Source organism: Martes martes, assembly GCF_963455335.1.
Source record: "Martes martes genome assembly, chromosome: 2".
Lineage (NCBI taxonomy): Eukaryota > Metazoa > Chordata > Mammalia > Carnivora > Mustelidae > Martes > Martes martes.
The window spans coordinates 86,661,873-86,950,230 of NC_137889.1; the positions used below are offsets into that span (position 1 = coordinate 86,661,873).

Here is a 288,358-nt window from a genome sequence, read left to right on the forward strand (position 1 = left end):
TATGTTTTCCACGGCTTATAAGGACGCATTTACTTTTGTGACTCTCCGATCTGGTCCCCTAGAGCTTTAAGCTATGTGGCCGCTGAACGGCAGCAGGTTTTTTTTGTTGTTGTTTTAAAGACTATTTGACAGAGACACAGTGAGAGAGGGAACACAGACAGGGGGAGTGGGAGAGGGAGAAGCAGACTTCTCACTGAGCAGGGAGCCAGACATGGGGCTCGATCCCAGGACCCTGGGATCATGACCTGAGCCGAAAGCAGACGCCTAATGACTGAGCCACCCAGGCACCCCTGTGGCAGTGGTTTTGATCAGCCCATTTGTCCCCAGTGTCTGGCTCCATGCCAGCACCCCTGAGGCCTTTGGGCTTCTGAATGGATGAACGGGTTTAGTCTTAAGACCCAACTGTGCACATGTCTACTTGTCTTCGTTGGACAGCCCTTCCCCACACATCCTGGTTTTCATTTGCATTACCCTAAAATGGATGTCATTATTCCTAGTTCTTAGGGCTAGGGATTAGGTAAAAAAAAGTTCATAGGAAAGTACCATGATTTGTGTCCTGCATAGAGGAACTGATCTGTAATCCTTAGTGTCCTCTCTTCGTCCTTTCTGCTCCTCCTCTTGTTCAGATCCGGTGCAAAGGGACAATCTGGTAGAATGGAACAAGGAGAAAACCACATTTGGCCACTTAACGATTAGGTGGGGTTAACATCAGGAGTTCCTTGATTAGTAGACAGCCCGTCTGCTGGCTTCAGCAAACCTGCGGCATTTCCCAGACATCCAGCGCAGGGCTTTGTCCCAGCCCCAAGAGTAAGAACTGTCGGTCTCCGCCTAGTCACAGAGACAGAGGTGAATGCCCTATGAGGTAGATGTCGATTGGGGCAATGACAAATGTATAAAGCGGAGGGGGAAATGGGAGACCACCATTCTAGCCTCCACGGAGGATCTGTCTGCCGTTCGGACAGTCTGCCGCCAGCTCTCTCCATCTGCTCTGGAAACTTTAAGAAGTGTAAAAGTCACTCCTTAAGGAGGGGCTGTATTTGGGAATCTGTATGTTGTGGCTGTAAATAAAAAGCAGGTCTAGACAAATGAACCCAAATCAGAAACCTGTCCTACCTCACTCAATCCCATTTGTCTTCCTTTTCCTGTGCAGAAGAGAACATTCTTGAATCATGAGATAACATCGAGAGTCACTTAGTAAGGGTTGATGAATGGAATGGTATTTGATAATGGCAGGTGAGTTTCTAAAAGGAGCTGAAAAAATGCAGCCTGCTTCTCTCATGTGTACAAGGGACATGGGTGGGTAGAGCAAAAGCCTTGTTGCCCAGATAGCGAAAATCACTGAGGGACGGTCCACCCAAATGACTGTGCACAAAGGTGCACAAAGGTGTCCTCTCAGTGAGAGACCTAGATCTCCAACTGCCATCAGACTTAGAGCACAACCTTACTGTTCAGGGCACGAGTTCTCAGCGCCCCCTTCCTGCTGTGCCCAGCTTGAGTTCACTGGATCCAGTGGTATTCTGTTCAATAATGTACGATGACAGACTTCAGACAGGACCTAAAAGAGTGAGAAGTTCGAGAACATTTTTGAGTAATCTAGTAAGCATAGTTTTGATCAGTTTTAATCTCAAAAACTTATGAGGAAAAGGAACCCAAAGGCTTTAGCTAGTATAGCTAAGACAGACACAAGTGAATCATCAGGAATTCTGTTTGGTTTTCAACAGCTTCATCAAGATCCAGTTTACACTCTATAACCCTGTGTAAGCATCACCACATCCAGGTTAACACTGTTTCCATCACCCCACTAAGTTCTCTGGTGCCCATTTGCACCTAAGCCCCCGCTCCAACCCCCAGGCTTCAGCAACCACTGCTCTGCTTTCTGTCTCTAGAAATTTGCTTTTTCTGGACGTCGCCTATAAAAGGAATCATACAATATGTAGCGTTTTGCATCTGGCATAATATTTTTTATGTATCAGTACTTCATTCCTTTTTATGAATACCATATGGTACTGACCTACTTACTGGTTGATTGGCATTTGGGTTATTTCCAATTTGGGGTTCTTAAGAAAAATGTTGCTATGAATATTTGCAGACATGTCTTTGTGTGGTTATATCTCCATTTCTCTCGGATTTCTAAAGGTGGAATTGTGGGGTCATATGATATTTATTTTTTAACTTTTAAAGAAATGGCCAACTGTCCAAAATGGCTGGGCAACCTTTCATCCTTGCTTGCAGTGTGCATGGGTCCCAGTTTCTCCGCGTCCTCACCAAAACCCAACATGTCCATTTTTTTTTTCTAAGATTTTATTTTATTTGACAGAGAGAGAGAGAGAGATCACAAGTAGGCAGAGAAGCAGGCAGAGAGAGAGGAGGAATCAGGCTCCCCGCTGAGCAGAGAGCCCGATGCGGGACTCGATCCCAGGACCCTGGGATCACGACCCGAGCCGAAGGCAGAGGCTTTAACCCACTGAGCCACCCAGGTGCCCCCCAACATGTCCATTTTGAGAGAGAGAGAATGCATATGTTAGGGAGAGGCACAGAGGGAGAGAGAGAATCTTAAACAGGCTCCACACCCCTTGCAGAGCCCAATGCGGGGCTCAGTGATATGGGGCCCCACACGAGTCTGCATCTCAGACCTGGAGATCATGACCTGAGCTAAAATCAAGATTGGACACTTAACCGACTGACCACCGAGGCACCCTGGCATGTCCATCTTTTTAATGATAGCCATTTTGGCTGGGATCTAGAGGGGAATCTAGAGAAATCTCCAAGTAGTTTTAGTGGCATTTCCATATGGCTGATGGTGCTAAGCATCTTTTCATGTGCTTATTTGGCATTTGTATATATACCTTAATGAAATGTCCATTCATATTTTTGCCCATTTTTACATGGAATAGTTTTTCTTTGTAGTGAGTTGTAAGAGATCGCTATATATCTTGGAGGCAAAACCCTTATCAGATACATGACTTGCAATTATTTTCTCCCAGGCTGTGGGTTTGTTTTTTTTTTTTTAATCTTTTTGGTTCTTTTCCTTTTTTCATTCTTAGACTTTTTTTAAAAAAAGCATTTTAAAGTTCACAGTAAAATTGAGGGGAAGGTAACCTCTGTGTTTAAGTCACGTATATTTCTTTTAAGTAATTAATCTCATCGTTTTGCAAATCCTGGCTTATTTGCCTATGAACCCAAATAAAATCATGAACTTGTCAAGTGGAAAAAAAAACAAAAAAAACTGAGGTAGGAAGGTACAGACATTTCCCATACTTTGCTCTGTACCCCCTCCTCCCACCAATCTGTCACGACATTCATAGCCTCCCTATTATTTACATCCCCAACCACAGTCATGGATGTGTTACAACTAATAAACGTGCACTGACCCATCATAATCACCCAAGTACATAGTTTACATTAGGGTTCATTTTTGGTGTTGTACATTCTTTGGATCTGCAAAAAAGAATGATGCTATGTACCGATCATTGTGGTATTATACAGATATTTTCACTGCCCTAAAAACTTTTGTGCTTCCCCTATTCATTCCTCCCCGTACCCCTAACCCCTGATCTTTTTGGGAATCATAGTTTTGCCTTTCCCACAAAGTCCCACAGCGGGAATACAGTTGGAATCATACCATATGTAGCTTTTTCAGATGGGCTTCTTTCACTTAAGTGATATGCATTTAAGCTCCCTCCATGGCTTTTCATGCCTTGACAGCTCATTTCCTCTTAGCACTGAATAATATTCCATTGTCTGGATGTACCATGGTTAATCCGTTCACCAACTGAAGGACATCTTGCTTGCTTTTGAGTTTTGGCAATTACGAAAAAGCTGCTGTAAACATACCTGTGCTATAAACATCAGGTTTTGGGGTGGACATTATTTTTCATCTCCCTTGGATAAATACCAAGAATTGTAGTTGCTGGATCATCTGGTAACACTATGTTCAGTTTTGTAAGAAATTGCTAGCCTTCTTGCAACATGACTATGCCATTTGCATTCCTAACCAGCAGTGAATGAGAAATTTCTATTGCTCCATATCCATGCCAGTATTTGGTTTTGTCCATGTACTGGAGTTTAGGCATTCTGGTAGGTAGGTGTGATGTTTTCATTACATTTCCCTAATGATGTGTGTTGTGGAGCACCTTTTCTTCTTCTTCTTTTTAAACAAGTTTATTTAAACAACAAGACACTTGAAGGGAAAATGATCTAGGAGTAATGTATTTTAGAGTAATTTATCCCTTTTTAAAGACAGATTGCCCTCCATGTAACTGCTACATAAAAAAGAAGTTATAACATTGTCCTTGGTTTTACAGTGATCAATGAAAAACATTAACATTCTCCAATCAAACAAGGTATGTAAGGATTTTTATGTTGCTCTTTTATCGTTGAAGAGTGAGAACAAAGTAACTTACTGGAATATAAAGATAAGAGCTGAATGAGCATGCCACTAACGGAGATGAGTATTTTCACAGAACCAGTATTTTCCCCATCTTGTCTCCGTTTGGTGTTGACCTAAACATACCACTAGCCATTTAGTTACAAAAATGTAATATGCTTGTGCACATGTGGCTACTTTATGATAAACGAATGGGGAAGGAAAAAATGATAGAATAGAGAAAACTCTACTATAGGGGCTAGGATGTGGTGGGACAAAACTGCAGTTTCCTAATTGAGAATGTCATCTCCTCTGGTGGAGCAGAGTTCTGCAGAAAGGTAGCAGGTTCCCTTCTCAGCGGACACCTCCCCTCTGCTGCTGGAACCACCAGCTGTATGTTCATCCTCCATCTCCGACTGTGTGGTGTGTCTGTTTCATTGATGGGCTCAGGGAATCAGAATCTGATCTGCCTCATTGACAAACCTTCTCAAAGGAGCAGCAGCCCAACTCGCTTCAGAAATCAACAGGTTTCTGATTCTGTACGAGAAATGAGCACACAGCTGTTTTCAGCCACAGAAAACATCCGAAAGATGAAAAATGCCTGGGCTTTTCATTGGCCATGGTGAGTGCTGGAGTCTCCTCAGCAGCCGCTTCCCAGAGAAGAACCAGGTCTGCACCCAGCAGGCACCTGAGCAGCACCAGAAACGGCAGGAGTCAGGAGCCAGAGCATCTTTTCATGTGCTTGTCATCTGTTCATCTTCCCTGCTGACACACCTGTGAAGGTTTTTGGCCCATTTTTTAATGGGTTGCTTGCTTTCTTCCTTTTTCTTTCTTTCTTTCTAACATTTTATTCATTTGAGAGAGAGAGAGAGAGAGAGAGAAGAGAACATGAGCAGAGGGGAGGAGTAGAGGGAGAGGGAGAAGCAGACTCTCTGATGGGCAGGGAGCCCGATGTGGGGTTTGATCCCAGGACCCCAAAATCATGACCTGAGCTGAAGGCAGACGCTTACCTGACTGAGCCACTCAGGTGCCCCAGTTGTTTGTTTGTTTTTTACTGAGTTCTTGTATATTTTGGATGACAGTTCTTTATCACCTGTCTTTTGCAAATATTTTCTTCCAGTCTGTGGCTTATCTTCTCATTCTCTTGACATTACCTTTTGCAGGGCAGGAATTTTATTATTTTTTTAAAAAATACTTCTTTCTTTATTTCACAGAGTGTATATGCAGGGGAGGGGAAGAGAGGAGGGGCAGAGAGAGAAACTTCAGTGGGCTCCGTGCTGAACCTGACTCTGGGCTTGATCTCACCATCCTGAGATCATGACCTGAGACCTGAGCTGAAACCAAGAGTCAGTTGCTCAAATGACTCTGCCACCAAGGTACCCCCAGAAATTTTAATTTTAGTTAAGTCCAGCTTATCAATTCATTCTTTCATGAATTGTGCCTTTTGATATTGTAACTACGATGTAATTACTACATAGTATGTAGCTATTACGTAGTTACTATGATGTAGGAACTCTGATACAACAACTTAGATGTTGTCATTGCCATACCCAAGGTTATTTAGGTTTTCTATGTTATATTCTAGTCTTATTGTTTTGCACATTACATTTAGGTTTATAAGCCATTTTGAGGTAAATTTTGTAAAAGTTGTAACATCTGTCTCCACATTTTTTGCATGTGAATGTCCACTTGTTCTACTGTCCTTTGTTATCTTTGCTCCATTGTACAGCCTTTGCTCCTTTGTCAAAATCAGTTGACTATATTTATGTGCTTCTGCTTCTGAGCTTTGTGTCCTGTTCCACTGACCTGTATGTTTTTTTGCCACTACCACACTGTCTTGATTATTATAAGTCTTACTTACAGCTTACTATATGTTAGCTTATGACTTATAACTTACTGCAAGTAAGGAAGTCTTCAAGTTGGGTAGTGTCAGTCTTCCAACTTTGTTCTCTTCTTATATTGTGCTAGCTATTCTGGGTCTTTTGCCTCTCTACATAAATTTAGAATCAGTTTATTGATATCCACAAAATAATTTTCTGGGATTTTTTCATATGGTAATTCCATTTTTAATTTTTTGAAGATCCTCTGTGCTATTTTATATGTATCTATAGTGACTGCACTTACTTACATTCCCACCCACAGTGCACACGGGTTCCCCTTCCTCCCCATCCACACCAGCATTTGTTAACCCTTTTTTAAAAAATTTTTTCCGTGTTCCAAGATTCATTGTTTATGCACCACACCCAGTGCTCCATGCAATACGTGCCCTCCACAATACCCACCACCAGGCTCATCCCATCTCTGATCCCCCTCCCCTCCAAAACCCTCAGTTTGTTCCTCAGAGTCCACAGTCTCTCATGGTTTGTCTCCCCCTCTGATTTCCTCCAACTCCATATTGTGCTCCATCTCCCAATGTCCTCCGTATTATTCCTTAGGCTCTACAAGTAAGTGAAACCATATGATAATTGACTCTCTCTGTTTGACTTATTTCACTCAGCATTTTCTGGGATTTTAACTGGGATTGCATTGAGTCTATAGATCAATTTGGGAAGAACTGATATTTTGACATTGTTGAGTCTTCCTATCCATGAACATGGAATATCTCTCCACTTATTTCTTTGATTTTGTTTAGAATTTTGTAGTTTTCCTCATACAGATCTTGTACATACTTTGTTAGATTTATACCTAAGTATTTCATTTTGGGGGATGCTCATGTAAATATAGCATTATGGGTTTAATTTCAAGTTCCTCTTGTTGACTGATGGTATATAGATGGTATATAGGAAATAGGTATATAGGTGGTATATAGATAGTACATAAGAAAATGATTGGCTTGTGTATATTATCCTTATATCCGACAACTTTTCTTTACTTGCTTATTAGTTTCAGGAGGTTTTTTTCTCAATTTCTTTGGACTTTCTACATACGATCATATCATCTGTCAACAAACACAGTTACATGCCTTTTCAGACTGTGTATTTCTTTTTCTTGTCTTATTGCATAAGGTGGAACTTCCAGTATGATTTGAAAAGGAGTGGTGAGTGGGGAAAACCTGGACTTGTAACTGATCTTAGTGATAAAGCTCTGAGTGAGTTTAACATCATTGGGTATGATGTTAATTGTAGGTTTTTTTTATAGATAGACTTTATCAACTTGAGGACTTTCCCCTCTATTCCTAGTTTATTTGGATGGGTGTTGGATTTTGTCAAGTTGTATTTTTGCATCTATTGATATTATATAAATTTTCATTTTTAGCCTATTGATGTGATGGCTTACATTAATTGATTTTCAGATGCTTATCCAGCCTCATGTTGCATAACTGGGAAAGTCCCACTTAGTTATAAATCTTTTTATATATTGTTGGATTTGATTTGCTTATATTTTTTTGAGAATTTTTACATCTAATATTCATGACAGATAATGGTCTTTAGTTTTCTTTTAATGTCTTTGCCTGGCTTGGGTATTAGGGTAATGCTGGCCTTATAGAATGAGTTAGAAAGTATCTGCATCTAATTTCCAAAAAAGACTGTAGAGAATGGATAGAATTTGTTTCTTAAATGTTTGGTAGAATACACCAATGAGCCCATGTAAACCTAGTGCTTTCTGCTTTGTAAGGATATTAATTATTAACTCAATTTCTTTAATAGATACAGGCCTATTCAGACAATTTGGCAATTTGCTTTGGCAAATTGTCCTTCATGGAATTGGTCCATTTCATCAAGATTATCAAATTTGTGGACATAGAGTTGTTCATAGTGTTACTTTATTATTCTTTTCATTTCCATAGGATTTGTAGTGATGTCTTCTCTTTCTTTTCCGACATTAGTAATCTGTATCCTTCCTCTGTCTTTCTCTCTTTTTGCAAATAGCCTGGTGGAGGTTTTTGTTGTTGTTGTTGTTGTTTAAGATTTTATTTTTTTATTTGACAGAGAGAGAGAGAGAGAGATTGAGAGAGGGAACACAAGCAGGGGGAGTGGGAGAGGGAGAAGCAGGCACCCCACAGAGCAGGGAGCCCAATGTGAGGCTAGATCCCAGGACCCAGAGATCATGACCTGAGTCAAAGGCAGACACTTAATGACTGAGCCACCAGGTGCCACAAAAGGCTTACTGATTTTATTGATTTTTCAGATCAATAAACAAACCAACTTTTGGTTTCACTGATTTTCTGTACTGATTTTGTTTTTCAATTACATGGACTTCTGCTCTAAATTTTATTATTTATTTTCTCCTTACACTTATATTGGATTGAATTTGCTCTTCTTTTTCTATTTTCCTAAGCTGGAAATTAGGTAATTGATCTTTGATATTTTTTCTAATATATGCATTCAATGGTATACATTTTCTTCTAAGAATTGCTTTCACTGCACCTCACAAATTTTGATTAAGTTGTGTTTTCATTTTCATTTAACTCAAAATATCTTTAAATTTTGCTTGAGATTTCTTCTTTGGCTACTGTGTTATTTAGAAGTGTGGTACTTGAGGGGCGCCTGGGTGGCTCAGTGGGTTAAGCCGCTGCCTTCGGCTCAGGTCATGATCTCAGGGTCCTGGGATCGAGTCCCATATCGGGCTCTCTGCTCAGCAGGAAGCCTGCTTCCCTCCCTCTCTCTCTTTGCCTGCCTCTCTGCTTACTTGTGATCTCTCTCTGTCAAATAAATAAAATAAATCTTTAAAAAAAAAAAAAAAAAAAGAAGTGTGGTACTTGATCTCCGTGTATTTTGGGATTTTCCAGCTAATGACTTCTAGTTTAATCCGTTAGTGGCCTGAGAGCAGAGATTGTATGACTTCTAGCTTTTTAAAATTATTAAGATGTACCTTATGACCCAAAGTTGGTCTGTCTTGGTGAATGTTCCATGTGAGCCTGAGAAGCATGTGTATTCTGCTGTTGTTGGGTGAAATAGTCTATAGATGTCAATTATATCCAGTTGATTGATGGGGTTGAGTTCAACTATAATCCTAGCTGATCTTCTGCTTGCTACATCTGTCCATTTCTGATAGTGTCATGTTGAAGTCTTCAACTATGATAGAATTTCAAGGAGAAAGAGATGAATGCACTACCAGTTTTTACCTCACATAGGCACTCAGTTGTTAGGTACATGGCTTGATTTTTATTTTTCTTAATGGTGTCTTTTGAAGTTTGGTGCCTTTAAATTTTGAAGCTATTCTATTGATCACTTTTGCCTGTTGAGGATACTGTGGGCAGTGTCAAGGTCAGCCAGGAGTATGTAGATGACTGAGACCTTCTGCAGGTCTCCACTATGCATGGGCATAACCTCATCCAAGAATATGCTTGGTTCAACCACACAATTCCAGGCTTATGGGGCCATTAGCTCACCCCACTCACTCTCTGCTGAGATTGCCATTTCCACTGACAACTTTACTGGGTTCAGGTTTCATCCACCATTTCAAATCTAGTGCGTCCTCTTGGAACGCACTAGTTCTTTCGTGCTTTGATCAAACCTCCATGTCAGCTAAGCTGGCAGGGAATGGGAGTAGCCTGGGGAAAGAACTGAAAAGACTCCCACTGTGCAGCAGTTGTTCAAGCATAAATGCCTCTCATATTCTTGTAGATATTTCTTTGATTTCCAGAGCAGTGAAATAATCAATTTTGTCCAGCTATAGATCCTTTCTGGGGAGAGGCTATGCCCATCTCTCCCTCAGCCATAGCTGGAAATGTCACACTGGCAATTCTATTTTAAAGCAAGAAGAGAAGAGATAGGTCTTGATTCAAATATGGTGCCTCAGCTGAGGAATAGAGACCAAGTGTACACACTGATATGAAAAAAACAAAAAACAAAAAACAAAAAACCAAAACCAGTGCCTAAAAAAGTTCTTATAAATTCTAAATGAAGAGACTTCAGATACATCCTCCTGCCCTCAGGAGAATTTCTAGGTTACTTGGGGAGACATTGTTGAAGGTGCTGTGATTGTGGTCTCTACAGGCAGGGCACCTCACCTGGCTGGATCTGGGGAGGGAATGCTAAGGAGAGGTGGCAGGAAAAACCCAGATAGGAACAGAGACTCTGGTGCATTCAGAGGCAGCCGGTGCAGGCTGTCACCTAATTCCTTACCAGAGACCTTCTTGAAGGTATGTTGGAAAGTGGCTAACCTCAGAAAGAGACATTCTAATGAGGGCCTGTACGTAACAAGCTGAGGGATTGCGGGTTGGTTGGGGCTGTACCCTGAGAGTAAAAACCGACCGGATACACTGCTGGAGGGAAGGTAAAAAGGAGCAATGGTTTTGGAAAAAGCCTGGCAGTTCATCAAAATGTGAAATAGAGAGTTATCATATGATCCAGCAATTCCACCCGAGAGAAGTCAAATGCCCATCCACACAAAAACCTGTGCATAAATGTCTACGGCAGTGTTATTCACAAAGAGTAAACAAGTGGAAGCAACATCAAGTGGTAAATGAGTAAAGTGTAATAAATCCATGCAGTGCACTAAAACCCAGCAATAAAAAAGAGCGAAGTTCTGATCCATGCCATGATGTGGATGAATCTCAAACACCCGTTTGAGTGAAATCAGACAGTCACTAAAGACCACATATTGCCTCCATTATACAAAATGTCAGAATAGCAAGTCTGTAGACAGGAAGTCATTTGTGGTTGCTAGGGGTTGGGGACAGGGAGGCTGGGAAGTGACTGCTCATGGTGTGAGGTTTCTTTTGAGGTGATATGCTCTAATATCACACTGGGGTGATAGTTGCACAATTCTGTAAACATACTAAAACCCATTGAGTCATACACTGTAAATTGATGAATTTTATAGTATGTTCATTATAGCTCAATAAAATGGTTTAAACATCTGATTCAGGAACCTGTAATGATGGGATCTGCAGGGGAGGCCATTCTGGGCCTTGGCAGGATCTGCCAGCTGGTTCCATAATGGGACCCTACAATGGGTCCTACTCTGAGTTGTCTGATGGCAGCACTGGGTGGGGGGGGGGGTGTGCTGGAATATTTAAACCTCCCCAGTTAGGTGGAAGGAGGTATTAGGAGAAGGAGGGCTGGCTTTCTTCTCTGATGTTGCTGCAAAGACCTTAAGGCTTCTACCCTGGGCTGGCAGGCAGCTGGTTCTTCCCCCAGGGATAGGGTGCCTTGCTCAAAGGTGCTCTCAGGAGCTAAGGAAGTTTGGGGCACCTGGGTGGCTCAGTGGGTTAAGCCTCTGCCTTCGGATCAGGTCATGATCTCAGGGTCCTGGGATCAAGCCCTGCATCAGGCTCTCTGCTCAGTGGGGAGTCTGCTTCCCCCGTTCTCTCTGCCTGCCTCTCTGCCTACTTGCGATCTCTCTCTGCCAAATAAATAAATAAAATCTTAAAAGAAAATAAGGGGGGTGGCTAAGGAAGTTTGCATGTTTAAGATCGAACCCCAGCCCCACTGAGAGTTTGAAACAAAAGTACTTGGGCACGTGGCCTATGAAACCTCAAATTCAACACACGAAAGAGGATTTAAGACTTCCCCCAAAGCAGATTACATTAGGGTTGAAGTTCCACAACATTGTGCTACGTGCAGGAAGCCAGTCACAGAACGGCAGAGACTGCAGGACAGAGACAGAGACCCTTTAACGTGAGGTATCCATAGAATTCAGATGCCCAGAAGTGGACAGTAGCCTGGTGCTTGCTGGGGATAGTGCGGGGGGCACAGAGAGCCGCTGTTCAACAGGCATGAAGCTTCAGTTATGCAGGATGGTCAAGTCCAGGGGTGTGCTGGGCCACACTGAGCTGAGGCTGACAAGATGGGATTGTACACATCAACATCCATCAAGAGGGGAGATCTCAGCTTAAAGAGTCTGCCTACAGTAATAACAAAAAAAGCTAAAAATTCAAGGTTGGTAAAGGGCGGTAGGCTGCCTCTAATTCCTTCACTTAAAAAATTCCCTGAGCACCCACTCTCCCTGCCAGCACCGGCTGTGGCCAGAACGGATGTCAATCTCTGCCTCCGTGTAGCTCACGCTTTCCCAGGGAGATGCTGCGAACACACGGAGTCGGGTAGGTCAGACAGTGGTAGATGCTACGAGAAAGAAGAAAGCAGAGAAGGGCAAGAATGGAAAAGTTAGGGGGTGGCCACCACAGATAGTGCAGGATGGTCAGAAAAGGCCTCCCTGGGAAGGTGACGCTTGAAGACTAGAAGCGGATGAGGGAGGAAGAGGGGCACAGCTGGGGTAGGGTCCTCACAGGCAGCAGCGGGGGTCTGGGCGGAGGCCCTGCCAGGGGTGGGCCCAGCACACAGGCTGGGCCCAGCAAGTGAGGGGGCTCCCGCCCGGATGCACGCAGGGAGGATGTGTGGGGCATCGAGCAGGCCTGCTGCTCCTCTTCAGCTGGGAATCAGAGGCAGGCAAAGGCAGAAGCAGACATCCTCAAACCGACTGTGGGAATGGTGTTAAGAATTCACTCACCCTGCATCTCAGCGAATTTCAGCCTGGTCGGGAGTGTCCGTATTGCAAAGGAGAAGGATGAAAATTAGTGGTGTAACGCCTCTGCAGAACAAAGGCAGGCAGGCAAGTGGCAGAGAAATATCTGCCAAAGACCAAAACCTGGCTGGAGGGAAAAAAGTCCCGGTAGAAGAGAATGTTCTAGGAAGGCTCTGTATTATATGTAACTTAGAAGAACATGAATTCAATTCATATCAAAGATGAGATGACAAAGTAACAGATTGATATGAAGACCGCAGAGCTAAGAAAACAAATGCGAAGAGAGTGTCATTCTACTGAATTAGAAACAGTGAGAAGGAGAATAGACTTGCTGAAAACTGAGTTACAGATCCCTATATGAAGGTAAGCATTTTGTTTATGGCTAGAAAGTTCTTGAAGAGAGTAGTCGTGTCATTGTTCTATCATCCTCAAGGCCCAGTGGCAGAGGTACCAGCAGGAACACAAAAACTATCTTTCTATTTTTGAAGAAGGCAAAATGCATCCACGGGGATGGACCCAAATTTGAGCCAGGCACATACTTGATAACAGTGCTTTGATAGATCCGCTTCTTCCTTGGGCAGAATCAGCCTGCAGAGCCTGACTTTACAAAAATTCCTTAGGTTGAACTTCATTCTAGGTTTTGTTTCTAATCAGGTTGCAAAAGAGTGGCTCCCTTTTGAGAACAGAAATAGCACTTACAGGGCGCCTGGGGGCTCAGTCAGTTAGGTGTCTGCCTTTGGCTCAGGTCATGATCCTGGGTTCCTGGGATCAATCCCCCATCAGGCTCCCTGCTCAGCAGGGCATCTGCTTCTCCCTCTCCCTCTGCCTGCTGTTCTCCCTGCTTGTGCTCTCTCTCTAATAAATAAATAAAATCTTAAAAAAAAAAAAAAGAAATCACACTTAGGGTATAGCTTTTGTTTGAAATTTGAAGTAGTACTTGAGGGCAAGTTAATAAGTAAGTTGTTTGTCTTTAAATAGCTGTCCCCTGCTCTGGAAGGCAGCCCGTACCTTTCCTTAGCAGAGCAGGAAGTGTGACAGCTGAAGGCCAAGGCTGAAGTTCCAGTGTTTTATTTTCTCAATAAAGTAAGGCATGATTATGCATGGATGATACTGAAAACAAACCCTAAGTACATTTTCACTGCGGTCACCAAAAACAAACAAAAACGGAAAATGCAATCTGGGAACTATTAGTAGAGAACATCGGCCTGGAAGTCAGAGCTGAGGGGTGGAGTGAGAAGGACGGACACTCAGCACCAGCACGGCTCTGGGACCAGCAGACCCCTCTCTGGATCCCTTTCCTTTTGCATGAAGTGAGGGTCTGGGCAGGGGATCTCTCAGGCCTCTGCCCACCCCTAACATGCTGGCTGCTGTGCATCTAACCGAAGATCAAACAACCTGCCAGTCAGTGGCTTTACTTTAGAACTGTTTTAGCGCATTCCTTTTCTGTTCCTGTTTCCACCCTGATACAGCCGTATTATTGAGAACACACATGTCTCAGGCACTACATGTCCCATAGCTATGTAATTAAATCTGATTTAATATTTGTAACAATTCTCTGGGGGAGGAATCATAATACAAAACTTACATGTGAGGAAACTCAAATGCAGAAGAGCCCAATTTCACAGTAAGTGGGAGAATGGGAACTGAACTCCTAGACTGACTCTCTGCCACCATGCTCCTCACCAGTGTATGGCACATGGTGGATCTACCCCTAGCATGAAAATACACTTTTTTTTTTTTTTTTTTTTTGACGGGGAGAGAGCAAGCGAGCGAGTGCACAAGCAGGGGGAGCAGCAGAGGGCCGGGGAGAAGCAGACTCCTTTCTCAGCAAGGAGCCTGACTCGGGGCTCAATCCCAGGACCCTGGGATCATGAACTGAGCTAAAGGCAGATGCTTAATTGATTGAGCCACCCAGCCATTCCTGAAAACAATACTTATTGTTTTACTTGATCAAAATTTGAAAGTCTTGACTAAAAGAACTGACTAAAAAAAAGGACATTAGAGGGGCGCGTGGGTGGCTCAGTTGTTAAGCATTTGCCTTCAGCTCAGGTCATGATCCCAGGGTCCTGGGATTGAGCCCTGTGTCAGGCTCCCTGCTCAGTGGGAAGCCTACTTGTCCCCCTCCCCCTCCCCCTGCTTGTGTTCCCTTTCACTAAGTCTGTCAAATAAATAAATAAAATCTTCAAAAAAAAAAAAAAAGACATTAGAAACTCTAATGCTTCAGAGATGCATGCTCGGTCTTTGTATTGCTTTAAGCCGAGTTGGTGGTATTCCAGTGGCTGGTGTGGCTGGCAACAGTAGGCCCTATGAGGCAGAGCCTGGCCTTGCACTTGGCAGGTTTCAGTGGGAACCCATTTGGAAGGCCCAGGCCTATGATGAGGAGCACTGTTCCTGAATGAGATTGCACACAACATGCTTCTGGACAGTTTGGGTTCCTTGAACCAAAGCTTCTCAAAGTCCGGTTCACAGAGCCCTGGGAGTTCTGAGCGCCTCTTGTGTGGTCTGCAAGATAAGACTGTTTTCATAGTAATACTGAAAACATTATTTTCACTGATATTTGTACTGAACTGGGGTCCAGAAGCAATGGTGGGTAAAACTGCTGGAATCTACACACAAATCAAGCCAGGAGCACCAAACTGCTGGTTAGGATCTTAACCAGGATTTTATCTTAAGCACTTGCTATTTAAAAAAAAAAAAAGTGCCATTTCACTTAAGAATGTCTTTAGAGAAGCAGTAAAAATTGCTGCTTTTATTAAATCTTGAAATTTAAGCTGTGTGTCACATCTGAGAAGTACCCATAAGGCAGCCCCATCCTGGAGTACGATGTTGGTCTTGAAGAAGAGCACTGTGGTCATTGAGTTGTGAGCTAAACAAGCTGTTTTTCCTCACCGCACACCATGTTTACTTAAAAGAACTGACAAATTGTGGTTCTTAGGCAGAGATGTTCTTGAAATCAACAAAGTGAGCCTGTTGCTTCAAAGGAAACAGCAAACTATTTATTTCCAATGATAAAATTTCCGGTTTTAAGCAACAATTCTCCTAGAAAATGCGTATCCATCACTGTTTGGCTTAGAACTCCTTGAGGCTGCTGGTAGTACTTCGATGTTATATCTAATTATTAAAATACCTATTTTATAGTGAAGTACTGTCAACATGTGGACAATCTCTACACACATTAGTTGGAGCAGTGATGTCGTTCACTACATCGGTGACCCAATATTGTTTAAATGACCAGTGAGTGCTATAAATTATGCACAGGTTAGTGATGGATTCACTGTGCAAGACAGACCAAAAGCTCACTGATGCAGTTCCAGACACCATACAGTAATCAAACTTTAAGCAACAAACTATTATCTTTAAAAAAACAATAATCTGGACAGGCTATTGCTATATTCCCCCCGCCTTTTCCAACCACATACCTGTGTGAGGCTGGATTTTCCTCTTATGCTTTGACCAAAATGAAGTATCCCCAGATGGAATGTAGAAGCAGATAGCAGAATCCACCTGTGTTCGATTAAGCCAGACATTAAAGAGATTTGCAAAATTGTAAAACAATTCCACTCTTCACTAATTTTTTTTTTTTGGCTTGCAAGATTTTCCCCCATAGAAATTTATAATTGGTGTTAATATAGAATGGTTTTATCATTGTTATTTTTAAATGAATTAACATGTTTTTAAAATCTGTGTTGATTTCTAATACAATGACTATCAATAGATGCAAACCACAGAAACGGAAGTGTAGGGGTCCGTGATAGTTTTTAAAGACCAAAATGTCCTAAAACCAAGAAGTCAAGGAAGTGCGATCTCAACCCCTCCCTGCTCCCGGGCAGCCTAAGACACAGGAAAACCTGATGGGCTGAGCTGCTGCAACAGGGGCTTCTCAAGTTCACAAGCAGGGAGCGGCTGCAGCCTCGGGCTCTCAATTCCTGTTTCAGGGCTCTCCAAAACACCACGCTGGCTCTCAGCGTGGGAGCTCGGCTTGTTGCCATTCCAGCAAAAGTCAAAAGGAACAGTAAATACAAAAGTTTTGCAACGTGTGGGGAAAATGAGAATAGTGGTAAGGAGACAAAGTCAATGCTAGACCAGTTCCCCCGGCCTGTCTCTTCTCTCATGCCCCAAAGGGGCTGAGACGGGTGCATGTGTCATTTTATCAGAGAGGAGAAGCAAATGGCAGAAAAGGGACTTTTCATTTGCATGTTTGTCCTTTAAATCCTGGAAGAATTTCAGCAATGTCCATCCTTGACTACAACGCTTCTTGAGGTCACTAGAACCACGGCTAGTACTGCACTAAAGAAATGAACAACCCTGTTTTCTCTCTATCGACTTCATTGTTGAAGACATGGCTGCTCCTTCTTGGAAGTTCTTTGCATTCCTCTATCTTTGCCTGTAAAGGGCTGCACTGAGGTGGGATTTGTAATAAGCACAACAACCTCTAATCTGGGACTCTGCCGTTCAAGCTTAAATGGAACAGGGAATTTATTAGTATCTTTAGAAAGAGGAAAATTAGAGTTGCTAAAGCAGCTTAAGTAATTTAAAAAGTGTTTTCTTACTTCGTTTTAAGACAAAGTAAGCTAGTAACAGTAAGAATGGGCTTGTGAGTTCTTAACTCTCAGCCTGAACACCGAAATAGAAAGACTAGCTTATGACAGTAGGTGTGGTGCTTCCAGAAAAAGGGCAGGATACCAAAATATTCCCGATGTGACTATGGCAGGGGTAGGGGATAGATGATTTACTGTTGCTTACTTTTTACAAGGTGATGGATAGAGAATGAGGCTCAGCAAGAAAGAGCCAAAACCACATGAAGCAGGCTTTGTCCATGGGTCCTTTGCATCTGCAGGCGTGTCTCCCGAAGTCAGCTGTCTCTCCCTGCAGCCGTCCACACACACACTCCTCAGCCCCAGGAAGCCTGCACAATTGGGAAGCTCAATGCAGGAAGCATCTACAGGTGGATCAAACTAGAGCTTGCACCAGACCCTACCAGCCACCATTTCTGTGAGCAGGAGCTTCTGAAAGAGATACTCACAACTCGCAAAGGACTACACAAAGGTTATGGAAATAGTTGCCTTCTGTTTTGTTTTTTTCTCCTTCCCTGAATAAACTAGCTTAAAAACAACTTTTTTTCTTTGGGTGGTAAATAATAGGTATTTATTGGAAATGGAAAAAAAAAAGTACCTGGACTATTGCATTTAATCATGTATTGTAATTGTGTTACTCTACCTTTTTGCATCAGAGACAGATATACAATGAACATTCAGTTATCACAGATTGCACACTAGATAGTAATTCTTCAGGCCTTTTACATAACCACCAAAGAACAGATATTGGATTCTGCAGTATAGTACAAACGTCCACAATCAATCCAGTCTTAGCCAGTTATCTTCAAATTTACTTCTGTTGCTATACAAATAATCGGCCGTTACTAGGGCTTACAAGTTAATAACAGGACAAAAAAATATACATTGCACTGACACAAAAAGTCAGCTGTGTTAATAGTCATGCAACAAGTAACCAAACTTGCTGAAATTAAAAATACTTTCTAAAAACAGTTTTAACGGCATAAATATTTTATACACAGTTCATTTACCGAAACAAAATGTATTTAAATGATACAAAGCAAAAAATAAGTTTCTACCAACTTTATACATAAGAAAGTGCAAAATAACTTATCTAGAGTGTTTTGCTATTATCCAGACGGATGGCTGCTATGGGCAGCTATCTTCCTCTTCCGAAGCAGGACGTTACGGTTGCACGCTACACGCATACGTTAGAATGGAGGGGGGGGGGTGGCGGACAAATGAACTACACAGATCAGGCAGGAGCCTTGTGAGGTACTCTCCGAGAAGGGACACGGACCACGCGAAGGTGGGTGTACGTGCTGAGAACAGGTGTTGGTAAACCAATGTACACGAAACACAGAAAGACATCAGGAGACACAATTAGTTTATGTACGTGAGTGTACTTGCATGTGTGAGTGATCTGTGATTTCTGCATCAGAAAGCAAAAAGAAAAGAAACCCCACTGAATGGAACAGTTGCCCACAGCACCAGCTGCCAGAGGAAATACTATCATGAGGGTTTTGGTTTCCACCTTCTAGATACGGAAGTTGTGTCGGAAAGTTTAAAAGTGTTCATCCCATAGAACTTCATATTACATAGAGGAATAACCTTTAAGTAACTACATTACACACATTCATATATTCAAGTCTTTAAAGAACACCTCTGCCATTGGGTTTGGGGGAAACATGGTTCATAGACACAAGGAGGACGCTTCTTTTAAAAAGTGTAGAATAACACTGCTACAACTCATCTATAGGGCCGGACAGGGGCAAAGCCCACGACTATGTGATAGCACAATTCCTGCCACTGTTGAACATCCAGCATTATTTATTAGAATTGAAGATGGTGGGTCGGGGGTGGGGGAGGATCATGGGGAAGAGTTAAGACACAGGAAGGAAAACAGAACACAACTTTTCTTCAAGTTAAAGTATTAATGCCAATAATCCTTTTATTAACAAGTGTATTTGAAGTTTTAGAAATGGAAGTGTATTAATCAATTTTGATATGTAATCATAAATAGACGGTAGGCTCAAACCTAGGTAAATAAAGGGTTAATTTTAGTAAGCATAAGGCACTAAAGCAGCCTTTATATTTTCTCTTGGAGACCTAGTTATCCGGAAGAACAAATTTGTTCTTAAGCTGGTTTCAGCCCATTAGGTACAAGATTACTATTGTACCAATGCCTATTTTTGAATGCATGTGCATATATGTGCATTTTAGTGCATAAGTGTGCCTGTCACCAGGGCCTAAAGATGGAAAGTTGGGAAAGCCGAAGCCACTGCCCCTTGTATGACACCTCCAGGAGGGTGTGAAGGCCTGTCCTTCCTTGCTTGGGCCATAAATAAGTCTACATTTTTTCAAATCACAGGGCTTTTAGAATTGTTCATAATATCACTAAATATCTGAAAATGTTAAAATCTAGATTAACTGTTTCATTTGCTTTTTATATATATGTGTATATATATATATATTTATATATATGTACATAACACACATTTTAAAAAATCCCACCACCAAAGCCTTTTTTTCTGTAAACTAAACTTCTCTCTTAAGCCCCAGCCAGCTTTAGTCTCCCTGGATTTGTGTGTTCTGTATCCAACTAGTAGAACAAATTAAATAACTAAATATTAAAATACTGTAATTATATTCATAGCAAAAACAAAAAAATAGACATTGATACAGTATAAATCTCACTGTTTTCAGGTAGATGGCATTAAATGGTAAAGATTAATTATAAGCAGTTCTGACATGATCCAGTTTTACAACAAGGTTTATATGTTAATTCTGTACACTTTTTTCATTTTTTACCCTTTTTTGAAAATAAGCTATAGTAGAACATTAGTGTCAACAAAGACACATCCTTATTATGTTCTATGCAAGAGAAGCTAATGTGGGTTACATGCAAATCTATCTCCATTAGTTGAGGTGGGGCGGTCTCCTGCATCACCGATCACCTGACCGCCACCGTGCAACGCTCAGAAGGGGACGCTATGGCCACATGGCAGTCCACAGAGGAGTTTACAGGGGGCCTTAGGACACTGGAACAACACTGAGGTGGTGAGAAGCCAGGAGCAAGATGCCCAGATATTTCCAGGGTATCTTACGGCAGGACTCTTAGTCTCCCACACAGTTTCCTAAAGAAGGTCCGCATCGTTTTGGTTACTAGCCTAGTTTAAGTGGAGATACTGTGGGCAACTTGAAAGAAAGGACATCGGGCACACAGGCTGGGCTGGAAAGCGGGGAGAAAAGACCACAGATAATGTCTTTGAGGATTTAAAAAACATATTTATAATTAATTTGTGAGAGATGTCAGACAAACCATAAGTAGCTCACTGAGTTAGTGGTTTAGTTTGAAGTCTCATGTTACAGACAGTTAAGTCCTTATTTAGAAAAAAAAAAAAAGGCCTTTATACCTATTTACAATATACACAGTTACTTGCAAAGAAGTCAGATTTACAACCATTTTCTAAAAGCCTTTTTTTGTTGGTGGTGGTTTTTCCAAATAAGGATGAGTAGATCTATAAAAATGAGACGCAAGAAAAGACAGTTAGTAAGTGAGGATTTTCTCTTGGAGACAGCTACTGGTAACAGGGAGAATCGGACACTGGGAAAGTCGCTCCTAGGAACCACCTCCTGTTGTTCTTGTGCTGTTCCCCCGAACAGTGTCCGCCCCGCTGCTGCACTCTACACCCGTTTATTCACTGATTCCTTTGAATTCGACACTTCAAACACGTGGTATGAAGAGAGGCGTAAACGGAGACTGCTTCGATGCCCTCCGAGCTGTGAGCCGTGACCGGGGAATCAGGAAGGGGGTCTACAGACCGTGATCAGCAACCAGCTTGTGGAATCTTCAACAATTCCGAGGCCCGTCCTCCGAACCCCTCTCATGCTGTAGGTTATAGTAACAGTTCTGACACACGCGCACCGGCGATGAGATTTTCAAGCGTTTGATCTCCGACTGAAACCGACTGCACCTAAAAGAAAAGCAACATCAAGTAGTTACAGGTCCTTGCCACACAAGTTTGGTCACTGGGCCGAGAAACACAAACTTAGAAGTTGAACAGAAAGCTGGCACCGTAATGCCCAAGACACAGAAGTATAATGCCAGAAGAATGCCGAAGACGTACAGGTTTGTGGCGTGTGGCTCACCCGGGACCAGAAAAAACACCATATTATTCGTTTCAGTGTATGAGGAATAGTAGTATTAAACCAAGGCAAGCTCTTTATGTGACTGAAGTGAATTTTTTTTTTAAAGGCAAGATTTCCCTACAGGATGAAGCCAAAAGATCTGAACAGCTGTGAGGCCATTCTTCCCATGAGGGACAGGCTCTCAGGCCCTGTAAACATGGGAGAAACGTCAACGTCTTTACTCAGAGCTTAACTTTTTTCTCTTGGCAGAAGATTTACTACTCGTTTTGAAAGACTCTTTGGTCACTATCAAGTTCCTCTGGGCTTTTAAACACTGTTTGATCTACCCCTTGGTGATTTCTTGAACAGTAGTTTGGCTTTTCTGTCTGGTCCAAATGTTCTCATTTTCTGTTTATCTTGATAGAATTCCTTGAAGTAGACCCTACTTAAGAGGTGTTCAAATTCTTTAAAAAATATTCCTCTTCCTGGAATAAAGCAGGGTGTGACCTTGGATGTGGCATTTAACCACTTTAAGCTTGCCTTTTCGTGAGACTGAAATAGAAAATTATTTTCCTCCAATGATCTACCAGTAAAGGTGTCCAGAGGAAAAACAAAGTGTCACCAGCTTAAGGGGTTTAAAGGGCTGTTCTTGGACCTGGGACTTTGACGACAGCCCCAGAAGTTCTGACAAACTCTCGGGAAACCTAGGTGGCTCAGTTGGTCAAATGTCCAACTCTTGATTTTGGCTCAGGTCACAAGACCAAGCCCCACATTGGGCTCTGTGCTGGGCATGGAGCCAGCTTAAGATTCTCTCTCTCCCCTTCTCCCTCCCCACTGCTCACACTCTCTCTCTCTCTCTCTCTCAAAAAAAAAAAAAAAAAAAAAAGTGCTGACAAACTCTCCCAACAACTGAGGGACACAAAGAACGTGGGCAGGGCTCTGCTCTGCCTTCTGTGTCTGCTCTATCAAAATCAATCACTGTGGGGTTCGTTTTTCAAATACAGTCTCCACCGGACATCTGATAGCAATGCGTAATTTAAAGAATTATCTACCTTTAAATAGTATTTGGAAAGTTGAAACATGACAAGGAATAATGTGTGCCAGTGTACATACGGGGGTGTTACTATCAAAAATTACTAGATTATTAGGTTTTGTAGAGTGGGCCTCTCAAAGCACAAAACCCTGAGACAGAATCCTCTGCCAACCTCATAAAAGTCCCATAAGGAATGGCTGACACCAACATTCTGTCTACCTCATCTTGAATCGGACTTCCCAGGAAAAAGATTTAAGACATTAACCTGGGGGGTAAAAAAAAGACACTACAATAACATCTTTTACTGAACACCTATATTGCCAGACTTTACACTTGGTGTTTTATAAAATTCACACACATGATTTCACTGTTCTCTCAGCACCTCTATGAGGAGAGGTATAATTATCCACATTTTATGGATAAAAAAACAGGCCTAGAGAGGGTTAGTAACGTGCCTGAGATGACACAATGGACAGGAACCCAGGGAGCATCTGGTCAGTATATACCAAGGACCACACCGTTTCCAATATGCTGGTGCGCACAAGACCTCAGTAACCGGCTCAGAAACAATCACACAGCTCATGATTCTGTTAAAGTATTTCTAGAGTTAAGCAGTGTCAGCATTAGAGAGTGCTGCCTGTGGGGTCCTTTCCGTGGTCTGCCACAGAACAAGAGGAATGTACACACACATGTGGGACCGCAGTTTGGAAAGACAGCATCCAGATTAACAGTGGGGGACAACAGACTCCCTACACAAGGGAATTAAAACAGATCCTCACTACAAACCATACCTCCAGATACACTCCAAGTGTATTTGGACCCAAAGACCTAAGTGTGAAAAACAAAACCCTGAACCTCATAAAAGAAAATAAACAAAGCTGTCTTTATGGTCACAGGGAATGATTTCTTAAGCCACAAAAAAGCAAAAATCACAAGAAGTAAGAGATGTGACTACATCAAAATTAAAGACCTATGTGCCAGAAAAAACATATATAAAGTGAAAACGCAAGCTACAGACCAGCAGAAGGTATCTGCAGGCTGTAGAAAAGACAAAGAATTAGAACCCAGAGTAAATAAAGAACTCCTCAAGTACAGAGGGGGAAAAAAGACAAGCAAACCTAAAAGGAAAACGGGCCATGTTACCCAAGAGCAAACTCAAACAGCCAACAAGCCAATGCTCAGCTGTTCCACATCAGCCGTACTGCGAGTTACAACAGCAAGTGACGCAGCTCCCAGCCCAGCCGGAGTGAGCGCCGGTGGCAGTCCCTGGCCCACAGAGATGGGAGAGCCTGCCCAGCCAGCCCGGGATGGTGACAAGCAGCACCTGTTCCCAAGACCCATCTGACAGCATCTATGGCAGCTCAGTTTGTGATCCGTCAGCTCTAGTTGGAGCTCCCTCCTCTCGGATGCTCCAGCTCACCTCTACGCTCCAGCTCACCTCTACAGCTCACCTCTCGGGAGGGCGTCTGTTAGGGTGTGTCCTGCAGCCCCGGTCAGAGCACTGGGAATGTGCACCAGTCCCCTAGGAGTCCACCAAAAGGGAAGTGGATGAATTCTGACACATTCACGCAAAAGACAGATGAAAACAGCTATGTGGAGTTTTACTCAACAGTGTTGAGTAAAAAAAAAAAAGGAAGTTACAGGAGGTACAGACAGCATGCTGTATTTGTGTAAAACGGAAACCCCACAGAACAATACTGTACTGTTGTTTATGGAGACAACACACACTTAGAGTAGAAGACTTGGAGGGGAGGGGCGAGGGGTGAGAACACACAACTACAATGTTTTATAAGCAAACACAGTGGTACAGCAGCACCTCCCCGTTCTGAGTCACGCAGGACCAGGTGTCTGGGTTGATTCTTTCCATATTTTTCAATAGGACAGAAGTAGTTCACAGTTGTGATAAAAGAACAAGGGGAAAGCAAAGGCTGGTTTAGAGCGTCGCGGCACTGTGTGCTGGGGACCCCGGAGCACAGGAGGAGCTCCGTGCAGGGGTGTAATCCACATCTCAGGGGGCGGGCCCATAGAAATTCAAAACACTGGCATCTCATCTTACTTCTGGCAAAAGAGCTGGCCGCAGTTCCTGCAATGGTGCCGTCTTTCTGTCAGAGAAAACCGCACAGAGCAGCCGGAACAGCTGTCTCCTCCTTCATCCTTCACCCAGTGGTCAGCAGCAGAGCGGCCGGGCTGGTCACTCACAGACCAGCTGAACACTCGGCCTCGACTGTCACCAACGAGGATCCTGCTGTGATCCCTGCAGGAGACACAACACAACCCACAGAGTCACCTTGGGGAAGGCCACCACACAGCCACACAGCTGAAGAGCGCCCCTGTCACTCTGGAGATTCTACAGGTTTCTGTGGATGTGTGTGCTGGGGTGGGGGGCTGTGTGTGTGAGGAGACGAAAATAGAACCGAGCCCGAATTTACACTCTTGTCTCAGCTCTCTGGATCAAATCTCGCTGTAACCTTGAAGAACAGAGATTTTAAACTCCATGCACTGTCTTCCGCTGACTGGCCTGTTCAAGCAACGCCTGATACCGCAAATGAAATGTTTCCCCAAAGACGGGTTTGGATGTGTGGATGGACCGGGGCTAAGCAAGTGACTCCTTGGGGCGGGGTGGGGCGGGGGAAGGGTACAGCTGGCAAAGTCGGGCACTTACTTGGAGACACCCAGGGCGGTGATCTCTGCGGGGTGCGCATTGTCCTTCCGATCAAAGGCCGTGTGCATAGTTAGCTTGCTCCTGAACACCAGCTGCCGTTCCCACCGGTACCCTGGAGAGCAAAAGGGCAAGACAGGACACCCTGAAGTGGGAGAAGCCAGCATTTGGTAGGCGTGCCCTCATACGGTGGCCTTGCAAGCTAGGGGGTTGCAATGTCCAGTTAGAGCAGCTCTCCCTGTCCCAGCAGCCACTGCCTTGATGCCAGGTAAAGCAGTCTAGCTTAACACCAGTCATGGGCCGGGTCAGAACACCCCGTTCAAAAAGACTGGGGAAATGTCCAACCCAAGAAGACAGAATCTTTCCCATTGAGAACCATGCCTCTAACTCTCTAATAGGCAAAGCTACCCATACAGACAGTTTTATTTACTTATCTGTAATTAGTAACTTGCCCATTTTCAAAAGCGTTCATGGTTTGTGAAGGAAGGAAGTTTTTGGTGGGAGGTGTTTTAGAAATGCCCAATGTACAGCAGACACCACTGTGGGGGTAAGAAACTGAAGAGGCCTTCTCTGTGGGTGGCTGACGTAGGTCACAGGGATGGCGTGCAGCGGGGATGGGGTGCTGGGAGAAGGAGAGCCCACTGCCTCACTCCACCAGCCCTCATGCCACCCATAAGGAGCAACAAAATGACTGGATTTCAAGTTACCGGGCTTTAGTCTGCTGTAATTCCGTACTTCCATGGGGTTGGGGTGAGGGTGGTTAAGGGGACCCTGCAGATGGGCTCTGGTCTGGCCCTCCGAATAGTTAACAAATATGAAGCCATCCTTCTCATCCAGGCTGAGCTGGTCGGACCAGCGCCTAGAGTCATCGGAGCCGCTGTCGGTGCACCAGACAGCCGCTGCTCGGCAGGAAGCCGCCCGGGGCCTGTGGCTGCTGCTGCTGGGCTGACTGGGCACGTCCTTGGGGTCCTGGCTGGTGCTCTGCTCATCTGCTTCCGAATCGCTGCTGTCCTCATCCTGGGCTTCCTGCCCTGGGTAATGCACAGGGAGAAAGAGGAAACACACACACACACATTATGGTTAGACCCAGCCTTGTCCTACTGCTGCTTTTCTTCTGTAAGTTAAGACACGATACACACAGCATTTTAAACTAAGCAGAACAAAATTTAAAAAAAAAAAAAAAAAAAACCCACCAGAATTTTCAGCTAGATTACATATAGCAAAAAGGAAAAACAAAACAAAACAACCCCCCCCCCACCCCAAAAAGGAATTTCTGAGTTTAAAGAATGCTTTGGCCAAAATTCTTAGGTTGACATTCCTGGTTTACCATCTGGCCCAAACCTGCCTTTGCAAACTTCTCAGCGCCTGCCGCATGCTCCCTACCACAGTTCAGCTGGCTGGCGCTGACTTTGTTCTCCACAGAGTCCTGCTCCCCCTCACGGTGAAGGCTGCCTGTGTGGCTGGCCCTACTAGACCCCTCTTCCCAATCTCGTGTTCCCATGTTACCTGTCTCTCAAGGCACAGCTCCAACACTGTATTCTCTAGAATCTTACCTGGTTCCTGCAGCTGAAAGGAGTTCCCACTCTTCTGGACTCCTTAAACAGCTGTACGCCCCTCGTGTCTGAGTTCTCACCCCCAGACTATTACTTTTGGACAATCTTTCTACAAGACAGTGGTCAGCTTGAGAGAAGGGGCCCCAAGCACAGTGTCTTTCATGTGGCAGTGAGTATAAATGACTGCCTATAGATGAATCAATTATTGATGAAAACTTTATAGTCTATTGATGTGGGGTTTTCCCTTCTTCCCATTGTTATTACGCATTTCCTCAACCCAACTCCCTACTCTCTTGCAATAGAGTCTGCTGGAGAGAAAATTTATAAGAAATAAATATATAGAATTAGAAAAAAAGAAAAGTAGGAACAAGTGTACAGGCACCAGCTCACTCTAAGTATTTTTTTAGCAAGAGAAATTACTTAGTTTGCCTTCCTTGTACTAACACTAGTAGTCTAGTTAGCTAATTTTTTTTTTCATCTCAGTGGCTTATGACCACGAAATTTAAGGTCTTCATTGATGAGCAGTCTTAGAAATGGCTTTCATTTCCGCTGAACCACTGGCTTGCCTTCCTTTTCACCCAGGTAACTGCCTTCGAGCCATGCCAGTCCTATGCCGTCCAAAGTCAACCCTTCTCTGTGGGCCGCTCTCCCCTCTGCCACTTCTATCAAACTCTGTCCATGATATGAATATATAAGAAGAAAAAAGACATACCAGTATCTCCTTCCTAAATGTGACCTCTCTACCTTATTCATCTCATCTTCTGCCGTTACTCACTTAAACCTTTGTTCAAGGAAAGGGCAGACTTCTCCTAGGACTGCTTAATCCACTGTCTGATACCCAACAGGTAACCCCCAAATACTAATGGAACTGAATTGGATTTTTATGTCCCCAAACACCCAGATGACCTTTTTAGTGGAGCTGCAACGGACTATGCAGAAACTTACGTGCACTAAGGTACTATAAGCATTAAAACGCCCTGCCCATTGGATCATTTCTGTTTTCTGGCAATGAAAGTAGAAACTATTTTTGGCTTACAAAGACAAGTGATTTATGCCTTCCTGATAATAAGTCCTTTCCCTCATATCATCAAACTCAAGTGGAATTCTCAGTGTACAAAAGTTAATCACACAGAAATAATCTGAAGGTCAATGTTAAAACCCTGTTCCTCTTGGTTTAGAACCAATCGTTCTAAATCAAAGGGGGTAACTTTCTGGAGATGAGCAACCCAGAGCAGATCTCAGCCTGGGTTAATGGCATGGCTTCTAGTCACTCTGTATAGCAATCATCCATCTCTGTATTCCTTTGGAAAATCTTTAAGGGTTGCATAAATAACAGGTAATAATAAGAGTACAGAGCACTAAGCTTCAGTCTGAATAAAAGCCCTTTTTCAAAGGCAGGACTAGGGTGGGGATTCTGGTCTGCCTCCGTGAATACCTTACAAACATGATGCCAGCCTGTCACAAAGACTGAACCCGAAGTGACGAGCACAACAGATGTGGGACTGGGGCCGTCCGACCTGTCCACCCCTGCGCCCTCCAGGTATGCTCTGTATTTTCTGAAGCGAAAGCCTGAGCCTCTGGTACCTGGGGAAGCCAGCGGCTGTATCAGCCCTACTAGGATGAGAAAGTCAAGCACCGATACTAGCACACCACGTACTGCCTGGTGAGCTGGCCAACTTGCGGGGTGGCCATCCCACGACCTCCCGTGCTGGGGGGCAGTCGTGCCTCTGACAGCCACACTTGACCTTAGGCCACGGTTTATGCTATTTGATGTGAGTTTATCCACAGTGACTTTAAACAAACAAACAAGAAATATGAAAACTATAGAATAATTAGAAAGTACCCAATACCTATTTGTGCTTCTGGACAGTCTTCCTGCATTTCTAGGACTTCAACAGGTTCAGGAGCTGGTGTCTCAGGAACTTGCAAAAATTCCATTCTCCAAAACTGAATTTAAGTAAGTATGAGAATAAAAAAGTTAAGCAGCTTAAAGAAACAATTTACATGTGACTGGATGAAGATGATCTCTTGGGGTTAAACAGGTTTCTCTTATGTCTATGTCTTATGTCTAATTAAATTTCCCTCTTGAAAACTGTGGGAGAGAACTATGCTCCCAAACTGGGCTCCCTGAGATGTTGATGGGTGTCTCGTGGTGGAGGGAAAAGGACTGTGGTCAAGTTAAGTTGGAACAACATGGTTCAACTTACTGGTTGAACACTTACTTCTGACAAAAACCCAAGAGCCTTGCACACATGAAGGCATACAGTAAGCAGGATCCCCAAACGCATCTGAGTGTAGAGCTTTCCCCTAAATGTCTCATGAATGGAGTTCTCTGAAACACGGCTCTGGAGATAGCAGATGTCGGGGTGTGCCTGTTGTCTGAGGTGCAGGGTGTGTGGGCTGGGGGCTGAGAGCCTCATCTTTGCTCAGCCAGTGTGACGACAGGGCACCAATCAGCTGCTCTCTGCTTTTACAAAGAGCACAGCTCAAGAAAACAGGCACAAAGGAAAATCTCCTGAGAGACCCAAGTATTTGAAGAGACTGTGAAGGTAAATAATCCGTGGGTTCTATTGCCTGCAGACGCCCAACACAAAGAAAACTACGAAGGGGATAAACTAGGATTCAGGTGAAGTCAGGGACAGGGACTGGACAACGTGGGTCCCTGGAAAGGATTTTCCAGCTGTGATTCTCTGTAGACAAGAGACACTCCCTGTTTTCCCCAAGAAGCCATTTCAGAGGCCGAAAAGCCAATACTTTTGCAATTTCCATTTTTAGCAATCTATGGTGTCATGGAAATCATGTTTAAGTGACCTTGGGTGAAGCTGTCCAGTGGTGAGTGGCACTAACAGATCGACTCAGCAGTAAGGAAAGGGGCCGAGTCACCGATGTTCCCCTTGTCTGAGAACACGGCGGCTGTGGCTCATTTGAATCTGAGCAAGAGTTTGCTCACTACCATCACCACCTGTTCAGGTATCTTTCACCGCAGACAGCTCCATGGGTCTCAGGTAATCAGGGCGGCGAGCGCCTAGCACATTTCATTATAGCAGACTTACCCGGACCACGCCGTCTGAGTGTCCCGTTACTATGACGTTCTGTGTGTCCCACTCGTTCATCTCGGACACGCAGCAGCAGACAATCTGCTGGCTCCTGCCTGTGAATGTGTTCACGCTCACAATCGGGTTCCCATTGATGCTCCACACGTGGATGTATGTGCCAGCGCAGGACACGATGTCCCCCTGAGAAGGTAAAACAGCCTCTTCACTCTCTTTGCTCCCTGTGTAGCACATTCTGGTTTCAGAAGCAAAGTCAACCTTTGGCTTAGCTCTCAAAAAAAACCTTTTAAGTTCTTCAACCAGTGGCTCGGAATTTCTGAGGTAGCCTGGAATTCAGTGCTTGCTGACCTAAAAACACACCCCGAACGAAGAGGCCTCTTAAAGAATTCATGGGGGAGTGGATGCTATGGCTGGGGTGGTCTCACACACAGACACGGGTAGGAACCTGTCCCCGCTCTCAGCATATGCCCTAGCACACTGCTGCATTGTGCTTTACTCCTGGGAAAGCTGCCTGTGACCTAAGGAGTGAGGCACTACTCTCATGCCTCGCTTTGTTTACAAAACCCATTTCTACCTTTCATTTAGAGCCAGGAATCCACCTCTGCTGAATTTTACAAAATGAGTCCAATCACCAACAGCATAAGGCAGAAGAGAAATCTCTCAGTCTAGATACAGTTGTATCTCCCTTTTCAATAAATAACGATGAAATGTTGGCAGCACTGTAGCATCTCTCTTTACAGTTTGTATTCATAATAAGGGGAGGAGATGAGGAAAAAAAGAAAATTAGAATATATGTCACTTCTTGGCCAACTGGATAAACCTGCAGACTCCCTAAGCTGTTACCTCAGGTTTTCGTAAGCTCCAAAGATAGAAAAGAACAAGCTCTTCCCTTAAACTCGACTAGGCAGGGCTCTACCCAACCTGGTGAGAATCCCGCCCACTCCTGCTAGAGGAATGAAGACACTTCCAGAGCATCTACTGTGTGTCAGTTCGAGTAGAGGACACTTCTGACATTCCATTTCATCATGTCAACACCTAGGAGGTTAGCTATTACTAGCCCTGCTTTGGGAGGGAGCAAAGTCAGGTGCATAGACTTCAAGTAATCTGCCTAACATCACAGGATAAAGATTTGAATCCAGCCCTTTCTGGCCCCAAAGCTTATGTACCACACCATGCTGCTTTTCTTATACCCAAGGCAGCCTGATGTCACTGATGCTAGGCACTGACTCCAGAAATGCCCTGGGGGATCTCAGTACAGCCCGCAGGCACATGGGGACCTACAGAAATAGGAAGACGGCCATCCAAAGCAGGGGGAAACTAGAAGCTGAATAGAAGCATCAACTCAAGGAAGAAGGGAAGAGGGAGCCAAGGACGGCAAGATAAGGAAGCCTTGGGCTTTCCCAAACCACCCTGTGCTGGTCTTGCTACTGTTCTCTTCTTCCCGCTGTCCTTCTACCACAATGGCAAGAAGCAAACCAAAACCCAGACAAAAGTGTTACTTAGCCAAGCACTGCTATGTCTACCTGGGATTCAGCCACTGAACCACCTTGGACAGTGAGTGTGAGCAGCTGTGCTGTAATTAATGGCCTCAGTCTCTGCGAGAGAGGAGAGGCCGCTGCTCCATTCTGCCCTGTGTGAGGCGCAGCGCTCCAGGGTGCCTCAATGAGAGCATTAGAGAAAATCCTGCGGCTACGGGCACCAAACACAGGAGGAGCTAAAGGGCAGCCACAAGGTCGCTGATGCCCCAAATGCTGACTGAAATAAGCACACTTGATACTGGCTGCAAAAATATGACAGAAATAGAAATCTTTTCATGCATTATTAAGAGATACAAAAGCACTGTAAAAGGGAAAAATCAAACACATCTGTGGTGTCTGCTGCAACCACTGCAATCCATTGCAGAATAACTTCATGAATAATGACCAACTATAAATGAAATTCTCAGCATTTAAGTGAAAAACGACTCTAAAACAAAGCGCTCAAAATTGTGCCATGAAGCATTTGATTCAGAGGAACCCGGCCAGGTTAGAGCTATTCTGCTGTAAAGCTCTTAGGGACATGTGTTTGTAGGACCAACCCAAGATGCTGTTGTAAAAGCATCTCAAACTTTTCAGATATACCAAAAAATGAATTTGATTTTTACCCCTGCATACTCCCCCTTCCTTGCCTGGTCTGACCGCTCTTACTATTATCAGATATTCTACGTGCCATTCACTACAACTAAATTTCTTTTTCCTTCTTCTTTGACTGACTACAAGGTATTGACTAAAAGCACACTACTTGGTATCTTCTGGCAGAAATTAATGATGTTACATTCCTCCAAAGGAAAGCTGTCTGTGTGGGTGATGATATGATGTGGCTACGTGGGGTGACACAAGAGGACCCCAGGACAGAGCTAAGGGTAAGGGAGGGAATGAGTATGCAGAGCGAAGAAGCAGTGAGGCTGGGGAGTTCCAGTCAATCTGCAAGACTGATTTGCATCGGTGGGCATTACCAACATATGAACTCGGTAAACTGTCCTGCAGACACAGGGACCTTAGTCTTTGTATAACCTGCCCCTAGCTTCTCCTGTTGCCCCACACAGCTCAGCAATGACTCTCCTCTCCTCACCCCACCTCAGGTGGGTCTGGTCTCCATGGGGGACTCCCAGGCCTGTGCATTTATTTTATGCTGACTCACTTATTTATATATAAAATATTTATTTTTGAGAAGAGATAATATTCTTCAGTAAGCTTGGGATTAACTTTGCAAAATAGTCCTATAACAATTCTGCTGTTTGGTTACCCAAATGTTACTCTTTTCACCTTACATAGTAAATAAAGAATCTGAATGTATTTCATAAAAATTTCAACATAATTTTAACATTCTTTTTTTTCCCCTAAGATTTTATTTATTTATTTATTTGACAGAGAGAGAGAGAGAGATCACAAGTAGGCAGAGAGGCAGGCAGAGAGAGAGGGGGAAGCAGGCTCCCTGCTGAGCAGAAAGCCTGATGCGGGGCTAGATCCCAGGACCCACAGATCATGACCTGAGCCGAAGGCAGAGGCTTAACCCACTGAGCCACCCAGGCGTCCCACAATTTTAATATTCTTAATAGACCCAACAAATTCCTTATTTTAAAAAAAAGCCTATTCCAGAATGTGGTTTTGAACCAAATCTTGCTCTTCAAGGTATGCAGCAATAAGTGTATTTTAAGGTATTCGAGTTACAAACTTTAATATCCATTTTCTTTTTGCATAAATCAAAAACATGTAGTAGCATTTATGAAATGAGTGTCTATCAACATAGAAAACACTCAGAGCCATTTTTTGTTTATATTAGCCAGAAATACTTGTCTTCCCAACCGTAAACCAAGTGGGCAATTGAATACTTACTGTTAACTCATTGATACAAAGAGCAGAAACTGGAGCTCGATGGCCTCGGAGCTGGGTTAGGAAGGATAGTTTGTTCAGATCCCAAATGATGCAGGTTCGGTCACGGGACCCGCTGACGATTATGTGATAGGCCAATGATGCTGTGGCACAGGTGACAGTGTCCGTGTGGCCAAGTAAGGCCTATGAAGGAGAACAGAAAAAGCCAGGGTGATCACCATGACTGTACTCCTTGAGGGGCTCCAGAAGGTCCTGGATGTACTAGGAGGGAGGGGAGCGTGTGCTGGCAGTAGCAGTATCTGCCACGTCGTCTTCCTTCTTTGCTGACTGTACATGCCTCAACCTGCCAGGGGAACAGAGAAGTCTGGGGGACTCTGGAGGCTCTGACCTCCCTTTTTACATCACTTCTTTCCCAGACCTGGATTAGAATCTTAGAAGGGAGAATGGCAGCTGCCACCCAGTTTGGGTTTCTTCCACTCGTTTCTACACGGAAATGCATTAGCTATGGCCCCCGCAAAGGACAGAATTTAAACTGGGCATTGATTCTTTTCTGCCACTGTCTCCTGTTCATCTAAGGAACTACAACTGGATGGATCTTTAAAAAAAATGCACACATGGTGAGGCCTGCATGGTGATTATACATGGTCCTAGCAAGATGAAGGGAAGTGTGCTGAGCTCCTGTTACTAACCTGGACACATCTGTGCCCAAGAGATCTTCTTCAGACTAGAACAGGAATTCTGTCTTTTGCTAGAACATGAAGAGAAACAGGACCCAGGGAAATGGCAATGTGGGAGAACAAGCATTTCAGAGAAGATTCAGATTACTGTTAAGAGCTCCTGAGTATTGGGGTACCCGGGTGGCTCAGTCGGTTAAGCATCTGCTCTCGGCTCAGGTCATGATCCCAGTGTCCGGGGATCGAGGCCTGCATGGGGCTCCTTGCTCAGTGGGGAGCCTGCTTCTTCCTCTCCCTCTGCTCCTCACCCTGCTTGTGTTCTCACTCTGTCTCTCTCTCAAATAAATGAATACAATCTTAAAAAAAAAAAAAGAGTTCTTGAGTATTTAACTACTTAAATAATGAGTTGGCTTACAATTTTTGGTCATACATAAATCCTTTCTGCATGCTTAGCAAACCCCAGAAGGCTGTTTTAAATAAGAAGTGACTTCTCCTGAGGGGTTACTGGCTGGCACACTAGCTTCAAAGTCTACTTTCTAAAAGGAAAATATTATGAGCCAGAGAGTTTGGATCAGCAAACTACAATGTGAACCCTGTATTTGCTTATATCAACACTATCTTTTTATGTGGCCCATTTTTAGACTCAGCAACCACTGACGTTTCTGGGTGATACACATGACCCGTGGTGTAAGTGCAAGGGGTTCCATCCCTTCCACAGACATTTAAGACACCACTGTCTACATTTGGCTTGAAATAGCCTTAGAGTCCCACAGAACTGAATTCACATCCTGGCTCTACACTAAATGTGACTGGGGCATGTGTCTGAATCTCTTCAAGCGGTGGTATTTTCAGGAATCAACAGGGTTTATCAACTACCCTGCAGAATCGTGAGGACTGGAGTTTTTCATTTTTAAACTCCCAGCATAGTGCTCTGAACATAGTAAGTGCTCAATAAATGACAGATATTGTTACACTACTTCTCAAATTTGTCTTATACACTTAGATGTATACTGCATCAAAAAAACTTTATGGCAAATTCACTCACAAATCAAATGTTAAAAAAAGGATGGCCTAATTATAAATGGTATCTTGCTTTAGGTAAAATTTTGTGAAAGTAGATAATAAGTAATCAAATGATAAATGAGGAAAGAGATAAAAAAGAATCAAAGATTTACTGGTTCGGCTGAATGGAAATCGCCCAGAAGGAAAATAATATGAATCAACAGCAAACATAATTTTGATTAGAAAAATCCAATTTACAGGCAACACAGCTGATCCTGAACAACATGGAGGTTAGGTATACCGATCCCTGACACAGTCAAAAATCTAACTTTCGGGGGGCACCTTGGTGGCTCAGTGGGTTAAAGCCTCTGCCTTCCGCTCAGGTCATGATCCCAGGGTCCTGGGATTGAGCCCCGCATCGGGCTCTCGGCTCAGCGGGAAGCCTGCTTCCCCCTATCTCTCTCTGCCTGCCTCTCTGTCTACTTGTGATCTCTGTCAAATAAGTAAAATCTTTAAAAAAAAAAAAAATCTAACTTTCGGGTGCCTGGGTGGCTCAGTGGGTTAAGCCTCTGCCTTTAGCTCAGGTCATGATCTCACGGTCCTGGGATCGAGTCCTGAATCGGGCTCTCTGCTCAGCAGGGCGCCTGCTTCCCTCTTTCTCTCTGCCTGCCTCTCTGCCTACTTGTGATCTCTCTCTGTCAAATAAATAAATAAAAATCTTAAAAAAAAATTTAAAAAAAATCTAACTTTTGACTTTCTGAGTAACTTCTGACTCCCCCAAAACTTAATTACCAATAGCCTACTGTTGACTGGAAGCCTTACTGATAACAAAAATAGTCATGTAACAGATATTTTGTATATGTATTGTATTCTTTTTTTTTTTTTAATACTTTATTTATTTATTTGAGAGAGAGACAGTGAGAGAGAGCATGAGCGAGGAGAAGGTCAGAGAGAGAAGCAGACTCCCCGTGGAGCTGGGAGCCTGATGCGGGACTCGATCCCGGGACTCCAGGATCATGACCTGAGCTGAAGGCAGTCGCTTAACCAACTGAGCCACCCAGGCGCCCTATGTATTGTATTCTTATAATAAAGTAAGCAATAGAAAATATTACTAAGAAAATCCTAAGGAGAAGAAAATACATTCACTGTACTAGGTTTATCAAAAAAAGTCTGTATATAAGTGGACTAGGACAGTTCAAACCCCTGTTGTTTAAGGCTCAAATGTATTACTTAAATACAGTAAAATTTACATGTATGTTAAGATTTTATTTACTTATTATTATTATTAAGATTTTATTTATTCATTTGAGACCAAGAGATACATAGAGAGAGAGCACAAGAGGGAGAAGCAGACTCCCCGCTGAGCAGGGAGCCCGACGTAGGGCTCAATCCCAGGACCTGAAGATCATGACCTGAGCCAAAGACAGACACTTTACCAACTGAGCCACCCAGGCACCCCTTACTTATTTTTAGAGAGAGAAAGAGAGAGCGCTTACACAAGTGAGCATGGGGAGGGACAGAGGTGGAGGGAGAGAATGAGGGTGAGAATCTCACAGCAGACTCCACACCCAGTGCAGCCTCACGCCGGGCTCGAACCCATGACCCCGAGATCATGACTGAGCTGAAATCAAGAGTCAAGAGTCAGATGCTCAACTGACTGAGCCCCCAAGCTCCCCTTATTAAAAAATATATTACCTAAAGACAGCTTGCTTCAGATTTTAAAAAAGGACTTAGATCATTTTTAGAAATAGTACCGCCTGATTTCATTTCCTTTAAAGACCCATTTCAAGCAAAAGAACATTATTTTTTTGATTTTGTCCATTATATCTGAAGCACCTTGGAATTAAAGAAGCTTTGTAGTTTCTCTAGAGTGCAGGCTGCCAGGCTGGGTATGTCCATCTTCCGTTTATTCTGTTACCTGTTTGAGAGTGAGGGTCTTAGCCTTTTCTTTCGAGGTGCCCATCTCCCAGACACATACAACTGTGCTCGTTCCACCTGTGATGACCAGCTTGGGGTTGGGGCAGATTGCACAGAGAATCTGGCCCCATTCAGACAAACATTCGTAAACAGTCACCACCTGTAAAATAAAACAGATGTGAGACACATATGCCATCAAGTACTATCAGCTTCTGGATCCCAGTGAGCACAATGAGTGAAGGAGAGCCCCCAGGCAGGCGCCTCACAGGCAAACGCATGTACACTCTGGGCTGGATTCACTCTGTAGCATTTCCACTGAGGCTCTGCCCTGAACCCTGAACCCTACGGCCTCCCAAATACAGCTGCTGTGAGAAACCATAATGAAAAGGACTTTGTTCCTAGTGGGTGTCTCCAGCTTCTCTAGTCCTAGAAAATGACGTTCCAACTATGATGCTGTATACAATACAGGGGAGAATCTGGTAGAAGGATGTGTTTGCTGTAGCCAGTTAGAGGTAAGTGGGAAACAGGAGGGCTGCCATTTAATGAGGTTAACTAAACAGGGTTGTGTCACAGCGCAATGCACAGACTTGCGCAAACTAGATCCTACCCGCCATCAGGAGGGGACCAGCAGAGGGCAAGCACAGGGCACCAGACGGGCACGACGCAGGGCCTCTCAAGAGCTGCTACGGGACTCCACATGGAGGCTGCTGCCACCTGGTTGATGGGCTGACGGGTTTTCCATCCGCCACTTAAGCGTACTGAAGCAATAAGTGGGCTTTCGGTGATTTACCATAAAGAGGCTCTTGTAGTGGTCAAAAATGTTGACTACCTGGCTGGCTAAGGACCTCTTGGAGGAACTCTTTGTGGGGGAGGGAAACTGTTAGAGCTCAGTACACAACTTTTCAAAAGTGGCTTGTTCTGTAGGAAACCCACCTTGTCCACTAGCTCCTTTAACCTGATCTCATGCTGCGAAGCTCTCCCTTCCTCTGGGCTCTGGAGGAGCAGGTGACTAGCCCTTGGCCTGGGCTCTTCCCATCCCTTTCAAGCAGGATATCCAAACCACAAAAGAGCAAGATTAAACGAGTGATCAAGAAACAATGCAAACCTTGTCTGACTCATAGGTTCCCAGCCTGCAGCTCAGGTCGGCATAGCCCCAAGCGAAAGTTTTGTTCCAGGTTGGTGGGATAAGAACCTTATTCTGTTCTACTGCAAGAATGCCTTTATCTGTGCACACTATTTGGCCCACAGGCTCCTTAAGTTCTGTAAAAAAACAAATCAACAGATCAGAATAGGGACAAAGAAAATGAACCTCATGATCTTACAGAGGTTGTCATCTCAAATATTCCTATGAATCAAGCCTCTTAACACATACATTAGGACAAAATGGCCTTAGAGGGAGAGTCTGGCTTCTGAGTCTCTGCTGCATGATGGACATTGACCCTGACAGGTGTTCTGCAGGGCTTCCTTCTGGCCTTCCTGTCTCTTGACCCCTCTGGGGTTGGCTCCTAGCAGTTGGCCTGTCTTCTTGACCATCAGGACTGCACAGAGTAATCGGGGATGCTCTCCAGAATCTGTACACAGACCTTCAACCAATCTAGGCCTGCAGCACTTCCCACATGATATCCAGCCTTAGACTTCCTAAAGGAAGGACATGCCATCCCCCAAGAGGTCTGACTCCCTGCTGAGCACATCAGTGCTCCATGACCATCACTGGCACTGAGTGCAGCTGGCACAGGGGGGGTCTGTGTCATGAGCCAAAATGGCACAGAGCTGGTAGCCTATTAATTAACCAGACTTCGATACTCCAATTTTTAGATTTAACAATGGCAACTTCAAGACTCTACAAAAACCTTTGTTCACTCTAAGAAAAATATCCACCTGGAAAAGCATTTTGTTGCTTATTTAAGATTGTATTTACTTATTTGGGAGAGAGTGAAAGAGAAACAGGGAGAGAGGGAGAGCATGAGTGGGTGGGGGGCAGAGGGAGATAGAGAAGCAGGCTCCCCACTGAGCAGGGAGCCTGATTCAACCAGGACCCTGGGATGGTGATGACCTGAGCTGAAGGCAGACGCTTAATGGACTGAGCCAACCAGGTGCCCTGAGAAAGTACTTTTAGATAACTCATAACCATATTAGATAAAAGACAGATACTTTAAGTTGGCATATTAAAAATGCAGTCTTTCAACTGCTATTTCTAAATTGGCAGAACACGTATAAATGAAGATTACAAAGGCTTTTCTACATATATAATACAAAGTTGAGCTACAAGATTTGGTCTATTGGAGTTTTCGCTACCTTAGCAGGGAGGAGAAATCTGTTTGGTTCTTTTTTTTTTTTTTTTTTAAGATTTTATTTATTTATTTGACAGAGACCACAAGTAGGCAGAGAGGCAGAGAGAGAGGGGAAGCAGGCTCCCTGCTGAGCAGAGAGCCTGATGCGGGGCTCGATCCCAGGACCCTGAGATCATGACCTGAGCCGAAGGCAGAGGCTTAACCCACTGAGCCACCCAGGCGTCCCTGTTTGGTTCTTTTTGATGAAAAAATCCAACAGACCAAAAAAACCCAACCCAAAACAAAACAAAAGGAGAAGGAGAAAATCTAACAAGTATTTGGTGTTTTATCACAAAAAGTATAGCACTCATTATAACCGACACTAATGTTGAAAGGCACATGTGTTAGGCTAATCACATGTGTGACTATTAACTACTCCCATAGAATCATGAAGCAAAGGCTGACTTTCTGTCACCTCACCTTTTACAGGTGTTAGAGAAGGCCTCAAGTTGTCCAGGTGATGGAAAAAGATCTTGTCACTTGTAGACCCCGGGGGGGCAGAGGCGCCTGTACTGTCTCCATTCAGTCGGCTCCTCACTCGCTTTGGAGGATGAGGTTTCTTAAATAACTGGGATGAGAGAGGATGACACGTTTTACAATGAACGCTAACATTTACTGAACCCTCTTAGATGCCAAGTATTATGTTTTTATTTCACTTACACTTCACAATGACCACTAGGCACTACATTGTCACCTTTCCCATTTGAGGAAAGAACTTTTAAGGAGACTCAGAAAGATGGTGGAGGTTTCCCATCTTAGCAAGCAGGGGTGGGACCATGAAAACCTGGGTTACCACCATGCTCAATGCTCTTCTGATCTCCTGACTTCTCAGGAGTAAATCAATCTACTCAAACTATAGTTAATCAACAATTACTTTCCAATGATTTTAAAAAGTAACCAGTTCTTTACAGTCAGACACCATTCTGTACCACTGAGGGAAGACTGACATTCTCTCTGAGTTATTTCTGGCAACACGGCCTTTCTTTATGTGACATCATTTTGGTATCTTTTAGATGCTACTAATTTGTTGAAAGTATGAATGCCTTCTTTTTACTTTGCAGTGCTGTAAGGGGAAAAAAAGAAAATAGTCATTTAAGATGACTATTTTTTAAATACCGTAGATCTTCAAAATAGGTACAGAGCCATTTCTGTTAGAAAACTGTTATCTGAGGAAGATATTTGGAAAATCTTAGATAAAATGAGATTTAAAATGACTACAAAACCTTCACACTTTATGAATGTGACATTCTGGATTTCCAGAAGAAAAAACAGAAAAAATGCTTTGTAAAGAGAAAGACATTTTAGGCACCCAAACATTTAAACCCCTTGTTCCTGTCTACATGTTTCAGGGTTCTGTTATTTTCTCTAAATGACACAGACTCTACAGTTGTATAAAGGACTCCCCTACTTTAAAGCATGTTCATGAATGGACATTTGCTGAAGAACTTTTTTTATACAGATATCACATTAATAAATTCTTTTTTCTTTAAGATTTTATTTATTCATTTGACAGAGAGACAGAGCAAGCACAAGTATGCAGAGCAGCAGGCAGACGGAGAGGAAGAAGCAGGCTCTCCGCCAAGCAGGGAGCCTGATGCAGGACTCGATCCCAGAACCCCGGGACATGACCTGAGCCAAAGCCAACACTTAACTGACTGAGTCACAGACTGAGCTCCTGTTGAAGAACTTTTAAGAGGACCTAAGGATAGAGCACCTCACCAGGCCAGGGTATGTAACAGTGTATGGATATGCTGACCGTTAGACCTAGATTTTCTAGGATGGCATACTTTGAAGGACTCTATCAGTCTCTCGAACTATAGTTCCCAGGCTCAGAGTTTAAGTCTGCCTCTTAAACTCAAAAGTGGGATTAAAATCTGTGACAGTGCATGTGTCTTGATTTTTTTGGTCAGAATATTTGTTTCTCAGAGGGTATGAAACAGTTCCTGTGCTTGTAACCCTCAGAAAAAAGGAAAGGCTTAACTACAATTCTTCAGCTGCAATTAGAGTTTATCAATAAGCATTTAAGTTTAAAAGCAAACACAATTCTGGGGTGCCTGGGTGGCTCTGTCAGTTAGCATCCGACTCTTGGTTTTGGCTCAGGTCTTGGTCTCGGGGTTATGGGATCGAGCCCTGCGTCGGGCTGGGTGTGGAGCCTGCTTGGGGCTCTCCTTCTCCGTCTGCAGCGGCCCCCCCCCCCCAAAGTAAACACAGTTACTCGGTTGGTAGATCAGACTGCACTGTGAGTGGTGCAGTTACAGGCTCTCCTGCTATCTGTCATCCAGAGAAAGGCCGTTATTCTGACTGTTCCCAAACATCGACCCTGGAAACCTCTAAGTTGGTTAATGTACAAAAAGGGAGCCCAAGAGAGGTAGTTGGGGCAGGAACAGAGAAGGATGGCTAGGCCAAAGTGCAGAGCCGAGGCACCTGGGAGAGGCAGGTAGTTTGAAAGGCCAGCAGAGCGTGCCTTTCCCGCGGGGCTGGCTCCTCCTGGTGCATCACCCCATCCTGGTGTGCCTGGTGCATGAAGTCTCTTAACAGGGCTGTGCTCACCGTGAAGGTGAGGGATCTACCGCATGTGGGTGCCAGGTGGCCATGCTCTCGGTCTTCCTGTGTGGGTTCAAGACAGTGGTCAGAGCAGCCAGTGCAGGGCTGGTTCTTGGCACACCTACACACGCACCCTCCTACCAGAGCACTCATCATACCTGCATCACTAATCTAATCCAGATCACTGTTGTCTGTCCCCTCCACTATCTCTAAGAGCTTCCGAGGTGATATTCTGCTCCTAACTTGGTTCCTCTACAGTGTGTGCATGTGTATGAGACTATGAACAGAATGATCTTTATTTTTCAGTTTTTATTTTAATTCTAGTTAATGTACATGGACAGAATGATCTTTCAAGTCTAAGTATGGGGGCACCTGGGTGGCTCAGTCAGTTAAGCATTGGCCTTCGGCTCAGGTCATGATCCCAGGGTGCTGGGATGGAGCCCTGTGTCACGTCGGGCTCCCTGCTCAGTGAGGAGTCTGCTTCTCCCTCTCCCTCTCCCTCTCCCCTGCCTTGTGTTTTTTTTTTTTTCTCTCTCTCTCTCTCATTCTCTGTCAAATAAGTAAATAAAACCTAAAAAACAAAAAAAAAAGTCTAAATATGGAGGCACCTGATTGGCTCAGTCGGTAGAGCATGCGACTCTTGATCTCAGGGTTGTAAGCTCAAGCCCCACACTGGGTGTAGAGATTACTTAAAAACAAATTCTTAAAAAAATAAACAAATAAAAAATAAAGTCTAAAAATGACCATGTCTTTCCTTGCTCAGTGTCAGCATTGGCTTCCTGCTGGTCTTGGAATGAAACCCCATCCTGTGTGCTGTGGACCCCCAGACCCCATCTTCTTCCCTAATTGTAGGTCTTGGGCAGATACAGGAAAGCACTCCCTGCACTCATCTGAGGGGAAATTCTCTGAACAACATTTCTATTTACCTGGCCTGCAAAAAAGGAGGAGAAAGCAATAATCTTGGAAGCTACTGAACCTATTAGGTGGCAGGGCTCTTCAATAAAAACTTAGCCTAAACTTGCTATATGGTCATTCTTCATCTACAGCAATACTAGAGCTTAAAAAATGAAACTGAGAGCCTCAATGATAAGAATATCCATACCTGTTTAGGGATCTGACCAAAGTTATTAATGAACCCTATGGTGGCTGTCTCCTTCAGTGGGTCATTTATGTTGTAGATGTCCACTTGACCCTCATAAAAAAGATGGTGGAAGACATTTACAGCTTCTACCGCGGCAGGGCCTTGCTGTTTATAGCCAAAGATTAAGTCAATCCACTCATGCAGATGGGCACTCACGTAATCACATTCCAAAGCCTGTAATTTCAAAACACACATTCAGTCATAGGCTGACTTTTATTACTTGTTCAGAAAGCAAAAGGAATTGGCCAGTGATCATAAGGAACTGAAATAACTAAAAATCGTAAGAACAATATCTGTAATTTGAATAAATGGGTGGTATCTTGTTCAAGGTCCTCTCTTTGTATTGTGGTCAACAACCCACTGAAATCCAAATTCAACCACAAAGGATGCTCCCATTACCTCTCGGTGGACTCGGATGAATTCCCGTGGGTCCCCTTTTGCCCACGGTGGAAGGATAACATCTCCCAGCTTGGTGCCATTTTGTTTACAGCCTGTGCAATTAGATAAATTAAAAAGACAATGAAAGATGGTAAATAAATAAAGTTAAGTAAGATGGTAAATAAATAAAGTTAAATAGTAACTTTATATTAAAGTAACACAGAAATAGTGGGTTAGATTCATTACCAGAACTATGAAATTTTACCATCAGAAAGGACCCTCTGAGATCCACTACTCTGCTATTTCCCTAGGTCTGCTTCTTAGAGAATTCCCTCAGAGAGATTATTAAGCATTAGCAAATCTGAGGGACCCACCCTCTCAAATGACTTCAGAAAATGCTGAGTCATGCAAAGTTAAGCATGTTTCTTCCTGTAAGACTCTTCAGAGGCAGAGCGCTTCTCCAGGAGGGATATTAGACACAATATTCCTGAAATTTAACTGACTGCAGGACTCCTTTTTAACGAAACATTTAGTGAGCCTACTGTTTTGAGTTTGTAAAAACTGCTCAAATTTTATCCCCTCAGGATAGCGCATCTGGAAGATCATTAGCAATTTCTCTTAAATCTTCTTTTGTTTGGGCTTTTCCTGAATGCTTAGAGCTTGGTGAGTCATCAGCAGTGAACCAGTACTGAATTTCTTCTCTTAATGTTTTGACAAAATTTTGCTTCTCACATGGAAGAGGTTCCTGAAGGAATACCTAACTTCTCAGTCACTGAGGAGTTTGAGTGTTCTCTTTGCTAAAGAGGAAATAAAAATACCAGTCTTCTAGAAATATATGCAATACATGTGGTATTTCCTATTTCTGATTCTTAAACTCTTGAGAGAACTCTGTAGAACTGACACGTATTCCGCTGTAAGGATTCTCATTAAAAAAATAAAACCTGAAATGTAAGTTTCTGCTGCTAGTACATCATTTAACAGAAAAAAAAATTTGGAAAAACTATGGGGCTACCTAGCAGAAACAAAAAATGCATACCAAGTGATATTTATTCCATGGAAACTGTTAATTTAAGTCATAGCTAGACAATCTGAAAAATATTAAAGAAAGTGTTTGCTATAAAACCTGTCCACAACAAAACATATTAAATGGGACTGGCATCTCAGGAAACAGATCCTATCTTTTCATTTTTTGGAAGTAAAGGCCAAAAAGTTAATTTTAGCCTACAGCTTTCCCAGATATAAATCAGATGATCAATGTAAAAAAAGTGACTCTATGAATAGTAATGTTGACTCACTAGCTCAACAGTAGTTGGTTAGGTAAACAGCTGTATTAGACATTTTCAGAAAAGTACAATTGTTCAAATTCTAGAACACAAAGGCAGTTTCAAGTGAGGGCCAATAAAAATATTTCCCATGGAAACAATCTTGTTCTTATCACTGGTATTTGATGGCTTATTGACAAAGTGATATTAAGTGAGAAACATAAAAATCAGTTTATTGTTTAAAGTGATGTCTTGACTTGGTTGGAAAAATTACCATATGACTTAAGAAAAAGTAAAACAATCGAGTTATTACCACCCCTCCCCCTCATTCATACCCCTCAGTCCACTCCCTTTGAAATACCACCCAAGTCTCCAGACTTGACATATAATCTACTTTTTAAAAAAATATGCTAATCATCCCTAATATTTATGCAATATCATTTTATTTCACCTGCACTAACTGCAATTTTAAAAAAATTTAAAGAGAACACTCTGTAGTATACTCTTGGTCTGAGTCTGGTACTTTGCAGCTCTCTTCCATGTAGATCCATATCCAAGGGTATAAAGATAAGAAGACCAGGGGAATGTTACTCATCCCAGAGCCAGGGAAAAAACCAAGTGTTCTTTGTTTTACATCACTTAAAGATAATAAAAATAGTAAACATTGTTTTGGGGGTTTTCTTTCTTTCTTTCTTTCTTTAAGTAACTGAAGTGAAATTTACCTAACATAAAGTTAACCACTTTAAAGTGAACAATTCAGTGGCATTTAGTACATTCACAGTTTTGTGTGGCCACCATCTCTATCTAGCCCTAAAACATTTTCATCACCCCACAGGGCAGTCTTGTACCCATTAAGCAGTGGCTCCCCATTCCTCCTGCCTGGCCCCCGTCCCTGGGTAACCACCAACCTGTGTTCTGTGTCTATAAGATTGACCGACATTGGATATTCCATAGAAAGAGAATCATACATTACGTGATCTTTTGTGTCTGTCTTCTTTCTAAGGTTCATCTGTGTTATAGCGTGTATCAGTAATTCACACTTTTCCATGGAGTACCATTCCACTGTATGTACATTTCACAATTTGCTTATTCACTGACAGACATGTGGCCTGCCTGCTTCTACCACCTGGCTATTGTACATAATGCTGCTCTGAACGGGTGTGGACAGGTACTCTGCTTGAGTCCCTGTCTTCAGTTCTTTCACATATAGACCTCAGAGTGGAACTCCTGGGTCATACGGTGATTCTATTTTTAATTTCTGAGACACCACCAAGCTAAGCTGTCTTCCACAGCTGCTAAGCCACCTCCCATTCCCACCAGCAGTGCATGAAGCTTCTGCTCTCTCTACACCCTCATCAGCTCTTGCTCTTTTCTGTTGTGGCTTTTTGCTTTCACCACAGCCATCCCAGTGGATGTGAAGCGGTACCTATGTGATGTTCACTGACATTTCCCCAATGACTAATGATGTTGAGCATCTTCTCATGGCCATTTGTATAACTTCTCTGGAGAAATGTCTACTTGGGTCATTGGCACATTTTTTAATTGGGTTATCTTTTGGCTGTTGAGTTGTAAGAGTTATTTTCAGGACACTAGACCATTATGAGATACATCATTTGCAAATATTTTCTCCCCTTCTGGAGGTGTTCTTTTCACCTTCTTCATAATGCTCTTAGATGCAGAGGTTTTACATTTTGATCAAGTCCAAGTCATTTTTTTTCAGTTGTTTCTGCTTGTGCTGTTATATCCTACCTAACAAGGCATCAGCAAATAAAAGATCATGAAGATTTAACCCTATGTTTTCTTCTAAGAGTTTCACAGCTTCAGCTTTTTTTGTTTACACTTTTAGCTCTTATATGCAAATAGTGTTTTTTAAAGTGTGTGATTTCATGGAAGGAAGATGATTTATTATGAAGATGAGCATGACAAAAATACATGACTCTTTCTTAATTTAGTTATTTAAATCTGGATAATTTAGTTCAGTTTGTAAGTGGTCTGGACTGGACTCAATTTCAGGTCTTTTGCTGGGGCTATTAAGAGAGTCTTATTATCTTTCCCATTAGATCTGGAGCTATAATTTCACAAAGTTAGAACTCCCAACGGACAATCAACAAAAATTATTTAAAAAACTATTTTTAGAAAGAAAAATCACTCAGATGTATCAGATATGAACACTTCTCTAAATTTTCTGTTAACAAACTTTGAGGTAGTATAGAAATGATTTATATGTTGAACACTTAAATATGGTATGAAGTATGAAAAATATATAAAAATAGAACAAAGTCTGGCAGGAATATTCTGAAGTGGAAACAATGGAATTTTGATATGTCTTTTTTTTTTTTAATTTTATTTATTTATTTGACAGAGAGAGAGATCACAAGTAGGCAGAGAGGCAGTCAGAGAGAGAGGAGGAAGCAGGCTCCCCACTGAGCAGAGAGTCCGATGCGGGGCTCAATCTCAGGACCCTGAGATCATGACCTGAGCCGAAGGCAGAGGCTTAACCCACTGAGCCACCCAGGCGCCCGGAATTTTGATATGTCTTAAAAGAAATACTCAGAAACCTAGATCAGCAAACTATGTTCCAAAAAACTGCAGCCAAAATCAAATCTATTTCCTGTAACTGCTGGATTATACAAAGAGAGCAGAGTACTGACGAAATTTCTCTCATTTTTAGGACTATTGATTTGTTTCTGTTTTTCTAGATAATCCTAACCTAACATGATAAAAAAGAGAAATTAACTTGAAGTTATCCTAAAATTCTAATTTTAAAACATATCAGCATGCAACCTGAGAATGCCTCAGGCAATACATAAGATTAAAACAATACACAAAAAATGTGGATATATCATTTTTGGCTATTAATTTCAACCATAAGGATTTTTAAATAAATTTTCACCTCTCCTTTGTTTTTATTGAAATCACAATATTCTAAGCATTAGAGGCAATCTATGTCAATTTTTAAATCTTCCGAAGACTCCACATTTGAAACAGTTATTTTGGGCATAAATGTATTTTTCTTTTTATATTTACTCCCACACACCCAATTATAGTAAATAACAGCTGCTGAAACCACAAGGAAGTCTTTCCTTGTCTGTGCGTACTGCAGACACTATTCAGGAAAGTCACATTTCTATTGGTCCTTTCCAGGTTAGTGTTCCGATGACAGCACCACAGCTGTACATACCTAGATCAAAGTTGTTGGAATTGAACAGGAATTCTGGTAAGTAAAAAAATTCGGGGATAAGTTCTTTTACATCTGCCATGTTGTGCTTTGATGCTGAATACCAGGCCTCGCGTACACTGTGGAACATCCGGTCAGCCAGGTCGAAGTGGCCTCCCTGTGGACGGAAGAAGGCACTACTCTGTTAGAGCCCCATCGCCACACCTCATGGCTTCTGTCAAGCTCACGGGCTCGAAAAACCCAAGTAAATACATTTGGTGACAATTCCATTTTCCCGCATCCTACGTCAAACACACAAAATTTTAAATAATCACAAAAAGAAAATTAATTCTTTTGGGGTGTTTCTGACAAAGTGCTTAATTATGTATTTTGTAATCAAAGTGAAACCTAAATACAAAGACTTCGAAAAGTCACTAAAAAATGAGTTTTTATTGAGAGGGCAAGAATATGAAATATGAAATATGAATTCTTCCATAGTTTCATGATGCTCTCCTAAAGAAAACCACCGAAGATTCTAATGTAGCCATCTACAGTTGAAAATATTCAAGTTGTGTGTGTATGTGTTTGTGTGTGTGTGTATACACATATACATGTGTGTATATATACATTAGACTGATTTTATAAATTAACATGACATTCAAGTGCTCACAATGTTAAGGATTAGGTAAAAAACTAAGAAAGTTATATATAACTTTTTGATATATATAATGAATTCAAATAGAAAAGGGATTTCTTACACAGCCTCATAGATATAGCACACCCTCCTCAGTCGAATTCCCTGTTGCTGTGTTTTCAGTGGACACAGTGTATCTGTCTTTACACTGAAGCTCACTGGGGGGAAAATGCCAAAGTCCATACACTGCGCCACCAAGACCTGCCACAATCCGGCTCGTTACCTATCTGAGGGCATCCTCTGAATTTCCCCTCCACTTACTCTGCTCCAGACACAGTGGGCTCCTTGCTCATCCTAAAACATCTCAGCCACGTGCTTGGCTTGGGGCCCTCTGCCTGGAACACACTTTCTCCAGATATCTGCATGAGTAACTGTCTCATGTCCTCCAAATTTTTGCTCACTTGCCACCTTTTCAAGGAGACCTACTCTGACCACTCTATTTCAAACTGCACTGCACCCTTTTCTACCACCCACTCCTACTTCTGTACTTCCCAGTCCCTTTCCCTGATCCGTATGTTCTGATAGCATGTACTGTACTCTAAAACACTTTAAGATGTATTTCTTTGTTGTTTTTCTTGTCTGTTTCCCTCAGCTAAAGTATATATGCTGTACAAAGTGGGGCTTTTGTTTTTATTCATTGATATCTTCCACGTACTTAGAACAGTGTCTGGTACATAGTAGATATTCAATAAATATTTGCTGAATAAATGAAAGAGAATCTGGAGGAAAGTAATTATAATAAAGAAGATAGCAAATGAGCTAGACTATATTTTTAAAATATTTGTTGCTATTTTAAACCAGTTAAGGCTGAATTCCATATACCTGGCCGGAAACCACATGGTATTTGCTTCTTTGACTAAAGGACCCTGGCTCTTGTTTTACTCATCAATTCTGATACAGTGAAATGCCACTTGAGTTATATTTCATTATTTTTTGTGACTGAAACTTCATAGGACTTCTTGTAAGACAAGATAAGAACATTAAAACACCCCCCCCCAATTTTAAATAGAAAGGAGGCTTGAATAAAATAGAAAAATGCTAAATTTAGAGTTTTACCTGCAGCCTTAAGAATATCTGTGTGAAAGGCTCCATCCTTACTAGATACGAAGCCACAATCATTGCAGATGAATAGTGCGTCCCATAGTGGTAGGCTGGAGTTTCTCCTGTTCAAAAAAATTAAAACATAATTGAAAACAAAAGAGTAAATGTGAAAAATAAAATTGGTATTAATAGGCTTGAAAATGCTAATGCCTGTGATTGCTGCAACACTAAACACAACTGGCACTGGTGTTTGCAGTGTGAGAACATTACGGCACCGCAGCCCCTCACTTATATATCTGGCAGTAATCCAAATTAAGTATAACTCAGTGCCTTTCCTCACAAATTTAGCACATGTAGGAATTCACGTTTTGAGGGTTATTGTAATAGGTAAGCCTTAATAGCAAACCACCTTCCACTAAAGCAGGATACTGACTTACAGCTACTTTTTAGGATGTTCTGGCTTTGCAATGATCTATTACTCTAACTTATTATCTATGAATATTATGCAATTGTTATTACATACTCTCCTTGGCAGGAAAAAAGGGTCCACACAGGGAATACCTTTAGGCTTAAGCTTAGTTTTTTTTTTCCTCCTTTGTTTCACCCATTCGGCGGGGGGTGGTGGGGGGCAGACACATGAGAAACATTAAACATAACAGGGGGCCTGCGTGGTGAAGTTGGTTAAGCACCTGACTCTTGCTTACGGCTCAGGTGGTGATCTCAGGGTCATGAGATGGAGCCCTGCATGGGGCTTTGTGCTCAGTGGGGAGTCTGTTTAAGATTCTCTTCCCCTCTCTCTGCCTCTCCCCAACTCACATACACCTGTGCATGCATGTTCTCTCTTTCACAAATAGTCTTTTAAAACAAAACACAAAATCAAAACACTAAACATAACAAGTAATAAATGTAGTTTCAGGAGGTGGTGGTTGTTATTGTTGTTACTATTATCATTATTATTATTTTATTTTAAAGAAAAGGATTCCAAAAAGTGTCTCAACAAAATTAAGACAGTTTAATTAAGGAAACTGTAGTTTCTGGGTTAAATAGGATTAGAGTTAAAGGCAGGTTATCTACCTAATGGGAAATTTCTGACCTATACAAAGCAGACAGTTTTCTGCCAGTACCTGATAAGCTACCTAAAACATGTCTTCTAAGCATGGTTATCAGTTGGCATGCAAAATCTGATAGCTGTATATATGTGTGAATATATAACTTATACAGATATAATGATACATAAGCAAAGATACAGGAAAAGATACAGGGATGGCAGACCACTAAATAATGACTTTATGTTTGCAACTGAGGCACAAAGTCCAATGACAAGAAAAGTTACTTACCATTAGGATCTTCCCAGTCTTTATACCGCTTCTTATATTGAGCTAATCGTTCATCTGTCTGTGCTCCCATTGGCTTAGCCAGGTTTCTAAATGTCTTGGGATTAGTAAGATCTACCTCCTAAAATACAAAATGAAATCCAATTCCACATTACTATACACCTTTCATTCTCGCCAATGTAGGTACAGTGGCTATAACAGATGACAGTGATTTATAAATGTTTGTGGTCACACTGGCAGAACGGGGCTCCAAAACCAAGCTATGTACCTACTGGTTATCTGTATTTTATAGACAGGCACGTGGCAGCTTGTTAACTGGTTCAGTTTGAAGACAACTACTTTGGAAATTAAGAATTCACAGAAGACACTCGGAATCCAGGCTGGAGATGAGGAATAAGGGAAAATCCTTCCAAGTCTTGGCAAGGACATGGCAGGGGACTCGACACAAAAGCCTGGAATTCATCTTTATCTCCATCACCCACGTAACTGGAGCACCGAATCTCCTTTCTGTTCTCTTCCTCTCCTCGCCCATTTCACCCCAACTTCACTTCTGAGTATTCCCTTCTTAGAGGTGATCAGGAAGTGAAATGAATTAGAGCACTTGGTAACTCATTCACCTCTGAAAGACAGCATACCAGACTACGTGACTTCCAAATGAGATGGAATCTTTCAGTCTATCTTCCACCAATTATTTTAAAAGTTCATTTCTAACTGACTTAATTCATATACTTAAAAGAGAAACAAATTCACCACCTGGGGTTTTCAAACTAAAAATCTGGAATATGCACCAGGGGGGTATTTAATCAGTGTCCTTTTAAAGGGCGTCACGGCCAAACAATTTTGCCAAACTTGTACTTTAAATGAATCCATATCCATGAATATAAGTCAAAATCTATATGCAAAATCCCTCATCAATACTGGTTAACTTTGGTTAACTCAACAAAAACTAAATTGTATGCTAATTATCAGGCACCGTTCTAGGGGCTGGGAATTGACAGATACGGGATTGTCTTCGTGCTCAAGGGATATACATGTAGGAGCTACTTTGTGAAGAAGGGTACTGTGCTGAGATTTCTAAATCTCTCCAAATTATGATGACCATTACTGAGTAATGTTAAACAGTGATGACTCAATTAGTGTTTCTGAAACCAGCTGCAGTGTAGAGTACAGAGAGACACCCACCAGAGGATACAAATTAACTAGTACTTAAGAAAACCAAATAGATATTAAGAATAAATATCTAAAAAATTGGTCAATGACTTAAATTTTGTACAAGTCCAAGCTAAAACTCTTCTCATCTTCTTGTAATAAGTTCCCGTTGAGGAATTAAAATTATAAAAATTATAAATTAAATTATAAATTATAAACCAAGTAAAACATTTGAGCAAGTTAAGTACCTCTTAATTACTTTGTTCCACTTACACAAAATGTTTATTTACCTCTGAGTCGTAATCTGCAAGGATCCAGGGGAAGACAGGATACTGCATGAGATCATTATACGACCTGCCAGCCAAAGTGTTCAAATGCATCAAATACTGGAAGTTGCTGATTTCACCTCTCTTGGGAAAGATCAACAAAGATTCATTTCAGGACCATTATTTCTACTATGTTCACTTTAAAAATTTTTATTTTTTTATATTTTTATTTTTCCTAAAAAGAACACAAAGTTTTTTTTAATGTATGTATTTTATGAATTGTTGAAGTGCTTTCAACTGTATAACTTATACCATCTAACTGCAAATTATGAATAAAACTTGTATTTTCATTAAGCCTACCTCCCATCTTTGAGTCACAGACTTCTCTCCAACCAAAGTGCTAAGCAACCCAGACCTAAAAACAAGAAAAGATTAAGTTACAGGCAATATAATTTTAATTATAATCAAGTTATATCAATTATTCAATTATTATATTATTCAATTATATATTATTCAATATATCAATTATTAATCAAGTTGAAAAATTTACATCTGGTCCAGGAAATTTTCAAACCATGGAAGACCTATTACAAATGAGTCTTAGTGTGTTATAACCAACATTCTGAAATATGAAATAACAGGGAATTCAACTGAAGAAAACAGAGAACACTGAAAAGCGTTTACAGTAAGTGAAAGTATTTCCAGTCAATTTTGTGTTAGAATTTGTAACTCAGTTTGTGGGTCCTGGGACGCAATACAAAGTTCATTTTTTACCTTGGGTTATAGCAAGAATTTGAAAAACAATGATCTAGTCCAACTGTCTACCTTTTACAATGACCTGTACATAAACATATGCAAAGACATTAAATTGGAATAGCTGAAATAGTATACATAGCACATTTCTTAAAAGAGAAGTTGGAGAGTGAATAAAAATATCAATATTTTATGAGAGGAAAGTCATTGCTGTTTGGATCATTTGGAATTACAGACTTTTTTGGGTATCAGCTGTTCCTGGAATGCTGCAAAACCCTTCTTAATAAGGTTTAACACCTTCGTAATATTTGTTATTAATGATTTGAAGATTGTAATTTGAACACAATCACCCATAGGAAAGCACTGAACTATGTATTTTACTGTCTGAAAAGAAATCAACAGGTTTGTAAACCTTAGTTCTTAAACATTTCTGGCTCAACAGTAGGGGTAACACTTTCCATTTCTAGGTAAGTTCTTCCATCAGGCAAACCAAATGTACAGGAACTCTCCCTGGAAAAAGAGCTATGTTGACTCCTCAACTTTATAAGAAAGGGAACAACTGAAAAGATGAAGTTGGAAATGAATTTCTGCTTCTTGCTTTTCAACTTTTAACAGATCTTTAAGTAAAGAACTGCCAGCTCAGCACAGAAAGTAGCAAGAACAATGAAATAACAAGCTGAAGATTATGTAAGCAGGTGAAAGTACTGGCAATTTAATTACAAGTAGAAAAAAAGGCTCAATGTGCTAGAAGGGGAACTTTTATTTCCTGTTGTTTATCTTAACAACAATACAAATGATTAGGAACAGAACATAATCTGAGGTCAAAAAAAGCACCTATTTAGCATTTGTATTTGCTAAACCTCAGCTAAAGAAAAAGAAAAGCAACAATTTAAAAGAGAAACACACACACTTAACATAGTTAGATGCACACAGACCGGAATCAAATTTTATTTACAAATTAGAGAATCCCCAGTAAAGTTTTAAATCACTTTCTTGCATGTTGCATCATTTGTAGCCAAAAGCACTGCTTCTTTTCCAATGAATTATATAAATGGCTACCAGTTCCTGAGTGACTATAAATGGATTCTTGAAATGGCTGTATCATTCAGAAGGACTAAGATTAAAAGGAAGTAAAACGAGCATAAAGGAACTACTGATAGGTCTTAACGCATAAAAACAAGAGTTAAAATTTAAATATTAAAAAACAAAATTAAGAGGAAAATCGGGCAATTTGCAACAAATATAACACGTAAAGGAGTAGTAATACATTATTATAGAAAAATCCCATCAAATGGATAGCAAGAACTCAGAGATGTCAAGTAGACTTACCATGATGATCATTTCTCAATTACACAAATATCCTATCATTATGTTGTATACCTTGAAACTACTATAATCATATGTCAATTATATCTCAATTAAAAAAAAAAGTCAAACCACCATCACCACCACCACCAAAAAAGAACTCAGGAAAAAAACAGGCAAAGTTATGGATAACTCATAAATGAGGATTTTAAATGGCTAACAAACATATACAGTGTTCAAGATTACTAAAATAAAAGAAATACACATTTAAAAATTGAGAAAGCATCTTATAAAACCAGTAAAAACAAAAAGATAAATATAAAAAGTTGACAAGCATCTACTGAGGTAAGTAAATTTACCCACTAGTAGTGGACTATAGATATGTTGAATTTTTATGAAAATCAAGTTGGTTTTGCTTATCAAAAGCCTTAAAATTCATACCTCTTTTTTTCACCAAGGGGATTTTACCCCAAAAAATCATGAGCAGTCACACTTGCATTATTAGAACAAGGAAACCTGACAAAGATGAAGTATCCAAAAATAAGAGAATGCTTTATACATACCATGAATAGGTATTAAGTTAAAAGTAATATTCTGAAGAATTCTGTAAATGTGGGGGGTAACAGTTACATACAACACTGCATGGAAGAAGCAGAATAAAAATCTGTCTAGAGCATGAGCTCAGTTACACACATAGGACCGTATGCTGCTTAACGGACTCAAGGAAATCGATCAGACCTTTTGTGCTGATCTGACAGGAATGATCATGCATAGTGTGCCATTTTCTTTTAAAGTTTTCAGTACTTAAAACATTTTGTGTAACCACTAGGAGGGGAAAACACTCATTCAAAATATTAAATAATATTGTGCAGATGTAAACCATCCTACTATCACTATTAAACTATGATGTAAGAACCAATCAACCTACCCCTGCTCCACACTTGTGTTTGGTCGTTGCCCAGAAACAGACTCTGAACTGTCAGTTAGAGATGGCACGACAGCCAAAAACCTGGAAAATTTAAAAACAGCATAAAATTGGAAATGAAGCCAAAGTCAGGACCTAATGGGAGCCTCAGAAAGGCTGATACATTCAGACCTTGACTGCTGCATTTACCCCTCCCCCACCCAGTGAACAGCAGGCAAAGGGAACACACAATAATTGGAATCTGTTACTAGAAAGGGTCAGATGATGGCTTCCAAGCCAAATATAAAAGGCCACAGCAAAATCTAACATTCTGGATTTTAATTATGCTGTCATATTACTGGAAGAAAAAGCCTTGCAACACTGATGCACAGAAACTGAGTCAACTTAATGAAGTCCTAACGAGTGATTAACAGTTAAATATTCACATGACAGCAAGTAACAAGGATAGCGAAACAGAGAGAAAAGGGACAACACTAAACAAATGAAGATACATACGCGATAAGCAACTTTATGTGACACTTCTACATTTTCTTCAGAGTTGCCCATAATGTCAACATAAATATTTTAAAGGTGGAAGAGAGTTATAGGAAAATTCTTAGAACAGATGTGGACCCTGAACTTAGCACATACACAGACCTTTTTTCAGAGAAAGACAAACTCATCTTTTAACAGCTGCTAATTAGGAAGAGCAAACAATTTCCTAGTGTTGAAAACATCACCTGTAGAAGTGAATACAACAGGTAACTAAAATTTCAGTCCCTTTATTGGCTCTTCCCACATGTGAAAGGAGTTTCGGATTACCAATCACCATCCACAGGCACTTTGTCTGCAGAACCCCCCTCATTCCCTTGTGCTCACAGGTAGTATTACTCGACCGCAATGATAAGTGATGTTGCTTGGCATTAGACATTCCTCATAGAAGTAAGGTGAAATAAAAAACTTCCCTTAATAGAGCGCTTGCTACCCAAACCACCCTTCAAAGAATTAGGAGAAGGTCTCTCGTATCTGTGATCCATTCATGAAAGTCTCATTATTCATACACCCAACAGAAATATTTTTTTTTTAAGATTTTATTTATTTATTTGGCAGAGAGAGAGATCACAAGTAGGCAGAGAGGCAGGCAGAGAGAGAGAGGGGGAAGCAGGCTCCCCGGGGAGCAGAGAGCCCGAAGTGGGGCTTGATCCCAGAACCCTGAGATCATGACCTAAGCCGAAAGCAGAGACTTTAACCCACTGAGCCACCCAGGCGCCCCCAACGGAAATATTTTTGAGCACCATGTATTCGTACTACTTTTCTTTCACAAGGCAAATTCTGAATACAGCTTACCAAAAGTAAAATATGATTAGGTTAGATAAACTGCTTTATTTGGCTATGCTACTTTTTTGAGGATGAAGGTATCAACCTCTCTTCCAAGGCCAAGGAAGGTCTCATATGAATATAATTTCTAGGGCAACTCAGTCTCTGCATTCAATGCAATGCAAGGAATGACACTGTCTTCTTTTTTAGTAAATAGGAAAAAGAAGCCTATTTTGAACCTGAAATACTATTTTTTTAAGCTACAGTTTCCTCATGCTTTTACATTTAAAGACATAGGATTCAATGATACGCAGCTTTTGATGGTATCTACTACAGCGACCAGAAAGATAAACAGTATTTTACAATAGAATAGCATTGCTTTAAAAGATAATTAGAAGAATCATGTTTCAACAGGTTGCCAAAAATGAAACAAACATTTTCCTCCAAGAATTCACTGATCTCAAGATCTTAGACTTTCAAAAAATAGCTTATCTGGTACTAGTTTCCCTTAATTCCCCTCCCATGATAGCATTATCAAGTATTCTTAATCAACAATACCTTTGGTAGACTTTATTTCTAATTCCTTTCTGAAATGCAAGGAGGTAATTCCGTCCATCTCCAGAGAAAACCTCTACAGCAATAGGCTGAAATGTTCAAAAAGAAAAACATTAAGAAAAACACACACAAGGTCATATATTAACTTTTCCACTGTGAATATCTACAATGTTGAAGAAGTTAACTTTTTCAAAAACATTTTCAGAGTCATGAATTCCCAGCAGATTAAATTACAAAATAAACGGAGCCAATGTTTCAAAAATCTTTATAGAATACTGGTAATATAATTCTAAAACTCTAATTGGAAAATTATAGTGAAGATGCAATTTTTATATTAAAAGACACATGTTGATTTGCATGCTATAGGAAAAGATGGATAATAAAGATATCATTCAAGCTTTAGGCTGTGTTTAAAAAGAGAGAGAGATGTATTATATCGAGTTGTGCTCCCATGAGACACGAGTTTGCCTGTCATAAAATCATCTAAGGAAATTCTGTAAGGGACAGGGTAGGTCCTATTAAGGGTTTTCATGGCAAGTATGAGTTTTAAATAATATCTCCTCTGAAAAAAGGAAGATGACAAAATGTTTAGTACTACTAAATCAACCCACCTGCAAGAGATACCTCCTTTTATGTACTTCCTTAATATCTTCATATGCAAAAATGCTGCATGTTCTCTTGAGCTGACTGGGACCTTGCCTAGCTCCTCTAGGGATAATTGGCTCATGCATACTACAAGCAGCCAAGAGAAAAAAGATAAACAAAAACACAGCAAGAGATAAATTCACTGTTCAACAAAGGGTGTGTTATTTTCAACATATGAATAGGGAACAATACATCACAATACTGAGTCCAAAAAATATGTTTAAGAGAATAATATATTAGCTATTGAGCAAACAAAGAAGCCCTTTTGATGAATATGATTAAAAAAAAATCCCACTATCAGGGCCAACTTATCTACTAGGCACAGCTGGTACAGTGCATGCATAGGCCCACCTACTTTTATTTATTTATTTATTTTAAAGATTTTATGTATTTATTTGACAGACAGATCACAAGTAGGCAGAGAGGCAGGCAGAGAGAGAGGGGGAAGCAGGCCCCCAGCTGAGCAGAGAGCCTGTCGTGGTGCTCGATCCCAGGACCCTGGGATCATGACCCGAGCTGAAGGCAGAGGTTTTAACCCACTGAGCCACCCAGGCGCCCCAGGCCCATCTACTTTTAGGGGCCCGAGGAAATGTTTTAATTTTTTTTTAAAATCAGAAGAAAAAAGTTGAACTTTTTGGTAGAAGAAGCTGTTTAATGTATAATATGAATATATTCATCTTTAAAGCAACCCAGTCACAAAATATAATTTTTACATTTTGACACCTCACACTGTCGAATACAGACACTGTCTCTGCGGTTCCTTCCTAGGACAGGTTTCGAATACTTCCTCTTAGCAACAGTCAGGGCCACATTATGACATCCATGGGCCCCTTGCTCCACATAAAAATATTAAAAATTATATTTTGTGACTGTGTTGCCTTAAAGAGAGAAGAGCATGTTGGCTTTCTAAGCCTTAAACTTTCTGTCTTCCTGCTGGCTTTGTCTTCTGGGTTTCTGTTCCCCACTCTCATCCCACAGGACTGGCAGAGGACAAGGAAGATAAAACTCAAATTAATTCCTGCCTGTGCTTTACTCACGCTGTTTTGAGGGCGCTCAGAGGACAGGGACACTTCGAATTAGTTAGACAATTGTGTAGTTACCTGCATTTTCTCTACAACTGTGTTTGTACTAAAATTTAAAAACAATTTGCAAGTTCTGAGTAAGTTTATAAAATACACAGATTATAAGGAACTTGGTGTCTGGCGCTGTTAATGCAGAACAAAAAATTTTATTTTTCATTTTGATAAATAAGGCAAATATTTTCTTACCTTGAAATAACTATTACCCTTGTGAATATTTAATGACACCCAAACTGAAAGATAACATTACTTAAATCATGATTTTTGGATTAAAACAAAACTAGGTAAATAGACTGCTGTTTTCAAGACAGCTATACGTTGCGTCTCTTCATTCATTTACTTACTTTGGAGGTAAGGTTTCAATATCTCTTATTTCCCTGGTTGCTGTCATTGTAAATCCATCAATCACATAAAAATGCTCTTTACCAAAAAGAAGTAGCCCCTCACTGGTATCCAGCCCCTGGACTCGAGCACAGCGGTACATGTGCTGAATCTATGAAGAAAACCATAAACGTTCATTAACAGAGTCAACCAAAAAACTGATAGTTTCTTTTTTTGATATAACGGAAACAAAATATTTTTAAATATGGTTTTAATGGGCAAAACATCCCCTGAACTAAGCACACGAAATCTGAGTTTAAGCATGTTAAAAAAGAATCAGCTAAAACTGCCATCTGATTTGCAACTGAGTCCAGTAAAAGCAGACAACCATTTTACTCACATCCATACACCAACCTGTGCTTTTACCTATCCAACCCACTTCTCCCACTTTTCACATTACTCGCTGTGTGCCAGGGACATGTGTACTAGGTTCCAGAGGCGATGAACGTGTTAGATAAGGAAGGAGACGGATACAATAAACAGGGCAGGAAAAAAAAAAGAATTGAAGTGTGTATGTAAGGAGCTTAGGATTGTGCCCTTTGTGAGACAAGAATGAAAACAGTCAGATCTGCTGAGTCTAACAAACCTGAGTGAATTCCCAATCCCGTCACTTAGTTATGGATTTAGCCAAATTTCTTAATTTTTCTGGGCCTCTGTGTCTGTTTGTGAATTTCAGATACACAATGGTTTGCTGTGAGAGTTACTGAGATCATGTATGTAAGCGTGTTAGAAGCTGTTGGCTATCGTCCCTTCCACACAGCTCAGTTTTGTCTTTTTCCACAACAGTTCCCGGGTAGGGACTGCGGCATTTGTCCCTCTTTGCTCCCAACCTGGGCTCCTGCTTGCTTGGCAGACTGCTATGCCATTGTAAAAAGCCAAATTTGGCAGAAGTTGTATTTTCCTCGTAGGAAGAAAAGAGTTGCTAAGTCTCTCAATGTAAGTATTGTTTTCTTTCCAACAGGCAGGATTCAGTTCTTTCTTGTTTATAAACGATTTCTTGCTTAAACTCAGTTCAACATGAGTCAAGGAAAAAATATCAGCAACTAAACTAGAGCCAAACACATGTCAAATAAATGTCAGTCTGAATACACTTCCTGCACTATTCAAACTTAAAGCAATTAGAGCAAAATCTGTACTCATGAGATTAAAAGTTAAAAAAAAATGGCAGCATTAGAAAACAGTAAAATTGCAAATGTAGTCAATTTTCATCACATCTGAACTACTTAAATAATAAAAAGGTAGAATGTTACAGGAAAAACTGATACTTTAAGAAATCATTGTAGTATATACAATGTAATATATACTACATTGTATATACAATGTATATACTACATTGTATATAGTAGTATATACTACTCCATTGTAGTATAATATACAAATATATATGTTTTTTAAAGTGCATGGCTTGAATTTTCAAATGCTAAAAATATGATGCAGCCACATTCCCAAGGTTCCAGAAGCCTCTCTTGTGTTTCCTTCATACCTAATGAACTTCTATAATTAATGATTTTTAAAAATATTTCCATTTAAGATTAATTAAGCTCTATATTCAAACAGAATTTTTAAATTAAGCCCTAATTTCTGACTATATCTTCATGGGTAAGATTTCAAGGGTTACACTAACACATAATACAAGAGGCAAAAAAAAAAAAAATCCTTCAAAAAAGGTGCTACAACACATTAATTCCTTCCTTCCTTCATTTATCCTTTTATCTACTCAAGAGATCTGGAGTAGATCTTTGGAATGCATGCATGTATGCTTTGAAAAAGCATAAATCATAGTATCTTATCCTTTGAACATGAGTTATCAGAAGAGATCTGGAGAAGTGAGACTGTACCCAGTAGGAGTTCCTGGGACAGAGATTACACAAGTGATGGAGAGAGCAGCATTCTGGCAGAAAATACAGTGAGTAAAGCAGAGAAAAGAAACAGCATTATGGATGTAGTGAACTGCGGGGCACACAATGCTGCAGGGGCCTCGGTTTATAAGAGCCAGTGATGTGAGCCCAAAAAGGCAGGCAGGGGGTAGGAGGTCTGGAGGCAAACAGGAAGGTAGGGTAGTCTTCCGTGAGTGCAGGAGAACAGGGCTTAAATACAAGCTTGAGGATGACAGCACAGATGGGCTGAAGCTGCTTGTCGATGGCCAGAGGAGCTATGGAAGTGCAGAAAACTAGCACAAGGGCAGATGAATGACTGTGCTGTGTGCATGAGTTTGAAATAGAGAATGACGGCAAGAAATACAGTCTAATAAAGGGCACAGGAATAGAGTGAACCAGCTATCAACTGCTAACATTCTATCTCATGAAGCTCTGGGCTGTCTAGTGTGTTCAGACAGGTCAGAAAACCTGGAAAATGAGAGAGGTAGAGTACTGAATCCCCACAGTTGCTTACTATTTGCACTGTGTCATTAGAGAGGGTAAAATATATATCTTGTGCCACCTGGTAAATATCCCATCAGTTAGTGTTGTAAAACGCAAACGCATTACTTCCATGCAGTCCTTACTTTCTAGAAGCACAGTACCTTTTCTCCTTCCTCCAGGAGGCGGAGGAGGGTAGCATTATCCGTTTTCTCCTCCTCCTCTATTGAGCTGCCTTCGGCAATCTGGTCTTGTAGCTGCTCCTGGCTCTCCTCATCTCCTCCGTCAGGTGCAGACCGAGACCGTTTCAGAGGAGGCTTGACCAGACCTACAGGATCATAAGCATGAGAGCCATGTGACCTCATAAGGGCCATTTGGGAAGCAGTTTGGGCTCCTGCAGTCCCTCCTACACATTTCCAAATTGAGATAACTCTGGAAGGTACAGGTAGGCAGCACAGTGTAGTGCTGAATGACAGAGGCTCTAGAGTTAAACACTTGTGTGACCCAGGACAATTATCTGCCTCTCTGAACTTGTTTTCTCATCTATAAAACTGGAACAAAAACACTATTTATCTTAGAGGGTTGGGGAGGACTTAATAATGAGTTATTCATGCTTAGCATTGTGTTTAATAGTAAATGCTAAATAAGTGTCAGATGATGATAAACAGAGCTTGGCATAATTAATGTTAAGAACAGTACTGCTTATGGATAGGTGTCATTGAGCGGACACCACAAATAAATGATCAATCACTATCAGAAACAAAATTAAAGACAGAAAGTTATAAATATGATTATAAGAGATCCCACCTACTTGGAGGGCCCATGAGGACTATTTCAAGACTTATGTCAGAAGCAACAGTACAGTCATTCATATATGCATGAAGGTGATCAAATCATCATGTCATAAAGAATAGAACTCTTTAAAATACAGGATAGATCGTTCAACTTGCAGATTAAGGAAACACTCTACTGTCTACATTTTATGACTTTATTAATAATCACAGGAGGTGACAAAATCAATTGATGAGATGCCAAAGTATAAGCAGCATTCAAAATACATTCTAAATGCTACATTTAATTAATATCCTCTAGTTGTTTCAAAAAACATCCTGTCACACCTACCAATGATAGTTGCTCTAAGAATTTTGAAAAAACATAAATCATAGTATCTTATCCTTTGAACATGAGTTACCAGAGTTCTGCTTTGCCTTGAAAGAACCTTCTTTTCACATATGAAAGAGTATAATAAGCAATCAAGAGACATCAAATCCTGCTGGGAATATCCACAAGGGGAAAAAGCGCATAGGTGCATTATCTTTTTTTTTTTTAAGTAAGCTCTATGCCCAGTGAGGCCTGAACTCACAACCCCCAGATCAAGAGTCATATCTTTACCGACTGAGCCAGCCAGGAACCCCTATCACTGCATTATTTTTAGTAAATCAAAACTTCCAATTCTATGTCTAGCATAACACCTTACATAGCATAGTAGTGACACCAAATTTGTGGGTTTGTGTCAGTAGACATTAGGAAAATGAGGCCAAGACAAGTGAAGTGCTTATGACCCAAACACACGTCATCTGACTATGAATTATACCTTCACTTATACTCACGTAATAGCACTCGACATACTTCTGTAACTTGCTGGTACAATGTCAAGAAAGCTAGAAGACTATAAACCCACTCAACTACTAAAAGTTTCAAGGATTCTATGAAAATATTAGATCAATTATGAAATGGTTAATAAGTCAGTCACCATGAGACAGAAAAGGAAAATTTTAATAATAAGAGAAATGGATCACAATTTTTTTTTAAAAAGATTTTATTTATTTATTTGTCAGAGAGAGAGAGAGAGAGAGCGAGCAAGCGAGCACAGGCAGACAGAGTGGCAGAGGGAGAAGCAGGCTCCCTGCGGAGCAAGGAGCCCGATGTGGGACTCGATCCCAGGACGCTGGGATCATGACCTGAGCCGAAGGCAGCCGCTTAACCAACTGAGCCACCCAGGCGTCCCTGGATCACAATTTTTGATGATGTCTTTTGTTGACATGTTGTCATCATATACTATCAATTTTTTAATCACTGGGATCTGAAAGTAATTTGGAGGGGAGGGGGCTTGGGGGTTGGGGGAGCCAGGTGGTGGATATTAAGAAGGGCACGTATTGCATGGAGCACTGGGTGTGGTGCATAAACAATGAATTTTGGAACACTGAAAAGAAATACAATAAAATACAATGAAAAAAAAAGTTCTTAATTTATATTTCTAGGCTTTGTTTATAGAATATACCAAGGACTTTTGAATTTACCATGAATCAGAGGCTTAAAAGAGTTAAAAGATAATTGACTTACTTATTCAATATTGACTGAATCCCCATTTTGTGCTAGGCATGTGCCAAAACATAAAGTGAGAAGAAAGATGATCTCTGCCTCTGAGAAACTTGTAATTTAGAAAACATAAAGCAGTGAAAAATCACCGAAATTGCTATGATATGAGCAAATGCTATCTTTGAACAGGGTGGTGGGAAAAGGTTTCAGAGAAGGATAATGGGATATTTGACCAGTGTCTTCGAGGCTGGGTGGGGTTTGTTAGGCTCCACATCACAGAGAAGCTATAGGAAGAGGGCAGAGGGCACACATATGTAAAAGTACAGAATCAAAGGGGCGCCTGGGTGGCTCAGTTGCTGGGTGTCTGCCTTTGGCTTGGGTCACGACCCTGGGGTCCTGGGATCAAGCCCTGCATTCCACTCCCTGCTCAGCGGAAGCCTGCCTTTCCCTCTCCCACTCCCCCTGCTTATGTTCCTCCCCTCTCTGTCAAATAAATAAAATCTTTATGTGGTATATATACACAATGGAATACTATGCAGCCATCAAAAGAAATGAAATCTTGCCATTTGCAACGATGTGGATGGAACTAGAAGGTATTATGCTTAGCGAAATAAGTCAATTGGAGAAAGACAACTATCATATGATCTCCCTGATATGAGGAAGTGGAGATGCAACGTGGGGGGTTTGGGGGGTAGGAAAAGAATAAATGAAACAAGATGGGATTGGGAGGGAGACAAACCGTAAGAGACTCTTAATGTCACAAAAGAAACTGAGGGTTGCCGGGGGGAGGGGGCTATGGAGAGGGTGGTGGGGTTTATGGACACTGGGGAGGGCATGGGCTATGGTGAGTGCTGTGAAGTGTGTAAACCTGGCGATTCACAGACCTGTACCCCTGGGGCTAATAATACATTATATGTTTATAAAAAATAAATTATTAAAAGAAAAAAAACTTTAAAAAAAATTACAGAATCAAAAAGTCCGAATTCATCATCTCATGTACGTTTTACTAAGCTCATAAAGCAAAGATGTGGAACACTCTTCTTAACTGTTATCTAACATGCGCTAGTAACACATTTAGCAGTTGCTGTAATTTTTACAAAATATTTATTTAGTTATTAAAAAAAAAAGTCATTGAGAATCCTGCCAAATGTAGTAAAAACATTATCAAGCCAAGAGGCACACTCCATCACCTGTAGGCAATAAAGAACCAGTCCCTTTAGTTCAGATCTAGAAATCAATCTTAAAGAGAGTGAAATTATAAAATGCGTATGGATACTTTTATCCACATAGTTGGCCCAACGCTTTACAGTAGCTCATGTTTTCATGAAAACTCAAATCTAACAAATGCTCCAAAGTGATTTTTTTTTTTTTTAAGATTTTATTTATTTATTAGACAGAGATCACAAGTAGGCAGAGAGGCAGGCAGAGAGAGAAAGAAGCAGGCTCCCCAATGAGCCGAGAGCCTGATGCGGGGCTCGATCCCAGGACCCTGGGATCATGACCTGAGCCGAAGACAGAGGCTTTAAACCACTGAGCCACCCAGGTGCCCCTCCAAAGTGATTTTTAATTCCAAGGAAGAGGAAGGCTGACCTTTGACTTTAGCGATAGTGTCTTCACCATGCTCTGGTTCCTGCTGAGCAGCTTCACCTTCTGAACTCTCCACTATGGCATCCTGGACAATGGCTGGGTTGCCAGAGGCTAGTCGCATGTAGTATTCTTTACTGTCATAACTTATGGCTCTTCTGTATCGAGCGGGTTTCTAAGAAATAACAGAACAAAAGGATTCAGTGATTATTTTCAAGAATTAAAATATAAGCTTCCCAGAGGAAGGTATGGTATCACGAATTCTTTATGTGTTACCTTCTCAAAGGGATTTTTTAACAAACTGCATTTATACACGATAAAGCCACAGACTTTTGGGTTAAGTTCCTCTATTTTTAAATTGCACTAATTCTTAAAACATACATATAAAAAAACAATATTAGCAGATTTTCTTCTTGAAATAGACATAAATCATCTGTAGTCAAATAACATTTTCACGTTAGTATCACATGGCCTCACTGATGTATTAGAAAACCTTCCTAGACAGTAAAGGGAACAGCCAGTGTTGGAGAACATCAAGGTGCAAAAGGATGTCTGGTTTGTGTGGAGCCTGGAACTTTGCTTCTACTCCAAATAAAGTACGTAGTCAGGCGTAAAGGCAATCCATTTAGTTGGAATCATCTGTGCCAGTATCCTTAGACACCTGAGGATAAAGATTCAGAACTGCACTGTTCTTCCCCATGTTCCCAGTTCTTACTAAAACTCCAAAAATGGCCCAGACCTTCCACGAGTTCTGACCCAACATGGAATCAACCAGCTTCAGGCCAGATGGAGCTCTCTGGCTGGGCCTGGTCCTCCAAGCTGTTATCTTCAATTTGCTAAAACATCCCTGTTGTTTACTGTGCAAAATAATATGCCCCATAAACTTACTAATGAAATGAGTATATTAAGAACAGATATAAGTCCCTCTTGAAGAAGAAATTTATTATCTAGAAATATTAGAAAAGATCTGATACTTTTGGCATATGATACAAGAGCATTTCTTTTTCAGAATTAATATTTATCCTAAAAATACAGTCTTCAGCAGACCTAAACCTTTTTTTTTTTTCCTGAAAACCATAACATAATGAAATAAACAAGTTCTAGGGACACCTGGGTGGCCCAGTCAGTTAAGCATCTGCTTCTGGCTCGGGTTGTGAATCCAGGGTCCTGGGATGGAGCCCCGCAGGGAGCCTGCTTCTTCCTCTGCCTGCAGCTCCCCTGCCTGTGCACTCGCTTGTTCTCTCTGACAAATAAATAAATAAAAACTTCATTAAAAAAAACAAAAGTTAAAAAAAGATGGGGCTTGAAATATGCTTTAGAACCTTTCCTTTTTAGGGGTTCTGGGTAGCTCAGTCAGGTGAGTGCCCAACTCTTGGTTTGGGCTCAGGTTATGATCCCATGGGTCTTGAGATGGAGCCTGCCTATCAAGGCTCTGTGCTCACTGGGGAGCCTGCTTGAGATTTTTTCCCTCTTCTTTTTCCTCTGCCCCTCTCCCTGCTCACACTCATGGTCTCTCTCTCTCTAAAATAAGTCAATTAAAAAAAAAAAAAAAAAACCTTCACTTTCTAAACATTTCACTGTTCCTTCCCGATGAATAAGAATAGCTGATTAAAAATACCCTGTCGGCCTACTCTTCAACTCAAGTAGTCAATATGTATTATCCACAACAATGCTTATTTCAACAAACGATTTCCAACTCAAGTGGAAAACAAATATTCCTTGTTGGAATGTTTAGACTGAAACACTGAACCTATTTTGAGATAAAAAGCTACCTAACTGAAGTCACACTGCCCTTCTTTTAAATTCAGGCCCAGAGTCAGGGAATCAAGAGAGCTGCAAGCTAACAGGAATGATATATATAACATAGGAAAGTATTAAAATGAGGTAAAATGATACTACAATTATGGAAGGACCAATGTGATGAGCAAACTAATGAGAATATTGTAATATCTTTTAAATAAAAAAAAGGTAGTAAACTTTGTACACCATACCAATTCTTCTATGTAAGGTATTGCAATTATCTTCAACTCAAAATTGCTCATTTTTAAAATGATGAAAGCATAGTTAGTGATGGGCAAGACAACAAATTAACAGATGTGGGGCTTGGCTACTGACTTCAGCTTGGCACTATGTGTTTTTCACTAAATATCTGGAGGTATATTTCTGCATTCTAAAGAAGTACTTTTTTTTTTAAACTGAATTATGTACTGAATCTTTCTGGAAAAAGAAAACAATTGTAAATTTTTTAACTAATTAAAAAAAGTTAAAATTCTATTTTAAAAACTGATCTACGTATACCCTTAATTTTCATTAGTTCCTTCTAATTGAAAAAATAATTTTTAAAAGAGGATACTCCTTGCATTCCCAAGATACACACTGTTTAGTATCTGGAAGAATTAAACGAGCAAATGAAAAAAAAAAGTTGAGGGTGTCAGGCTGCCCATTACTAACATGCATCAGAGCTTGTTAGTCTATATGTGAAGCGATACACATTTTACAGTGAGAGCAGTGAACACTCAGCCTGTTAGTGAGGGGCACACAGGCCCTAGGAAGCTAATTAGAACAAAGCCGAGAAAGACTAGAACATCTCTCAGCACGAATGACACCAACTTTTCAACTGAAAGAATTTACAGGAAGGAAAAACTGAACATCAATCTTTTACGTTAGTCTAGTCTACCATGCACTAAAAAAACAAAAACAAAACAAAGAAAACTGCAAGTATTTTGCATTATCTTACGGTAATTTGTGTTTTACCTTTTGAGGAATGATATCATCAGGTGTCTCGGGCTGTTTACTTGGGACCTCAGACTGAAAACAGGGTATTAAGTACAGATACATCAGAAAAAAAAAGAAAAACAACAAAACACAACATAAAGAACACCACAAAAATAAAATTTTTCTTGAGGACTGTATGAAATACGGAAGATGCGCACACTCAAAGAAAAGTAACATGATACCCTAAGTTTTTTGAAATAATCACTTAGCAATCTGGTCATTATTTTTTCTTATTATCAAAAGTAGTTTTAAAGTAGAAACTACACTAGACTTCTCAAGGCTACTGAACAGGACTAACTTAAAAATCACAGACAAAACTTCAGCACAGGTGGCCAGTGTCATGGATGATTGACAGGCAAATCTACACAGCTTCAAAAGGAAAAAACTGAAAACTGGATCATAGAATCTAATGCCAGCTATTACCTTCCACCTACCTTTCACTGTGCTTATCCCTGCATCTGTTTTGTAACAGAAGCAGCTGGTTTGTACCATTACCAAAACCCCGTAGCACAGAAATCACAAGGTGCTTATTAGTGAAAAAAAATCCTTCCATAAAAGCCCAAGGCCCTACTTCCTCGACTACTTTCATAGCCATAACCCCAGAAGGGCTGAAAGCAGAAGGGAGACTGGGTCATCAGCCTCCAGGCCAAAAGTTTTTGTAAAAAGTACTTTGAAATATTAAGTGGTTGCTTTATATTTTATTCTGAGAATAAAATCTCAGTTAACGAGAGGGCAACTTCTGTTGAGCTGTTGTACATGGCTTACACATGTAAACATACACAGATAGCTACACAGAGACAATAACACACCCAAGAACTACTTCCAATTTTTCTTCCTTCTCACAGTTTTATCTGGAGATGACATTTAGTACCTCTCCCCACAGTAAACATGCATCGACAAAATGATTTCACAAATGTTTCCTGCCTGGGCAAAACAAACACTGGACTACTGGGCATCCTATCAAATACTTCACATGATTTTAATAAACATTTCTCTTTAAAGGCAAACTTTTAAAAACATACCTTGCAATGAAGAATAACCTTTATGTTATGTTTACATCTATGTTCTCTTTCTTGGTAGGAGTTTTGGCTATACCAATATAAAATACACATATGTGAACACACGATGGTACATTTAAGATTTGTGTATTTCAATGTATGTAAAATTTACATCAATAAAAAAAGAATTATAAACAAAAACTCAACTCTAATTAATGATATGCATGTGGAAGTATTAAGGAGTGAAGGGTACTGATTCTGCAACTTTCTCTGAAATTCATTAAAAAAAGAAACTAACTCCAATATAGATTGTTGGATGTGTGATAGACCAATATAGCAAAATGGACCCATTACTATTGTCGAATGCAACTTTAATGTCCACTATTTACCCTCAACCAGAATGTGGGCAGGGTCTGACATGCAGCATACGGCACAGTGCTGGTTTAATACATACTTACTGATTCACTGACTAAGGCTCTTATTTTGCTACAAGGCACAGCATTCAACCCATAGTACAGAGATATGCTATATCAACAACTTTGGTATTATCATTGCTCTCTTTTACTTAAAATTTCATAACTAATTATTGTAATTATGTTTACACAGAAATCTTAAATTTTCAAAGTCAGAATTTCTAGAAAATAATTCTTTAGTCATTTTTCTTCAAATTTTTCTATAATGTTGGCAATGGAATTTCCTGAGTGAGCTGCTCAGTTTCTGTGAGTCCTGTGACATCTCTATATTACATAAAAAATGTATGTGGAGGCAGCCACAGGAGATTCCCTTAATTAGAAAAGGAAACTTCAAGCAAGTCAATTACTCTTTTGTCCTAAGCAGCCCAAAATTAAAAGGTAGACACAGTACAGTCTTAACCCCAATGTATTTACAAACAATAGTAAATTTGTTTGAGATTATTACTCCATGAAAATAAATTCATGAAAATAAGGAGGGGGGTCACAAAATTAAAACCTGGTTTTTGTATCTAAATATGATTTTTTTAAGTGGAAAAATATGGAATCTCATTTTTCTTCTGTAGGACTCATAGCAAAGAGACAATTGCTTAAAAGCCACTGGATTTTATATTTTCATCATTCTCAAGGCAGCTCACATCTTAACAATAACTACAACTGACATTACCACTTAAAATACAGAATTACGGTAGAATTTAGCGTAGCTGTTTTAGTTATGGAAATTACCCCCCAAGGAAAGTCACTGTACAGAGAGGAATCATTTTCATGTGAGAATAGATGTTTCCATATGTACCTAATTATTCTCATGACAAAAATTATTACTCTTACTTTTATTAAAATAATTTTAGTAGATAAACTGTGAAAGCTCTTAATTCTGAGGCAAATGAGACTCTAAAAGTACATTCTATATTTATAAACATCCAATTTAAAAATCAAGAAACAGGGGCGCCTGAGTGGCTCAGTGGGTTAAGCCTCTGCCTTCAGCTCTGGTCGTGATCCCAGGGTTCTGGGATCAAGCCCCACCTTGGGCTCTCTGCTCAGCGGGGAGCCTGCTTCCCCCTCTCTGCCTGCTTCTCTGCCTACTTGTGATCTCTGTCAAATAAATAAATAAAATCTTTAAAAAAAAAATCAAGAAACAAAGTTCAAAACTTAGAGCAAGTAAGCTATCCTGTATACAATGTGTAACAGTATCAAGGTTTAAGAAATAAAACTTGAATGACTAGAGAAAAAAAAGTTAATTCATTTCTAACACATCAAAGATTTTAAAACAAGAAAAGAAATTTAATCATCACTGTATTCTTTAATCAACAGAACTAAAAATTTAAATGGCACTTAGAACAGTATTATTCTTACAAAGGCAAAAGATTAGTCAATTGCCCTTGCTCAGATAAAGTCTGCTTTACCTAGCAAGAAGAGGCTTCCAAAGCAGTTTATAGGTTGGCACATACCTCTTATATTGCAAAAAGTACTGACTCTATTTTATAAACATGCAGGCAAGGAAGGCAACATTTATGGGAATGGAAATGGAAGAACTGGGAGGCAATCTGGAATACTGTTTGGGACAGAGGTGGATTTTCTATAGAGTTAATAAAGCTTAAACTTCAATAGCCTTCACTTCCCATGGGATCCTTTCAAAACCCTGGAAAGAGGCGCCTGGGTAATTTCATATTCATAAATTTATGCCCTTTTTCTTGTAGAGCCCTCTGCCAAGTTATAAACTTTAGGCCCAAATTTTGTAATTTGGCTCTAGTCCTTTTTGGTGGAAAAATTTCAGAATTAGGAAAATTCTACAGAATGCTAAAAGGGAAAGCAACGGAAAAAGTCTATAATTTCAGGAGAAAGAATGCTGGTAGTCCATTCACTCAACATTTATTAAGTTCTTAATACTCTGTTAGCATTACAGAGACAACACCTAGTATATTGTTTCTTTCTGTCTGGAAGAAATTCCCTGTCCACCAATAAGGTCACAAAACCATCAAAGGTTGGAATCGCTTCTTTTCCAAAAGTGATTCAACTGCTAAGGAACTCTCATCCTATGTACTCATTATATCATACTTTTGCTACTTAGGAGCTGCGCCTAGACCTTTCTCTAGGTTTTGATTCCTCATCTGTAAAATCAGGAAAACAGTGTTAGCATCACACTCATTGTGCTTTGTATCTGCTCTTCTTTTTTGATGTCATGAAAGAAGTCCATAGGAGGGCAGTTGCTTCTACTTTGGGGAATTTTCTTTGCAGTCAACATTGCCAGAGTGCATAATCCGCAAAATAAAAGTGGACATTTAATGGCATTTCAAATTAAAAGGATTCTGAACTGGCAAGTCCAAAATAATTAGTCATTCAGAAAATTTCATCATAGAAGATCAACCTTGACTCGTGCATGAACTAAGCCACATAAAGTCCACATTCTGTAACTGTCTCCCCTTCCCACCCCCTCTTTCCTTTTTTGTTAATGTATCTCCAGCATTTCTTGACTGCCTTGTATTTTCCAATATGCAACCCATCTGGTTAAAAAATAAGCTCCATATGGTACACACTTATTTCTGAGACTGTCTGTTTAGATTTTTCAGGCTGGTGAATGCTTTTGCTTATGTAAAATGCTAAATACTAAGGTTGTAAGTGTGAACCCCAAATAGGTTATTCTGTTTTTATCTGATACAGAAGTTTAAATATACTTTTATAAAGTGAATGGCACTGTTATAAAAAAAAGGAATAAACAATATAAAAATATTATGTAAGTAAAAAATATGCCTCAGTTAAATAAAAAACTCAAAAGTGTATGCCTCAGTTAAATAAAAATAGTGAGTTGGTCACACTTCTAGGAGAGCATATATGTTCATCTTATATTTTAGTATTCTTGAATAGATTCAATTTATATGATTGCTGACTCAATAAGAAATATTTTATCAAATTGTTATAGGCTTAAAGTATTTATTTGGGGGGAAAAAAGGTTAAGAATTAGAGACCGCCCTGTTGGTTTACTCTAAAAAAAGCAGGTACTAGTAGAGGCTGCAAGGCATGGGTGGGTTAATTTTTTTTCCATAGTGCAGTAGTACTATAAATTATGGTGCTTTGAGTTACAGCTGTACCATGTATGACGTTCTTGACAGAATGGAATAGCTTTGAGCAAAGTGAACTTTAGGAAGCTATCATGAAAAATCTTAGATAACTATATATTAGCAGCTCTAAGACAGATACTCTAAGAAGTATCAGGACAGAAGTGAAATCACTGACCACAAAATAAATACAGCCAGGGTTTTGGCAGAAAGAAACAAGACATAGGAACAATGCAAACCGCCCTCACATCATAGAATCCAAACTATTTATTAGAAGATCCATGTTCCAAGCCTCTTTTATAAATCTCCGTTTCTTCCATTGTTGACAAAATCAAATGTAAAGTCAAGAATGTGAAAGTATTTAAAACCCACGAAGGGTTTGAAAGAAAGTTTTTAAATGAAGTATTATAAAACTTCTACAGTGGGCAAGGGTTCAAACACTAAAAAGTTCAAACTTTATGACCTCACAGATCCTAAAATCCTATTAACCAAAATCCAAGAAGGGCAGGCCGAAAATGTTCTTCAGCAGATGATTCTGTGCAGTGATCCGGGTTTCTAAGTGGGTTTAGGAGTTTCTACTGGATTGATTTTAGAGGCAGCTGAACACTAAAGTGAAACAAAGCGTGGGATATACTCCCTTGAGAGATTCTCAGTCACCTTCCTGTCTTCATGAAGCATAGCTGGTCAGATGCTTGGGAAGGGGGAGAATCTTAGAATATGTTTCTCTAGACTATATTTTTTAAAAGTTGCAATACTAATTTTTAAAAAAATTTAACTGATGCCTCAAAAAATCTAAATGATGTTAAAGGAAGACGAAAGAATTTTGTTTATCAAGGAGTACAGATTTTTAAAAAGTCACAACACAGTGGTCTAAGAATCAGGTATTCTCTAGAACTGCCCCGGTTCAATATAGCAGCTACTACCCATGTGAAATGTGGCCAGTCGGGACGGAGACATGCTGTTACTGTGAAATACAGACTGCATTTCAAACACAAGGTGCAAAAAACAATGTAAAATACTTCATCGATAATGTCTCTGTAACTGATTAAACATTAAAATGATAGTAATAGGAGGCCAAATGAGATGACCAGTGAGACCCCCTTTTAACTCCCAAAGCTGTGATTCTACAACAAATGCAAGTTTTCCAAGGACAAAAGTATTCTTCATTTTGGAGGCAAAGGATTATTACTGGACACCAAAGAGTTGAATTACTACTTAGAAATATTATGAGGATGTTCAGAATTAAATTCGGCAGATTTTTATACTCTTGTGTTTTCTCTTTTGAACTTGTAGTGGCTTTATTGGGAGAGTCTATCTTCCTAAACTTAAAAACACGATTCCTAGACCATCAGCAACTTAGATAAAATTTCTCTGGTCATGTGCAAGTCTGAATTAAGGCTTTGGGGAAAGGGGACTTATCTGAATAAAGGAAACTTATTGGCAAATGCTGTGTTTTAAACATGTGGAATCAGTGATGAAGTTTCTTAACACACAGAGAAAGATCCACATACTCAGGCGATTATTCTTTAGCTCTCTTCTGTGTTTCTTCCAAGAACACTGCTTATGCCAATATCTATTTACTTAACTTCACTTAGAGCAGCGTCTGGCACAAAATAAGCACCATGTAAGTGCTTTACTAATGTTAACCAATCTAATCCTAACAGCTTTTGAGATGGAGCTGTCTTTTTCTCCCTGTTAAGCAGGAGGAAACAGGAACCTAAAGTGGCCCAGTGGCCTGTCCTGGGTCACCCAGCGAGCGAAGGGGCAGAGCCCGGGCTCCACTCCGGGCGCGTGGCTCCACAGGCTTGAAGTTGTAGCCCTTCCCTTGACGTCTCCCTGCCCTGTCGGCGCTGCCTCCCACCACCACCGCCACCCTGCCTGATGAACTGAATACAGCTTAATGAGTCTGCTAACTTAGATACTTTCGATAACCGACTTAAAAGAAAGATGCCTGCCAAGAGGAAGAGACCCCTGAAAGAGCCATCACAAACATTCAATTCCGCATACTCACCGCCACGTTTGCCTCTTGCTCCGTCTCTGGCACGTAAGGGTAATGGTTATAAAACATATCATTTCGCACCATTTTTTTCCTCATTCTGCAGGGCCCTTCTGTCATCTCCAACATCCATTTGTCTAGATGGGAGCCGATGGGGGGGCCCCACAACCCTCGCTCCCGCAACAATTCGTATTCGATTTGGCACCACTCTTCTGTCACGTACTTCAGGGCATTTTGCTGACGCTAAGGGGAGGGAGTCCAGGTTGTTTTTCACACAAAAGCAGGAGGAATAATCAAAAGTCTACAAATAACTTAAAGCCACGTTAATATTTGCAAACAAAACGAGTGCATATCATTTCAGTCAATATTATAAAAGTAAAATTATATTTATTTATGGTTACAGGGGCCTACAAATTCTGTGAGAAGGTGTGATTTTTTTGTGGGGGCCCAAGTGCTTAGCACCAAATAAATGACAGATAGGTACAAGGGCAAGGGTGCGGTACACTTGAACAAAGGACACTGAAGCAGGGACCTGGTAATATTACTTATGAACATACACTGCAATGCTTAGTCCAGTGTAAGTCAATAGATAAACATGGTAATTTAAGGATGACTCTCTCCCTCCCACCCCCAAGTCACAAAACAAGTACTTCAACATGCACAGGAGAAGATCTAGTCAATCAGAACAAGAAATACTGCCAGCGTATTGGCTTACTGGTCAGCTTGGTAACATTTGCCAAGATTTTAGGTAAAGAATATAAACATGCAGCTCTGATAAAGTACTTGATGTTCATATAAAAATGAAAGAAAAACCATTTTCAACTGATTAGTGGGATAGATCTAAACCATGTTACTTAAATGAAAATTTATGAACTGGTATAACTTCCGGCTATTTATCAAATGTCAAGATGTACAGCAATTTAGCAGATGATTATAAATTAGACTACCTTATCTAATGGTTCATAGAACATAAGTATCTAATATCAATCTAAGAATAAAATCTCTTTATATAGTGAAGATTACTGAATGAATAATCTTGAAATTATATGATATCACAGTAGTATTTACATGTTTGGGGGGGAGGGAAGGAGGTGAATCCCCTATAACAACTAGCTAGTGTATGCCCATAAAATATTAGCAGTTAATCATTCAGAAACCTTCAATAGATCTAAATCAGCCACTTTGGAAACATAATATTTAGGATAATTATGAATTCACCAAGAGGATTTCACTGAATTTATTTCTTACCAACATAAACACCCAGTGCCTATAATAAAAAATTATTTAGATTTAATTTTTTTTAATTTTAAGAGACTTTCAGAGACTTGAATGCATATTTTCAGTCTCCTTGTTACGTCCAAAAGAGAGGGATTTTCTTTTATTTTAATATTTATTAGGAACAACCCATGCAGTATGTATGTCAGTAGTTAATGTCGATGGAATTCGGTTGTGCTGATTTTCAGTTTGTTGTTTTTTAAATGCCATCTGCCTCTAGAAAGTTCAGATTTTTCTATCTTAAAACCAGTGACCAAAGTAGCCATTGGCAGCAATAATTAAAAACATCATCTGACGATTAATGTAGTTCAGCAACTTACTCTTAAAAGCGGTAAAAAAGTATCATGAGAGAGTTCTTTCTCACTCGAAGAATGCAAAAGAAGCCTTTATTGTGGTTATGAATTCTTACCTCCTGATATTCCTTATATTGTGTGTCTACCAAGTCACGGACAACAGCAATATGTGTAAACATCCACTGAGAAATCTCCTAACAATGGATGGAAAAAGAGTCTTAGTGTTTCATGGATTTTCCTAGAAAAATGTTAACTAGACTTAAAATAATGCCAAGTAAATTTATTAAAATTCCATTAAAGACACAACTATAAGACAAAACAAACAAAACAAAAAACTCCTAAAGATTAATTATGTGATGAATCTAGAAGAGGCTTGTGTGATGGACAGAGATCCACATGCTTTCTCCCCCATCTCTATGCTCCTTCCAGAATGGGCTGGCTCCCACAGCTTCTGAGAGTGCCATCAGCACCTTTGGGGATCACCTCAGATGTAGAGAACGGCCAGGAAACCCCAAACCCAATGACTGGCTGATTTGGAGTTAAGCAGGTTCAGTTATTTCAGCTCAGCACAGGTCAACTATGACAGGCCATTTTGGCCCTGAAGTTCCACTTAGGTCAGTTGAGCCTAGTCCTGCCTTGTAACCTGGTATTTCCCTGTGACCGATCCTGCTTCCTTTCTTACCCTTCACAATTACGAACCACAAGGGCACCTGTAAAAATCATCCTGCACCAAACACCCTCTCAGTGTGCTTCCTGGGGAATCCAACCTGACATAGGGAATGAATGATACACACTGTTTCCCTCAGACCCTTCTCACTGCTGCCACTAAGATTCCAGAATGGCAAAGGAAGTATGATGGGGAAGAAATTAATGGAGGTAGATGAGTTTAAAAAAATCAATCACAATATATATGACAAGACTATAAAGAATAAAAAAACCATTTTGTTCTGGTACTGCTTTAAAATTTATATAATGACCAGCAACAAAATTATTGAAAGTTTGGAAAAACTGGGGGAAAAAATAACCCATTGTATGATTACATATCAATAATCTGAATCTCATCTTATGTCCAGTTACGAAGTGGGTCTGCATACACAAGACTCACAATGCAATTTCGTCATAATAAATTGGGAGAAGTTTCCATTATCTGGGTTATTTTTTTATCTCTTCTAAAAAGCAAAAATGCAGAAAAGTTCCACTTCAAATCATGCGCTTATACAGGTTAAGTGTGTTATAGAAAACACTACAAGTAAATCTTGAAATAAAGATTTCTAATAATATATTGATGAAACCAAACAATGTACCTGGGTGGAAAGACTGTGTTTATTAAGACCACTTTCCTTTCGATTCCTTCTCGATCCTGTTAACTTGGAAAGACCAAAGCCACTGCTGACACGGGACAATTTGGATTGTGTGGTAGGCACTAGAGCTTCTCCTCGACTTATGCATTTCTTTTCATGGGCTATGAAATCAAAATTAGATTACTTTACAATTTCTCCATGTATTTATTAGTCTTAGTTTCAACACTTCTGCATCCAGGCTACACATCACAATTCTGTAGTCATCAAAAGCAGTTTACATTATAGACACAGACATTCTCTTAGATATTTCACATTTACTTGCCAGTGATCTTGTATTAGCATATCTGCTTGACAATTATTATACTAGCTGAACTGACATGTGTTTGAAACTTCACAGCTCTACAGTAAATGCAAACTTATCTTAACTGTATTCAGTTTCTAAGTTAATAACAATTCACAACTCCCCATCTAAAATATTTGGTGCTGTATATACTCAGGAATTTAGAAGGTTTTGGATTTTATAAGGTGATATGGTACATACACTGTATAGTATATAATACTGAGGGTCAATGGTAGTAAACCATAATTGAACACGGTAATATTTCTGCAGCAAAATGTGTGAATATTTACAGTAAGTAGGATAAATATAGATTAGGTTTTGCAACAAGTAATTTTTGGGCACCAAATTCATGAAAAAAACCTTAGGTTTTTAGGGCTTTTTGAATTTCAGAATTACAGAGAAGGGATTATGGATTTATAACCAAGATAGTGACCAGGGACTGCATCTGTGAGCAATGCATTATCTTCTAAATTCATAGATGCCAGACGTGTAACATATTTTAGATTTAAAAAAAAAAAAAGTCTGAGAAGAAATGCCAAATCTCAACATAGTCATTCTAGAACGAGTGTTGCTTTTCACTTCTGCTGCCGTCATGACATCCTCTGGGGAAGTTTTTAATTATATATCTAAAGTGCACCCACATACTCAGATGCATGTAAATCTGTTAGTCACATGACCTCTTAGGCCTCTCTTACCCAAATGATTCTGCCAGCACTTTAAACCAGCTTCTTCAATGAGCGGCCTTGCTACAGCTATGTCCACATGACCCCTTTCATTCACAGGTAGAGTGACTTTGAAAAGCTCCTCCAAGGCTTGTTTCTTACTGTGAATCAATTCAGTCCAAACTCTGTTGACAGCTTTTATGAGAAGCTGACGCCCTAGGAAATGAAAACAACAACAACAACAACAAAAACACAATTTATCAAAAACACAATATAGAGGTAGTAATTTTCTTCATGCCTTACATCTAAGAATCTCATCTACAGTACTTAATTGTCAAAAAAAAAAAAAAGCTTCAGATAGTATTAAGTTCAATAAAAACTACTCAGATAACCAAAAATGTGGTTGGTTACTTGAAGAACTTAAAAAAAAAAAAACAAAACCAACTTCGTCTATATGCAGAAGACTGCATTTTTTATTTATAAAACTGGAAATTACATACACATTTCATTGTCTAGCTCTTCCGTATAAGAACCTTGCCCATTTAAAAGTAAGTTTTACATCTGACTATTTAAAATAAGTTCAAAATTAAGTCAGTTGTTCTTTAATATTTTGCAATAGGCAAGAAATAAGTATTTTTAAAAGAACATTTACTATTGAACTCCATCTTGCTTTGGACTCCTTGCTAATTGGTCTGACTCCTGCTCTAGACCAAACTTCAGCAAGCATCAGAGTCACCTGGACACCTGTTCAGATTGCTGGTCTCCACCCACAGAGTTTCTGATTCAGCAGGTATGAGTGGGGCCAGAGCACATGCTTTTCTAACAAGTTCCCAAATGATGCTGATGTTATTGGTCTGAGCACTTTGCTTTGAGAAACAGTGTTCTGGGTTGTCAGTTCCTTGGAGGATGTTCTCAGTGTCTGGGCTTCACGATGTGTTAGTGAAGGACAGAGAATAAATTAATGCTTAAATGAAGGAAAGAACAAGTGGTGTACTTCCAAAGGATAAAATCATATGCAAAACTACTACACTGTATGGCTGTGGAGACAAATACTTTTACAGTTACGACTTTTTGACCAATGTGCAAATTAGAAATGAATCCACTCTGAAGACTTTAATGCATAATACTTATAAAAATCATTGGGAAAACTATATTAAAAGAGAAAATGAATAAAAGAGAATAAAAATGGTAGTATTGATGACCTGTCTCAAGTAATATTTGCACCTCTAATGAGACCTATCTAACACTACCAACAGGCAGCTCTCTTAATGGTAAATGCCACATTAGTATTGATACTACTATTTGTGCAAATGTAAGTATCATCAAATCTCCCAGTGTTACCATGAAATGTTAGGGGCTAGCAACATAAGGAGAGCTCCAGCTGGTGGGCTGGTTTATGATGGTGGGCATGTTGGCGTATGTTCAGGAGGGACCTATTGGAGCACTGGTTGCCAATACTGGCAGTATCTGAGGTGAGTTTTTTGGGAGGGGACAGAGTCTATCTTAAAAATTGGAAATGAGGGGTGCCTGGGTAGCTCAGTCGGTTAAGCGTCCAACTCTTAATTTTGGCTTGAGTCATGATCTCAGGGTCATGAGATCGAGCCCTGGGTCCAGCTCTGCACTGGGCATGGAGCCTGCTTAAGATTCTCTCTCCCTCTCCTCCTCCATATTCCTATGCTCATCTCTGTCTCTTAAAAAACAATTCTTTTTGGCAATAGAGAGAGTGGGAAGAAAAAAGGAAGAAAACAAGTCGAGGTAATCACCTTCACTAATATCTTGGCTGTAACCACCGTCTGGTTCAATGTCAGAGGGGATCATAATGTGCCATGTAGTCATGCGGGCTTCTGCTTCCAGTCCGAACCCGTCCACGTTGCTGAAAAATTCCAGTCAGTTTAAACTCTATGAAGGAAATGACTGTAGCTGAAAGCTATAATGACTAAGTATAACCCTGCAGACACAAGCAAATGCTGGCTCTATCACCAAGTTCCCAAACTGGCAGACAGATACTCAGCAGATGCACAACACAGAACTACTACTTCATCAGGAACATGCCATTTCATAGGGTGATCTCACAAATCCACCTGGCCAAACGTAATGAAACTGAACAACAGCATCAAGATGGGCGTCTTAATATTTAAGGTGCTTTTTGGTTACTATTAACATTTTTACCTAAAAATTACCAAAAGTTCCTAAGAACATTTTCCTCATGGGCCTATGTGCCACCTTCCCCACAGTCTCTCTTCCCACCACCCTTCACTCAGTTGCAGGGAGATACTTGCAGTTTCCCCCAAGTGCCATATTCTTTCCTTCCCCGGGCACTCACACAGATGGTTCTCTGTTCCCACATCACTCTTTGTCATCCTCAGTGGAGGGCTAACCTCCTCAAGCATGCTCAGGTTATAACTCAGCCAGTGTCTCCTTCCCGTTCGGGGCACCTGTTCCAAGCTCCCAAAGCACCATGCTTCCAGCAGAGCACTTGGCACACCTGTCTCCCCTCTTAGACTGCACGTTCCAAGACCCTGCCATGGAGTCTTTCTTGCTCACATCTCATCCCAGTGCCTAATTCAATGTCCAGACACTAAATAAGAATCTGTCAAAGCAATCATTGGAAAAATCTTAATTTCACCCACTTCACACAGGGCACTGCATGTATTCATTACATTCTTTTCTGTTTATCCCTCTTAACCTCCAACAATGTGTATTTTCTTTATTTTTAAAGTAAACTTTCTTTTTAAATTCCTTATGTGACATAAGGTGATGAATGTTCAACTTAGAGACATAGAAAATTAAAGGAAAAAAAGCTCATAATTTCAGTGCACAAATGTAACCCTTGTCTCTTCTATTTTCCATGAAGTTTTAAAACCGAGATAAAGAGGAACAAGAAATGTTACTATCAGAAAAGTAGAACAAAGAATTTTGGTGGAAAAATATAAAAGACAAATTCATGGCAGCAAACTGAATGTGAAAAAGTTACCTTCCAACATGCAGATTAATAAGGCAGTGAGCCAGGCAGCTAATGAATTCTTGGTCGTGGTTCCCAGGCCCCAGAATGAGGTTCCTGTTGACCGTCAGCACCCGGAGCGAATCTAGGAGAGCTACCTGCTGCGGAACGGTTTTGTGTGCCCGTGAGAACTGGTACAAGATGGTCCTGTTGAGGCAGTGATACACCGCATCGAGTGACAATCCCTGGGATCTTCGTTTGGACTAAAGATGGGAAAGCAACTACGCTTAGTAAAATGGACAAAAATAAATGGTCTGCTTCACATTCACACATCACGTTAGGTCTACTATGCACCAGGGGCCATGCTCATTACACGGAACTAATTTAAAAACCAAAAAGCTCTTGCTGTGATGAGGATTGGGACCCGAGACACATAAATGTAATTCGACGAGCTGAGAGCCTCATGCCCCAGTGAGGAGAGCCGTTAAGACTCGCAGAGCAGAGAGGAGTGGCCTGTCTGAGCACGTGAGGAAGTGCTGTCCATGAAGAACTTCCTACTACAACTTGTCTGTGAGAATGATCTCTGCTCAAAATGACTGGGGAAAACAAATAACCTAAAAGCTTAGTAAAAAACTTCTTTTGATGGTCTAGTCTCATTTCTTCACTTGTAAACTTTTCTCTTTGGGTTAAATACAAATTTAGCTCTTAAAAAAAAATTCTTAGATGACATAAAAGAACCTATGCATTATATGCTAATAACACATGATAACAGCATTTCCTAGTTTCTGTAGTACGTGTTGAATAAGATTTAAGCACTTGTGGCAAACCAGGTCCACATTCTTTGGTCAAAGATACCGTGCACTCACGCACATGCACACACATGCAAGCACACTCACTAAATGACACCTTCAAAGACCTACAATGAATGTTGTGAAGATTTTATTACAAGAAGAAAATATTCCTTTACTATCAACTCTTCTTGCTCTGTAAACCTTTACACACAACTGTATCACAGTGTAATGAAAAAAGCTCTATCAAATTGTATCAGCTTAAGGTATTTAAACCAAAAGGAAGCTATCCAGGTATCTGGGTAGCAAAAAGCAACAGCAGTGGGGAGGTCAGTGAGAGCCCACAGGTTGAGAGAACCAGGCAACTTTACAAGGGACAAGTTGGCACAAAGCTATGGATGGGAGGGAAGGGTTACAAGTGTACAGTTTTTATTCACTTTCAATAAACTGAGCTTTATATTAAATATTAACATTATCTTATTAGTTACATTTCTTTCTAGTAATTTTGACACATTAGGAAAAGTTTTTCAAGGAAAAACACGTACTCTAAAACCAACAGTGACAATAATAGATTACCTGTGCAATTAGTTGAATTATAAAATCTATAAGAAGTTTAGATTCTTTGTTGAACATGCCTTGCCAAAGTTTGTCCACCACACGTTGTGTGAAATAAAACACATTGTTCACCAATACTTGGTAGCTTCCTCCACTGGTAATAGGCAGAGATGCATCTTCCCCTAAATTTGAGCAGGGGGAAAAAAAGATCTAAGAAAATTGCTATCAACCAGCACAAGACCAGATCCTCCAAAAATGAGGCTAATGCAAAATGAGTTTATCTACTACACTTAGAAAGAGGACAACTAGGCTCTTATGTACTACATTAAGAAAATCATGTTTATGGCCAATAATCCTGATAAATGTTGGAAGAAATAATTTCTGCAGGACAAGAGAGTTATGGATTGAGAGTGTGAAGTCTCGTATTGCTTGAGACTGTCTGTGATAAGCAAACAGTTCCTCAACTTAAACTGACAGTGACAGAGGATCTCTGAGAAAAAAGCTGTCAGGTTCTTAGCTTTGAATTGATTCTGTGTAACTAATAACGGGTAAAACACACCATCAGACACAACTCTGTTCTGAATGTACCTTCAAGCGCAATGAAGTCATATAGGAGAGGAGCAGAACAACTGTGAAAATGAAACTACAGTCAGTGCTGGTAGGGCCATGGGGCACCTCTCCTTACCTCCATGATTACCTTCAGTCCTGTTTCTCCTCAAAAAATTTCCCAAGTGCCTTTGGTGTGTTTGCTGTATACACACTACTTCAAGACTAATCCCCCTAACCAAAATGCCCTCCATAAGCCCCTCCTTCCTAGAAATTCTGGAGCCCCACTGAGTATATTATTCCTACCTAACTCTAAATTACTCCATTATGTAAAACTCTTCATTTTGTGTGTTTATACAGTAAGACAGATACTGTGCAAGTAAGATTCTTAAGTGATAAAAACAAACACAAAGTTTGACTTGACAGCATGCTTTGAGAGTTACATGTTAAGACAATACTAAAGACTTCTTGGCAGACTTACTTAGCAAAAAAATAATAATTTAATAGGATGGAAGTTCTTTGATTAATATTATTACTTGGCATTCAAGTAGCCAATATGTTAAATCATTACTTTTCTTTCTCCTTTAAATTCTATCATTATTTTATATATAAATGTTAGCTCCACTGTAAATGTATCAAGTTTTGTATTTTTATTGTAACTAGATAGGGACATACAAAAAAAACACCTTAATGTGTTTTGAATTTATGTCCTAGAAACCATCCTAGAGAATAACATAGGCGTGCCTGGGTGGCTCAGTCAGTAAATGTCGGATTCTTGATTTCAGCTCAGGTCATGATCTCAGGATCATGAGATCGAGCCCCACACGGAGCCCTGCATTAGGCTCCGTGTCCAGCTCCGCACTGGGTGTGCAGCCTACTCTTTCTCCCTTTCTTTACAAACAACAATTTTACTCATGGGTATATATCTAATAGCTATGTATAAATATTATATACATATGTGGCCCATATGAACAAGAGTATTTATAGCAGCTTTATTTCTAATTGTCTCAACCTAGAAACTACTGAATGTCCCACCACAACAAATTGGACACATTTTATTTATTCATATAAGAGACTACATAGTGATGAAAATAAATGGACTCCTGCTACAGGCAACAACATGGACACATCTCACAAATACGCTGAGTGTGAGGAGCTAGACAGCAACAAATACATGTTGTATGATTCCATTTGTAAAGTTCAAAAGCATGCCAAATGACCCTGTTGTTTTAGATCTCGGGACAGTGATTCCGTGAGCAGTAATGGGGTCAGGGCAGGAGGAAAGTGGGGGAGCCTGAAATGCATTTCTGTGTAGCCTTATATAGGCATGATGTCTGGGTGGTCATTCATGGAGCTTTATGTTTGTAATTTGTTTACTTACAAGTATATCACAATAAATTAATTTTCAAAAGTATCAGACATTCATAGAAATGTAATCTATTTACATACTACGGTTTTCCAAACATTGTTTCTCTTTACTTGTCCTCTTCCTGCCACCTGAGTGTACAGATGTGGACAAGCAACTTAAATATTTTCTGTTGTTGACTGTTTATCCCAGATTCAAAGGAAAGATCTAGACAGGCCTCTTCCTCACTACAGAAAAATACCAATATGAAGGAAAAATGCACGGAAAAGAAAAGATGAAGTTAGAAAGGAGATACACTAGGAATTTAGACAGAGAAGAGTGATTTAATAAAACACAGTAAGAAGAGTGAAAGAAGAGTGAAAATAAAACACAGTATTACCCAATAAAACATCAGCTGCAAGCAAATGGTCCATCACACTATCCAAAATATAAGTCTGGAATTCTTTTTGCTGAGTTCTTGTAGATCTTTCAGGAGAAGCCTAATCAATGAAATTTAGAATTAGAAACAAAATCAACTAAACAAAGATAAGAGCTCAAGCATAGTTATATTATCATGTTTACATAGTTACATAAAAGAAAAACCTATTGGTAAATAATAAAACAAGACATGAGAGATGGTAGATAGGCTTATGCTTTCTTTTACTTTTCCACAGAATTAGAAAGAAGCAAAAGTGAAACATCATCATCTTTTGAATCCAGTCTTCCAAAAACAGTATTTTAAGATTGTAAGTATTTAATAAATATTTGATAATCTACTAGTATACCTCACTTCCAAAGACAGCTGGTAATTTATTATGAGATACTGACAAAATCATAAAGCCATTAAAACAAATACAAAACCTCAGGAATCTAGTAATCAAGGGGGTAAAGTCGATGGGGAGGGCAATATTTGTAACGAAAAGTTAACCAAGCATGAATTTAGCTCTGAGCTCCCTCGGCTTCAAGAAGGAGGGAAAAAAAGATGATATGGTTTACAAAGCTTTTTATTGTCTATAAAAAGAAGCACACTAGATTGTCAGCAAGGATGTTTTCCTAAAATTGTTCTTAGAGGAATGTTCTCTGTGGGTTTTTATAAATAGGACAATGATAACTGTATAGGCAATACTTTTGATAAGGGTTTTATATAGTACAAAGATGTTTTTAAAAATTACCTTGAATAAAAGCTTGCAAGCACAAAGTTAAAGTACAGTTCTCAGATGGCATTTCTGTTGGTAATTAGGGTAATATAAACCAGGTGCACAAATGTCCAGTAGTTAACCTGTGAGGTGGGTGGTAAAGCCCTGGAAGCCCAGCAGATAAAAGGTGGGGAAGATCCTTTTGTCATCCTCAAACACAAGCTTTTGGTAGGAGTCACATATTGAACAATTCAACAAACTGACATAAAATTTTTTCTTAAAAAGAGATCTGGATGTTTTAGATATAGGCACAGTACTGATGCTTTGCAGATCCTTGAATAGACAGATCTGGGGCTATGTTTATGACCGCGTTACAAAAGTGGGCTTCAGACTACTGTTCTTCATTTACACTTGAAATGTGCTCCATTTTAAAAAAACCATTTCTTTCTATTCTGATTTTCAATGTGGTACTGATAAAGGGTTTAAAGGAGCAGTTAAAATCTAAATTCTATATTCAGATCAAGAATCTTATTCTAGGGACGCCTGGGTGGCTCAGTTGGTTAAGCGGCTGCCTTCGGCTCAGGTCATGATCCCAGCGTCCTGGGATCGAGTCCCACATCGGGCTCCTTGCTCGGCGGGGAGCCTGCTTCTCCCTCTGCCTCTGCCTACCACTCTGTCTGCCTGTGCTCGCTCGATCTCTCTAACAAATAAATAAATTTAAAAAAAAAATCTTATTCTAGGGATTTGGAAACCAACAGCTAAACCCAAGCTACAGCAAACATTTCTTTGTTTTGCTGGTAAGACATATTTGTTTGAAAATGACAAAATATGGGCCTAATGAGTACATTTAAAATAGTACTAGTGTTTAGGAATTGGGTTTGGTATCTATTTGGGAAAAAGTAAAGGACATGTCATGTTGTTTTTAATCTTAATAAATTTCCCTGTGTAGGCGAACAGCTGAATCACGGCGGTCAGCATGAGCGCCACAGACACCCACTGCCTGCCTATCCCTCGTGTTGACAGTACAGGGAGACCATAGCCCTACCAAAGGAAGAGAAAGTGAGAATGTTTAAGTGGGAAGCAGACTGATGAGCTCTTGAGGATTACCCTGTCATCAGATCAGAGACCATTTTGTCAAATAGTTTAAGCTGATCAAAGTTTCCCAGAAGAAGGCTCTCCGTTCACAGGAGGATTTAAACACTCCTGAAGATGACAGTGCTCATTCTGGATCCTAACAACTGAAGGTGGTTAATGGAATAAGTAATACTGAGTAGAGTTTATCAAATCTTAACTAGACAATGTTTTGGAGTCTGTGAACAAAAGGGCCACAGAACTCAGAGAAGTAGCTTCATCAACAATATTTATCTTTACTTAATTAAGAAATATTCTTTTGTATTCTGCATGGATTTAAGTCTGGGCTCAGTCACCAATGAACATTTAATCCTCTGAATCCCCTCAGAGAAGCTGTTATATGAGTGATTGTGACCCAGAATTTATACTTGTTATTGGCTCTAATTGCTGGGTTTAAATGTTCTTGCTGAGATTTATTATAGCCTAACTTTTAAAGGATTTAAGACTTTATAAATGCATGCACAGCTGTCTCAAGGGTTTTTTTTTTTTAAACATTCTGTGGACTTACTATTATGTACCAGACACAATGCTTAGTTTTATGTACATTATCTCAATCTTCAAAAATCTCTCTCTAAAGTAAAACTATCACCCCATTTCAGAGATAAGGTCACTGAGGCTTAGAGTGGTTAAGTCACAACTAGGATTCAAACCTCAGTTTCTCTGATGGCAAAAGTTCATGGCTTTACCTGCTTGCTATACCATACTCTCCCAGCTTTACTAAAAGTCTCCATATTGAAGTTAACAAATGCACATGAGCAACTCTGCTACTGTCTCCTCAGCCATCTTTTAAATAAACCTGATTGGCTATACCAGGTAACTGGGATGAGTTCAGGGCAGAAGGAAGATAAGAGTGAGCACTGTGATCGGCTCTGGCTTCTGGCTGTCAGGCGTCTTCCCTACAGAAACAGGGAAGCCAGTCAACACCAGTACTCAAAGAATCACAGCCTCCTTTTTGCAGCCGGCAGACACCGTGCAGAATCTTCCTGTGCAAGGCCAGACAGCCCTGGGCGTCTGCTGCCCGCACTGAGGGCAGGCTGCTCCTGCGAGGAAGGTTTTCAGTGTTCTGTGGTTTGTCATGGGCTGAAGCCCGTCAAGAAGAGGATTTTGAGCTTCTTCATTCTGGCTACAATATTCCTTTTAGCTGTATGTCAGAGTTCTCTTTGCCCCCTTCTCCCACTTTCGGTCTGTTTGTTGCCCTAGGGTCAGCCAGGGTGGACTGCACACTGCTGGGAATGGGGAGGTCTCTTAGAAGATGGCTGGAACAGAAAGTCATGAACTCCCAAGATCACAGGAGAGTACTTGTGGCATCAGACAAGCACACACTCATTAGTTTTTCTGCAGGCAGAGCCAAAACCTTTTCTATCCATTCCCTTGCGCTTGCCTCCTGCCACCATGGTGGTATTCACAGGCCGTAAACTCCCTACGACGCCTGGTGGTGACAGCAGACACGGGGAGTAGGGAGAAGAGAGGACCACCAGGGAGACGCTAGTGTAGGCCAATGCAGTTTCTGAGGGAGTCTTCCGTGCCACAGGTCCCATGTTAGGAACCATAAATATATGATCTCATTTAATCCTCACAGCAGCCCTGAGAGACACGTTCTATTTTTATACCATCTGAAAGATGGGCAAACTAGAAGGGGTAAAGAGAACTCACAGTGGCCACAATCACATAGCTATAACCGGCACACATTTAATTTCTCAAGATAGATTTTGCTGGTGATTTACATACACTTAACTCCCATAAAAATCATGCAGGGGAAACAGTATATAAATCATTCCCCAGAATGGATTGAGCTCAGTGAGATGAAAATGCTTATACAATAAATAACAGGGCCAGAATTCAAAACAGGTATTTCTCACTCCTAAACCCATGCTCTTTCAATTAGGCCCCACTGTCCCCCTGGTACTTGGCCTCAGTGGCACACTCTGGTCAGCTTATATGAATGGGAATCTTACTTTTATTAACTCCTAACAAAGATAATTTCACACATTCTTTTGTAGATCTAGTCAAGTAAGCGGATAATCTTGTAGTGAGACTGAAGATGACTGTAGACTGAAGATGGCCTGCCTCCCATATATTGAACTGGTTCAAACCCCATCCTTCATGTAGGTAAATGGTAAATATACAGGATAATTCTCTTCTTGAACTTCTTCAGAGATAAAGACTTCATGATCACAATATTCAAAATCATATGCTTGCTACTTATTTTTTACACAAAAGGAAGACATCTAGTGCAATAAATGCTTTGTATGTTTGTTTATTCTGTACATACACTGTGTAGTAGCGTTGAAGCTCCTCAAAGTATTAAGTTAATTTTTAAAAGCCAGTGTGTATCTCTCCTATTAGATGGTATCATATCTTCATGTTTGAGAAGAACTGCTAGGATGCAGTTATAGTTAAATGATTTAAAAATACAGAGAAGAACACACCAAACAACCATACTAAGTCTGTGAGAGATTAAAAGACATATGAAAGGTTGGGATGCCTGGATGGCTCAGTTGGTTGAGTGGCTGCCTTCAGCTCAGGTCATGGTCCCAGCATCCTGGGATCGAGTCCCACATCGGGCTCCTTGCTCGGCGGGGAGCCTGCTTCTCCCTCTGCCTCTGCCTGCCACTCTGTCCGCCTGTGCTCACTCTCTCTGACAAATAAATAAATAAAATCTTTTAAAAAAATTAAAAAAAAAAAGACATATGAAAGGTGGTCACTATATTTAAGGAGTTTATAATGTACCTGGGAGTTTCAATCTTGACATTCCCTATTTCTCCCGGAAATGTGACCCTAGCCACCCCTACCTCCCAGTACAGCCAGACACAATTCCACTGCAGGGCAAATTACTCTCTGCAATGATGAGAATGTTAATTCAAGGTTAATACATGTTATATCAAACTTTCCCATTGAAAAATAGAGAAAACCAAGATAAAAGACAATCATATCATCTATTAGATGACACAGCTAATCTGTATCATCTAATATAGCTATCAGAATTCCTATAAGACTGAAAATACTGTACTGGATAAATCTCCCCATATATTCCACACATGTGTATTTTATTGTTTGGCTCAGCTATGCTTTCTTGCACACACTCTTCTGAACTTGATTATCCTGTTATGTTCTGATCACCACCTCATTTTGCATAGAGTGCTTCAAATTCCTACCCAATCCACTAAGATAACAGCCATCTTGCTTCTCAAAGTTTTCCATGAGGACAAGCTCTACCAGGCATGCTTTTAAACTCTACCAAATGTATTACTGATGATAATGATGATTTTCCTGCCAATATTAAACATTGTGGTCCTGGTTAAAATGCTCAGCATGAATGGTATCTGAATTACATTAGCAACTTCTTTTAATTGACTGAGTGGGGATACTTTCACATGAGTAAGATAAAGTATCTCCTGTGGTTTTAAGGTTTCAAATAAAAAGTTAACCGTGTTAGCCACTAGAGGGAGCAGAGAAAGTGCAGGTTCAGTTGCCAAATGGCTGAGAGCCTGTGGGAAGTTCCCCAGAGAGACAAGCAGTCAGTCTTCTGCACTTACTGAATCTTATTTTCAGAGCCCTGGGAGGGACTGACTCTGTGACCCACTTATAGGAAGTGACCGAAAGAATATGAGTGTACAGCAACTCGTCATATATTAAATTCTCTTTCTATGACCTTTTGAGATTTTTTTCTAGGTAAACATTTGGTTTTCAGGGATGACCAATTTCTAGAGCCAGGAGGGCTCATTTTCCGGTGCGTCAGCTGCTTCACATCATTTAATAGGAGAATGGGCAGGTACGGTGGACTAAATGTCTGTGTCCCCCCAAATTTATATGGTGAAGCTCTAACCCTCAATGTAATGGCATTAAGAGACAGAGCCATCACCAGGTAATCAGGTTTATATGAGGTCATGATGGTGGAGTGCCCAAGAGACGATTAGTGCCCTTGTAAGAAGAAGAAACACCAGAGCTTGTACGTGTGTGCTCGCTATCACTCTCTCTCTCTCTCCCTCTCTGCCATGTGAGAGTACAGCAAGAACCTCACCAAACTGGTGTCCCAATATTAGACTTCTCAGTCTCTGGAACTGGGGGAAATAAATACCTGTTATTTAAGCCCCCCAGTCTATGGTATTTTGTTATAGCAGTCTGAGCTAAGGTAGCAAGCAACCTAGAACTCTTCTGTCTTGAGGAAAATTAAGTAAGTGCATATTAAGCACCTACTATGTGCAACGCACTGTGTCTTAAGCCGCACAGGACACCTAGAGCAATAATACTTGGCAATAATATGAAAGAGGGATGGAAGTAGGGAGTTATAAGCTGAGGAGAGGCCTGTGTGTCAAGAGAAGGTGTTTGCACACTGAAGCCCATGGGCCAAGTCCAGCCTATGTCAGTTTTGGTAGACAAAGTCTTATTGAAACACAGCCATGCTCATTCATTTATGTGTGGTCAATGGCTGCTTTCTGGCTCTAATGATACAGTGGAACAGCTGTAACAGAGACTGCATGGCCTGTACAGCTTGAAATATTTCCTATCTGGCCCTTTACACAAAGAGTCCGTCAATTCCTGGCCTAGGAAAAGGAGGATAAAGGACTGAATTAGGGATATGCTTGTGGGAATGGAAAGAATAGAAACAAACTCTTAGGGTATGTAGCACATCTGAGATTTAAAAAAAAAAAAAAAAATCCCATAGTCTGTGATATGTTCTGCCTGTACAACCCAGAAGAATATGAAATCTGAAAGGTATCTAGCATCAAATGTGCTTGGTTTTTAATGTTCTAACTAGAAAAACTACACAAAAGAGATGTAAATACATTTTTTTGGTCTTTACCTCCAACAAAAGATCAATTAGTGGAGTCTGCTTGCTGGCAGGAGTAAGACAGAGGTTGTCTATTATTAAGACCCGCATGAAGTCAAAAACAAACTTCTTAGCTGGGTGATTGGTCAGATAGGTCTTTGTGCCCACGTTGCAGTATTCTGACTGGCTTCTGTTCATCCCTGTGTCTGCTGCAAAGGCTTTAAATTCTTCTGCCGGAGATCCAACCTCATCATCAAGATCAGTCACCTGGTATAATCAAGCAGAAATACATGCTAGTCATATTTGATTTTATGTGATATTTTCACTTCCATGTTTCCTAAAAATCAAATTATAGCAGCAACAGTATTCTCCTTCAACATTTACCTCACATCAAGCTATTCAAAACATTAACTCACTTTGCTTATTCGACTCTCATTTCAAGGTAGCAACTGGGAACCACAGGTCACAGTTATTTAACACATGCTCTTTCTCATATTAAGCTGATCAGCCACTAACCATGTATCTGTTCTATGTTGAATTTTCTCTCTTGGCGGATAACTGCACTTAAAATAAATGAAATGATGAGAATGACTGTATCTACATATTGAAATATACCTACTGAGAAGTCAAATGTCACAGAATCCCAGATAAAGATCTGGCACAATGGTAGCACCTAAGGGATGATCCATTTTTGCAAATTAAAAAAACCCCAGATAACTAAATAAAACAATGCCAAAATCAAGCCAATTTTGAGCCAACAGGAAAAAAAAAGGACCAAAAGACAGATTATAAGCTGCTAACAAGAAAAAGATGTTGAGATAATTCCCAAGGTCTGTTTTTACCAGAAAAATTAGGATTTAAAAATCAGAAACAAGCCAAGTCATGTTTTACTTGTCTTTCTCCTAAAATTCCCCATAGTTTCATAATGAGTTTTTCACCTTCATACATGAAGAAAAATTAGTATGAACAAGGTAGTTTATTCCAGGCCCTAGAGTAAGTGGTGGAAGTAAGAGAAGATATCATGAAATTCTAAAGTATATAGAGTAATAACTGTCTTTGGGGCTTTGTTTTAAAGGACTGAAGAAGTACCTGTACTACCTATGATTACAGTCTAATAATTTTCTATTAAATTAGTATAGAATATAAAAAATAAAAATGGAACAAAGTAAGGAAAGTTGAACGAAAAAGACAAATACTGATTTCATTTTTATATAAAGACAACCACTCCTATAATTAATTTGTAAAGATTAAGTCAAGGAGATGCCTAATTCCTGAGATAAATAAAGTGGAGACAAATTTCGGTCTGACCAGAGTTCTGTAACCTGGATACGACATTTCACAACGACACATATGAGCACATAAAGCAAGAAATGGGTCCACAGTGACTTGGAGAGGGGAGTGATTAACCAGGGACTTCCAAGAGGATGATAAATGAAACAGGAAGCAGGATTCACTGCTATTTTAGGGGAAAGCAGAGGACAGTGTAACGAGGAGACACCAGAAAATAATGGGAGAGGTGAGGTTGCAACTTGGTCAGAAGCTTAAAAGACTGGAAGGAAATCCTGCTAACCACCGGGACAGATTAATTCCAGTTTGACAGCCCCCCACCCCCGGCCCCTTTCCTACCATCTCTGAGTAAGGGCGAATGTTGAAGGGGAAGACGGTGGCTGCTAATGCACACAGGAAGTCAGGGCTCATCCACATGGAAGCCAGGTCGGGAACGTTGTGATATAAGTATCTAAAGAACTGCATCAGGGTCACGGGATATTCCCGGAGCCAGGATCCCTCTTCTTCTGATTGCCAAGGCTGTCATGGGGACAAGAAAAGAAATAATTTGTCAGAAAAACTGACGCTGCTAAAAATTGCTTTAAAAACCCATTACTCACTACTTTCCTAAAACTGGATTATGTCAATGGTTCAGAACACTTAGGAACCACACACACGAGCAAATATACAGAAACGAATCCAGAAATAGGCTACGACAAAAACAATACTCCTGGAAATTGACAGGATGTTTGTTCACTGATGTATTCACAGCTCAGGAACTCGAGTCAGTGATTTTGATTACTTATCATTACGAACATGAGTATAGTTGCTGCCAATAGTGGCTGTATTAACCACAAAGCTGTCCCATCCTCCATCATGGGAGAGTTATGAGTAACAGAAAAGATGGGGAAGTTACTCCACCTTTCCGAGCCTCACACTGTCATACGTAAAATAAGAGCAATGCTTTCAACCACATGCAACTGTGATATTATGATTTATAATAAGAAATACATACTTGGTCTTTGTCCCATCCCATTCTTGGTACAGAGCTACTAAAACCCTCAGAATTTCCTAAGCAAGAAGAGCCATAAGGGGTGTCTTCCCTTAATCATAACAAAGGCCTTCAACCACAGCTGAGATCACGTTAATGCTAAGACTTTTGGAAAGCCCCGAAAGATGGAGGCTTGCTAGGGGAACCAACCACATCATCAGGGGGTTGGAACTTCCAGCACTAACGCTCTGCACCCCCGGGTGCCTGGGCGGGCCCAGTCGGTTAAAGTGTCTGCCCTCAGCTCAGGTCACGATCCCAGGGTCCTGGGATTGAGCCCCATATCGGGCTCCCTGCTCAGCGGGGAGTGTGCTTCTCCATCTCCCTCTCCTCTGCTCTCTCTCTCTCTCAAATAATAAATAAATAAAATGTTTTAAAAAAATATTTAAAATAAAATACAGCTACGTACCCCCTAACTTCTAGGGGGTGGAGAGGGGCTGGAGATTGCGTTCAATCACCAGTGGCCAATGATTCGATCATGCCTATGTAATGAAGCCTGCATAAAAAGGCTTTAGGACAGGGTCTGGAGAGCTGCAAGGTTGGTGAGCACACAGAGGTGCTGGGAGAATGGCAGGTGGAGAATGTGGAAGCTCTGTGCCCTTCCCCATACCTCACCCTCTGCATGTCTTCCAACTGGCTATTGCTGAGTCAGAGCCGTTTATAATAAACTGGTAATCTAGGACGTAAAATGCTTTCCCGAGTTGCAGGAACCTCCAATTTATAGTTGGCAAGTCAGAAGCACAGGTGAAAACGTGGACTTGAGATTGGCATCTGGTGTGCTGGGGAGGGGGCAATCGTGGGACTGACGCTGTCTCCAGGTAGATAGTATCAGAACTGAAATGAGCTGTGGGACATCCAGCTAGTGTGGCAAAACCCCCCATGTATTTGGTGACCAGAAGTGTCAGAAGTGAAGCAGTGTTACAGCAGAATATTGGGAGTAGAGGAGACACACAGGAGTGTGTTCTTCCGAAAGAGCAATACAACAACAATAATGATGATAAAAAAGGAAAAAGTGGGGCGCCTGGGTGGCTCAGTTCATTAAGTGTCTGACTCTTGGTTTCAGCTCAGGTCACAAGTTCCGCCATGGAGTCTGCCACTGCCTTTGGGTTCTGTGCTAATCAGGGAGTTGGCATGCCCTGTCTTCCTCCTTCTGCTCCTCTCCCTCCCTTCCCCCTGCCACTCCCTCTCTAAAATAAATAAATCTTTAAAAAAAAAAAAAAAGGAAAAGGAAAAGAGAATAATGTGAACAACACCGATCTGGTACTTGCCCAGAGACTGAGTTTTTTTAACTTAGATTTTTATGTTTGTTTATGAAAAGGGGCCAAAACAAGGGTCCCAAAGCATTCTAAATGAATACAATAGTAATGTTCTTTCCTAAGATGACATAGGAATAGTTTTGGCTAAATTAGGTTTGTTAGTACTTGTAATCCAGTGTAGTTAGTAAGTCCTCTTACAATATGATCTTAAATTGTGTTAGCATATGAAGTTATTATTCACAGTATCCCTGTAGGATAAATAGAAACATACATTTGCCACTTAGTCTTTCAATTCTTCATATCTATGTTAGAAATAATTAGAATAGTAAAAACAAATACGTTTTTCACCTTTAAATGGAAGTGATTTTCAAAGTTCAAATAACATATTGCAATGACATAGACTATAATTTATGTTATATACACATATACCTTGTAATATACAGTTTTTTGTAATATACATTTCATAACGCCAATAATATCAGTTAACACTTAAGAATCACTTACTACATACCAGGCACTCTTGTAAGTGCTTTATGTAGATGCTAACTCCCCATTAAATCCTCACAACAACCCTAAAAGATCAGTTCTCTGATCATTTCATTCATGAGGAAACTCAGGCACACAGAGGCTAGGATGTCTTAAGCACTAGACATGGGATCTGGACCCGAGCAGGGCTCCAGAGTCCATGGTCTCATCAGCTGCTTGGTCCATCCTTACAGCAGAGAGCAAAACCACAGGATGAGCTTCCGGAGACCGCGCCTTTAATGAACAGTCACGTTACGTAAGGAGCCCTGTCTTAAAGAGCACACTACGACCGGAAGCGGCGCCAGCAGGCTGGGGCGTCTCCGCAGACTTACTGAATTCAGCATGCTGCGCAGCATCCCCAGCAGCAAGAAAGCGGCTTCTGTGCACACGTTATGGATGGAAGACACCACAGTGCCACTGGAGGCGGGAACTCCGAAGATAAACGTCCAAATGGAGTCTAGATCAAACTGCAGAGATCAGAGTGAAGGAAGATTAGCCGCCGTCAGTTTGTTTCAGTGAGAGAGCCTCACAAGTTCTAATATTCTGAAAACTTCTTGGACACTAATGAGGTTTTTTTTCAAAGTGATCCATGATGGAGAGATAGAGACCTAGTATGCCTCCCTCCTAAATTCTGAAAATTTGTAAATTTTCGCATTTGTAAAGAAATGAGAATACTATGTATCATCCTGTCTTAGGTACTTAGGCAAAAAACAAGGCTTTCTACTTTTTTTTTTCCTCTATGAAAACAAACAAAAAGAAAATACATGCTAATTAGCCAGGAGATAACATTTTAGAACTATGATTTTAATTAAGCAGGATCTTTTTAAAAAGCATGTGGGACTCACTCCCCTCCCCCCTTGGCAATATTCTAATTCACTTTGAGGTTATATACAGATAAGATCTGATGAAATAAAAATCAGTTTAGGAGACTTATTCATAGCAGTTTTATATAACACTTTATGACTATGGTGTCATGCTTATTTTGAAAAATTACATAACCAACCAAACTGTTAAGCCTGAATCTGAAGCCTGACTTAATGTAAGGGTACATACAGACTTTGTTTTCATGTAAAAGTTTCTGTCAATTACTAGAACTGATCTGAATTAGCATTTGGCATTAGGATACTAATAGTTGAGTCAAATCTGAATTCCTAACTCCTCACAGTGCCACAAACATAAGCTCAATACAGCTATCCACAATAAAGCCTTAGTGTTTTTTTCCTAAAGTGGATGTTATCTATCATTAAGAAATCAAAGACATTTTTGTAATCAGAACTTGCACTAAGAATCCTATCCAATTAATTCATGGTATACACACCACTGTCTTTATTTTCAGTTCTACAGAAATGACATTATACTTCTAGATAAAATCATGTAACTCAAATTCTTCAAATCACCCTTCAAATACCACCATTCAAATACCACCCATCATACAGAGTAATTAAAAAAAAAAAAAAAACAGAGATAAAGGACTTCTTTTCATGAAAGTTTTCTATAGTATCCTCAGATTTTTCTTCCCAAATCAAACTCTAAATGTGAGGAAGGGATGGAATCCCTTTGGTTTTACTGTGAGTAACCCATCACCACACGGCGATTTTCCGGCACATAGAATTACGCTTACGCCTTACTAGATAATTCCTACCTGGCAACCCTGCTTACATCGGCTGCTGATGACAGGCACACTGACCTGCAGGTTCTCAGGCAGCTCACTAACTGGCTGCTGCAGAAACAATGCCATGAGGAGAAAATAGAGAGCAGGGACATTAGTGTGTTTAGGAAGGAATGACTGAAGAACTGGGAAACCAGGAAAATGACAAGCATCCCGGTTAATCTCCCTGACCGTCGATCTCCCGCCAGCACTCCTGCCCACATTGAATCCTAAGAGGAGAGGAAATGTAACAGTAAGTACAAAATGAATAATCGATTGCCATGCTGTATTAACAAAGAAAGGAGTAATTCAGTATATGTGACATTTCTCTCCAGAACATCCACATTAATACAGGCAATTAACTATTCCATTGTTGAATTAATCTTCCAGGTAAAAGTTCTCTTACTATCTCTGATTTCAGCAAGCCTGTCTCTTAGAATACAGGTCTTGAAAAATACCTGAGACAATCAGATACAAGAGGTAAGATAAATTTTACACATTCAAAGAACACCCTCAAATGAGCTCAAATTTTCCCTAAGAATAAAGTAAAATTCAAAACATAGCCAAATGTAGGATGCTACAACAATGTATCTTAAAAAACTAAAATTGCTGTCATCATATTTAGTGGATAAATGTAATTAACTATATTTAGTTAATATATGTCATTTGTCTGGATCCTGTTAAACTAGTTAACTGTAAATTATCTACAAGTTTTGAGACAAGACGAAATAAATAAGCACAATAATCTTTCCTCACAACATGATCTGTAGTTCTGTTGGGAAGCTGCCCGGTGCTGGGACAGCAAATGGGAGCCTGCTGTGACTGGGGCTATTCACACAGGCAGGCTTCTTCCTAGAAACAGTCTGACTAGGAGATGGTCAGTGGGGACTGATGTGGCTTACACAGCATCAGCCTTTCCATCACTCCTGCTCCCCCATTATATAACTTATCAGGATACAACTCGAACATTCAGTTCTTTCACCTCCCCAAACCTAGTGCAGCACTAAGCACAGAATAAAATGTTGGCCAGAGTTTCAATGTAAAACTTGTATGAACAGCAACCAAGAGAAGAAGGGTTGATTTTTACTCTGAAGCAATTTTTATTTCAAATGAATATTCATTTTTTTCTCCCTATTTGTTTTTTCTAGGATGAAGTGAGCACATACTTGCTACTATTTAAAATAATAAAACAGAAATTTGTGTCTAGCTAGCTTTTTAATGATTTCATCCTAACCAATTGCTTAGCGTGATGTGAATTAATCTTCTCAAGTATGTTCTAATTAAAAAATTATATAGCAATTTACCAGCCTCTTTCATTATCTCATTTCTTAAACACAATGAATGTGTGAGTCAGAAGTTGCTATGATCCTTTTCATAACATGGAAAATGGGCAATCTGTTCAGTCACCACGTTGAAGAGTGGTGGCACTGGGACTTGGGCCTGATGTCTCTATATCAGAGTTTATAAAGTTGGACTGTCCCCCTTGGCCTTCCTAATGACATTGCCACATTTCTGAAAGACTGGCTGCATTAGGACACTGATGATTTTTGCTTATAGTGAATTCTAAGTGAAGTTATCAGTATAAAAAAGTCTTGAGCTTTAAGAAGTCAAAGGACATAAAGTAGTATTTTATACATTAAACAGGAAAATAAATTTTGAATAAATTACACATCCTAAATGAAAACCAGTACAAGCATTTATTTTCCTTTCTAAATTCTCACACTCTATTTTTCCCTATAATTAATCTTAAGAATACTTAGTATGTTACTAACAATTAAGCCTTAATTTAGATTCAAGTAACAGCTACATGGAAGATATCTTATAAAGAAAAATTTGACAAAAACTAATAAATGTGAATAAAACACTCAAAGACATTAGGTTGCTCATCACATCAAAGAGAAACAGAATCAAATTATATGAGATATATATATGTATGTATACAAACACATATATGTGTGTTATCACAGAGGTACTCAGGGAAAATTAAACTGAATCAAATTTAAATTAAACTTAAATTCTTAGATTTCTCTTTTAGAATGAGAGCAGCATATGTAATTTCTAAGCAGGTAACAATGAAGGACAAGTAAATTCTAAGATCAGATGTGGAAAAGCACCCTTTTCTGATGTTACTGAAGTGATACAGGACAGACAAAAGAAAAGGGGATTAACACTGAGAAGATAGTTACTTAGACTCTATTACTATTGTGTTCAGAAACCTTATGCATTTAACAGTCTTACTTTCCTAATTAGAGAAATTAATAGGTTGTCTATAAAGTATAACTTATATCTATAAAATATATACCTGTCTCCAGAATCATGAAGCCCAAATGAGACGACACATGTTAAAAGACTTTGGCAAATCACACTGTGCTATAGGAGTCTTAGGTGTTCTCACCACTGTGGTTTTGATGTTCGATGAGAAGCGGGGCTGTCACCTGGCACTCAGAACTGTCACACTCAGCAGTACTCACATTCCCGGCTCACTCTCCTAGCGACTACCATTAAGGTCAATAAATGAAATCTCTTGCTACCAAACTGTTCATAGCAGTAACATTTGTAGGCTATATCCCTCTCCTAGGGTCGATGCAAAATAGTGATTTTTTTTTTTTTTGGATCATAAAAGTATATATAATGATACTTTAGAATACGTATTTTAAAGTCAACAATTTTCTTGAGAAATCATTTCACAGTGAATTCTTTTCTTCATTACAAAGTTTCTTCAGACACTTTCCAATATGAAATAACAAAAGAATCTTTGTAAACATTGTCTTCCTATCATTTTCTTTGATATTTGAAAAAGCAGTGCAGGTAGCACCTAGGTATTGACGCTTTTGCAGTTTTTTTTTAAGAGATAAATTACATATTCAATTTGGATCCCTAATTGACAAGGGCAAACATGTATTCTTGATGCTTATTCTAGAATACAATTACACATGATTTTAAAACATATTATAAAGACAAATATATTTTTTAAATACTTGATTTAAAAACAATAAGAATTGAATGCCTAGAATTTTCAATAAAAACATTATTTTAAATATATATAGTTCCAAAATAAGATCATTAATATAAACAGAAATACAGCAATTCAAGTGACTCTCTAACATAGGAAACTGTAATTTTCTAATATTACTTAAATGCTCAGTTCCATGTTGAAAACTGCATAGAACCAGCAAGCAGACAATAGGGAACTTTGGCTAAAACTTCAAGCTTAAATATTTGAGAAGCAATATAATGTAACTATTAAAAGCAGGGCTTTAGATCTAATCGACCTGGATTCAATTTTTGACACTTCCTAGCTGACAAGTGACTTCATCCCTATGCCTCGGTTTTCTCATCTCTAAAATGGATATGATAGTTATTTCTATCTCATGGACTACTGTGAAAATAAGTTAATGGATGAAAATGAAAATATCTAGTAACTGGCACAGATATAGCATGAAAAATACTGATTACTATTAATTTAGTTTTGATAATTTGCTAACTACCTAGTTATAGATCAGAAAGGAAACTACAAAACAAAAGGATTGTAAGGAATTCCCTTAGTTTTCACTCTGTAATATCCTGTGTCTGCCTTCCATTTGCTTTGTAATTTAAAAAGCCAAATTTGAAGCTAAGCTTTTTATTCATTTGTTCATTCACTAAAATTCATGACTCTGGGGCATCTGGATGGCTCAGTCAGTTAAGCATCTGACTTCAGCTCAAGTCATGATCTCGGGGTCCTGGGATGGAGCCCCACATTGGGCTCCTTGCTCAGTCAGAGTCTGCTTATGCTTCTTCCTCTCCCCTCTCACTTGTTCTCTCTCAAATAAATAAAATCTTTTTAAAATATTCATGATTCTTAATGATTGTCAGATAAATTTAAGAGTATAAGCTTTGATAAGATTTAAAAACAAAACGAAAGACAAGAGTACAAGAGAGCTTATTTTAAAGCAGCTGATGTTAAGTCCCATACCTAATACAGTTCCGATCTTATTAGTTAAGACAGAATCTGTCTGTTCCAGCCACCCTCCACCGCTGAGTCCTTCCTTAAACTTGATGAGGATAGACTGATTACTCAGTAGCACAACAAGAATCCTCATGGCTGCCGTAACTGTGGTGGAATGCAAGTGTTCTTCCATAAACATCATAATCCAGTCAAAACCCAGTGTCCTGACCAGTTCTTCACAAGCTCTATTTAAAGGCAGATGAATTAAGAAGGCAAAAACAGAACATTAATTTCAAGGGTTAGGACTCAAAATTTTAAAAAATAAGACTAGTTTTGTTCTCAAGATATTATAAATTGAAGGATTCAAAAAATCTATTAAAAGTCAATAGCAATTCTTTTTTCTCTACTATGAATTAACTAGTATTAGCACCTGTACCATCAATTCTAAGAAAATTTTACTTACTGCAAATTAATGCTTGTCTTTTCTTTAGATGTGTAAACTAGTTTTAGCAAGATATCTAGAAGTCTATTCCTCAAAAGTATAAGATTAGCAGATACAAGACCTCCAAACTCTTCTTCAGTTCCTACAATGAAAATATATACATTAAATTGCCTTAGTAGATAAGCCAGTGTAAAATATACAACGTAGTCCTAGGAAATCTCACTGAAAAATACATCTTTTAGAAAACATTTTCTCCAGGAGTACTTTCCACTAAAGTGGACAAGCAAAAGGATCCATTCATTTACTTCTCTTTAGAATCCTGAAAATTGTTCATTTATATTTGACATTGTCTAAACAAGTAATAAAAGGTTGTAAACTCTTTTTTATATAATATTTAACTGTCCCCCCACCAAAAGAGTCAAAGTAGTCACATGGATAAAAATAACAATCCAAATCCTTAACTTCCAGTTTCATTTTGAAGGATATAAATAGTTAAATTTACCAGATTTAAAAATGAAAAAAATAGGAAGCACAGAATATTCAATAAATGTAATATATAAAGGAGACTTAGAATTAAATAGCATAAAAGATAAAGGCACACAAACGCACAGAGAAATTGGAAAAGAAAGGGAGGAAAACAGAAAGCTTATGGTTCTCAATGAACAGTGCTGGAAGCACACAGGACTGGGTATCTATGGGCCAATGGTTGAGGCCCAGGCCTGACATGATGGACGAAGGCTTGGTAAGTCACAATCCCCATGCCTTCCTTTACCTAGAATTAAAGCTCAGGCTAAACTTTGACTTACTATGGTCATTTGCTTTTACTTGTTTGGGCAAGGGATTCTTTTTATCTTTAAACACTGTCTTTTAAATGGCTAATTTTGTGCCTAATTATTGGGAAGGGTGCTTCAAGGTTATCAAGAGGAGCTCAAGATTCTCTTCTCTTCTAGGAGGTATTTTATAAACTGTTTTATTAAAACACATACCATACAACCTAAATTGAGATGAAGATTACTTCCTTTCAATTATTTCTTTTTCAATTTTTTTTCAGTAAAATGACGATCCACACAGAAACAAAAAATTCTCCTTAGACTAATATCTAGTTTTCTGTCAGTTTTGTTTCCCATAATTTTCAAATATAACGTAAAACAATAAACTCTGAATTTCCAGCTTAACTTCTTCCCCCTTAGACTGATGTTTTCTTCCACACTGCACCACTCTTTTATGCTATTTTATTTTGCACTGATTACGATATTGCTGTTCAGCATTATTATTCAAGTCATTTTCTTTTTTGTAGGTATATCCTGAATGGTGTATAAACAACTTCAAAAAAAAAAAACAAAACCAACAAAACTATGGTTTGAATTTTTTAGAACATCATAGTATAGTTAATACAGTCCGTATCAAATAAATAGCAAATATCCTATACTAACAAGACCAGGAATGAACTTCTGACAATGAAGTGATGAGAATACTAGTCTAATTAACTTGGTAATTAACAGATAACTTCTGTTATCTAACTTGGTAGATAACAGAAAACTTAGCAATTTATACATCTCCACTACTGTACTCGTCTCAAAGAAAATTTTTTAAAAAAATATTTTATTTATTTATTTGACAGAGAGAGATCACAAGCAGGCAGAGAGGCAGGCAGAGAAAGAGAGGGGGAAGCAGGCTCCCCGATGAGCAGAGAGCCTGATGCGGGGCTCGATTCTAGGACCCTGAGACCATGACCTGAGCTGAAGGCAGAGGCTTAACCCACTGAGCCACTCAGGCGCCCCTCAAAGAAAATTTTATACTAGTTGTGCTCACTGAATTCAACAGCTAGCAAGAAATATGGAGACTAGAGAAATATTTTTCTCTACGTCTTTTTTATACTTGAAATAAACATTACATATTTTTCTCTATATCTTTTTATACTTGAAATAAACATTACATATTTCTGAAGATTTTTAAAGGACTTTTGCTAATACTTACTTACTTGGCTTATATTAATTAATTCAGAGCTAAGAAATAATCCTTGCATCTACTGTATGCATTTAAAACAGTGGTTAAAACACAGTGGTTAAAAAGCTTATAATGTTGTTTTGGATTACCTGCGTTCAAATGCAAGTAGCATGATCTCAGGTAAATTTATTTTACTTAAATCTTTCTAGGCCTTAGTTTCTTCCCTTGTAAAACTAGGATAGCAATAATACCTATCTCACAGGATTGTTACAAGAATATAAGAAGCACTTAAACAGTGCATGTCAGATACTAAGTGCTCAGTAAATGTTATACGTTTTTATCTTCATGCTATCTGTCCACTGCTAATTTGCTTTACTGAAGAAATACCAACATTGTTACAAATGAGCAGGCTCATGTAAGTGAGTGGTCAGCAGCAGCCTTACGTTCTGCTATAATCTGCAGGAATTCAGAGGCTCCCAAATCTTAGGTTCTCTTTCAAAAAACATGAATACAACACTTTCTCTTCTTATTCATGAAGCACCATAGAGAGGCTGTGCTCCAGATGGGATAGCTAGCAAGGAGAACACCTCTGTGAGGCACTGATTCAACAGTATTATTTTTCACTTGTCCAGGTGGACAGTGGTCTAAAGGAAGTCATTTATATGATACCAGTTTGGAATAAAGTAACAGGATAATAATGGAAATAATGCTTGCAAATATAAGATATTGTGAATTTCATTACAAGTCAATCTAAAAGGTTCTTTCAATGCTTTCCAAACAAATCCCCTATCTTAGAACACACAAAAGGAAAAATATAGAAGAGGTGGGGAAAACATGTAGCAAACAAGAAAGGTTGGAAAAAAAAAAAAAAGTCAGTTGAGTCAACTTTTGATTTTGTCTCAGACCATGAGTTCAGTGCCTGGGGACTGAGCCCCATGTCATCAGGCTGCACTCTCGGCCGGGAGTCTGCTTGAGATTCTCTTTCTCCCTCCCACTCTGCTCCATCCCCTGCTTATGGTCTCTCTTTCTTTCTCTCTCTCTCAAATAAATAAACCTTATAAAAAAAAAAAAAAGCGGCTGTCATGGGCCCCGTATCCCACAAATTGTGAAACTATTTTTATTTTATACTTACATAAAATGATTCTAGTAAAATGCTTTTTCTCTAAGTGACCACTAAATATTTAACAGGAAAATGAAAGTAAGTTACATACATATAATTCATAATAGCAACTGTTTCTGAAGAGATGTATTTTAAAAAATTAATCAGTGTTCAAAAATCACACAGAATAGTTTGTTACTTTAAAGGAAACCTGCTATGAATCCTGTATGATAGAAAAGATTTAATGTTTTTCCATTTTTAATTTTTTTACACAGTGATTTTACAACTACATGTTATGCTATGTTCAACCACATGTGTAGCTACATCTGTCACTATATACACTACTATAATACCACTAGCTATATTCCCTACACTGTACCTTTCATCCCCGTGACTTCTCTATTTTTACTGCCTTAAGAGGCTTTTTGTTTTCAAATTTACATAAAATTAACATCCAGTATTTTATTGGTATCAGGTGTACAATGATTCAACAATTCTACACACGTTCTCAGTGCTCATCAAGGTAAGTCTACTCTTAATCCCCCTTACTTCACCCATCTCTACCCACCTCCAGGAAAGATTTTAGTTTTTTAAGCAAAATTAACAACCTATTAAATTAGATAGGTAATTCTGTATTTCTGTATACTTTACAGGCTTGACTTATGACAAATACATCTATGAAAGACCATGAAAAGTAATGTAAGGAGAAAAGTAATATAATAAAATCACACATAATTCTAAATTGTGCCAGAAAACAAGGCATAGAAATTAGTTTCCAAGTTCCAGACTTGACTTACCAGTATCAAGCTTCTCTTCATTGTTTATTTCCATAACTACAAATTTCTCACAAACTGCGAACGTTGGTAAAGTGGAAGAAATAAACTGGCCAAACCTTTAAATACAAGAAAAAAGTTACAGTTTTAGGTTTCTCTTTCCCCAAAACAAACAAACAAAAATATAAAGAAACAAAACACAAAGAAATGAAAAAATACTACTTCCTGTTTTAACTAATTTTTTACACACCTTTAAATGACTGTATTAATTTTACATCCCCTAGGATCATTGCAATTAACGTTATATGTTACAATCTTTTAAAACATAGGGCAAAATATTTCTTCAGAAATATGAGTCCTTTAATGTATTTTTAAGAGCCAAACAGTATGATCCAAATCAAAACGTCCTAACATTTTTCTGTACGGATCCACTGTAGCCTAGTAATGAAGAACTTGGGTTTTGGCTCTGTTTTTAATCTCATTACCTGATGCAAGTAGCTTAACCTCTCTGGGTTTTAGTTTCTCAATTGATAAAGTAGATAAAACCAAAAATTTGATAGGTTTCAGTGTTAATTTTAGGAAAGTGATCATTATATTCCCAGAATAAGATTTAAACAAAATTGGGAACCTGGGTGGCTCAGTGGGTTAAAGCCTCTGCTTTCGGCTCAGGTCATGATCCCAGGGTCCTGGGATCGAGTCCCGCATCGGGCTCTCTGCTCAGCGGGGAGCCTGCTTCCTCCTCTCTCTCTCTCTGCCTGCCTCTCTGCCTACCTGTGATCTCTGTCTGTCAAATAAATAAATAAAATCTTAAAAAAAAAAAAAAGATTTAAACAAAATTGTTAAATAACAAGAATTTTTAAACTCCAGTTTTAAATCTGTTGCCATGTTACAAAAATATCTTCAGGGTCAGTGAATATAAAACTGAGTGATTTACATGCTACACAGATTAGAGATTAGTCTAGTGGGAACATTCTAATCAGTAGGAGTGATTTCACCTGGATATCCGGGAAATGACATGAAAAGTGGTCAAACTGAGTTTAACCAATTCTCTACTTGGAAAAAATACTTTGGTTAAGGAGCGTTCTCCTTCCATTTTCAGTTAAAATGGGAATTACTATGTAGATATTAAAATTATTCTACAGACCATCCACAAATATGCCTTCAGCCATTTCTCATTAGCAGCAAAATAATCAATCATATAAAAGGTTGAATATACAAAAATAAAACATCACCATCTGTTTGGATGATCAAGAATAAATACACAAAAGAGATGGTATGCCCACAATAGGGGGTATGCGTATGTGTGCACATATACTTCAGAAGTAGCAGGGCTGGGGGAAGATGAACCAAGAATTCCTATACTGAACACTTTTATGTCTAGGACAAAAATCTTATTGGGCTCAGTCCTACATATTCTCTTACTCACCAGTGGCAACAACTGGTTTTGCTGTATAAAGACAAGACCATGAGACATGCATATTTTTTGTGCCTTACAAATATGCTGAATATTAACATTACAGGTATTACACAGGCATAATAATCAGTTACATTTGTCTCATGCACTTTCATCTCATTGGTACTTTTAGTGAATATACAGACAGATAACAGTAGCGTTCACTACCTGAGCAGATCATTGCTGTTGGGAAAACCTTGTAGTAAGAAGCTCAGCACATTACTAATAGCAGCAATGGTAGGTTGGGATAAAGACATATCTCGAAGAGTCAGTAGCAATTTGGGGATTAGCTGGAATTCCCTCATTAATTTGGCATTCTTTGAAGCTTCACTGTAAGAAAAAGAAGAGTTTATAAAGGCCGTGCTATCATCTCTTCTATAATTGAACAATTAACTACATCGATATTAACTAATACCTGGACTCAGTGAGCAGTTCAATGAAGTGTTCAAATAAGGAAAGATGAAGTTCATATGGTGCATGGAGCCAAACCTACAATAAAAATAAAGAACAGTGTTAAAAGAACAGGGTTAAAGATACCCCAAATGACTATCCTACAAATATAAATATAGCACACAGAACTTATTTCACCTATATTATCAATGGCATCATAAAGAATTCTCATATCAGATCATTAACAATGTCTATTTCTGGGTTTTCATCATTTAAAATTGTTCTTATTCTCTTACAGAATGAGATTCATCTTCAAGAAGTTCATATAAAGGACTGAGGAGAAATACAGGTTTTTGATATCTTTAAAATCCTAAAAAACTAAAATGGGTAAAAACTTCCAGAACTAACTAAAGCTGCATTCAAATTAAACAAGAATTAGTAACATGGGATTAAACGAACTAAAAGAAAGCTTTAGGGAAGGCAACTCCCCATGGCATTCCAATGGCAGAGTAGTCACACAGGCCGCGGCATTCCACAGGCCTACGCCCTTCTCCTAAACCTTCCCTCACCCCCAGCAGCCTCTGTGTCACATTTTATCAAGCCAGGTATTATGGCTGATTTCATGCTCTACATTAACCTCAACACTATATAATTAACTGAATATAATATAGGGTGAAGCCCTAAAAAATTGCTTGTATATAAGACTTTTGGTTCTGTTTATAAAAGAATATTGTTGTGGAAATTACCCTCCTAGAGTAAACAACCGGAAAGGGAAAATGTATAGAAAACTTATTTGGAAATCAAGGACTGAATATCATTACTGAATACTGAACAGAGCATATGAAGTAGAATGAATAAAGAAGGCTGCTTCCTGAGGACAAAGACTGAGTGACTAGAATCTCATGTGGGGTCCAAAATTGGAATCAATCACTGCAGAAGAGTATACCAAATAATTCCTGGAACATATAAAGGTCTGAGACTAGTTTGCACACCCACAAAAGAACATGTAGATTTCTTAATACCTGGGGAGTTAGGCAGAGGCCCTAGAAGTGAAATATCTAAGTAGTGGGGCTAAATTTGTGCTAGACTAAAGGTTACTCTAGGTCCACCCTAACAAATCTTAAAAGTGTGCCTCAAAAAGATAACTACAATACCAGAGCAAAGTTCGATACTTCTGTAAAAGAATATGACAAAATCTAGCCCTTAACAGTATAAAATTTAGCATACGATCAAAAATTACCAAGCATGCAAAGAAAAAGAAAAATATGTTCCATAAGAAGGTGAAAAATCAATTATTATATGTAGCTCAGAAATGACAGAAAATGATAAAATTATGAGGACTTTCAAAACTCTATTAAAAATACGCTCCAGGGGCGCCTGGGTGGCTCAGTGGGTTAAACTTCTGCCTTCGGCCCAGGTCATGATCTCAAGGTCCTGGGATGGAGCCCTGCATTGGGCTCTCTGCTCAGCAGGGAGCCTGCTTCCCCCCCTCTCTCTGCCTGCCTCTCTGCCTACTTGTGATCTCTCTCTCTGTCAAATAAATAAATAAAATCTTAAGGGGAAAAAAAAAAAATGCTCCAGGAGTGCCTGGGTGGCTTAGTTAGTTAGGTGGCAGACCACTGATTTTGGCTCAGGTCATAATCTCAGGGTCCTGGGATCAAGCCCTACATTAGGCTCCATACTCAGCAGGGAGTCAGCTTGAGGATTCTCTCCCTCTTCCTCTCCCCCCACTCATGCACTCTCTCTACAATCAATCAATGAATCTTAAAAAAATGTTCCATATGCTAAAGAATATAACCAAAAATATGAACATGAGGAGGAGAAATAGAAAGTAACTGGAGATCCAAAATGAACTTCCACGGAGGAAAAGTAAAATATTTAAAATGAAAATTACACAGGATGGGACTAACAGTAGATTGGACACTGCAGAAAATAATTCAGTGAGCCTGAAGACACAACAGTGGAAACTACTCAAAATCAAGTATGAGAAAAGAACTAAAAAGAAATAATAGCATCAGTGACTTGTGGGAAAATACCAAGGAATCTAAGACACATGTAATCGGAGTACAGGAAAGGTTGGGGGAGAGTACCAGGAAGAATAGCTATAGAAATAATGGCTAAAAAATTTCTAATTTGATAAAAATGACAAACTCACAGATCTAGAAAAGTCAACAAACCCCAAGGAGAAGAAACACAGAAAAGACAATGGAATGACTGACATCTTTAAGGCATAAAAAGAATTTTTAAAAAGTCAACTGGAATTCTATTCTATGCAAAATACCCTTGAAAAAAGAAAAAATAAAGACTTTCTTGGGAGAATTTAAGGCTAACAGGCACTATGAAAATGTTACAGAAAGTTCTTCAGGTTAGAAGAATAAGATAAGATGGAAATCTGGATCTACATAAAGGAATAAAAACGGCATGTTATATATGTGGGTAGGTATAAAAGAATTTTTAAAATTGTCTTTCAAAGATAACTTACTATTTAAGCAAATATAATATAGAAAAGTACTGTGGAGATCATAAACATATAGAAATAAAATGTTGGACAAAAATAGCATGAAGGACAGGATGGGAGAAATTGCAGTGTATCTTTGCAAGGTTTTTACACTATGGGTAAAGTGGTATAATATATTCTGAAGACAGACTGAATTGTTATAGATGTATACTATAAATTCTCAAACAACCACTAAAAAGAAAAAAACCCTATAATTCTATTACCATTATCTTACTTATATCTGTGAAATACTATTTTAAAAATAAGGTTGATTATTTATGGACTATTATGGTTTGCAGTAATTAGGGATGCTATATAATACCATAAAGTGAGCAAGGTAATTTAAAATGAAGCCAAAATATGTCCAGCAACTGAATTTCTGACGTTTGCATATTAGATTTTATCAGATGCTTGAAACTAAAGATCACCCCTAATTTAAACAAACCTGTTCCTAGATAAAAACAAAGTCATGCTTGATTAAGTAGGTCTACTTAGTACTCCCATAATTCTGCATACCTTTATCTCTGTGCTTTCACAAGTTTTTAATGGTCTATTTATTTGCTCTTCTTTTCTAATAGATTAAATGCCTTGAGGCATGGACTCTTTTATTTTCACATCATTAGCACCTAACACAATGCCTGGCTCAAAGATGCTTAATAGGTATTTTCTAAAAGAATAAGAGGTTTGTATATTACAATTATTTATTTATTTATTTGACAGACACAGAGAGAGAGAAAACAAGCAGGGGGAGCAGCAGAGGGAGAGGGAGAAACAGGCTCCCGGTTGAGCAGGAAGCCCAATATGGGGCTCGATCCCAGTACCCTGAAGCAAAGGAGGATGTTTAACCAACTGAGCCACCCAGGCACATTTGTAAATAAAAATATATTTACAAATATTCACAATATTTGCAAATAATCAAAATTACAATTTTGAATATCAGATTAAGAAATGAATATTTTATTGTGGAAGTTTATACTGGAAGTTTTGAATAATATGATTATGCCTTAGAAAGAATGAGGTCAAAAGATCTATGGGTAGGTTGAGGAAAGGAGGAAAGAAGTCATAGTTTTCCTAGTTGGTAAGAGAAGATGATTAGGGCTTGGGCTAAGTTGTAAAAGTAGACACCAGAAGGTCAACTACAGGAAATATGGAAGTACAGACTAGAGGACTTAATTTCAGACTGTTTATAAACAGGGAAGAAGAAGAAAGCTGATTTTTCAATTTCAAGCCTCGGTGACTAGGGAAATGGTGGTGTTATTAATAGAAACAGAGTTAGAAGGAAGAACTAATTTGGGGAAGAATGTTAAGTTGAGTTTAGGTGTTGCTGGGACATAAAAACGGAAATGTTGAGCAAGAGATCAGCACTAAGTGTAGAATTCAGATGTCAAGCTAGAGATCAGATTTGGGGCTCAACTTTGTAGAAATGAGGCTGTGGGACGGTGTAAGAACCTAAAGGAAAGAACACAATAAAAAAAGATAAAGAAATAGGACACTTTTATGTAAAAATAATGAAAATTTCAGAGCCAGAAAATTAAGGGGGAAGTAGTGAGAAACACAGGACACTGCTATCAAGAGAGTCAGGAGCTACAAAAAGAGAGGGCCACTGGGGCGCCTGGGTGGCTCGGTTGTTGAGCGTCTGCGTTTGACTCAGGTCATGATCCCAGGGTCCTGGGATCAAGTCCCACATTGGGCTCCTTGCTCAGTGGGGAGCCTGCTTCTTCCTCTCCCTCTCCCCCTTCCCCTGCTCATGCTCTCTGTCAAATAAATAAATAAAATCTTTAAAAAAAAAAAAAGGGTGGGAGATACTGCAGCATTTGCTCCTGAGCTGTGGGTACTGAAGACTGTGTATGGGCCATGCTGCTAATATGCTTTCAAATATAGCTTCAGGAAAATAGAACACACATCCTCTTTGTCAGGGATTTAAGATAACTGACAAGACAGAGCTTACAGTAGTTATGAGGGAGAAGAGTTGTGGCCTAGACATTACAGCCAGCAAACATTTAGTACTAGATACCAGTGTGGGCAGTAGTGATACAAAGACATGGTCTCTGCACACATGAAGCCTACAGCCCCACAAGGAAGATATATACAGATATAAAGCACTGTGTGTGTGTGTGTACACTATATATATGCATATGAATATGCACAGTACCGTGAATGGGAAGTTAAAGGGAAAAGACATGTGAGATTAAGTAGTACCTTATTATTTAGACAAAATAAATGCTAGTTTATTATGCAGCTACTATTAATCAAAATTTCAGGTGTAAAAGCTCATATTTATGGAGGAAAAACTTGTATTAGAATTATCTGATTAGGGCACCTGGGTGGCTCAGTGGGTTAAGCCGCTGCCTTCAGCTCAGGTCATGATCTCAGGATCCTGGGATCGAGTCCCGCATCGGGCTTTCTGCTTAGCAAGGGAGCCTGCTTCCCTCTCTCTCTCTGCCTGCCTCTCTGCCTACCTGTGATCTCTCTCTGTCAAATAAATAAATAAAAATCTTAAAAAAAAAAAAAAAGAATTATCTGATTAAAATAGGTTTGCCTCTCATAAAGCCAGAGGAAGCAGCAAAGTAGCTCTAGTTAGGTAAATGCCTTACAGCATTTCACTTCTACACTACTTATAAACTGGACTATCCTTGGAGAGAAGAAACGTCCTCACTACCCTACATTTTGTACTTTACTAATGACATTAATAGGAGCATCATAAAAGTAAAAATTTAAACACATCCTAGAGACAAAAACTTTAGTAGTTAACTCTATCAACATACAGAATAAGAAATGGATTCATTGACTGTATTATTACCAGTCAGTGTTCATATACATACTTCAAAATCACAAAGCAGATCCTGGAAAGCAGTTGAATTTGGAATAATGGAGGTCTCATGCCCACTATCAACCGTTCCCACCAAGGAAAATGTAAGATGGAGAATGTGGCTGTTAAGGAGGGAACGTTTCTTCTTAAGCAGCATCGCCAGCAACTGAAAGAAAGCAAAACCACATGTCCATTGATTAATCATATCACTCTCACACACACACACACACACACACACAAATCTGTGCAAAGCAATTCCTGAGACTTCTAAGCTGATTTCTAAATTTTTATTATGACAATGTAACATTAGAGAAAATCTGAAAAGCAGGGTAATCCCATCACTCTATCATTAAAATAAATATAAATAATAAATAAATAAATATAAATAAATAAATAAAAATAAATAATAAATAGATAAAATAAAATATCTTGTACATAAAACCCTTTCAATTCATATGTATTTAATTTGTTGTCATCACGTGCATATAATTTTTTACTTTTTCTCCATATAACATTTTATTACAAAGATTTTTCTTTTGCACCATAGTCTTCATAATTACAATTTTAAAAGGTTGAATGATATTCTCTGAAATAGTTATAGAATTATTAGTCATTCTCACAATGTTGGAACATTTAGAGGGTTCGTGTATTTTCACGAAATTTGGTAAGCAATGCTGCAATAATCATTTTGAAAGTTTTGCAAAATAAAACACTTAGCAAAATAGTGTGAATAAATCTACAGAAAACAGTATAGTAAATAATTTACTCACTACCAATGAACTACCGGCTATAGTAAGAGAAGGCATTTATACTTCATCTACACTAACAGGATTTTTTTTTTTTTATTTATTTGTCAGAGAGAGAGAGAGGGAGAGAGAGTGTGCGAGCATAGGCAGAGGCAGAGGGAGAAGCAGGCTCCCTGCCAAGCAAGGAGCCCGATGTGGGACTCGATCCCAGGACGCTGGGATCATGACCTGAGCTGAAGGCAGCTGCTTAACCAACTGAGCCACCCAGGCGTCCCTACACTAACAGGATTTAAGCTTCCTCCAAATACTTGTGTTTCTCTTCTGACAAATAACTTTCTGGCTAAACCTAGTAGGTTGTGGATATTTTTAGTATTAATATTTAATATTAATAACATTAATATTAAATTAAAATTAAATATAATTAATATTAATAATTAATAATAGTTTTCAGAACTAGCAACAGCACAGGTATTACGAAGTGGCGCTCACATCCCCTAGGTAAGTGAAGGGGGACGGGCGGTAAAAGATGACTGGGTGTGGAGGCGAGAGACCAGGAAAGCGAGGAGAGCTCTTGGTCTATCATGGATTTGGCAGCCTCTAGAGTAGCTGGCAATATGACCCTATTTCATTTCACTCCTATTTCCAGAGAGAAAAGGAACTCCAAACTAGCAAATATATCTGAAATAAATGAATAACTGAAATAACGCAGCTTAATTCAAGAGTGTAAGAAGGCAGATTTGATGAGATAGGATAAAAAGTTTGAGCCAAAATAAACAATTCAAAATCTCACTTGAAATACATTACTTTTACTAAAAACTTGTGACCTTTAAAGTTTACTTGGATGAAGTAATTCTTCCAGAGTGAAAAAATATGAGTAATAATGAAAATTAGAAGATTCAAAAAAAAAAAAAAAAAAAAAGAAGATTAGAAGATTTTTTTTTTTTTCTTTTGAACACAAAGAAAAGCAAAGGTGAAGCTTTACGGTTACAAACCTGGTAGCCCTTGATTCTTTCCATTTCTTTGCTGGCTAGTGGGTTACTCTTGACCACACAAACCAGGGCCTTGACTGCTGCGTACAGCCCTTCCACATCAGAAGCCATGGCCACCAGGCCCAGGATGGCCGCTGCTCCACCAATGTACTGCAAAGTAGTGGCAACAGGCTTAGGGACAAATGTTCTTACTCCTGATTAAAAGACAGTGAAAAATAATTAAATTCCCCATGTTAATAAGAACTGAATAAATCACCTTAAGAAGTATTTAATTTTAAATTCTACTTTTAAAAAAGCCACCTTAATCCTAAAACAAATATTCAAAAAAAAAACCAAAAAAAATAAAAACATTCAAGGTAGGATGTGGAAGGAAATAAATGCTAATAGCTACACTCAAGAGATGAGGTGGGGGTAAAGAAGGAGTAGAGAAGGGCTGGGGTTTGAGAGTAAGCTCAAAGGTTTTGACTGTGCAGCTTTGGGCAACATGAAGGAAAAGTGCAGAGGTCCTGAGAATGCATTTCTGAGGTGAGTGAGAATGCCTGACTAGGTACTGTTGGGAATAACCCTGAGGAGGGCAACAGCACTCCAACTCTGAACTGGGGGGTAGGGTGTGGATGCCATCCTGGCAAGGACCCAGTATTCCCAAGATAAGACAAGCAAGGCACATCACTGGTTATTACTCAAAGCTTTTCCTAGTTCGATAGCCTACATAAAAGTACATCAGTGACCCCAGAAAAGTATCACCATGTGGAAAGAAAGGATCAGAACTTAGGGACCACAAAAAAAACCTCACATCTATGTTCCTAAACTTGCTTTTTAAAAAAGGTACTGTTTGAATGTCTGCCTACTAATTGAGATTGAGTTTTCCAAAAATAAAATTAATATGCATTTTATATTTCTATGTGCTTGGCAGTAGTCATAATATTTGGCACTATATTATGGCACTTAATTTTGAAAACTACCTTCTAAGGTAATTAGGGCCAGCACTGCTAGTTTACAGATAAGAAAGTTGAAGTCCAAAGAGCTCAAATGTCTGCCACAATGCCACACAGTAACAGAATAGGAGCTAGAACCTAACTCTCTCAACTCTTTACCCACTGCTCTTTTTACTATACCATGTGCTGCTATCTTTTTGCAAAGGACATAGAGCAGAGCTCAATCAACACTTGCTGAATTGAATAAACAACCATGTGCATTAGCATAAAGAAACTGTTTTATCAATGCAATGTGGTTAAAGAAGAAAACGAAAGTTAAGATACAGGCACACCACGGAGACAAGAAGAACTGCCATGTATCTTACTGACAAAAATGTAGGATTCTGACCAAAAGAACACTAACTTTTCGTTAACCTAAAAAAGAACCAATATTATGTACCGATTTGTACATTATATAATGGCTGGTTCTGAATTTTCGATGATGTGACCGGATTATTTCTCAGGATTCTATCTAACCAAAAAAATCAACTCTTTTTAAGCAGAAGCAGACATCAGGTAAAAGGCTCTGCAGAACGTATACCAGCTTTAACTTTCACTATATTTGGATTCACTATTTATATGCCAAAGCTCTTATTTCTAGCTCATTTCCAAATAACAGACGCACTCCTGGGTACCACCACGGCTGCACCAAGCCATGCAATAACCATCAATACTTCTAACTCTTTACATCAACCCCTAATGTAGTGTGAAATTCACCCTGAAATTACATGGAAGTATGTAGTCAGCACTCATCAGTGCTGAGAAAAGAGGGAAAGGTTCATGGAATGTTTAAAAAGGTTATGATTTTTAAAGTTGACTGGAGTTTGAGATTGTTATATTCATTTCTAAATATTTCAAGAACAGTATGAAATATGAATTTAAACACCTGCCTTCCTGTGGGGAAAGTGAATGCAGATTTGAAGGCAAATAAAGAAGTTTGAAATAGTAAGATGATCTGACTCACCCAAGTATCCAATCAGAGTAGCTCCAACTGTCCGCGCAGGTCCATTTAGATGCCCGGCTGAATTGTGTATCAATTTCACAGGAGTGGCATTCTCATGGGAGGAAATGCCTAACTGAAGAATAGGAAAGGGAAATAAAATGTAACTACAGAAGAACAATCTGAACATTTTGATTAGAAAAGAAAATAAAACATGATTAGTAACATATTATTTCTTTCTCTCCATATCAGAATATTAAAAATGTGGGCATTCATTTTTTAAAAATGCACAAGCTCTTCCAATGGTCAGAAAGTCACAGAAAGTAAGTTAAGTACAATCTACTGAGATAAAGATGGTGGTGGGCGGGGTGGTCTTTGGAAACAATTTCAGAGGTCTTTCTGAATGAAATTCTGTCATGGTTTTAAAGTTCTTATCACTAGCTGTCTCATAGTATTTCTGATCAGTGAATATAATATTAGCTTTACTTCATATACAAGTAAATGTCACATAAATTATTCAAGTGTTTACAGATAAAACATGCCTACATAAATGTTACTTTTGCATGTGTACACACACACGAATGCATAACGTGCTTTCAAAGCAAACACAATCCTAAGACTCTAATTCTATTATTACCTGTAGAACTAAATTTACCTACAGTTCATGTTCCTTTAAAGATGGTACATGTATTTACAGACATATGACTGCATGAGAGTTGTCAATCCTTACTGTCCCCAAATCCCTCCCTTCCAGTCTTTGGATTTCCTCCCTTGGGCTTTGCCTTCCCTCATTAGCCAAAACAGCTTGCCAAGCTCACTGATAACTCCCACCTCACTAGACTCACTGTTTGTTGGTCCTGAGCCCCAGTCTTTCTTGACCAGAAACATTTACCATAATGAATCACTGATTTCTATCACATCAAACTCTCCTAGTTTTTCCTCCTTTCTTGCTGGCTGCTACTCCCCACTCTTTTCCACTGGTTCTTCATCTCCCCAGCTAGCTTCACAGTACTGGATGCCCCAGGTCTCAGTCTGTAACCTTTCTCTTCTCTATCCATATCTACAGTTCAGTGAAAGCATTTAGTTGAGTGGCTTTAAATACCACCTCTGAACATCCATGGTTCACACTCCTACTCTGAACTCCAGATTCATATTTTCAAAGGCTTTGAGATCTCCACTAAGATGTCTAATATGCTTCTCAAATTTTTTCAAAACACAGCTCTCAGAATTTCTCCCCAAACTAAAGAAGTTCCTGAAATTTTCTTCCTGAAAGTTTTCTCCAAATCAGAAAAAAATGACCCAATTTTCCTCAGTGTTAGAATGAAAAAACCTTGGAGTTATCCTTGATTCTTTTCTTTCCCTCACAATTCACATCTAATCACCAAAATTGGTGGCTTGATATTCAAAATATACGTCAAATCTGATCATTTCTCATCACGGCGACTGCTATCACCCCAGTTCTCACCACCACCATTGTTAATATGAGTTATTATAAAACCAGTCTCCTTGCTTCTCCCTGTCTGTCCCCCTCCAGTCTATTCAACAGAGGTCACAGTCATCCTGGCTAACATTTCATTCATTAGGTCTGGGACCCTATCATGCTTCCCAGCTCACTTAGTTAAAGCCAATGCCTTTACCACTGCCTATAAATCCTTAACAGTCTAGTCCCCATCACCTACTCCTACGACCCGGGTCTTCTCTCATTTGCTCTAGCCACGCCTGCCTCTGTGGCAGGCGTGGACCTTCCTCAGGGCCATAGCACTTACACCATTGGGACAAAACCCCACTGTTCTGGGCCCATATCCCATTCCGCATATTCCCCTGGCTTGCTGCCTCACCTCTTTCAAGTCTTCTCCAATTTTACCTTCATAGTGACCATCCTATTTAACACTGTAAGCTGATCACTTTCTACTTCCTTGCTTTATTTTTCTGCAGAGCACTCTTCACCTTTGAACGTGACCTATGATGAGGTTATTTCTTTAGGTATTAACATGTCTCTTCAACAGCAATGTAAGTGCTGTAAAGGCAGGAATTTTCTCTATATTCACTTCTGAGTCCTAAACAAGATGTTACGTGGCACACAGTAAGTGGTCCAGAAAAAAGTTAAGTTATAGCCTTAAGAAGAGCAATTGTTTTCTTTCATTTTCTGCAGTTCAGTTTCTTAATAGCCAATTAAAAAAAAAAAAACCAAAACAAAAACAAATATAAAGTATGCACAGAGAAGGAAATTCTCACTTTTCCAAATTAAGCTAAATAGCTAATTACGTTTTGGCTTAAGTCCAAAGCGAAATAAAACAAATGCAAGCAATACAGGAAAGGTACTGTTTTCAGTGATTATTCCTACTTGGTTGGTACCAGTAACGACCCTCTGAAACACTGTTCCTGTGGAGAACCCGCCACAGCTTCCCGGGAAATTATTATGCTTACCTGCTTAGCAATGGCTTTGCTGTCCAACTTATTGTACACTTTCCGGATTCTTGCCACCGTTAGGGAAGACACAGAGAGTGCATAGAGGCCAAAGGACACCTTTTCTTCTGGCACTAATGACACAGGAGATGGGACTACGCCTTCAGACTTTGCATCTTTACCTTCAAACGAAGAATGATCCTTTTCAAAATCATCAGTATTTCTCCTTATCCTAACACAGATTTTTTATTCTATCATTTTTAAATGGGTAAACTCAAAAATCTTTTAAAGTGGACCATTACAGGTAAACTTAAAAACTGTTTTATTTATTTAAATTTTCAGCTCTTCGTTTATTTCTTTTCAGAAAATACAGAAAACCACCTAGTCATAGACCTTTACATTCCAAGTTTTATTCTTTTTTTTAATTTTTAATTTTTTATTAACATATAATGTATTATTAGCCCCAGGGGTACAGGTCTGTGAATAGCCAGGCTTACACACTTCACAGCACTCACCACAGCCCATACCTTCCCCAATGTCCATAACCCAACCACCCTCTCCCTACCCCCCATACCCCCAACAACCCTCAGCTTGTTTTGTGAGAATGAGTGTCTCTTATGGTTTGTCTCACTCCCGATCCCATCTTGTTTCATTATTTCCTTCCCTACCCTGCAAACCCCCCACGCTGCCTCTCAAATTCTTCGTATCATCCAAGTTTTATTCTTAAAATATGCTTTACAAATAGCATAATGTAAAGGAAATGAGTTTTAACTGTTATCAAAGAAGTCACACACTTCTCCCCCTTAGGATCAAAAGAGAAAGAGCATGAACATGAGTGGAATGCCTGTATGTTTCCTAACACTAGGTCTCCTCCCCAGTGAGAGCCCCCATTTGTGCTTCTCTATATTCTTCTAAACAACACAGCAGAGTAGTTAAATATAAGTTTTGGAGCTAAACGGCTTACGTTTGAAACTCTGCTTTATCACTTAAAAGGTAAGTGACCTACATATCTCTGTGCCTCAGTTTCATCTGTAAAATGGGGATGATAAAAACAGTACATAAGTACCAATGTTTTGAGGAGATGAACAAATACATGTGACAGGCTCAGAACAGCTCTGCCCTTCGTGTGTATTAACTTACTGCACATACTGAGTGCTCAGTGTTAGCTATTATTAGATGCTATCTAAATCAAGACATGAGTGAAAGAGGGGCTCCTCCTTAGGCAACTCCTTAAGCAGTTGCCTAAGCCTCTGCCTTCAGCTCAGGAAATGATTTCAGGGTCCTGGGATCAAGCCCCGCACTGGGCTCCCTGCTCAGTGGTGAGTCTGCTTCTCCCTCTCCCTTTCCCACTGCTTGTATGTGCTTTCTCTTAAATAAATAAATAAAATCTTAAAAAAAAAAAAAAGAGAAAACAAAAAAGAACACAAGTGAAAGACAAATTACTTAGCCACAGGATTATCATCATTTACAATATACTTATCCTAACTCTTCTGAGAACTTTAGGAGAATGAGAACAGGAGGATGGAGAACATCACTTGGAAAGAGTACTACTACATCAGCTCCATTGACTCCAAATTTCTTCTGGGAGAGGGCGCCTGGGTGGCTCAGTGGGTTAAAGCCTCTGCCTTCGGCTCAGGTCACAATCCCGGAGTTCTGGGATCGAGCCCCGCATCAGGCTCTCTGCTCAGTGGGAGCCTGCTTCCTCCTCTCTCTCTGCCTACCTCTCTGCCTACTCTCTCTCTGTCAAATAAATAAAATCTTAAAAAAAAAAAATTCTTCTGGGAGAAAGGATAACAAGAAGTAGACTCTTGGAGTAAAGGGATGTGGAAAATGAGGAAAACTGGTATTAACTCATTTAAACTGAAAAATCTATGTGTGTGTATGTTGTCTAGAAACATCTTTCTTTCCTCTAACCAGAATATACCTTTTTTTTTAAACATTTAAAAAAATTTTTTTTTTTTTTTTAATTTGACGGAGAGAGAGAGAGAGTACAAGTAGGGGAAGCAGCAGGCAGAGAAAGAGGAAGAAGCAGGCTCCCCACTGATCAGGGAGCCTGATGCAGGACTTGATCACAGGACCCTGAGATCATGACCCGTGCCGAAGGCAGAGGCTTAACAACTGAGCCACCCAGGCACCCCCAGAGTAGATACACTTTAAGATGCTTATATAATAAGAGAAATTACAGGAAGAGAAGAAGGCTGTGGTTAGACTCCTAGAGAGCATACATATCTTGGAGCCAATCAGAGAAACTAGAAAATTAGTGATTGGGCATAAGACAAAACTCAGGAAAGTACAGCATAATCAGTGGAGGAGAGTATCTGGAGTAGGAGTGAGCGGTCAACAGTATCACACTGAAAAAGAATGAAGAAAAAGGCTCTTTTTTTATGATGAACATAATGTACAACCCCACCCACACCTTGTCTACAAACCTGTATTACACGTGTACACGCACTTATTCATGGATCTACATGGCAGAAGCTAAGTTTTATACATTAAGTTACTCACACGGCATACATACGGCCTGAAAGCTTCCAACATAATTTGGTCCTAGTTCATAAATGGTAGTAACATTTGAAGGAGGTAAAACTTCTTCCAGAAAATGCGTGGGTCCCAGGCGCCAAACCAAGGAAGCAATCTGACGCTGGGCAGGTGGAGTGCCAATGTACGCATAGACTGTGCTGACCACAGGTGGGTTAGCAGAACCTGAGCCACCAGGAGTACTGTGAACATAATGCAGCTGCAGAAGAAATGAAAGCCAATGTATGAGATAGAACCCCAAATCCCCCACTTTCACCAGGAAAATAACCACCTTTTGTGTACAGTTTCAGTATCTTAATGTCATGCAACTTTACAAATGTACAAACGCAGCTGGGCTGAGAGATACATGAGGGCAGGCCAAGATTCTGGAACACGATGTGGAAATGGAAATTTGTTATTATCCAACTCTCTGATAATGCAAGAAAGAGAACAATCAGACAGAGGGATACTGTTACTGTCTGGTTATCTTGCCTATCAAATTAATGACGCTTCTAAGAAATTTGGGAGTTGATATCAAACAGAGCTTTCTAAACTATGGAATTCAAGTAGTCTTGAAATTAGCTAAGTAAACTTCAATATGAGTCTGTCATATAAAATTATATTCATGAGAAGTATTTTATAATGGGTCAAGTGCTGTAAAAGTTATAAAATTTAACAGTCTATTATGTAATTTATACACCCATGATCTCAATGTCAATTACATTCTCAGATTTGAAATTACATTAGTGTTTACTGACAAGGTACAAAACTACCGTTCAATTCATTCACATAAACATATGATTAGAGTATAAGAGATAACGAAGTCAAGTTGTTTCTTGTGGTAGAGGTGGCTTCTATCACTTGATGGTATGAAGGACGGTTTGTGGTACCACTGTCCTGGCCTCAGATTACATCTACCACTCCACACATCACAGAACAGTTACTGGTAAGTAACTCACACACAACAACAGTGTGAGCGTGCAGACCATCACGTGGCCTGAAGGTGGTTTCAGGGGACCTCACAGGCATGGTGATGACAACCATGTAAATGTACCCGTAATAAATCTACCTCTCAATTCTATAATAGAAGCTGAGGACATTTTTATTTTAAATAATACTAGAAATAACAAAGGAACAACCTACTGGAGAATCCACAGCCCATTTCAAATGCAATCATGTGTACAAAACAAACAATGACTATTCCCTCAGAGTACATTTTAGGGTTTATCTTACTGAAACACGATGTCACAATAAAATATCATTAACGAAAGAAATGCATTCAAGGAAGCTGTTGACTTTACTGTTCTTTAAACTTAAATTCACACAAGAGGACAAACTTTGCTTTTGTTGCTTCTTTTAAGAGATAATCACTATAAAAATGGATACTATCTTTTAGAGAGCTAAAACATTTTAACAGCTACCTAGCTGAGTTCTGTTGGAAGTAACCAGCGGCAGTCATCCTGATACAAAAAAGAACTTCTGATTCTTTACTGGTTATTTCAACTCTCTTGCCTCTCTTCTGAATACCATATATCTGTGTGTAGAATAATATTTATACACTCATTCATTCAGCAAACATAATGGAACACCTACTATTATCATCAGGGACTAATCTCGGTGATCTGAAAACAAATTTGGATGAATAAAAACGATTCCAGCTCCAAAGGGATGCAGAGTCTACTGGAATGCATGACAACAAAGAAGCGACAAAACACTGTGCTCATAGGTTACTTAGGCATCCTTCAACTGGTTTTTCTGTTGGGAAAAATCACTTGGCAACCTGGCTCAGGCGCTGACATACTCAGTACCTTCTTTAGTACTCTGTAACCTCTTCTTTCTCTTCTTCACTAATCAAGTGATATGAACTAGCCAGCCATATGACTCTTAAACATATTGTTCAAATGGGTAATAAAGGTCAATCTGTAATCTACCCCTGCAAACACACATACCCCTCCCTCAACTCTCTTGTAAAGCAGGTTAAGACTGACAAGCACAAATATCTTACCTTCACAGTGTTAACAAGCTGTCCATCAATGTAGAGGGCTGCGGTACTGTTTTTTAGCATGCCTTTGCTCATCACCAAAACCAGATGATGCCACTGCCCCTCAACTATAAGTTCTCCACATCGAAAGCGGGCACAGCACGGGAGAATCTCATAAAAAGAGGATTCTTCACTAAAATCATCAACTAAAATAAAGAGGGAAAGAAAAAAGTCAACATCTTCATTCTAACAATGATGATGATATAAATGAAAATGCCCTTTTCATTCAATAACTTTATCCGTAGCAAGAAGTGAAACCTGGAATGTATGTTGCTTTCTTCTGCTCAATATATAGTTATAATCGAATAAAGTTACAATAATTGATGAAATACAAAATAAAGTTACAAAAGACAATAAAAAGAGACTATTTGATTATCTGTCATGATCTGTTATGAAAGGTCTTTTGAAATTCTCATTTGCCATGAATTTGATTATAGCATTGGTTAAAAAATTAAAAATTTTATTCTTGCTGTATGCCTACGCAATGACACAAAGAACCAACTCTCTGTTCTCAGTTTGCGGCTGCACTGTCCTGACCCTTGCCTGATGACCCTGGTAGTAAGGGGGTGATTTATGGAATGGGAAGGTTTGTTATATTAGTTTCAGGTGTACACTAGAGTGAGGTTCAACAGTTCTGTACATGCCTCAGTGCTCATTGTGATAAGGGTACTCTTAGTCCCCTTCACCGATTTCAGCCATGCCCCCACCAACCTCCTCTCTGGTGACCATCAGTTTGTTCTCTACAGGTAAGAGTCTGCTTCTTGGTTTGTCTGTCTCTCTTCTTCCCCCTTTGTTTCTTTTGTTTTGTTTCATAAGTTCCACATATGTACAGAATCATATGGTATTTGTCTTTCTCTGGTTGACTCATTTCACTTAGCATGATACCCTCTAGTTCCAACCATGTTGTTGCAAATGACAAGATTTCATTCTTTTCAATTGGAAACAGTCCATTGTATATACATATACACCACCTCTTCTTTACCTATTCATCTACTGATGGACGCCCGGGTTGCTTCCATTTCTTGGCTATTGTAAATAATGCTGCAATAAACACAGGGGTCCATGTATCTTTTTGAACTAACATTTCTGTGTTCTTTTCATTAATAACTCAGTAGTGAAATTATTGGATCACATGGTAATTTTATTTTTAAGTTTTTTGAGGAGACTTTATACTGTTTTCCACAGTGGCTACACGGAAAGGTATTTTTTTTTTTTTTAAGATTTTTAATTTATTTATTTGTCAGAGAGAGAGAGGGAGAGAGAGTGAGCGAGCACAGGCAGAGGCAGAGGGAGAAGCAGGCTCCCTGCCAAGCAAGGAGCCCGATGTGGGTCTCGATCCCAGGACGCTGGGATCATGACCTGAGCCGAAGGCAGCTGCTTAACCAACTGAGCCACCCAGGCGTCCCCGGAAAGGTATTTTTTTTGAGTCAAGTTTCCTGCTTCACCAGACAACTCTGATTACTTCCAAGCATTCTGCAATCACTTCTTGACTCTCATCTGGCTTCTCTCTGTTACCCAGTATGTTGCCAGATCATGCTAGGAAATAATGGGTCAATATTAACTCAATCTTAATGTTAAGCTAATTAAAAACTAACATTTCTAAACATTCAAGAAGGGACAGAATAACAGTGTATATACCCAGCTGTTAAAAATTCATTCCTCCACCCACCCATCCCCCAAAAGATTTTAAAAAGAGCTAATCTGTAACTTAAAGCAGACCCACAGTTTTTCAGGATAAGCACATACAAGTAAATACACTAAAAGTTAAAAGTTTAATTATGTGGGGTAGGGAAGGAAAAAATGAAACAAGATCAGATCGGGAGGGAGACAAACCATAAGAGACTCCTAATCTCATGAAACAAACTGAGGGTTGCTGGAGGGTACGGGGTAGGGATAAAGTGGTTGGGTTATGGACATTGAGGAGGGTATGTGCTATGGTGAGTGCTGTGAAATGTGTAAGCTGACAATTCACAGACCTGTAACCCTGGGGCAAATAATACATTATATGTTAATAAAAATAATTTTTTAAAAAGTTTAAATTATATGAAGAAAGAATTACAAATAAAATATTAATATTTATTTTTGGAATCTTAAAGTAGTAGCATATAGTGAAATGCCAAGATTATATTTTAAAATGATAATACAAAATACACATCCATTGATGAGTTAAGAAATGCAATCTTACTAACTGGTGACCTAATACAGGAACAGAATTGAAGAAACAGTGAGAAGCAGGGTCAAACAGCTTTGAAAGGTCTAGTGTATGGACCAAAGGATGTGAAAGAAAAGATCAAAAGTATGGGCAAAACTAAGAACTCTTTCCTTTCCTTTTCCTTTTAATAGACTAAATCTTCTCCAGAACTGTAGAAGATTTAACTTACAAAAATTTTCTGAGAGTTTTACATTCTGACTCAGGCTGAGATTAAGCCGTATTAGCATTCAGTGTTATGTCAGGATATCCTGGTGAGCTGACTGGTTTCAGACAACTCTTAATTACCCACACATCTTTAAGATTTTTTTTTTTTAACTTATCAGACAGAGATCACAAGTAGGCAGAGAGGCAGGCAGAGGGGCAGGCAGAGGGTGGGCGGGGTGGGGGGAGGAGAGCAGGCTCCCTGCCAAGCAGAGAGCCTGATGCGGGGCTCCATCTCAGGACCCTGGGACCATGACCCAAGCCGAAGGCCGAGGCTTTAACCCACTGAGCCACCCAGGCGCCCCTTACCTACACATCTTAACAGGCTACAGCTATTCAGAGGATGGATCCGTGCAGTACTAACATCATCTGCAACTAACGTTATCTGTTACTGTAATGCACAGTGATATATGGATTATAGTAGTCTTGCAAATTAAATTTTGTGGAAATGATAATTAGAAAACATTTTCCTAGTTTAATGAAATATCCCTAGGACCATTCCTTAACTTTTCCATTAAATTCTAGCTTTTTCCCCAAATTCTCCATTATTACTCACTTTTCTCATTATTTCCCTTTCAAGCCATCCATATTTATTTTCCTTTTCTTCTTATTCATTCATTCATTCAGTCAGTCATACTTGTACATTAATATTTTAAGTGTTTTAGGTAGCAGGGCTGCCCAGATTACCAAGGTAATAAATCACATCATGTGTATGAGCATATAGTTCTACTTCTATCTTTGCCTAGACAAAGACAAAGAATTAAAATCTTGGAAGTCCAGATCAGTGATTAAAAAAAAAACTGATTAATTTTTATGACAGCAGGCATATGAGGAAGGGAAGATTCAAGAAATATGAAGGAAGCATAATTCAGTAAGACTTAGTAGAAGGGGTGGCATTATCAAGGTAGACTTGAGCTTTTTTAGTTTAGCTAACTGGTGGTGGGGGTGTCATTTACCAAGACAGGAAAACAGAAAGAGAGGCAGCTTTTATAAAGAATAAACATTACAGCTTGAGTTGTTTACAGAAAGACTATTCATATGAAGATGTATAATTTGCATTTAAAATATGAGGAGAAAACATAGGACACAGGAAAAAAAAAATTAATTTAGGAATCCCTGGGATTAAAAAGACCTAAAGCTAACAAAGATAGGGGTTTTTTTCCTCACAAAGAGAAGTTTGAATACAAAGACTAAAGATGAAACCCTGGGTGGAAAAGAAAGCTGTTGAAGGAAGTTGTAAGAGAGGTCAGAGATCCAGGGCAAGAATGAGAGAGTAAGTCTCCCAAACGGCAAGACTGAAGACAGGTTTGATTAGCAGGAAAACATCAAAAGGAAGAATTTTAAAGCAGTTCTACAATATTGATGCCTACTCTGTCCTAGTTATAAAGAATACTAAGAAAAGAGGCCTTACAATCTAATTGAGTTAACATTCAAATTAATATTTGAATACCAACCACATGTGAAGCAGAATGTGGTATTTGGTTAGTTAAAAGATAAATTTAGAAGACAAGAAGAAGAGGTGTATTTATGTTACAAATGCTACAAATGTTACAAAAGCAAAGAACATTCAGTAAAGTGAGATTTATATTTTATGTTATTCACATTATTTATAAAGATCCTCACGAATGTCTTGTGTTCGAAGTTCTATTGGATAGCAATGTAACATTATGGCATACTGGAGAGAATTAGGATATTAGGATTATTAAATGGTATGCATTAAGCCTTGAAGGTAAGTGATGGATAAAGTAATTAAAATGTTATTGTGTCTAGCACAGAACAGCACATATGGTAGGCAGGTGCTCAATGAATATTCATTAGTTATGCAGAATTCGTGGCCAATGAAAATCCTTACTAAAATATATCAAACAAGCAATCTGCTTTCCTAGCAAAAGCTGTGATTTCTTGGCAAGTAGAGATGAATCCTTATTTTAGGAACTCTTTCCATTGTTTTCTACCTAAGTCTCTTTTGAAAGTGCCTTAAAATGCACTGGTAAACAATATTCAACATTTCATATAACCTTTTCTATTCTTTAATAATTTAGATTGGAAAAGAATTCACAGCCTGGCCCTAAAGATGACTCTTATAATGAAATTTAATACTTTCAATTATCACAAGATACAAAAAGAAACAGATAGATACTGACCATAGTTTTGGAGTAGTTCCTCTTTGGTGGAAACAATCAGAGATCGATCTTTTGCGGACAAGACAATGGCAAGGCACACGTAATGCTGCTCAGAAGAATTTGCTCGGCGAACGACAGTAAGAAGTCTGACAGGGTGGTTATTTGGAGGAGAACTAAAATGTTCAATACAGAACCAGCTAGAGTAGCTTAAGCCAGATGGAGGAGGGAAGAATCTTTCACCTAAAATAAAAAGGGAAAAGTACAATGAAAGAGTTTGGGTTGACTCCGATTTACATTTTAAAAAGGAGGCAATAAACACTAAATAAAATACAATCTAAAAAAAAAAAAAAGAGACTCATGAGCAAAGAAAGTTCGTATTTACCGGAACCAATGCCGCTGAGCACAGCCCCATCAGTAAGGCCTGTCGTGACAGCATTGTTTGTGGGAGCGTTATGAGGGGCCAGACTGGGCAGGAACAAGCAGCTATTAGAAAAAAGACAATGTACATATTAGAGATCAACTGTTTTCTTCTCCTACCACTACGTACTTGCCACACTGTAATTAATTGCCATCATTTAAAGTTAACTAGAGCAAAGAGATCATGGAATAAACCTGGGTGCCTAAAACAGTCCTTCCCTTCTTGTAATTATGTAAGAGTGCAGAAAGATATACTTTAACAATCTCCAGTGGCATCATTTTTATTTAAAAAAAATTTTTTTTAAATCCAAGTATAGGCCGCATAGGGTAAAATGCACCAATGTAGAACCCTGTTCGAGACACTGAACAACTTTGTCACTGCAGAGAAATTCCCTTGTTCCCCTTTCCAGTGAGTTGTTTTCCTCTGTGCTAATTAGTTTTCACTATTCCATAATATGTTTTAATTCACCATTCAATAACAACACATGACAATGTTCTTAAAATACAATTTATGGTTTTAGATTGATGTATAAGAATTCTACAGACAACTAGTATAGACACAGATCTATAGTATTAGCATTTGTGTCTGTTTTGAGGCTGATGGATTTCAAAAGTTCTTCTAGATTCTCTTCTAGATTCTCTATAGATTTATTTTTGCTTCTGCTACTATACCATTATCTGCCACTTGAAATTATGTACTCATTTGATGAGATAGTCACTGAGTATTTAAAATGTATATGGTAGTAAACTAGGTAATTTGGGGAAAAGGATGAGTAAACCCCAAACAATTTTTAATCTAATTCTAATTTGCATGTTATCTATAAATTCAGTGTACTAAATCAAAGGTGGCAAACATTTTCTGAGAGGGCCAAACCATAAATACTTTATGCTTTGTAGACCAGAGTCTCTGTCATGACTACTCAAATTTTGCCATTCTAACATGAAAGCAGCCGTAGAAAATACATACACAACTGAATGTGGCTGTGTTATAATAAAACTATTTGCCAAAAAACAAAACAAAATTTACAAAAAAAATACAGACCATGGGTCTTAGATTCTGAACTCCTGTAACATTTCAACTTATTTAATATAATAACTTTAAATTAAATCTAAAAGCCTTAAAATAACATGCTCAAAGAATTCCATCATTTGAGAAGACATAGTATATCTTAACTAAGTATACTTAAAACCAACATTCTATTTGTCAAAGGTGAGTAGGAACCATAAAATCATATAATAAGACTTGACTACCTTACAAATTCCTTACCCAAACCCTTCAAGGGATGTGTCAAATTCAACAAAAGCTGGAGTAACTGATGACCCATGAAGTCTGATATCATGTGGGGTTGTCATGGAGACCAGACACTTCACCCTAGTTAGAGGTACAGTACTTCCTTCTGCAGATTTTACCAGGCTCTTGCTTATCCGATAATGGTTATCTTCATGTAAGCTGAAAACATTATCTGAACCCAGACCTTCCATTGATGTGATCATACTACCTGTGAAGTCAAAGAAAATCTCTTGGGAAAAGTATCATGTAGATTTCTAAAATAATGACTTTACAAAGCAGACCCTTTTTTAAATACCACTCTTGAGTTTCAATATACAATTTTATATTTAAACAACAAAGCTATTTTCCAGTTTTAATATACTTTATGTTCATTTTTAAACTTAAATAACATGTGTTTTTTTTTTAATTATAAGTAAAGTCATAAATACATTGCAGAAATGTTGGCTGCTACAGAGTAAAAATAGTAAGAATCACCCCTAATCACTATCCAAGCCACAGTTACAATGTAATTTAATCATAAATTATAGATAACGATGTTCTAAAAAGTCAGATTATACTTTTATTTCACAAAATTATTTATTATCTATCTTTGAGAAGAAAGCAAAATATTCTAGTAGAATTACAATAGAAAGAAACAGGTCATCTTTACCATAATAATAATCAGATAAATAGCAAAAACTTGCTTCTCTCCCATTTTTTTCCTACTTTTAACTTTTCCCTTACCATTATTATAATTAAATATGTGATCACAAAAGTACTTGAATTAAAAAATTGCTATACGCAAGTATAACAATTTCAAGAAGAAAAAGACATTTTAAACAAACTGGTCTATTGTTCAGGAATATATTACAAATGATAAGAATGGAGAAAATATTCCCTTTCAAGATAAAGAACATAAATATCATTGTTTTCTCTCTTAAGCATGTGAAGCATACAGGCAACCATAGAAATATTTCGATCTTCTCTTAGGTAAAGGAACTATTTTTGTTTCTACTCTTTGCAAAGGAAATCACAATCCAATTCTAGAAATTATGTTAAGTATAAAAAAAATAACAAAAGAATATATACATCTAGGGGAGGTATACTGACAGATATGAAAAACTGCAATACTTTGTTTTCCAGTAAAACTGTACTAGAACTCAAAAAATCTTATTTTCCAAAACACGGTATTCACTAATCCCTGAGAATAATTCACAAGAGAAAAAAATTAAGACTGAAAGAACAAGTGGAGATTGCTTAATCTCGGATTCTCACCTGAACGAACAAGGGGATGAACGAAATGATCACTACATCCTTTCAGGGCAGCTGTTCTGCTTTTCTAAGTTTCCTGCTTTGCTAGCAATGGTTACTTCAATCCATCAAAACTAATGTCTATCACTATGGCTCACAATTATACAAAATGACTGAAAAGGAAAAAACCCTAACAAAACCAGAGAATTCGCACTAGGAGGAGGTCCAGAGCCACCCAGCTCTCTGCTGAGGATGGGGATAATAGCTCGGGGTAGAGCATTTGACTGCAGCTCTCTGCTGAGGGCATGCTTGTCCACAGCTCAGACGGAACCCGTTGCCTCTTGGGGGTCCCCGCCAGACTGGTAGGCAGTGCCCGTGCCAGGTTATCATTCCAGCAGCCTGACGCAGAAACTTCTCCTCTTCGGGGCTCCTCTCAGCAACGCTACCACACACCTGTCCACCCGAGTGCCCTCTGCTGCTACTGGCAGGTCATTCTCAGTCTTCTCTGTACCAGCGGTCGCCTGCGTCCTGTGGAATGTCCACGTCCACATGAACCACCCACCTAACACCTCACTTCTAGCTCTAGGATCATCTTTCACCTCTACCTCACTCCAGAGCCACAATTTTGGCCTGGTCCTTTCCCTCGCATGTTTCACTGCTCCAATTTTGACTGCCATTATTCTACGCATCCCCATTCCTCAGTTCTCTCATTCCTTTTCTCTCACCACATTTGCTTTCTGGCCTAGCCACTACTCTCCAGTCCAGTGACCTATCCCTTTTCTCCTGGTCTATCACTAGCTGCTTGGTTTCACTTCTTTTCCTATCCAGCCTGTATGGCCCGGTGTAGCTCTTCAACTACTTTAAAGCAGTATTTTTAATCCGTCCTCCACACCCTCTTGCAGCAGCTGTCCTACAAACCCAGAGCCTGTCAACAAGCTAACTAACTACTCTAGTTCAGGCGGCAAAGGCTACCTGAGGAAGGCAAAGAAATTATGAATCCTCTGAGAAAGGACTGCCCCTTCCAAGCGATAATTCTCATATCCTCTGGATCCTGCTTTCATCAGTGATTCCTTTCTCACCCCCATCTGCCCCCTTCTTCAGTCAACCAACCAGATTTTATGTTTCCTCATTTAAATAACAACAATCCCTTTCCTTTCTTTCTGAGTAAAATTTCTTGAAATGATATTCATCCCCCACGTGATTTTCATATACACAATAACCAAAAAAGGGAACTTCCAAGGTCAACTTACTTCTCATCTCTGGCTCATAACTCAGTGAACTTGGTTTGTGGACCCTATATTGTTTTAGCAGCTTTTTGTCCCAGGCACCACAATTTAATGGACTTGCCAAACGCAAAAACTCTCTGAAGAAGAGAAAAGCAGTTATTCCTTGATTGGGAACATCATAGAATTCATAAACCAAACAAAGTATGAGGCCTCACGAACTGTAGCAGACTATTTAAAAATACGAAAGCAATCCAAACAGTTATTATAAAATAATATATAAATTTAATTTTACATTTCAATTACCTAGCAGTAAAAAAAGCACAGAATACTGTGAAGAGCTAAAAAATGAAATTTGGGAATCATGCTCTCTTAAAATGTGATGTACAAAAATATACTGAATTGTCTAGGAGTTACACAGATAGGAGTCCTTCATATCCAGTCATTTATGTCATCATGTAAAAGGAAAAAAACAAACAAACAAAAAAAAACAAAAAAACTTCTGCATTTTCGACTCCCTATAGCAAAAAAAAATTTTTTTTAAGTTAGGTACCATTTGCCAGTTTTTCATGTGGAATGTAATATACAATTAATTTATAATCTAATAGCCTATAGTTCATCAACAACTCTGGTACCTGTACTATCATGAGACATATTGTTCTGAAAATTCATTTACTATGAAAACTGAGCTAGTGCAAATGGTTGGTCTTACTGCTTACTGTTTACTGCTCACTGGCTTACTGTTTACTGCTCACTGCTTACTGTTAACCTAAGTAGTGTAAGTTATTTAATAAAATACTAGTATTAAGGAGGAGATAATCTGTCTCATTCACTCTCACTACTTTTAAAGCAGCAGATTACCAAAAATGATCAGGGGAAAATCTCCATGCTGTTTGCAATATTTTAGGTTTTTTAATATATCCCTAAGATGATGGACAAAGTGAGCAGGGACAGTTTCATTCATCTTGGTATTGTCAAGGCCTAATACACACTACCTAATACAATACTGTTTAATGTTTAGCACATGGTTTATTCTTAGTGCACCATTATTTGGAGCCAGTTAAAAAATATAAATTATAAATAAAGTCCAACCATTTTTAAGAAAGTTCTTAAAAGCTATATAAAAAAGGAATACTTTAGCAGAAAAGAAAATTTTCTCATAAAGAGAGCTGCTTATATCTGAAAGTGATGAGATGTACAAGTGTATTTTTATAAGGGGGGACAAGACGACTTACACATTAAATCTGTCTGGCAAGGTAATTTCAAGGAAAAAATGTTTTTTTAATATTATATTTAAATAAATTTATATATATTTATAAGTTTATATATATTTATGTATTTATATTTGTGTATTTAATATATTTATATTTATGTATTATAAAATTTATGTATATATTTTATGTATATTTATATGTGTGTATATATGTATTATATATATTTATGTATTATAAATATATTTTATATTTATATATTTATGTATTATAAAAATAAGTTTATATTTAAATAAATATATATTTAAGTAAATATATGTATATTTATTTATTAATTAAAGAGAGGGAGAGAGAGGGGAGTAAAGGGGCAGAGGAAGGGAGAGAATCTTAAGTAAGTTCCATGCCCAGCATGAAGCCTGACACAGGGCTCTATCTCACAACCCTGAGACCAGAGCCTAAAGGAAATCAAAGAGTCTGATATCACCCAGGTGCCTCTCAAGGAAAAAGCATTTTTTTTTAAAGGTTTTATCCCTAGGTGGCTCAGTCGGTTAAGTGGCCGACTCATGGTTTCAGCTCAGGTCATCTCAGGGTTCTGGGATCAAAGCCCCACATCAGGCTCTGCACTCAGTGGAGAGTCTGATGGAGATTCTAGACTCTTTCTCTGCCCCTCCCCCTGAGCATGCTCTCTCTCTCTCTCTCTCAATCTCAATCTCCCTCTAAAATAAATAAATAAGTCTTTTTAAAAAAAAGGATTTTATCCCTAAAACATAGAGGACTATTTATCTTATATTACCAAGATTTAAATATCTATATTTCTTGAATAGTTAAACTGTAGAAAGTATATTCATATAGAATACACTCAGCATTCAAAAGAAACTACTGAAACATAACAATTTGGATGCACCTCCAAGGCATTATAGTAAGTGAAAAAAGTCAATCTCCAAAGGTCACATACTATATGATTTCTTTTATATAAGATTCTCAAAGTGACAAAATTACCGAGATGGAGATGAGGTTTGTGGTTTCCAGGCATTAGGAATGGTGGGGGCCAGGGGAGCAGATGTGACAATAAAGCAGTAGCAGCACTAGGGAGCTCTCTATGACATCGGATTGTGTGGTGGGCACACAAACCCACGCATGTGGGAAGTAAGAGGGGACAAGAGCATACAAAGGATACAGTGTAGCAACATCAGTTTCCTAGTTTCCAGGTTGTATTAAAGCTACGTAAGATGTAACCACTGGAAGAAACTGGGTGAAAGGGACTCAGAACCTCTCTAATCTATTTTACAACTTTCTCTAAATCTGAATTTTAAAATAAGAACATTTAAAAAGTATTTCTTATGAGTTCTTACCTATCAGAAGTTCTCAAATATGAAGTAGATGCAAGTCATATAAACATAACATGATTTTATTTTTAAAGGAGAGTGCTGGATTCGAGTGGAAGGAATAACCCATTGACAGACATCCTCTAGACCTACCTAAGACTGACATGCCAAGCATTTTGCCCAGTTTTGTTACTTTGATTTTGCCCACAGATACCTGAATACAGGTCTATTAAGGAAGGAACTCCTGACTCTGAAGACGCTAGGAGCTGCCATTACTAACTGGGGCTCCTTCAAGTGCGGAGAAGAGAACACACTGACCTCAACACCATGGGCTCCAGCGCCTGGGAGGCGAGGCGCTCAAACATGCGCTGCAGGGGTGGGTGCAGTGAGTGCTCCTCGTCCGCCAGCGCCGCACTGCACCGCTGCAGCAGCCGGGCGTGCAGACCCGCCTCACACATGACCTGCTGGTTTCTCTCCGTGTGCACCAGGGATTGCAAAATAGTTGCCACAGCGAGCTGAAGGTCCAGGGCATGCTAAAGGTAAAGAAATCCATGCCACCAGGGCATTCTTAATAAGAAAGCTGATCCTTCTTTCCCCAGGAAGCACACCTTTTAATAGGAGGTCTCTGTCTCTACACAGTTCAGATGACCTTTAGAGGAGTTCAGAAGCTGACTGGGAGTGACATGGCAACTCCAGAACTGAGCTAGGCAAAGGTTTCCCATCCTCATTTTGCTGGAAGCCTACCCAGCCGGACTCCATTCCCTCCTGTTTTCTGTATTAAGTGACTATATAACAAATAGTATTTTGATTTTTGTAGAAAAGGTGAATGCAAGGTCTTTTACATGATGGGTAAAGACCCAGTTTAAAGGAAAGCCTATCATTTACATATGTGACCCCTTAGGCCTTAGAGGCTGTATACCATTTTAACAAATTAGTCACTAAAGCACCAATTCACTCAAACTCTTGAGTGCTGTAAGTCAGAACAGATAAACAGCCTCGAAATGGTATCTTCAGTCATTTTTCTTTCTGCACTATTTATTAATAATTTCCACTGCCGACCAGGACTTATGAGGAGAATTACTTTAGCACCAGTCTTGGTTGCATTTGTGACAAATGAATTGTATTCTAAAAAATACATATCTATCTCACAAAGAAAGTTAAGACCTAAATTAAAAAATCTCATTTTTTTCCTTTTCTACTTTAGTATGTGGTATGGAATGGTTCCCTATCAGTCTGTCTTTCTTGGCTCAATTTCGTTGATTATACAGTCATATTCATGTCCTTTCACTTATGAAAGATGGAGAGGAGCTAACATGTCCAAGCTTACTTCTGGCTGTGTCACCGATCCAACAGAGGCCAGCAAGTCCAGCATAGCAAGCATGGCTCCAGGATGGATGATGACAGCATCAGAACTCTGGAGAGAGGTTGTGGCCACATGTAGTTTCAGGTCAGCGACATTTTTAGGAGGGTAAACAGGGGGAGTTGAAACAGAATGATATGCATGCCTACAGAAAAGAAAGAAGGGTAATTTAGCATCAAATTCCAATCAAATTCTCTGTTCAATTTTTTCATCTTTTGTTACCTTTATCCACTGACAAGCAAAACCTTTGTAATTCAATGTTGGGTTACAAAACACTTACAGGCTGAGATATAAAAGACCAATATACTATCAATTCTTAATGAGTCAGGTATAAACAATTTAACTAATTCTTCTAGGCTCTGATATGTCTTTACCATTTGTTACCTGGATTGTTTCATTTAAGAAGTTGCTAAGCAAGTAGATCTTAAAGTTCTCATCACAAGGAAAACATTTTTTTCTTGTATCTGTATGAGATTATGGATTTTTTAAAAGATTTTTTTCAAAGATTTTACTTATTTATTTGTCAGAGAGAGAGAGAGCGCGCGCACACAATCAGGGGAAGTGGGGGAGTGGCAGGCAGAGGGAGAAGCACGCTCCTCACTGAGCAAGGAGCCTAAAGCAGGACTTGATCCCAGAACCCTGGGACATGACCTGAGCTGAAGGCAGATGCTTAACTAACTGAGCTACCCAGGCATACCATGAAAAAAACAAGTTTTTTTTGAGAGACAGCACACACGAAAGCAAATAAGGGGGGAGGGGCAAAGGGGGAGGGGGAGAGGGAGAGAGAGAGAGAATGAATGAATCTCGAGCAGACTCTTTGCTGAGCCGGTATGCAGGCCTGATCCCACAATCCTGACATCATGACCTAAGCTGAAATCAAGAGAGACGATTAACTGACTGAGCCACCCAGGCACCCTAAGATGTTGAATGCTAGCTAAACTTATTGTGGTAATCATTTTACAACATATGTAAAACAATCATTATGCTGTATAATTTAACTTATACAATGCTGTATGCCAATTATATCTCAGTAAAACTAGAAGAAAAAAAAAATGACACCGTACTAGAAGATGTAGCAAACAGGTGAAATCACAGTGATCCAAAACTTTAGGTAAGGTAAAAGTTCTGATATAATGTGATAAGGATATAAATAAAATCAAATCCTCCCTAATAAGATTTTTTTTTCTTTCTTTTCTTTCTTTCTTCTTTTAGAGGGTAGAGGATGGAAGGACAGAGGGAGAGAGAGAATCTCAAGCAGGTTCCATGCCCAGTGCGGGCCAGATGCAGGGCTCGATCCCACAACCCCAGGATCATGACCTGAGCCAAAATCAAGAGTCAGGTGTTTAACCAACTGAGCCATCCAGGCGCCCCTCAATAAGATTTTCTTTTGAAATTACCTATGTGTTTGTAACCTTTCCTTATACCATGGGTAACATAATCAGGGACTAACAATATATATGTGGCCTATTCTCTAACTGGGTCAATCAGTCAGGGTTGGGTAAGAATCTTGGCTAACTGACAAGAAGTAGTGTTAAGCATCAAGGAAGCTTTCCTTTAGCTTATTTGGAACTACAGTCACATTCTTTTGCATCACCCACTTACCGATGAAAATACTCATCACAATTTTTTAAAAACACAGAAGGCATATTTTACATAATAAGCTTCTATGAGGTAGAAAGCCTTGCTATATCCTGAACATAGCACATTTCTTCTCATCAATGATCTCCACTTTCTATTTCATACTACCCTTCTACAATTCATGAGTTTTGCACATTTTGTATCCTGGCACTAGAGAACAGATGCTCGTGGCTTCAGCCTATGGGAGCTCTTTGTTCCAATGAATTGGTTTCAGCATAATTTGTCTAATGCTGAGCTCTGTCTCTGAGAGCAGTGTGGTTTCAGCTCTCTGGCACAAGAGCAGCTTGGGAAACAGATGCTTTAAGTCAGTGATTCTGTAGCAAAGATTTGGCATGGCCTTTTTTTTTTTTTTTAAAGTACCATTCTCTTTTTAACAGAGATTCTAGGAAAGTATTCAGCCTTACTTATAAAAAAAAGCACGTGGGCTCTTCCAGTTTATTTAAAGTTACCATGTCTTCCACCTACTCATTTTTTCAACTCTGGGTTTTTGTTTTGTTTCGGTTTTTTTTCCTGCTGTTTTGCTCAGAAATATTTAATTTCTAAACTTACTAGGATAGATTTCTAAATGCTAATTATTATCAACAGGTATCCTCTACCTGTGCTGTTTTAATTCTATGAAATATTTTGACCCATCTAGAAAAAAAGATTATAATGTAATGGGAATTTTTAACCATTAAGAAATTTCATAAAAACTGTTTTTCATTACACATAAAAAATAACTCAATTTGGAGAAAAACCCAATCCTACTTGTATATTTTAGTCTTAGGCCTTCCAAAATTATTTGAGTTTCCAGATTTAATACAGACTGAACTTAAATTACAGATACACCCAGGCAGGAGCCTTTATGCCTTTGGAAACCAAACTCTTTACTAATTAATATATAGCTATTATAGTAGCAAACCTTTAAATCTTCCATAAGATAACAATACTGGTATAAAAATTACATTCATTCTTCTCAAATCAGAAAAATTTTGCAAGCATTGCTTATTTATTAACTAAAATTAGGCCTATTTTAATAGGCATTATATAACATTATTAATATTTACTAAGTCACTTAGGTATCACTGCAGGTATTATCATTTTTTAAATTTAGAGATTACAGTAAGCTTATTAAATGAATAATCCCAAGTAAGACCTAATCATTTACAAACATAGGATAAGACAACATTTCAAAATTTAACTTTTATGTTGCAGCTATTTTTAAAACTTAGAGAAATTGTTACTTAATATTTCAACCTAAATTTTCATACACATTTAAGACTTACCTACCTCTCTGGGGAATATATTCTTGAATATTTAAATTCTGAATACCCTTTGCCTTAATTTCGACCAAATATGAACAGGCACTGAGTAACAGATATCATGTTTGAATAGTAATACTACTAGCCATCTTTTCTTCCCCTCAGATATATTCTAAAGAGCCTTGGTTTTTATTTTGTATTTTGTTTTCACTTCCGCAGCTCTGATTAAATATACTTCAGCTATAATTCTGCTCCGTTATTCTTTCTGAATAATGAATAATGATAAAAAGTATTATGAGTTTTAGTTTTCCAAATATAAGGTTTCTTAGGTTTTTGTTCCCAATTCTTACAATAGAAAAGAATCTCTAGGATTTTACGTGTCAGACAACTATCACAAACTCAAAACTTGCTTGTGTCTGAATACTCCACAAGCCATGAAAACTAATACAATGTTGGTTTCTCCTTTTGCCAACAAAAACACATTTTGCAACAAGAAAAAGACACTGAAATAATTTGTTGAGATGTCCTAGAGATATTCTAATTCCAGAAGTTACTGTATTTGCATTTGAAAATAAAAACATTGTTTTATTAGCTTATGATTCTTATCACTCAGCAAAATGTATGTAACCTGACCAGAATGGCAACCTGAAAATGTCAGTGTTGACCTTATTATTACGAGAAGTATTGGGAACCTCCTTGGGGTAAAACCAACCTGAAGGCCTAATTGGAATTCCCATAGAAAAGATTCACTCAGCCAGGACTGCTGAGTCAGTGACCGTTATCCCTGAAGTAAAAAATATGGCATCATTCCATGTAGCTGTGATGCAAATGACGACAAAATGTTTTTGATCTAAGCCTTAAATAACTCTCTATGAGATGGAATAAAATTTCTCCTTTGTCAAATTATCAGTTAAATAAATAGTAAGTTCTGATGGGTTTCCTTTCCATGTGTTCCCTTAATCTGTGAATTTCTACTGCAAGTATTTTATACTTTTTGGTTAATACTTAAAAATGGTTAAATGTTTTTAAACACAGCAATTTTTGTACCTTCATAATTTATGGACTCATAAATGTGACTTTCAATAATTAGAACTATTTAGTAATTAAAATTATTTTTCTAATATCCAGTATGTGGGATAGTGAACACATGTGAATTCTCAAACACAAAGAATACCTTTTACTGCATTTATTTTAGCAACAGAAAAATACACTACTTCAACTAAAAATGATTTTATAATTTCTTATATTAAAAACTGCTCTTAGAAAAACAAAAAAATAGTTTTAAAATACAAATATACTGAACAACACTAAATTCATGTAAGACTATTCCGAACTATTCCATGATTTATTGTCAGAAAATGAGCTCTAAGTCCTAGTGAAAAACTAAGAGAAAAAGGAAAATATGAAGTCCACCTATCTAATGAACATTACTACCATAATATATTGAAAAACAGGACCTGTAACAAATAGTTTCAATATAATAATTCCACTAATATTCAAATTACAAAATCTGAACAGAAATAACATTAATTAAGAACTGTTGAACCTCAGGATTCATTTTTAGAAAGCTGTAATGGAAGAATATATTAATATAAGACTGAAGGACTTGTACTTGGTCATGACAAAAACTGGGAAAGGAACGGTATTGGTCCCAACTCTACAGGCTACAATCATTTTAAGCACAGGTTGCAAATGGAATCTTAAATGGATCTTAATTGTACTCTTGTCAATCAACTGCTGGTTCTTTATACTCATAAGCTTTATATACAAGGTAGACTAGATGAGCTTTAAAAAGAGATGTACACAAAACCAATGAAAGCAAGAGCTAGGATGGTTTTTTTAATGCATTTTTTTCAAAGGTTGGCCATGACAAGTCTCCACAACAGCATCACATATCAACTGGTTGAACCTGATTGAGAAAATATGCAGCTCCTTTCCAGTACTGTGATGTGCATTTTGGAGTAAAAGCAAAAACCAAAGAAGGATTCTTAGCATATTTAAAGTAAAAAATAAATAAATAAAGTACTCTACTTAAAGAGGCACCAAGTCCTCATTTCTAAATTAACTTTAATAAGATATGCCTGCTCTAAAAGTAAAATGTATATTTTACTCTAAATAATAGAATCAGACGACAATATTCTAAATGTCCCTCATATCCTCACAGCATTAACGCAGTTTATCCTCATAAATATACTCAGAAGCTGATGATTCTAAAACCAAAAACCTAAAAAAAAAACAAATAGAAAGCCAAAAAAGTTTATACTAAGCACAATCACCACATTAACATATAATTAAGCACAGACCAAAAAAAAAAAAAAAAAAAACCCCACACAAGTAATGATTGACTTCTGTTATAAGATCAGTACCTTTTCCTGGACAAAGCTGGTGTACCCCAGGGAGAGGGGAGAGAAGACTCACTTGTCAGGCAAGGAGGGATCTGTTCTGCACGACTACAGACGACAAAACAGACAGGGCGGTTGAGAGAAGTTAGAAGAGAACACCAGGTTGGCAGCTGGTTAGTTTCACAAGAATTACCAGTAAAAGTGTAATAAGGAACATCCTCCATACTCCGCAGGAATGAGAAACAAGACTACAACACATGCACTGAGGGAAACAGGAAAGCATGCTTAAGGCAGATGCTTATCTATTAATGTTAACACTTAACACATTTGTTAAACAGAGTGCTGTAAGCCCTGTTTTTGACAAAGAAAACTAAAAATGAGGTATACTAACTAGGATAAGTAGAAAAGGGAAAAGAGGTTGAATCTAAATATAAAAATTTCAATTTCAAACATCTTATTCCTTGAATACTACACCATACTATGTCTCTTTTAACAACATATGCATTTTTATTTTCAAGATGTTAAAAATGGGAAAACAATTTTTCTTACATTACCTGTATTTTCTTATCTAAATGGTTAGGTCTAAGAAATATTGTCAAGAAGCAAGAAACATTTCAGTAGATATTTCAAAGTAGATTACTTTACAGTAAAGGATGTAAAACCTTATTAGAAGCTCCATCTGAACAGAGTTACTTGCTTAACTTACAGGACAATAAAGAAACAATCCAGTTATTTTATGAGATAAAACTATGGCAGCTGTTAAAAGTGATAATGCTCAGGACAAATCAGCACCATGACCAATATTACATTATTTTCAAAGTGAGAAAACACTTTAAGAACTGAAAATAAATGATTCAGGTAAAGTGGCACTCCTATGATCCCCTTAGAACCCTGGAATTCCCTCCTGATAGATTTTATCACAATATATTGTCATTGTTTGTGTCTGTATTTAAACTAAGGGACAGCCATGTCTAAAGTCACCTTGTGCTTGACTCCTCAGGACTAGCACAATAACATGGCATGCAGTAGGTGTTCGTTAAGGACTTGTTTAATAAAGGAATGAGTAAACAAATCTGAAAGACTCTCAAACTACTAACATCTCTTATGGAGCAATATTCTTTTTCAAGGATTACAAACTGTTGCGAATGATTGGGAATGCTGAAAATATATCATCTGTCTGGAAATACATATAATCATAACCACATTCCCCTACTGGTAACTAATATCAGTAAGTCTTGATGTACCTAATGTTGAGAACAGAGGAAAAAGAGAACAATAGCAAACACCATCATTAAAGTAAACTTTATACAAACTTCCATTAAGTGCCTCAAGAGCTAACTGACCCTAGATTTACAAGTAATACACAAATATTCACGCTGAAAACCTTAACATCAGAGCAACAGTAAGATTACAAATAAAGGGACAGATAAGCAAATAAGAGAAAAGATTCATTTTCATTTCCTTTCAGGTTAACTTATAATTCAAGCCTTAATGCTGAAGTCATACACAGCACACCCTTTAATTCAGAGCAAAGCCATACCTGTCAAAAGAATCTGTGGCTACTTTGTAGAGATAAATAAAGAGTTTACTGCAGTGCTGTAAAGTGGGTGACACTGTGTCCACCGAGATTACATCCTCCTCCAAAAGTCTTTGAAATGGCTGTGTGTTTGAGGGGAAGACATTCATGGGGCTTATTTTTCGTAGGTCTGAGAAGCAGCCAAGAAATCGAACGGCATCTGCCAACTTCTCATACTGAATCTCTGTTTTGAAGAAATGAGAGTTGGCTGGCTCATAGCGCATTGCCGCAGTCAATGTGCAGAACACAGTGTGGAGAAGTTCAAACACTTGATTCTGGTTCACTTTCTCCCAGCCATTCTTGGGTGGTGAGCTCAAAGACCTTTCCATAGCAACAAGCAAGGATGTAATGTACACAAATCCTCCAACTTTCCTAAAAACTGTTCTTGAACGATGGCTTTCTCGAAGGACTGATAGGAGGGCCTACAGGGGACAAGAAAAAACAAAGGATTTCCCTTATAATTAAAATTAAAACAAAATACATGAATATCAAGGGGGGAATATCATTTCTATGAATATCTGATAGGAATGTTTTTGTCATTTCCCCATTAAGCAGCCCTATGAAGCATATCAAATATCTTACTAATTAAAAAATGACATATTACACAAAAATAGACATATAGATCAATGGAACTGAATAGAGAGTCCAGAAATAAACCCATGCTTATATGGTCAATTAATCTGTGACAAAGTAGACAAGAATATATGGACAGTCTTGGCAACAAATGGTGCTGGGAAAAACAGACAGCCACATGGGAAAGAATTTAACTGGACTACTTTCTTACATCATACACAAAAATAAACTCGAAATGGATTAAAGACCTAACTGTGAAACCATAAACTCCTAAAAAACAAGCAAACAAACAAAAAACCCCCACAGGCAGTAATTTCTTTGACATCAGCTGTATAAACATTTTTCTAGATATGTCTCCTGAGGCCAGGGAAACAAAAGTAAAATTAAACGATGGGGACTATACCAAAATAAAAAAGCTCTTGCACAGCAAAGGAACTCATCAACAAACAAAATAAAAAGACAACCTACTGAATGGGAAGGCTACATTCGCAAATGATTTATCTGATAAGGGGTTAATATCTAAAATACATAGAGAACTTATAAAACTCAACACCAAAAAAACAAAATTTTTAAATGGGTAGAAGACATAAATAGACATTTTTCCAAAGAAGATACACAGATGGCCAAAAGACACATGAGAAGATGCTCAACATTACCCATCATCAGGGAAATACAAACCAAAACAATAATGAAATATCTCACACCTGTCAGAATGGCTAAAATAAACAACACAAAGAATAACAACTGTGGCAAGGATGTGGAGAAAAGGAAACTCTTGTGCACTGTTGGTGGGAATGCAAATTGGTGTAGCCACTGTGGAAAACTGTATGGAGGTTCCTCCAAAAATTAAAAACAGAAATACCATATGATTCAATAATTCTACTACTGGGTACTTATGAAAAGAAAACAGAAGCACTAAGTCAAAAAGATGTATGCACCCTTGTTTACTGCAGCATTATTTACAATAGTCAAGATATGGAAGCAATTTAAGTGTCCACTCATAGATGACTGAATAAGACGTGGTGTGTGTATATAATGGAATATCAATCATAACAAAGAGCTAGATTTTTCCATTTGCAACAACATGGATGGATCTAGAGGGTACAAGGACAAGTGAAATATGTTACAGAAAGACAAATACTGTAATTTATATGTGGAATTTAAGAAAGAAAACAAACAAGAAAAAAGAGACAAACAAAAAGGGACTCTTTTTAAACTGGTAGTAGACAAACCATAAGAGACTCTTAATCTCACAAAACAAACTGAGGGTTGCCAGGGGGAGGAGGGTAGGGAGAGGGTGGTTGGGTTATGGACATTGGAGAGGGTATGTGGTATGGTGAGTGCTGTGAAGTGTGTAAACCTGGCAATTCAAAGACCTGTACCCCTGGAGCTAATAATACATTATATGTTAATAAAAAAATTAAAAAACTTAAAAAAAAAGAAAAAGAAAAAGAGAGAAGACAAAATACATAAATAAATAAACTGGTAGTTGTCAAGGAGAGCTGTAGTTGTCAAGGAGGGATGGGTGAGACAGATAACAGATTAAGAGTACACTTATGATGAACACTGAGCAATGTATGTAGTTGTTGGATCATTATATTGTACATCTGAAACTAATATAACATTGTATATTAATTATACTTCAATTAAAAGATGTCGTATTAAAGGCAGAAGATAGTGTTAGCAAACATTATCACATAATTCTTTCGGTAGACTAAGGCTAAATCCTGATGGAAAAGCTTTTCCTTTGACGGATAATGACATCAATGAATTGGGTGATTTTTACAGAGTAATTGTATTAAATAAGCAAAATACATATTCTAGTATAATTTTACACAATCATGAACACTTATAACTGTGTGTGTATACAAACTGATTTATTCTAGAAAAGATACGAAGTCAGGGCAGCGAAGATCTGAAGAATTTCAATTTATATAAAGTGACCATATCCTGATGCTTTGGAAAGAGGAGCAACTTCAGGGGACTTATTAGACATTCCTTCTTGCAAAATGAGTTAAGAGTCTGATTACTGAAAGCATGCTCTTGCCCAGAATAACTATAAGTACTATGAAATAAAACCTGAAGGAAACAAGTAAAACAATCTTGTAGAACTATTACTTACTTTCTGAACTGTCGTGCTTTTAACTTAGTTTATAATTAAAAACCACATTATAAAATTAGCTGTATAAGGCACTTCTTCAAGTTGTGTACTAGCGTATTTAAACCTCTCCTTAAACCTACATGTTATGCACCATTATTGTCCCCACTTCATACATGGTGGTTCAATGTGGTTCAGTGTGGTTAATTAACTTGCCTAAGATTGTACGGCTTACACAATGGCAAGGGGAGGATATAAACCCAAACACAATGATGCCCCCATTCATGCATTTCACTATGACACTACTGGCCCAAGAGACAATCTGAAATCTGTTTGCTGACACAAGGGCTCCTTTTCTCTGTTTCAGTCACTGGAACACCATGGGTATTCTAATATTACTTAAGACACCATTTATAATGTTCCCAATCATTACATTTAAAAAGACCATTTTAGGGACGCCTGGGTGGCTCAGTTGGTTAAGCGGCTGCCTTCGGCTCAGGTCATGATCCCAGCATCCTGGGATCGAGTCCCACATCGGGCTCCTTGCTCCGCAGGAAGCCTGCTTCTCCCTCTGCCACTCTGTCTGCCTGTGCTCTCTCTCTCTCTCTCTCTCTCTCTGACAAATAAATAAAATCTTAAAAAAAAAAAAAAAAAAAAAAAAAAGACCATTTTATTAAAATATCTCACATTTCTAATGGTATTTGAAGGGAAAGGCTAAATATTAATATATTTAACTGTCCTTTTGAAATACACTGCTTCAGAAATTAAGATATGTACCAATGCCTTAATTATTTTAAAAGAAAATGTGCAATCTGTAGATATATACAAAAATCTAAAATACAATGCATTCCTTCCATTATTCTGCCAATCAATTTCCATTTTACCAGGATTTGACAGTACAGTTTCTCTATCTTGTCAAATTTAATTAACTGTACTTATACTTGCAAAATTAACTTTTTTTTCCTTTTTAAACATTTTATCATCTAGCCTGGAAATTAAATGCAAGGACTTGAGTCAGAATGCTTGGGTTGAAATTCTGACCTCAATGTTACAAAATGTTTTACCATGGTCAGCTACCTAACCTCCCTGTGTCTTGAGTTTTCGCTTGTATAAAATCGAGGCAATAATGATAACTTTCTCCACAGGAAGTACAAGTAAAGCTATTAGCAAAATGCCCGACATAAGCCCATGACCATCCTCATCTTCAAAAACACACAGGGGAGGGGCACGTGGGTGGCTCAGTTGGTGAAGCAACTGCCTTCGGCTCAGGTCATGATCCTGGAGTCCCGGGATCAAGTCAGGCATTGGGCTCCCTGCTCAGCGGGGAGTTTGCTTCTCTCTCTGACTTCTCCCCTCTCATGCTCCCTCTCTTAAGTTCTCTCTCTCTCTCTCTCAAATAAATAAATAAAATCTTAAAAAACAAAAACAAAAACACACTGGGGAAAAACAGGACAAGTATTATTTTATATAGGAGGAAGGGTGAGTTCAGAGTCAAAGTAATATGCAGAAAACCATATTGCAGGTTGGAATTAGTATAAGGGTTAGAAAAACAGTGCTTATCAAAGCTGAGTCTAATCGTCTATATTACATAGATCTGGGTAAGTTCCCCTCCTACCACCTTCCAACTGGAACTGTCCTGGCACTCCAACATCATCATAGCATCAGCTCAGTATCTGAAAACTTTCAATACTGTGAATAATTGAATATGCTGCTTCAATCAATAATAAATGGTCAGTAGCAGATGCCAAAGTTATAACGCGATGTTGATGGTAGGTGGTTAATTAGACAAAATCGTCTAATTAACAGATTAGGGCAGACTGCATTTTAAAATAAAATGAGTATTCAAAATTGTTTTTTTTTTTTTTTTTTTTAAAGATTTTATTTATTTATTTGACAGACAGATTACAAGTAGGCAAGAGAGGCAGGCAGGGAGAGAGAGGAGGAAGCAGGCTCTCCACGGAGCAGAGAGCCCGATGTGGGGCTCGATCCCAGGACCCTGGGATCATGACCTGAGCCGAAGGCAGAGGCTTTAACCCACTGAGCCACCCAGGCGCCCCTCAAAATTGTTTTTATACTCAATCAAAACAGGATGAAATAAACAACAGTGTAAAGAATAAAAACTTTTCATTGTTGAGAAAGTCACTGCACAAAGCACAAGTTAATAAAAGAAAGCTATGATTCTAGAAGGCAGCTGTGATGTCAGTGCCAGGACTGGGGTGAGGATGCAAGAGGAGGGTGTCAGAGGGGAAGGAGATGGTGACCTGAGGGCCTCGGAGCCCAGAAAAAAACATGAGCTTTTCTCTTACTATTCAGATTTTGATATCATTTTAGACTGGAAGAAAAACTGCAAGAATAGTTTATGGTCATGTTAAGTCACTGAAAAATAACCACAGGTTTTAACGGTAAGAGAGCAGTAACAAGACGCTTATTAAATTACCCTTAAAATATCAGTCTTCAACTGCAATTCTGTTGGTGGGGCTGAATGCATTAAGCCCAGGAGAGTGCCCATGTCATCCTCCCCATTTGGAGAGAGCACCAGCTGCTGGATGATCATCAGGGCATGCTGCCGGCACTGTGGGTACTTCACTATATTATGCGCACATCTTGCTCCTCCAAATTCTCGAAAAATTCCTTGACAGAGAAAGAACAACAACATGGGCTAACTTAAAACCTTCTAAGACATGTGAGATGGATTAAAATTTGATCTTTTTGTATGAAGAGTAACTCAAAAGACTGCAAATAAAAGCCACCCAGCCATTTCACCTTTTAAAGGTGACACTTTGGTTTCACCTTTTAAAGGTGACACTATGGGCGGTCAGCAAAGAAGTAAATTCTCCAAATCTAGAAGATTCAGAAATTTCACAAGTAGATACAGAAGGGGCTCAATATTCTTATGTAAAGGCTTTAAGATGAACAATACTGGAAATCAAATTATGTAAAAAGTTTTCAGATGAGCAATAGCCCAAATAAAGGAGATTTAAACTGAACAAGGCACCCCAAGTATTTGCAAGAAAGGAATGGAATAAATGATTCTTTAAGGAGAAAAATTACAAGGAACCAAATTTTTTGGTGGAGTAGAGCACATGAACCAAAAACCCCCACAAATTCTATAATAAAAGGCATCAGTCACTGTACCAAAAACTTTTGTAGATTGGTTTATTTAATCTTCATCCCCTACTATACAGATGAGGAAATGAGATATACAAAATTTGGATAACATGGCCAATGTTACGCAGCTAGCAAATGACAGAGCAGGAGTGATACCTACATAGCTCAGCTTAAAGGTACTCTAACACCTTAAAGCAACTTGTATATGCCGCTATTCTAGTAGTTTATATCAAGCAGTTTAGTATTATTTGTTTGTATGTTTGGTCCCCCATTAAACTTGGGATTTCCTTCTAGTCTGTATTTCAGTAAATGTCTCCTGAGTGAAAAGATGTTTGTGTATTTTGCTATAATGGCCACTGTCCTATTTAATGACTATTTGCAAACTTTATAAGAATTACATGGCCCTGAAGTGAATGTAAGTCATGTGCTAAGATTTAGGACATGGGAGCCATGTGTACTTACTTCCAGGTGACCAGTGAGTGCCCATTACATAATGACCATGGCTAATATTTTCTGAACACTTACCATGAGCAAAGCACTAATTGCCCCAGATCACATAGCTAAGTAATACCTTTCTTAACAAGGAAAGATAGTCATTAAGAAAAGAGCTTTGTAAAAATGTCTGGCACTCTGGCAGATGGGTTAAGTGACTTTTAGTCACACAGGGTAAGATCTCTACTCTCCTCCAACAGAATTGTTCAGTCCCTCCTGTGTAACACTAGGTCATGTCATCAAAAGATAATCTGCCAAATAAATCCTTGAGAGTACATCCTTATCCTTTTATCTAAGTCAAGACACAAAGATAATTCTTGTCCTGAAGGAATTATAACCTGATAGAAAAAGATGTAAATATGTAATTATATATCATTACTTAAGTACAGTTTTGACTAATTCCAAGACAGAGTTGAATGAATTTAGTACAGTATTTAAATAATAAGTGTGGTGAAGTTTAATGGGTATGATATTAACATTTCATCTATGGTATAATGCATAATCTCCTTATTTCCACTAACTTATCTTTGTGTCTTTGCATCTTTGTGTCTTGAACACCCAGCATTGTGCCTGGGACACACAATATATTTTAAATATGTTGAATACTGAGTTCCTTTGCATTCAGGCAAATGGGCAATGGGTTTGTTCACTAGTTCATTTTCTTGTTCATTCATTCCTTCATCCATTTGTGGCGTCCCATAACACTTAAAATACAATTCATGTTCCTTGGCATGGCCTGAAAGGCTATTATGACCTAAGCCCAGCCTACTCATCTCAATTCACCTCCCCATTACTTATTCTTCTTAAACTGTACTGACATTGTTGCCTGAGAGGTTTAAGTGATCTTTTTTAAGAGCAAGAGTGATATTTTACAAATACAAATGGACTGTTAATGACAGAAAAAGACTGAAGAAAAGTTGAGACCAAAGATAAAGATTTAAGGAATCCAATTTACCTAGGAGAGGCAAGTTTTACTACAGAATCATTTTTCAATACTTCTTTAAAGTTGTAACATTATAATACTCTAACATGAATTACTAAAAATTAAGAAAATCACTATAGGAAGCAGATATTTTGGAAAACATTTAAACAAAGTCATTTGACTAAAAGTCTGTATTATGTAAATAAAAAAAACCCACTACTTTAATGACTACTTTAAAAAAGACTATTTTAAAAACAAGGTGTTGTATTTTTTAAAAAGGCAATAAAATATAAGAACATATTGTGAAATAATAATGACAATGTTACATATTTTGCCAATAAACTTAAAAAGGTCAAAAGTATTGTATTTCTGGATATGATGGTACTATCACTGAATCAACAATTTTTCTTATAAGTGATAGGAATCTTTCAGAAGCAAGAGTCATTAGAGAAGACAAAACCAGAGAGAACACTCCCCACTCCGCCGAGGCATGTGCTAGAAGCTTGTCTAGTCACCTGCATTTGTGTGGGATCCTTGAAGCAGCACTGTCAAGGTCTCCATAACCAACAAAGCCAGGTGTTTTTGGTCTTCAACTGAACTATTATTTCTTGAGTCCCCTAGGAAAAAGGACCAAAGGTTCAAATCACAAAAGTTGTAAGCTTATTTTTTTCTCTTGTTTTGGTTTTTTTTTTTTTAATTTTATTTAATTTGACAGACAGAGATCACAGGTAGGCAGAGAGGCAGGCAGAGAGAGAGGAAGGGAAGCAGGCTTGCTGCTGAGCAGAGAGCCCGATGTGGGGCTCGATCCCAGGACCCCGGGATCATGACCCGAGCCGAAGGCAGAGGCTTTAACCCACTAAGCCGCCCAGGTACCCCTCTCTTGTTTTGGTTTTAATAATTTAATTATTTCTTTAATATTCACTTTTACCATTAATACAAATGATATAATACAATCTTTAAAAATGATACACTCCCAAAAGTCAGGTCGAAATCAGTGTTTAAAGATTTTATTTTGGTGTGGCTAGAAAGTTACAGTTGTCTAACAAACGGGAGGAAGGAAAATGCCAGCACTGGGCGACGTATGGAACTGATGGATCACTGTACAACTGAAACTAATATGACACTGTATGCTAACTGGAATTAAAATAGAACCTCAAAAAAAAAAAAAAGGGAAAATGACAAAGTTTAATGTATTCTTCTTACAAAGGTTTTCCTAATCCAGGCTAAGGTTAACAGGAGAAAGTTAGGTTTTAAGGCACTATTTATGAATAGTGCTATCTATTCAAACTGTATTAATTCATTCACATATTTAATACTAAATGCCAGATACCTCTATGCCTTTATCAGGTTAGAAAGGATGAAAAATATCAAATTTAAGATACCTCAATGATAATATATGTGTACATATATAACATCACTAAAAAGATTTATTTTTTGCTCTCTATAATTAAAAACATTGTGAGGCACCTTAACATCCCAATTATTTCTAGGAGCTTTTTAAATTTCCTCTCAGAAGCAGAAAGTAGCACAAATGAGTCATGTGGACCATAAATGTTTCCCTCAATTTTTACCTTAAATTATTTTCCACCACAATGACATATTTCTAGGCCTCTGCTCCTTCCCAATTCCCTAACAGAGGTTGAATGAACAAGTTAATTTGTGGGAAATATTCACAAGAATATCACGATAACGCCCATTTTTAAGTCATTCAAATCAACAGCCAAATGAAAGGCAAAAACATGAACAAAACACCCTGCCCAAACCCCTTTATCAAATAAAGGTGAAATTCTGAAAAATGCTTTACCTTGTTCATTTAGTGCCTGAGTTGGATCCTTCAAGAGGGCAGCATATTTGTGCAAAAGGTTTACCATGACCTCCAGAAGGCCCACCTCCCTGAACACATCTTTAAATATGTAGTCATGTCGTGTAAACTTAAGAAGTGTCTTCATTGCAATAATGCTACAGTGGTAAGAAGAGCTAGATTTTAAGAGGATGCTAACACTAATGAGTTCTTTACAAGGGATGTAATTTAAGCTAAAAACGACAAACTCCAGCATCTCAAAGTATTTGCTTTGTACTTCCGGGAGTTTAGAAATCTTTTCTGCAAACTGTGACAGTGTGTGCTGTGACTCGAGGATGAAGTAATTGGCATTGTCAGCCATGTAAATATTTGTGATGGCATCAAGGATGATCTGGGCAAGGAAGTTGGTTTTTGCTTTTAAAAATGCATTCTGAAGCACTGCAAAGGCTTGGATGTTTCTCACACTGTGACCTGAAATGGAAAACAAGAAAACAGAAGTAGGTGTTACATGATATTTTAATCATGGCAAGCTAGTCTATTTAAACAGATCATGAATTGTTAACGTTTATCAACTGTTTACTAAGAACACATTCTGTTTTCACAAAAAGTTCTGTTTTTCTCCATCCAACTTCAGTCATTTAATTAAAAACAATACTGTTAAAACTTATAATGCATCATTATGAATACTCCAATTCAAGAATAGTATATACTGAAACACTAGACTGTTTTGCAGAAAATAAAGCATATTATGTAAGTCCAGCCTTCTGAGTTTGGAAATATGCAGGGATTTGTTTTTCTTTTCTTTCTTTCTTTCTTCTTTTTTTTTTTTTTAATCTGTAAGATGTACCTTGACTGTAAAAACAGTTACCTCTCATGAAAAGGGAGCAGCAAGAATGCCAGGGAGCAGCAAGAATGCAAGCAGGAAAATATGAGGCTGAAAATTCTCTAAGTTCCAGGGTCTCTTTATCATTACTACTCTAGAACTTTCACAAATTTTAATTTGAAAATGCATTTTGTTTTCAAGCTAAGAGTGCAATTTCTTCACATATGTTTGTTAAAGCCATTTATAGCTAACTACTAGCTGTATTTTTTAACATCTGATTTTTAAACATACCAGTCGAGAAAAAATATCTGTATACCTGGCTCTTGTGAGGCAAATTAGTAAAAATAATTATAAAGAAATTAACATATAAAGTATTTGAAGCAACTGAAAACAAGTGATTGGTTCTAAGAACTGTCCCCAGGTTCATAACTACTAGGAGTACAGGACATTTGCCAGAGTGACCAAAACATTAATCTAGTGCCAAGAAATTAGCATAGTACCCTACAGCATAAGCCGGATATCAGAAAGAAGATAAACACAAAACTAGGAAAAATAAAAAATGAGTTAGAAAGACTGCCCAGAAATCCTGGCTTGGACATTCTTTAAAAAAATAAAAAGATTTTTAAAAAATCTTCAATCTGTAAATGATTTCAATTTTGTTTATCTATAACATATAAATTTCTTCTGTGTGTAGCAAATACCAAAGATATATATATATATTTTTTTTTTTTAAGATTTTATTTATTTATTTGTCAGAGAGAGAGAGAGAGAGCGAGGAGCGATAGAGTGAGCACAGGCAGACAGAGTGGCAGGCAGAGGCAGAGGGAGAAGCAGGCTCCCCGCTGAGCAAGGAGCCCGATGTGGGACTCGATCCCAGGACGCCGGGATCATGACCTGAGCCGAAGGCAGTCGCTTAACCAACTGAGCCACCCAGGCGCCCCCAAAGATATATTTTTACTTCCAGCTCCAGATTACTAGTATGCTTGCTCTTTGAGGACATCTTTCCTCTTTATTACCTGCGGGTAATAAAATCAAAAACCAAGCTCAGATGGACTGGTGGACATACAAATTGTTAAAGTCTGACTACAAGTGACCAACAATGACAAATAAGGTTAAAGGATAACTATAAGCAATATTTTGCATCTTTCAACTAAGTGACAATGTATCAGTTTTCACTATAAAGAAAGGAGTCAAAACAAGCTGAGTTCAGAGTAATATGGGAAAATTTGGAATTTTTCAAGTTTTATCTTCATTATTTGGTTTGAAGAGATGTTACTGGCAAAAGGTAAGGCATATTAATAAGCAATCCCAAGAACAAATTGTCCACCATAAAAAGGTGAACCAAATACAATGTGTACACATACACACAATTAAAAGTCAAATATAGGGGCACATGGGTGGCTCAGTTGGTTAAGCGTCCAACTCTTGATTTTGGCTCAGGTCATGATCTCAAGGTCCCGGGACTGAGCTCTGTGTTGGGCTCCACATTCAGGAGTCTGCTTGAGATTTGTCCCTCCGTCCCTTCCCCCCACTTGCGTTCTCTTTCTAAAATAAGTAAATAAATCTTAAGAAAAAAAGAAAAAGAAAAAGCTTTCTGCTGGTGAGGATACAAAGTTTTATTAAAGTTCTTACTATAAAATACAGGAATATTAGTCATTCTCAAGCATTAACATACACAGATAAGTTTATCTCCTTCATTAATAACTCAGTTTACCCTTTCCTTTAAATTTTATGTATCTATACTGTTCTATTTGATTTAAAAATCAGCACTAAAAATAAGGTTGGTAAACTATATGTATAGAGCAATATAAGGTAGGTATATTCATGTTTCCTCTTTTAAATGTGATAATCAATGAATATGTAAAAAATTCCTTAGTAACAGGAATTTCCTTTTCACAGATGATAAAAGGGAAACCAGTGAAACCAAAGCAAATACTCCCCCAAAGTACCCTGAAGAAATAAATGACAAAAAGATAAACAGCGTCAACGTATCAGAATATAGCCGGCCCCAACCCCCCAACCCCTAAACAGTCCAAACTGAAGAGTTACAATCTGCAGACTATCATTGCTTCATTTTATCAGTGCTACACACAACACTGTCACACTTGGCTTTCCTCATCTCTATTCCTTCACAAGAGTCCATCAACTCTTATCCAAAACTAGATTAAAAAGAAATGTAACAACAGCAAAGGGAAAAAAACCCACTAAAACTAAAAATCAAACTTAACAAAATCACAGATAAAAATGGTCAGTATTTTTAAAAAACCAAATGCATTTCTAGAAACTAGCAACAAGAAATCTGAAATGAAATTAAACAAACAATTCTGTTCATAATAGTATCAAAAAGAATATTTAAGGATAAACTTAACAGAAGATTTGAAAGTCTTGTACTATGTAAACTATAAAACTATGCTTAGAGAAAATAAGATCCAAATAAATGGAAAGATATATATATATATACATATATCTTACATGGATTGGAAGATTCAATATTGTTAAAATGTTAATTCTCCCCCAAGTTGATTACATTTGCACTCCCAATCAACTCCCAGTCTCAGGCTTTTATTTTTATTTTTTCAAAAGTTGACATGATTATTAAATTTATATGGAGTTCAAAGAATGGCCAAATTCAGAATGGCCACAGTAATTTTGAAAAGGAAGAACAAAATTGGACAACTTACATGACTCTATTTTAAGACTTACTTTAAAGATACAGTTAGAAAAAAAAAGATACAGTAATCAAAACCTTATGGTATTGGCTTAAGGATGGACATACTGATCAATGGAGCAGATCTGAAAATGAATCGCAGATGTATGGTTATACGTGCTCCTTTCAACAAAAGGTCTTGGATAGCCATACTGAAAGGAAAAAAAATTATTTCCTACCATATGCAAAAATTAACTTAAAATGTATCTCAGACCCTAACAGAAATATCAAAATATGAAACTCCTAGAAGAAAACACAAATCTTAGTTAATTTGGTTAAGTAAGATTTTTTTCAATATGAGTTAATATCTGCAAAATATTTTTTAATATGGTAAGTTGGACTTCATCAAAATTAAGTTTCCATTCTTCTAAAGATGCTACTAAGAATAAAAGGCAAGTTAAGATCAGGAGAACATACTTAAAAAAACACGGATCTTATAAAAGATTTATCCAGAATATTTAAAGAACTCTTAAAATCCCAATGAAAAGAACAATCCTATCAAACACTGGGCACAGAGATCTGAACCGAAGTTGAGAGATACAAATGGCAAATAAACACATTAAAAGATGTTTGAAATCCTTTAAAAAAATGCAAATTAAAAATACAACCAGATACTACTACATACTCAGTAGAATGTCTAAAACAAGTGTTGCTGAGGATGTAAAGCAAACTTTCTCACACTGCAGCTGACATGAGGGCAAATGGGATAGCTACTTTATAAAACTGTCTGACAGTTTCTCATAAAGTTAAATATACATATGACCTAGCAATTCTATTGCTTGGTATATACCCCAAAGAAACAAAACTATACATCCCCACAAAGACTTGTTTCATATAAATATTCATATAAACATTAGTCATGACAGTTAAATAAACGCCATCAATTGATGAACAGGTAAACAAAGTGCAAGAAATCCACATAATGAAATACTTTCCAAAAAAGGAACAAACTTCAAATACATGCAATCACATGGACGAATCACAAAAGTGAAAGAAGCCAGATACAAAAAAACATACTGTATGATTCCAGTTTATGAAATTCTAGAAAGGGCGAAACCACAGGGTGAAACCAAAGCAGATCAATGGCTGCCAGGGCAAGTGGGAGGGGAAGCAGGGACTGAACACGAGGGAAACAAGTAAATCTTTAGAAGGATGGGAATATTCCATATCATGATTACAGTGGTGATTACACAAGCATATATATTTATGAAAACTCATCAAATTCGACACTTAAAATGGACAGATTTGAATATATGCAAATGATGCCTCAATACTGCTGACGGAAAAAAAATCCCATATTCTCTTTATGTGAAACAGAGCTATCTCCTTTAGTCTACACAATAACCTTAACAAAGCAGGCCATGGGAAATAGGTATTTTTTGACTTACAAATTAAACTCAAAATGATCTAGCTTGATCCATTCATTTTATAGAATACTGCATCAATTTATCTGAAGAAGACAGTGATATTTAGAAAGGTTCAATGACTCAGAGTCACCCAGATTCTGACTCTTAGGGCACTGTCCTTTCTAGTTAATCTTGCTTTCATAGATATCATGTCACTGGATTCTCCCAGTAACCCCTGAAGGTGTTAGGTTATATATTTATTATCCCTGTTACAGATGAGACAATATGAGAAAGACATATGAGGAAGGTCAATTTTGCTACATTAATTCTCTCATTAAAAAATGATGCAATTGTAATTAGCTATTATGCCAGTATCATGATTGGATTAATTAACCAAATAAAATAAAGTTTAAAAGAGGAAATATGCTGTGACCTATGTATGCTGTGCTATTCTTTTTACATTATTTTTATTAACATATAATGTATTACTTGCCCCAGGGGTACAGGTCTGTGAATCATCAGGCTTACACATTTCACAGCACTCACCATAGCACATACCCTCCCCAGTGTCCATAACCCAACCACCCTATCCCTACCCCCAAACCCCTCAGCAACCCTGTTTGTTTCCTGAGATCAAGAGTCTCTTATGGTTTTTCTCCCTCCCGATCCCATCTTGTTTCATTTTTTTCCTCCCAAGCCCCCAAACTCCCCGCCCTGCCTCTCAAATTCCTCATATCAGAGAGATGATATGATAATTGTCTTTCTCTGATTGAGAGAGAGAGCACCAGCAGGGGGAGTGGGAGAGGCAGAAGCAGCCTCCCCGCTAAGCAGGGAGCCTGATGGCGGGACTCAAGCCCAGGACCCTGGGATCATGACCTGAGCTGAAGGCAGACACTTAAACGACTGAGCCCCCCAGGCACCCCTGCTGTGAGCTATTTTTAAATTAACTCAAAGAAACAGTTAATTGTGGAATTCTCAAGCTACAGTCTATATATTAGGAGTTTTTTGAGACTCTTATTTTTTCCTTAATATTTAATAAAGTGAAACCTTGAACTGCTCAGTAAGATATGCCTGGATTTCTCCTTACTGCACAGAGACTCACTTAAAAAACTGCACATTGAGGGTACAATTTACTACAGGAAATCTGACAACTCCAATCAAAGTCATGAGTTTTCAATATAATTTTCCCCAATAAATTAAATTTAGGGCTTTCTAGTAAATCCATTTACTCACTGAAGAAATAAATTTCTAACTGCTGACTTCTATGTCATAAAGTACGAAGATAACATACTCTGAAATTTAAATAACCAGACATGTTGATTTTTTCTGCCTAGTTAAATTTTACATGCAAATATTGTAACTGTATCGAATATTTAGTAAGTGACAATCATAGTCAAGAAACCATGAGAGGCCTGAAGGCTCAGTTTCTTTTAGAACAGTTATTATGAAGTTAAAAAAATTAAACTGTAAAACTAACTTGCACTCTCATGTAACTTAATGTTATTAACTAAAAAAGGTCTCAATAAAATATCACTAGATGAGGAGTCAAAGTTGGGAAATCCTAACTTTAAAAATTTACTCCCCGATCTGAAATAAATAATATAATGTCTTTGTGGGGCGCGTAGTGGCTCAGTTGGTAAAGCATCCAATTTTGCTCAGGTCACAATCTCAGGGTTGTGAGATCCAACCTCTCAGCAGACTCCGTGCTGGGTATGGAGCCTGCTTAAGATTCTCTCTCTCTCCCTCACCAAAAAAAAAAGTCTCTGTACCTATATTTGTTTAGTTTTAAAATACAAGCATTTGTGACTCAGGCTTTCTATTTACATCTTATATAGAGATAAGCTAAGTGATCAGAGTGTGAATCAAGTTCCAACCACATAAACTGGAAATGTATTAGCCTGCCAACATACAAAAAGGGCCATGTTTAAATTATTAGGCTGTTTGAATGTTAAGGTGAAATACTAAAATGTAAATTTCATTGGCTGATGTTATATATCATCATATATATTTCATCATATATATTATTTACAAGCATGTGACCTGGTAAGGCTGTCACCCAAGAACTTGCAACATAAATAAAGCATAAACTCTAAAGAAAAATAGCCTATTACACCTTTATACATGTAACAAAGAGCAATCCAAGTCAAACTGATTTATTGTCTCTACTTCTTTGAGTGGCTCAGAATAGGAAGAAAACAAATGACTCACCTTTGCCTGCAGGCTGAGGTACTGCAAAACCAGGCAATAAAAAGGGTGCCCCTGTGGTAATACCAGCTGGTTTTAGTTCATTGACACCATACGTTGTTAGGGAAGTTATCAGATTAACCAGATCTTTCAAGGCATCTTTGGATTCTGCTTCTTTCGCTTGTTCCAATCTAGGGAAAGTATCGTTTGGTAAATATTTTTTCTCTTTTGTTGTATGCTCAAATTTAATAAGGAGAAATTTTCAGTTTGCATATGCAGTAAAGTAAAGGTATAAAGTACTCCAAGAAGTTTCTTTGTACAATTTTTCCTTATATAAAGACATACTTTAAAAAATCTACAAATTTCATTATAAGACACCATAATGAAAAAAAAATTGTAATAGGCTAAGACCTCATATATAACTGCTGATTTTGCATCTAACAGTGTTATTTTTTTTTAAGATTTTATTTATAACAGCGTTATTTTAGATTGATCACTAATCTTTGGTAGAAAGCACAAGATAAAAGAATTACATTAAATGCCTCTTAAGATCCTTAAAAAATCTAAGATTATAAAGTTTCACTGTTTATAACCTAAAATCTTATTAACCATTTCCTTCCGAAGACATCTTCTGTTAGCAATTTTTTAAAAATGAGTTTCTTCAAAAGAGTTCTAAGTCTTTATCTGTATCTCATTAATTAGTTCAGGAACTATCATTAGAATACATTTAAATAAAGTTCTGAAGAGTAATTTTTTTAGAACCATATTTCTTTAAAAGAACATTTGGAGTCATTATGGAATTATATTTTGACTGTGGCTTTATCGAGAACACAAAATAAGGTGCAAAACTATCTCTTTAAAAGAGTAAGATTTATTGGGGCTTCCTCCCTAACAGAACTAATTATTCTAATTAAAATAAAGCTGAAGAATACACTTAAGTAGAAAAAAATATGTTTAGCTTCACAACTCAGACACCTGTTAATATTCTGATATGGTTTGGGGCACCTGGGTGGCTCAGTGGGTTAAGCCTCTGCCTTTGGCTCAGATCATGATCCCAGAGTCCTAGAATTGAGCCCCACATTGGGCTCTCTGCTCAGCAGGGAGCCTGCTTCCCCCTCTCTCTCTGCCTACTTGTGATCTCTGTCAAATAAATAAATAAAATCTTTTAAAAAAATATTCTGATATGGTTTATAAACTTGCCTTTTTTTAATTGTAAAAAGTTTGGTCTTAATAATAGTTATTTTTACACCATATACAGAATTTTATAACCTGTTTTTTCCATTTACCAGTGTTGACACAAATGCTTCTCCTTTTTAATATAAAATCCCTATAGATACTCTTTTAATGGTCATGAAGAGCCAACCACAGATTTGAGGAAAGGGAGGTGGGATAGCCAGTGGGAATCAGAATACAGGAGCATTAATTTTGTCTACATTTAGGATTATATTTCTAGGATTAATAACCACAGGTTAGAGTATCAACATTTTTGAGGCTCTTGACTGTAAGTGATCAATCTGCAGGCTCAAAGGATTATGCCAATTAACACCCCCCACCCAGTAACATGAAATGCTCACCTCATCACCTTCTATATCCTCCTCCGTAAATTAAGATATATATATATATATATGCCACACTGTATTCTGGGAAGTTGCTTAGTAGTAATTGCAAGTAGGTTAAACTGGTATTAGAAATAAAGAGTTTACAAAATAGTGCTGGTTTAGAACAGATCAAATGATTTAAAAGTAATGGGCCAGGAACAACTAGTGAGACATGAGTATTTTCTTCTTAATAAATTTGCAACCAGCCATTTTCCCAGGATATGCATGAAACATTTGGGATGGAAAAGGGGGCTTGCGATACATTTTGTTTTATATATACATTGTAAGGTCTCATTCAATCTACATAATTATTCTTGTTATTAACTATATTAATAAACCACTGGTATAGTAAGAAATCCCCAAAATATAATTAAGCATGAAGAGTTTACACTTTAGAAAGATGTCAATTAGCTCACGGAAGCTCTTCCCCCTCAGCTACTGAAGAACAGATTTACTTGCACACCTAACCATGGATTCCACCAAGTTTGTAGCCTGCATTTGCAAGCTTAAACTCACTTTTTATACACTGCTGACAGACAGGAATAAAAAGAAGTGATTAAAGCCAAGGGGATAAAGTATACATTGAATAAGTGACTAATCCCTTTTTTTTCATAGCCCCAAGCCATGCTGTTTCCATTGACAAAAAAGACTGAATACACATTTAAAATATATTCTTAAATTGTGGGGTCTTACCTAAGCAAGAGATCACAAAGGAAATTATATCCTTGCCATATCCGAAAATCATCCAAAAGGGTTTGGGAAACATCACTTGAATCTTTGAGGAAACAAGAAAGCCCAGCAAACATTTCAACAATTTCTAGGGGAGACAGGTCATCCGATTGCTGCATATTCTGAACACATGTAGATAAACATTCTTTTTCTGCAAAAATTAAGAATTAAATAAATACGTATTATTTATATCAATTGCTTAAGAAAATTTTTATTCTTAAATAAAAGCTTTTATTCTCAATGAAATACTGAATTTTAATGTATCTATAAAATACTATAAGATAAATGTTACACATTCTAAAAGTAAATATAAGACTCAAATTCACTGGAAAAGCTCTGCCTCTAAGTTGTAAACAAAGGGTAATACAGGAAATGTTGAAAAATAGTTGACATTATTATAGTTTTTACATCACACTTAGACGTTTTTCATTAAACAAAATGATTGCTTGCTGCCAAACAGTATTTTTGATCTTTTATGTTAGAATAGTGAAAGGATGGGGGGGAGGGGGGAACCCAAAAACCTATCTTCTAAGTTTAAAAAGAAAAATCCAATCATTAGTTTAAAAGCTCAAATAGGGGGGCGCCTGGGTGGCTCAGTGGGTTAAAACCTCTGCCTTCAGCTCAGGTCATGATCCCAGGGTCCTGGGATCGAGTCCCACATCGGGCTCTCTGCTCAGCAGTGAGCCTGCTTCCCTTCCTCTCTCTCTGCCTGCCTCTCTGCCTATCTGTGATCTCTGTCTGTCAAATTAAATAAAATCTTTTAAAAAAAATAAAAGCTCAAATAGGAGTAAATATGGACCAATGAGATACAGAAATACTTCAGGAAATAAAATTTTTGAAATTATGTTTGCACTGTATGTTACTCATTTAAAGCACAGTGATACCTTCTCACTGACTCTGGGGATTAAAGGCTTTCCAAAAAGATGTTCTCCCAGCCACCTGAAGGCACATCTGCAGGCCTAGTCCAGTCTCCCCATCAGAGAGATGCTGAGCCTGGACCCCCAAGCAGGCTGTCACACACTCCTCACCTCCAGACGCTTTCCCAGAACAGGCAGTGCTCTGAGCCTTATGGAGAGGTGCTGGGTGGATGTGACATGTGTCACAGAAGCCCTCATACAGCTGGGCAGACACTAGGGTGTGAATAGAACTCATTTGTCCTTGTGGCCCCTTCTGATCTTTTACTTAAAGCAAATTTTCCACAGAAAACTCATAACTTAGTAAAGGCACAGAGGAGTGTGGGTTTGAGCAGAATCCGGTTGCCTGATGAATCGTGAACAAATTTAAGAACAGAGATGGGTTTTGAATGAAGCATAACTCACTGTGATTAATTAGTTGTTCCATGAAATAAATAGAGTGTAAACTCTCAACATTTTTTTTCTATTATCTTTAACGAAATTGATTTGCTAAAGAAATCCAATGTCACATAACAAAAGCTAAGAAGATTAAACGTGGGAATGTGGGCAAGAAGCATTTAATGACTGATTGATGTTAGGTGACTGAACAAACAGTTGTATTAAAAATTATTTTGTAAGATTTTCAGGGAAAAAATATATAAGAAGTGAACTATTTCAGATGCTACACTGTCTCCTAATAAGACATTTTAAAGGGTAACTGACACTTACATAGGAGTTAAACAGAATGCACAATTTCTCCTTAGTAATGATAAAGAATCCACCTAATTTCACTTATGCCCCATTGGCCAGATACTTACCTATCTACTTATGAAATATCTTCAGAAAGGCTTTAAACTATAGTATCATAAAAAAACTTTTTTTTTTTTTTTCAGGAGAAGAGTCGGGAAGAATAGGCTACGACACCAAACTTACATTATGATTAAACATTTATAAACAATGAAATTATTTCAACTCTTGTAGATATCCATTGTTTAGAACATACAAAAATTTCTTACATTTGAAATGTCTCACAAATAAAAATTTTTCTTCTCCTGGCAAAGACCATTTTTAATTTGAAATAAAATCTTTAGAGAACTAAGAGTTAAAAAGCAGTCTGTCATCATATGAAGAAGAGAAAAATGAAAGAAACTTAGAGCACTGAAAATGAACATAAAGAAATATTCACCATGAATATACTTCACTACATTGACACTAAGACCATGACGGGATATGGTCATAAGGACTTCTCCAGCACTCTTCCTCCAAGGCAGGTTGTAGGGAGGGCACCAAGAGGTTATTGCACTGAATAAAAGCTGGAGATCATCTTTTTGAGCCAGCTCCTCCGCCGGAGAAACAAAACTGCAGAGTTTCACTAAGATCTAAAAAAACAAAACAAATGTGTATTTAAATAAATGAGTGGTTGGGTAAAGGAGGAGCCAGAAGAGGGCTAGATCTGATTATTAAAAACTCTGAAAGTTCAGGGTTAGTATTAAGTGAAATCATTAAAGCCACAATGATGGGTGCTCTAACTCAGGCAATGTTAAAAAAAAAAACCCTATAATTTAGAAGTGTGTTATACTAAGATAGTAAGCCAGACCTACTTTTATCAGCTTATTTAAAATTAACCAAACCTCCCCCCCCCGCCCAAAAAAACCCAACTCTGTTTACTCTCCTGTCTTCTCTGTGGTATTTTTGCATACTGACTCTGAAATGGAATAAATCAACAGTAACTTTCAAGGTCAACATTTTGGTTTTCTAATTTGGTTCTTTAATTCGTAGATTGTCATAGGTGAGATACAATTTTCTTCTCTAAAAAGGACAGTTTTAGGGAGATGAGAAAGTAAAAACAGGTCTTGAAAAGTATTTTTAAATTGTTCCAATTTCTATACAGGTAAAGGAGATATTACAATAACAAAATCATCTTAATTCTGAAGCATCTTTCAATTATCTCTAGTAGCCAAAAATCTTCTAAGGTTTGGCTTTCAAAGAAGATTCAAAACTTCTTAAACTTTGGAATGAGAATTTATTCCTTAATTATGATTTGCAGAATATACATTACACTAGTACTCAAAGCACTAAGAGCCACTACTTGTAGAATTCAGCTATGGTTTCTGCCTTCAATGGATTTTTTTCCTGTTTATCTTGTCTCAGCATCAGAAGTTAACTTTTCTTCTCCTAGCTAAAATTTCTTTTCTAAATATTCAAAAATATATATAATAATGAGTAAAGTAACTATAATTTATGTAAATTTTATTCTCTTCAAAGAAATGTGCTTCATGAAATTTGAGTATTTCAGCATCTGTGGGGAAACTGCTAAATATACAAAAAGTATTTAAAATATGTTTTGTCTGAGAAAGTTAGGTTTTTACTTCTCCTATTTCCTTCAATGCAAAAATTTACTTAAATAGAAGGGCTTTCTAATTCATAGTTGCCAAATATGAGGAAGGGGGGAAAAAGGGACCAAGAATTCAGAGAAATAAGATATTTACAAAATAGCTAATACAGGCATTCCCCCTGACACACACAAAAATGCCTGGAGAAATTGCTGGATACTGACTTAATATGTGTTAATAGGTATTATCTTTCCATATACATGTCAAATGTAACAAAAAAAAATGAAAAAAAAGATCATCAACTGCAGCAAAATATCTACCTTCAAAAAAGTACACCACTGATTATACTTTTCACTGGTTCTCACACTACCTTATGTGATTAGAGAAGTCATTTCTCTAATTTCTCAATTCTCTAATTTGTAACATAAAAACAAACTTGAAAATAAAACACTTTTCTCCAAAACAAATCTTTCTTCTCAAAAATGAACTGGATTTAATTTCTTAAATTTTTTGATTTTTAAAATAACTAGCTCTTAATCTTTAAAGGCAAAAGGATTATCAGAAATAATCTCATGTAATCCTTTCATTTTATAGAATAGAAAACCAGTCTATATCTCATTCGTCTTTTCCTATATACTAACCATTTCTATTTGTAGAGACTCTGTTATTAAGTCTAGCCAAGTGTGGCAGAAAATAACTGGCCAAATCAACACAACAGCAAAAAACCCACAAAACAAACAACACAACACAGTGGATGCCTACATGAACCAGTACCAATGCTAAGGACCCAGAAAACCAACTGTCACATAACATAAACACATGGGTTTCATGTATCATAAACAGTATCTGTTCTGAAAACATTTGGTAAGTCTGTTCCCACTGGCATTCTAGACAAAGTGGCGACCACAGTGTCCAGTCTGTGAGGAGAAAATGAAATAAGGAAGTGATGCTAAAGGAGCACTGGATTAGGAGGTGGGAAGAGCCAGGCCCCCATCCCTGCCACACAACTGCTGTGGATTACAGCCTCAGCTATTGGTTTCTGTAACTTTAAACAGAGAGTTTCATCCAAATTCTCATTGAAGTTCCTTTTGGCCTTAACATTCAATGGTTCCAACATGCTGAAATGAATCTCACATTCATTTGGAAACACCCTCGGCCTTCAGATACAGAAAACATTTTTTTAAGTTTTAGAAGAAATCTTTGCTATACTTAATTAGCATTAAATACACAAAATTAAGCCTCCACTTATTGCCAAAGGTATTAATTAGTTCTTTAGAAGAGCTTTATTGAAATAGGCTTCCTAGCCTATAAGCAAAGACTAACCCACTACATTCATTAGCAACGTCTTTAAGCAGCTTTAATTCCTATGGGATTTACTCCTTTGTTTATTCCCATTGCTTTTCTCATCCAATCTAATTCAGGACTGAGATAAACATAACTTCTAATCCTATTTCTGCCATTTGCTCTCATCATCATTTTGTGGAAAAACAAAACCTCTAAAGTCATGGGATGCCTTCCAAATGATATGAGATAATGGATGTTACCTAACTACTAGCAAAAAGTATCTAAGAAATCCAGTGTTCAATAAATATTTGTTGAATTAGTACTTTATGGATAATCTTGTCTTTTCCCTTTTTTTGTTGTTGTTTTTTAAGATTTTATTTATTTGAGAGAGAGCGAGTGCACACATGTGTGCAAGAGCTGGGGCAGGGGGTGGGGTAGGGCAAAAGCAGAGGGAGAAGCAGGCTTCCTGCTGAGCAGGGAGACTGACCTGGAGCTCAAGCCCAGGACCCTGGGATCATGACCTGACCTGAAGGCAGATGATTAAAGAACTGAGCGCCACCCAGGTGCCCTGTGTCTTTTCCTTTCTAAAACCGCCTCAGTCTCCCTCTCTCTTGTCCCCTCATTGCTCACCCCTCCACAAAGCTCTTCATCAAAGACCCCACTACCATGTATCCAGCTCCACCTTACCCACTGCAGATCCACTGTCCTCTCAGCTACTCTGAGGGAGGTGGCCCTGGTGGTGGAAAGAACAGCAATCAAAGGGACTTTTAGTTCATGTCTACCACACACAAACCATCGCTTTGTGTTTTATTTAACTTAATCCTCACAAAAATCCTTTAGGTAGGTATCATTTTCCTTACTTCAGAGGTGAGAAATGTGCATCTTAAATTATGTAATTGCAGAGAACTGAATTCAAACAGGTGTGGTTTATTTTTATTTTTTTTAACTGAGGTGAAAACACGTAACACAAAATTTACCATCTTAATCATTTTTAAGTATAGTGTTCATTTCATGCACGTTGCTATACAACAGCTTTCTAGCACATTTTCATCCTGCAAAAAACTGAAACGCTACACCCACTGAACAACAACCCTTTGTTCCCTACCCTCTGGCACCTGGGAACCACTGTTCTACTTGCTAAGAGTTTGACCACTTTGATTCACAGAAGTGAAATGATGCAGTACCTGTCCTCTTGTGTCAATGTGGTTTTTTGAACACTGTATTAGTCCCATAGATAGACTGTATTCCACATGTGTGTACTCTGTTTTGAAAATTTTCTCCCAAGGAAGGATATCAAAATGATGGCCAGGCAAACTAACAAAGGTCTACTAAACCCTGGTTAACTGCTAATGCTATTAAAGGAATAGCAGCAACAGCGGTGAAGAAGGACTTTATAAGCAGAGAGCAGAGGAGGTGGTGGCAGCCACTAAAATAAACAGCCTTTTACAAGTGAAATATTTATAGGCTAGGAATTTCCTATATTTAGAGCAACAAACAGAATTTCTCAATATTTTAAGAACTATTACCCCAGGGGCACCTGGGTGGCTCAGTGGGTTAAAGCCTCTGCCTTCGGCTTGGGTCATGATCCCAGGGTCCTGGGATCGAGCCCCACGTCGGGCTCTCTGCTCAGTGGGAAGCCTAATTTCTCCTCTCTCTCTGCCTGCCTCTCTGCCAACTTGTGATCTCTGTCTGTCAAGTAAATAATAAGATCTTAAGAAAAAAAAAAAAGAAAAGAACTATTACCCCAAATTTCATATGACTGTCAACAGAAGTTTTTCTTGCTTATTTCCTTTTAGAGATGTTATTGCCTTATCAAAGAATACCTTAATATTTGAATCTGTCCAGAGAAATAAACTTGTTAATGCCTCACTCCATTACTCCTCAAAATAAGTGTTCAGATTCAAGAAATGTGGCAATTATATGAGACAAAGTCAATAATAAAGAGCATAGAAGGGGTGCCTGAGTGGCTCAGTTGGTTAAGTGTCTGCCTTCGGATTAGATCATGATCCCAAGGTCCTGGGACACAGCCCCACATCAGGCTTCCTGCTCAGCGAGGAGCCTGCTTCTCTTTTCTCTCTGCCTCTCCCCAAACCTGTGCACTCTTTCTAACTCTCTCTCTCTCTCAAATAAATAATTAATAAAATCTTAAAAATACGTAAGAGCATGGAATACTATAGAAAATGGAATAGGCAGAACATCTCTTTGAGGAGTACACCTGTTTCACTTTAAACAGACTGGTATTGCTGGGCAGACAAATAGCACCTTCCGCACCTGTACAAAAACTTTCTGGAGTAGTCCACGACGTTCTGCTACAGGTAGCTCATTCTGTGCACCTCCAACGGCCTCAGGCACATGTGGAAGGTCAAAAAACAGATATAAACATTTAACCAGGGTGGAAGGCACTGACATCGTTGTCATGCAGTCCACGGTTTTCTGGAAAACAAACCAATAAATAAGTGAATAAGCAGATAGACAGATATAACTGTAATTGGTACAGCTAAGGAAATTCACAAATTTTAAGCCAGACGTTAAATCATTAACTTACAAATTTTAAGCCAGAAAATTACATATCAAAATAACTTCTTAAATGCCTGAAAATTTTTAAAAAATTACTCCATGCTGACAAATACTCATTTTCCATTTGGACAAGTTTGCTTTAATCAAAGATTGAGATGTATTTGTTATTTATTAAGTTCACTATTTATTTATTAAGAGGCAGAATGTTTCAAAGAATATAAACTTTGCAATCTGGAAAAAAGAAACTTAACCATAAATTTGGGCAAACTAATTTTGCCGGACCTCACTTCTCTCTCCTATAAAACAGATATAATGCCAATTAGGTCTCAGAGCTAATATAAGCATTATATAACAAACATGAGCTATATTAAGCACTACATTATGTATTAGTAGTTGCTTGACCATCATTTTTATTCTTAAAATACATTCTTGAGGCTGGAAGTACACTTGAGGGATATAGCCATCACAGACAGACACACACACACACACACACACACACACACACACACACATCTCTATATCATTTTCAACAACTTCTAAAGGAAAAAATTCCACCTTCTTGTTATGGTGAGGCTTCCAGTATTCTTAAGAAGTATGCTATAATAACTGGCAAATTTTCTCACGGTGAAGTCTGGAATAAAAAGTTTTACCACGCTGGAGATCAAGAGCTGGCATCATCTATATTAAGTTTCTTAGTTCTCTCATCAAGCAAGTTTTGAATGTGTAGGGTATGTCTGGCAGTGTGCTAGGAATGGGACATGCAATGACAAAGCACCCCTGCCCTTCAGAAGACCGCGGTCTACTAGCAGAAGTAGGTTCGACTATGATTTAATCTCTTAAGTATAGTGATGACGGTACATGCTGGCTAATATAAAGGGAATTATCAACACTGCCAGGAACGAAATGGAAAAGTATAGGAATTAAGAGGGGAAAGATCATCTGGAAGATACATAGGAGGTTGAACTCTATAGTATAGTATGTTTCAGGAACCTGAGTCCAAAACTGTTAATTCCTGAAAAGCCACAATAATAACATCTAATCTTTAATAAGTGTTAATTATAAAACAGGCATAAGGCATAAAGCATTTTAATTACTCATCTATTCCTCCATCAACCCTACAAGGTATATTCTATTATTGTATGATCCTGACTTTACACATGAAGCAGTTGAAACTCATCACTGACATAACCTGCCCTAGGTGACAAAGCTGGCTGAATGATCCCCACGTGTATATGTCTGATGACCTATGTATGCACATGGTCTCCCAATCTGGTTTGACTTTTATTTTCCTGGCACTGGAGAACCACTGAAGTGTTACAAACAAAGGAATAACAGAACCAGATTTCAGAAAATTAGCTGGTGGTAGTCTAGATATGTTAGATATAAAAAGCAAGAAACCCAAGGTAATTAGGAAACTATTACAGAAAACCGTATGAGAGATGGGGCTTGAACTAATGCAGTAGCAGGGTGATGAGAGGAGAGCAACTTTGCAACAATCCCTTGCAAATAAAAAACCAAAAACCAAAAACCAATAACAAAAAAAAAAAAAAAAAAGAACAATCCCTTGCATGATCTGGTCCCTTTCTACACATCCAGTATCAATTCCTGCCTCTAAATATTTTAAAAACCCTTTGCTCTTCCCACTGTGATTACTTCTAGTTACCCCATCTCCATATTTCTGATGTTCAGTTTAAAGTCTGCCCATGTCAGAAGCTTTAATTCCTCATCTTTCCTCCTACCCCCACCTACAAAATTTGTAGCTCTCACATTTCACATTTCTATTTTCATAGCACTACATATATCCCCCATGAATGCATTTTATTTTTTTTAAATGGTTTAGTTTTTTTTTCTTTTTTTAAGGTTTTATTTATTTATATGACAGAGAGAGCACACAAACAGGGGGAGCGGCAGGCAGAGAGAGAGAGGGAGAAGCAGATTGTCTGCTGAGCAGGGAGCCTGATGCTGACTCAATCCCAGGACCCTGGGATCATGACCTGAGCTGAAGGCAGACGCTTAACCCACTGAGCCACCCAGGTGCCCCATGATTGCATCTTATAGTGTTATCTTCATCTACTCCATCTTTGTCATCTACATGTTGATTTAGGACATGTTTTTGTCATCTATGTACCTCACCACTACCAACAGGAAATGGCAGGTAAACAAAAAAGCTAACTCAAAATATATAACCCTGAATTTTCTTTTAAAATGTCTCTTTTTCAGGGCACCTGGGTGGCTCAGTCGTCAAGTGTCTACCTTTGGCTCAGGTCATGATCTCAGGGTTCTGGGATGGGGTTGCATGTCAGGCTCTCTGCTCGGCAGGGAGCCTGCTTCTCCCTCTCCACCCTGCTCATGCTCTCTCTCACTATCTCTCTCACTATCTCTGTCTCTCTCTCTCTCAACTAACTAAATAAAAATCTTTAAAAACAGAATAAAAATAAAATAAAATGTCTTTTTCTAGTTAGGTCATTACTAGGCTTTCCCTTTCCATTAGGCAAAATACATGACTTCTCGTTTTCATTTTATAACTGATAGACTAAAAGTATAACTTGGCATCCAAACTAGTAATCGGCAACATTTGTAATTTTTTCAAAAAGTGATTAGGTTTCCCCTGATTCTTTTCTTAGTCTTTTAAGGCAATCTGTCCATTTGTACATATTTAAGGTAATTCACATTTATTGACTTTCTAGTGTGTTAGGAATTTTGGTAGGACACACTTTTTTTCACACCTGAGAAAGGCAGCATCTACAGAAAATGTGATTAAAACTTAGAAATATTCCAGGGTGCCTGGGTGGCTCAATAGCTTAAGCGTCTACCTTCAGCTCAGGTCATGATCTTGGGGTCCTGGGATCGAGCCCCATGGAGGGCTCCCTGCTCAGTAGAGAGTCTACTTCTCCCTCTCCCTCAATCCCTCACCTACACTACTGTTCTCTTGCTCAAATAAATAAATAAAAATCCTAAAAAAAATAAAATTCAGAAATATTCTAATGAAAAATAATTATTTTACATGTTATTCTAAACCAAACCAAATTTTGGTACAGTAATAGGGAGGCATTTATAGCTACCATCAACAGCAAACAGAATTGACATTTTGATAGTCTTCTGGTCTGGTCACAGATACATGGAAACAGCGGGCCTCTTTAGGACTATCTGAAGGTTACTTGGAGTAAACAAACATCTCCATTTGCCCAGGACTCAAGGGTTGCCTGGGATGTGGGGCTTCCGAGCTAAAATCTGGGAAGTCCCAGGTACATCAGAGCAAGTTGGTCTGATTTCTTTTGTGATGTTAAGAAAGAAACCTAAAACAAAAAAGGGAAACAGATCATTCTAAGGGAGAAAAGTCCCAGGGCTACTACTTGAGGCTAGTGACTACTGCCAGGATATGGTTACTAAGGAATATGCACTGTTTCTACTGTGGCCTGTCACTGTAGTATGACTAGTGTCACACCTGCTTTTGTAAATCCCATTATTAAATGATGTGAGTTGTGTAAAACCCCACTGTAATTTAGATAATAACCATTCTCAAGACTGGCACTAACTTTGATAGGTAATTCTACTCAGAACTGTAGAAGGTTGAATAAACTTTCATGCCCAAATCACAGGCCAAGATTCAGGCATCCAAACAGATCATCACTGAGTAGATGCAACACAGATCATGGCAGATGTTTAAAGGTGATTGGGTGGGGGGAGTGGCAATCTCCAGAATAAGTCAAGTGGGAAGGGAATACATATCATCCTGAAAACATCAGTATTCCCCTATTTTCCATAAAGTTAAAAGAATTTAAAAGTATTTTCCATGTCATTTATTCCTTATTAGCAAAGTGACATCAGATGATTCTTCTAAGGCAAGTGCCCTTGATATGAGGAATTTGAGAAAGAAGACAGAGGATCACAGGGGAAGGGAGAGAAAAATAAAAAAAGATGAAATCAGAGATGGAGACAAACCATAAGAGACTCTTAATCTTAGGAAACAAACTAATGGTTGCTGGAGGGGAGGAGGGGTTGGAGGGATGGGGTGACTGGGTGACAGACATTGGGAAGGTATGTGTTATAATGAGCACTGGGTATTATATAAGACTGATAAATCACAGGCCTGTACCCCTAAAACAAATACTACATTGTATGTTAATTAATCGAATTAAGAAAAAAAGACTGGGGGCAAGGATAGAGAATGGGGGTGTGATAGCTAAAGGGTACAGGGCTTCTTTTTGGGATGATGGAAATGTTCCGAAATTGACTGTGGTGATGGCTACACAACTCTGTGAATATATTAAAAACCACTGAATTACACACTTTAAATGGGTGAGTTATATGGTATGTAAATTACATAAAAGAAAAAAGAGTAATTGTGTTTAAAAAACTTAGAGGGGGTGGAAAAAGAAGGCAAGAGCCCTAACATGGGTCACAGCAGCGTTGGTCTGGGCCACATGGAGCCAGAGCTCCAGGCTACTCGCCTACAGTCACAGGAGTCCAGTGCTGTACCTGGCACACTGTGCACTGCTATCATGTTCCACGTGTGTTATGACATGACAAAGATGGAAAATGCTATTCAAGTCAGGCATTCCCTCAGGTATAAAATTAATAAAACAGAATTCTCCTCATAGAGATGTTGTAAGAAGCATGAAATAACATGTAAGAAGCATTAGAAGAACATAATGATTATCATAAAATCTTAATTAGATGCGATGATAGATTTAATCTCACAAAATTCCATGAGGATAAAAAAAGTTATCAAACACAAAAACAAAGAACTTACCTGACCAGAGGATGCTAACAAATTAATTGTTGTCAGAAGCATCCAACCTCTACTGGCTTCTTCACTCTGATTGATTTCTAGGAATTGGACTATGGCCCGACTTGCAGCCTCTATAAAACCAAAGGGAACCCATGAGGTGGGGAGACATCACATATAAAGCCGTTCTTCCTTAAAAACTGCCCCCAAATGATCATTTACTATGCACGTGCTTTATATCAGCACAATTACATGCTCTATGTAAAATACGTTAAAAAGAGCAAACTTTAATGGTATATCTAGGCCCTTAAAGCATATCATTGTATCAATACAGAAATGGAGAAGTCAACCTATATATTTTAGGGACAATAACGTCACGAACCAGTCTAAAAGAGTCATGAGAAAGGTAAAATTTGAGCTAAACGTACCTGGAAAACAAGGATATGTTTGTCTAGGAAGTGGGAGGGAAGGCAAGGAACAGAGAAATTAAAAGCAGAGTATTAAAACAAAAGTGTAAATAGAAGACTGAACCTAGTAAGTAAGATTAAGACTAAGAACTGTAGTAACACTGCGTTAAAAATCTACAAGAGCATTTTGAGAATTAGAGTCTAGCTTCAGCAGTAAAGCCAATTTATGAGGGAATCTAAAGGCCACTGACTTTCTGCGTGATAGAAAGCAAGTGTAGTTTCTTGAGCAAAGTAGACGATGAAAGGATCAGTCTAAGACCATATATATATAGAGAGAGAGATAGATATAGATGTACAGTGGTGATGTGCAGGACAAACTGGAAGGGTAGAGACTCTGGTGGAGGTGACCCAAATCAGTAGCCGCCCCAGTGACACACACAAAGGGGGCCTGAACAACTGACAGTGGGAATAATGAGTGCCACGCACAGAACAGCGTCGGAGGAAAGAAAATTTAGTCAGTTATGGTTTTAGAAGTAAAGGAAATGGGACAAATCCCAAACCATGTGCTTAATTTCATCAGCACAGAGTTCATTAATGTTTCTATCAATATATGAGATGAGTTAAAGTATCAGAAAGTAAGTCCAATCTGTTCACTTATCAAAACCAACCTGATAGGTTGCTAGTGTATACTTCACACACAACATAAAAATGCAAAAGGTAGAATAAATAAAATTTAGGTTGGCTTTGAGGTATTTTTTTTCTTTCATTTAAGACAATCGAGATAAATAAAGTTTTTCATTAAATAACTGAATGAATGTAAGACTTACATAGGATACTGTGCTGGGAATATTTCATCTTTGTATACTTCCATTTGAAAGAATATTTTAATAGAAAAAATTGTAAATAGCTCATTTTTACCAAGTCTTACTGTACAACAAACACTCTTTTAAGTACTTGAAGATTTAACTCATTTAATCTTTATAAGAACCTTATGAGTTATTTTCTATCATTATACCTGTTATAATAATACAAACTGAGAAACAGAGAGGATGAATAATTTGCCTAGAGCCACATAGCTAGTCAGTGACAGAACTTATATTCAAATCCAAACTGTCTAGCCTGTAAGAGATAAAGATAGTGATTTAAAAAAACTACTGGAATAGAGGGAAGCCAAAAGAATCCTAGCTTATTTCTAATATTTCAACATCTTAAAAAAGTTGAAATTAATGTATTCGTATTTTCACTGATTTATACCCCCTCGCCCCCTCTAGAAAGTAAACATCATGGGAGCACAAGGACTCCTTGTCTGCCTTGTTCACTGCCAGTCCCTTGTATGAAGCACATCACTGGCACTAGGTGGGTAGTCAATACATGTTAAATGAGTGAATAAATCAAGCTAAGGAGATCAAAGAAGGGCACTTTGAGCTCAACTTGTTACAAACATCAAGAATGTTGGAGTTTACTATGGAAAACAGAGATTCCTGAAAGTTCTGAGGAGAGTAATACTACAAAGAAAGCAATGTTTAAGGCTAGTTAAATTGTGAAGGTCTCAATAGAGAGGGGAGCAAACAGAAGCCTCTCACCAAGAAACATTCTTTAGCAATTGTGGTTTGAGATCACTGATAAATATTGATCTGCAATTTCTTCTTGCAAATCTGTAATGGGCCAGGTTTTAACGCTATCTTACATAAACTCTCTTTCCTTGATAGGAACTAAATGCTTGTGTAAGGAAGATGACTCCTTTCCAGTAAGTAAAAATTTTCCAAGGCTGATATGCTGTGCTTCCATTTCCTAGGCGTCTGCACAAGTTGGGCAACTCTGGTTTAAATCATGCACTTCCAACTTCATAATTCAATATATTAAAAAACTACTTGCAGTCTTCAAATCGATTATTCCATCATGAAATCAATGTAACAAAATTCTATTTCATAACAACAATGACAAAAACATTGATTAGAAAATGAATTGGTCAGGGCACCTGGGTGGCTCAGTGGGTTAAGCCTCTGCCTTTGGCTCAGGGCATGATCCCGGGCTCCTGGGATCATGCCCCACATCAGGCTCTCTGCTCAGCGGGGAGCCTGCTTCCCCCTTCTCTCTGCCTGCTGCTCTGTCTACTTGTGATCTTTCTCTCTGTCAAATAAATAAATAAAATCTTAAAAAATAAATAAATAAAATGAACTGGTCAATACTACCTATGCTTCTGACAGAGGACAAAAAGAAAGTGGCTGAAGAGACCAACAAAATTACCTTCCCAGTATGAAAGCTAGAGAGCTATAGATAAGACACATTCTGAGTGAATTGAAATGCCATCCCTGTTTTTTCAATATAATGCTTTTAATGTTAAAAGGAAACTGGACAAATATGTATTTTCTGCTACTCAATAACTGCTATTCAGTGAGTCGTCAATGATAAACAATGAATGCTAATCCTTATTTTGAGAACCAAAACACCAAAAACCTACTTTTGGCTTGCAACAGTTCTATTTATCTGAGCGACAGTGGGCATTTATACAAATATGTGGTTACTCTTGTGTTGGCTGACAATGAATATTAAGATATTCCACAAGATAAAAACACACAAATAATTGATTTTTTAAAACCCTCAATGTTCGAATTGTTATTAAAATTACAACAGCTCAGTGGATCGCTGAGCTGATTAAATAATACACATGAAAATAAAGCTTGAAAAAGATCAGTAGAGTGTAATTAGTAACAGCATCTAACAACTTTACCAACTTAATAATAACAACTACCCTTTTCTGAGAAGAATGTGGAGAAGACCTCACTGACAAAGGATATTTACATAACAAATGTATTCATAAGAACTATTTTACCCTTACCTACTTATTTCAGTTTGCTGCCATTCAAAACACCTTAATGGGACCTCCCACTTTTTATTTTATTTTAAATGAGTCAAGAAGCTCATTGTAAAAGTCTTGAACGTTGAGTGTGATCTTTAAAAAATTATGTATACTAGAAAGTAATTTTAAATTAAACCTCCAGAAATTACAGTTTTTTAACACTTTGGAAGAAAAACACTTCTAGGAAAGAAAAATTGCAGTAGAATCTTTCAATTTCACTAATAGCTAACAAATACAAATTTAAATGATTTAACTTAAGGTTATAAGAGTTAATGAAAGGAATATATTAATATTAATCCATCTTGAGAGTTGCCAATCATTTGATTCAAGCTTTAGCTTTCACACTGCATTTCAATACATACAGTCAACTGAAAAAATGCAGAAATGGAGTTAGTAGAACTCATTATTAGATTAAGTAATAGAAGGTAGATAATTTTAAAAGAAATTTAAAGACAGACTATGAGCGAATTCAGTCAGACAATATTCAGAGCAATCAAAATGCAAAACTTAGTTCAATACAATATTTCCTTTGCATTTAAAGCACAGTCATTTTCAAACTTATGCAACAGGATGAATATGTGAAACACATCCATTGTATTATGAAATTTTTTTCATTAATGAAGAAACCAAGCCCCCAAAACTCTTTCCCATCCCCAAAACCTTCCACAAGTTAGTCAGAAAAATAGTATTAGAACTCATAGCTTCCATGCTCTTTTTTTTTTTTTTCATTTTATAATACACAACCACACCTTGGGAATAAAATTACCTGAGGGTGTTGTGGCTTTGAAATCCTTGGAGGACAGCGGGGCACACTGTTTTTCTGTTTAAAAAAAGAGGCTGGGTTGTCTACTTAGGGATTCACTACATTAAACTAATCCCACCACAGATGCTATGTTAAGACACCAGTTATGGTAAGCATCCGCCAGCTCCTCCATCACCAGGCCACTGCCCAATGGGGATCATACCACTGTATCTAACAGCAGCACCTATCACGCAGTAATGTCATTAATAATAAACTGAAGATATTATTTTTACGTGGGTGGAGATTTTTTGCTTCAATGACTTATATGGACCATGTGCCCTTAACAGCCAAGCAGACTGCATAGTGGAACTTATTAACAAGTGACTACAAAAGGTAGGAAAAAATCTTAAGCTATACCCTGCACACAACATGGCCACAAATTAGTTGAGGGCCACTACATATTTTTAACAAAAGCCACATGGAGGCAACAACCAAAAGAGAATTATGGGAGACAGAGAATACAAGAACTGCCAAGTTGCCCTCATGTATTACATACCAGTCCTTATATGCATTTTGCATGTTTCCATTTTTACTAACTTCTGATGGATGGATTCAAACAACAGAATTGCAGACATACTTATATTCCTACTGAGACATCTACAATCCACGTTAGAAGCGATCTGATAGAGAGGCTTGATATGTGAGTGGTAATTAGGTAACAAACAAAGTTAACAAGTAATTCACACTAAATTCAGAGGAGTCCTGAAAAAATAACCTTGCTGTGATGCACAACAAATACAGACAACTTACAAATGAATCACAGAGGGCTCAATTTCTGGAGAAAAATTATGTGCATAGAAATTACAGCAAATTACTTTCAATGATAACTTTCTGTGAAATAAAAGGTCAAGCAGGGTATCAAAAGTAGTCAAATTCAGAGTCAAAAAGTAGAATGATGCCAAGGGCTGAGAGGAGGAGGAGATGGAGAGTTGCTGTTCAAGAGTATAAAGTTACAGTTATAGAAGATTAGAAAAAAGGTTTTAAAAAAAGGGGGGGGGTGCGCTGTAAGGGTGCCTGGGTGGCTGAGTGGGTTAAAGCTTCTGCCTTCGGCTCTGGTCATGGTCATGATCTCAGCCGAAGCTGGATGGAGCCCTGCATCAGGCTCTCTGCTCAGCAGGGAGCGTACTTCCCTTCCTCTCTTTCTCTCTGCCTGCCTCTCTGCCTATTCGTAATCTCTGTCTGTCAAATAAATAAATAAAATCTTAAAAAAAAAAAGATCTACTGTAAGACACTGCACTTAGAGGGAACTGTACAATACACTTAAAATTTTGTTAGGAGGGTAAATCTTATGCTATGTATTTTTTGCTGCAATAAAAATCAATCAGTCAATCAGAAAATGAGAATGGGATATACAAGAGGTAAGATGATTCGGGGCACCTGGCTGGCTCAATTGGTTAAGCAGTGGACTCAGCTCAGACCATGATCTTGGGGTCCTAGGATGAAGTTTCAGGTTGGAGTCCAGCACAGTCTGCCTTCCTCTCTGCTCCTCCCTCTACACTCATGCCCGCTCTCTCTCTCTCTCTCTCTTTCTAACAAAATCTTAAAAAGAAAAAAGATGATTCAGAATATGCCTAGGGATCTTGAAAATTTTTACTAAAAAAACCAAAAGATCAAAAAAATCTCCAAAGTATCTTTTTTAAAAGACTTTTATTTATTTATTTGAGAGAGAGAGAAAAATAAAGACTGAGCAGGGGTGGGGGAAGAGGGAGAGGGAGAAGCAGACTCCCCACTGAGCAGGGAGCCCAAGGCAGGGCTCCATTCCAAGACCCTGGGATCATGACCTGAGCCGAAGGCAGACACTTAACCAACTGAGGCAGATGCTTAAATGAGTGAGCTACCCAGGCACCCCGCCCCCAACCAAGTTTGATAACAACATTCACTAAAAGAAACTTCCAATGTTAAACACTAAAAATAAAAGAATAAGAATTCCCACAGCCAGGGGTCTTTAAGACTGACAAAGGAGATACTCCAAAATTATGCTTTTCTCTCTTAAACATAGTAAGTCTGGCTTTTCTGACACTTCCAATTCTCAAAGCATTTTAAAAAATAAACCACCAAAACAGAGAAATCCTCTATCAAAAATCAGTAAAGATATTTTTGAGCACCTCATCTGTGACAAGTAGTCCTCTAGGTGATACAGGGGTGAACACAACAGACAGTAAAACTAAGTAAACTGAGATATTTTCAGATGACAAAGCTCTATAGGCAGTATTTAAGGTGACTGAATAAAATACTGGTGTGGGGACAAAGGATCTATTTGACATAGGGTGAACAGGAAAGGTTTCTCTTATGGAAGTAATATCTACAAAAATTGAATTTTAATTCAATGGACTCTGAAGTTAATAAATTTCAAAAGTTTAAAACTAAAAATTATATGGAATTACATGACCTGAAAAATGTATCTTAAAAATACCTGGAAATCAAGAAGTCATACTATATTTGCAACTTCTGGTTGAGTCTAGAATTATTGCAACATAAAAAGTTTAAGAAAAACCCCTGTGTAACTATTACTGTATTTAACAGTAAGACATCGTGTACTTCATTTAAGATACTTTTCATTATGTCGAAAAACCTACCCTATGTATGCAAAATCATAAGAGGACTTAGGAAAACAAATCTCTAGGGCAGAAAAGTGTTTTTCTACAAAAATGCAGATTAGGTATTTTAAAAAGACAGCAAGAGAAAAGCAAGTATAAATACAATTTGGGGAATATTTTATTCTAATCCAGGGATACCACTCAAGAAAGAAAATTCAATGACAGGAGTCAGTATAGAACAGAGAAATTTCCCTTCATGTTACCTGTTTAAAATAGCTAAAAAGGCATAAAACACACAAATCTTATACTTAAGAGCAACTTCTCTGTTCTACAGGAATAACTGAAATCAGGAAAGACAAAAAGAATGCAGTCCCACTGTACGTGGAGAAAGGAGAAGACAGGGGTAGGAAGTTACCTTAAACTATCTTACAACCTTTCACTGAACTTGCTTTAAGGACTGCAAGTATAATTAAAATCATCTCACTTTAAAATCCATACATCGATTAATACAATGTACTACTTCTGAATAAGAGATTTAGTCCCTCGATCTAAAAACACTGTAATGGCTGTTGCTCCAAAGACTCCATGATGGGCTCTGGTTAAAGACGGAAGGTTGTGCACATGCATTTATCTCTGTTCTCTCCTGAAGCCCCACAGCTATGGACTGAATTGTGCCCCTCTTCCTCAAATTCCTCTGTGGAAGCACTAACTCTTAATGTGATGGTATCAGAGATGGAGCCTCTGAGAGACAATTAGGGTTCAGATGCAGTCATGATGGTAGGGGTCCTCACAATGAGATTAATGCCCTCATAAGAAGAGACACCCACGCTCTCCTCCAGGTGAGGCCACATTGAGAAGGTGCTATTTGGAAGCCAGGAAGAGAGATCTCACCAGAAACCAATCACACTGACACTGTGATCTTAGACTTTCAGGCTCCAGAACTGTAAAGGAATATTTCTGTTATTTACATCACTGGTCTATGGTATTTTGTTATGGCAGCTTGAGCAGATTAATACACCCACTAAAATGGTTATAAAAGGATTTTTCAAAAAGCCTAAACCCATAAGGACAAAGAGAATAGGAAAGATGAAAGCAACATTTTGGATACTAAAATAGCAGAGAGGTTAGTGGTAACTGCTTTAGCGAACTCTAGAATCTTAAAGCAAGTGCAGGAAAAATGAAAAAGCAACTAAATGACAACAGAACCTCCAACAGGCTCAGGAATTGGTGGGTGCCAGGTGCTTCTAGAAGTGGAGTAAACGTGGGAGTGTACACAGAAGGCCTGGTAAAATATGTTAAACAGCAGAGAGGACCCCCCCAGATCCTACTAATGTGGGCACCACACTGGGTGTTTGCTCACTGCAAAGAGTGAAGGAGTGTGTCAAGCCTGGGAAGGGAGTGAGGGAGTGAGGCCATCACACCAGGCCCAGGTGCGGGCCTCATGGAGATCATGCGGAAGTGGAAGCTTACGCCCTGAATGCTGAAGGTCCTCAGACCTTACCCCTACTTGGCTTCCAAAATGCTGAGAGGCAGACATGTATCTTCCAAGTAGAAACTGGACATTCTTCACTGGGGACTCTGCCTAGCTCAGGGGAGAGTCAACAGAACAGCCTCGCAAGAGCACACTGGGCTGATGCCCACAGTTTCAAGCCCCACCCACAAGTGCAGAGCTACGGGCAGCTTTCTATGGCCCCATTCTTACACAGGAGCAGATGGCCAAGGAAGTCCTCTAACATAAAAGACAGACAAAAGCAAATTAACAAAAACAGCAACCTGAAAGAAACAGAACTAAAAAGAGAATCTATGAAAGAATGGACACCAATAAAAAAAGAAACATTTAGGAATTAAAATTACAAGTCACAAATGAAAAAAAAAAAAAAAAACCTTCATAGAAGGGCTGGATGGTAAAAGTGATAGGGTCAAAAGCCAAAAATACAAAATGAGAGAAAATAAGAAAATGACAGGGAGAGTCTCAGGGGTACATCTGACTAGAAAAAGAAAACTGAGTGGAGGATATTATTATACAAATAATTCCCAAAATTTTCTCCAAGTTAAAGGATGTGAAGTCCCAGTTCAAAGCTCAGTGTAATGTATAAGAATATATGCTCCAAGGCATGGTATCATGAAATTTTTGACCAGGAGAGCCAAAGAGAGGATCCTAAATGCTCAAAAAAGGAAAAAAAAGGCAGGTCACAGAAACAAACAACAATCTAGGTAGCTTCAGATTTCTCAATAGCAGTGTAGGAATCCAGAATATGAAGGAGAAATTATTTTTAAATTCTCACATGAAATTATTTCCAACCTAGAATCTGATACCTACTGAAAGGGGGATAAATATAATGCAAGCTGCAAGATTTTCCTAAATGACCCCGGGAGCTCACCCTGGGCTGCCTGGAGAAGGACCTAGCTAAGACACCCCCTACCGACCACATCCCCAAGGGAGTTGCTAGACCTAAACTCAACTTCCCATGACACTGGTAGCTTCCGCTGTCTGGTAGAAGGGCCTGTAACTTCCCCTGGGGCACAAAGTCTGGGGTTAAACAGCAAAGATCTGTAAACAGCTCCTATAAAAATCCAAGAGACACTCAAATCCAGTACTCAAAAAGCCTAGATCACAAGCAGTTTCTTTATTTCTTCACTGATAAGTTCATATTTGTGTTTGTACTTCAGGAATGGAGGGGCGTCAGGGATTTTCCAAGCACACTTTTCTGTGAGATAATGAGGGTGGTGGACCTGTGCCTGCTTGAGAATTCTCTTGCTGAACCCCTGGTTTTTTTCCCCCCTTTCTTCAATAAAGTCATGCTAAATGGCCTGTTGTTCTAAGCCATGGTACCTGAAAGGGTGTCAGCCTAAAGATTTCACCTTCCTTTATAAAAAGAAAGGAACCCATCTTTCACAGTAACAGTCAAAAAATTTTTTTCACTAATGGGATTTCTAAAAAAACAAAACTAAATGAAAATACACAAACACACACATACACATAAAACCTAAACCTTAAATGGTAATTCCCCTGCATCTTTCCTCAGGAAACTGCTGGAAAAGATGCCTTAACAAAAGTGAAAAAGTTTAGGGGCGCCTAGGTGGCTCAGAGAGTTAAAGGCTCTGCCTTCGGCTCAGGTCATGATCCCAGGGTCCTGGAATCGAGCCCTGCGTAGGGCTCTCTGCTCAGCAGGGAGCCTGCTTCCCCCTCTCTCTGCGTGCCTCTCTGCCTACTTGTGATCTTTGTCTGTCAAATGAATAAATAAAGTCTTTAAAAAAAAATGAAAAAGTTAGTTTGAGAAAGAAAGATGCCTTGAGATCAGAACAGAAGTTCCATCCCAAAGAATTGGAAAGATATCCCAGACAACATGAGTGGAAACATAAAAAGGACAGCTATGCAGCTGACCTAGGGAGCAACCATGGATTAATGGATTAACGCAAGCCAGAAAGTTCCGGAAGAGCTATTTGCAAGAAGATGAAACTGTCAGAATATCTGACGCCTTCAATGATATGGAAGGGAGATTCAGAAAAACATTTTAGCAATAGGGGATGAATTTGGGATGAAAATCTAGAAAACTAAACAAAATATAGGCAATTATTAACTCAGTTGGACGTGGTGGAAAAGAAGTCTTCAAGAAAAGAAATCACAGCATACCATATCATATGACTCATCTTAAAATACTGTGGTTACAGTCCATACAAGATAATATTGATCTAATCAAATTGTGACAGAATAATATTGGAGGGACTTAGAAAGCACACATGTATAGGCAATGGTGGTGAACTTTAGAGAATGAAAGTCTCGTTTTCTTTTGTGGGAAGTCAAAATATAGATCTAAATGTGGGAAAGAGGGGGGCACATACTGCAAGCACATCATTTAGAGGCACAGGTAAATGCCAAAAAAAATTTTTTTTTAAAGTGAGAATGAGAAATGGAGTTAACTAGGATGATGGAAGGGAGATGCTGTTTTTAATAAACATTTTAACTATCTGACCCTTAAATACATGCCTGTATTATGTTAATAAAAAATAAATTTAAAAATAAGATTACTAAAAAAAGCATTATTGTTACTATGGGAAAAACAGGAATTTGATGGGCTGAAAAGATAAGTGACTGTCCAAAGGGACATTTAAAGAGAATTCAAATCATCAATTTATCAGTCTACTGCTTCAATAAGAAAGCTACCACCCAAACAACCATTACAAAACTAAAATAACAAAATAAAGTCAAGATAAAAATCCTCAGACATACTGCTAATTTAGAAAATGACTAATGGCAAATAAAATCAAGATACTTTTTTTAATATTGGATAAAGGGAGGATACCTGATGAACTTTAAAATTACCGAATAAAGCTTATTATATGTAAAAATTATAGGTTAAAGACCCCTAAGCAGTTTATGATCTAATAGGAAGATGAAGTCACACACAAATAACCCCTGGTGGAATTGAGAAGCAAAGAGTAGTTACAAAGAGAAGGTTTTTCCTTTGATTAAGGGAGTCAAGAAACATTCCATCGAAGAGGTATGAGTTAATACCTAAGCTTCAAAGATTTAGCTGTACTGATGTGGGGGGTGAGGGGGCAGAGTCTCTCCTTTAGGTGAAGCACTGTAAGTAAAGGATAAAAATAAGAGCTCAGCATGTTTACAACTATAAGCAGCTTGGTTTGGTTGAAATATAGAAAAGAAAACAAGAAATAATATGTAGACTAAAAATAACTTCATACAGCCAGATCCTGGATTTGCCTTCAATGTCATGCTAGGAATCTGGATTTTGTTCAGAGCAGGGGGTGGGGATGGGAGGTCCCAGGACAATGTCTTGAGTACAGCTGCTCCACTTGGGAGATGCTGAACCCACCAACAGCAGGGAGTGTGAGAATGGGAACAGGGACAGGTAATTAAAACCCATATGTATAAAACTGGGTCAATTTTCTCTTTAATTTTAATAGCACTTTTACCAAACAACCTATTCAAATAGTTTTTCCTGGTTTCAGTAAAAATACCTGTGGATTTGTTTGATGCTCTCCTTCGAATTTCTGTTACCATCAGTCGTGAGACTTGGGTTGTGAACTGCAGAAGGTCAGAAAATTTTTCTGTCATCGTATTTGGCGGAGCATTTCCAAAAACCTGTGGATGAAAAAAAAAATAGCCACAATTTTAATGAAGCATTGTCAACTACTGACTTTCATTCTGTATATTTCAAAGTGTGGTATGACTTGAAAATCAAGTCAAAAAAGTATTCTTATACAGATACTTTGAATCTGAGTATGTTGAAAATACAACTCTTTCAATAAATCATATCTAGCCACATTTCCTAGCACATATTATACAATCTTTTGGATTAATGATTAAATAAATGAAATAAAAGCCAAAGAATAGTTATCTGTATGTAAAATCTGAATCCATCTTACTGGTAAACTTTAGAAAGCATGTTTCTCTGAAGAGAGATCTAAATTAAGAATTTAGAGAAAGAGAAGCCTGGGTGGCTTAGTGGGTTAAGTTTCAGACTCTTGGTTTAGGCTCAGGTCATGATCCATGGTTCCTGAGGTGGAGCTGAGCGGTGCCCTACCCTGAGTATGGCCCTGCACTCAGCAGGAAGTCTGCCTGAAGATTCTTTCCACTCCCCCCACTCACATTCAAATGTGTGCTCTCTCTTTAAAATAAGTAAATACATCTAAAAAAAAAATTAGAGAAAAATGTAAGGTTCCATGATGGTATACAGATACATCAGATGGTGAAGAGCAGGGATTCATCTATGGTTAAGTCCTAGACTGAATACAGAATTACTAAACTCATGCTATAGCTCAGAATTTCTAAACTGTACAATTTCCAAAATAGTACTGTTAGGAAAAAGATTAAAGAAAATGAATGTGAGGGTCATGAAATATACTTGTTTTAATAAAAAACCTAAGACAAATGAACTTTAGAATAAATCTTTAAAAAAAAAGATTTTATTTATTTAGAGAGCGAGAATGTGCACGCAAGGGGGGGGAGGGGAGAGAGGGAGAGGGAGAATCTCAAGCAGACTCTCTCTGAGCATGGAGCCCTACATGGGGCAGGGCTCCATCTGAAGATCCACGGATCATGCATGACCTGAGCCTAAACCAAGAGCTGGAAGCTTAACCCACTGAGCCACAAGGCACCCTTAGAATACATACTTCTTAAAGATAAACCAGTGTGGGCTTAGCAAAGAGGACAAGGAAATGAAACCTGGACCAACAGTCTTAGGAAAAGAAATGGCTATATAACTGGATGTATCCTGAAATATTATTTTGAAAAATGTTCTTTATGCTAAAAGGAAATCCGGTCTTCTAAAACTATTATGACAGCTCTCTATTATAATACTAATCACGCAGTATCTTGTATTCTTATTATTTGTTCAAATGTCACTCAAAAGGAGGGAACATATCTTACTCATCTTCGTATTCTATTTTACCTTAATTTATGGAGATATTCCCTAAATATGTTTGTTTATATCTTGTTTCCCACCCCCACAACAACAGATTCTAGAGAACACTTAAGTAGCACTGAAGGCTACATAAATTATAACATGAGAATATAAACTAAAATTAAGAAAGAAAACAAAAACAAGGAAATAAACCAGGCTAGGGAATAGATGGGGGGAAAAAAACACAAAATCTAAGACCAAAAGACCAGTTCTGTATTTGCCATGTTTGGGCCATAAATTTTGGCTCAAATATACAAAAGAGAAGACCTACTCTACTACATGGTTCACAATGTCCTTAGGTAAGAAAAAATATATATCTAAGGAAGTATCTCCATTTTTATACTATAACATAAAAATTTCTTTCCAAGGATCCTCAAAAAAAGGATACAACTTATAATATAATATTCTTATAACAAATATATTTCTTACATTCTTACAACATATACTATATTCCTTATAATACCAAACAAACCAACTGAGCTGAAAGTACCAAACAAACAAATCAATTCTACAGGGTATACTTTTGTTTGGCTATCTAAGGACTGTTCATTAACTTTACACAGGAGTAATTTTACATTATCTCAAAGAAAAAACTGGACTTTTCAAGATCTCAATAAATTGTTTTTTTTCGGCTGAGATACTGATAAATGTTATGTGTTTATAACTCAACTGGGTCATTTGTTAGTAAGACCCATATTCTTTAACAAGCAAATTGGAGGCAGATTAGAAACTGAGAAGCCTAATAATGACAAAGGCTTGAATAACCATTCTACTACCAACTCAGAAATATGAGTATATAACTGTTATTTATAAAACAATTGTGGGGGTGCCTGGGTGGCTCAGTGGGTTAAGCCTCTGCCTTCAGCTCAGGTCATGATCTCAGGGTCCTGGGATCAAGTCCCACATCGGGCTCTCTGCTCGGCAGGGAGCCTGCTTCCTCCTCTCTCTCTCTCTCTCTGCCTGCCTCTCTGCCTACTTGTGATCTCTCTCTGTCAAACAAATGAATAAAATCTTTAAAAAAAAAAAAATGCAACTAACTTGGGGCACCTGGGTGGCTCAGCCAGCTAAGTGCCCAAACCGATTTCTGCTCAGGTCATGATCTCAGGGTTGTGAGGTGGAGCCTGCATAAGATTATCTCTCTCTTCTGTCCCCTTACCGCCCTCCCACTCTGCTCTGAAAGAAAGAAAGAAAAAAATCTAAATTTTCATACAAATCCTGACATTTAACCGCTTTATTGCCATGAGAAACTTTTTTCAAAAGATATGCCTTCCTTGAACTGACCAAATCACTATTACAGAAAGAGTTATGTCCTATTTGCTAATTTGAAATGAACAACTATTGCTTCTTTGACATAAACAACTTTTAGTCTAGTGATTCATTCTTTTCATTTATTCACTCATAAATATTTATTGATCTCTATATATTCCAGGCAATATCTGGAGTCATGAATACAAAGGTAAATAGAGAGTGGTGAATACCAAAGTAAATGAATCAGAGGATTCCTGTGCTTGTGGAGTTCATATTTTAGTACAGGAGACAAACATTAAACAAATTAAGAATAGAAATTACATTAGTGATATGTTCGAAAGGAGGTAAACAGGGTAACTAGAAGGGAATGCCTATTGTGGGGACAGGATGTCCAAGAAGGTCTCGCTGAGATGACACTACCAGGTGGACATGAACTGGGGACTGGGGTAGGGGAGGAATCCAAAGACTGGTGCAAATGGAATGTATTTTATGAGATGGGAAATGTGCAAGATAAGGTGGGAGAGGTACAGGGACTAAAACATGAACTGACATTTAGATAATACTGAACATATAAGGTAGCAAAGAAAAGAGTAGATTTTTCTGTCATTAACTTCAACAATTAAATCTAAAAATATTAGTACGTAACCACCTTCCACAAATAGCAATATTACTTTAAAAAATGCAACATTTTAATCATGTACTTAAATGTATGCTACAGAGGATGGAGCGTGAGCTGGGAGTACCAGGAGGCTTGGATTCTCCTCACCCTCAGACACTACTGGTCAAATTTTTCTGGTTCTCCATCTCCCCATTTGCCAAAGGACAGAGCTAAGCAAGAGACTGTTCAACTCAGAAGAAATGACTCTACAACATCTATGTGACATTCATAACTCAGATCTAAAAAAAAAAAAACAAAACAGCGGTGAGGAACAAATATGCCATCTACCAAATTCAGGAAGAATAACAGTTACCAAGTGAAGAACATTTATAATGTGCCTAGCACTATGCAAATACTTGAGAATTATCATTTAAATCTCATAAAATCCTATAGAGTGTCCTCATTTTATACATAAGGAAATTAAAGCTTAGAGAAGTTAAACAACTAAAGCCAGAAGGTGGTGGAGACAGAACTCAAAATTAGGTCTGTCTGTTTCAAGCAGTGCTCTTAATCACTCAGTACTATGCTGTCTCAATTAAACTTCGTATGAACCCTAGCAATGTCACTTTACACAGTTTTGCCTTAAGAGGGGAACAGCACAGTTAGACTTTATTTCAGAAGAGTAATTTTTAATATCCACCTGAATTACAGAAAATTTTCTGGCACTTCCTCAACTAAATGTTTTTGGCATACTCAGGGAGAACATACTAATAGTATTATTTTAATGCCATGTACAGCACAAAAGCTCAATATAGGGACGCCAGGGTGGCTCAGTCAGTTAAGCACCTGCCTTCGGGTCAGGTTATGATCCTAAGGTCCTGAGATGAGGCTCTATGTCCGTCCAGCTCCTTGCTCAGCTGGGAGCCTGCTTCTCCCTTTGTCTGCCAATTTCCCTGCTCATGCTGACAAATAAATAAACAAAATCTTAAAAAAAAAAAAAAAACAACTACATATATATTTGTTGCTGAATAAAGCTACTCAAATAAAAATTAAATATGACTTCATTGGAGAAGTGTCTGTTCATATCTTCTGCCCATTTTTTGATATGATTATCTGTCTTGTGTGTGTTGAGTTTGAGAAGTTCTTTAATTTATTCATTTATTTATTTTAAATATTTTATTTATTTATTTGACAGAGAGAGCACAAGTAGGCAGAGAGGCAGGCAGAGAGAGAAAGGGGGAAGCAGGCTCCCCGCTGAGCAGAGAGCCCGATGCCAGGCTCGATCCCAGGACCCTGAGACCTGACCTGAGCTGAAAGCAGAGGCTTAACCCACTGAGCCACCCAGGCACCCCAAGAAGTTCTTTATAGATCCTGGATATCAGCCTTTTGTCTGTACTGTCATTTGCAAATATCTTCTCCCATTGTGTGGGCTGCCTCTTTGTTTTGTTGACTGTTTCCTTTGCTGTGCAGAAGCTTTTGATCGTGATGAAGTCCCAAAAGTTCATTTTCGCTTTTGTTACCTTTGCCTTTGGAGACATATCTTGAAAGAAGTTGCTGTGGCTGATATCAAAGAGGTTACTGCCTATGTTCTCCTCTAGGATTCTGATGGATTCCTGTCTCACGTTGAGGTCTGTTATCCATTTCGAGCTTATCTTTGTGTACGGTGTAAGAGAAAGGTCGAGTTTCATTCTTCTACATATAGCTGTCCAGTTTTCCCAGCACCATTTATTGAAGAGACTGTCTTTTTTCCACTGGATATTTTTTCCTGCTTTGTCGAAGATGATTTGACCATAGAGTTGAGGGTCCATATCTGGGCTCTCTACTCTGTTCCACTGGTCTATGTGTCTGTTTTTATGCCAGTACCATGCTGTCTTGGTGATCACAGCTTTGTAGTAAAGCTTGAAATCAGGTAACGTGATGCCGCCAGTTTTATTTTTGCTTTTCAACATTTCCTTAGCAATTCGGGGTCTCTTCTGATTCCATACAAATTTTAGGATTATTTGCTCCAGCTCTTTGAAAAATACCAGTGGAATTTTGATCAGAATGGCATTAAAAGTATAGATGGCTCTAGGCAGTATAGACATTTTAACAATGTTTATTCTTCCAATTCAAGAGCATGGAATGGTCTTCCATCTTTTTGTGTCTTCTTCAATTTCCTTCATGAGTGTTCTGTAGTTCCTCGGGTACAGATCCTTTACCTCTCTGGTTAGGTTTATTCCCAGGTATCTTATGGTTCTTGATGCTATAGTAAATGGAATCGATTCTCTAATTTCCCTTTCTGTATTTTCATTGTTAGTGTATAAGAAAGCCACTGATCTCTGTACACTGACTTTGTATCCTGCCACATTATTGAATTGCTGTATGAGTTCTAGTAGTTTGGGGGTGGAGTCTTTTGGATTTTCCATATAAAGAATCATGTCATCTGCAATGAGACAGAGTTTGACTTCTTCATTGCCAATCTGGATACATTTTATTTCTCTTTGTTGTCTGAGTGCTGTTGCTAGGACTTCTAATACTATGTTGAACAAGAGTGGTGAGAGTGGGCATCCTTGTCATGTTCCTGATCTCAACAGGAAGGCTGTGAGCTTTTTCCCCTTGAGGATGATATTTGCTGTGGGTCTTTCATAGATAGATTTTACGAAGACATACAAATGGCTATCAGACACACGAAAAAATGTTCATCATCACTAGCCATCAGGGAGATTCAAATTAAAACCACATTGAGATACCACCTTACACCAGTTAGAATGGCCAAAATTAGCAAGACAGGAAACAACGTGTGTTGGAGAGGATGTGGAGAAAGGGGAACCCTCTTTCACTGTTGGTGAGAATGCAAGTTGGTGCAGCCACTTTGGAGAACAGTGTGGAGATTCCTCAAGGAATTAAAAATAGAGCTTCCCTATAACACTGCAATTGCACTACTGGGTATTTACCCCAAAGATACAGATGGAGTGAAAAGAAGGGCCATCTGTACCCCAATGTTTATAGCAGCAATGGCCACGGTCGCCAAACTGTGGAAAGAACCAAGATACCCTTCAACAGACCAATGGATAAGGAAGATGTGGTCCATATACACTGTGGAGTAGTATGCCTCCATCAGAAAGGATGAATAGGGGCGCCTGGGTGGCTCAGTGGGTTAAGCCTCTGCCTTCGGCTCAGATCATGATCCCAGGGTCCTGGGATCGAGCCCCGCATCAGGCTCTCTGCTCAGCAGGGAGCCTGCTCCCCCCGCCCTCTCTGCCTGCCTCTTTGCCTGCTTGTGATCTCTGTCTATCAAATAAATAAATAAGATCTTCAAAAATAATAAATAAATAAATAGTGTTTGTTTTAAAAAAAAAAAAAAAAGAAAGAAAGAAAGGATGAATACCCAACTTTTGTAGCAACATGGACGGGACTGGAAGAGATTATGCTGAGTGAAATAAGTCAAGCAGAGAGAGTCCATTATCATATGGTTTCACTTATTTGTGGAGCATAACAAATAACATGGAGGACATGGGGAGATGGAGAGGAGAAGGGAGTTGAGGGAAATTGGAAGGGGAGGTGAACCGTGAGAGACTATGGACTCTGAAAAACAACCTGAGGGTTTTGAAGGGGCAGGGGGAGGGAGGTTGGGGGAGCCAGGTGGTGGGTATTAAGGAGGACACGTATTGCATGGAGCACTGGGTGTGGTGCAAAAACAATGAATACTGTTACGCTGAAAAGAAATAAAAAAAAAATTAAATATGACTAATAATAGAGGTTATAATTTTTACAAAGTTTTCTAAAATGGTGTCTTTTGTTCCCTAAAATATGTAATATTTAAAAATCAGTGACGTAGTACTGAGTATCAGGAGTCCTGGAATAATTTGTTATACATAACAGATTTAAAAAATTAACAATGAAGATACAATTGCATTACTTCATAGTAAATGAGTCTTCTTATTAATTAATATAAATGATTAGGAAAACATGGGTATCCTCCCTGTTTCTAAGAAGGACCACCAACTCAAAAGAAATTGAGAACGCTCAGTCCCTTTCTCTCCTTCGGAATATGCCTGGCTCAGAACATGCACTCTCATTTGCTCTGCAAGGGTCTTGCAACTATCCAGTTTTGCCAATGGCTGGGTAAGAAAATATAACTATTTCAGATGTGAGATTAGCAAATCCTTTGTTGCACAGCCCTAAGCTACACTGTCCAATATCAACTGTACTGGTATTATGTAATAAGAATTCAACTGTATATATGTAAACACAAAGCTGTAAAAATGTAAATAGTTCACCTGACTCCTGATCGCTCTCTCATTTGGTTCTCAACTTGAGTATTCTTTTAAAGCCAACAATTTAAAAGTAAAGGTCACTTGTAAGGGATAAAAAAGAAAAACACTGTATTCAACTTAGGTGCTTCTAAGTATAATTAATTCAAAAACAAAGGGAGTTTCTAATAGAAGATCTAGTTAGTAAAATTATATTTTTAAACACACAAAGAAGTATGATAACATATACCACAGTAATTAACAATGGCAGTTAATTTTTAGATGACTAAAATGTTACTCATTTTTGAATAGTTTAAGCCAAGTATTTGTCAATAAGCTTTTGTTCTTAAGACTAAAAGAATTATTAAGATTATTTATTTTTTTAAGAATTATTTTTAAGAATCCTGGATAAATAGTATTCGGCTATTCTCAGACTCCACCATCATCTCTCAAATGACAGCAGCAGTCTCCTTGCAGGACTGTGATGAAGACCACAGGAGGCAGCAGAAGACCTCAGCATGAGCCCTGGCCCAGAAAAAGGACTCAACACATGTCATTTCTCAACCTGTGTCTCTTAAAGGCAAAAATCACACATTGAAATAACACTACTGAGCACTCTTTAATAATGATTCTGTAGATAGATGCTCATGTCTAACAGCAATATGGTTTATTTGCCATTTAGCAAGAATCAAGCAGTCTCAAAAAATGATAGCACATTTCATTTTTAGCAATTATGGCCAGAACTCTAGAACCACACTGAGCTATTCTTTCATCAAAGCTCTTCCTTTTTTCTTTTTTTGTTCTTTTTTTTCTTTTTAAGAGAGGGAGGAAGGGGGGAAGAGACAGAGGGAGGGAGAGAGAGAGAGAAAATCTTAAGGAGGCTCCACGCCCCAACACAGAGCCCAACACAGGGCTCGAGCTCCCAACCCTGAGATCACGACCTGAGCCAAAATAAAAATTCAGACGCTTAACCGACTGAGCCATCCAGACACCCTTCTTCAAAGCTCTTTCTTAGCGGTGGAGAATATTCATGTATAAATGGTCAAACACCAAAGAAATACAGCTATATATTTCAAACTTAATGGACTGGATGTCTTATCTAAGGATAATCTTCATTTGCTAATGACAATATATTTTTTAAATTGGTCACAATGGTACGGAAAAAAAGTTCCTATCTTTTTATTAGTTCCTATCTTTTTATTAGTTAAGAGCTGACTGATCTTTATGATATTTAAATCACTCACTGTATTAGAGGTGTAAGGCAAGGCATATATATGTACTTTTACTCAGGCAGTTAAAAACTTTTGACTTGAAAGAATAATGAAACTTCTGACAACATAGAACATAAGAGAACTAAGTCACTGTCTAAGCAATAGAGAATCACTAAAGCATCTCAACTCTACTTACAAAACAAACAAATATTTAGATGATTCTTCCAGTTTAAGCCTCACTTGAATTGGCTGTAGAAGCCTAACTGATGAAATACATGGGACATATATGTAGGATATTACTTACTAATTTATGTTAATAGCTGAGAACAACTGCCTTAACTATTCTGATCATTACCATCACTTTGTTAATGTGTATAAGCCTGAGAGAAGAAAATTACCTCAAACTATTCAGTAGGCCAATAGTACATTGTGATAATCAGATAGGACAAAAATAAAAAGATTAAAAAAGAAACAACTTCCCAGAACTGATTCCAATAAAAATTAATGACTGTTACCTCACCAGGGCTTGAAAAAAATGGCTTGTCTGTAATCTGTTCTCTCTCTCACTTTCACAGCAGCTATTTTAAACCCTTCCCCACCTCTCTGCATGTTCCTACACGACCATCTCCTCTCTCCATCATTCTCAGCCTCTTATTTCATAGATTAAAAAAATGAACAACATCTAAATGTACTAATGTTTGCACCAGCTCTTCCCATCTACTCAATCCGATGGGTGATGTATGAACTGGTCTCTCTTACTATCCTCCTTCTACCCCTGCCCCTCTGCCTTACCAACCCAGCAAAACCTCAATCCCCATAAATAATATATCTCTCTGCCTCATCTACTTCTACACGCATGCTGCCAAGTGCCTGCAGGAGAAAAATCACACGCCCACATGGCTAAGATCCAGTACAAATTTATCATCTCCAACTTTCACTGGACCCTCAATGCCCTTAAATTCTTTCACCATCCCTTTCAACTCTCTCTCATTCTCTTTTGTAATATTCCAAATCATCACAATTTTCTTAAACCCCCTAACTTACTCCAAGGCTCTTAACAGACCACATCTTCTGCTGATGACTATAAGAAATTGAGGTCATCAAGCAAGATCTTATTCAAATTCCCACACCTAACTACAAATCATATTCACACCCAACAAAATGTGCTCTTCTCCGGGTTGGAGTATCTTTCTCCTGGGCAAGGCTCACCTGCGCCCCCGCACCCCAGTAATCTGACCCCATGCTCTCCTCTCTCAGTCACTTTCACTCTTAAAAATTTCCAAATTTCCTCTTCCGCTGGTTTCTCCCTTCTCTTTATGAACCAGAATCTCCTCCGTCTTTACAGACAAAGCAAAACACAAGAAACACACACACAAAAACCCTTCTCATCACCAAGTTCACATCCATCAATCTCTTTGGTTCTCCTTTCTTTCAAATTTCTACAAGCCCAGTATATTCCTATTGTCTCTCTTCATCTCCCATTCACTTCTCAACTCACTGTTTTCTGGTTCTGCCATTCTAGTAACTTACAAACTGGCAAATTTCATGAACATTTTTCAATCTTCATCTTATTGGGTCTCACTCTATGATACATGGTAGTGCTGACTACTCTCTCTTTTCATACATTTATCTTTGGGCTCTATAGCCGCCCCTCTCCTGATTCTTTTGTACTGCTACTGTCCAGCTCCTGCTGTGTACCCTTCATGTGTTCCCCTCCTTTCACTAGACATTCATTTTCTCCATGGTTGATCCTTAGTCAAGTGCTCTTCCCACTTGGCACTATAAGCCATGAGTACCTTCTCATCCCCTTCCAGGATTTCAACTACCCCATCCTTGCCAGAGTCCCCAAAGCACATATCCAGCCAAATCCTGTACCCGAGCTTCTAACTCTGCTTACTGAATACATTCACTTGGGACGCTCACAAATAATTCAACTGAATCTATCTTTTAAAATTTTCTTTCTGAGCAAATGGGAAAAACATTCCCAATTAGTTTCCCAAATTAGAAACCCAGTAGACAGCTTACCTTGCTCCCTTCTACTCTCTTATTCTATTGCTTAAAATACTTCATTGGCCCTGCATGCTTCCCGGAAAAAGTGCTGACTTCTAATACAATATACAAACCCATCATGATGTACCTCCTATCAATCTCGACAGTCTTTTTTTTTGTTCCTCCTTGATATAAAATCAACTTCTTGGGACTCCTTATAGATGTTGGCACATATTAAAATATTTGTTGCTTTTTATCTTGATTCATGCTTTAATCTCTTACTCTAATTATCTTCTTGGTTAATCTGGTCCAGTTAATTCCAACTGGGCTAATGGTTATCATTTAAGGCCTCAAGAATCACATCATATTCTCTCTCTTTTTAAGATTTACCTATTTATATGACAGAAAGAAAAAGAAGAGTATATGCGCACGCACATGTGAGCAGGGGAAGGGTAGAGGGAGAGAGAGAGAATCTCAAGCAGATTCCCTGCTGCTCACAGAGCCCAATGCAGGGCTTGATCTCACCACCCCAGATCACAACCTGAGCCAAAATCAAAAGTTGGATGTTCAATTGGCTGAGCCACCCAGGTGCCCCTACATCACATTCTCAAAGGAGACCTCCCTTCTCCAATCCCCACAGACTTTTAGACAATTTTCTTTCAAGGGGTGCCCTTCAGTGCTGAAAAAGCTAAAAGCAGCAGCAGTGACTGGCAGTGAAGAGCAGTGGGGTCTGAAAGCCTCTGGAACTACCTGAATTTTTGAACTATGTACTTGTACACCTTGGATAAAAATATAAAAATTAAATATTCCGACCAAGACTGCTACACATGTAATCAACTTCACAAAATACCTTAAAAAATTAACTCTATTTAGACGCTCTTGGGCCTATAACTACAAAATCTCTTACAGAAGATCTGCCAAACAACAAAGCAAACTGAGATGATTCCGTGAAGTATACAAAATATACTTGGGCAATTACATTCTTTGGTGCAATAAACCATCATTTCAAAAAAATAATGGAAATAGCAAATGGTAATTTATAACCCATCCCTCTTCCAAAACTCAACCATTATAGGAACATTTTACAGAATGCTCAGTCTTCCTTTTATCTGTTAGAACTAAATGGAATTCACTCCGACCAGGTCTCAGATAAAGTTACATGGCTCACAGTAAATTGAAAGGAAGGAAAGAAAACATCAAGCTTCTTAAACACTCATTCTATCATTTCTTCCTCTCTGTGATTTACTCTAACCTTCAAATTCCTGCAGTCTAACCAGTCCTGGAAAGCATGGCCTCAGCAACATGGACTTACCCTGTTAAACACTGGCAGCATCATGTACAACTTCTCCTCTTGTTCCTTCTGAGTCATGTGCCGGGGAGGATGGCACAACTCAGTGAAGAGACGGCGGAGGTGCATCAGTCCTAAGGCGTTGTCCTGGGGGCTGCACTCCTCCTGCCTCGGTCGCCCCATGATCCTCTTCACCATGTTCATCTTGGCTGGTTGGTGATAAACACTTCTGATTCTGTGGGAAGATGTTCATATGCAGATAGTCAAAATGTCAGCATCCTGACCAGGTAAAGAGCTTAGAAAAAGCCAGGAAAACATCTTTTTGTACTTTTTCAAACAGAAAAGGTAGAGAGGCAAAACTAATTTTGATTAAGCCTCCCTAAGTGACAAATTAGGAATCATGGCACCCAATATTCCTACTGGCTTTGGCATAATTTGTATAAAATGTAAAACATTAAGTGTAAAACATTAATTGGACAAGTATCAAAAGTTCCTAATTAAGTTAGTCATATGAAGTTCAACAAATAAAGGGGCCAAAAATCTCACTATTAATACATCGCTTAATAGCTGAGCATAGGTAAAAAGAATGAAGAATAGAAAGTTCAACCTCATCTCAAAACAACAACAAAAAACAAAACAAAACAAAAACCTTACCCTCTAAACATGAAGTTTTCTCCCTTTAATTATTTAATTTTTATTCTAGATGAACGATTATAGTTTAGGTACCTGTTTGAAGAGTCTACTTTGTTACAGTTTGAAAACATGCAAATTAAAATGAATACATCCCAGTATATTTTACAAATCATAAGACAGTAAAAACTTTCATTTACCAGAAGACCACTTTTTCAAACTGTAGTTTGAAACCCTTTGGCAGGTCATGTTAATTCATTTAGTGGATCATGATGACCATTAAAAAAAAAAAAGAAGTGAAATAGAAGATACTGGAATACATATAGTTAGGGTGATTATTATTTCATGAGACTTATTTTAGGTAATTCATACATACTACATCACAATGTAAAATGTATCCCTGGCTAGAGCTGCAGTTAAGAAATAAACAAACCAACCACTGGGTTAGAATACGTACAAGATTCAATAACACAAAGCACTCAGAAAGCATCTTCAGCCCTTTTCAACCACCACTAACTGTGCCAGCAATTAGCTAATTTCAGACACAAAAAGAGGATATTTTACAAAGGAACCAGGAAGGCTGGGAGGACATTATGAATACACAGAATTTAGATAAAAGGCAGTTTGCTTTTTAATCCGTAGAAAAGCAGGAATAACCTGAAGATTACTTTTTAATTTCTCTGTATAACCACATAAGCCAGTAATGCCATTTCTTAAGAAATGAAAAGATTACTGCAAGGCTAGAGCTTTACTTACTAAACATCTGTCTACTGATTTTTAAAACACTAAGAAGAACTGGCCTCTTAAATATGCTTGCCCTTGAGAATTCTGAGTGAATTCCATATTTGGCCCCAGGGTTCCGCTTATGCGCTCCAGTCGACTGCAACAGGAGGCCAGGAGATGACTCATCTCAAGTGAGGAGTAGAAAGACACTGCCTAGAGCCCTGCCAGGGGCTCCTCTGGGCTGAGGGACCACTGTCTGGAGGGTCCAATCCCAGGGAAGAGTACGCAGAAACAGGCAAAGGCCGAAAGAGCCTCTAAACCACAAAATGACAAACAAAATGTAGTCCAGGTCAAAGCTGTTTAACATATTTCATCCTGGGAAAATATTTAAGTCCTCCAACTATAAGGTTTTTAACAAATACATTCAAATCACCTGTGTGCTATTTATAGTCCCAGAGAGCCCCAGAACAAAAATAAAACTTGAAGTAAATTACAAAACTTTTGATAATTAGCTGACATTTTAGATTATGCTTATCTGTTCTTTTTCCTTAGCCCACGGCTAGAGTTCCTAATCTAGACAGTCCTGGAGAGGATTTAGAAGAGTCACGTTCCTCTAACACTTCGAAAAAATTTTTAAGATATCCCAGCTTTCCAGAGGTCTGTGTCATTTTTTTAAAAAGTCAACTATCGCTCCATATTAGAGTTACAAAGCCCTTTCAGACCTCCTCTTCATTCTACCTTAAGCAAGTGGGTAAGAGAGGATTAAAGACCTTTAAATAAGGCCCTCTACTTGGAAATACCTCTACCTTTAAGTAAGGCCCCAAGACAAGAGCAATTCGCTCAAAATCTCACAGTGATAAAGAACTGGATGAGAATCCAAACCTCCTACCTCATAGTCAAGTGTCCTTCCCATTTACTTATATATTCACATGCCTTTTTTTTTTTTTTAAAGATTTTATTTAGGGGCGCCTGGGTGGCTCAGTTCTCTTTCTCTCTGTCAAATAAATAAATAAAATCTTTAAAAGAAAAAAATATTTTTTATTTATTTATTTGACAGAGAGAAAAGAATACAAGCAGGGGAGCAGCAGGCAGAGGGAGAGGGAGAAGCAGGCTCCCCGCAGAGCAGAGAGCCGGAATCGGGGCTCGATCCCAGGATCCTGAGATCATGATCTGAGCTGAAGGCAGATGTTTAACTGTCTTAGCTACCCAGGTGCCCCTTTAAGATTTTATTTTTAAGTCATCCCTACACCCAACGTGGGGCTCAAACTCACAACCTTGAGATCAAGGGCTGCATACTCTACTGAGCCAGGCAGGCGCCCCTTACATGCCTATTTTAAATCACAAAGTTCTTGGAAACCGTAATTTCAGCGTATTTTTATTTAGCACCAAATAGCAGTTAGAATGGGAAATAAATCTTTTTGATTTTTCTTAAGATTCAAACTAATTAACTTTCATAAAAAAAAAGAAACCACATGATCATATAACAACAAACATTAACTAGATGTAATGAAACTATTGTACCATCGTTATTTAATATTTGTCTGATACAAAAGGATATATATCAAACAGCAAAGTGAGTTTACTGGTATTCCTCACTTACTCAGATAATCTCAGTGATGGAAAAAATTCAGATTCCTCCCTTTCTCCTTACTTATTTAGCAAGAAACACTTAAGCATATCAGATTGCTGGATCATTCCTTTGTCTCCACTCCAATATTTATATTTAAAGTAGTATTCGGACCAAGAACTACTGTGTTTTAAATACTCTTCAGCAGTGAAATACTAAAAAGAATAAGCACTTTTCAGGCAAACCTGTACAAACATCACACGACACAGGTAACTTCATGTGAACCTTCTTGAATCTTGGGTTTCTCTCAGTTTGTAAAATCTTTCCTCATAGCCTTTCTGTAATGCATACATAAAAGAAGTTCATTTCTATTAAATGTCAAGCACATTAGCTACTTTCAGTAATTCTTTCTTTCTTCCTTTGAGCCTAATCATGAAACACTTAATCCTTTTCATTTACATTTTTAGCTATTTAAGCAAGTAAGGAAAACAGCTTAAGCCTTTACAGTATTATGTTTTAGAGACTTACACAATGATAAAAGATAAGCAAAATATTTATTTCTTCATTAGATGCTGAATAAGACTTAAAAAGCAATATAGAAGAGATATGCATAATAATAATAATAATAATAATAACAATATTAATAATAATGACAAACCACAGAATGATTATTTTGGGGACAGTGTTATTAGAGGTTTTCAAAATATTTATAATGATTATTCTCCATAAGAACTAGTTTTCTAATACAAACCCTATTTTGTTTCACAAGAGAAAAGTGTTTGTACTGCCATAGTGCCAAGAGGGGGTTATTTATATAGCAATGAGATAATTACTGCAATGAGCCCAAGACAGTATTTCTTATTCTAATCTCTTGTGTTAACGTTTGAAAACCCCAGATACTTTAACCTTCTCCGCCCAAAATTCTTTAAAGAGTCTGCCATTATTTAAATTACAGAAGGGTATAAAACAAGTAAATAGCCTAAATTTTAAAAATATATTTGTCAAGTAACTAGCTGCCTTTGAGTAGCTCAGCCAAAAGCTTAAAACAGCTTTCCTTTAAAAAAAAAAAAAAAATTATTTAATTCCAGAAGAGAAAAATAAATAGCTCACATAGCTAAGGGAAATCTTATTTCTTCAAAGAACTACAAGTAATTTCTCAGATTTTTTATTTTGTTCTTAAACCTTCTGGGGAAAAATTCTATTTTTTTTCCTCACTGCGAAGAGCAAAAGCAAAACTTCTCACACTTTCGAGGAGTGAAGAGCAAATCTTGGAGAGGCTCCCAACAAACTGGGTTTATCACCCAGTAATCTAACATATATATACTTTGAAACAGACCTAGGGCACCTTGGTTGCTTAGTCAGTTGCACCTGCCTTCCACTCAGGTCATGATCTCAGGGTCCTAGAATCCAGTTCAGAATTGGACTCCCTGCTCAGCTGGGAGTCTGCTTCTCCATCTACCCCTCCCCCATGCTTGGGCTCTCTCTCTCTCAAGTAAATAAAATCTTAAAAAAAAGAAAGGAAGGAAGGAAGGGAGGGAAGAAGGAAGAATTTAATTCTTCTGCCTGTTAAAGTCTTAAGTTTTTTTGCCTTTCTAGAACAGTCATTATCAGATTTTAGCCTCATCTATATTACAAGATCAGCCACCTCATTTATATGGCAAAATACAATTACTTAAGACCTATTCCCAATATGCCCTCATCCTTCCCATCCCATCTGTACACTCATCATGCACACATATACTGAACTAGACAACCTCTCAAAGCATCTTTTTGGTGTGCTTAATTTTCTCTCTTCATAGACAAAAGCATATTCCAAAGTCAAAAGCAACTCACTTACATTTAAGAACATTTCACTTAATATGATTTCCAAGTACAAGTAGCCACCGTTGACATCTCCCTGACACCTTTCTCAAACCCCTCATTCTAGTAGCTTCAACTGCTGTTTTGGGAGCCCCAAAAGCAAATTTAATAGTTAAATTTTGGCAGTTAGTTTACTTGATAAGATTAATAGACTATAATTAAATTACATTATGGAATAAATAAACTTCTGTAGGCTGACCTGAAATCCCCAGCATTCTCTGAAAGTATAATTTTATGCTAATTGTTCCAAATTTTGTATAAGATCTGCAAAAGAATATTTGTAGCACAATGCTTTCATAGTTGATGATTACCTAATATGGACACATTTTTGCATTCCACACACTTCCACTAACTCCTAGTACGAGTCATTCAGCTCAGTGATCGTTTATCAGTATCCTCAGTGGATGGCACAGTGCAGGGGAAGACTGACCTCAGAAGTAAGATGTATATTAGCAAGTTGAAAACTTTCAGGGCCATACCCTCCACTTACCCCCAATAGAATCTTCTCTATTTCTGAAATTTCAATTGTGAGATCTCACTCTGAGATCCTAATTTTCAATCCATCTACTTTTCTCACTCCCTTAATCTGTGGTCTTTACTAAAAATGATCAGGTCAGAAAACTGTATATACATAAAAAAAGGAGGAATGTCAGAGAAGAATAAAGGTAAAATAAAATTGTATTTTCTTATTCAAGTATAATTAACATACAGTGTTATACTGATTTCAAATATAAAATACAGTGACTCAACAATTCTATACGTTGCACACTGCTCATCAGGATTAGTGTAATTTTGATCCCCATCACCTATTTAGCACATCCCCCATCCACTTTCCTCTGGTAAGCATCACTTTGTTCTCTAGAGTTAAGAGTCTGGGGGGCAGTGGGTGGCTCAGTAGGTTAAGCCTCTGCCTTCGGCTCAGGTCATGATCTCAGGGTCCTGGGATCAGCCCCGCATCAGGCTCATCAGGCTCTCTGCTCTCTGCTCGGCGGGGAGCCTGCTTCCCTTCCCCTCTCTCTGCCTGCCTCTCTGCCTACTTGTGATCACTATCTGTCAAACAAATAAAGTCTTAAAAAAAAAAAAAAAGAGTCTAAGGATTTTTTTTTCTTTTTCTCTTTTTGTTTCTTAAATGCCACACATAAATGAAATCATATGGTATTTGTCTTTCTCTGACTTATTCACTTAGCATTATATTCTCTAGCTCCATCCATGTTGTTGCAAATGGCAAGATTTCATTTGTTTCTCTGGCTGAATAATATTCCACTGTGTGTGCACCCTCCCGACACACACACAACAGGTCTTCTTTTCCCATTCATCTATGGACGGACACCTGGGCTCCTTCCCTATCTTGGTTACTGTAAATAATGTTGCTATAAACATAGAGGTGCATATATCTTTTCAAATTAGTGTTTTGTTTTCTTTGAGTAAATACCCAGTAGTGAAATTACTGTATCATATGATATTTCTATCTCTAAGTTTTGTGAGGACTCTCCATGCTGTTTTCCATAGTGGCTGCATGAGCTTGCACTCCCACTAACAGTGTATGAAGATTCCCTTTTCTCCACATCCCTGCCAATACCTGTCAGAATGGCTAAAACCAAAAATATAAGAAATAAAAAGTGCTGGTGAGGATATAGAGAAATATCAGAGATAAGGAGGGGTATTACATATTGACAAAAGGGTCAACTCTCCAAGAAGAAATAATCCTTAATGTGTATGAGCCTGACAACCTACATGAAGCAAAAATGGATAAAACCAAAGGGAGAAAGAGACAAATCCACTGTTAGAGTTGAGACCTCCTATAATAAAGGACAGATCAAGTGTGCAGTAAATCAATACAGATAGTTTACTGAACAGTACTATCAATCAATGGGCTCTACAGTTGATATTTATAGAACACTCCATCCAATAAGAGAATATATATTCTTCTCAAACTCACATGGCATATACTTCAAGACAGATCACACTCCGGGCCATAAATACACATTAACAAATTTAAAAGCAGAGAAATCATACAAAGTATGTCCTAAGATCACAATGGAATTAAACAAGAAATCAGCAACAAAGATAGCTAGAAAGCCCCAAATACCTAAAATTAAATAATATGCCTTTAACTAACACATGTAAGAATGTCAAGAAAAATGTACAAACATTTTGAACAAAATGAAAATACAACTTATCAAAATGTATGAAATACAGTGAAAGCTGTTGTAAGAGGGAAATTTGTAGCACTAAATGCATATATTACAAAAGAAAAAAGATCTAAAACCTTTCCAACTTTTCTCTGCCCATACCTTGTCTGGCACAGGTCTCCCCGCTGTGCTTTCACACTTCTGTGCCTCAGTATACCCTGCACCCTTTCCGGGGAGGGGGGGGAGGGTTCTTCCCTCTCCAGCTAATCTGCATTTACCTAATTACTAATCATTCTTTAAATCTCAGGTCAACTGTCCCTCCTCTAGAAAGCATTCCCCGATCTCCCAGTTTGACAGAGATGCTCCCTTCTTTGTCCGCACACAATCCTGTGCGTATCTTCATCATAGTATTTCTCACAATGTTATGTAACTTTTATTTGTTTTTTCCCAACACTGGACAAATTATACAAGATTATGGGCGGCAAAGATCATGTTGTATTCAACTATCTCCTCCAACAGTTAACACCTGGCAAAGAAGAAACAGGCAACAAATGATTGATAAATGAGTAAAAAGTGATCAATTAAAGTTTATAAGATGAATGAACTAGAGGCGGCTCAAGCCAAAGGTAAGTTAAGGTGATTTAAAATAGGCCAAAAAAAGGGGAAATTTTTCTCTGAATCCCTTATCTGTTTATTTTAAAATAAGAAGGCTTAGAAGACAACTTTGTTCTTTATGGTTTGTTTGAATTCAATTTTATTTACTTGAAAAAGTAAACCATCACCATATGATCATTTTTGGTGAGAGATGTTGGGTAACCCAAAACGTATTTTTTTTAAAGTAGTCAGGGGAAACTGATGCAAATTCAAAAAGTAAGAACTATGAATGTGAAGGCAAGGGCAGAAGGGATCAAAATCACCACTAACAGAGTTGGTTGGTAAGCAGATGATGACAGAACAAAAGGCAGTAAGCCAGACTCTTCCACAGGGAATTGAGGCATCAACAACAATCCTGAGGACAAGGAACATCCAAGGGAGGAAGTCAGCTTACCACCAGCAACAACAAATCACTCCTGCGTGGGCCGGAGTATACTCTGTGATCCGAGTGATGGAAAGGAAATGACAAACGCCAAAGATGGTGCAGAACCGTAGCAGTAAAGTCACACAAATGAAAAAAATAATGATATCAATGAAAACAAGAATGGCTTCTTCACAGACTGATTATACAGTGTTAAGGGTTTTCATTGTGAATTCCTACACTTTTATTTTTCTCAAAGTATCAGAATTCATACATTCAGATAAATTTTGCTCTGCCCACCACATAATGATGCTAACATGGTTCAAAATACTTTCTAAAATTCCTCTGCAAATTTGCTTTCAGAGTATTTTATAAGCTGTATCTAAAAATCAGTGTCATCATATATCATGTTTTCCCAAAAATGGAGTTACCCAGCTTGCTCATTTGCCTTAGTTTCTAAACTTCCTCCAAATAACGTTTGCCTATTACTAAATATCAGATCCTTTCAGAAGATTGAAAAATCACCACTAATAATCAAAAGACTACACTTCAGACTGTGCAGCTGATTATAGGGAAAATATACTATTAGTTTCAGAGCAAAGGCATGTATCTGTCTACTATATGCAAGGCACTGTGAGAGTATCAACCCCCCAACGGAGTGGCTATATTTGTTTTTCTAAAATTCCTAACAGATCAGTACAATTTCCCTTCAAACTGACATGACTGCCTGCAGTGGAATAGAGTCAAAACCCTTTGCAAGACAGAAAATGATTCTCAAAATCTTATGCATCCAATTTTGCAGTTTTGTCTTCTACAATATCCCTCCCCTCATTCTATGCTCACAAAACACCACCTAACCGCTGTTCCCTGAACGGGCCATGGAATTTCAAATCCTTCATGCTTTCCCCCCATGGTCTTTCCTCTGTCTGAAATGGCCCCCTCAGCCTTTTTTGTTTTTAACTGCCTGGGAACCTCTCGTGGATAGTTCATGATCTTAATCTTAAAACAATTTAAACATACCTCCATGGTGGTAACAAGATCACAGATTCAAATAAGTATTTATCAAGACGTTCCCCACCTCACCCAAGTCTCTTCTGTTCCAGCAACCTAGTTCAGTAGCTTATATTTGCCATGTCCTTGCCACTAAAACAATTAAGACAGCAATCTGAAAAGCAAGACTTTAAAAATATTTATAAGAAAATGTTGGAAAGTATCTTTATAATCTCAAGGTAAGGAAGAATGTCTTCATAAAAAAATTACACAAAGAAAATGAAACTTATCAAAATTAACAACTTTTGTACATGAAAAAATCAAAAGAAAGTAAATACAAGCCACAAACTGGGAATGAAACATCTGCAATACCTATAAATGAACAAAAAAGCACTCAATCTAAAATATATAAAGAATGACTAAAAATCACTGAGTAAAGTAAACCACCCAATTAAAAAAAAATGGGCAAAAAAAGGGGGGGGGGGCAAAAGACAAATAAGCATTTCACAGAACAAGGCAAACAAATGACCACAAATACAAGAAAGGCTGCACAACCTGGTCGGAAATAAAGGAAATAAAAATTTATAATGTTTTGACAGCTTTTTGTGCTCTGTGGTATGAATGTATATTCATTTCCTTTTGTGTTTATGCCACTGACTATCATCTACCCACCCCAAGTCCACAGGACGCATTCTCAACGCCTAGAGAAACATGCACTAGAGATTCACATAAAGCTCCACCAGGGTTGAGCCTGCAGTGAACAGCCAATAAACTAGTCTGATCATACCTGAGGCTATTTCTCAAAACTATCACAAGTATAGTAAAAACATCTTAGTATTTAGAATGATTATCTCCAGGGAAAAGGCAGTTCCACCACCATTTCTATACAACTGAACCTAGTGTGAGGTTAGTGACCTATATATTTTTCTAAAAAAATAGAACTACCAGGGCGCCTGGGTGGCTCAGTGGGTTAAGCCTCTGCCTTTGGCTCAGGTCATGATCTCAGGGTCCTGGGATGGAGCCCCACATTGGACTCTCTGCTCAGCAGGGAGCCTGCTTCCTCCTCTCCCTCTCTCTGCCTCTCTGCCTACTTGTGATTTCTGTCAAATAAATAAATAAAATCTTTAAAAAAAAATAGAACTACCTCATAGATTTTAAAAATAAAGCTATCTTATAGATTTTTTAAAATATGTATATATATTTTATATTCAACTTTTTAGTGTTTGTCACATACCTCACATACCAAACATGAATAATAAATGTACTGTGGATGGCTACGTGGATAGTTAGGTGGATAGAGTGAGGCAAGATATCTTCCTGCTGACACTTACTAACTTTTCCATAAACTCCTTTATCCAAATTATTTCAAATACTCTTTATTCATTTAAGAGATGTATATGAATGAAAACACGAAATTTACAAAAACTGTTAAGAAACACACTTTAAAATATAAAAGGTGGTACTGATATGAATCTTTTGGACAAAAAAATTACTTACTGCCAGATACAATCTTTTGCTAGTCAGAATATTATTGCTTCCCTTCTAATTTTTTCTTGCATTATTCTACAAATGAAATATAAAAAGGTACTTACATTCTCATGACTAAGGGGTACATTCTCACTAAAGAGGTCAAAGAAAGGGAGTTGAGAAGTGAAGGGGTAGAAGGAGAGGAGAAAAGAATAAGAAAACTATATTTCTCTATCCTTCCAATACCAACATGTAAGAATGATTGCCACAAATAGCCATGTCCTAATTACATCATTTCACTGTTGATCACATGTGGCCCATTTTAAAAAATGCCTTTGGGGAAGAATAAGAGGAAAAATGCTATTCTTAACAGTTAGCTATTTAATACATTTTGTAAATCCATCCAAAATACTGACAATGTTTTGGGCGCCTGGGTGGCTCAGTGGATTAAAGCCTCTGCCTTCGGCTCAGGTCATGATCTCAGGGTCCTAGGATTGAGCCCCACATCAGGCTCTCTGCTTAGCAGGAAGCCTGCTTCCCCCTCTCTCTCTGTCTGCCTCTCTGTCTACTTGTGATCTCTGCCTGTCAAATAAATAAATAAAATCTTTTAAAAAAAATATTGACAATGTTTTAAATATACTGCCTTTTATTCTAGGGAAATAAGTTACTAAAGTGAGTAATTTTGCAGAGTACAACTCAGTTTACCATATTTTTCTTATAATAATTTCATCCTCCTCACAGTAGGAATGCCATGTAGTAAAACATATAAAATATTAAACAAAATGGCACTGACTGATGATGGACTGTGGTGAGATCACTGTTCTTAGGTTTGTTGATTTTTTTTTTTAAACATTCCACAGTAAAGCCTAACTTTCATTGTTTTGGGGAAACAATCTTAAGAAATCTTGGGACGCCTGGGTGGCTCAGTTGGTTAAGCAGCTGCCTTCGGCTCAGGTCATGTTCCCAGCGTCCTGGGATCGAGTCCCACATCGGGCTCCTTGCTCGGCGGGGAGCCTGCTTCTCCCTCTGCCTCTGCCTACCACTCTGTCTGCCTGTGCTCGCTCGTGCTCTCTCTCTCTAATAAATAAATTTTTAAAAAAATTAAAAAAAAATCTTAAAAAAGCACTGACTACTCTTTCAGGACCAGAGGATCAAGCACACCCAGGATTATTCTCATTCTGCTCATCTCCTTACCCATTTTATCCAGTTAACCTCTCAACTGGAGCTGGGGAACAACAGTATGGGCTATACAAGGGAAGTCTCCTAGCTCTGATAACTGCTAGTAGACTTAGCATTTGGAGGTTAAAATTATATATATTAAGTATTTTATTTCAAATGTCTAGGCTTCTTCCTTAAAAAGAAAATATAACCTATAAGAAATAAAATTTTCTATAAATGAAGGGGGTAAAGTTTTATTTTGTTACCTAACTTCTTCTTACACCGTACATATAAGTTTCTAAAAATCGCAATTTGGATTGTACAACATGTTCTAGGTAGAGAAGTGCAGCATACAAAGACTGAGGATTCAAGTAAATGTAGATTACCTTTCAACTTTATTTTTCTTTCTGAAATTATATAAAAGAAAGTTACTCTATGGTCATTCCAAGACATTTTAGTTGATTTTGCTAAAAAGCAAAATTTAGCACTTCAAACAAATGGGGAAAAGAAGAGACCCATGAAGCTATTAAAAGTAATATATATATATTTAAAGAAAGAGACTTGGAATTCTAACAGACTGGAATTCTAATACAATTATATTTAAAGAAACTGATTCAGAATTTCCAATACAAATGTTTCACGGATCATGGTTACTAGTTGAAGTGTTAAACATAATATAAATGTCTTTAAGAAAGAGGTAACAATGGAAATTGTTAAAACTTAATGAAAATTGAATTTTAAATTATGTAATTTTAAATTTTGAAAATAATCCCTTGCCAAATCCTGGTAATAAAACCAGTAGCTGACTGACGTAAGAATAAACAAACCAAAATGCAGATGAGAGAGGTCAGAAGCAGACCCATGCATGTATTAGAAACCTAACATATGATACAGGTCACAGGAAAGGATGTGGTTCTTAATGTAAGTGGTACTGACAACTGACTTCTACCTAAAGTCATATACAAAGGTGGCCTCAAGGTGGATTAAAGACCCAACAATTAGAGGTAAAAATATAAAGAGAAGAAAATGAGGATATCTTCATGAACAGGTAAGAATTTCTTAAGCACATAATCAAAATTTACATAACATATGCAAAGATAAAATGAATGGGATCATATCAAAATTAAATATTCTGGGGCCCCTGGGTGGCTCAGCTGATTAAGCATCCAACCTGATTTTGGCTCAGGTCCTGATTTCAGGGTTGGGAGATGGAGCTCTGCACTGGGCCCCATGCTAGGCATGGAGTATGCTTAAGTTTCTCTCCCTCTCCCTGTGCTCTTCCCCTTTACCCCCTCTCTTAAAAAAAGTTTGTTTTTTTTTTCTTTAATATTTTGGCTCAGCAAAATACATGGTGAACCAAGCAAAAAGTGAGGTAACACAATGGGAAAAGATATTTGAAATGTGTACAATCATACGGATTATAATTTAGAATTTACAATCAATCAATCAATCAATCACAAACTCAAATCACCAAGAAAAATACAACAATCCCAAGGGCGGGAGGGGATGGAGAACAAGCACTGTGAAAGGCCAAACAAATGAAGAGATGTTTTAATTTACTCAGTAAGCAAAGAAATACAGACTAAAATAAGGAAATGCCACTTTCTTAAAATTCAGGTATAACTGACATACTGTTATATTAGCTTCAGGTGCAACAATTCCATATATTACTCAGTGACCATCGCAAGAAGTGTATTCTTGATCCCTTTAAACTATTTCACCCATCTTCCCCCACCCCAACTCCCCTCTGGGTGAACTACTGTTTGTTCCCTACATTTTAGAGTCTGCTTTTTGTCTTTTTATTTGTTTTGTTTCTTAAATTCCACATATGGCTAAAACCATATGGTATTTGTCTTTCTCTGATTTATTTCACTTAGCATAATACCCTCAAGGTCCATCCATGTTGTTGCAAATGGCAAGATTTCATTTGTTTTATGGCTGAGTGATATTCCAGTGTGTGTGTCTACACACACACACACACACACACACACACACACACACACCCCACACCTCCCTTATCTACTCATCTATCAATGAATACTTGCAGCACTTCCATATCTTGACTATTGTAAATAATGTTGCAGGAAACACAGGGCTGAATATATTTTCAAATCAGTATTTGTGTTTTCCTTGGGTAAACACCCAATAGCGAAATTACTGGATCATCTGGTATTTCAGTTTTTAAGTTTCTTGAGGACTCTCCATACTGTTTTCCATAGCGGCTGCACTAGCTTGCATTCCCACTGTGTATGAAGATTCCCTTTTCTCCACATCTTCACCAACATCTCTTATTTCCTGTGTTGCTAATTTTAGCCACTCTGACAGATGTGAGATGGTATTTCCATCGTAGTTTTGATTTGCATTTCTCTGGTAATTAGTGATAGCATGTTTTCATGTGTCCCTTGTCCATCTGTATGTCTTCTTTGGAAAAATGTCTATTCATGTCCTCTGCCTGTTTTTAATCATATCTGGTTTTTGGTGTTGAGTTGTGTAAATTTATATATTTTGAATACTGATCCCTTATTGGATATATCATTTGCAAATATCTTCTCCCATTTAGTAGGTTGTCTTTTTGTTTCATTCATGGTTTCCTTTGCTGTGCAGAAGCTTTTCATTTTGGTGCAGTCCCAGGAGTTTAACTTTAGAAGGGACATATCCAGAAAAATGCTTCTACAGCCAATGTTGAAGAAATTATTGCCTATTTCCTTCTAAGAGTTTTATGGTTTCAGGTCTTACATTTATGTTTTTAATCCATTTTTGTGCATGGTGTTAGAAACTGGTCCAGATTCAGTATTTTGCATGTAGCTGTCCAGTTTTCCCAACACCATTTGTTGAAGAGACTATCTCTTCCTTAGTGTCTATTCTTGCCTCCATTGTCATAGATTAATTGGCCATATAGTTGGGGCTTTATCTGGATTCTCTATCCTTTTCTATTAATGTGTCTATTTCTGTAACAGTACTATCCTGTTTTTGCTATACTACAGCTTTGCAGCATATCTTAAAATTTGGGATTGGGGCACCTGGGTGGCTCAGTGGGTTAAAACCTCTGCCTTCGGCTCGGGTCATGATCTCAGGGTCCTGAGATGGAGCCCCACATCAGGCTCCCTGCTCAGCGGGGAGCCTGCTTCCCTTCCTCTCTCTCTCTGCCTGCCTCTCTGCCTACTTGTGATCTCTGTCAAATAAATAAAATCTTAAAAAAAAAAAATTAAGGATTGTGATATGTCTAAATTTGCTCTTTTTCAAGATTGTTTGGCTACTTAGGGTCTTTTGTGGTTTCACACAAGGATTACTTGTTCTAATACTCTGAAAAATGCTGTTGGTATTTTGATAGGGATTACATTAAATCTCTAATATTGCTTTGCGTAGTATGGATATTTTAACAATATTGATTTCTCCCATTCAATAAGCATGGAATATCTTTCCATTCGTTTGTGTCTGCTTCAATTTTTTTCATCAGTTTATAGTTTTAGAGTATAGGTCTTTCACCTCTTTGGTTAAGTTTATTCCTAAGTACTTAATTATTTTTGTTGCAACTGTAAGTGAGACAGTTTTCATAATTTTTCTTTCTGCTATTTCATTTAGTGTATGGAAATGTAACAGATTTCTGCATATTAATTTTGCATCCAGTGACCTTATTGAACTCATTCTGTCAGTTCTAGTAGTTTTTATGGTGGAGTCTTTAGGGTTTTCTATAATATTAAATCATGTCATCTGCAAATAGCAAAAGTTATATTTCTTCCTTACCAATTTGGATGCATTTCTTTTTCTTGTCTGATTGCTATGGTTAGGGCTTCCAGTATTATGTTGAATAAAAGTAGTAAGAGTGGACATCCTTGTCTTGTTCCTGACCTTACACCTTACAGGATAAGCTCTCAGTTCTTCACCATTGAGTATGATGGTAGTCTTGGGTTTTTCATACGTGGCCTTCATTATGTTGAGGTATGTTCTCTCAAAACCGACTTTGTTGAGAGGCTCTTTTTTTTTTTTTTTTTTTTAACTATGAATGGATGTTGTACTTTGTCAAATGCTTTTTTTCTGCATCTACTGAGATGATCACATGGGTTTTTTAATTTTTTCTCTTATTAATGTTATGTATCACCTTGGTTGACTGGTGACAATTGAATTACCCTTGCATTCTGGGAATAAATTCCACTTGATCCTGCTGAATGATTTCTCAAAAGTATTGCTGGATCTGGTTTGCTAAATTTCGTTGAGGACTTTTGCATCTATTTTCATCAGAATTATTGGCCTATAGTTCTTTTTGTAGAGTCACGCTGCCCTCATAGAATGAATTTGGAAATGTTTCTTCTTTTTTTTCTGAATAGTTTGAGAAGAATAGGTATTAACTCTTTTTAAATATTTGGTAGAATTCCCCAGCCATCTGGTCTTGGACTACTATTTGTTGCGAATTTTTTGATTACTGATCCAATTTCATTACTGGTAATTAGTCTGTTCAAATTTCTTATTTCTTTCTGATTCAGTCTGCAGAGATTGTATATTTCTAAGAATTTATCCATTTCATCTAGGTTGTCTAATTTGTTGGCATATGATTTGCCTTATATTCTCTTATATTCTTTGTATTTCTGTGGTGTTGGTTGTTATTTCTCCTCTCTAAGGGGCAGTTTTGCATTACTCAATCTTGCATTTTGCTTCTCAGTATATACTCCAAAGAAATTCGAATGGGTAATAACTTACAAAAAGATGTTTACTATACTGTTGTTTGTGGAGACTAGAGGGCTGGAGGCTATTTAGAGGTTCATCACTGTTCATCACCAAGAAGAGGAGTAAGTTAAACAGGACTGGTACACAATCATATATATTCATTTAAAAGTATACGTTCACAGAGGTACATCTTAAAAACATAATGATGAGTGAAAGGAACTAAAAATAGCATAAAGTATATACTACAATACCATTTTTTAAATTAAAAATACATGCATATAAAACAAATATTTTACAAGAACACACACTAACTAAAGAGAATACTAAATGCCTCAAAATTATTGTGCCTGTCCCCCATTAAATTACAGGTCTTTAAAGGAAAAAAATGCTTTGTAATACTTCTGTATTTAGTTAAATAAAAACTAACAAACTGCCGTTTTATGTAAGAATTATGTATTTACCCTATGATAACTAAAATAAAATACTTAAATAAAAACCATTTCATTTCCTAAATGAGTTTCAACTGAACCACATTTAAATCATGTACTAGTTGCTATTTTGTTCTAAAGTGATTCTTAGTTAGTTCTCAATTTAACCTTTTTATCCTTTTAATCCTCTGACATTTTAAAAATCCTTTAAAGGAGACTTTTTCCACTCTGCAAGTAATAAGAAAAAAAACTTGTATGTGTAGGAATATTTGGCTAAACATTTTTCTAAAACCATGTGTGATTGTTAGAATGGCACAAAGTCTGGATAGACTTCTCCACCCTCTTGGGGATGAAGGAATAACTTTCAGCCAGAGATGGTAATCTGGCATTATCATAACCCTTAAGGAAGTAGGACCTGGCTCAGAGAAAGAAGAGCCACACTTCCAGAAAGATTTCCAGTATAGAGAGAAAAAAAGAAATAAAACTGGGTTCTTTATTACATCAAAATAAATTATGCAGGGTTTTTTGTTTTTTGTTTTTTTAGATTTTATTTATTTATTTGACAGAGAGAGCACAAGTAGACAGAGCAGCAGGCAGAGAGAGAGGGGGAAGCAGGCTTCCCGCTGAGCTGGGAAACCAATGCAGGGCTCGATTCTAGGACCCTGGAATCATGACCTGAGCTGAAGGCAGCTGCTAAACCAACTGAGCCACCCAGGTGTCCCAATTATGCAGTTTTTTAATAAAGATTTTATTTATATATGAGAGAGAGAGCAGGGGGAGGAGCAGGAGAGGGACAAGAAGACTCAGTACTGTGTGTAGAGCCTAACTTGGGGCTCCATCTCAGGACTCTGAGATTGTGACCTGAGCCAAAACTGAGATAACTGACTGAGCCCACCCAGGTGCCCCAAACTGTGCAGCTTATAATGATAAATCTGAGTTTTTTCTGATCCTCAGACAAGTCTACCCATGATCTTCATTAATAAAAAAAAAAAAAAAATCACATTGGGAATACCAAGATTCTGTAGTATTCAATAGCCTAGATTTGGCTTTAATAAAAAAAATCAGCTTCTATTAGTATTTTGGGGTCATTACAACTTTGTCATAATCTCCCTCCCATTTTTTTCTATGGCTATATATTAAGAAACTATGGTTCAGAATGATGACTTTTGCACTATAATATTCTGAATTAAGAGTAAATTATAAAATGTCAGTCATTTTGTTAGGAAGATCTTTGGGATGCAGTGGTGAATTGTCAATAACAATTAGCCCATGTAGCATTTACCACTTGTTCTGATATGTCAACTCTTTTAAGAATGACATGATACCTGATCTCATGGAGATTAGTCTGGGTCTCATACCGGCAAAGCATGTTATAGCAGGGAAACACACAGCACTAGGGAAAAGTATAGCAGGGGACCTGATCGAGCTCTGGGGTGACAGGGCTATGGGGAAGAAAAGTGTCAGGGAAAATAAGTACATTTTTCAAAGATTTTCAACAACAGAGGGGCACCTGGATGGCTCAGTTTGTAAGTGGCTGAGTTTGGCTCAGGTCATGATCTCAGGGTCCTGAGATCAGGACCCACGTCCTTGGGCTCCCTGCTCAGCAGGGAGTCTGCTTCTCTCCCTCTGTTTCTGCCCCTCCCTTCCCACCCCCTGCACTCTCTGTCTCTCTCTCAAATAACTAAATAAAATCTCTTAAAAAATTTTTTTTCAACAATAGGGGGAAAAAATAGAATTCACTGGCCTCTCCACAGGCTATTTTAACCAATCAGGTCTGTGCAGCTTTGTTCTCTCCATGTTAATTCTTCACACGCAAACTCTTCTACACATAGGTTTGTAATCAGTTTTTCCAAGTGGAAAACACCAGCCATTCTGCCCTTGAATCATTTTAGGAGTCTAAAGGGACAGCATCAGCAATTAGTAGCCAGTGCTGGAGTTAATCCTTAAGGAACTCTTGTTTCCTGCCTCTGCATCGGTTTTTGTCTAGGAAGTACAGACTTGAAAACCACAGCCAAGTACAATGAAATGTATTCATTTATTTCCTACCACAGAATGGTATAAAGCTTACTTCACAGACGAAGAAGCTGAAGTTCAGAAAGGTTACAGCGACTTGCCAAAAAGATCCAATAAGTAGAATTAGCTGAAATTTGAATTCAAGACAATTTATTCCAAGTCCAATGCTCTTCCTATTAAATGGAAGCTGTCTCTTTGTCGTTGTGAAATAATTTTATTTATGAATGCAACTGTGACTTTATTTTCTAGCGATTCCTAGCAATGATAGTACTATTTGTTCTTCCCCAAAACATTTGGACAAAATTATCCCAAGTATTTTTGTCCCCAAGAAGTTAAAAACACACACACAAAAAGCCCATGTTTACTCTGTGTATCTTCTACCATGGGTGTAACCACACTAGCAATGAGAAACATGATTCATGAGTAATGTCTTGGCAGAGAATCCTTAGTATCTCTAGATACATCTGACACATAAGGGAAATGCCACATACACCTAGCTATATTTTCTTTTCCTTTAAGTTTCCTGTTCTCTTTAATTGAAGTCTTCCCCAGGCCTCCCACCATGCATTCAACAACATAATCTCAAATATGGAATAATATTCAGAATATTAAGGAAATAATTTCCTGGCAGGATTCATCAAAGAAAAATACAAATTAAAAGAATATTAATAATTACATATATTATATTATGTAATTTAACATGCTCTGAGCAATTTTTCTCATTAAAGAGAAAAAATGAGATAATAATCCTAGAAAAAATTTCTTCCAACATCAATAGAAACTATTCATCTTATTCTTTTGTGAATAAAATACTTTTTTTAATAAGATGAGCACTTTGATTTAAAAGACAAACTCAGGGGTCCCTGGGTGGTTCAGTCAGTTAAGTGTCTGCCTTTGGCTCAGGTTATGATCTCAGGGCCCTGGGATCCAGCCCCCCACACCCTCAGGCTACCTGCTCCACAGGAAGCCTGCTTCTCCCTCTACCACTCCCCCTTTGTGTTCCCTGTCTCACTTTTTCTGTCAAATAAAAAATCTTTAAAAAAAAAAAAAATAAAAGACAAACTCAATTCCACATAGGAGTGAGATCAGATGGTATTTGTCTTTCTCTGACTGAATTATTAGATTATACACCTGAAACTAGTATTACACTGTATGTTAACTAACAGGAATTTACATAAAAACTTAAAAAGTAAAAATAAAAAAAGAGAAACTCAAAGTTTCATAAAATATTTTCCCTGAATATTCACTATAAATGTAAACTATTTCTGCCCTGCCTTGTCTAGTGTTTTTACCTTGTTTGTAGGCTAAGCTAAGTGGTGTGGTCAAGCCAGTTCATACCAGCTTATCGGAGCTGATGGCTAAATTTTCAGAAATGTAGAAAGCCAGTTGTCAAGCCATTAATAGCCTGAAACCAGACGTGATGAGAGTATTTATACTGAAGAAATCAACAAATGCTAAGAATCAGGGTTTCTTGGGGTTTTTCTCTAGAGAGCCAGTTGTTAAACATATACCAGCACACCTCTGTGCCTGGGCCTCACTAGTACTTCAGAAGCTTATTATTTTATGTACTTCATTATGTCCCTTCTTTTTCTCTTCAAGTCTGATTATGTGCTTTCAATTATTTTGTTCCAAGTCCTAGCCTTGAAAATATTTTGACTTAACCTCAAAAAATTAAGATATTATGACTAAGGATCTAAATTAAAAATACTCTTTCACCAAAACATTCTCATAGGAAATGTTTTCTGTGGCTTTAAGGGCAAAGTCTCTACTTTTTGTGAGGTTGCTGATATGAATATTGTGCTTGAAGTTTATACATGTGCTCTCACAAAATATAAATGTATGCAGCATTAATACTAAAACTTTTATTGTCTTCTAAGGAAATAGATTTTACAGTGTTGAATATTCAGAGACCCTTTGCAAGTATGAATCAATATTATGCAAAAAAAAAAAAAAGAGGATAAAAATCTCTTGGTCTGCTTTTACTGAAGAAACACAGCTAAGAGGCTATAACTTCTATAAAGGCAATGAGAACTGATTCAGAGCACTTAAACGTCCTCAGTATGTGATGTAAAATTTCTGGCAGATTCATAAAAATGGTACATCACAGATGGACAAGAAATAGGTTGGCAAGAGTCAAGGATGGTAGTAAAAGAGTTCTGGAGTCAGGAAAACACAGGTTTTAAACTCTGTCCCTCCCACTAACTGTGTGTCCTCAGCAAAGTGAGTCAAACTACTGTAAGCCACATACTACTGGTACTGGCTTTACAGTGCTGTTAAGAAAAGAATGTCAGGGGGACGCCTGGGTGGCTCAGTGGGTTAAGCTGCTGCCTTCAGCTCAAGTCATGATCTCAGGGTCCTAGGATTGAGCCCCGCATCAGGTTACCTGCTGAGCGGGGAGCCTGCTCCTCCCCCTGCCTGTTCTCTCTCTCAAATAAATAAATAAAATCTTAAAAAAATAAATAAAACAAAGGTATGTCAGAATACATGTGATGTGACTATCACCTAAATAATCAATGTCTAGTTATTACATAATTAGAATGAGTTGCAACTAAACCAAGTCAATAACTCTGAATTTAAAAAAACTATTTTAATGAACAAAGATAGAGACTATCTGTTTCAAAGTCTTACAACTAACGAGGCACCTGGCTGACTTGTAGGGGGAGTGTGCAACTCTTAATCTTGGGGCTGTGAGTTCAAGCCTTATGTTGGGTGTAGAGATTACTTAAGAAAAAATAAATAAAAATCTTATAAAAACAAAACAAAACAAAAAACAAACAAGTCTTACAACTAGTCTATGAGAAATATGGTGGGAGTTAGGGCTCAACATCCATCCTACCCTGCTTCTATAATGTACCTTCCTATATTACAGAGGCTATAAAGCAAATGGCAGGGTTTTCAGACTCCCATGTGAATAGGTGCTTGCTGCAATTGAGGTTCAGCCAATCAAACTTACTTGCCCAAATTCTGAAAGGCAGAAGTGAAGCAGAGACCACACTCTGCTGACATTTACATTTTTAGCTGCAGTGTTAGCAGAGATCTCAGTATCCAGTAGGGAAGCAGGGGATGACACATTCCATTTGGCTGGCCCCTCCCACTGGCTGTAAAGCAAGCAGCAGTAGAGGTCGCTTCCTCAAATGGCACTGACAGTGAGTCTTCAGAGCAAAGCTGGCTAACTTCTGTCTGCTAAGAGCCAGGTAATCATTACTTTACCATGTCATTTCTGTTATAACTATCTAATACCGCTACTGTGGTGTGAAAGTAACCACAAATGATAGGTAAATGAGTAAGTATTGTTGTGTTCTAATAAAACTTCATGTATGAACACTGAAATTTGAATTTCATGTAATATTTAGAGGCCACAAAACACTCCTCTTCCCCCCACCCCCCGGCCCCAACCATTTAAAAATGCAAAAACCAGGGTGCCTGGGTGGCTCAGTCTTTAAGTGGCTGCCTTTGGCTCTGGTCATGATCCCAGGGTCCTGGGATGGAGCCCCACATCGCATAGAGCTCCAGGTTCAGCATAGGGTTTCCTGCTCAGCGGGGAGCCTGCTTCTTCCTCTCCCTCTGTTGCTTCCCACTTGTGTGCACTCTCTCTCTCTCTAACAAATAAGTAAAATCTTTTTAAGAAATGCAAAAACCATTATTAACAGAGGGACATACATAAACAGTTTAGGTAAGGCATTGCCTACAGGTGATAGTCTGCTAATCCCTCCAACAGTATTCTGATCTACAGGGAAAGAAGGAGATTCCCAACAGCCCAGCTCTGTAGTATAGCACTGGGAAAGGTTTGTAAAAGGTCAAGACCAATGAGCCTAAAAGCTGTTTGTTCAGCCCTTCCTTCTTTCTCTAAGCCATTAAAAACCTGCAATAAGTATCTTCCTACTCTAACTGCCTAGAATGGATTCTGATCCTCTCAACTAAATCCTGACTGATTTATAGTAGTACTACATACACATTAATTAAATACCCAGTGTTCCAATGGTCAATTATTTCATAAATGTCATTTTTATAATTATTTTATATGAATCAGGGTAAAAATAAAGACAAATAACTGCTATTTGCTGATAATGTCTCTTAAGCCTCTCAACAGGGATCTCCCAGCTTTTACAGGGTACAAGAATTAATTCTATGTTGCCTACTAAAACATCTCTGTGTTCATTTATTTGCTTAATAATCTACACAACAAGTATTTATTAAGCAACAACTATGTGCCAGGCACCGTTCTAGGTGCAGGAACACAGAAGGGGAATAGAAAACCCTACTAACTACGTGTCCTTTTAGAGCTTAGATGCTGGTAGGGAAGAGGAAAAACAAAATCAACATATAGGCCTGGTGGTGAGACGGCTGTGAAGGAAAATAAAGTAAGCTTTGAAAACAGAATGTTTCCAGGGTTGCTGTCTGAGTCTGCATGGTCAAGGAATGCTTTTCTAAAGAGTGAGCACAAGACTAGAAACCTGAATGAGGGAGGGATCCATAAGCATTTCAAGGGGAAGAATTTTCCAGGCTGAGGGACAAGCTAAATCAAAGGCTCAAGGTAAGAACGTGCTTAGCATGGCTGAAGAACTGTAATGAAGCCAGCGTGGCTTAGAGTTTTCCTCCTCACAGAGAGGAGGAAAACTCTAAGCTGTCAATTGTCTGCACTGTGATTCAGGATTTACTTCTCATCCGCTGCTTTCCATCAGCTGATGCCAAGGCAACAGCTCAGTAAACTTCCTCCACTCTGGGGCTTTTTCCCCACTGTTTTCCTGCATAAAAAGTCTATCTGTGTCTTTTCCTGCAGCCTTTCCTCCTCGCGTGCCACTCTGTAGTCCACAGGCCACCTACTCTAGGAGAGCTCTGTGCTGTGTTTAAGATGTTTTCACAGTTCTTCAATTTATTTTAAAGTTCACAGTGTCTGGCAGATCTTGCACTCTGGGGCTTGGGATTGTGGTTTCCTCATTTCACTAAAGTTTAAAGATTTCCTCTCTATTCTTTACTCTTAGTTTGTTCAGTTAGCATGAGGAAGAAGAGAATACAAATGCTTTTACCCAGTTATCTCTAAATGGAAATCCTTTATTTTAGACATAAATTAACATAGGTATGTCTATAGATGAGTCAACTTAAGTTTCTCAACTTCTACATTTTCTTTTTTCTCAATTCCTACATTTCCAATTTCAATCAACAGACTCTCCTATTTGAAAATCCAGATCACTCAGGTCTATAGACTACAGATTATAGATCACTAAGACCTATAAACAGATAATTCCTATTTTAAAAATTAGCACAAATCAATTTAAATGTGTATGAAAATATTTAAAGTAAACATAAAACTGGAAACTACAGTGAATTTCTATGACACTTATATTCAAGCTACAAAATGATAAAAAGCAAACAGCTATCAATATCCAAATGAACACCCAGTGCAAAGAGAATAAAAGGTCAAAACAACAGAATATATGTTAAGTAAATATAGCATTATTACTTTGAAGAACATGAGCTGTTCTCTGATTATAGTTAATAAGAGCTTACCCTGGTTTCTGATTTAAATAATAGTCAAAATGTCTTGCACTTACCAGATAAATGATTTGGATAAAAAGTACTCTTCTGAATCATCTACAGGTAGTTTAAAAAATGTCAGTTCTTGTGAAATAAGTCAAGCAGAGAGAGTCAATTAACATACGGTTTCACTTACTTGTGGAGCATAAGGAATAACACAGAGGACATGGGGATATGGAGAGGAGAAGTGAGTTGGGGGAAATCAGAGGGGGAAATGAACCATGAGAGACTGTGGACTCTGAGAAACAAACTGAGGGTTTTGGAGGGGAGGGGGATGGGGGGTTGGATGAGCCTTGGGGTGGGTACTGTGGAGGGCACGTATTGCATGGAGCACTGGGTGTGGTGCATAAACAATGAATCTTAGAACACTGGAAAAATAAAATTAAATTTTGGGTGCCTGGGTGGCTCAGTGGGTTAAGCCTCTGCCTTCAGCTCAGGTCATGATCTCAGGGTCCTGGGATCGAGTCCCAAATCAGGCTCTCTGCTCAGCGGGGGGGCCTGCTTCCTCCTCTCTCTCTCTCTCTCTGCCAGCCTCTCTGCCTACGTTGTGATCTCTCTCTGTCAAATAAGTAAATAAAAGCTTTAAAAAATAAATAAATAAATAAAAATTTAAAAGTCAGTTCTTTTAAACAGGTAAACAAACATCTTCCTCAATCTCAGTTACACAATCTAGTAAGCCCTTTCTTTAAAAATGCAGTTTAGCTCTTACTAAATTATCAAAAACACTGAATTAGTGAGTTCAAGTAATTATAAAGCAAGTGTGCAAAAATGTTGTATGTTTTAATTTTTATTTTCTTGTTCATTTACAAATACTTCCTATAGCCAAGTGCACTGCTGGGTCCCTATCCTCTAGGGACACACAGTTAAGCCCAAAGATATTACAGAAGTGATAAGTGCTAAAATAAACAATAAATATAGAAATGAGAATTATCAATATAGAAGATGAAATCTGAACTAAATCTTGGAAACTGAACAGTTCCTTCAGCTGACAATGGGCCAGACCTTATTTCTAGCGAACAGACAAGATGTACACAGAAGAGAAGGCAAAAGACATGCTGCTGTGCCCTGGTCGAGCTGGCACAGCTGGAGCACAGGGTAAATGTCGGGGAAAACTGGAGGTGAGGCTTGCACAGAATAAGTAGACATGGCAGATCATAAAAAGCCTTACACACCAAGATAACAATAAACTCCTAGTGAGCAGGAGAGTAATAAATGTTGAGAAAATATTTCCAAACATCATGTAAATGGTGAAATGGAAACTTTAATGACCCTCTTCAGTGAAAAAGGCAGTGCCTATGGAGGTAGGGTGAGGAACAACGGTACGGGAAAACACGAGAATGTCACCAACACAGTACGAACAATCTGGGAATGGGATGTCTTTCAGGATCAGAGGAAATGGATGAAGGTGATGGAGATTTCCAGCCTGAGTGATGAATGGGAGTGCCATTAACTAAGTCAGGAAGTACAGTAAAGGAATAAGGATTAGTGGGAAAGATAAAAAGAGACAAATTTGGACATCGTGAAACAAAAGGGCCGGAAGAAAATGTTAAAGAAAAGTGCAAACCCAGATTTGGGTTCAGAAGAGGAAAAAGCAGATGTATATACCTAAATAACACATCCAAAACAAGAAGAAATATACAAAATAATAAGCAGGTATCTTCAACTTCATTGACAATGAGATTAATGTCTACTTTCTAAGTAGTAAAAACCATAAGCATAGCTGCAAAACTTTTATTTTTTTAAAAGATTTTATTTATTAAAAAAATTTTTTATTTATTTGTCCGAGAGAAGAGAGAGCACAAGCAGGGAGTGTGGCGGGCAGAGGGAGAAATGGACTCCCTGTTGAGGAAGGAGCCCAATGATGGGGACTGACCCCGGAGTTCTGGGATCATGACCTGAGCTAACGGCAGACGTTTAACCAACTGAGCCACACAGATGTCCCTCTAAAACATTTAAAAAGCATGTTTGGCCATTGAAAAAGACTTTTTGAAGTTTAAAATATACATGGCATTGGGTGCCTGGGTGGCTCAGTTGTTAAGCATCTGCCTTTGGTTCAGGTCATGATCCCAGGGTCCTAGGATGGAGCCCCACATTGAGCTCCCTGCTCAGCAAGAAGCCTGCTTCTCCCTCTCCCATTCCCACCCCCCTACTTGTGTTCCCTCTCTTGTTGTCTCTCTCTGTCAAATAAATAGATAAAATCTTTATAAAAAAATAAAATATACATGGCATTTTAAAAAAAAGATATTATGGGGCGCCTGGGTGGCTCAGTGGGTTAAAGCCTCTGCCTTCGGCTCAGGTCATGATCCCAGAGTCCTGGGATCGAGCCCCGCATTGGGCTCTCTGCTTAGCCGGGAGCCTGCTTCCTCCTCTCTCTCTCTCTCTGCCTGCCTCTCTGCCTACTTGTGATCTCTGTCAAATAAATAAATGAGATCATTCATAATTAATTAATTAATTAATTAATTTAAAAAGATACTAAAAAGAATATACATAAAGGTAAATATGCCACCACTGGACCCCAGGTGGCCTCCCCAGAATCAATCATCATTACTAATTTCTTGAATGTCTTTGCAAAGATATGCAATATATGTGTAAGCATATAGACGTATATATTCTATGCATGCTCCTTTAAGTAGCCAATGAAAAATAAATAATTCCCAAAAAGATATATTTTGTATTTCCTTTTTATTTTTTAAAGATTCTATTTATTTGAGAGAGAGTGAGTGTGTGTGAGAGAGAGTGTTAGCATAAAAGGGGGAGGGGCAGAGGGAGAAGCAGATTCCCTACTGCATCGGGATCCCACTGTAGGGCTCAATCCCAGGACCCCGGGATCATGACCTGAACCAAAAGCAGTTGCTTAACTGACTGAGCCACCCAGGCACTCCATTTTGTATTTCCTAAATATGATATTATATTAGTCAAATGTATAATAACAGGACCAAGAATCTAATCAATTAAAAACCATGTTTCTGCTCCTGAGTAATCTGTAATTTTACTTTCCTAATATATTTAATGGTAATAAAGATTAAAAACAAAACCCCACTAATTTCTCTTCCCATACACCGACCTTTAGGGAATTCCTTAGGTAACAGGTTCTTAAAGTATGAGCACAATAAGGCCCATTCCCTTGATGATATTTTACTCAAGCCTTAAAATCTGGGCTCAAACTAGAAAGAGGGAAAGGGGGAAAGATTATGAATTAGTCTCTCATTCAGAATATTTTACTCAACATGGCTAGCCCAGGTCCACCAATTACCTCACACATGAGGGAATTTCAACCTTGCTTGGACGCTGTAATGAACTAGAGATTTAAAAAAAGATATTAATGCCCAGTACACATCCGTATTTAAACTGAAAGCTCTGGGGCTAGAGCTCAGGCGTTTTTCTCACAGGTTCCCTAGTTGATTCTAACACGAATCCAGGACTGAGAACCACCAACCATAGAAATTATAATCAGATTTTATGGAAGTTGTCCTTAACCTTTTTATTTTGTTACTACATAATGTTCAGAATGGGAAATGTACTTTAAAAATCCTTAGGGGCAGGAGTGCCTGGGTGGCTCAGTCAGTTCAGGGTCTGCCTTCAGCTCAGATCATGATCCCATGGTCCTGGAATAGAGCCCTGCATTGGGCTCCCTGCTCAGTGGGGAGTCTGCTTCTCCCTTTCCTTCTGCCCCCGCCCCACACCGCCCCATTCGTGCTCACTCACTCGCTCACTCTTTCGTGTCCTCTCTCTCAAATAAATAAACAAAATCTTTTAAAAATAAATAAATGAATAAAAAATAAAATAGAATTCTTAGGAACAAAGGTGGCACTAAATCATCAGAGTGTTCCTAAGGCAGGACAAGGTGACGCGGGAGATCTCACAGTACAGCGCTGCACAGTCTTCACCTGACGTTCTCTGGACAAGCCTGCTCTAGATAGCACATTATGGAAAAACAGGATCAAATTCTGAAAATCTCCCCAAATTACAAAAAGGTTATATACTTAGCGACAACCAAACTTGTGTTTAAATTTAGTAACTTCAGAGCCAGACAAAATAACCACTGCTTGGCTGCAAAGAGATCAGAAGTGAAGTGAACATATCAAACTCCCAAGAAGCGGCATACCCAAGAACTTCTTTTATAGGGACTCTACCCAGGGTGACATGGAAGAGCTTAGACCTGTGTTGTCCAACATAGCAGCCATTAGCCAAATGTGGCTATCAAAACTTAAATTCAGGGCGGCCTGGGTGGCTCAGTCATTAAGTGTCTGCCTTTGGCTCAGGTCATGATCCCAGGGTCCTGGGATGGAGCCCCGCATCGCATCGGGCTCCTGCTCAGCAGGAGGCCTGCTTCTCCCTCTCCCACTCCTCCTGCTTATGTTCTCTCTCTTGCTATGTCTCTCTGTCAAATAATAAATAAAATCTTTAAAAAAAAAAAACCAAACTTAAATTCAAATTGATTTAATTAAATAAAAAATAGAATTTCTCAGCTGTAACAGCCACATCTGAAGTACCCAACACCCACATGCAGCTAGTGAACAGCATATGAAGAACCAAATGTCACAGAGGATATATTTCACAGTGCTGGCTTGGGAATAATGAACCTCTGCAACTGCATATTATAGCTGTGAATACAGTATATTCTAGGAAGATGGTCTACGATTTTTATTTGATTCTCAAAGGAGACCATCTATGATTCACTTGCCAGTGTCCGACCCCACAGAAGGTAGGAAAAAGGTCGTTTTCCAAAGAGTTACCTCTTATAAAAAGCATGTATTAACAGGAGCACTTCCCACTCACAGACATAACCTTTCAACCATCACATTAAGACAAGTGGGACTACGATCAGTACAAAATGTTCTTCCACTTCAAAAATGCTGTCATGATCCTGGGGCTTCACTGCTTTTCCAGAAGAGCAAAACGAACTATAAACCACAATCAAAAAGATGCACTTCTTCAGCTTTATTCACCATCTCCAAGCTAATGGTATAGCCAAGATTCTCTGCTTCCCTCTCAACTCCAAATACTTGCTTTTGTAGCCATGGGAACCACAACAAAATATTACTTATGGAAAGCTAATTCTGCATCCTCCAGACAAAATGAACAGAAACAACAGCCTTCCAGAGCAACTGTAGAATCCTGTTCCTTAGACTAACTCCAAAGACATGGATATAAACCTAAGATTTAATGCCTAACATGTCATCAAGAACTTACACAAAATACAAAGTCAAGGGTCTCCTAGATGAGCTTCCATTATGGACAGCCAGTCTGGGTCTGGTACTGAAAGAATGAACAAACACTTCTAAACAGACTGCGTGTCATGATGTGATGGCTGCCTATTCAGTTACGCTCAATTTCAAGGATAAAATCAACTGTTTGATTTAAAAACCTATCAGCTCTCACTGTGACTCAATATTCCTAATACATCCCTGAAAGACACAACATCCCTGAATATCTTAGTATCTTAAGTAAGTCAAATAAAAATCACTGAAAGAAGGATATGCCCTTTATCTGGGAAGGAAAGATCCATCTAAACCAAAAGACCTCACATGAATATGAATAAAAATAGAAGGCAGAACAGATCCTCAATGTAGGACAAGACCAAAGTCTGTCTTAATATAAATTATGTAGGCCTGATGTGGGAACTTTAAGGTCTGAGTTTATCAACATTCCATAGTCAAATATTATTAAACTGAGTATTTAAAAATCAATAGGCTGGCAGTTTCTTATCAAGTGAAACCTGTATTTATCATGTCCCTGGCAATCCATTACTAGATATTTACCACAGAAAAGGGGCTGGCAAATTATGGCCACATGCCATATCTGGCCCGCCTCCTGTTTGACAAATGAAGTCTTCTTGGAACACAACTACATCCATTCATTTATGTATTGTGTATGGCTGCTTTCATGTTATAAGAGCAGAGTAACTACAACAGAGATCCTGTGGTCTAAAATACAGAATATCTAGGGCGCCTGGGTGGCTCAGTGGGATAAGCCTCTGCCTTCGGCTCAGGTCATGATCCCAGGGTCCTTGGATCGAGCCCCATATCGGGCTCTCTGCTCAGCAGGGAGCCTGCTTCTCCCTCTCTCTCTGCCTGCTGCTCTGCCTACTTGTGATCTCTCTCTCTTTGTCAAATAAATAAATAAAATCTTTAAAATAAAAAAAAAATACAGAATATCTAGTCCTTTACTGACCCCTGCACTTGAGAAATAACTTACGATCACACAAACTCTAAACACAAGTGTATAGCAGCTCGATTCATTATGGTCCAAAAATGCAAACAATCCAAACGTCCTTCAACAGATTAATGGATATGCAAACTGTGGCAAAGGCATACAACTCAACAATAAAAATGAATTAATTATTGACTCTTACAATAACTTGGATGATTCTCAAAGGCATTATTCCGCATGAAAGAAACCAGTCTCAAAAGGTTACATGCTGTATGATTCCATTTACATGACATTCTTGAAAAGAAAAAACTAAATTGATGAAGAAGATTAGTGGTCACCAGGGGTTAAAGGAGATGGGACAAGGAACGGATAGGATAAGGAAGTTTTTGGGGTGATGTCCACATAGTGGCAGTGACTACACTAACCTGTATATTTATCAGAGTTCACAGAACTGTATACCAACCAAAGGAAAATTTTTTTTCATAAAAATTTTAAAAAATAAAAAACTTGTCGATTAGGAGAATAATTTAAAGAAAAACAGTAAGTTAACAAGAAAATAGTCTAAAAATTCAGGGCAAAGAATAAGAGTTTGCCAAAGAAGATCAGATGAGAAAGAGTGGTCTTGGTAACTATATTCTCGGGTTTTATTCCTGGTTTTTCCATAGATTCATTATGAGGCATTAAATCAACAACCCATTTCAGTATTTCTCTATGATTTTTATGCATATTTTATCAGGTGATATCTGAGGATGAATATAAAATACTCCACACAATATTTCCCGTCAAATATGACATACTAGTAGAAGAAATACCGCAATTCAACTTATTTCAGAATACTTCCATTCTGCCCCCCAGATTAGTCATAAATATAAAGGTGTAGTTTATATCATAGTTCTCAGACCTTTTTACATACTCACATTTTCTCACTTTGCTTTCAAAGCTCTTTCACAACCCCAGCTGTCTAGAAAATCTGGCATCTCATTCCATACATACACCAAAAGACCCTACCACATATGTCTCGTTTTGTACATGGTCTGCAATTTTCTTTCTGGCAACTAGACCTGCAGATTGTCCAGGAGCAGTGTGGAAACTGCTACCAAGAATTAATCAAAAGGTAGGGGCGCCTGGGTGGCTCAGTGGGTTAAGCCTCTGCCTTCAGCTCGGGTCGTGATCTCAGGGTCCTGGGATCGAGCCCCGCATCGGGCTCTCTGCTCAGCAGGGAGCCTGCTTCCTCCTCTCTCTCTCTCTGCCTGCCTCTCTGCCTACTTGTGATCTCTGTCAAATAAATAAATAAAATCTTTTAAAAAAAAAAAAGAATTAATCAAAAGGTAAATCTTGTAAATACAAAATAATTTTCAGGGAAGACAAGGAATATGGTTTAGTCCTTATATAGAATCAATGATAAAAACAACTTATAAATTATGTATTTTATAATAAAATATATTTCAAAAAAAAAATCACACAATAAAAACTGAAAGATTAGATTCCTGTACCAGTAAGAACATTCAGACAAATTGCTTTCATTGTGTGTAGTTAATAGACCATATCTCAAGACAGAGAACTCAAGAGTGACTACTATAAATCTATAATCAGTATATATATTAATATATTATATATTAATTCTATATTATCCATTAATATATTATACTATTACATACTATATACTATAATTATATATTAACTATTAATATATTATTATACTATTATACTAATTAATATATTATCTATATAATATTAATATATTATCTATATTATATTATTAATCTATAAATCATTTATATCAAAATCAAAGGAAGAAAAAAAATTCTTGAGAAGAAAAATTTTTAAGGGCAAAATAAATTTTTTATCATGACAGCACATCCAAAAGTCTTTAGGGTTTTGTGGTGATTTCAAAATGTCAACAAATTCTCAAACGCTCCTATCTTCAAAAGGAGTCGTCTATCTCCCTCCTGAAGAAGAACTCTCTTCTAACAAATACAATGTTGGGAGTAACACTATGTAATTTCTAGGAGTAGGTCATTAAAAGATTTCAAATACTAGCTCTACCATTTATAATAATTCTTCTTTCAAGTCTGTTGTCAGAATTAGAGATAAATATGCAAAGCCTTTTACTTGGTGCCAGAACATAAGAAGCTTAACAAATAGCTTCTAAACAACCATTTATATTGCTCAAAATCTCATGGAAGATGTGTATTATCAATATTTAAAGATGAAAAAAGTGAGGTGCCTAGGTGGTACAGTTGGTTGAGCAGCCAACTCAAAGTCGGCTCAGGTCTGATCTCAAGGTCATGAGATCTAGCCCTCCTTCTGGCTCCATGCTCAGCACAGTCAGCTTGTGTTCCTACGCCCTCTGCCCCTCCCCTGCATGCAAACACTCTCTAATTAAAAAAAAAAAAAAAATCTTAAAAAAAAAAAAAGTAAAGGGGCGCCTGGGTGGCTCAGTGGGTTAAGCCTCTGCCTTCGGCTCAGGTCATGATCTCAGGGTCCTGGGATCGAGCCCCACATCGGGCTCTCTGCTCAGCGGGGAGCCTGCATCCCCCTCCCTCTCTGCCTGCCTCTCTGCCTAATTGTGATCTCTCTCTCTGTCAAGTAAATAAATAAAATCTTAAAAAAAAGAAAAGAAAAGAAAAAAGTAAAGATGGGGCAGCTGGGTGCTTCAGTCAGTTAAGTGTCTGCCTTTTGCACAGGTTCATGATCCCAGCATCCTGGGATCAAGCCCTGAGTCAGGGCTCCCAGCTCACAGTTGAGTAGGCTTCTCCTTCTCCCTCTGCCATTCCCCCTACTTGCGTTCTCTCTAATAAATAAATAAAATCTTTTTTTTTTTTAGATTTTATTTATTTATGAGAGAGAGGGAGCACACAAGGAGGGGAAGCAGCAGGCAGAGGGAGAAGCAGGCTCCCTGCTAAGCAAGGAGCCCAATGTAGGACTTGATGCCAGGACCCTGGGATCATAACCTGAACCCAGGGCAGACACTTAATCAACTGAGTCACCCAGGGATCCCATAAATAAAATCTTAAAAATAAAATAAAATAAAATAGAGATGAAAAAAGTTCTTTATGTTGTTAAATGAATGAAAGTCACAAACAGGTGGAGTTAAACCAAATCACAAGGAGTATAAAGACTTTTAGACAAAATTCTTGCTTTCTATTAGGCTGAATCACACGAAATGCCATTTTTATTAGGTCAGAAGGGGTAGAGTATCAGCAATTTTATATAGTTAAACCTAACAATTATAGAAGAAAATACAGGTGACCACAGAAATATTATTGAAGAGGCTTTTTAAAATAACAGGCTAAACTAATTTATATTTCACATGTTATGGTATAAGAAAAATAAAACCCAAGATTGCTACAAAATGATAGTTTTTCTATAGCTATTTTAATATATCAGTTATTAACCCAGTCTCATCTGACAGCAAATGAAAGTTAAATATAAGTTGTATATAGTTACAGCATTCTCTATCAGAAAATCACTATGAGGCACTGAAAGTGAGGGAAGTGATACCGAATAAAGACTTAAGAACAATTCATAGATTTTAGCTTCTAGTGGAATACAAAAAATGTTTCTTCAGTGAGCAACAGACCACTTTCTGCAGTTCAGACAAAAGATGAGTCTTACAAAAGTCAGAACAATGACTGGAAGATTAGCACCTTGAGAAAAGCACATATTCCCGTTCAAGAGCCAGGTGCCAGATAGTGGCCAGGAAGTAAACACAGAGAAAGAATAATATTTGAAATATGTTCATGGTAAAAAGGAGAAAACACTATGTATTACAAGCTCCTTTTATATTTATTATTTTAAATGTCAAATTATTCTGATTTAAATTCAGTAGTAATGGAAATATTTCTAAATATTTTATGCTTGAAATCATATTTTTACTTATTTATGACACTTAAATTCTAGGTATTCATTTAATCCTCAAAACAACCCTGTAAGTACTACTATTACCCACATTTTACAGAATAGAAAAATTGAGGCATAGAGAGATTAAGTATCCCACTGTCACAAGACTAGTAAGTAGTAAACTCTAGATTCAATCAGGGTATTTGGATCCACTGTTAGTGTTCTTAACTTCATTCCACAACCTCTCATATTCAGCTAACTTCATTATGTTACCTCTTAGATTAAACTTTATAGGCATGGATCCAAATATAGTCAATTTCCTTGTACCAACTCTGACAATCAAGGAAGAGGACTAAATTAAAGTAAACTATTATTCTCAGGGTGTGTGGGTGGCTCAGCAGGTTGGGTGTCCGACTCTTGATTTCAACTCAGGTCATGATGTCAGGGTGTAAGACTGAGCCCCACTTTGGGCTGCACACTGAGCATGGAGCCTGCTTAGGATCCTCTCTCTCCCTCTCCATTTGCCCCTCTGCACTCATGCTGTGTCTCTCTCTGTCCCTCTAAAAATTAAAAAAAAAAAAAAAGTAAACTATTATTCTCAGACACAATATTAAAAACCGCTGACTGGGGTGCCTAAGTGGTTCAGTCGATTAAGGGTAAGACTACTGATTTCAGCTCAGGTCATGATCTCAGGGTGGTGAGATCAAGCCACATACCAGGGTCTGTCCTGAGTATGGAGCCTGTTTAAGATTCTCTCTATACCCTCTCTCTGCCCCTCCCTCATCACTCTTTCTCTCTCTCAAAAACAGAACAAAAAAAACAACAAACCTCTCTAACTTATTAATCTGTTAACAGTTTTCCACTGATCTTACTTTAGATAATCTTAACTTTATCTAACAAATCATTTGTTGAAAAACTGAAATATCACTTGCAAACTTAAACCAAAGATCATTCATTCACAGGGAGAAAGACAAACACCTACTGGTTCACAGAGGTAAGTATGATGACCTTGCACAAGACACAGATAGATGGAATGGAAAAGCAACTGTGGTAAGGAAAAGAAACTTTTAAAATACAGAATATGTGGGCAAACCCTCAAAGATGATCTAGAAGTATTTTGGGGACTAATATTTCAGAAGTGAGTTGAACATTATAATGTTCTACTATGGGTTAGCAAACTTAGCTTATTGGCAAAATTCCCAGCCCCCAAACTGTTTTTGTAAATAAACTTACTAGAACATAGCACGCTCATTTGTGTTGTCTAAGGCTGCTTTTGTGCTACAACAGCAGAGCTGAATAGGGGCCACAGAGCCGAATATACTTATTATGTAGCCTTTACAGAAAGTTTGCTGACCTCTGTTACATTTAACAACGCTGAGCAGAAAATAAATGCAAAAACATATTCTGATCGCTAAAAAATTGATTCTTAATGGATGATGGTCCATATATACTATGGAGTATCATGCCTCCATCAGAAAGGATGAATATCCAATTTTTGTATCAACATGGACCGGACTGGAAGAGATTATGCTGAGTGAAGTAAGTCAAGCAGAGAGAGTCAATTATCATATGGTTTCACTTACTTGTGGAGCACTAGGAATAAGGCGAGGACATGGGGAGATGGAAAGGAGAAGTGAGTTGGGGGAAACTGGAGGGTGAGACAAACCATGAGAGACTGTGGACTCAGAAACAAACTGAGGGTTTTGGAGGGGAGGGGGGTGGGTGTATTGCATGGAGCACTGGGTGTGATGCATAAACAATGAGTTCTGGAACACTGAAAAGAAATTTTTTAAAAAGTCAAAAAAAAAACCCCAAAATTGATTCATATTTGACATGAGCATAAGTTAATATCAAGTTTATGTATCCTATGGCTAGAGACTTAAAGTTGAAAGGCTACCATATTTCATCAAAGCTAAGAAAACCACCAACTATGACTATTATATGTACCAAGAAAAAAACACTGCCAATTAAAAAGTGACACAATAATTTCCTAAAATATCTACTGCAAGATGATTCCAGTGTCAAAATACTGCATATGAGAAAAAAAATGTGTATCTTAGAATTGATGAGATGTATCACTCTATAGTGATATAAATTCATACATAAAGGGTCTATGATACATCTACTGGACAAGGTTTTCCACTTGATCAGAGGGTTCTAAAAGGGAAAAGGAGTTTCTTTACACCACTTTGCCAATATCTATAGGAACCAAGAAATACTAATAGAGAACAAAGGACTAAGCTTTTGCAGGCTATCCCACATGCAACGCACTAGGTAAGAAGATCCACTGCAAGCCCCACGGCACAGTGCATATCCTTCTTTCAAAACACTGGTGCTGGTACCGAGTACATTTAGGTGACGGCCTACTGAAATAATGCATTCCCTATGATATTAGACACATGAGCCTATATTTCAAAGTAACAGAATACCCCTCGAGTATAATCCACAGCAGGACACACATGAAAAGTCTGTTTGAGTCACTGCTTTTTTTGGAAGGAAGGGAGGGGGAACAAGTGAGAGGGAGGGGAAGAATGAATTAGAAACCGACTTCATAGATTCAAATTTAGCATTTTATCTTTGCCTTCAAAGTATTCAATTATTCAAGGTTATGTCTGACAATGAACAACTTAATATGCAACTGAGAATCCTATATTAATAATTACAAAGCTTTAACACATAGTAGAAATGACTTCTGTAATACTGTTGTAATTTGTTCTCCCACTCATGAAACTTCAAAAATATTTAAGAACAAACCTTTTTAATGTTTCATTACTTAAGAAATGACCTTTATTTATTTATTTATTTATTTATTTATTTATTTTAGAGAGTGCTTAGTATAAGCGGTGTGGGGGGACTACAGAGAGAAAGAGAGAGAGGCAGACTCCCTGCAGAGCCCGACATGGGGCTCAACACAGGGCTCAATCCTACAACCCAGAGATCACCTGAGCTGATATCAAGAGCTGGATGCTTAACTGACTGAGCCACCCAGGTGCCCCAGAAAATGACTTTCTGTGAAGACAGGAGAGTTATGACAATCTGAGAAAATCAGGACAAAAAGGCTATGAACATTTAGCAATTAACAGTTATCAGATATTTCAGAAACTATGCCACACACACATATTTGTATGTTATGTCTTTATCTCTCCATTTCTACCTACCTAACATCATATAAGAATAAATATACCACCTGTTTCAAACCCTTCTCCTGTTGAAGTACACATATAAAGAAATTAAGAGCAAAGGAAAAAGAAAATAAAAGAATACTCAGTTTTTAGTATGTACCAGACACTATCCCAGACACTTTAAATTCCTTTAATTTTCCAAACAATTCTGCTGTTACTCCCTTTAGCAGATAAGGAAACAGGCCCAGGAGTAAAATTCCAAAGTCACATAGCTGGCAAAGTAGCTTCTTCATTCAACAGGTAGATGGACGGAGATTTAAATTTCTCATTTAAACACACTGCTGCCAAACTAAAGAAGCAAAACATGTCTTTAATATACATTAGATAGAAATAAACAAAGCTTTCTGTGTTGCAGTTTTGTCCTTTGTGATTTTTTTTTTTTAAAGAAGAAAGCAACAATGCTGCCCATGTACGCAAATCCTAAAAGCTGGAGTTCCCAGGGCATCTTCTCCCTAGAAAAGATCTCCTCTATTCCACAACTTTAAATACCATCTGTATACCTCCTCTTAAAACTCTGAGTTCCAGCACTGCCTAACTGTCTGCCATCTGACAGGTCCACTGGATGAATGGCAGATACAACAAAATCAACACTGTCAAAATAAACTCTCGATTTCCCTTCTCACTGACCTCCAATCTCAATTAAGGACCTTACCATTCAATGGTCTGCTCAAGCCAAAAACCTGGGTATTATCTCTACATTCCTTCTCCCTCACTTCCTGTTAGGTCCCACTGGTTCTACCTACAAACTAGATCTCAGATCCATCTTCTCTCCCACCACTCTAAATCAAGCGGCCATCATGGTTCACCCAGACTACTATAATGCCTTCTCTTGCTTGCCTATTTTCTCTTTTGCAGCCAAAGAGCCTTTTTACTTTGGTTAGCAAAACTGTAATATGGAACTTCAGAATCCTTTAATGGTTTTCATCATAGCCTCTTAAACTCTAGATAGCACAATCTCTTTCTACCTCTCAAACTCCATTCCACTCTCCCCCTTGGACATCTCCAGGCATTCTTTCAACTCCTCATACACCAACTGTTCACACTGCAGGGCGTTCCCTCTCCTATAAGCTCCTGGCAGGGATAACTCCTTTACTTCTCAGCTTCAAGGTCATCTTTCCTGGTAACTCTTTTCTCACAATGTAGGAGTAACTCTGTCTTCCCATAACTCTCTGTCACTTCACCTTTTTCATTTCTTCCATAGACAGTACTGATTGCAGTTGGGAAATATCTATTTTTCTGTTTACTATCTGCTCTCTACCAGATCTTGATCTCTAGGTGGACAAGAATGTCTGTTCTGTTCACTGATACATAGTCAGTACCTAGTAAAATGCCTGGCATATGTTAGTGACTCCAAGTTTTCTTGAATGAGCAAGTTATCTGTATTAGGCTAAAAAGACTTTAATTTTTATATAACTGATTTAAATTCTGTTTTAAGCTACAAGTTTAAAAACCTATCATTGTCTCTCTTAAAAGTATATAAGTACAGTTCACAGATAAATGTGTTTGATTTTTGAAGACCTGTAATAAGCCTTGAAATGGTGAATCCCGTGTCACATTCATTTTACAGGCAATACAAAACTTAAGGGACAACTGCCTTATTTTATTTCTAGAATCTAAGTGAAAGAGTAACAATAAAATTATGAATGTTTAGATAACTAGCTCACTTAACTATGTGCAATCTGGTTACTTTGTTTTGTCAAAAACAAGCAAAATATTTTAATAAAAGCACATCTAAAATGTATTTCCATTTAAACAAAAATTTTTTAAAGATTTTATTTATTTATTTGTCAGAGAAAGAGAGAGAGCACACTTGCACAAGCAGGGGGGAGTGGCAGGTAGAGGGAGAATCAGACTTCCCGCTGAGCAGGGAGCCCAGTGTGGGGCTGGATCCCAGGACCCTGGGATCATGACCTGAGCCGAAGTCAGATGCTTAACCGACCGAGCCACCCAGGCATCCCTAAACAAATTTATTTTATAAATAGGGAAAATGACCTAATTTGGTGGGGTCCATGGGTCCAATCAGTTCCATTCTGTGGTAATTATAAAATATATCCACAAATTCTTTGATACTCCTCCCTGCACGGGTAGAGTTTTCTCTTAATTGTGAGTTAAATTTAGTGATGTGTTTCTAAGGAACAGAATGCAGTGTTAATGACTATGTATGACCATATCATAAAAGGCATTGTAGCTTCCTCCTTGCTCTCTTAGATCACTCACTCTAAAGGAAGTGGCCCTCCACATCAGGAGAATACTCAAGGTGCCCTAAGGAGGGGTCTATGTCAACAGAAATGGTTTACACCAAAAGCCAGCAAGAAATAGGCCTTCTGTCAAAAGCCATGTGAGTGAGCCATCTTGGAAGTATCCTCCCTTTGACGGCCAGTCAAGCCTTCAAGTAGCCCCAGCCAACATCTTCATGGCTACACGTCATGAGAGATTCTTAGGAGATAATAAATTCTTGTTTTAAGTTCCTAAATTTTAGGGTAATTTGTATCACAACCAATAGGTTAGTAATATGCATTCATTCATTCAATAAATATTGATCTGTGCCTTATTATGTCCCAGTCACCAGGACCCAAAGATAAAGGGGAAAAATAAGACACTAAAATTAAATAGGACAGAAATTAAGTAGTCTGGCAATACAGTAAAAGTGTTCTAAAAAGGTAAATACAAGGCCCTACCAGAATACCTGGCACAAGTATCAGATTTCAAAAGAAGAGAGAAGCAGCAGGAGGAAAGAATGGATGTGGTGTATATACATACATGTAAGGGGTGAGGAAAGCATAAAGACCAAGTATGAAGAGACTAGAGATATAAGCACCAGCTGGGTAAAGAAACATGTTATAGGACATACTCTGAGCTTCACCCATAGGCAATAGGGAGACACTGAGAATTTCAAAACCCAGAGTAAGAAAATCAAATTTGCATTCTATAAAGAGGACTCTTGCACTGTGGAAAAGGGCTCAAATGGAGCTTTCTCTAATCCAGACAGTTAAGAGGAAAAGTGCAGGGACACCTGGGTGGCTCAGTGGGTTAAGCATCTGCCTTCGGCTCAGGTCATAATCCCAGGGTCCTGGGATTGAGTCTGCAGTGTGTTCCCTGCTGCTTCTCCTTCTCCTACTCCCCCTGCCTATGTTCCCTCTCTCTCTGTCTCTCTGTCAAATAAATAAACAAACTCTTAAAAAAAAAAAAAAAAGGAGGAAAAGTGCAGCCATTCAGTGTAGGCAGGATGATGGCCTGAAATGTTAACAGCAAGAAGAACAAATAGTATTATGTGAAATCGAAATCAATAAATATTAAGGTTTAAAAACAGGATTTTGTGATTATATTTGAAATTAAATGCCATCAATATCTCAAAGCTGGAAAAAAATGGAAAATTACAATAATATAAAAATATTTAGAATGAAAATCTTAAATGGCATATGTGACATAGCTTCTAAATTTAAAAAATCACCAGCACATTCTGAAAATGGAAAATGAATTTTAAAATTACCACTATACTAAAAAAAAGGGGGGGAACTATCCAGTCAGTATGATAAAAGCATAGTGGTTTTGCATCATTCTAATTCACCTAATCTAAAAGCATAATATTCATTTATAACTGATAAGCCTCTTTGTATATTTCTAACATTTTTTATTGCTGGTATCAAGCATAGTTCTGTTTTTTTTCCCCCTTTTAAGATAAAACAGCTAGGAGAATACTGTATTACCTCTCCCTGAGTATGAGTCAGTATGTCAGAATACAACTCACTGTTCTTATTTGGCTCAAGAATTCTGTTTTGTTTTTCTAAGGCTGGACTCAAACTCTTCAGGACTTCAGAGCCTATAAATTTTCTGCATAAGAAATGGCTCTAAGTTGTAATGTAAGAAGGAGACTATCTTAAACATTTGTCTATCCCTAGCACCGTTCTACTGCATCCAGACCATAGTAAAAATTTAAAAAATATTTACTGAATGGATTTGCCCTAAACTGTATACACCAGCAGTCTGTTCCTATATACCCCAGTACCAGAATATTTACTGATGAAACGATGTCTAGGATTTATTTCAAAATTATGCACAGAGAGAATAAATGCATGGGGATATAGATAAAGCAAGGCCATTAAACAACTTTTAATAATTATGAGACTTATCAGAAAAAAGTGAAAGTAAACAACTAAGTTATAGAGGGGCATCTATATTGGTCAATGGTATAGAATTATTTCATTTATAGCAAACTGTAAAAAGGTTAAATTATATTTTCTTCAAGAGGTCTGCCTTTAATTTATAACCCAGTATTTTTGTTACAAAATATTTTTACTTCATAAATCCCAAATGACTTCCTTAAGAACTATAGTTAAAATATAGGGGAAGAGGGTATAATCCTCCTCTAAAAAAAAGTGATAAAAACAAAAATTTGTATATCAACAAAGAATAACATCTGATGTTCTAATTTTCTAATTTTTGCTGTAGTCTGAAAGGAGACAAAATTAAGTTAGAAATCTGTAACATAAAAAAAGCCTAATAAACATAGTCATTCAGATCTGGCTTAATAATTAAGAGTCTGCCATTTCTAGTTCCTTAGTGAAAATGCTCCTCACAAAATACAAATTATTTTCTTTTATGAAATTTCTGAAAGAGTTTCATTAAGTAGATTACTTCTGGAACTAAAATAAAGTGACACTTAACAGGAAATTAAAGCATCACTAACTAGATTAGATAAATAATTGGTCTTTCCAATTCTTTTTGTTCTGTGAGCAAGTACAAACAACATTCACTTTCTGTCTTTATGTTTTCCCCTATAATTTCCAAAGAAAATGCAGTATCAATTAAATAACCCCAAATCTGCTTGCTTTAATAATTAATTTTCCTGGTGTACTAACTCTCACAGAATTCATTATAAAGATGATACTTGCAGTTCTTGTTATACTGTCAACTAAATGAAACTATTAAAAGCAAATTTTAAAGATACATATTAGAAACATTTTTAAAGGTACACATTAAGAATGATAAACCAGTTTATCAAAAAGAAAACCTTTAATACAGTAATAAAAACAACATGCTGGTATAAGGATAGACATACAGTGCAATGGAATAGAATACAGAGTCCAGAAATAAACTATCACATATATACCCAGTTGATTTTCAACAAGGGCCAAGACCGAAAGGACTTCTTTAAATAAAACTTAAAAAAAAAAAAAAATGGTGCTGGTAGAACTGGAAATCCATATGAAGTTGGACCCATACTGCATATCACACACGAAAATGAACCTAAAATTAGATTTTTAAATTAGATCTGTGATCTAATTTAAAAATCAAAACTGTAAAGCTCTCAGGAAAAAAAAAATGCAATTCTACATGACCTTGGACTTGGCAATAGTTTCTTAAATATGAAACCAAAACCACATGGCATTAAAAAAAAGGATAAACTGGAGTTCATCAAAATTAAAACTTTTTTTTGCATCAAAGCACACTATCATCAGTGAAAGACAACCCACAGAAAGGAGAAAATATTTGCAAATCACATCTCTGAGTAGGGGTAATACCCAGGATACATAAAGAAGAGTCTCCTACAATTTAGCATCAAAAAGACAAACCAATTAAAAAATGGGCAGGGGTGCCTGGGTAGCTCAGTCAGAGGTTGAGCCCCACAAGAGGCTCTCTGCTGAGCATGGAGCCTTAAGATTCTCTCTCCCTCTCCCCCCATCTCACCTTTCTCTAAGTAAATAAACAAATATTTTTTTTAAATGGGCAAAAAAAACCCTGAACATTTCACTGAAGAAGATATATAGTCAATAAACAAATTAAAAAATAGTCAATATCATTAATTATCACGAAAATGCACATAAAAACCACAATAAGACACTACTTCACATCCACTAGGATGGCAATTATCAAAAAATGGAAAATAACAAGTGTTGGTAAGGATGTGGAGAAACTGGAATCCTTGTACACAGTAAGAATGTAAAATGGCTCAGCCACTATGGAAAACAGTGTGGCAGCTCCTCAAAGTTTATTATGGTAACCACATGACCCACCAATTCCACTCCTGGCTATACACCCGAAACAATTAAAAATGGGGACTTATAAAGATACTTGTAAGCCAGTGCTCACAGCAGCAGTTTTCACAACAGCAAAAGTAAAATAATCAACCCATGAATGGATAAACAAAATGTGGTATATACATAAAATGGATTCTCATTCAGCCAAAGGAAGAAACAAAGTTCTGATATGTGCTACAAAACAGACTGAACCTTAAAAACCTCTTAAATTAAATAAGTCAGACACAAAAGGAAGGACAAATATTGCATGACCACACTCACATGAAATATCTAGAATAAGGACATTCATAGAAAGTAGAATAGAGATTACCAGGGGCCAGGAGAAAGGAGAATGGGGAATTGTTGCCTAATGGACAGTGTATTTCTGCTTGGGATGATGGAACAATTTCACACAAACAGATGGTGATGCTGGTTACATGACATTTGGAATATACATAATGCCTCTGAATTATACACTTATTAAGGATTGTTAAATACTTAAAATGGTTAAAATGGTAAATTGTAGGTTATATCTGTTTTACTACAAGTCTTAAAAAATAAAGGAGGAAAGATCTTAATTGTGCACACATACCTGTATACACAAAACACCACAAAGCAGCACAAAACCAATCACTTACCATGCTGTTTTCTACTTGGAAATGCAACTATTTTCCAAAAACTAATATAGAACCTCTAATTCATAATAAATTTAATCCTGAAATTACATTTGATGTTCCTAATCTACAAAAGTAGAGTCTTATCATATATTTAGAAGAAAGATGTTAATTGTAAAAAGATCATGTTTTATCACCATGCAGGATAGCTAGCTACGAGAAAACCAACTTTTTTTGTGGATAAACTCTAATTTTAGAAGAGGGATTGAACAACATCATAAACGAAACCAAACACAAAGACACAAAAAATGACAAGTCAAGAAATGTAAAATACAAGCAAAAGGTAACATCTAGTCCACCAAGGCAAGTTCACAAGAAATGGCTGCGGGAAAAACCGTGACTACAAACCTATGCAGCAACATTCCTCTGTGACTGTGCCAGTCCTCTTCATCTACTTCTTGCCAATAAGTACTCTGTCCTGCCGCGATTGCTACCAGTACTATTCTCAGTAAAAAGAAAAAGAAACCAGATGTGGACTTTACTTATTCAAATGATGAATAATCATTAAGAATTCACTGGTTTCCCCTCCTGCCTCTGTTAAAATATTTTTCAAAAGAATATTGACACTCTCAGCATATGGTTTACTGGTAAGTGACTGGTCAGCTTCCACTCAAAGAGGAGGGAAAGCTATTCTAAAACTCTAATGTTATACTTCAACTGAGTTTTGATGCATTAGGAATGTTGCTCCAAACAGAACACAGGCACGTAAAATAAAACAAAATGAAGAAATCCCAGAGCCTTGTGATGTCTAGTCATTCTTTCAAACTAATCATGGACTCCTGATGAACTGAAAATGAATACACCAAACTAATAAAACAATTTTCACGGAGGCTATCAAATGGAAACAGTATTATTTCAGTTTAAAATAACTGTAGTACAAGGAAAATTCCATTAAGCAAATTAGAATTTTTTAGTGTTTTCTATGTTATGTTTAGATGCTGGCTAGCAAACGTCTCTTAAGTTATCTCAGGCTCATTGATAAGAGATGTTTGTAGCTTCTACTCTAATAACAAGTATATATGTATATAATAAAGTGTTCATTTTGACCTGAAATAAGAGATACAACTTTTAAGGCATCCATCAACGACTGCTTTTTAGTTCTTTTCACTGACGCACGCAATGTTAGTCTCTAACCTACTATCTTTCTCGCCTTTTTTCTATGTACTTCAGATATATGGAGATGGTGGAGTTGCAGAGCCTGAAAAAGGTCAGGTCTGGTGTTAGTTTTATGGATGTTTGAAATTTTCTGTAATAAAAAGTTAAAATAATCAAATTGACACCCTCTATATATGAAATAGCAGATTCCTATGGTTCAAGTTTTAAAATGTAAAATTGCAGGTCAGTGAAAGAGCATAGAGAATTATCCCATTTCTCTGGTATACATAACTACCTCATTGCTTCACTGTTAAATACAGCAAATTCATTCCAAATTCATTATGTTTTCTAACTATAACTCGAAATGCCAAGGCTATAGGAGTCATTAATAAATTCAACTACATAAAATTTTTTTTTAATTTTTGCATGGCAAAAAATACTGTAAGCAAAGTCAAAAGACAAATGAGTACACTGGGAGAAAATAACTGCTGATAGCTATTATAAATAAAGAGCTAATATTCCTAATATACAAAAACCTTAGTAACTTTAGGAAAAAAAGACCCAAATCCTATAAGAAAAATGGAAAAAAGACATGCAAAGCTATCCACATCTATATATATGGCTCTTATATATCTGAAAGCTATAAACTTAACACATAAGGAATATGCACATTAAAACTACACTGAGATACTATTTCTTTGCCCTTTGGATTGAAAAAAACTAAAAGCTTGACAATACACTCTCTTTGTAAGGCTGTGGAAAAACAGGCACTCTCATATATTGCTGGTGGGAATGCAAAACAGTACAACTCCAACAGAAGGGGATTTGGTAACATTTAGCGAAACTACACATCCATTTACCCTTTAAGCCAGTAACCCCACACCTGTATTTTATCCTGAAGATCCACCTCCAGCAGTAAAAAAGACATGCATAAGGTTATTCATCACAGCACTCCAAAAATACAAAATTACTAGAAAACACCCGGAGAGCCCAGGGAAGACAGGACAGAAAACAGGACAAACAAACTTGCGTACATACACCTGAAGAATGTTATCTGCTTAGTGATGCCAAAGAAAAATCTAAAAGATAAATACAAAGCCAATGAAGTTAATTATCTACAAGGATGGGGTGTTGTTTTGGGTTTTATAGTGGTACAGGCGAAGCAATTCTGAAACCATTTTAGATGGTGCTCATTTAAGGCAAATGAGTAAAAATGCTGATATTGTTAGGCGCCCGTGTTCTCACTACAGAAAAAGGGAAAACAGAGGAATCAGTATGAACTCATATTTATAAACTATATATCCACGTTGAAGCATATATCTACGTTACATGAGCACATGCATGCAAATGTGTATATACATATATGTGCACATACATATAAAGATACCTATGTTTTCTAGCTTGTCCCCTAATAGGGCCCAGAGGCAAAGATATGCAGCTGTGTCCGGATCTTGGCTTCTACTATCATTTCCCGTCCCTCACTAAAAGGGACCAGGGCTCCAAGGAGACTGATTTTTGGGCCAGAGAAGATACCAGAGGAGTCTTTTTAATAATGAAAATAATTAAGTACTTGAAAAGCAAAAAATAAAAAATGATGGGAGCATGAAGAAGGACACAGGGGCCAGCATGGAGAAAGAGGATCCCACTGATGAAATGTGGACAATTTAAGAACCAAAATATTTAAGAACAGTAATGAATTATTAATCATTGGGTTACAAATAAGAATCCAGGAGTTCAATAATAAGTAAAACAATGCAGACAAATAAAAGGGCTCTTATTTCAATAGAATGCTGAGTAACCACTGGTAAAAGTAGAGGGAGAATAGGAGTTGGAAAAAAAAAAATCATCGTGTGACAACCACAACCATAACAACTGGTTGAAGCAAGTTATCATTAGTGGATCCCTACACAAAGGGGACAAAACTTTGATGGGAAGTAGGATATTTTAATTGTCTTAAAGTACCTCCTCACAATCTGCTTATTATCTGTATGGGAGTATAGTAACTATATAGTGAAGAAATCAGGTAATGAAACAGGTGGTCAAAATTTATACTACAGATGAGGAGCAGATATGACAGACACTGCATACCTCCAGATATGATGGCCTTAGAAAGACACACCCTTATGTAATATTTTGTCCAGGAATACATAACCTGAAACTTAGCAAGAGGAAACATCAGATAAACTGAAGATAAGGAAAATACTGTTAAAAAGGAAAAAAGGGAAAGAGGGATGACTATATTCTTTGAAAATGCCAATGTAATAAAGGACAAAGAAAAGCTGAAGAACTGTTACAGATTAAGAGATACTGAAGACATGACATCTAAATGCAATATGGGATCACAGACTAAATTCCATACTGGAGGGGAAGAAATTTGCTTATTATAAAAGACATTGATTTGATCAACTGATAAAATTAGAAAATGGTAGAGCAGATCAAAGTAATATAGGGGCGCCTGGGTGGCTCAGTCAGTTGAGTGACCAATTCTTGATCTCAGTTTAGGTCTTGATCTCAGGGTCATGAGTTCAAGCCCTATGTTGGGCTCCATGGTAGGCGTGGAGCCTATTTTACAAAGAAAAAAAAAAAAAAGTAGTGTGGGGATGCTTAATCTACTGAAGATTTTAAGACTGCTCTGTAGGAGGCAGTTCGGTGGATCAGTTGGTTAGTGGTGTGCCTTCAGCTCATGTCATGATCCCAGGGTCGAGTCATGCATCAGGCTCCCTGCTCAGTGGGGAGTCGTCTTCTCTCTCTCCCTCTACCCTTCCCCCTTGCTTATGCTCATGCTCTCTTTTTCTCTCTCAAATAAATTAAATTAAAAGACCACTCTATAAGAGATAATCCTTATCCTTGAGAAACCCACCCTAAAGTATTTAGGACTAAAGGGGTATAATATGTTCAATGTTACTTTCGCATGACTCAATAAGAATACATATATGCATGTGTGTGTAGTTAGAGATAAACACACAGAAACATTAATTCACAAAGTGAGTAATAAAACATTTGGGACAAAAGGTTAACAGGTAAATCTGGACAGAGGACATATGGATGCTCTTTATAGTATTGTTATAACTTTTTTGCAAGTTTGAAATTCTTTCCAAAAATCATTAAGTTCAAAAATTTAATACATTATTTTTCTCCCTGAATTCTGTTTTTTCTTCTAGAATTTCTACACAGCTAAATGGGATACAGAGTCAATCAGTCATCCAGCTAGACAACTGACAGTTAACCTAGCCTACCCATAGGTTTCAATTCATTTTCTTCCTTTCCTTCAACTCCCATAAGCAACTCCCATATCCTAAGGGAATATTTCTTATATTTGTCCTTTTTTCTCCAATCACACTGAATGGGTTCAGGAACTAATCATTTAGCATATCTCATCAGATTTACTACCATTTGCTAATAATAACCCTTCCACCAGTCCTCACTCTAACCCACTCTCCACACTGCTACAGAGTGTTCACGCCCAAATGAAATCTGATCACGTCATTCTGTATTTCTCAATTGGTCCTGAATATAGGTAGGAAAGAACTTACTAGATTAACTTAAAAATCCCAACACTGAGAAAATGTATTACTTTGGATCTCCAGAAGCAAATAAGCAAAAATTACTGTCCAGAGGCTTAAAAGCTAGTATAACATGAAACAACTACAGGGGCTTCTTGGAACCAATCATAAAGTAACTGCTATTAAAAGCAGTATCTTCAGTGCTCTTACACAAATAACACAGGATAGGACCTCTGGAAAGAGAGGTCATTAAAAGTAAGGGATTAAAGAAAAATGCAGGGAGCAGAAGGGAAGTGTAGACTACTTAAAGGTAAGGTAAGAAAAAGTAGAGAAGGTAAGCGAAAGAAAGGGAAAGGGAGAAAAAAAGTCTGTTCTCTAGGATTTCACAGTAGAACAGTTTTGTCTCTCAGTAAAATGTCAACATTCTGAGAATTAACTAGCCATCTCTCAATTTTTCCTAACTGAAAAGCATTGAACATAATCAGAGAAGAGTTCTTTATGTCTTTATGAATATCTGACATTTTATCAGAAGTTACTTGAAATAGTATTATTCATCATTAAAGTATATTCTATGAGTAGTGAAAATATTTATAAGCAAAGAATCATGTTTCTACTGCTTTCATTTTGTAGATTTCTTTTTTTTAATTTCACAGTTCAAGGGTTCAAAACATATGCTATATTATATAAAACTGCATATATATTTTATATAGATACATTACATACGAAATTTATAAAACTGAAATTCTTCCCACTTAGAGTACCTATACAATTATTCCAATACATATAGATACAGCCAAAATATAAAATCATAACTCCAAACTTTCCCTGGAAATTTGCAAGAAGCAGTACAATATATTAATACAACCACTGTACTTCCACACAAAATCCTGTAACATACAAATGCACATAACCTCCTTTGTTTTCCAATAGCTACTAAGCTGACCTGGGCTCCCTGTGCCTGCCTACAGTCAGTAAAGAAAACTCAAAGACTTCATTCGTTCAGCCACTCAGCCAATGCAGAGTGAGCATCTAACCCTCTAAGTACTGGGTAGTGATTCTGCAACCCCTTCCTTTCTCTTTTTTCACCCCTCTTCTATTTATCAAATAAAGTGCCTGCTGCTATCCCTTACTGCCATATGCATTCCCTTTAACGTCTTTCTTTTCCCAGCTTCTGTTCCATTAACCTGAAAGAAACCTTCCTTATTCTCATTTGTCAACATCAACCCAGTAATAACTATTTCCAGTCACTATTCAATTCCCCTACAAATTCTGTCATATATATCTCATGTGGCTTCCTGCTCCTGTGACAGGAATATTTTTCAACTTCAGTGGGTAGGCACCAGGATGGAACAAATACAGAATGTGGACTGCTATAAGAAAACAGTTCTGGACTCTCTTCAAAAGGTCAGTATCATTTAAAAAGGAAAAAAAAGAAGAAGAAAGAAGGCAGGCAGGCAGGCAGGCAGGCAGGAAGGGAGGGAGGGAGGGAAGGAGGAAGAGGGAAAGAGGGAGGGAGGGAAAAAGGATAGGAAAAACTAATCTAGGTTTTTAAAGAATAAAGAGATACAAGCAAATGTTATGTGTGGACCTTAACTAGATTGTTGTTTGAAAAAAACTATAAAAGAAATCTTGTTGGGGGGGCGCCTGGGTGGCTCGGTAGGTTCATCATCTGCCTCAGGGTCCTGGGATCAAGCCCTATACGAGGTTCCCCACTCAGAGGGGAGCTTCTCCCTTTCCCACTCCCCCTGCTTGTGTTTCGTCTCTCGCTGTGTCTCTGTCAAATAAATAAATAAAATCTTTAAAAAAATAAAAATAGGGGCGCCTGGGTGGCTCAGTGGGTTAAAAGCCTCTGCCTTCGGCTCAGGTCATGGTCCCAGAGTTCTGGGATGGAGCCCCGCATTGGGCTCTCTGCTCGGCGGGGAGCCTGCTTCCCTTCCTCTCTCTCTGCCTGCCTCTCTGCCTACTTGTGATCTCTCTCTGTCAAATAAATAAATAACATCTTTAAAAATAATAATAAAAAAATAAAAATAACATGACAGTTTATTAAATTACTGTTATTTTGTCTCCTATGATAATAGTATAATGGTCATATAGAGAAATGTCCTTATTTCTAGGAGGTGCATGCTGAATCATTTCTGGGTTAAGTATTAAGATGGCTGAAATTACTTTCAAATGGTTCAGCAATGCCACTCTCCTCCCTGAAATGTATATAAACACAATAGGAATGTATGTGAGGGGTGCCTGGGTGGCTCAGTGGGTTAAAGCCTCTGCCTTCAGCTCAGGTCATGATCCCAGGGTCCTGGGATGGAGCCCCACATCAGGCTCTCTGCTCCGCGGGAAGCCTGCTTCCTCCTCTCTCTCTGCCTGCTTCTCTGCCTACTTGTGATCTCTGTCTGTCAAATAAATAAATAAAATCTTAAAAAAAAAATAGAAAAGTATTTGGATATACACTGTATTTTCACTAAACTATTCTGGATGTTTAAAATTTTCAAAATGCAAACTTTGGTTTAAGTCAGGGCTCTGCACTCAGCGGGGAGTCTGCTTGGAATTCTCTCTCTCCCTCTCCCTCCCCTTCTATCCCTCTCATGCACTCATGCACACACACCCTCTCTCTCTCTAAAATAAATACTTTTAAAAAATAAAAGGAGAGGTATAAAACCATTGAGCAGTCTCCAATGGTTTCTAGATTTCTCGTATTTTTGAAAGAGGAAAAATATGAAACTTCCCATTGATCTACAAAATGCTAACTGATAAATCTTAGAATGGGTTACCACTCTGGTCAGGTTGTAAATACACAAAAGGATGACTCTTTCTTTTTCCTATATAAACAAATTTATTTTACATCACCAATACTTTAAACATAAAGCCATAATTTTTCCCATGTTACCAAATATGAAAATTTGTGTTTATACTGCACAAATCTTTCCTTAAACCCTGTAGTTTACAGTCTGCATTAGAACATCTTATATCAAGACACACAAAAGGTCATGGAGCAAAGTGTATTTCCATTATCTGTGAATTATTTGTATACACCTCATATATGTTCTCCTTTCTGCTAACTCTGTGATACTTTTTTATTCTTAAAAGGCCATACTACTTTCAGAGGCCTCTGTGGTAAATCATGCAGAAAGGAGTACAATAAACCTAAAGCAAAAAAGATGGCTGACACCACCACACTTTTCTTTTTTCTTTTTTCTTTTTTTTCTGGAATATACATCACAGAGGACACTGCTTAAATATTTTTAGGCCCTGGGGTGCCTGGCTGGCTCAGTCAGAAGAGCATGTGACTCTTGGTCTCAGAGTTTTGAGTTTGAGCCCCACACTGGGTACAGAGATTACTTAAATAATAAAACTTTAAAAAATACATTTTTAGGACCTACCCTTCTTCAAAATACTTCTTCAAAATAAGATATGGCTGATATATTCATTAATTCACAGACCATTTTCCACTATTAAGTTAGACTTCAACTGTATCCCAGACTCATAAAGTATGAACCACAGAAAATAAGACTGCCACAAAATCCCCATACCTACACAGATAAGAAAAAGCAAAGAGCTAATTCAAATCAATAAACTTAAAATATATTAAAACCTCAAAAATTTTCTCATGAATAATAGTTTGCTTTAGTTATTATACTGAAGAGATTTCTTCCTACACTAGCCCTTCTTTTTTTTTTTTATAAGATTCTATTTATTTATTTTAGAGAGAGAGTGAGTACAAGCACAAGTGGGGTTTGGGGCAGATGGAAAGGGCAAAAGAGAGAATCTCAAGCAGACTCTATGCTGAGCACCTGACAGGCTCAATCTCATAACCCTGGGATCAGACCTGAGCTGAAATCAAGAGTCGGACGCTTAACCAACTGAGCCACTGTGGCGCTCCCACATAAGCCCTTCTTAAGAGAATTTGCCCTGCCCCCATTCACTGAAAAGCCAATTCTCTTATAAACACATAACAGGGTCTTTCCAGAAACAGCTGACTGAACAGTGATGGACATCCTTCCTAACATGAAACAAATGGATTCTCTCTCCTAGCAAGTTAGAATTTAAATGTGGTAACTGTGAAAATTAGCTATGGGGGCCAAGAGCTAGCTGAACTTAACACCCACAACTGACCACTGTACACTAATTAAAAAAGCAAAGAAAAGCATTTGGTCAAGAGAAACAAAAACAATATAAGCAAGTCCAGAAAAAGAAATGGAAAATGAGTACAAAAACACTCAGTTCTGTACTTTCTGTACTTGAATTGTATAATATTTAGTACCAGGATAATTGTTTGCAAAATTATTGCCTTAAAAAAAAAAAAAAAAAAAGGAAAAGGTTAAGGACATCTGTGTGGGTACAGAACTTTCAAAGGAAATAAGTGAGTTAAAAGAAAAAACTAAAGACAGAACAAATCATTCTGCTCCAAGTATTTATTAGTAGATATTTTCTTACTTTTCTCAACAATATAATTAAATATTTGAAGCCCATATTTAATATAAAGAATGTTCACAGGCTACTATCTTCAAATATAAATTCAGATATAGTACAAACACTTCACATTCTTTTAGGGAAAAGAAGTAAGTGACATCATTCCTCATGTATAAGATAGGCAGGATAGCAGAGCAGGTGAATGCTTGAGCCCTAGAGCTAGACTCCTAGGTTCGATTGTGGCTCTAACATTACCTAATTCTGAAACTGTGGGTGAGTTACTTCTTATGCCTGCTTTTCTAACAGCATAAAAATTAGGATAATAATAGAATTAATCTCACGAGACTGTTATGACGAATAAATGATGTAATATATGAAAAACCTAGGAAACAGTAAGTGTATACCACAATTAATATTATCACTAAATATTATTCAAAGGAAAAGGGTGGATTTCATTTATCTACGATATTATACAAGTGAATTCCTTGAAAGCAGACATAAGACATGAAAAACATAAAACTGATCCAAAAAAACAGGGGAGATAAAGATAAACCCACATAAAAAAACTAATTTCTAAAAAAAAAAACTAATTTCTATCATACAGACTCTGCACCAATAATCCAAGAAGTATCCTCTCATGGGGGAACAGTCTGCCTTCTCATAATATTTTGTAAACGCTTTCCTTCAGCAACCACTGACCATGAAAAGAAGCCCTTATTCCTGAATGCCCACTTAGATATAGCTAAGCATCAGGACGATCTGTTGCTGGAGGAAGGTAAAAATATTTTTAAAGATTTTTTTTTTTAATTTAAAAAGATTTTTAAACAACAAGGTCTTAGCTCTGATCTCAAAAAGTTTGAGTTTTTAACCATGATTGGCTCTGAGATAACTTCAAAAATTCATTCTTATGGAGCTTTTTGAAACATTTTTTGGACTAGGCCATTACATAATGAAGAAAAAGCTAGAGATATTGTAATGAGAAAAACAACTCTTCCATCATGAATGCAAGATAATGTGATTTGCTTCCTACAGGATGCTCAGTAAGGCCAAAAGAGAAGAACCAAACTGAAAGGTCAAAAATTATGTCAACAGAAACCAGGAAGGAAAGGAGTAAAGGAGGAAGGGAAAGAGGGCAGACCATTATAAATGATATCAACTCTTTGAAGGTGGAAAGAACCAAGACAGCCTAATTTTTAAAGATCCAAAATAACATTTTTTAAAAAATAAAAAAGCAAAAAAAGAAATCAGAAAGAATGTGTCCTTCCTTCCCTTTATGTTTTGAAATCATTTTTTAAAAGGGAACCCTCCTACATGCTGGTGGGAATGCAAGCAGGTGCAGCCACTCTGGAAAACAGTATGGAGGTTCCTCAAAAAGTTGAAAATAGAGCTACCCTACAACCCAGCAATCACACTACTGGGTATTTACCCTAAAGATACAAATACAGTGATCCAAAGGGGCACGTGCACCCCAATGTTTATGGCAGCAATGTCCACAATAGCCAAACTATGGAAAGAGCCTAGATGACCACCAACAGATGAATAGATAAAGAAGATGTGGTATATATATATACAATGGAATACTATGCAGCCATCAAACAAACCCACATGAAACCTTGCCATTTGCAATAACGTGGATGGAACTAGAGGGTATTATGCTAAGCAAAATAAGTCAATCAGAGAAAGACAATATCATATGACCTCACTAGTATGTGGAGTTTGAGAAACAAGACAGAGGATCATAAGGGAAGGGATGGAAAAATGAAACAAGACGAAACCAGAGAGGGAGACAAACCATAAGAGACTCTTAATCTCACAAAACAAACTGAGGGTCACTGGAAGGGAAGGGAGTGGGAGGGATAGGGTGGCTGGGTGATGGACACTGGGGAGGGTAGGTGCTATGGTGAGTGCTGTGAGTTGTGTAAGACTAATGATTCACAGACCTGTACCCTAAAACAAATAATACATTGTATGTTCATTAAAAAAAAATAACAGAAGAAACTGTGCAAGGTGTAGAGGGGCCGGGGGATAGGGGTAGGGTGAGTCTATGTACTATGTACTATCGGCTCAATTATGCTATAAATCTAAAACTATATTAAAAAAGGAAAAAATAAATCATTCTTTAACTCACATTCTACTTCAACATACGGACATATTCACAACAATCCTTCATTCCATCAAAAAATACTGAATCTTTACTTTCCAAATATGATTCTAGGCTAGGCTTTTTTTTTTTTTAAGATTTTATTTATTATGTATTTGACAGAGAGAGACACAGAGAGGGAGCACAAGCAGGGGGAGTGGGAGAGGAAGAAGCAGCAAGATGTGGGGCTCCATTCCAGGACTCTGGGATGATTACCTGAGCTGAAGGTAGTCATTTAACCAACTGAGCCACCCAGGTGCCTCTAGGCTTTTTTTTTTTTTTTTAAGATTTTATTTAATTATTTGAGAGATAGCACGTGTGTGCACGAGTGGTGAGAGTAGGGGACAGAGGTAAAGAGAAATAGACACCCCACTGAGCAGGGAGCCCAACGGGGCTGGACCCCAGGACCCTGAGATCATGACCTGAGCCAAAGGGAGATGCTTAACTGACTGAGTCCCCCCAGATGCTCCTAGGCTAGGCTCTTTGAGGTTCCTCTATCACCACAGGAAAGGAAGACAGTAAAACAGCTTGAGAGATTATGCTTTAGATTTCCTCCCATTTCCTGTCCTCTTTCTATACCATTTGTTGTACAAAACTTCCAAATTACAAACTCTTAAGGAGAGCGGAGGCCTTCTTAGTTTTCATTTACATAAAGCACCAAAAAAATAAAAAGTGCTCAGGCAAGGTAAAGTTGACCTCTCACCAAATTAGGAGCAAAACGTATGTGAACAGGAGACAGGAGATTTCCTCCAAAATTCCACATTTCCCTTAAGCATAGGTCCTTCCTCTACAAGGAGAAGGAGTTTAGCTCCCTTGGATGCTTCCAAGTGGCAAGAGTCATCTCACAAGCAGGTTAACACACCAAACGACAGCCTGTAGTAAACGTCTTCAGAAAACTGAGAAAAGGGACAATCCAATCACAGGTAAGAAGACACATCCTTCACAAGACTGTGAAGGGTATAGGGACGCCTTCTCCCACTCCCTCCTCCCAGGACAAAACAGAACAAAAAACAGAAGGGGGCGGCTATCAGTAAGAGCCTAAAAAGAAAACAAAAATGAAAAGTTGACCTCCCTGTGTTAAAGATATATAACGCCAAAACAGCTCCTCAGACCTACAGCGAAAACAGCATACTTACTTCCTCCATTCCTCCATTCCCTTCTTCCCCTTCCTAGGTCAGTAATTTTAGCAGTGGCTCTAAACTCATATCCTTTTAGGCAAACTCTATTCTACTTTTCAAAAATAAAGACAATAGGCTTGCTAATAAGTTGTGTAATCAACTAAACATTAACTGCTATATACTATCATTAACAGGACATCATTCTATTTATATTTTAACATTCAAAAATTCAGAGGTAAAAGTGACTTAAGGACGTTGCTTGCAACAATGAATGGCAGCTAACATAAATTTAGCTTTTATTTACAATGTGCTAGGTATACTGTTGAGGACTTTGCAAGCATATCCTCCTTTAACCCTTATGATACTTCTATTAAATACTATTAATAAGCCCAGTTTATAGATGAGGAAATAAGAGAAATTAAGAAATGTATATATGAGGGCAAAGAGATACAAGCAACGACACCATGATCTAAACCTAGAAATATGGCTAAGTTTGGTACCTTAACCAAAACATATATTACACTGCAGTTTTCACTCATCCCTGTTTTTAAATCTTTATACAATTTTTTAAATCATACTATCAATGAAGATCAATACATAATTTGTCCTCAAAACAAGAGCCAAATAAGGGATACTCAGGGTCAAAAATAACTCAAAGACAAAGTCAGAGAAACCTCTAGTTCTAGTCAATAACCAAAAGTCTGCTGGCAGGGGGGATCACAAAAGGGGATAAAGTGTGATAAAAATGATTTATACTTCTAAGTCCCAAACTTTATGTATCATTTCTTGAAATAGAAGAGAACTGAATTAAAACTTAAAATCCCAATATCCTAATTAGTGCTATTTTACTTTTCAACTTGTACTTTTTTCTGATTATAAAAACTTTTAAAACTTTGTACTTTAAAAGCCTCACATTAAATATACCTGTACTTTTCATACTGTATTGAGTACCATTTCTTGAACTTTTTAAACTCTTTCAATATATCTTTCTAGACAGAATGCATTCTATATAAACTTTCATTTCTGGGTGATATTTTTTTAAACTGTAAAATACTCAACACTATTTTCTTCAGAGAGTCTAAAGTCCCAAATCTAGTCATAAATCTACTCCCAGAAATTGTCATAATAAAAAGAAGACAAATTATACACAAAACTCGCACTTCAATATCCTGTTAACAAAGAAACCTAAGAGTGTTAAGTTTAAAACTTCCTCTCTGTCTCAGCGCACCTGGGTGGTTCAGTGGGTTAAGCATCTGCCTTCAGCTCAGGTCATGATCCCAGGGTTGCAGGATCGAGCCCCACATCAAGGTTCCTGCTTAGTGTGGAGACTACTTCTGCCTCTTCCCTGGCCCACGCTCTCTAGTGCACGCTCTCTTTCTCTCTTGAATAAATAAAATCTTTAAAAATAAATAAATAAATACAACTTCCTCTCTGTCATAATCAATGCAGCAGAGCTTTCTTCCTAAGAAAAAATATTACCATTTGCTCAAAAATAAGAACGCATTTCCCAGTCCACTGTACGTATCAAAAGAAAGTCTTCAATTTGAAACTCTGTATGGTCTCTGTTAAATCACACCCCGCTAACAAGTAAAAACAGATGTCACATAAAAATTCTATTGAATTCATACTCCTTTTACTTTTGTACAGCATGAAATGACTTAAACTTCCAAACCTAGTGAGAATTAAAAATAATATACCATACTGCCTTCTAAAACAAAGATTACAAAAATGAACCCATAAGCATATTTTCCAAGTATGCCCCCATCAATGTAAATATTAAGAACCACTAGCTGGTAGACAGTGCAGGCATGACTGGGCCACTACATTCTGTAGAAGTAATTATGATTGTAATTTCCCAATTTGGTGTATTAAATATCCTCACAAATGTCTGACAATTTCTACCAATTTAAAATTTAAAATGTAACTTAGCTTTAAAAAGCCACTGTAGTAAAGCTGATAAAATTAAAGTAATCTTACTAATGACCTCTTATTCTTCATTCTTTTTAGAGAAATAAGATTTGGCCTTTGGATATTTTATGAGAAATGACAGTTTAACAACTCAGCAAAGTGAAAAGTCAGGTACTGTGTGAGGATTTCTAAAAAGGACCAAAAAATAACTGATTTAATGAACTGAAACAAAATAAACACCACTTTGCTTTAAAAAAAAAAAAGGGAAATTGAAGATAAAAGTTATGTTTCTTTTTTTTTTTTTTTTGTTAAGAGTAAGGAGGTACTTTCTTCTTACAAAGTCACATGGCATATGAGTATTAAACTTCTGTTCACAGTTGAAGACTAGGCATGCCTGGCTGGCTCAGTTAGTGGAGCATGTGACTATTGATCTTGGGCGTCATGAGTTCGAGCCCCATAACGGGAGTGGAGATTATTAAAAAAAAAAAAAAAAAGTTGAAGACTTAAGCTTTCTGAATAATATCAAATAATTTATGTATTTTTCTACCTAGCATATTTTATTCTTCCCTCATTTTTATGTACTATTGTAGGGAGCTTCAGAGATGATTCCTATGAACCCACCTCTTAGTATACACAGCCTTGTATAATCCTCTCTCCTGAGTGTGGGCTGGACCTAATGACTCACTTTCATTTTTTTTTTTTAAGAATTTTTTTAAAAAATTTTATTTATTTGAGAAAGAGCACATGGAGGCAAGGGGAGGAGCAGAGGGAGAGGGACAAAGCAGAATCTGTGCTGAGCACAGAACATGACATAGGGCTTGATTCCATGACCCAGAGATCATGACCTGGGCCAAAACCGAGAGTCAGAGGCTTAACAATTGGCAAACAGCCAATATGAGGAACTGGGGCCCTCAGCCCAACAATCACGTGAGTGAATTACAAACAGATCCTTCCCCAGAGCCCTCAGATGAAACCACAGCCCTGTGGACATGTTGAATGCAGCTCTGTGAGGGACCCTGAACCAGAGGAGTCAGCTTAGATTCTTGACCGACAAAAGCTGTAACATAACATTTGTTGTCCTAAGTCACTATTTTGTTATGTAGTGCTATGGGTTGAAATGTGTCCCTCTGAAAATTCATATGTTGAAGTCCTCATCCCCAGTACTTCAGAATGTGACCGTTTTTGGAGACAGGTTTTACAGAGGTAATCAAGTTAAACTGAGGTCATTAGGATGGGCCCTAATCCAACATGAACTGGTATCCTTATAAAAAGGGGAAATTTGGACACAGAGAAAGACACACAGAGAAGGATGATGATATAAAGTGACAGAGAAAGGAAAGAGGCCTGGAATAAAGCCTTTCCTCAAGGACCTCAGAAGGAACCACTCCTGCTGCCATCTTGATTTCAGATTCTTGGCTTCCAGACCATAAGACTAAAAATAAGTTTCTGTTTAAGCCACCCAGTTAGTAGTAATTTGTTATAGCAGCTCTAACAAATTAATACACATGGCCAGAGAGAACTAATACATATACTTGATTCAAAGTAACTTTTATTGGCAGTACCAAAATTAGCCTTTATGCAGAGCTCAAGTAGATGGCCAAAGCTTCCAAGTCTTAATTCTGAAAAAAGACATTAACCATATCAGAAAAATCTTAGACCACAGAGTTTTTTTTAAAGTCAGCTGGGACTTCAGCAATCATATAATCTAATCCACTCATTTCAAAAACTGAGGATACTGATGTGGTAGGAACTGTTTAGGACACTTAACATATAGTAATTCCACACAAGAAACTTATGAGGTATTAACATCATCAATTCCAATTTTAAGATGAAGAAACTGATGTCTAGAAGTTAAGGTCACACAGTTGGTGAGTGGCCTGGATTTAGTAAACTGAGGTACACAGAGGATAAAGGATTTAAGCAAAATCATAGTAGCTGAGCTTAGATTAAACCCAATCCTTTAGGATTAAATCCTAATCCTTTCTCTTACCTTCAAATCTTTTTTTCAGAAAGTTAAGTAGAAAAGCTTTTCTTCTACTTGCTATATTCAATTTTGTAACATGGCTACCTTATAAATATTTATATGATTATCTATCCGCCCTTCTCTGACTACACAAACACGGTTGCTCCTTTTCTCCCACTCCCTAAACCCTAAAACACGGCCTTTCAATCCCTGATGCTTTTCTCTCAACTATGTTAATCACTGTTATATACTGGAAGTCAAGGTTTCACTTCTACACAGTTTGGGAAACACAACTTTAGGTTAATGTTTGATCCCAATTACAATACAAATAAAACTGGAAGGGGTAACATTCTATTATGAGTCATCTGCATTTTAGGAGGAATAAATCAAGATCCTTTTTCAGAGAACAGGATTTGAAACAAAGATGTCAAGAAAGTCATTGCCAAGTTTTAAAATGACCAAGGTACAACATATTCTGGGGTACCCTACTTAAGAATCAAGAGTCTAAGGCCCAGGCAATGGTTCCAGAGTACTTTTCCTGGGAGAGGGCCTTCCAGCATGTGGGCAAAACCTTCAATTAGGGCAAGATCTTCAAGTGAACATCTCTTGCCATCGCCTATCTGCCTATACCTGCCCTTCAGGGAGATGAGGGTCATTAAAGGAAACTGAACACTGGGGGGAAAAAAAAAAAAAAAGAATCAGTCTGTTTTGGGAAATAATTAAGCGTCAGCCTTTCTTTGGAGTCTGAACTACAGGACAAAGAGTGAGGGAAGTGGTGATAACATGTTTCCCATGACAAAGAAGGGAAAATGAAGAAAGCCAGTTCTCCAAAGACAGTGAGACAGACACACAGGAAAGGTGCTCACTGACAGCATGAGGAAAACCTGACTGCATTTGGTTCCTGGGTTCTTCTTGTACATCTCCACTGCATTTGCCTGTCCCTGGATCTTCTGGTGTCCCCTGGGATATACACCCAAACATCCGATAACTTCCCTTTTTTGCTTAAGCTATTTGAATTGCATCAAGTGCAATCAACAGAGAACTAACATGGTCAAACAGGTACCCTCTCTAAAACTGAAGAATGTTACTGAAGGACTAACAACCTCATGTAAAAAGCTTTTTGGTAACAATAAAGCCAAGTAAAATACTAAAACTAAAGCAGTGGTACTCTCAAATGCTTCACAACATAGCTCACCACTTAAACTAGTTATTCATAGGAATTAGAACAGAATTAACAGTTCCAAAGCCCACGCTTACAGCAAGATTTTTCCAGAAAAAAAAAAAAAAAAGAAAATTATGTTTTAAACATCATGATTTTATTCTATGTAGGTACCTACAATAAAAATAATAATGCCTTAAAGCCAACATTGAAACTGAAGATTATTTGTTCTAACATATCCCTTTTTTTGGTGCAGAAAACTACAAGCCATTCAGGAAAGCAGGTGTGCCTAAGCTTACCCAGCCATTAGTGGTAAAAAAGGACTGAAACCCAGCTCTTCTGAGTCAGAGTTCAGTGGTCTTGCTACAGTGCAATGATGTGAGAAAGACTATCATGATTCTTGCTCCTGGCTCCTTGTTTGACAGATAAAACAATCATAAAACTGACCTGATTCTCCGTTCTGGGCTGGCATGAACCTGCGTAGAAACAATAGGAGTGGCAGGCACTTTCTTCCTGAAGCAGACGTGGAGAAGTTTTATACCTGTGATGAAAGAAGGAAAAAGAAAACCCAGTTTACTTTCAGAGTATGTTTTGGCATAATAAGTCATTCATTTTCTACTGATTCCTTCTTTATCTTCTTATTTGTTGGCAACAGTTTAACAGCGGAACACATGACAATGATTTATTTAAAACAGATAAAATTTGTTATCTAAAATCCATAAAGAATATCGAGTCATTTAAATATGGTCTCTATAAACCATCTGGTTCAGCTTCTTCGCTTTACCAGGATCAGGAAAAGTTATGCAAAGAATCAATGACAACTCAAGTTACTTAGTGGCAGAGCCAGGTTCAGAATCTAATTCTTCCCATATCCAGTCCAGTATTCATTTGTATAACACAGATCACACTGTCTCTTCTTGGGAAACCAAATATGAGCAAAAAAGGCAAAAAATTCATATTAGTTTTCTAAGTATTTTGTCAAGTATCTAAAGGTAAATGTCATTTGTTTTAAATTAAAATCAGAAAACAATGCTTCCTCACTTAATGGTTATAACCCAACCTTGAGTTACTTAGCATGCCTTATACAGGATATTTAAATGTTTGTTTTATTTGGGACATGTGGATGGTCCATCAGCAGAGCATGCAACACTGGATCTCGGAGTTGTGAGTTCAAGCCCCGTCACGGGTGTAGAGATTATTTAAAAAAAAAAAAAAAAAAAAAAGTCTTGTAAACAATGTTTATTTTATTTACCATTCAGTATTTCAATACGAAAACACCAGTATATGAATTATGAGATCTAGGTTCTGGTCTTTCCTAACTCTGTACTCAACAAGTTCTATGATCTTAATCAATTACTTCCTTGTTTCCAAAGTGCCTTTATTCAAAAATGAGGAGCCTGGAATAACTCCCATAAGCCTTCTAACTCTAAAACAATATACCTAAAAACAGCTTCCTCTTTTAGCAACATTCTGTTTTTCTGATCAACGATTTGTTTTTGTCATGTATTTGTTAATCTCTCTGATCATGCTATTAATAGTTAAAACATAATCAGAAATATTGCCTTCAAAGGGCACCTGGTTGGCTCAGTCAGTAGAGCATGTGACTTTTGATATCGGGTTGAGTTCAAGCCCCATAATGGGTGTAAAGATTACTTTAAAAAAATAGTTAAAAGAGAGTTCTACTTTATTTTTTGAAATATTTTATTTATTTATTTGAGAGAGACAGAGATAGTGAGAGAAAGCACCAGTGGAAAGGAAGGGGAAAAGCAGACTCCCCACTGAGCAGGATGCAGTACTCAACCCCAGGACACCGGGATCATAACCTGAGCCAAAGGTAGATGCTTAACCGACTGAGCCACCCAGGTGCCCCCAAGAGTTTTACTTAAAAAAAAGAAAAAAGAAAAAAAAGGAAAAGAAATATTTCCTTCAAATATACAGTTAATTATCATTCAAAAGCCTACAAAACAATAACCTAGTTTTACGGTCTATCTGGAGATGGAAGGAAAAGTATTTTTCAAAATGTACCTCTTAGGTAGTTTCAAAGAAAAATCCTGAATTATTATCCCAAATCATTCAGGTGGTTATTCATCCAACAAGTTGCTACTAAGTGATCTGACAGATGGCAGACACAGGCTTAATCAGATAAAACAGTTTAAAACAAGATACCTCTAGTGAAAACCTGAGTGACATTAAGAATTCAAGTGGCTGGGAACCTGGGTGGCTCAGTGGGTTAAAGCCTCTGCTTTCGGCTCAGGTCATGATCCCAGGGTCCTGGGATCGAGTCCCGCATCGGGCTCTCTGCTCAGCAGGGAGCCTGCTTCCTCCTCTCTCTCGGCCTGCCTCTCTGCCTACTTGTGATCTCTGTCAAATAAATAAATAAAATCTTAAAAAAAAATATTCAGGTGGCTCTTAAGGGAATAAGCAAAAGAGATGACATGTCTCCTAATGTGTGACTTCAGAATATGGCTTCCCTATATTTTAACTTCTTGTTACATACAACAGTCACTTATAAAATGTTTTAAATTCAAAGAAAAAGAGTGAACAACCAGATACCTACCACCCAACTCAAGGACCTAAATAGAATTTACTGGTCACGTTTTCCTGACTTGCTCGCCCCTCCCATGCCCCACCTCTCTCATCCCTTCTGCCTACAGTAACTGCTATGCAGTCCTCTGTGTTTATCATTATTTGGTTTTTTAAAAAGTGTATCACGGTGTTGGGGGGGTGGCTGGGTGGCTCTTGGCTTCGGCTCTGGTCATGTTCTTATAGTAGGGGAATCAGGCCCTGCACCCGGCTATGTGCTCAGTTGGCTTCAGATTCTTTCTCCTGCCCTTTCTGCCCCTCCCCACGGGCACTCCCTCTCTCTCAAATCAACAAAATCTTTAAAAAAAAAAAAAAAAAAAAAAGGTTATCACAGGGACACCTAGGTGGCTCAGTCGGTTAAGTGGCTGCCTTAGCTCAAGGCATGATCCCAAAATCCTGGGATCAAGTCCCAATGGGGCTCCTTGCTCAGTGGAGAGTCTGCTCCTCCCTCCGCCTGCCACTCCCTCTGTTTGTACATATGGTCTCTTGCTCTCTCTCTCTCTCAAATAAATAAATAAAATCTTAAATATTTTTATCACATACGTACATATCCCTCAACAACAGAGTGTTTCATTTCATTTGCTTTTGAATTCTGTGGAAAGGATATTAAACAGCTCCCATCTACTAGGGTTTGACTTTTTCATTCAATATTATGTTTTAAAAATTCATCCATGTTGTTGCATTAGTGGTAGTTCATACCTTTTCACTGAAAAATAATTCTGCATATATATGATATATGCAGACACATGATAAATATATCATAATAATCCATTTTCCTTACAATAGTATCTTATTTTACCCCCAGGTTTTTTTTTCCCTATTATAAGCATTTCTGTTATAAAAGTTCTCATACACATGTCCTATGCTCCGAGTAACAAAGTTTCTCTTAAGTTTGTGCCCAGGAGTTGAGAAATATGCATACATTCAATTTTTCATGATGATGCCAATTTATATTTTCCCCAATTTATAATCCCATCAGCAACTACCCATTCATATTGAACTACCTGTTTTATTGAACCACATCCAATATTTAGTAATGCTAACTTGAGAGTATAAAATGGCATCGAATTGTGGTCAAACTTTGCTTTTTCCTGTTGATTAGAGATACTGAACATTTCTTCAGATTTATTGGCTAACTCAAGTTTCCTCTTTTATGAAATGCCTATTCACATATTTTGCCACTTCCTCTCAGTTGTTTGTTCCCACTTATTGTTTCATAGAAATTTTAGTATTTTGGATGATTATTTGGTTTTACCCATTTTGAACTACTAGGTACAGGCAAGTGTTGAGATAAAGAAGCAGAAACAAAACAGTAGGAGACCAGACAGAATGGGTAACAGTGAGCTACAGGACCAAATGTTTTTGTATATTAATGCAATCTACAGATGTCTTAAAATACCAGAAATCTAGAATATTACATAATCCTGTTTTACAATCCTTTACTTTTTTTTTGAAGATTTTATTTATTTATGTGACAGAGAAAGAGAGACAGCCAGAGAGGGAACACAAGCAGGGGGAGTAAGAGAGGGAGAAGCAGGCTTCCTGCCAGCGCCGAGCCAAATGCGGGGCTGGATCCCAGGACCTCCGGATCACACCCAGGATCATGACCCAAGCGGAAGGCAGACGTGTTAACGACTGAGCCACCCAGGCACCCCTACAATCCTTTATTTTAATATAAACTCAGCCAAGGACAAATGCATTGACATGATTTCAATGCATTCTAATTGCAATATGCAATATAAACTCAAGCAGCAGCTTTATACAAAACACAATTTAAGTCACACTTTAGACAGAGTTCTCATTTTGACCCTGACGTTTTATGTATTTTTATTTCCTGCTTTGATTGCCTCCGATTTAGAATAAGTCAATTATTTATCAAATGGGTGAGTTTGAATGTATGAATATGCACACAGGTATAAAAACTGAATTTCAAAATTAAATTTATAAATTAGAAGACAATAGAGATCCTGATTCCAAACTTGGCTAGAAAATTAGCTGTACCTCCTTGGCTTAAATATGTCTTTAAGTTTATTCTCTTATATCTAACATGAAAATTCTAAGGATCTTAAAATCATATTCCTTGGCTTGAATATCAGTAAGAAAAAAAAATATCCGAGATACCCCCAGAAGGGTTTTAAGAATCTGTTCCCAAGTGTTATACAAATCAGACAGACTAAAAAGTAACAAAAAAGCTGAATGTCTGAAAAAAGTTTAATCAAGCAAGGCTATAGCCCTCCTATACCGTCTCAGGACTCCTGCTGGATCACCTGATAAACCACATCATACAGGGGGGGAAAAAAAAAAATCAAAAGGCACATAAAATCTGAATCACTCTATATGCTGGCCTTGATTCCTACACAAACAATCAGAAAAGAACTTCCAGAACCACACTTACTCACTTCTTCTACTATGCTTGAACTTTCTGGGTCAAAGTCTATCTAGCTCCTCCATTTTGATACTAGATATCCTGCCCCTACCTTTGAAGGCCCACTTCTCTCTCTCTTATATCATCAACTTCCTAGTTTCCTCCTCCAAAAGGCGCAAACCATTAGTACATACATATATTTCGAATCATTAGAAAACAAACAATAATAACAAACCTTTTGTTTGTTATAACCACTCTAGGTTATGGCCAATTTTTCTGATTGCCTTTTCGCAAAAGGACACAAAGGAGTTGTCCGCACCCTCTGTCTTCAAGATTCTTCAATTCAAATTGAACACATTCCAGTTAGACTTTTCCTTCCTAATATGCCATTGAACTTGAAGGCCACCAATTACCTACATATTGTTAAATCCAAAGGCCAGTCAGTTCTCAACTTACTTGATCTATCCACAGTAACTGGCATGACTCACCAAGCCCTGATATACCTTCTTTACCTGGTTTCCAAAACAAAGACTCTCCTGGTTTCCCCTGGTTTCATCCTATCTCATTGGCCACTCCTCACCTCCACTGCTTTTTTCTCCTCTTCACACTCATCACTAAAGTTCTTACCTCTCTCCACCCTATTAGCAAACTGTACTGACTCTGTCTACAAAATGCATCCAGAATCTGACCACTTCTCATCACCTAAAGACCTTGACCAGAATAACTATAATCTCTCTTGGATTTTTTCCATAGTTTAGTAACTGGTCTCGCAACTTCTACCCATGCCCTACTTCAATCTCTTCTCATCAAAGCAGTCAGAGTGATCCTGGTAATCTTACATCATTCATATAATGTAACTTCTGTGCCCAAAATCTCCTAATGGCTTCTCACCGCAGAGAAAATGCCAAAATCTTTAAAACACTGTATAAGAACCTACATAATTTGGCCCCATTACCTCTGACCTCATTTCCCACTGACCTCCTTGCTATTCCTTATTCATGCTAAGCATACTCCTATCTCAGAGCCTTAACATTTGCTATTCTCTCTGCCTTAGAGGCTTTTCCAGATGATTATCTCTGCATGCCTCACTCCTGCACTATCTTGTGATCTCTGCCCAAATGTCTCCTGGGCTAAGTCTTCCCTGGCTACTCTACTTAAAACCGAAAAAGTTTTGCTCCTAAGATCCCTCCCTAATCCATCTCTCTGGTTTATTTTTCTTCAGTGTTACTAACATACATTTATCTCACTTCTATTCCTGTTTGCTTAAATCCTCCCACAGAAACATAAAATCCACAGGGCAAGAGCTTTGTTTGGTTTGGTGCTATATCTTCAATGCCTAGAAAGGGTTATTGCACACGGGAGGTATTCAGCTAACATTTTTTGAATGAACAAACAACTACACTCTTAGGCTAAAATTTACAATCTTTCTGAGTTTACAAAACAAGAAAATCTAATCAGGGTGCAACAGTTAGATTTTTTTATATAAAATGACCATTCTAATTTTCCAACGGTTAAGTGAAAACAACTCTGAAGACTTTGCAACTAATACTTCTAGAAATTTAAAGTAATCACTATAGTAAATAGTTCCCCTCCCCAAACTTTTTAGACTGTCTACACAGTGACATTTATTTTCCATGGACTGCTGTCATATTCAACAATGGTTGGCTTGCAGAGACACAACACCAACACACAGGAAAATATTATAAAAATGTTCATTCCAAACTGGTTCCAGACAAAGAACCATGTTCTTTATAAATAAAGAAACTCTAAAAATAAAGGGCAGATATTTTTAAATGTTTTAAATATTTGGTTTGGAAATAGTTTCAGACTTACAGAAAAGCTGCAAATATAAGAATTCAAAACCACCATTATATCTAAAGTCACCAACTGTTAATGTTATTCTCTCTGTTTTATCATCTGTGCTCAATGTGCTCTCCTGCACTTTCTTTCCATTCACACAGACACACACACTATTTTTTCTCTAAACCAACTAAGGATAAATTATATACATCATGGCCCTTTGTTCCACTGACTCAATGTGCATTTCCTAAGAATAGAAATATTCTCTTTTATAACCATAGTACATTGTCTTCACTAATTTGAACAGTATTACAATGTTATTATATACTCTAGTATCCACATCCCCAATTTTTTTTAACTGGTCCAATAATGTCCTTTTATAGTATTCCCCCCTCCCATCCAGTATAGGATCCAGTCTAGGGGCAGGTAGTAATTCTCTTTAGCCTCCTTTAAAATGGAACATTTCTACATCCTTTGTCTTTTATGACATTGATCTTTTTGGACGGATACAGCTCCCACCCCTTTTTATTAAGTAGAATACTCCTCAGTGTGAGTCTGTCTAATGTTTCTTCATGATTAGATTCGGGTTATGCAGTTTTGGCCAGACTACTACACAGATGATGATATGTCCCCTGAGGATGTCATATCTGGAATCGCATGGTATCCATCTGCCCCATGTTGTTGTTGTCACCAATGTATAATCCCAATTTTATACCTCAAAAATAAAAGGTCAGTGGGGAGACATTTTAATATTGTGGAAATAAACTTCTCCTCGTCCATATCCCCCCCAATTTGTTAGGTTTCTTGTCCTGTCTTATCTTTACTATAATGTCTGCAAATTGACAATCTGCCAATTCTAGAACTCAGAATTCTAATGTAAGCAAGAGACCTCCCTTAGCTATTCATTTATCAGTTTATTACTATGAATAATGAATTACTTTGACTGATTCAAAATTATTATATTTATTTGACAATTAAATTAATCTAGATTGGACCAGTAGGAAACCCAACAGGGTTCTTATGAAATACTCCCTTTTTTTTCCAAAAATATTTTCTTTCACATTTTCCAGTCCACCGAAAAGGAAAATGATACAGGTTCACTTGGCATATACGCTGCCCGGGCCTGAAATCAGCCAATTTCTCTGAGGATCTCTGGTTCCTCTGTGCTGGTAATAGTTTTAAAGATCAAGATTTGGCAATTAAGTGTTCTCGCTGCTCTTTCCTTCTTAGCCTTTTTGTTGGACAGAGCTACCAGGAAATACATGTGCACCTACATGTCCATACATGTTTATACATATGTACATGTAGGCACAAGTACACATACATATACTAGTTTCAAAAATAATGAATTCATATTAATACCTTCAATTCCAATCCATCCTCACAGGATTCATTTCTGCCTTTCCCCATTCCACATTTGTAGGCCCCTCCTTCCTCGGGCCCTGGCTCCAACAGCCTCAAATATTTACTCAAAGCATAATACACCTAAAAATGACCCAGAGTTGCTTTGTTCTTTTCACCACAAAAATAAACTCCAGCAGAAAGAGTTCAAAAGGGGTGCCTGGGTGACTCACTAGGTTAAAGCCTCTGCCTTTAACCTCTGTCTCGGCTCAGGTCATGATCCCAGGGTCCTGGGATTGAGCCCCACATCAGGCTCTCTGCTCACAGGGAGCCTGCTTCCTCTTCTCCCTCTGCCCGTCTCTCTGCCTACTTGTGATCTGTCTAATAAATAAATAAAATCTTTAAAAAAAAAAAAGACCCTCTCTCTCCCTCTGCCCCCTCCCCATTCTTGCTCTCTTGAGTGTGTACTCTCATGCTCTCTCTCAAATAAATCTTCAAGAAGAAAATATAATTCACTGTTATCAACTGAATAAAAAATAAAAACCATAGATAATATCAATACTAAAAAAAGCATTTAACAAATACAGCATCCATTCAGGATTTTAAAACTCTTAGTAACAGAATGCAGAATGGTGATGACACCAACACTTCATTCATGTTCCTAACTCTTAGGAACAGAATGCAATCTAACCTGTAATTGGCATCCTCAAAACAAATACAGTTAGTATCACATATAATGGTGAAAAACTGCTTTTTGTCTTTAACTTTATATTGGAAGTCCTAGCCAGTGCTATAAGGCATAAAAAATAAGCATGCATTACAAAGGAAGCTATGAAACTGTCTTTATTTCAAGCAACATGACTGTCTATGTATAAAATCCCAAAGAATCTACAAAAAACCCTACTAGATTTAATAAGGGAACTTAACAACATTGTAGCATACAAAATTCAATATACAAAGATCCATCATGTTTCCACATACCAACAATGAAACAAGTGAAAATTACATATATACATATTGCCATTTATAACAGCATTCAAGAAACATGAAATGCTTAGGGATAAATCTAACAAACTATGTGCAAGATTTGTATTCTGAAAACTGTAAAACATTGATGAGACGAATCAAAGATGACCAATATACTATGTTCATGGATTTAGAGACTCAACATAGTGGTCACTTCTCTCCAAATTTATCTACAAATTTAATGTAATCCCAATCAAAATTCTAGTACTTTTTTTTTTTTTTGGAAACTGACAGGATGATTCTCAAATTTACACAAAAAAAAGCAAAGAAACTAAAATAGCCAAAACAATTTCAAAACAAGCAAACAAAAAAGAGTATTCATATTACTTGATTTCAAGACTCACTCTAAAGCTATAGTAATCAAGACAGTGTGGTACTGGTGACAGGTAGACACCTAGCTCAATGGAAAAGAAGAGAGATTTCAGCAACAGACACACACATATGCAGTCAACTGATTTTTTTTTTTTTAAGATTTTATTTGTTTATTTGACAGACAGAGATCACAAGTAGGCAGAGAGGCAGGCAGAGAGACAGAGGGGGAAGCAGGCTTCCTGCTGAGCAGAGAGCCCAATGTGGGGCTCAATCCCAGGACCCTGGGATTATGACCTGAGCCGAAGGCAGAGGCTTTAACCCACTGATCCACCCAGGTGCCCCCAGTCAAGTGATTTTTGACAAAGATGTCAAGGAATTCAGTTTCACCAAATGGTGCTAGAAAAAAATGGACACTCACATGTAAAAACCAAAGCAAAACAAAAGAATCTCAACCAGCCCATACATCAGAACATATATAAAATTTAACTCAAATAAATCGTAAACCTAAATGTAAAGCCTAAACTATAAAACTTTTAGAAGAAAACAGTACAAAATAAGATTGACTTTGGGTTAGGAAGAATTCTCTGATAAGATATAAAGTACAAACCATAAAAGGAAACACTGACAAACTGGATTTCATCAAAATTAACTTCTCTCTTCAAAAGACATAGTTATTTTTTTAGACTTTATTATTTTTTTAGAGCAAATTTAGGTTACAACACAATGGAATAGAAGCTATTGAGATTTCTCTTATAAATTTCTGCCCCCACTCAGGCATAGCCTCTCCCATTATCAACATCCTCCCCATCAAATGGTACCTTTGTTACAACTTATGAACCTACAGTGACATATCATTATCACCCAAGGTCCATAGCAAATGTTAACTTCTGTACCTAATTTTATAATCATAATTATATTTTTCCTAATTATGGTCTTACAATCTTACACGCTTCAGGACCCACAAATATTTGCTTTTCCTGAAGTTCTAATCTCTATTGAGAATTTTTTTTCTTTTTTTTTTCATTTAAATTCAATTAATTAACATATAGTGTATTATTAGTTTCAGATGTAGAGGTCAGTGATCCATCGGTCTTATAACACCCAGTGCCTGTGACATCATGTGCCCTCCATAATGTCCATCTCGCAGTTACTCCATCCCCCCACTACCCGCCTCCCCTCCAGCAACCCTCAGTTTGTTTCCTATGGTTTAGAGTCTCTCACAGGGTGCCTGGGCAGCTCAGTTGGTTGAGCATCTGCCTTTGGTTTGGGTTGTGATCCCAGAGCCCCACATCTGGCTCCCTGCTTAAAGGAAAGTCTGCTTCTCCCTCTCCCTCTGCCCTGCCCTCCAGCTCCTGCTAGCTCTCTCTCACACACTATCTCAAATAAATAAATAAAAATCTATAAAAATAAAAATTTTAAAGAGTCTCTTAATGGTTTGTCTCCCTCTCTGATTTCAACTTGTTTTATTTTTCCTGTCTTCTGTTCTGTTTCTTAAATTCCAAAAAGACAGTTTTAAAAATGAAACAAATCTGGGGGGCCTGTCTGGCTCAGTCGATAGAGCACACAACTCTAGATCTCAGGGTTTTTAGCTCAAGCCCCATGTTGGAGTAGAGTTTACTTAAAAAGTAAGTAATAACACAAAAATTAAAAAGTATTAAAAAAAAAACTCCTAAACCGGAAGAATTTATAAAACATATACCAAAAAAGACAATTATATCCAAAACATACAAAACACTCTTATGTTTAAGAAATAAATAAATAAATAAAATAAGCAACCTAATTTTAAAGAGCTAAAGATATCACTACTTAAAAAGACACATGTAGATAGAGCAAAGAAACACATGAAAGGATATTCAATATTGTTATTCATTAAAATTAAATTAGAACCCTTTTGAATAACGTTATGAACATTAGCTTTTTTTGTGGAGATAGGCTTTCATTTCTCTTGTGTATATACCTAGGAATGAAATTTACAGTTCATAGAGAAAATGTTTAACTTTATAAGAAATTGCTAAAGTGGCAATACCATTTCACCAGTAATGTATGAAAGGAAACTTCTAGTTGCTCCACTTTTTCACCAATTTTAACACTGTCCGACTTTATTCCTAGCCATGCTAGTGGGTGTGTAATAGTATCACCCTATGGTTTAAATTTGCATTTCCTTGATGACTAGAGATGTTGAGCAACTTTCTACATACTTGTATCTTTTTATGTGGGATGTATTGGCCATTCATTTATCTTTGGTGCAAATTCTTTGTCTATTTTTTGACAGGGTTCTTTGTCTTACTATCAAATAATTACAGTTCTTAAAATATTTTGGTTCAAATCCTCTGCCAGATATATGTTTCGCAAATATTTTTCCCAGCCTTTTCATTTTTTAAAATAGCATATTTAAATGTTCATTTATAGACTATTTACTTACAATTTGTTCACTTTTCTTTATGTATATGTACTTAAAGGAATAGGTTCCTTTTTAAAAAATAATAATAATAGACTGCTCTTTGGGAGCAGTTTTTTTTTTTTTCCACCAGCCTATGGCTAGCTTTTTCATTTTTTAAAATAGTATATTTAAATGTTCATTTATAGACTATTTACTTACAATTTGTTCACTTTTCTCTATGTATATGTACTTAAAGGAATAGGTTCCTTTTTTTAAAAAAATAATAATAGGCTGCTCTTTGGGACGTGACAAAATCACCATCAACTACTGAAGAGTCTTAAGATGATACAATCGGGACGCCATACTAAAAACCGGAAAATACATCCTCTTACATCTACTTTAGAGCCCTTCATAGCATTGGATCCCTATTGGATGCCTAACATGAAACCTAAAATTAGTAAGGGAGAATAATATGTTGAAAGCCTCCCTCCTGCAACTCCTTTTCACAATTTGACTTCTGAAGTATAGACATTTCAGATTAGAATATATTGTGCTTTTTGTTAGTTACAGTTTAAATAAAAACTTTATGAGAAAAGCAAAGAAATTCAACTTTAGTGTAAATACATGAAAAACTAATTTATACAATGACTTTCAATAAGCAGCTGATTGTCAAATACACAGGCTAAAAATAAATTAAAAACCACTACATGGGGGCGCCTGGGTGGCTCAGTGGGTTAAAGCCTCTGCCTTCAGCTCAGGTCATGATCTCAGGGTCCTGGGATCAAGCCCCGCATTGGGCTCTCTGCTCGGCGGGGAGCCTGTTTCTCCCTCTCTCTCTGCCTGCCTCTCTGCCTACTTGTGATCTCTGTCAAATAAACAAATAAAATACTAAAAAAAAAAAAAAAACCTACATATGCTTTTACTGACAACACAGGTAGCTTTATATATAAGTACTGCTTATTAGTTCTTAATCATTCTGAAATTCTCTCTCCTAACTTTATAAGAAAAGTCATATGCTGGCATTTTTCATATTAATGAAAGTGCATGCTCAGTAAAATATGAAATGTCAAGCAGAACACATTTTTGAAGTAAAGCAATAAAAGATGCTCTCCACCACAATATCTAGTTTTCTCTTCCCCCAATCCATGCTCCAAAGAGAATCGTAACAGTCTGGTATGCACTTTTAGAACACTTCCTATGCTCAAATGAGCATACACACACACACACACACACACACACACACGTGTACATATGTGTATAGATAATACATATGTACATATATACATATATGTACATCTATACACACACATACATACATACATGCCTTTACAAACACAGGATATACGGCATTTTAGCATTCTATAAGCGAAAATAAAGAGAAATTTTAAAGTGAGGCCTTTATGGCTAAGAAACTGTAAAACATGAAATCAAAAAGAAAAAAGATCTGAAGCAAGTAAGACTAAAATTTTTTTGAAAACTTTTAGAAAATATAATTAAGTTTTAAGAACTTACAGAATAGGGACACCTGGGTGGCTCAGTGGGTTAAGCCGCTGCCTTCGGCTCAGGTGATGATCCCAGGGTACTGGGATCGAGTCCCGCATCAGGCTCCTTGCTCAGCAGGGAGCCTGCTTCTCTCGCTGCTTCTGCCTGCCTCTCTGCCTGCTTGTGTGTACTTTCTCTCTCTCTCTGGCAAATAAATAAAAATCTTTAAAAAAAAAAAAAAAGAACTTACAGAATATAGTATTACTTCTGTAGTAGGCACTTCTTAAAGTGGCTAGAGAGCCTACGATCCTTCCCTTTTCTGTGCCATGATCAATGGCCTTGAAGGAAAAGATCAGAGGAAAAATCATGGGGAGATTTAAGGAATGGCTATTTGAATGAACCTTCACGATGGAGCCATAGCCTAAAAAAAATTCCTCACCAGAATCCTGGCACTGCCAAAGCAAACAAATCAAAATATAAAGCCTCTTAATAATCAGTGAATAGATGACCCACGTCAGAGATCAGGTCCTAACTCCTCCTGCAGCCAGCCTAGTCCTTGTTCAGTGAGTTCATGAAAACCACCACAACCAGGTGGTATGAAGAGCAGATATGCAAGGGATCAATTACCTGACTCACTAAGACTGACCTCCACTGCCACTACCATAGAACCCATTTGCCTGAGTTCCCTGTAGGCAGTTCTTAGCAGGCAAAGTACTGCAAGCCCCCTGGATGACAGAAATGGTGATGGCAGTGGGTGTGGGGATGGAAATGGGTCATGAGGATGAAGAAGTGCATTTGTGATGAGCAATGGGTGTTGTATGGAAGTGCTGAATCACTACATTTCAAACCTGCAACTAATATTACACTGCATGTTAACTGGGACTTCAATAAAAACTTTTAAAACATGGTGATGGCTGGTTCTTTACTGTAAGAGACACTGATTCTGAATTTGCCTTGCCAGGAACACTACGCAAGATTAACCAAATGTTCATATAAATCACATGGGCTCAGGGTGCCTGGGTGGCTCAGTGGGTTAAGCATCTGCCTCTGGTTAAGTGTCTGCCTTTGGGGGCACCTGGGTGGCTCAGTGGGTTAAGCCACTGCCTTCGGCTCAGGTCGTGGTCTCAGGGTCCTCGGATAGAGTCCCGCATCGGGCTCTCTGCTCAGCAGGGAGCCTGCTTCCCTCTCTCCCTCTCTCTCTGCCTGCCTCTCTGTCTACTGTGATCTCTCTGTCAAATAAATAAATAAAATAAAATAAAATAAAAAAATCTTTAAATTAAAAAAAAGAAAAAGTGTCTGCCTTTGGCTCAGATCATGATCCAGACTACTGGGATCAAAACCCCTGCACTGGACTCCCTGCTCAGCAGGAGGTCTGCTTCACCCTCCTCTCCTGCTCTCTCTCAGTCTTTCTCTCAAATAAAATCTTATTCAAAAAAAAAAAAAAAAAAAAAAAAAACAACAACAACAAAAACAATCAATCACATGGCCTCTGACCCAAGAATTTACTTCAAATGGCAATGAGTGGAAGCTCAAGGCTTCATGATCAGGTAGACTCTTACTCAGACACCTTTATCTCCCTAGTAGGAAATAACGGCTTCTTGAAGCTTAATAAACCAATTGTTGCCCCAGATAAAAACTTCTGAATTTGCAGTGCTACAGGATATAAAATAGGCTCTGAACCATCAAACAATAAATGCTGTTTCCCATCTCCAGAACACAACAGATGAGGGAACCGGGAACCAACAAGTACAGTGGAGTGATGTCTCTTCTGCTCTCAAGGTTTTGTTTCTTATCTCAAGAACTCTGAAATCTGCTGATCTAGAAGTTTCAGTACCCAATGAAGAAGTTCCTATGCCAGGAAACAAAATAACTGTTTCACTCTATTGAAAGCTGAGCTTATCAAGTTCAGTTCGATTTCCTCAGGACTGTAGAAAAACAAGAACAAGAACAGAGGCTACAGAATTGGTTGGGGGTGACTCTCCCTGGCTATCAAGGGGAAGTGAGGTTGCTACTCTAACTCTGGGAGCTAGGAAGACCAGGAGAAGAACTCAGGGGGATCTCCTGGAGTGTGTTCCCACAGTGCACATGTTATAGTTAGTAGAAGAGTCTCCCAATTCCATACAGTTGGAACTACGAGGGGCTCAGACTCTTTCAAGAATGAAAGAGGGTCAGCTTGTTAGGAACAGAACTCTGATAAGCCAAGATACTACCCAAAGGTATGAAACCTGAAGTAAGACAGATTAGGGTGTGTGCGCTGATGCAAAACTAAAGACTGAAGCCGCCACTGATTTCCTTACTGGTCATCGGTGTGTAATAAGTACGCCCATCTTTCCCTTTAAACACCTTTTCTTTTTATCTCCTTTCCTTTCACCCAATCATGCAGACGGCAAGTTAGCAGGAATTAAATTTACGTTATAAAATATCAAGAATCACAACGCAACCAGGGGCAGTATAATACCAAAAACAGTGGCCCTATGGCCCTGCCTCTGGATATGGTACCTCAGCTCGCGTTGAGCCACTAGAAACACTGCATCAACAGATGGGATAGCAGGGTTATCTCTATATTTACATAAGTGGGGAGAGAAATGAAGCAAGAGAAGAGAAGGGAAAAGAGGTGGTTAAACCACAAAAGGCTGAGATACTCTAGTTAGTTGATGGTCCCTTCCTGGGGATGGCCACCAGCATACAAACAGACTCTGGAGCTATGACTATGTATCATAATTCCTGTTCCCTAGCTTTGGGAGACAGATAGCTGGTCTGAATAGGGTAATCTAATTCTTTCTTATTAGAATGTAAAAACTGAAAAGGCAAGGCAGAGAGACTAAATCTTCAATGTGAAGTCACATTAATGGCAGGGGTTGAGGAAGAAGGTATAAAAACTGCTGATGAGATCCCCAGAGCTCCTCTGGTTTCTTCTACTCAGGACCCACTTGTTCGATTCATCATTCAATGTCCAGTATGGGTTCCAAAAATGGCTTTTGTTTCCCCCCCTTAAGCTAATGATTATCAGCTGATTGCAACCCAAAACATGCTAACAGGACTTCTTCTAAGAAGTGAAAAAAGGTGTGGAAAGTTCTCATTTTAACATCAAATTATCATAATCATACATTTTCCTTGCTTCCTCTTACCCTGCTCAAGAACTCAACTCCTATTATGTTGTACTTTTGCCTTCAGAATCATGCCATTAGAACCCTCATGCCTACCATGCTTTTTCATATCCTCTTATTCTGCAAGAAAGTGTACTTACTCCAATGCTTCAGTTTGTTCATTTCAGCAACTGTTCCTGTTAAGACTTTACTATGAGGCATCAGCAGTTCTTTGCAACTCGTGACACCTTACCAGTGCCAATAAAGCAAGCTAAATAATTACTGATTAACAATGGAAATGAATTTTTTCCTTGAAAGATACTCAGTATAAAAGTGTCAAGCCCAAGCTAATTCTGCTCTCCACGTGCCTTGCTTCTCCTGTCACTTAAATCCTAGATCACATGTACTTGTGGTAGGAGAGGCATAAGCAGTTTCAGCCCTAGCCTTCAATTCTAGATTAAGTTGTCATTAACACTAATTCACCCAACCCTTATGCCCCAGATTAGAAAAGGGTTCCTAGCTTGTTCCAATACACACTCTGTCCTACTCTTAGCCTTTCTGTTGTTCTAGCCCTGTTGATATCTCAGTTATTATAACTAGGCTTCTGTTTTGACACCTTTTGGAGGTTCCTAGTCTGGTCCCCATCTTGTCTCTTCCTAGGACTGGGACACCTACTTTTGATTACCAGTCCCAATCCCAAGGACAGAAATCAGGCCATGATCTAGAGCCCACTACCCACTAACAGAATTCTCTAACAGCCACTCATATATGCGTACCTGTAGGTATTTTATTCATTTACTTACACACACACACACACACACACACACACTCTCTCTTTCCTTCTCCAAGATTCCATGCGCTTCTTCCCCTTGAATTCGCAGTAACAAAAGGTTTGCTCTCTGGCTGTTCCACTCCTGACATGGCTTACTAAAGAGACCTTTTCTCCACACCTGTAGTTTAGACGAGCCCGGCTCTAATAGCCAGCACTACTAAGTGTGGACCCCTTCTTCTCTGTCCTGTATAATAGTAACCTCTGCCCTAGTCTAAAACTTGGCCATGCTTTATCATCATAAATACAACAAAACTCTATCATATTTTGAGATATGGTACAAGTAAGCAAACTCAAAGAATTTAGAAACAAAGCAATTAAACAGATAAATGAAAGAAAAGAATATTTTCTAAATGATATGGATTGTCAACTTGGTAGTACAGTAATATTAAAATAACATAATATCATTTCCGGACATTTACATGCCCCCCCAAATTTTTTAATTACTAGATTATAATTTTAAAAGTAGAGAAAAAGACAAAGACTACATTACATTTTATAAATATACTCTATTATATCATATAGAAATGACCATTTCAGTCCTAAGAGTTCTAGCAGTAATTTGACACAAAACTGATAAGGTAATGAGAGCAGTAAAACAGTATATATTTCTAGTCACATAAATTAGTATCTTTTTAAGATTTTATTTATCTTTAAGTACTCTCTCCACCCAAAGTGAGTCTAAACTTACAACCCCGAGATCAAGAGTTGCATGCTCTACCAACTGAGCCATCCAGGCACCCCAATTAGTATCTCTTTTGATCAATGCTGAATACTTAATTAAACTTGTAATCCCATTTAGTATCCAAAATGGGATTCCCATCACTTTCTCCGCCTTCATTATATTTCATCTTCATTGAATACCTGAATACTACATCTTGATTAAAGTTGTTCCGTTCTCTGGCTTTCTCTACCTTAATTCCTAACGAAAGATCAAGCCACTAATGAGATCATCCACAGGTATACGGGAAAACTGTAAAGTAGGCCAAGATTCAAGGAAAAGGGTGTGTGTACTTGCCTTAGGCCCCTTATAAGCCAAGAGAGCTACAGGAAGAACAAGTGCAATGAATAAAAAAGGAACCCCAAATACTGTGGCTAGGGAGGAAAGCCGATGAAACCTCAACACACATGTCGTTACCACAATATTTAATAATTATCTGTTATGCTAGAGTAGTTTACTAGCCCTCTGAAATGAGAAATAATGTTATCTTAACATTTTCACCACAGAATGTAGACAGTTAATTAACTCTTGTTGAATGAAAAAAAAAGTCAAGGATTCAGATGGCTAGCTGAGGAGTAGCAAATGTACTCAGCTTAGATATAATACAGTCACAAGATAGACAATTTCCAGGGAGGACCTTACTCTAACAAAACCAAATGTGATGTGAGTTCCAAGTCCTTTCCCAAAAACAACTTCATACTGACATCAGTAAGCACAAGGCAAAATGCATCCCACATCATGTATTAATTTCATTGGCTCTTATCCTTTCACCAGGCAATTGTTTTCCTTTATTCCAATTTTATATTCCTATAACCCTTTCCTCAGTGTAACACTATGCTTAATATTTATCTTTTAAAAACCCACTTTATTACAGGCATCTGGGAATGAGTTACTGGCCAATGTATCTTCTACACTGCTGTTTGCAGACATAGTGATTGAATTCTCATGAAGAAAACAGATTATGTGATAGGAAAATAAGAATGCAATTTAGTTTTACCCTTAACTCCAATAAGCCAGAGGATTCTTCACTAAGGTAGTCACTTTGCCATCTTAAAATTTTTTTTTGTAAAAATAGGACTGTTTTATTGACCCTTTAATGATAACAGATGATGAAATGAGACCAAACTCAAAACTTGTGTATAGTACTTAACTCTGCTACTTAGGATATGAGAAAAATTTTCAAAATGCCGAAAGTAGCAGGCTATATAAGCATTTCTAAGCTTTAATAAAACTGAAAAAAGCACACGCAGATGTGACTAATATATATAAGCATGCCAGGTATTAAATAATAACACCAAAACAACAATTAGGTACTGGAATGCAATGTCTTCTTCCATTAAAATTAAAATTCCAATTAGGTACTGGAATGCAATGTCTTCTTCCATTAAAATAGCACTTGCTAAACAATCTTGACTGGACTGACATCAGGATATGCAAAGCAACTATTAAAATCTACACTTAAAGTAGGTGTCAACAAACAGAGTAAGAAAAAAGGCCAGAATGTGAATATCTTTTTAAAGATCTTTCAACACTGGCAAGCAACAGTCAAAAAATGGTTCATTTATGATGAATGTATTAGGCTGAGAACATTCAAAGTGCATGTAAATCCATAAATAAAAAGAATACGCTTTCTAAGAAAGATACAATACTCTTCTCCAAGCTTTGCCTACAGATCACTAGCATTAAATATCATCATCTCAGAAAGGCTATTCACGACATCCTTCTCCTGTTGGGCCCCTACACACAAGTACATGTCCCATAGTAATGGTAGCCTCTATGCTTTTCAGCAGCTGCCATGTCCTGTCCAGCTTCCCCACACCCTCCGGAAAGTAGAAACACCTATGCCAACCCATGTGTTGGTTAGGTTATGCAACCTAACACAAGATGGGAATCGCTGAACCTATTTACTCTGGTGACTCAGATTTAAATCTAGGTCTCTGTGGAAAAGGAGGTGGGGAACACAAACGAGTGTGTTGACACCATTCTTCACTAATATTATATAACTAAAGCAAATTCAAAAAATTTTCTGCTCTTCATATAAGTTTTTTGGGTTTTTTCTTCTCTTTATATAGGTTTGACCAAGAAACCAGCTTTTAGAAATGCTCAGGTCTAACTAGGTCCAGCCTGGCATCAGCTGCGCTGAATGACCTGAGGTAAAACAATTCCCTTCTACAGAAAACTCCCCTACGGTGTCGCCATTCACACACACTGTCCTTTTCCTTCTTCCTCTAGCCTATTCCTTAAGCTGTCACCAAGAATTACCTCTTAGCAATAGCTTCACAATTTCAAGATAATTTTTTAAAGATTTTATTTATGTTTGTTTGTTTGTTTGTGGGAAAGGGGCAGAGGGAGAGAGAGAATCTCAACCCAACTGAGTGCAAAGCCGGATGTGGGGCTCAATCCCACAACCCTGAGATCATTACCTGAGCCAAAATCAAGAGTGAGATGCTCAACCGACTAAGCTACCCAGGTACCCCATCAAGATAATTTTTTCAATGCTATTTCACTCAAAGAAAATAGAAATACTTTAAACACTGGAAACTCAGAAATAACAGAACAGTAATAAAACAGTTTTCATTTTCACCAAAGAGATAAGTCATTTATTTCTGGAGTTATCAAACTAAGATGAAATATATAAAGCACACTGGTCATTAATCTGACAGATCAAATTACTTTAAAAAGAATACAGGCTAGGAAAATCATAATTTAGTACACTTTTCAGAGTAACCTAGCTGCAAAATGCTTCAGTAGCAAAAGTAAGGTTTTCATGTTAAAAAATAGGTTTTTTTTCCTAAATGTTTTACTTTATTCCTAATCCTTATCTACATTCTTTAAATATTAAAATCAGACTATTTTTTCCAAGAAAACTCACCTAATTGATAGTAAAATCAATTGATTTTATAATTTTCTATGATTTTGACATAAGTAAATTTCACAGTTTTCACTAAGGAAATTCTATCACTCTCCCTTATATTCAGATCAAACATCATCTTAAGGTTCCCCTAATCATCTCAACTAAAAGTAATCTTTCTACTTACTAAGCAGCCAAAGAATTTCTGTACCTCACAGACTAATCACATACTATTCATTTACTTATAAGTCTATCTTATCTTCACGGTATTACAGAGGTATTGAGAGAACTATCCACATCTTAGACATCCTTATAGCTCCACAGCACCCAGCATAGCATACTATAAAACATTTATTAAATATTTAGGAAAGAAATTATAAAATATTTAATATACATTTTTAGCATCTTTGAGAGTTTATTTACAGTTTATTATCATTTTGAGAAATAAGAACCAGGTTTTAATCGCTTACACTTGACCTAATATAGTTACTAGTCATTACAGAAATAAGTCAAGCTAAATAAATTAGGCAATCAATACACAATGTTTTTTCTAAGAATAACTGATAGGGAGTTTATTTTTATTTCATGCTTATTTACTTAAATACGGCACTCATCACCTAATACTGTGTTTTAATGAGCAACATTCCACAGGGAAAATACTTGGGTTTTAGAATCACAGAGACCCAGGCTTTTATCAAGGAAAACTGATTATGAATTTACCAAAGGATCTCTAGGGTGAAGAGAATAAAGAAACATAATAAAACATGTATTATCATTCTTTCAGTCGATAAGGAATAGTTTTAGAATTCCTAAGAGTGACAGTAAACATTTATTTTCTTAAGACTTACATAATTTTGTGACAACATGGTTATTACCTAAGTACATTCATTCACTCAACAAATGCTTACTGCAGGCCAATTATATCCCTATGTGTACATGTTTAGAGGATAAAACTTGCTGAAATACATTATACAATATGTGGTAATGTTCTACAGCTGTTTATTCATCTACACTATAAATACGCCTTCTGCTTTTCCACAACCTCCTTTATATTCAATACAGTAATAGAGGGTACTTAATAAATATCTCTTGACTAACTGTCCAATATTTCTTTCTTTATATTCTGTTACAAGTTAAGAATGAAAGTTTCCAGTAAGCAAATATACTAGTAATTAAATGAAGAAGTCCAGGAAAGCAGATTAAGAAGTATGCCATGTAATTGAAATTTTACATGACCATATCCAGGGCTGTGAATGAACTTCCCAGTGAAGAAAAATCAGCCATTTGCCTAGTTACTTGTCACCCATTTTACAGCAAATGCACAGAAGAAATGTACATCTTTGTCTGGTACCTATAGAAATAAGCATAGAATCTGAATTTGTACAACCAACCTCTTCCTCCTGAGGGGAACAAAAATATCAACATTCTTGTATTAGTCAAGATTTCTCAAAATGAGCAAGGTAATTATTCTTTTAGCAGTAAAATACAAACAAATCAGTATCATACTACAGTCATGTAAAATGTTACCACTGGGTAAAGGGGGATGGGTGAAGGGTAGATGGATTCTACGATTTCTGCAACTTCCTATACGTTTATAATTATTTCAAAATTAAAATACAGGGATGCCTGCGTTGCTCAGTCAGTTAAGCATCTGCCTTTGGCTCAGGTCATGATCCCAGGGTCCTGGGACTGAGTCCCCAATCAGGCTCCTTGCTCAGCAGGAAGCCTGCTTCTCCATCTGCTTGTGCTTGAGCTCAATCTCTCTGACAAATAAATAAAATCTTTTTTAAAAAATTTAAAGTATATATATACGACATATATACATATACACATACACACATACACAGACATACACACACACATATATATGTAAGGTAATGCAATTTGAATAAATGTTATAAAGTTTAAAACAAATATATAAATTGCTTTTCTAAATTCAAACACTTAAAATGTACTGAGATCTGAATATTTTGAGATAATACTTGTGGGATTTTTTTTTAAAGATTATATTTTATTTAATTAATCTCTACACCCAACTTGAGACTTGAACTCACAACCCCAAGATCAAGAGCCACATGCTCCACTGACTGAGCTAGTCAGGTGCTCCATTTGTGGGATTCTTCTAAAAGTGTTGAGTTCTATTGCTTGCTTCAGCAGCACACATACTAAAATTGGAACGATACAGAGAAGATTAGCATGGGCCCTGCGTAAGGATGACACATAAAGTGTTGAGTCCTATATATAATAATTAACCACCTCCTAAATTATAAAGTAAAATTTATGTGTGTGGATGCTTTACTTAGAGCAAGGCAATAAACCTACAAGGTTCTATGCAGATATAAACAAATCAGACATCCCCCTGCCAACATAATTTTGGCAGGAGTGTTTAATATCAAATGATGGCTAAGTATAACACTATGTCAACTATACTACAATAAATACAATGGCTAGGTATCAGATGCTTACTTTTCTTAGGCTAATATTAAGTTAATTGCCCTCTTTAAGTCCATACTGGCTGGAGAAGAGGGAAATGAGCTAGGAAGAAACATACAGGAAGAGGAAGCTGGAACTAATATTTTAAAATGCAGCGAATTTGGGGCACCTCAGCGGTGCAGGTGGTTAAGTGCTGGACTCTTGGTTTTGTTTCAGGTCATAATCTCAGGGTTGTGGGATCAAGCCCTGCACAGGCACTGCATTCAGCACATTCTGCTTGCAACTCTCCCTCTACCCCTCCCTGCAGCATGTATCTGTTTATTTTTTATTTTTATTAAATATTTTTATTTATTTATTTGACAGAGATCACAAGTAGGCAGAGAGGCAGGCAGAGAGAGAGAGAGGAGGAAGCAGGCTCCCCGAGGAGCAGAGAGCCCAATGTGGGGCTCGATCCCAGGACCCTGGGATCATGACCTGAGCTGAAGGCAGAGGCTTTAACCCACTGAGCCACCCAGGTGCCCCAGCATGTATCTACTTAAATAATTTTTTTTTTTTTTTAAAGAGCAAATTCATTAAGTGTTGATGACACACCTTTTATTCGGGTCAGAGAGTACCCTGTAACAGGATCCCTGCCACAACATAGGTACCAAGGGCTTAAGGACTCAGGAAACCAAACAGAACTAGTGTCAGAACTCAACTATCACCATTATCTGAGGGACCTGCAGTGGAAAGGACTGCCAACAGATGAAGAACCAGGGGCCAGACAGGACAGGTCATGGGCCCTAAGTAACACAGCTCTGTAGTGGCAGAGGCAGTACAAGAATTGAAATCCCTTAATTTCTGGGACTCTGAAGTGCCTTTATAAATAGACACTTATCTTTCATAAGTAGTAATAAAGAATACTTTAAAGGGATTAGGCCATACACAAAAGAATCAAATAACTGTAATTAGTTTATTAGGAAAAAAAAAAAAAAAACAACCAACTCACCCCGTAGTCTTCTAGACTCCACGATTCAAGTACCATACTTTAAACCCACTATAGCTTCATATGAATGTAGCTGGCTCACAGTTACTAATCTAAGCTTGTAACTTCACCGTAATGGATAATGACATTACCACTAAGATTCTGTTTTCCTAAGGCCTAACAGTGTCTGCTATTGGGTCAGCATAACAAACAGAAAAGGCTGTCACGGCACACCCGCAAGTCTCAGGCGTGCCTGGGTACCACAGCACCTGACCGCCATGGTGCTCTTCCGCAGAATAGCACAATGATACATTGTACTTAAAATAACTAAATGCATTACTATTGTCCCAAGTCATACGCTAATATACTATATACACATAGAAGCTGGTGACAATTTTTTAATTTGTGGGAGAAAACTTAGACCTAAGTCACTAACAATTGTCCCTGACATAAGAAAACCAACGTACATATTTAATAGTAAGACCACTCTATTAGAGAAATAAAACGAAGGCCCAACTCACACATAACCATTAAAACAGCAACAACAACAAAAACTCAAACCAAAGCAACACATTCAACACACAGCAAAATTACCATTTTGTTGGTCAAAATAAAAATAGTACCCACATTAAGCAGACTAAGATATACCAAGTATTTCACATACTAAAAAACTAAAGGGCCTATCAAAATAGACTACAACACTATTAAAGATCAATAATCCAGTATTTATGATTATACATAAGACAGCCGACTGCACGCAATGATTTTTAGTTAAACAGAAATGGAAGAAAATTCCTATCACCAACATATGTTACTATAAATGCTTTGCCTCGGGATGCCTGGGTGTCTCAGTCAGTCAAGCACCTGCCTTCGGCTCAGGTCATGATCCCAGTGTCCTGGGATCGAGTTCTACATCAGGCTCCTTGCTCAGTGGGGAGCCTGCTTCTCCCTCTGCCTGCAGCTCACCCTGGTTATGCTCATGCATGTGCTCTCTCCCTTTCTCTCGCTCTGTGCTCTCTCTGGCAAATAAATTAAATTAAATTAAATTAAATTAAAAAATTAAATCCTTTGCCTCATCTTACAGCAAATACAATAATTAGGGTCTCCCAATGTCTTTCCCCTGTGGGCCCAAAGACATGCAGGCATGGGGCACCTGGGTGGCTGAGTCAGTTAAATGTTTGCTTTCAGCTCAGGTCATGATCCCAGAGGCCCAGGATAGAGCCCCACGTCTGGCTACCTGCTCCGCAGGAAATCCGCCTCTCCCTCTACCCCTCCTCCTCCTGCTCCTTCTCTCTCTCTTGCTCTCTCTCTCAAACAAAGAAATAAAATATTAAAAAACAAAACCCAAACAAAGACATGCAGGTATTATGGCACAGGCAGAATGGATGGCAGAAGCCGGAGATGTAAGGACTGAGAGACTCAAGAGTTACTGGTAAGGTTTCCAGGCTTGAGAGGATACCTAGATGTTGTGGAGCTGAAGAGTCCCTGCTGGTGCAGCCACTTCTACAGACTCAGTGCTGAGCACAAAAAGCACACGGGCCTGCACCATCATAGTGAGGTAAATAAACCAACTTTAATTGTTTGTTCAACCAAATGAAACATGCTAAGAAATATTGTGGATTTTATTTCTGGTACTAGACGTTTCACACTCCGCTCCTGCTTGAGTTGTTTATAAGAGTGATATTCTAGACCTATCAGTGTCTTGTTTATTAAAGATTCAAGGGCTCAGTAATAAAATAACCTCAAAAAAATTCCCACCAGGGGTGCCTGGGTGGCTCAGTTGGTTAAGCAACTGCCTTCGGTCCAGGTCATGGTCCTGGAGTCCCAGGATGGAGTCCCGCATCCGGCTCCCTGCTCAGCAGGGAGTCTGCTTCTCCCTCTGACCCTCCCCATTCTCATGCTCTCTCTCAAATAAATAAATAAAGTCTTTAAAAAAAAAATTTCCCCCCAAAGAAAGGAAAACTGAAGTGCAAATAAGCCACAAATTGTGCAATAACCCCCATCTACTTACCCTAGAGAGAGATCATCTACGTTTCTTTGTTACATTTACATTCATTTATAATGAATGAATGAAAGAATTTCCAAAGTATTGGCATTTCTTGAGCTTGTGATTACAGAAAGGATAAGGCAGCAGGAAAAGATGTTAAGAGATTTGGGGGAAGCTTGCCTGTGGGTTTCAGGGAAATAGAATTAAAGAGCAAGCAGAGGCTGGCACATAGATGTCCACGTGATCATTCACCAAGTTTTTTTACTGAACACTTATTATGCACGGCTCACTGCTTGGGCACTAAATGCACAGTGATCAGCAAAACAGAATCCACATTCACATGAGGTAGCATTCACTACGCAGTACTGTTGAGTATCTCTTACCCAGTTTGCAATAATTACTCCATTTTCAGCAATTCTAAAATTCGACAGACATTAATTCAATGAAATACGAATTCGGAGGTTTTAAAAAAAAAATCTAGGACCTCACCCTAGGAGAGGAGACAAACAATGCAGCTATTAAGTATGGGTATGACAGTGCTAAGGGAACATAGGGGAGGGGCAATTCAGCACCATTCCCAGAAGAAGTAAAGTCTTAAGGTAGGAGAGGTGGCGTACTTCAGAAAACTCAAGTTGGAGACAGGAATGCACCTCAGTCCATGGAGAGCACCCACTTTAGGCTCAAACTCCCTGAGCTCAGAAGTCAAAGTCCTCACACTGGCCTGCTGGGTCTGCAAGGCACTGCCACAGGCCTGACCCCAGCTCTGACCTGCCTCCAGCCAACCCCTTCCTGTTCTCTAAACATCTCAAGCATCCTCCCTCTGCAAGGCCTCAGCACCTGCTTTGCTGGCAAATCTAAAACTCTCACTCCCGAGAAAAGTCTCTGCTCAGATGTCACGGAAACAGAGGCCTTCTCATACAGCCCTCTATAAACGGCACCAGCACACACACCAGCAACCTACTATTCCCTACCTCCTCACCAGCCTTATGTTGCTCAAGGCACTTATTACTAACTGATAATAGTATACACTTGTCATCTGTCCCCCTCTAGAATTTAAGCTCCTTCATAAAACTCTCTCACCTAGCACTCTGCAGAGCAGACAGCAAACACTCAAACCTTTTTTTTTAAGATTTTTATTTATTTATTTATTTATTTTTGATTTTGATTTATTTAAGAGAAAGAGAGCAGCAGAGGGGAGGAGCAGATGGAGAAGCAGACTCCCTGCTGAGCCCCCAGGACCCTGGGATCACCACCCGAGCCAAAGGCAGACGCTTAACTGAATGAGCCACCCACGCACCCCCAAATCTTTTTTTTTTTAAGTGAACAAATGAATGGCTGTCAGAGATGAGACCAGAGAAGCTAGAGCCAGGTCACAAAGAGCTTTGTACAGACTAGAACCCCATGCTTTAATGGCTCTTTGATGACTTAGGACCTATTAAAAGATTTTAAAGAAGAAAAAAAATGCATACTGAAAAGATCATAACTGTGTATTTTTCAAAATTAGAAAAGAAAAGGGTATTTGTTCTTGAAAGGGTGTGAGAGAAATTGATGAACAGAGGTGAGACTATAGCTAAGGAAAGCATGTATAGAAGAGCATTGTAATATTTCAACAGAGAAAAACAGGCCAGAATAAAGAAAGGTCTCTGAGGAGGAAAAGGTAGAGGAGAAATACTTAGGAGATAAAAGCACTGGACCTGGTACTTGACAGGGAGTGGAAACTGAGGAAGACAAAGGAATGGAAGATGAGAGCCAGGTGTCCACCTAGTAACACACTAGATGCAAACGGTATTTCCTCAAACTAAAGAGACAGGAGGAGGGTGGAAAAGATTATGACTTAAGGCTTGGGCAGGTTGAGGCTGATGTGCCTATGGAACATCTCAGTTGCATATGTCTAAACTAGCAGTTGGATATATGAATCTAGAGCTAAGTAAGTAAGGTTTAGACTGGTAAAACAAACAAATGATAGTTAAGAATGTATTCTCAAATATCAAAAATGCACCACTTTTTAATTATATTTAAATGATTAACCTACAAATGTGCTGTCACTCCATATGGAAAAACTAAAAACCATTTTATCTTCCAGAATAAAATCAGCACTCTAGATGTCATTAATGCTTATGCATTAGTATATAAAAAATAAAACTTGACAAACTTAACAGCAAAAAAGAACCCTAAATATACTTAATCAAAAATATACAGGAAAATTAGGCTTCTAGTTTTCTAATTTTTCTAAAAGTAATGCTACAATCATTTGTGTATTAACACTTCTTACAAATTCCTGCATGAGTTCAAAGTCTACAAGACTGAATTATTTCAGTCTCTCTCTTTTTTTTAAGTCCAAGCAAAAGTTGAAGAAATGCTTCATAACTTGAGGTTTTCTAAATTCTGAATTTTCATGAAAAAAAAACAAAGCTTTACGTAGCTTTTTCTGAGGCATGTTTTAAAAATGTCAACAGCTGAGTTTTAGAATTCTCTAATGACTCCTCTCAAAAAAGCAATTCTAATAACATGAAAGGCAATTTCATAATAAGAAATCAACATTCTCTAAATGCTACAGCTTTCACAGTAAGATCATGACTGATGACCAAGTTAAAAAAAAAAAAAGGGGGAAATTATTCGGCAATGTGGGTCATAAACTTCCTATGTTGGTTCAAACACTATTGAAAATAAGAGTTAAAAAGTCAAAAATGGGGGCACCTGGGTGGCTCGGGGGGTTAAAGCCTCTACCTTCGGCTCAGGTCATGATCCCAGGGTCCTGGTATAGACCCCCATATCGGGTTCTCTGCTCAGCGGGGAGCCTGCTTCCTTCTCTCTCTGCCTGCCTCTCTGCCTACTTGTGATCTGTCTGTCAAATAAATAAATAAAATCTTTAAAAAAAAAGTCGAAAATGTTAAAGGACCACTACACACATAATAATGGCTAAAAGCTTAATAACTGACAATAATAAGTACTGACAAGGATGCAGAGCAACAGAAATTCTCCTAACATTGCTTGGAGGAACGCAAAATAGTAGTCATTTTGTAAAAGTTTGGCAATTCAATATAGATTTACTGCAAATGACAAATACATACTTCTTCTAGGACCATGTAATCCCACTGCTAGGTACAAACTCAAGAAAACTGAAAACATTTGTTCCTCACATTGTTTATAGCAGCTACATTCATAACTGACCCAAACTAGGCATGACTCAAGATACCTTAATATAGGCCATGATAATAGTATTGATGCTACAATAACTAGCAAATACTACAAATCAGGGTTTTTTTCCTTTGGAGAGCACATCGTTACAACATTTGTCAGCAAACCACTGATGCATGCTGATACCACAGATACATACATACCACGATACACACACTGGTACACAAACCACTGATGCAGGGGCGCCTGGGTGGCTCAGTGGGTTAAGCCTCTGCCTTCCGCTCAGGTCATAATCTTAGAGTCCTTAGATCAGGTCCCCGCATCAGGCTCTCTGTTCAACAGGGAGCCTGCTTCCCCCTCTCTCTTCCTGCCTCTCTAGCTACTTGAGATCTCTGTCAAATAAATAAAATCTTAAAAAAAAAATTACACAAACTACTGATACATGCAACAACTTAATGAATAGCAAAATCATTATGCTAAGGGAAAGAAGACATAAGAAACTACATACTGTAGGATTTCACTTATATGATATTCTAGAAAAAAGTATAGGGACATGAATTCGATTAATAGTTGCCAGGGGCTGGGGGCAGGGGAGAGAACCTTTTGGTGTGAAGAAAATGTTTTGTTATCTTCACTGTGGTGATTATCCAATTGTATACATTTGTGAAAACTTTTACTGCATGTAAATTATACTTCATTAAATCTGATGACAAAAATTAGAATAGCAGTCATTTATCTCTTAATGCCTTTATGGATGATAAATGCATCATACATACAAAAGGAGAACTGGAACTTAGCAGAAATGTCAGGAAGGCATTTTAACTTACATAAACAGAAAAAGATTTAAAATGTTGAAAAAAGAAGTGAACTTGTAATGACATAGGTATGAAAATCAGAGGCTAGATGATCTGTCCAAGGATGCCACAGAAATGGCCCTACTTAGGATGTGATTTCAGTTTAGTATCATTAAGAGAGGTCAGCATCACTAAGATCTCTTCCTACTTGGGAGTCAGTGGCTCTAAAATTCCATGATATAGTATGTCATGATAATCTCAGATCCACTTTTCAATTTTAACAAAACATAAGTTACTCATTTTAACATCAAGCAAATGTTATCATTGATTCAAAGCTTAGTGTAGCCTTCTTGCTAAAGGTGATGGCTCTGACCTTAGACAGCCTAGTTTGAAGAGTTGGCCTACCAGTGGCTGTGTGACTTTGACAAGCATCTCTAAATATCTATTTTCTCACCTGTAAAATGGGGTTAACATTTTCCTAAGGGTTCATGAATGCATGAAAAAGGATTTC

General features: G+C 38.0%; 1 protein-coding gene across 2 annotated transcripts; it reads right to left on the reverse strand.

The window, feature by feature from the left end:
* Window positions 1-19,961: 19,961 nt before the first annotated feature.
* On the reverse strand, window positions 19,962-196,629 carry WDFY3 (WD repeat and FYVE domain containing 3; the record flags this gene model as incomplete). 2 transcript variants are annotated; one of them, XM_080796083.1, is made up of 65 exons in its annotated part: window positions 19,962-21,305; window positions 24,549-24,746; window positions 25,155-25,266; window positions 25,859-26,182; window positions 28,555-28,651; window positions 29,758-29,940; window positions 33,132-33,311; window positions 36,723-36,881; window positions 37,827-37,981; window positions 39,472-39,619; window positions 42,698-42,910; window positions 43,136-43,227; window positions 47,558-47,711; window positions 49,284-49,390; window positions 50,606-50,723; window positions 52,042-52,161; window positions 52,378-52,432; window positions 55,004-55,084; window positions 56,855-56,940; window positions 57,463-57,583; window positions 58,920-59,068; window positions 61,478-61,641; window positions 65,223-65,391; window positions 67,971-68,024; window positions 74,524-74,751; window positions 76,193-76,270; window positions 77,381-77,538; window positions 78,413-78,595; window positions 80,143-80,252; window positions 81,354-81,583; window positions 82,685-82,845; window positions 84,955-85,054; window positions 91,626-91,859; window positions 93,219-93,398; window positions 96,020-96,154; window positions 97,330-97,565; window positions 101,291-101,508; window positions 101,727-101,847; window positions 105,549-105,643; window positions 107,146-107,307; window positions 107,393-107,466; window positions 112,687-112,839; window positions 114,412-114,602; window positions 116,347-116,458; window positions 118,750-118,910; window positions 121,234-121,465; window positions 123,251-123,432; window positions 127,844-128,062; window positions 128,205-128,305; window positions 129,507-129,738; window positions 132,011-132,123; window positions 134,838-135,052; window positions 135,847-136,024; window positions 141,125-141,208; window positions 142,641-143,098; window positions 147,785-147,978; window positions 150,385-150,486; window positions 151,674-152,141; window positions 158,755-158,921; window positions 161,022-161,208; window positions 163,137-163,329; window positions 167,839-168,000; window positions 172,838-172,947; window positions 184,400-184,523; window positions 196,435-196,629. In XM_080796083.1, the coding sequence occupies 65 exons, from the start codon at window positions 196,612-196,614 to the stop codon at window positions 21,182-21,184; spliced, it is 10,584 nt and encodes a 3,527-aa protein (XP_080652209.1). In that variant the 3' UTR covers window positions 19,962-21,181. The 2 variants fall into 2 exon arrangements, with proteins under 2 accessions (XP_080652209.1, XP_080652210.1); XM_080796084.1 differs by lacking the exon at window positions 67,971-68,024 and having other exon boundaries at window positions 196,435-196,614.
* Between the last annotated feature and the right edge of the window lie 91,729 nt (window positions 196,630-288,358).